The following is a 267,266-nucleotide window of genomic DNA, read 5'->3' on the forward strand; positions in this document are numbered from 1 at the left end:
AGATTGTTACAAGAGAATGAACCTGACATCACGACTGAACGGACTCGGCAGCATTATAGGGATTGGTCCATGCACAAAGAAAATGATCTTTTTCTCTTGGTCTGTATGTATATGGATGTATATATGTGGGAGAGCGATGGTGTATTGAAAATGTGGGATCTGAGCATGACGTGAATGGTATGGAATAAGGGGTGGATACTGTCCTGGGTTCAGCAGTAGCAGTCATTTTTCTCCTTCTTGGTAGCTGGTGCAGTGCAGTGTTTTGACTTTCGGCCTGGGAACATTGCTGATAGCGATGTTTTGGTTTGGCCAAGGACTTTGTGAGCCTCATGCTCTGCCAGGGAGGAGGGGAAGCCGGGAGGAAGCAGAGACAGGACACCTGACCCAAACTGACCAAAGAGGTATTCCATACCACAGCACGTCATGCCCAGGATGTAACTGGGAGTTAGCCGGAAGGGCTGGGTGACTGCAGAGTTGGAGGAGGTATCGGTGGGTGCTTGGTCGGGCTGGGGGGGGGCAAGTTATCGGTCAGCTGGTGGTGAGGTGTTGTATTCTCTTCCCTTGCTATTTCCTTTATCATTGTTATTATTGGTGGTAGCAGTAGTGATTTGTGTTATACCTTAGTTATTAAACTGTTCTTATCTCAACCCGTGGGAGTTGCATTCTTTTTGATTCTCCTCTTCATCCCTCTGGGAGTAGGGGGAGGGAAAGAAGGGGGGGGGTGAGTGAACGAGCCCTCTGCCTGGTTTTAAACCACGACAAGGAGGTTGGAGGAATGCCTGGTTGCTGAGCCACGTATTCTGCCACATGAATCAGAAGAATTTGCTGAAAGATTGACTACCCTTGGCTTATAATGCAGTAACGTAATTCCTTACGTCCTTCATGGATGGTTTACTCCTGTCTTGCTTTCAATGTCTTTTTCCAGCAATCTGCTGTCTTGGAATAAGAAACAGAGATGGAAACCAAATCTAATGATCTGCAATCTATGAAGAGAACTTTTTGTGCTCTTAGAAATGGCAGAAACACCAAAGACAAGTGCCAGATATTAGCTCAGCACACGGATATGGCAGTACTAACTTTTGTGGCAGCGTCCTAGGTAGTTTGTTTATGCACAGAATTGAAGAAACCCATCAGAACAACAGCGTAGGAAATGTCATCATTTATCTACTCGGATGAAGGAGAAAATAAAGCAATTTCTATTCCGATTTGAAAAAAAATAACAAATGAAAAAGGTCAACAGCCCTACAGAAAGCAGATCCTCTGATGGTCCCCATTATTGATTTACTTTAGCAGAAATTGAGATTTCATATTTCTTTAATGCAAAATCAGGGATGATTTTCCATTCAGCCTACTACCTGCTTTAATTTCAAAATAATAATATGGAAAAACCTTCATACACATTACCATAGAAAAAGCTTAGAAGAAGCAGAACTTAATAATACCTTTTACATGTTATTTTATCTACCTTTTATACTGATTTAGTCTTGCAGCATTTTGTGCAATGGGCTGGGTTTGGTTACATGGCATTAATGGTAATGCCATGCTTATGTTAGCAGCATCATTATCATAGAATCATAGAATGGTTTGGGTTGGAAGGGATCTTAAAGCTCACCTAGTTCCAACCCCCTTCCAAGGGCAGGGACACCTTCCACTAGAGCAGGTTGCTCCAAGCCCCATCCAACCTGGCCTTGAACACTGCCAGGGATGGGGCAGCCACAGCTTCACTGGGCAACCTGTGCCAGTGCCTCACTATCCTCACAGTAAAGAACTTCTTCCTAATGTCTAACCTAAATCTACCCTCTGTCAGTTTAAAGCCATTCCCCCTTGTCCTATCACTACTTGTTCTCATAAAAAGCCCCTCTCCAGCTTTCTTGTCAACCCCTTTAGGGACTGGAAGGCTGCTATTTATTTTATTATTTATCATTACAGTTACAGTGTTAGTGTTGCTTGAATGTTTAAAAACCTTATCAGACACTTTTTAGTGGCATTACTAGTGGTTTTGCGGACTTGTAGATGACCACAGAATGTGGGTTCTCTGTTTCGAGGGCAGAACCACCAACGTAACTTGTCGCAAGCATTAAGCTTTCTTTTGATTTTACACACTGCTTTGGAACCATCAGCCCCGCAGTGACCTGCCCTACCGAAGCAAGCTGCCCTTCGCTGGCACGGAAACCCCAAAGTTACACTTTCTGGAAGGGTCGGTTTGGAAGGCTCTGGTGTCCCGGGACTGGTGGAAGGTGCCCACGGCCACCGGTGGCTTGTGAGCTATCCGCATTGCTGAAAGGGGCCCCGGCCCTGCGAGGCTACGGGAGTGGTCAGTTTAAAGCCATCCCCCTTTGTCTTGGCACTACATGGCCTTGCAGAAAGTCCCTCTCCAGATTTCTCGTAGACCCTCTTTAGGCACTGGGAGCTGCTTTAAGGTCTCCCCAAAGCCTTCTCTTCTCCAGGCTGAACAACCCTAACTCTCTCAGTCTATCTTCATAGGAGAGGTGTTCCACCCCTCTGATCATCTTCATGGCCCTCCTCTGGACTCACTCCAACAGGTCCACATCCTTCTTATGTTGGACTCCCCAAAGCTGAATGCAAGACTGCAGGTGGGGTCTCACAAGAGCAGAGTAGAGGGGGAGAATCACCTGCCTCAACTCTCAAGCCATGCTTCTTTTGATGCAGCCCAGGATAGGGTTGGCTTTCTGGGCTGTGAGTGCACATTGCTGGGTCATGTTAAGCTTCTCACTGACCAGTACCCCCAGGCTCTTCTCCTCAGGGCTCAACACAGCTTGTAGTCGCGCTTGGGATTGCAAGTCGTTATGCAATATGCTCTTTTGCAATACCCTTCACATAAACAATATGTCAGTGACATGTAGTGTAAAACCCTTTGAAGACAGTGACAGTAAGCATTAGTGCCAAATTTGTTCCTATGACTTTAAGTAAGGAAAGCATGTGTAAGTACGAGTACGTCTCACAGGCAAATAAATAAAAAGCATGCAGATATTTAATTTTATGAAACCACAACAAAAAATCCCAAACTGTCTCCTGAATAGTTTTGCAAATTATTTCCATTTTTATTCCATCTTGTATTTCTACTTTTATTCGTATTTCAGTTGGTTCCAGAGGACAAATTATCAAGTCCTGTGAATAAAAATCCCTGTCAAATTCTCCATCACACTCTGATCCAGTCTACAAAGCTGGGGAAACGGTGTGCCAGCAGAGAAAGGTGGGCATTGCTATAGAAAGATTTGCACTACTTTGCAATTAGGTCATGCCCCAGAGCACCTCTATATCCTAAAAACCTCTAAAAAAAATTGAGTAATTTTGCACAAGTGCAAACGAGACCCTTGCATTAAAACAAAGTTGCTTGTTTGTTGTTTAGTAATTACTCCTGCTTACCTTTTGCTTAAAATACAATCATATGGCATCATTAATATCACTGTAGTGTGCCTATGCCTTTTCAGGATGTATTTGATTTTTAGTGCAGCACTGTCAGATGAACTGGCAAAGCAAACCGTGGACAAAGAAATCTTTAATGTACTAAACCTCCCTCTCTTCTCTCCCCCCAGCCCCAGCTATTCAATTGTTCAGCATGAAGTTCTAAGAGTTTTCCATAAAATTCCCTCTTGAAAAGGGAAATAAAAGCCTGTGACTGTTGGGATATAAATTTTTGATCACATATATGTAGTAGCATTCTTCATTAAAAAGGCTATTTCGATTCAGGTATATTAAATTTGTTGCTGTAATAAATACTGCTGCTTGAATCTTTGTTAAAATCTAAACTAGCTATTTCAGACTTCCATTTTTTTCCATAGTCTGGAGGGACTTTTATAATCTATACATTCATATGTCTCAAAAGTGGAATGTCCTCTTGCTGAGATGCCTTTTAATATCTCCTGACAGGTAAGAACCATGGTTTGTTCTTTAAATATACCCCCGGACTGCAGGTTGAACAGTGGGAATTAAACTTCTAGTAACAGCCTGTCTATATACACAATGAAACACATCCTGCTCTTCTTTACACAACCATAAACCAAGAGTAAATCCACAGAATTTAATGTAAGCGTCACTGTAAGCACAGGCAAATATGTCCCAGTGTTCTGAGGGGCTATGAATGGCAAGCCAAAAATAACAACTGTGCTTACTTAAAGCATAAAGCTAATAAGTGGTTTCACTGGAGTAATTAACTTTAAATGAAATCTTCATATTTAAGTTCTCAGTCAGCTCACAGGGAACTGGTTGTTAGGGTGAAGCATTACCTGTAATCATCTCACACATATGACAGCCAAACTTCCTCTTGTTTTGTTATGACATTCTTGCATGGATTTTATTCTAAAGTGACAGTTGTGGAAGATGAATCTTTTATTTAAGCTGAGAACAGGCAAAATAAAAGCAGAAACCATGACAGTGTTTCACATGCTCTTCTACAAGCTGCAGGTGCTCTGAGGAGGCAGCACACAATTCACAAGCTGCAGCCAGTTACTACAGTGTCTGTCTGCTTCTTTCAGCACATGCTTCTCGTCATGGGATAGTACCCCTGGGCCCCCCTCTTCTCCCTGATTTTGTTCTGTTCCCTGGATATACTGGCCTCCAGGCCAGCAGTAAGAGTGTGAGGGAGAAAAGTAGCAGTGACAAGCTGAGAGGAAAGTGGGAAGAAAAGGCCGTTTTCTGTTCCTTTCATAAGGAAGAGCAGCAACTGTCTGCAGCATGAGATGGGGAAGATGTGGGAGAAAGTGTTTTTTCTTCCAGGTGTTTTCCACACTGTTGCAACCTTCCCTCTCTTCACCTCCTGTGTAGCTCTTACTTCTCTACCTTTCCCTTTAGAGTAACTCTACACTCTATATGTCAGCAGTCCACTGTGAGTCATTTAGGCAGCAGGGTGCTGGGAACACTCCTTCCTTCCCGCTGGCCTTATCCTTGTGTATTTTCTCACTGTCATGGCTGTCATTTTATGATCTCAAACACTTGCAACCCCTTTTCCAAGGGGACATGTTTCCTTCCCCACTAACCCCCCCATCTTGCATCTGCCTATGTAAGGTAGAGGAACAGTTCGAGGTACTTTTGTTCAGGCGTTTGACTTGGAAACGTAATTTTAATTCCAGCCACGAGGGGACCTTCACAGTTCATTGTCTCTTTTCTGCAGGTTCCTGTGATCCGCACATCGAGATCTATACAGCCTTGTGCACTTCCACCAATGTACTACATCTCCGTCCTAGCTGAGGATGTGCTCAAATCCCAGTATCCCCTGCTAAATCAGTTGTCATATCCTTGGAATCTACATCCAACTTTATTCCACTGCTTAAATCCAACACCATCTTTCCTGTGTTTGCCCAGCAGCTTTGGATTTCCCTTTCCATGTCACCAATGTTCCATAGCCTCTGTGTTGCTTAGGGGTGATACCATGGGGTACTAGCAGCTAAGCTGACAGCAGGGCTGAGGAATGGAAGAAGTAATTTCTGCATGTGCCAATCCAGATTCTGGGCCAGAGATCCAGGGTAGGGGACAGCTGAAGCTGTTCAGCTGAAGCTGAAGCATTGCTTGTGTCCCCCCACATCTTAATAACCCAGCCACAGTATGATTTTAACATTTGCTGCCTGAGTTACAGCTTTGCTGCTTCTTAGGTAAAAGCAGATTCCTAATTCTTTTTTTTTCATATGGCATTCATTGAGCAGATGTCTAGAGTTCTTTCCAAAAAGACTCCAAGTCTTGCACAGAGAAATGTGACAAATAGCCTACAAAAACTAATCTGACAAATAAAAACCTGCCATTTATTGAAGCAAGTGCTTGCACATCAGATAATCCGTTGCCGAAGGCTCATTCTCTTGCATGTGTACTTGGATAATTTAATCTGGCTATGTTCGTAGAGGACTATAACACGCACTGACTTGCTCACTCAATGGAGTGTGTAGCAGAGAGACAGCAACTGAAGCCGGGATCCCCTCCCTCACCGCCGCTCTAGGCTGCCAACTACACCAGACTGGCCAGTCCGCAACTGCTCAGCTCCCACCCCTCCGGGCAGGGACCATGGTCGCTCGCAGCGCTGCTCCCGACGGAAGGCCAGCCCGTCTTTTTCGCTTTCCACGTGGAGCTGTCATCTGCACGTCAGCCACTGGAGGGAACCTCAGCCTTAGTCACGAAGAAAAAGCCCGTGGGAGAGGCGGGATCTTCCCGTAGAAGCGACCAGTTTCCATGCCCACGTACCTTTGAGTTCTGAAACAGGGCCTTCCTAAATGAAAACGTATCCATCTTTTTTTTTTCTCCCCCAATTGCATCCTGAAAGAGATAAATACTTATAAACGTTGTCTTGCTTTCATCTGTTGTATACAGGACAGACATGGGAATCACAGCTCTTGATGACATTTCAGGTCATGCTCAGGTAGGAATCGAAGGACATGGTGTTTCCCAGCTGTCACACTCAGAGCCCTCTGAGAAGTCTCATGTGGGCAGTTTTTTGTATGTACCGAGTAGGCCAAGGTAAGCCCAAGACTCCCCTCTGCATCATATTTAAACCACTGTCTATGTGAGAGTTTTCTAATCTTTTGCAAGTGCCCATAGCATCTTTACCTCTGTACTGTCGAGGCTCATGCACTCTACGAGAACGCAAACTAAAAGGAAGTAAGAATAAGCAATAGATTAATGATAACAGTGTTTATAAAGGGGTATCATGGGAATCATAGAATCATAGGTTGGAAAGGACCTTAAAGATCATCTAGTTCCAACCCCCTGCCATGGGCAGGGACACCTCACACTAAACTACACTGCTCAAAGCCCCATCCAGCCTGGCCTTGAATGCTGATAAGGATGGACTATTCACAGTTTCCTTCAGCAGCCTGTTCCAGTGCCTCAGCACTATCACAGTGAAGAATTTCTTCCTTATATCTAACCTAAATCTCCCCTGTTTCAGTTTGAACCCATTGCCCCATGTCCTATCACTACAGTCCCCAATGAAGAAATAAAGGCCAAAAGTTCATTCTGTAGCAGGATTGCGTGAAACAAGGAGCCCCAGTAGCCAGAAGCAATACCAATATGAATCAGAATGACTGCGATAAACAAAACTCTTTACCCCCAGAGGTGGGAATGTGATCTGGTGGTTACAGTAGCAGAGCAAATTTGAAGCACCCGTTTCTGCCCTTGATTCTCTATATGACTGTAGTCAGCTCATGTACTGCCTGTACATCAGTTTACCTAGCTGTAAAACAGGGACACACATATCTGTTATCAGATCTAGCTCCTGCCAAACATCATTAATGGATGCTGACAGCCCTTTGCTGACAGGAATGCAGGATTTCACAAGTGGAAAGTAGGAGTCATTGCCACTTTGCCAGAAGCGAGAGCACCACTCCTCTTGTTAAAAACAGTTGTACACTTCCACACAAACGTGGTGATACCCAACTGACTGAAGAATCTCTTTATTCTCCTGGTAGTGTTGAAAGACTTTGAGCTAAATCTTACACAAAATTCAGCTATCAGTAGCCCTCTAAAGCTGACAAGCTATAAAAGCAGCCAATAAAACCCATCTAATCTTATCCAACCAGATAAGATTCAATCACCAATCACCATTTATCAGCATTATTAAAAGGACACTTTTCTATTTTTATACATGCATTAATTAATTAAAATTAAATGTTTGCATATATTTTGCTTCTATCCTCATTAACTGAAAGTAAAACCTTTAAAATTATATTTTATGACCTAACTATTAACTAATCTTAGCCCTATATGGAGTGAATTGTTGATCCTGTTGTTAAGGTTAAGGTTTCCTGAATCAGCAAACCTTTTAAATAAGGCTTCCTAATCACAGACCACACATAAACCTGTAACTGCAGAGTCAGCAGAGAAGCAACAGCTGACAGAGGCTGGAAACCGAAATGTCCTTCCACATGCAGCAGGCATTTGGAAGAGGTTCCTGTCTGGCCTGTGACAGATCCCACTGAACCTCTCTCCTGTGTGCAAATGCTTTTCTGCCTTGCTTACCTACAGCTGGAAGCTGCCACAGCTACGTAAGTTAAATGGGTCCAACCTCTGTGTGCGTAATCTCGGATAGCCATTTAAAACTGGCCTCCGTGTTTTCCACTCTAAATATGTGTTCACTGCCGTGAGACCTCTTATAAAACCATCAATTATAAAGTCATGCTGTATATTAAACTCTTATGACTTTAGGTATGTATTGGGCCTAGTCAGTTTTCATGTTTTGAGGCTGCCTTTCTGCACTATAAAATTTGAAACTATTTATAAAGTTCATTCTCAAAGTGGTGACTCTTTATCTTCTTCCAGAAAAAGCTTCAACCCGTTATGGTCCACCATGAAGGAATACCCTCCTACAGGCACTTCTCTCTGTCTGTTGGGGAAAAGCTTTCCTGCCAACCATTTTCTTCTGCACTTTACCACTAGTGTTTTTACACACTTTGCTGGTAGCTGTCATCCCACCACGTACCCCTTGGCAGCTCCTTGGGACAACCCCCACAATGGTTAAAGAACTAAATCCACCAAAAGCCTTGGCTATTTCATCTGGAAATTCAGACGGCCCAAATTCCCGGCTTGGCACCACCTAATTCCAGAAAAGCGCACAAAGACGTCTGGATTTTTATTTATGAAGTTTTATTTATGACGTTTTATTTCTGAAGCTGCCTTCCTGCCTGCTCTGGGGCTCTGTGAGTGGCACGGGAAAAGACACGTCGTCAGGTGCCTGTTCAAACTGACTTTTCCAAAGACAACTTGCAAGATGGGGCTGCAAAATAGTCAGCAGCAGCCGAATAATTCTTAGCCCTCTATGACTATCTTAGCACTCTCACAGTGAAGAATTCCGAATAATCGGAATGAATAGCAATAGTTTATGGTGTCAGAGGACCAGGGAGTCCCAGTGCGGCCCGAGCATTGCTGCGTTACGCGCTGGGTGAGTGCAGCCCCTCCTGCAAGGAGCTCGCAGCCGGAGCACCAGGAGAAAGACAACAGATGGCAAGAGACAGATGGGAGAGCGCAAGGAAACAATGAGATAAATGAGCAAAAACTAAGTTGAACACTTTGGCATTTGGTTCCAGAATTGTTAGCTTTAATAAGCATCTCAGCTGGTGTAACCCCGCGGTGGGATGCCTTTAACATTCCACTGGTTTTAATGGCTACAATGACCACACGTGCAGCCCTGCGTGCGGTGTATTCCGGGTGAGGAGCGGGAGCCGAGCGGGTAACCGCGCGGTGGGGGTGCTCTCTGCCGGTATGCGTTCAGCTCGGGTACCTCGGCAACCTGGGGCTTCAGGCGCGCTGACCCCCTCGGCTCAGGCGGCGGAGCGCGGGCTGAGGGAACCCCGGGCTTTGCGGGAGGCCGCTCTGCCCCGCAGGCTCACCACAAGCGGGACGCACACACACACAGAGCCCTGAGGGGCCTGACGGAAGGGCGCCCAAACCCGCCCCTCTTCCCCCTCAGCGGGGATGGGCTCCTCCGGCCCGCGAGCGCTGCGCAGCCGCCATGCCCGCCCTGGGGGAGCTGTGACCCCCGGCCGGGGGCGGCGGGCGCTGAGGTAAGGCGGGAGGCGGCACCTCAGGCAAAGCGAAACCAAAAGGGCGGAGGCGGGGAAGGGGCGGGCAGGCAGGACGGGGCTCCCCGCGGCGCGGCTCGCTCCTCCCCTCGGCGCCGAGGCGGAGCGGGGAGGTGTCGGGGGGTTGGTCGTGCCCCTATGGCCCTGGAGCCGGGTCAGCGGGCACGGTAGCTGCCTTCGGCTGTCGCCGCGGGTGAGTCGGGGCTGCCCAGGGAGGGCGGGCTGGAGATGAGCCTCGCCGCCGTTCTGCGAGCAGCGGCCGGAGGCTGAGCCACAAAGAAGTTTCCCGGGCGGTCGGCGGCAACGCGGCGCTCCCCCATGCACACCCCCGGCCGCCGGCCCTGGGGCGCTGCCCCGCAGGCGCCCGGCGCCGACCGCGCTATGCAGCCCCGCGCGGGGTTGCACAGCAGCCCGGAGCTCAGCCGGTCCAAGCGGCTGAGCGTCGGGGAGCTCCGCTCCCTCTTCGAGGCTCGCTGCGCCGCTGTCGCCGCCGCCGCCGCCCGGCAGCTGCCCGACCCGGCGAAGAGGGGCTGCCGGCCCCCCAACGGGGTGCTGCCGCCCGTCATCCCGCGGCTCACCGTCACCGCCGAGGAGAGCGAGGAGGCGCAGGGCAGCCCCCAAGCGCAGCCGCCGCACACGGAGGGCGGCTGGCTGAGGACGGACAGCTCGCTGCACCTGCAGTCCCGACGGCTTTCCACCTCCTCGCTGTCCTCCACCGGCTCCTCGTCCCTCCTGGAGGACTCCGAGGACGACGTGCTGAGCGACACGGAGTGCAGGAGCCAGGGCATCGTGCACCTGGAGCACGGCGAGGACACCAACCAGGTAGGGAGTCTTGGGGGACGGGGACGGTTTGCCACTGCGTGCTCCCGCTTGGAGTGAGGTTTCCATGACCCAGCTCCACGCGAACTCCGGGAAACTCCTGTCCTGGGGCCGGCAGCAGCGTGGTGCCGGGTACCGGTTGCTGTGCCTGTTTGAAAGACGCTGCTGCACGTTGACTCCTCAAACCCGGCCAGGTGCGCGCTGTTTCCTTCCTGCTGTGAAACTGCTTGATGTCCCGAGAACATGGGGATCATAAGTGGGTTCTTTTCTTCTGCTTCCTTTTGTTTTGGTTTGGTTTTTTTGGTGGTTTTTTTTCCAGTCTCCTCTATCAGATCTCCAAAACAAAATTCTTCCCGGCATTTGCCAGCAGGTTTTTTGGTGGTTTTTTTTGTCTCTTTCAATCCTGGAGTCTGTGGTTGTCAATTTTTGAGCTGCTTCTTGCTGTGAGCATGACAGGAGATGGGGAGGAGCTTGGAATGGGTAGAATGCGTGCTTTTGTCCGTTCTGGCAGTAACACATTCTTCTCAGTAAATCCCGTCTGTAATTTGGCAGCTTTCGTCCATGAAGTGCACTTTAAAAGGCATATAGTTAGTTGCTTTCTCATGATCCTTGATGTATATTTGCCTGACTGTTTATGGTATGCTTCTTGGGGTAAAAAGTAGCTGAAATATGTTGCTTTTGCAAATTCCCCCTCCTACCGTTTTTGAGACCTCAACTTAAATTGTTGTTCTGCTGCCAGCTCGTAGGCACAGAATTGTTTTCAAGCGGAGCATATGTTCTGAAATAATGTATAAGCAAGAAGCAACTTGTAGGTGATACCTCCAGCTGGACTTTTCTCATGGTAATTGTAGGTTTACTACTGTAGAGGACGAAGAGTACAGGAGCTAAAATGTTGTGCACAGCATCAGTTTTGTTCGCATCAACTTGTGGCCTGGTTTTGGAAGACGGAAAGAAAGAGAAGGTTTTGTACTTTGTCATAATGCATATCAAGAAACCGCTAATAATAATACTTAATTTGTACTTTTGATCCTGAGATAGAATCTGGTGCGTAGGGGAAACGACTACTGTTGTTCTGCTTTCTTTTCTAAAATACATGTTGTGCTAGAGGGTATTTTGTGAAAGCAGCAGAAGAAAATAAAAGATGGAAAACCCTAAGGGTCCTTTGACTCAGTACCCCTGCTATTGCAGTGGGCTGTGTGTATGGTTAATAGGGAGCAAGAATTTAGTGATAATCCTTTAGCAATAGGGAGAACTCTGAGATGACGTTGTGGCATCTGGTTAACTTGTCCATGAATATAGGCAGAAGCAAAACCAATTCTTCAGGCAAGAAACCATGCTACCTTTAAGGTTTGCTTCTGCATCTTTGAAGTCATTGGAAGTATATGCAATATTGAGTCCTAAGTCATTCATTGGAGCTATAGCTTTCCCTGTAGAGTGACAGGGAATGATGCACATGTATCTGAAGCATAAGTGGATGTGAGTGGTACTTTTAAATTACATGAAGTTTCTAGACACTGTAAAGTCAGAAAAGGCTTTGGGCACCTTTTAATTACAAGAAAAGGAAGTTGTAAAAGTAAAGAACAATGATTTATAGTAAAGTAAAAATAGCTGTTTAATGAATAGGACATTCAGCATTTGAGGTGTGTGGGAAATGGAGAGCTGTAATAGTATTATGAGACTCCACTGTTTGGGAAAGTTTTTACAGGTTTCCCAAGTTTAGTGCAGGATTTTTTAATGTGTCCTTGGTAAAGTAAGTAGTAACTCAAATGGTAGATTCTTTGTGTTTTTAAAAGCCAAGTTACTTTTCCATGCCTGCAGTGTAGGGGAAGGTGGGGCAAACTGTCCACCAGGAGCCTGTATTCTGACTGTTCTTTATCTCATTACTCTGTGGCAAGTTGGCAGACCAGAGCTGGGACTGGTGCCTAGGACTCTAAAACAGCAGAGCGAAGTTATCAACAACTTCATGACATTGCTTAATAAATTAAATGGGACAAATCTTTAATCTGCTTAATGCATGCTTATGTAGTTCATCGTCCTTCCCTTGGTGCATTACCCACTGAGAGGTCATATCCTGGGAATCATCAGTTTTCCTGTGGTCAGGCATACTGCCCTTCATCTTAGGTGGCTGCACTGTGTGTGCTTGCTGGTACCTGGAGGTGACCAGGACAGGATTGTCCTTGTGTTTGATGCCTTTTGGTACCAGGCAATGCTGTGATACTAGCCATCTCTGTGCTCAGCCATTCAGGCTTTACAGACACTGTTTCCTTGGTGTGTTACGTGTTTACTGCTTCACTAAAGTAGGGGCCTGTGTTTTGTACCTGTATGGATTGAACTTTACAGAATGTGTCCATTCTACTAATTAATGTTGAGGCCGCATGAGTAAGCATGTTTTAGAACAGAAGCCTTCAGGTTCAAGGCAGGCACATAAATGTGAAAATAACTAGAAATCTCATGATAACCTGAGGGACGGGTCTATGTTTTGAAGATTCTGTTTAGAGGCAAGTTTTGTTCATATTTATTCTTTTTAGTGTATGTATTTTAATAGATGAGGGCTTGTTCTCCTAGTGGAACACATAGGATGAAGACTTTTCTGAAGGAAACTGAAGCCAGAGGTGGGCCAAACTTGCCGTTACCTAATCCATGGGAAATTGTGACATTTTAAAATTTCCCTTGTATTGGAATTCCCTTAGACATTTGCTTTGGAAATGTTAGAAATTAATTTGGAGCCTGGCACCTCATGGCTAAGCTCAGACCAGTGCTCGGAGCACTGCTGGACTGTCAAGCCTACCAGTGCCTTGGAAACTTGCCCAGGTCTTCAACTGCAGGAGTAGAAATTCTGATAATGTTCCTGTTATCAGGGCTTCAAGGCTTCCATCTGCAGGCTTGGGAACTTGAGACCTAAGTTGAAGAAGGTCCTCCCAGGCTTCTGTGCTGGAGGCCTCTCTTCTCTTGACCTGGAAATCAATAACCAGCTGGGTCTTTGAAATATTGTGTGTTCTCAAGCTAACTGTGTGGGCCCTTGTGAAACAATGGAGCCCTTCCTCTGTGTACAGGGCTTGCTGCCCTGGAGTTGCCAGGCCTTAAATCCTGGGATGGTAAGCCTGGGAGTGCTGTCTCCAACTGCGCCCCATGGAGGATGGTTCTCCCTGGCAGCTCCCTAGGCAAACAGAGCTCTCCAAGAGGAGGAGTGATTCAGCTAAGCGTTTCACAGAGCATTTTGAGTTGGATGAATTGGCACATCATGACAACATTACATTTTTGTTTCATATTGAGAACAGCATGTGGGCATGTCCCTGGAGTAGAAGGGCCCCTACTGGGGGAATGAATACCTTGGGACTTATGACTGATGAGTCATACGAGGAGTCCCAACCTGGCTCAGCATGGACAAAGCGCTGTTCCCACCTAGGCAGACCCACCTTTGAAAGAAGCTCAGTGGGTGATGTTCCAGTTCCTCAGCACAAGTTCTGCATTTCATTTTGCAGTGATTAACAGAGGCTTTGGCAACTGGACTGCCCTGGCTTCCTGGAGGAAGACCCCTCCAGCAAGGAAGAGTTGCAAGTGTGGGAGAAGCCTGTTCTGCTGCTGTCCTGTTAAGCTGAACTTGTGGCTCTGCGAAAACCAATTTCACATAGCTGTGCTAATATCTCTGCATAGCGCCATAGCTGGAGCTTCACAAAAACTTGGCAGTTAATCAAAAATAAATGGTTGATTTTTTTATTTTTTTTTAATTTTTTAATAGCCAAATGACAGAATAGATTTTACCCTATGACAGCAGTTAACACTCCCTTGTCTTCCTTTGCATTTAAATGGGAAGCATGCTTTTCTACCCTTGCTTCACGCCATCTGGGAAGTGTATATACACAGTTGAATCTTGCAGTGAAAGTGCCAGTGGTCCATTTATAGTAATAGAGAGAGTGCAAGAGTTCTATATTTTTGTCTTCATTCTGTGAGTGAGCAATTTTAAGAAATAAGTCTGGTTAGCACCTTCTTTGTTGGGACAGAGACTTTAAAACATGGTTTTCACAGAGAATAAACACTATGAGAATGTACAGCAGCCTCTTGTCCTCTGCATAGGAGAATGTTATTTACTAGATAGAAACATGCCAAATAAATCTACTCGTTCTCATAGCTGTGACCTGTCATTCCAAATTCCTAGATCTGTAACCATGAGAACAGCTGACAGCTTGCTAGAGAAAAAGCAGTTCAGTTCTTGCTTGCAGTGATACCAGTCCAGAAACTTTGGGGGATAGCTGTTAGTGAAGCTTATTTGGTTTCACTGATGATCTCACCATTATTTTTCATAATACCAAGCACCTTAAAATGGGCAAACATAGAGAGGCACACACACTTAATAAACACAGACCAACATTTTCAACTAGTTTGGCTCAGGGGTGGGTTACATAAGCTAATGCAGTAGAATAGAATCGTTATTTTTAAATGAAGAATGGGAATGAAGGGATGACATAAGTAAGACTGTTAATGGGCTTTTAGCCCACTTTCCAGAGGAAAGAAAGCTTGTGTAATCACTCTATCAATTCTATTTTCACAACTTTAGTAGATTTCAGCCAAATTTGGCAGTGGCATAGACGTCTCAAAGTTTCTTTAAGAACTCTTTAAAGTTCCACAAAGATGAGTCTCTGGGTAGAAGAGAGGAAATCAAAATAAGTGCGTACCTTTTCTTTGCAGGGGAAGAAGGTGCAAGATGAGTTTAACAGTTGCCTTCTATTTTGCTTAACTAACAAATTGGCGTGTGCATACTGGGTAGCGCATCAGTGCTTGCTGCTTGAGCCAGCCACAGCAGGTTGGGTCTCTTGTCCTGAAGGTAAGTGGGAGAAAGCATGGGAGGGAGCATACAGTGCTGAGTGCTGGTGAGGTTAGGGAACATGGAAGACATTAGTTGAGGGACAGGGGAGGAGGGTGAGGAATTTGTGGGGGGATGTGGAAATGTGAGTGGGATTGGAGGTTTTTTGGCACAAGCTTATAAGGGGATAGTAACAAGCTGTAGTTACTCTGGTAAGGGTGCAGGACAGTAGCTACCACTCGGGTAGAAACCAGGCTTCATTAGTTTGATGATCATGGAACTACTGCTTTTAATGGGATACATTTCATGGTTCTAAAAAAATATTCTGATTTATAATGACAGTCTTGTATACTGGTATCTTTCTCTTGTATGCTGAACAAATATGAAGTGAACAGCAGAAGAATAGCATCAAAGAATAGTTTGAGTTGGAAGGGACCTACCAAAGGTCATCTAGTCCACCCCCCCTGCAATGAGCAGGGACATCTTCAACTAGGTCGGGTTGCCCAGAATCACATCCAGCCTGGCCTTGAATGTCTCCAAGGATGGGGCATGTTCCACATTGCACAGTGATTGGGCCAAACCTCTAAATTGGGAGCCTTCTTTCAGCTTGAGGGTGGTTTCTTCGCCGCTTGTACATGAGTGGTGGAGTATATTGAAACATCAGCCGTATCAGTTCTAGTGGTGACTGTTAGTAATATGGATCCTTGTCTAGTAGGAAACAAGTTAGCTGTTGCCAAATCAGTTAAGAGAGAGGCAATTAAGTGTCTTATCAGTTATGAGTTTCTGATCATGGGTATATCCAAAATGGTGACTTAGAGGCTACAAGATTCTTCTTTTGAAGCAGTTTCCCTCTCTTAGCTTTCACTTTTTTACATTAAAGGACATGTTGCTTGGGTGCATAGTGTAAAATTGAAAGAGCTCTATTTTTTTTCTTATGGACCTGTTGGATTAGGTATGTTATAAAAGTTTCTCTGCATGTCCAGTTCTGCAGTTCAAACCTTCTTATAATGCTTATTGTATCTGAAAAGAGGGAAAGAAAGTTAACATCCTCATCCTCCTCATCTTTAGGTGATGCATTCATATCTAAAGAGGGCATATCTAAGCAGGCTTTTCTCAAGCAATCATTGACTCAGCAGATTTGAAAATTTATTTATGAAAACCCCTGCCAGTCTCAAAAGGAACAAGGGTAGTGGCTGGAGCAATAGTTTGAAAATTTTGCATGTCTGAATATTTTTGGGTTCTGACACTTTCACCTATTAAGCTTGTGTGATGTTCGTTTAAAAACATGTTCATCCTTGTGTGGTGGTTAACATAGGCAAAAATAACCTCTGAACTCGCATCTGAAGTTTATTATAAATGGAATGTGTTAAAGTGAATCAGTTTAATTAAATGTACACAATGTGATGCAACTTAATACAGCTTATATTTTTGGAATCTGAGAATGCACGTTATGTTTATGTGGTAGATAGGTGTTTAGTGACTGAGAGGAACTGAGGATCTTCGAACAGCATTTTGCGGTGATTATCCATAAAATGTGATGGCAGATAATGTAATATTATCCTTGCACATCTTGGAAGGAAAAAGTGATCTTGTCTTATGCACAGCACCAGTCAAGTCACTGTTTGTCTCTCTTCTACCTTCTCTGTCAATGTAGTTTTTGCAGAGAAAGGGGGCTGAGGCAGGAAAAATTGGCTTGTCAGTCCATCTTACGTAGCGTAGGTTTAGATTGCATTTTTAAGTGCTCTTCTCAACATTCTCTACCAACAGAGAGAATGTTTTTCTCTAAAAAGCCCACAAGTTGGGTGAGATGGATTGTCTCTCCATAGCACACATGAAGAAAAATACCATTAAAAAAAGAAAGGGGGGGGGAGGAAAGAGTTAGTCTCCATCAGCTCATTCTAAGCAAAAGTATAGGGAAGGGAGAGAGGCTACCTGTTCACCCAGTGTCAGACTAGTAAATACATTGGTATATCATTTCTAGTGCTTAACTGATCCATTCCTATCAGTAATGGAGAATCTTTCGTAAGAGAACACATAGCCACACAGCAGCATTTGGGTGGGATTTTTGTATCTAGAAACGCTGAACTTCCCAGAAGGGATGAAATTTTCCTTTACATTCCAAAACATGGAGGTGTGAGACTGATGGTATAGAACCTACCCTGAACCAGCAGGCCTGGCTATTATAGCCTGTTATCAAACCTTCTATTCCTTGGCAAGCTTGGGAAGAAGTTAGCCAAAGACCAATTGGCAGCTCATTCAAAGCAATATCACAGACCTGGCACAACGCAGATTTAGAGCCTGGGACAGAATCTCCAAGCCAGTTGATGACTATAGCAAGCATGACACAGATGCTGCTTTGTGGGAGCTTGGCATTAACCCAGAATCCAGGATCACTGCTTATCTACAGGCTGGAATATCCAACTAAGGTGGTGCAGTGAATGCAAACTCTGAACTGTTTACCCCAGCCTACCAATATCACCTTTATTTTATTCACATTCAACTGCAATTTGCCGTTCCTCGTCAGCTTTCTGACCTCATCCATACTTAAGCCATGTAGATAACAGAGGTGTGGTTACAGGTGATAAAGAATAGCTATAGATACATGTTATGTCTGCATGTAATGGGAACTGAAATGTGTATGATTCATCAGTCTACCAAATGATGACCTGTTTTGCAGGAAGTTGGGGTGTCACAGGACTGTGTGAATAAGAAAGCTAGTGGCAATGGCACAGTTCACTTATGATGTATCAGAGAAAAGTACAAACTATTGTAGTCCTCATATAATTTTCATGTGAATAAGGGTAATGTCTCTTGGTAAATGATATTGAACACTGCATAGGGAGAGTATGTCTGTGTTTTCCAGTGCTGGTAGGAAATCATCGTTTGTTGTCAACGTAAATGATTGTCCCCTGGTCTCTGTCACATCCTGACATAAATGATACAGTCTTTGCTTTTAGCTGCCTTCACTACTCTGAGCTGCCACAGAGAACACAGCTTTCTTTGTGTCTTAGATTTTTTTTTTTCAAGCAGCTCCATACAGTTGAGAACACTGCAGTGGTTCTTCTCAGTGAGGTTCACTGTGGACGGCATGTCATTTCTGTGCCCTACTTCCTTTGCTTCCTGTGGTGGAGTGCAGAATCAAATGTAGGTTACTACTACTCACCTTTGAGGTGATGGCGGTGGTCAGAATCTGTATGTAATGCAGACAAGGAGATCAGCTGTGAAGGGTATGTTCCCATGCCGCTCTTCAGACACAGGAGGCAGCTTAGGAAGCTCAGCTGTGCATGAGGCAAAAGGCATCTGTGACCCAGGTTTGCACAATACAAGAGGGACATTTCCCACCGGAACCAAAGAGCCTTTCCAAGCACAGTACTCCTTTGAGTGCCCTCTTGAGCACGGGTGTGTCTTCATCCTCACTCAACTTCAGAGCTGGAAAGGGACTTTTTACAAGGGTATGTAGTGATAGACCAGGGGTAATGGCTTAAAACTGAAAGAGGGTAGTTTTAGATTGGATTTAGTCTTTACTGTGAGGGTGGTGAGACACTGGCACAGGTTGCCCAGAGAAGCTGTGGCTGCCCATCCCTGGCAGTGTTCAAGGCCAGGTTGGATGGGGCTTGGAGCACCCTGCTCTAGTGGAAGGTGTCCCTGCCCGTGGCAGGGGGTTGGAACTGGGTGAGCTTTAAGATCCCTTCCAACCCAAACCATTCCATGATTCTATGACTTGAGAGTATGGGTCTTACTAGCAAAAATGCTGAACATTTGTACCTGCAACTGAAGTTAACGGGAAGTGTTCTACAACACTGTTCTACAGTATTGTAAAACCCCAGGTATTAGGAAAAGCAAAAAGTGACACCTCAGATTGGGCTTTCAGAATCAGCGGGTACTTTTCATGTTAACCTACATTTCCTGCGGTATTTTCCCTGTAAGATATGAGCAAAACAGTTTGTTGCAGAGATTGTGAAAACAAATTCATAACAATTTGGAAAGCACTTTACTACTGCACCGGTGGCTGTCTTAAGCTACCACGTACAACTTAGTTACTATGTTTATGGTAGATTTCCAGTAAGTGAAGTAAAAATGGTAAAGCCACTGAGCACAGAATAAAAACAAAGAGTTGCTTTTTATAGTGTCAGGATTTGTTTGTTTACACTGAATGAATAGAACCACAGCATGTTGTTATGTAATTAAAAACTATATCATAAGCTCTGCAGGAAAAGGGTAAGCATTGCCATAGAGAGGATAACTAACTAAAGTTTGCACCTGAAACTTAAATTCTAAAAATTTCTAGCTTTTGAGTACTCAGTTTTGCACTTAAGACATTATTAAAGTTCCAGTGCAAACATAATTCTGCATCGAACAGGTTCCAGTAGTGGAAGATGCTGACACACGACAATGATGTTTCATCCACTGTTTCCAAAGCACGTGCGGCAGAATGAGCCAGAGCTGGGTGGCCCATTTAATGTGCCTGTGCTAAAGAGGGCACTCGAAGGAGTCCTGTACTTGAAGAGGCTCTTCAAGCCCAGTGAGAGATGGCCTTCTTGTACAGGACAAACCTGGGTCACAGCTGCCTCGTGCTTTATGCACAGCTGAGCCTCCTCAAGCTCACCTCCCGTGTCTGAGGAGTGGGATGGGAACATACCCTTCACAGCTGAGCTCCATCAGTGCTTTGTGTGTGCTTTGCCCAGCAGTCTCCACTAAAGGTAATTTCTAAAGGCTAATGAGCAACTACTGCAAATGAACTTGTTCTTACAGTTTGCCAGATTTGGTCAGGTTGGCTCCTGCTCTTCCCATAGCCTGCTTCTCTGAAAACTTTCCTTTTGCCAAATTTCAGTTAGCAAGCTTTTCAGAGGATTCATCAGAAATTTTCTAATGATGTCAATATGTATGTTTTTTGAGCCTTGGAAAAAGCTGAGGCTTTGGAATTGTCTGGTCTGAAGCAAACAGGTTTTGTCTTCCTTTGAGGTGAGTAAATTTAGAGCAATTCTCAGAAGAATATGATACACAGAAATAGAAAGACTTCTTGTGTTTTGGTGGCTGTACAGGAAATCTGGCTTTTGAGACCCTGATCTTCTGAAAGAGGCAGAACTAGAGCAGGTCTTAAAAGGTGGTCTGTGTAATTTTCTCCACTGCTGTATGCTTTACGTGATGCCGTGATAGAAAGGATAAAAATCTCTGTGAACAGTGTTTGTGCAGATCAGCTGTTTGTTATCTTTTGTGAGGTTTGAGTGGGTTGTTGGCTAAGTGCACTTGACCTGAATGTTCTAATGACGATAATCTGGGATTGCTGTGGGTTCCCTCCTCAGCCATTCCCACCCATGCATGTTCTGTAGGAACGGCAGCGCCGGTTCCACAAAGGGTCAGCTTTGTTCAGAGGCAAATGTAATCTGAAGAAACTAGGAAACCTTCCTACGCTCCAGCTTTCGCTTTTCATAGTGCGAGATGCTGAGTGTCACAATTTGGGGCTGATAATTGAATATGGTTTGTATTCTCTTGCTCTGTGGAATTTAGAAAATTCAGGACATTTTTTGCCTTTGTACTAATCCAGAGGTACCCATTTCAGGACATATCAGGCCATTCTGTTGGAAATCCTATGAGAAGATTTAAAGTGGAGATTCTTGACTTTCAGACTTGCTTTTGCCTGTCACTTGCTCATGATGCCACCATGCTACCAAAGGCATTCAGTAGAAAAAATAAAGGAGCCGTATTTTAAATATGTTAGGAAGAAGTGAGTGTCTGGAGTTCTTTGGCCTCATGATCTGCCTGGTCTTGGGCACTAATCAGGCCCCTGTAACAGTTTCATTACTTGTTTACCCAAAGTTTATAGCAAGACCAAGCAAGAATATGTGACTGACTGCCTTCAGTGATGAGATGAGGGTGGGAGGGAGAAGTCCTGTGCTATCTGGTAGCTATATGCTTGTTGATGACTACACCAGCAGTCTCCAAGTCATTCTCCAGCAGTAGAATTGCCCGATGTCCTGAGCATGGTTTCCCGTTCCAGGATTGAAATTGGAGTGACAGAAAGCTAATGATTTTTTTTTTTTTTTTTAACCTGTATCCCTGTTTATCCATTGGGATATTCTGCATTCTCTCTAGGAATACATCCTCTCCCATTGTCATCGTTGTGTGTCTTGATCCCAGCCTGCCTTTTCAGTCCTCTGATTGTATATGCAGCAATCCCGTCTGGGACACGGGTGGCTATAGGATGAATGCAGCCAAGTTGCCAATTTTCATTTTACATTATATTCTTCAAGAAAAAGAGCAAACAAGGCAGCAAAATCAGTCTTGGCTTGTGAAGTTAACTTTTTTGCATGGCTTGTTCCCCTGTGTGGCATGTAAGCCATAAACTGCTTGCAAATGGTATTTCAGTGTCAATCTTCTCTTTGTCTGCTGAGCCCCAGTGTACTGATGTTGGTCACTCTTGGGTTCTGCTACTCAAACTCAATCTAGCATAGAAGCTGCTGCGTGCTCCATATTTAGGGAGGCTGGTGTAGGTGGTTGTACGGGATATAAGAGTGTGGCTTGCAGTTCTGTTGCTAGGAGCCAACAGTATTAAATTCATAAATTTTATGGGGGTTTTAGTCTCTTTTACTATGAGATGAAAGTTTTGGTAGATAAATGGCTATGTATAAACTACACTCTGTTTATTTTCTTTTTAGGTGGATCTTAATAATTGGAAATTAATGCTTGTGTTTCTAAAAAGGTGGGATCTCCAGTATCTTGAGTGTAAACACATGTGTTTACCTTCAAGGCAGAGGAAACATACTCTGTACAACACATTCACTATTGTTCAAACACCCACAACTCTTCAGGAAGGCAGATGCCTTGTTTCAGTTTCAGTCTTTCATTGAGTCATTCCTGCTTATGTAAGATCTGAATTTGACTCTTTCTTAAGGCAACATTATGGAAACTAAAATCTTAAGTAATCCCATGTCTACAGGGACTACCTGCTTCTCATACGGAGGAGGAATTCAACTTTTATGTTCCTCTGTTATCAGAAATTCTCTTTTGATCTGTAGCTTTGCTCAAGGGAGAAGTCATCTTTTCTCTAGATTCCATACATAGTTTTTAGCGCTGCTTGGGGCAGGGAGAGTTTCCGTGATCTTAGGTTTGCTCCAAACCAAACAGCTACCTCATAACCCAGAAGGTCCTCTCCCTCCTATGGGGGAAGGTGAAGGGTCCCCATTTCCATATAACTCCATATAATTTCTATATAATGATGATATCTCCATCATTTCCATATTCCATTTAAGGACTCCCATCTTGTCTGGGGCATTGGCCTTACTTGTACCGTTGTGATGCTAACCAAAGTAGGAATGTGGTTTTGGTTTGTGTGTTTTGGTGGTGGTGTTTTGGGGTTTTTAATCGTTTCGACACAGTGGTTTGGAATAATCTCACAGTTATTATGCTAAAGATCAGAGTTATTAAAGTGGCTGCTGAAGGATGTGGCCTTCCCCTAGGTAAATACCACACCCCGCTAAATAACAGTGCCTATCGCATGTTGACACTCGCATTCCATTGCAAAGGGTGGGCCGTATTTGAACAGTGGTGTACGTGATAGGTGAAGTAGTAACTGCTTATGCTTCTTTAGAGGAAAATAGAGGTGTGAGTTTGGAGGAGACAAAGGAGAAGAGTCAGAGTACTGGATTTTGTCTTGTGATAGATTAGAAGAGCAGGTGGCAAACTGTTACCAGTGAATGTCTTATCTAGTTTTTACATGAGATTTTTAAGACTAATAATCCATTTCACTTAATGCTGTTGCTGCTTATTTGAATACTTGGATGCCTTATTTGCATGCCTCTAATTTAGTTTGCAAGCATTAATTACTTAAATTGTTCAGTGGTGTTTTGAAGTGGAGCTATTATAGCCTGCAGTTGTGGGAACTGGAGCAGCAGAAGGGCATGTGTCTGGACCTAGATCCCATCCTGAAGAAGCAGAGTTTGCTCAAATCTTTTGTAAGTGAGTGTTGGGGGTTTTAGGATGTTAAAATTTGAATTATCATGATAGGAAAGAAAAACTTCTGTAAGTACATTTTAAAAATGAAGATCTGTCAGTAACCTCTTTCTGTGTATGTGCATATATATACATGTGTGTATCCAAGTTATATGCAATAACTTCAGAAACCCTGAATCACAGACAAGTGTTGGTGTGAGGGACTCAAGTTTTTAAATGAATGTTTTAATACCTTTTAGGTAAATAAAGCATAGAAAGGGATTGTGTCGTATAGGACATAAGTATCTTTAGCTGATATGCTAACCTGAAATGAATTATAGCACGGTAGCCTTCCGCTGTTACAGCATTGCATCCTTTTCAGGTAGGATTGCAAAGTTGTAAGTGATTTTGATGTCCTTACACAAGGATGCATTGAAAGCATAGTAAGCATTTAATGTGTTCATTAACCGAAGCTCCTAGGGATAGGAAGAGAGGAGTTTTTGACCAGTTAATAGAAGACAGTTTTGCAATTTCTGTCTGATGGTAGTGGTTTGTGGTGGATGGGGAAGTGTAATAAGGGACAAATGTTATAATTTCCCTCGTTTATCTGCTCAGACTGAAGTTTCTCCTGTGGATACTGAGTCACTGGGCTGTTAAACTGGTGGTGAGCCTATCCCTGAGCTGCTGGCAGGCAGGATAGAGCTGTGTGTGTATCTGCACCACCTTAGCAAATAAGATGGGAGCACACGCTCAGCTTCCTTCACAAGTGCCTGGAGTTCACTCAGGGGAGAACAGCTTCTTCAAGTTATTTCCTGGCTTGTGGCCAGAACACACTCTCCATGTCATGCAGAAACTACACCTGATCTAAGTGGATTGGCACTTGTCGTGGTACATTTGGATTTGAGGTCATACACAGTTCACAGATGATGTGTTCATGCCTTAATGAATTGTGCTTGTGTTTTAGGCTGAACCTGTTTGTTGGTCTGTACACAGAGCAGTGTGGATGTGTTTGGGTTTTAAGTATTCCCAAAGATTCATCCTGTTTGAAACTGGTAATTCTGTGTCTTACCTGAGGGGATCTTAGGCTCATTTTTTCATCTAAAAAGTGTTGTCTTTCTAGATATCCCTTTCATATGACCAGTAATGTCAATCGGTGACCCATGACAAGTGGATGATAAATGGAGGATGGGCAGAGGATCTCAGATTGCTAAACTGTGGCATAGGCAGTTTTTGAAGACTCAAACTGCAGTTGTTTTGGAGGTTAAGAAAGATTTCTTTCCTTCTGCCACACCATCTGCTAAAGTGATGTTTGATTTACCACAAAATTTTTGTGAGTGATGGACAGCCTGGATAAATCTCAGATGTCTGGGCTCTGACAGTGACTCAACTTTCCTGTAGTGAGGAACTTTCCATTTACTTCTCGGATAATAACATTTCAGTTTCCAGTGAGACTGATGTTCTGGCAGAACCCTGGTAGGGGAGAACCTCCTTTGGTTAAATTTTCCTGTGCTTAGCAGGGACATGGGGCAGAGCTTCATCCTGTTAGAGAAGCAGTGTCTTTCAGAGCAGAGCACAGCACAAACTGCAGGGGTAGAGATAATGGCCCTGTTTAATGCCTGCTATCAAAGATAGACATTTCAGTATCCCTTAAAACAGAAAATGTTGACTCTTACTGAAATAAAATCTGTCTTTCAGTGAACAGTGCTGGCTTTTACAACATCTCGGTGAGAAAAGTGAAGGAAACCCTTGTGACAGTGCAGCTTTAAAGCTGTCTAATTCCTTGACTCTTTTGACTTTTGGCCTGGGAATGACATAAATGTTGTGGATATTTCACCTGATAATGATCAGAAACAAAATGCCAACATTGATTCCCGCAGAATAGTCAGCACCCTATGGCTCTTAATGCTGTTTGCAGGAAGGCAAGCAATGCTTTTGCTGCTTTGCACTTCATTTTCCTCTGATTTAGAGAGGAATTCCTGGAACTATAGGTATAATCCAACTGTGGGGTGAGACATTGGACTTTGTACTCCTATTAATTCAGTCTGATACTGACTGTCCATTTCTCTCCACTTCTTCCTTTAGTCCAGATGTAGTGAATATCCAGTGAGCTTACCGAGCATCCTAAAAGGTAGCAAAGCAAAACAACATATGCCCCTCACTGCATGGTGAGGCATGACAGAGGAGAAAACACTGGAACCTGAGTCTTCTGTCTCGCTGTGCTGTTTCTGCTTATAACAGTGTGTTTCTCATGACTCTGAAGATTTAGCCCAGCCTATCTTGAGTGTGGTACAAACAGGAAATGAAACCCCTGCAGTTGGAGGATACACCTGCCAAAGGCTGGTGGAGCAGCTGAGGCCCTCACCCATGGTTGGGTGCAGAACCGGAAGCATCAAGAGCTAAGTACAGGCTGAACACCGTTTCCTCTCAAAGGTTTGGAGGCTGGATGGTGACAGAGAGAGAGGGAGGGATGAAGGTGTAGTCACAGTTTGCTTGGCAGTCTGATGAGAGGTGCTGATCTGGAAGTTGCTCATGTAGCATGCAAACTACTGTTCTCTAGGAGTTCTCCCTTGCTGTGGATCATCAGTCTTGCAGCTCCAGCTGGCACTTGTACACTGTAGGAAGATCAACTGTGTGGCAAAGCAGAGGGTGTTGGTTCTCTTGGGGACTGAAGCAGATAGAAGGTTGGTCAAGGCTCCCAAGGTGGAAGTTGCTCAGTGACTTCCTTCATCAAGGATATGTTTTGTATTTGGTATATACTGGTATATATTCCTTGAGTGACAGCTGATAGATTTTGAAGTAGCCCTGGCAGAAGGCCATTTGCAGTGATTTGGCCAAATTATGAGTTGGTGTGGTTGGCATAGCACCTCTGACAGGCTGAAGAATGATGCGGTTGCATATTAGGTCAGGGCACAGACTTTTTAAAGCTGATTCTCATATATGCAGGCTTTGGGCTGGGCTATCCATTGATGCAAGTTATCATAGAGCAACATTTAGGTTCTGGCCCTAAACACCTTTCTGGTTAGCAATGAATAATGAGTACTGTGTGGACTACAGTTTGCATGCATCAGAAACCTGTTCACTGCCCAGGGACAAGAGAAGATGAAATGTGGTAATAGTGGGGCTAAGTCAGTTGCTGTGAGAGCCTCACCCTATCTTAGGACCTGAATCAATGCTGGGCTCAGAAATTTAGTTATAAAGGTTTGTGTGAGTGTTTGCTCACATACTCCTTTTGGAGCTTGCTTGGGAAGCATTCATCTTGTTGACTTGCTCTTTCACCTCCCACCCATTGAGATCTTTGTCTCGATTTGTGATTCATGTCTGATTCAGCCAAGTGGGTAGTAGACTTGGCAGCAAGAATCTTAGTTTGAGGATTCCAGAAACCTTTAATAAGGGGCAAAAGCACAGAAACGGCTGCTGAAAGTACGAAGTAAGTGGCTTATATGACAAATTCAGGGATGTCTTGTTATTTGGGGCACTTTTGTTTTAGCTACGGGCAAATCTTGCACTTTGCTTCCCTGCACAGAGCTTTTGTGCATATTTCAGTTATATTTATCCCAGCAAGTAAGATAAAAATGACATGTATGCCTCACTTTCTCCATTACAGTGCAATGCCTTGTTAGGTCTTCTAAGTTTCTTCAAATACTAAATGATCCCAAGCTTAGCAGCTGTTATAGCCTGGACAATTAAAAATAAAGTAATGGAATTTTCACTGCAAAGAAAAGCTTTTACTGTCTGCTTTAGATATTTTAGAAGTGCGGATATGGGTATATCTATATTTGTATATATTACTAGAAGAAAGAACAAGGGTAATTATAATTTGTTATATATTGGGCATAAAAATGTCTGCTGTTCCAGGATTTGAATCTGATCAAGTCAACTGCCTACCTCTTTCAGATCTACACCTCTTTCAGATCTACACCTCTTTCAGATCTACACCTCTTTCAGATCTACACCTCTTTCAGATCTACACCTCTTTCAGATCTACACCTCTTTCAGATCTACACCTCTTTCAGATCTACACCTCTTTCAGATCTACACCTCTTTCAGATCTACACCTCTTTCAGATCTACACCTCTTTCAGATCTACACCTCTTTCAGATCTACACCTCTTTCAGATCTACACCTCTTTCAGATCTACACCTCTTTCAGATCTACACCTCTTTCAGATCTACACCTCTTTCAGATCTACACCTCTTTCAGATCTACACCTCTTTCAGATCTACACCTCTTTCAGATCTACACCTCTTTCAGATCTACACCTCTTTCAGATCTACACCTCTTTCAGATCTACACCTCTTTCAGATCTACACCTCTTTCAGATCTACACCTCTTTCAGATCTACACCTCTTTCAGATCTACACCTCTTTCAGATCTACACCTCTTTCAGATCTACACCTCTTTCAGATCTACACCTCTTTCAGATCTACACCTCTTTCAGATCTACACCTCTTTCAGATCTACACCTCTTTCAGATCTACACCTCTTTCAGATCTACACCTCTTTCAGATCTACACCTCTTTCAGATCTACACCTCTTTCAGATCTACACCTCTTTCAGATCTACACCTCTTTCAGATCTACACCTCTTTCAGATCTACACCTCTTTCAGATCTACACCTCTTTCAGATCTACACCTCTTTCAGATCTACACCTCTTTCAGATCTACACCTCTTTCAGATCTACACCTCTTTCAGATCTACACCTCTTTCAGATCTACACCTCTTTCAGATCTACACCTCTTTCAGATCTACACCTCTTTCAGATCTACACCTCTTTCAGATCTACACCTCTTTCAGATCTACACCTCTTTCAGATCTACACCTCTTTCAGATCTACACCTCTTTCAGATCTACACCTCTTTCAGATCTACACCTCTTTCAGAACTCCACTAAGACTTAAACTGAAAGAACTCAAACCCAGAATCCCTCAGTAGGCAAAATCTGTGTCTGTAACCAGAAAGATACCGCGTTGCTCAGCAACTCTCATTATCTTTTAATTATTTTTGTATTATATATAACATCACTCAGTTCTCCATGAGATGAAACCATCTGGTTGGCTATGTCAGAGCTGCGCTCCCTTGAAAAACTGAAATCCCTAATAACCTTTGGAGCTGGCTGCTGGGAAGCTGCACCCATGGGAGGCACAGTGCTTTAGTGGAAATTAAGCTGATGATAACATGTCTTGGTAGAATATTGTGATTTTGACAAATCAGTAGATTCTTTGTTAAAGTATTTGTGATTCTGTTTTTCAATAGGTTGCAATTATAGTACTGTAGTTATTAATTCCATTCACACAGAGAAGGGTATCTAATTACAGGGCAATTAAATTATACTAGTAATTGTCTTGGCTGTGGCCCTCTCAAATGATTTCTTGTGGGTATTGGCTGCATTGAGACAGATGAAAGCAAAGTTTTGTTCTGGCTAGGCTTAGTTCATTAGTAAGTTTAGTAGCTTTAGGCCTACATTGAAGTCCTTTGCCTGTGCAGGTTCAATAGGTCAGGTCAAAGCTAATTCAAATAAAGTGACAATACCGAAAATTAACAATTCTCTACAAAATCCTCTCACCTGTCTTATTTACCTTAGTTTATTAAAACTGAAACAAACCAGCTTGAAAGATAGTTTTTTCTGAATCCTTTATGCTATTTTACTCAATTATTAAATTCAGTTTAGAAAATGGAATTAACTCAGAAGGCTTAAAATACCATTTTATTGTTAAGTAAGTGTATATACTATTAAAAGTAAACCAAACAATAATAAAACAGCAAAACATACACAGAGTTTAGAAGGAACAAATATTAACAGAGAGCTATTTGCCACTAGACCCTATCACCTGCTCACACTGCTGCTTACCACAGCTCTGTGAATAACCTTACAGACCTTGTGAAGGTTTGTTTTATCACTCAGAGTATTATGGGTGCTAGCGTGTGACCCAGAAGGAAGCAAAGGGGTCTTGTGGGGAAATCACAGCAGAAGGGTGAGCCACTGGAGAATGACTAGTACTGTGCATGGATGAATCATACCCAATACCCAGTTTAGTAATGCTTAGGGCCTGCTCATAGAGGGCAGTTCCAGATAATGGTCTGATGGGTTCTTTTCCAGTCACTGTGCCTCCAAAGAGGCCAGAACCCATCACTTTCTCACCTGCCTGCTGCTCACTTGTATTGCATTGGCTGAGATTGCTAGGCACCATGTTGCTCGGTGCTCTAACATTTTGAGCACATGGCTTTAACAGGCTTATTTTGAAACACATGTAGTAACTTTTTGATAATCACAGTTTTCTGTGCTCCTTGCAGTTCCCTGTGGAGGAACCTTGTTCCTCCTAGGAGTTAGTGAGACACTGAGTAGGCAGTGGCAACAAGCAGCATGGATCAGATATCAGCCCCCATGTCCCAGAGTGGCATTATTTAGCCTAAAAGTTGTGAAGACGCTAAGAGAACAGTAGATGATGATGACTGACAATTAAGTATTCTTTCTTAAAGCCTTTTAAGGGAAAAAAAAAAAGATTACAAAGAAATTTCTCACTATCCTTTTGTTTCTTGCTGTCATAATAGCTCTCTGTAGGCTTGCGTAGGCTTCGTACTAGTGCACAAAAAAAGACAACAGGATCTTGGATAAAGAAACTGCTGAAATTTTCCTGGAGAAAAAAAAAGATTCCAGGGTCATTTTTTTTTTTACTGTAGTCTAGCAAAATTTCCATGAAAATTTAACAGCTCAGGCAAGAAAATACCCCTCCACTGTGCTGCTGCTGTGCAAGAATGAACTTCTTCAGGGGCCCTCTTGATTTACATTACATTTTGGTGTGCCTTTGTTCTTTAACTCACTGTAGTTTCAAGTAATATGCTGGGATTATTAAAACTGATAGACTTTTTTCTTTCCTGAAGAAAAAGTTTTTCTTACCTTCCCTTCTTCCTTTCCCCCCAGTTTAGCTGTGCTTTTATTTATTGTAATTGCTTCACTTAGGACTCAATCCTGCAGATTCCTCTGTATGTTACCTGTTTGTCAGTGCTTGCCTGAGGGTAATTATATGTGTTTAAGGTGTTCATAGAACTGAGATATTTATTTCTTTTTTCATTTTATTTCATTTTTATTTCATTTTTTATTTTCATTAGGGACTGTAGTGATAGGACAAGGGGTAACGAGTTCAAACAAACAGGGGAAGTTTAGACTGGATATAAGGAGGAAGTTCTTTACTGTGAGGGTGGTGAGGCACTGGAATGGGTTGCCCAAGGAAGTTGTGAATGCTCCATCCTTGGCAGTGTTCAAGGCCAGTTTGGGCAGAGCCTTGGGTGACATGGTTTAGTGTGAGGTGTCCCTGCCCATGGCAGGGGGGTTGGAACTGGATGATCTTAAGGTCCTTTCAACCCTAACTGTTCTATGATTCTAGGATTCTATGATTTTACCCTTAAAAAAGGAAGAGGTTTTATGTATTTTCCCACAGAACAGCAGAGGAAGGTTCAATCCCTGTTCCCCATTGCCCTTAGGAATCAGAGTGGTTCTTGTGTCCCTGAGGGATTCAGCATGTGCTCGGAGAGAAATGTCGACTGTTCTACATTGCCTGTAAAATGACAGCAGCAACCAAAAAAACCCACCCCCTCCCAGTTCAAGGAGTCTGCACTAATCCGTTCGGTGAGCTTGGCTACTGGGATATTACAGCCCTTGTACTGAGATGGTGGGAGAGTTTCAGGAAACCCTTGTTGTTCCTGGGGATAAATCTTGGGGACTAAGCTCTTGAGGCTTGACCCCAACCCCCTTAAAATGGATGAAATGTCTCCCAGTGAGTTTAGTGGGTTTTCTCAGCCAAGGCCCACTGGTGTGTTTGGATAGGATCATCATGGCTGTGCTTTTGCATACTAGCAACATGTGAAGTTGTGGCCTCATCATGAGAAAAGACCTGGAGAAAGCCTGCAGAAAGTGGTGGCCTTCAGTTACTGCTCATCTTTGCTGTTTCTTAATGGGTAGACATGATGGCAACAGCTAGCTTTATCCAGGGTTGAACAGTTTGGGAATGCCTCATCTGGCCAGTATCTTGTCTGCATATGCCAGTGCTAACACAGAGCAAGTTTCCCACATCTGCTGCAGTGATGTATGTTTCTTTTCAGTACCGTGCTTCAAATTCAGAAGTGTGATTCAGAAGTGTAATCCAGATAACACAGATCAGTGTCAGATACCAAGCCACAGTCCTTTGCATACTATGTGTCTGCGTTGTGGGAATCAGTTCTGCTGCTCCCTCCCCTGCTTTCTTTGTTCCTTTGCTACCAGGGACATGGTTCTGGTGGCACAGCCCCTCACACAGGCTGACCCATTGGCAGGAAGCAAGCTTTTCCCCTCTTCAGCATCTCACACTTTTTATTGGTTAGGGACATGTATAGAGTGTAGCAGTTACAGTTGCTGAATCTAACTAAGGATGTTAAGATTTCTCATGTTTGCCTCTTGGCCCTTTTGGAATGGTTTCCTTTTTCCTATTGGAAAACTCTTAAGTATATTGATCTCAAGAGGCATATGAAACAGCGTCAATGATGTCAAGAGCATCTGATTCAGGCAATCCTGATACAGAGATGCCTGAGTTTTCTCTGAATATATGTAACATTCACTGGTTGGATATCTGGAAATACCTGAGAGCTTGGAGAAACCCAGGCAGAGCAAAAGGTCAAAGAAGATTAAGCAGGAATCCAGAAGCAACAGAGTGTGAGGAAGATACAAATACAGATAGGCAGTGATAGCAGCCCTCTGCCACTGCAGCATAAATCAGTGATTTGGAAAGCACATAATACCATTGCTAACAAAGAGGAAGAGATCTTGCTTTAGAAATAGAAGTGAGAAAGATTCCTCCTACAGCAGGCACACAAAGTTTTCATCTTCCCACTCACACCACTGCTCCAACAGTATGCAGCCCTGTTTGCATCCTGACAATCTGCATCCCGAGTTGAGTGAGTCTGGGAAGACTGGAAGTTGCAGTAGGGGAAAGTGTGGGATGGGTCTCGAAACAGTCCTTGCCCTCTTAGCTTGAGCCCTAGGTTTTGCCTGTGCTGGGGATAGGGCGGGGAGGGGGGGGAAAGGAGGAGTTTATAAAGAGATTATTGAAAATAATAAATAAGAATTGTCAGTGTCTGCTTATTGGATAAGTAGCTTAAACATCCTTAACCAAGGCAGCTGTAACCTAAGCAGCCAAAGTCCACTTGAGCTGGGGCTGATTTTAGCCCATTGTCTCCTCTTCACACCCACAGTACAAATAGAAGCTGCAGCTCCTTAGGGCTGGGTGGGAGGGAGGAGGCAGGAAAGCCTCTGGAGTGTGGTGTTGCATTGACAGTTGATGTGCATTGCTTGAAAACTCTGCTTCTCATCACTTCTGGATGACAGCTCATAGGGAAACAGGGTGCAGTTGTTAGGAGTGGGACATTATGATGAGTAAGATCTTTATTGGAGAGTTATGGAACAGTGCTGACTTCTGAGTAAGGGATGGGGAAGAAGCAGTGTTACTCTGAAAGCTGGGCTGGAATCCTCACAAACTAAAGTCTTTGGCAGGAATTACATTAACTGGGGTCATTTTAATTCAGAATGATGTTTACTTTCAGCTGCTCTATAAATAACTTAGGCCTGTGTCCCTCTGGAGTAGAAACAGCAGAGTAGACTGAAGGGCTTCTGCTATTGGTTAAATCTGGCACATAAACTATATGAAAGCAATTCATCTTTGCTACTTGAATAACAATATTTTTATTGCACTTTCCTCCAGAAGGAAGCTGTGGACATTTGTAAGTGGTGTACAAGAGTCTTCTCATCCTCAGTCAACAGCAGCTAGCTCTGTGAAAGAGCCAACTTGCTGTTTAGCACTGCAAGCTTGCAGTTTGGAATGATGTAAAGCAAATAACAAAGAGTATGAAAGGGTTGTTTAAACATGCAGAAGTATTTATGAAACTGGGGTTTACTTAGAGCTAGTCACATCTCTGGAGTTGCAGTAAGTGCAACAGAGTCTTCATGATTTCCACACATCCAGGATCTTTTTTGGATGCTTCCCCTCACTGGTGCAGTATGTTTTCAAAAGTATTACTGCTGCATGGGCAATTACATCAGACCAAGAGTGACTTCATTTCAGCTTAAATGGCGTTCAAAACCAAAGTGAAATACGAAGAAGCGATCTTATTTCAGAATAAGTATGCTCATAGAACATAGAATAGTTTGGGTTGGAAAGGCCTTTGGGATCATCCAGTTCCAACCGCCTGCCATGGGCAGGGATGCCTCACCCTAGACCATGTCACCCAAGGCTCTGTCCAACCTGGCCTTGAACACCACCAGGGATGGCGCATTCACAACTTCCCTAGGCAACCCATTCCAGTGCCTCACCACCCTAACAGTAAATTATATTGTTATGTCAGTTTAATTTGCATATAATTTAAAACTTTTTTGTGAAGAGAAATCCTTGAAAGAAAGATCTCTTGTGCCTGTGAGTGCACATATCCTTGTGATACACTCTAAGTTAGCTGCAGGGTTTTGCCCTCCCAGTGACCAGCATTACTAGAGGATACCTTATAAGAAATGTAGTACAAGTGACCCAGTATGGGGAAGGGTGGCCAGGTCACAGTGTAATCTGGAGAGCTGCATTTTGCCTGTGTATCATTGCCTGCAATTTCACCATTTGTTACTTTTCTACTTCTGTAGAAGTAGTAGAAGACAATAAAAATCAGGTGTCCTAAGCACCTCAATCATCGATCGTATCAATACACATGTTAGAGAAGACATGGTGGTTTTAAATGTTGATTTTTCAGGTGACCTAAACTTGTTTTGAGTGAAATCAGTGCCTTCCATTGATCTTGGTGAATGCCAGTTAGTTAGACTGTTGATAACCACTTCTGTAAACACAGCCTAATCCCCAGCTATACTTGATCCCAGTAGAAAACCCCTCAGTGCTAAATTGTCATGCACAAGTATTGTGCAGCCCCGTTACTTTCTCCAGCAAGGTATCGTGTTCTAGTGTCAGAAGAAAGGAGCTACTGGCCTTGTTTGTAGGGCACTTTGGGACCCCGCACTGTGTGACACCCATGCTGTTGGGCTGTGGCTCTCTCCCACCCGGGTTTCAGTTCCAGAGCACAAGACTTCTTTACTTTCTATGTTTCTTTCTCCTTTCTGCCACTGTGGCAGAGGGCTCGGTGCTGTTTGTGAGCAGCTGCTCTGTTTCCCTGTCTGCCCACAGCGGTACCCGCACAGCTGCACTGTGTGGCAGCCAAAGATACCCACAGCAGTGCCCAGCTCTGTTAAAGAGTAACGAGGCTGGGAAAGAGGGGAGGGAGCAGGAAAATCCCTGACCTAGGGTAGATTCTGCAGCACACTGTAGAATCGGTGTCAATGGGTGCTGAGGGACCTCCGTGTCCAGCTAGAGATGCAGTTTCTATGTGTCTGTCACAGTAAGAGTCACTTGCTGACTGGGAGAAAGCTGTTCATCACAGGGTGATGCTGAAGTTCCCTGGGAAAGGAAGTGCTGCTGGCAGTGGCAAACAGCTTGTGTTCATGTCTCATGGAAACTTAAATGTGTGTAAGCGTGTGTTCAGCGTCTGCTGCCCACATACTGTGTGACTCAGAGAGGGTCAGGTGTGGCTCAGAACAGGCCTGTGACGTGCAGTATGATGGGGTTTTTATTTCTTGCAGGCAGCTTTCTTGTGGATGGTAGGACATTATGTGTGTGTTTGTCCAGTCTTGGGTTTGTGTGTGTATTTTTCCAACAAGGATCATTGTGTCTGTTTTCTGGTTCCACCTTTGAGCGCGTACAAATGAGAAGGAACAATTCAATATGCGTGGAGGTATGTGGCAGGTTTGGGATATGTCAGGGTTTCAGATTTTGCTCAATTTAATGTTTCTTTCCTTTGTATTCCAGAAAAAAGCATGGCATACAATTAAAACCATGGTTAACTTACCAGTCATCAGCCCCTTCAAGAAACGCTACTCGTGGGTGCAACTGGCTGGGCATACAGGTGAGACCCGTGTTTTCAGTGTGATTGTCTTTGGAGTGGGGATGGCAACAGCAAAGAAAACAGTGTTTCAGTGTTACCTCTGTCTCCATCCTTCAAGGAAAAGGAAGGAGGAAGTATCACTTAAATCTGTGAACCAGAACATCTTTCTTTCGGTTGTGGTGGGGATAGGGAAGAATGAATAAAGAGAGGAGCAGGGAAGCAATGGTCAAGCTCTACGGAAGAGCCAGGCTCCCCATGCATCCTTGTAAGCTAGTATTTGTTAGAGGGTAAGCAAGAGGGACTGGGGAGCTGGTCCATCTGTTGCTGTTGGTTGTGGTATGGGATCATCTTTCTTGACTGAGTAGCCAGTGTTAGTTCCCTGGTGGGAAGGATCACTGTCTGTGCCTGTATGTGCTTCATCACTGGTAAGGACGGTGTTTCTAATACTAATCTCAAACCCTCTCATCTGAAAGTAAGCCCTTGGGTGGAAAACAAATCTGGTGCAAATTGACTTGCTGACCAGGTGTTTGCATTGTGATCCTGTCATTGTTCACTGTATGCATATGAGGAGCAGCACAGTCCCTGGTTCTATGTTGTAATTGTGATCCTAATGTCAGCTTTGTTTCATTGGTAAGGGAAAAAAACAACAAAGAGAAGTCGTCAGCTTTGCTTCTCTTGTGCTTCATTTAATTCCTATGCAGCCTGTGCTCCTGAAGTGCTAGTGTGGGGTTTATTAGTACACATGTGGGCAGGCACCTACGCTGCATCGTGCTGTAATGCAGTACCTGAGCCACCTCTTTATTATGCTAATGCACTAATATGGTGCACTTCAAAGCTGTGCAGAGAAGTTTATTTAGTCCTAGTAAACGAGTAGCTGCATTTTGCACAATGGTATTGGTGGGACTGGCTTGTATCATGCAGAGTGCCAAGGTGAACGACTACTCTTACTGCAGTTTTTATCACTCTGTGTGCAGGGTTGGCTTGATCTATGTGGAGCGATGCACTGGACATGTAATAGTAACTCTTCTGGAGGCTGGTGTAGTAGGGTGGAAGAGGAGGGTTAAGAGGTTATGAGATGCTGACGAGGAGGGATACTGCTCCAGTTTCCTTTAAATAGTTTTCTGTGGTTGCATTTAGTCCTTCCTTTTTGCAGCTGTTTTCCCCTGATATGACAAGTTCTTTCTAAACTAAAACCTGGGCCATCGCCACGCTCGCCCTTGTGCTGAGGCAATGCCAGTTCTAGGATTTGTCAGAGAAGAGCCAGTTTGCTATGGCTGAAGGATCCTGCTGTGATAGAAGTTGAGCAGTAGCCCCAGGATTAAGGAAGCTCCTGCTTTGGCACCTATGTTATGTCATGTAGATTTAAGGGTAGCTTCCTCAGATATCATTGTCAGGTTGCGGGACAGAAGAGCATCTCTACAGTAGAATTAGCTGGAGTCTAATTACTGCCTTGGCCTGAGCAGGCTGTCATTTGTACTGGATACCATTCAGACACAGGGTTGTAAAAAGCCAATTGCCCCACAGGGTGTACCTGCGGTGTAGCCAGGCTCAGAGAAGAAGCAGTACCCAGGAGGTACATGGATGTGCAGTCGTGTGTGTAGGAAGGGCAGTGCTTGGCTTCTGGCCTGTTCGGGGCTGTGGGACGATCGCTGTGTGACTGTACTGCCTTGGTATGTACATGCTCACAGGTGTACCCTCTGTGAGGATTAGGGACAAAGCCAGCACTGGTGGTGTTATGCAGCTTTAAAAAAGCCTGTCAGAGGATTAATGAATTCTGGCTCGTGGCTTCTTCCTGTTCATTTTAGTAAGCAGAGTCGTGTTTAATATCCTAACAAAGACTTTAGCATGGGAAAAAAAAATAGATGGCCTGGAGCAGCTGCACTCCTTAAAGCTATGAATTCTGACATGGGAATGTATCCAAATAGACTTTCACTGCCAGTGGCTGTGTTTGTCCTAGGTGTTTCATTTTTAATGAAAAGCGTGCTGTCTCTGCTGGTCAGGGGAGATCTGTAACTGGTGTCATGAGGTGGGTGAAGCTGGGGGGGTGGGGGAAGGTGCTTTTCTGGTTTTGCTGGGCAGTCTTGTCAGCGTGTGTCTGGTTTTCTCTTTCAGGGAGTTTCAAGGCAGCTGATAGCGGGAAGATACTCAAGCGCTTCTCAGAGAATGAAAAGGAGTGTTTTGAGCGACTGATGAAAGACCCGCTCCGCGCCTGCGTCCCTTGCTTCCATGGTGTGGTGGAGAGAGATGGAGAGAGCTACATTCAGCTGGATGACTTGCTTACTGATTTTGAAGGGCCTTCTGTGATGGACTGCAAGATGGGGATCAGGTGAGGTCCCTGAAAGAAAAAGTGCTTTCTAACCCAAATGCATTTGAGGGAAGTGGGTGAAGAGATGTGGTTATGCTCTGTCTGGAGGAGTTTGGTAACATTTTTGGAGCCTTGGGTTTCAGTGCAGACAACACTTTGCACAACCTGAGGAGGGTATCTCCTAGTGTTCCCTGATGGTACATGGATTTTGGAAACTAACTCATCTGCGGCCTGAAAAGCTTTCCACATCAAGACGTTTTCAGGGGCGATTTAAGACAAAGTTTCTCTGCAGTGGCCTGATAATACATGGGGAAAATAATTACACGGTTCATTCATTGCCAGTTCATTTAACCTTTGTGTATGCAATGATTCAAAACTCAAACACAAAGAGTAAAACCCCCATCTCCAAATGTAAAATGACTGAATAGCACTGTGAAAGCTCATTTCCAATGCTTGAATGAGTCTTCACTGGTATTGATCTTTTCTGTAAACAAAAGGGTTGGCCATCTGCTCACGACTGACCTGTGTTTTTTCCCTGCTCTGACATCTCTACAATGCTGCCACCTTGTTCACTTTTCTTTTCCTTCTCCTGGCTGTGATGAAGAGAAAAAGCTCAAAAAAACCTAAGCATAACAAACAGATAAGGGATCTGCTGACAGTCTGGAGTAACAGTACAGAGAAGTATGAACTGTCATAGTGATTCTTTGCGTGCCAGCTCAGATGCTCAGGAGTTATTGTCATACATGAGCTATTCAGCTTACAGGAGTGCAAACAAGCCTTTTCAAAGAATGCAGAATCTTAAATCAGAGTAGTAATGCGTAGCACTGGTATGCGCAGAGTAAAGAGGAGAAGGATTTGCAGCAGTGCACATTTTATTCGAGTAGATGACGTTCTGGTAATGACTGACAGCATCTCCTAACCACCACCCTGGGTGTTACACTGGGATGTTGAAAGTACACTCCAGGCACCTGACAAAGTGCAACCTTTAGAAGACCCCTGGAATGTAGAGAACATAGATAGTGCCTTTCTAATGGTTACCAGTTTAACAGGTTGAGTGATAACAGCAAAATAAGGAAGGTTTGTCACCCTTCACCTCCCTGTTCTTAGTTACCTCTTCTGTTTTGGAACTCCTCAGATAATCTGCTTTACTCTTTTTTGCTATATGAAAAGCGATTCTGTCTTTCACTGTGATGCATTAGGTAAAACCTTAACTGCTTTCTGAAGCCTAAAAAAATCACATGTGATTGATGTTAGGGTGTTTTTTTGAGGAGAGAGAAGACAGGAAGGCTTCAGCAGCTCTGTTTGCTTTTGATTTCATTGTAAGTCCCCTGGAAGGACAGTTTCTGTTTCATGGCACAGTAGGAATTCAGCTTTCTCCCATTCTGTAAGCAGGAGTTATTGGTAACATATAATAGTAAGTAAAGGTATAGTTAGAACAAGAAGAGAATGACACAATTCCCATGGCCTACACAGTCATTTTTCTCTATTCTTAACTTCCCCATATGCACAGCTGAAGGAATGATAACACTTACTTGGTTGCCATTTCTTGAGGCCAGTTTGTAAGTTGTAGAAAGAAATATTTGGAGAGTCCTTACAGTTCTGTTGGGGTGTGATGTTTTTGCAGGACATACCTGGAGGAAGAGCTGACTAAGGCCCGTGAGAAACCAAAGCTGCGTAAAGACATGTACAAGAAAATGATTGAAGTGGATCCTCTTGCTCCCACAGCTGAAGAGAATGCTCAGCATGCTGTCACCAAACCCCGATACATGCAGTGGAGGGAAACCATCAGCTCTAGTGCCAACCTGGGCTTCAGGATTGAAGGGATTAAGGTAATAGTTTCACTTCTGCCTGTTCTTGGAGACCAAACTTTGATTTGTTGATCAATCAAAAACCCAGTGTGCATCAGTAGCCAGGTCTTCCAGAGGATTATGTGAAAATGCACTAATTGAAAACACAGACTTTAGTGTGTTGTGGCTTTAAAACACTCATTGTAATTATAACAGAGTAGTGTCAATGAAGTTAAGGATCAAGTACACATCAGCTGTACTTGATTCAACCACAGGAACATTGCAGGAAGGACTCGGGCAAGTACACAGTATAGATAGAATGAGAATGAGACTGTTATAAAGAACTTAGAACTGAAGAAATAACCACCCCCCCATGAAATTACTTTTTTATCCAGGAACTCTACATATTTATTGCAAGTGAGTCACAGTAAAGTGTTTTTGTTCCAGTTATGTTTATTTGCAAGGCATGTTAAAATCATTAGCTTAGATAGTCTTGGGATCAAGGAAGCCCCTTTGCCTTTTAAGTACATGATGGTATCTGGTGTAGATGGGGCTGGAGAAAAGCCAAAACAACCAAAAATAAAACTTCTCCTTCAACAAAGTCCATCTCCTATTCATGATGGATAAGTTTGTTCCCTTATACCATTCCTAGGATATACCTTATAGCCACAGAAGAACCTTGGCAATTTTCTTTCCTACCTATTAATTCTTTGTATTTGTTGCGCTCTGTAGCAATGTCAGGTACCTACCTGGAAGCCCATAGGACCTACTGTCAGCATATCAGCCATCTGGCTCAGTCACTTGCATGTGAACACTTGTTGGATCCAGAAGTGAACTTCCTCCTTGTGTAGGCCTGTCACAGCTAGCCTGGGGTAAGGATAATGCTGTACTTGTAGCAGCATAGGGCACAGGGAAGGCTGCCCAACCCACCCACATGCTACCTGCAGCCCATGATGGGACAGCTATGAAGTTAGCGTGGGTTGCCCTGTGTGATTTCAGGATGTTCCTGGAGCATGAATGTTTAATGTGGGTATGTTAGTCCATTTAAATTATAATCTACATTAGTTTTGCTTCCATTTAATAGTTCAAACACACAGGAAGAAGAAAGGGATTAAAGAAGGTGATGCTGATGAGCAGAGGATCTTTAAACACCCCTTTCTTCTCTGCTTCTCTGTGTTGTCTTCTCCCTTCCTTATTCACAGATTCTCCTGTTGTGATACAGGAACTAGGGTTTCCATCTCATGCTGTGCTGGCCCCCAGTACGCTGCACCACCCACTCCTTACTGTTAGATACAGGCATCCTCATGCAGGAACTGTCTGGGTGGCAGATGATCTGGCTCCAATCCAGCCAAGGCACTTCTTTCATTACTCTTTAGCCACCTAATGATGTTATCCAGATACCTGTTTTATTCCTATACTATTTAGGGCTTTTGATGCTCTGTGTAATGGCATCAGAAACCCAGATGATCTTGAGACCTTTTATATATGTTCTTAGAAAGATAGTTGGTCAGTGTGGAAGATGTACAGGTTTATGCTGAGTCCTGGAGAGTGACTGAGCTAAGGGAGCACAGGGAAGCTCCAATAAAACCTCCTGGCTTGTTCTTGGTGAGTCAGTTGATTATCACAGGTGGGTAGGAACAGTGTGTTCCATAGACTGCATGGTGTTTTCCTGTGTTGAGACAAAGCTGTAACTATGCAAAGCAGGACACACATACTTAATCCTTGATCAAGCATAAGGAATGGCTTGGAGTACTGCAGAACATTACCTTCTCCTCTGTCTCCCTGTGCTGTTACAAGGGATGCAGGTATTATTCTCTTATTTGTTTACATGGACAAATGGTGACAGAAAGTGAGTTGCTGAAGTAATGCAGCTGGTCAGTACTCCCTGCACTGTTTCACTGTAGCTGAACTGTACGTCCAGTTCTGTTTATTCGCAGAAAAGCGAAGCCATGCAGAGATCCCAGTTTTGAGAGGAGAGCCTATAAGGATCAGTGGTGCCAGCTAGTGGTTGATGGGGAAAAAGGGTTTGTTCTCCTTGAGTGCACTGGGAACTCCTGCAGGATACTGAGCAGATTTGTTGGGTTTGGTCATTCAGAAATATTCCTGCCCTGTGGCTGCTGGAGTAGGAAGTGGAAGTAAAGAAAATGAAATCATAGAAGCCCTCCTGTGAAGTGGCTGCCAATAAATGAGATCTGATTCACTATATGCAAGCCTTCTTCATCAGCACGGTACCTTTTCTCTTTAGGCTGATTCATTGCTTTGCCTTGCCTTGCTTCCATGTCTCTGAAATCAAGTCAGGTTCATATATGGGATTTTATACTTTTACCAAAAATAGTTTGAACCATTAGGTTTCCTTACAGCTGGCACCTGAGATTTGGCCTCTTGTGCTTGCAGGTTCAGAATGCAGGTTTCCTCTCTAGAAGGGGCTGACTGAAGGTGACAGACATTGACAAGGTCACAAACATTGTCTCTATGCCACTAAGCTAATAGACACTAAGCTAATATCTGCAGAACAGATATGCATGAGAACCAGGAGTTCTGGCTTTCCAATCTGTCACTGAATCTCTGTACAGTTTGGGAAATTAAGTCTTCCTTTGGTACCATTCCTTCAACTGTAGATCAGGGATATCCATTTTCCCAGGAGAACATCAGAATTGACTCATAAATCTTTGTGAACCTATGTAAGTCACGACCTTAACCCAGAGCCTGTAAGGGAAGTCTGCAGAGGAATCTGAGCAAGACCATAGAGGTTAAGATAGGTAGGACTATAGGTATAGGTAGGCTGCCAAAGCTGCCCTCCTGCTAGCTATGTCACTGTCACATCTAATGAGAAGTGCTGCAAGCATCCCACTGTCTGCACTGTGTAGCAGCCTGCTCTGCTGTGCAGGAATGTCTTTGGAGGCCTTGGCAAAGGTGTGGCTTCAAAGAGTGAGTCAGGCAAGAGCCTCCTGGGGATCGGGTACATCCAGAGCTGTTGCAAGGACCTGGTACGGAATACAAAGGTTGATGCCATTCAGAATCTGGGTGTTGTTTACAGCAGTAGACAGGCAGCAGTTGTGTTTCCTGCCAACCACTGCAAAGGAAGGAAATCATAAAAGCGCTTCTAAACAACAGGGAAGCAAGCAGCCAGTCTGTCCAGACATAAAAGGATCAAAAGGGAACACACAGCAGCTATTCCAGACTGTGCTCTGGTATTTGAGGCTCAGGGAGAAATGATTTTCTCAGACAACCTTACTCAAGAGGTAATAGGCATCAGACCAAGTTCCAAATTTCTATGTGCTGTTGAGCATTATCATACCTCAGATCAGATGGCTCCCAACTTTCACTGCCTACCTGCTGAACTTCCCTTGCATAACTTGCACATCTCATCAGGCTGACATGCCACACTTGTATCTGGCCCACAGCCTTGGAATAAAACTCTGTTTATTCTGCTGCTAGAAAGTCTGGTAGGTGGGAGGCTGTTCTGCATGGCTTTGCCATTCAGTCAGTTCATTCCCTTGCATGATAAATCTGCAAATTTAGCATGCTTGGATTTTTTTGGGGTATATACTAGGAGTTGAGCTCTGCTGTGGAGTAAATAGTCTTTCACCTGCTGAGACTGGAGCTGAATTGAACCAGTGCTGGTGCAGTCACTTCTAACACGTAGGAGGGAACACATTTGCATGACCTGTTGATTTACTCTTACAATGAAAATAAGAGATGTCATTGGACTGATACAGTAGGAGGAATACAGTTTGATAATCTTGCAGGCTCTTTGTGGATACAGGCTATCAGCTGCAGTACTTGCTGTATTTTACATGTGTGTCCTAAAAGCTTGTATTTGCGTCTCTTTAATCACCGGGGATGTTCTTGGGGAAATGCATATTCATGTAGTCTGTGTTGACAGCTCTTATTTACTTGTAGCTCCACAAGCACAAACTGGTCACTGCTAGTATGGAAAAAGACTGTTTTTTCAGTAGCAGGGTGCTTTGTACTGAGCCTTACTGCTAGTACAAATACACTCTGAATTTCTCCAGGACCCGCGTGGATAAGAGCAAGCCTGCACTGTCCTTTGGCAAAGCTCTCACACGTGTGCTTTGTCACTGCTAGCACTGCAAATCCCAAGTTGTCCCTGTCTGCAGCTAGCTTTCTGTTCTGTGACTTCTGGGTCACATTCATGTGCAAAGGTATATTGGGAATTGAGTCTTAACCATGATTCTTTGATTTCCCTATTGAAAAACAAAACCAGAAAAAAACCCCAACACCCAAACAGAAAGGACTGGTAAAACTGGGCTTGAAAATGTCCCGTTGCATCCCCAGCTGGGGTTTGACTGTACCAAGTGAGATGAGAGGACAACCAAGGAGGTCACTGTGGTTTTCCCCATTGAACTTTGCACTGCTCTTACTGACACGTGAGGAAACCCTTCTGCAGGCTGGTAATAGCATGATTTGGTTTTTAACTGCACTCAACAGGAAATGAATTGCCATTTAAAGCTGGCCAATCAGCTCGTGTGGCTTTTCTCCTCCACTTCTTGCTTGGTTTTATCTGCTCTCTTCCTGTGCAACTACTCACTTTGATGTGGTTAGCAAGAGCTGAGCTGTTGATGGTTCAGGAGGATCGACTGATGAGGGGAATGATACGTGTGTAGTAGAAATCATCTCTGTGTGGTTTTGTGCAGAAGGCGGATGGAACATGTAACACAAACTTCAAAACTACGAAGACACAGGAGCAAGTTCTCCAGGTTTTTGTGGAATTCATTGAGGGCAACACAACTATTCTGGTGAGTCTGAACTCTTCATGTTCACTGTTCTTTGACCCAATGAACTTGCTTCAGGGCCATGTTTCCTCTGGTACAAGAAAATGAATTAAACTACCAAGGAAGAAAGTGGTTTTGACTTCCAGTCCCTCTAAGCAGGTGGAGTGGACATGGGAACTTGGTGGGCTGTGGGAAGTAGTTGGCTGAGACCAATTCTGTCAGCCCTTGCCAGGAGTTCACCCCAAGCTCCTCATGCTGGTAAAAGATCAGTCAAGCTAACTTATGGCTTGCCATCAGTTAGATGGTATTAGATGAGTCTTAGATGCATCAGAGGGATGATGATGTCTACGCAAGGATTGTGTTGGCAGGGAGGAAAATTCATGATTTGGGAATTCAGTCTGGAGAGGATGAAACCAAAGCATGGGGGCAGGAAGTGAGATTGGTGGCTGGCTGGGCTCCTATGTGAGAGACTTGCCTTGAAGAGCGATTCCTGTGTGCTACTTCACAAGGAGCGCAGCAGGCATATGGTAGATGGCATAATGTGTCTCTTGTCTTTGGAACTTCAAAGGAGCCCACAGTGCTTTGCTGCAATGTAGAAGCTATGATGAAGGCATGTCAGCCCTGCAGGAGGAGCATGCATTAAAAATGTACACTAGAGCTTTATGCATTAGGCCTTGTTTTTTTATTTATTCCTCCCTCCCTCCCCTGGTTGGGGCTCCTCTTTGTAACACCATTTCATTCTCTTTTCACTGTGGAGAATGCAAAGATTTCAAGTGTTTGGGACTATTTTCTCTTTTTTTATTAAAGACTGGGGAAAGAAAGGATGCAGAAAATGTCACTGCATCCAGAGCAAGAGAGGTGAGTGTGCTCCATGTAACACGTACAGCAGAGGAACTCCAGCCTGTTCATTCACTATGAAAGCGTCTTAAAGTGTATTTTCAGATTGACTTTGAATGAAGTTACTCTGTTTGCAAGAGCCAGTATAATGAAGAGCTCATGTTATTTTTAGGCTAGAGGTCCTTCAAAACAACAAGTTCATCATTTCAATCTTTACTTAAATGTTTATGGGTTTTTTTTTTTTTGCCTTCTTTTCCTCCAGAACAAATACCTCAAGCGTCTGCAGGAAATTCATATCATTCTTGAATCCTCAGACTTCTTCAAGCGACATGAGGTAAGAAGTGGGTATAACACTATGGAGGTGAATTGCTGCTTTGTTTGGTCATTCAGATGTACTTCAGAGTACAGCTGTGTTACTAGAAAGGAGTTTGTAGTAGAAGACAACTAATGTATGTTAACAGCACAGATACCACAAAGACTCCATCACAATGATACAGAAGATTTAAACCAGTTGAGGGATGATGTAAATCCTTACATCTTTATAGAATCCCAGCACTTATAGCTCTGGGCCACTGCAGGTAACAGTTCATTAGTATCAGTTTCCTGTGGTTTCTCTGATCTTGATGTGTTCTAGTGGGAATCTTTACAGGGGAATAGTAATATGGAAGCTTGCCTTTGGTACAGTAGCATTCAGTTGGTGTTTGACAATGCTTTATTAGTTATACTGGGTTTATGTTGAAATACTGTATGATGAGTCTGCTCTGTATCTTCTGCTTATATGCTTTGCTATGAAAAAGACCTTACTAGCATTGTACATTCTGCTTGTTACAGCTCAAGATTTTGAGATCAGACATTTCATTTTACCTTGTTGATTTCCTCTTGTCACTAATGGCAATTTTGTTCACCGTGGGCCATGGTCTGTCTTTGAAAGTAGACACTGGATATTGCTGAATAGCTCAAACAGAGACCTACTGCCAGCTGAGCTGGAGAATTGCTTTTCTTTCCATTGTCTGCTGGGTCCCTTTGCTCATCCACACATCACTGATTGATATGGTTATGCAAATGGAGCATGTAAATTGTCAGTGTGTAAATGAAGCACAAAAGTCTGTTGGGTCACAGATTAGAAGGTCATCTGAGGAGGTAATTTTCTTAGTGGGAAGTGTTAAGTGATGAGGAAGAGTTACAGATGTGTTCTCAACCACATCATTTCAATCTGTCTTCCAGGTCGTTGGAAGTTCACTACTTTTTGTACATGATGGCAGTGGGAATGCCAATGTGTGGCTGATTGATTTTGGAAAGACCACCCTTCTCCCTGATGGGCAGACACTGGATCACAGGATCCCCTGGGAAGAAGGCAACAGGGAGGATGGGTACTTGTTGGGGTTGGACAATTTGATTGGCATCTTGGAAAGCATTACTGAGAGATGAGTTGAGAATGACACAAAACTTGCAGGGCTTCTCTGTGACTTTCTGCTTTACTGGATCACTCAGTCTGAAGGAAACCTTTAACTCCCTCCAAACTCCCGAGGTCATCAGTGCAGAGGGAGCTGCTTCCAGAACCCAGCAGCTGGTGACCAAAATGACTTTGCATCGGCCCTCTATGAACCTGAATAACTCCAGATTGGTTTGCATTGCACCAGCCTAACTTCAGACTGGTCCTCAGAGAATGAAGATCTCCATGCTCAGGAATCACTCCAGCATGAGTCAAGAGGTCTGTATGGTAAACCAGAATGATTCTGTTTTCTGGCAAACCAATGGGACTCCAGATTTTGCCTCTTAGTGAACCAGAGCAAGTGCTTGGAGATTCAGGGTAGGAATAACAGTTTTTCAGGGAACTGCGTAGTTTTGAAACCAGCAAAAGTTGGGGTTGTTTTTTTTCCCTCTGATTCCAAGCCTCCTTTCTCCTGTGTACACTATAGGTTGGACCAACAACTTCTGTATTGTGTTACAGTGTGCACAAGGTGGAAATGGGTGATAATCACAAGAAACCTGGAGCAAAGGGAGACAGCAGTTTGTAGTGCCTGCATGTGACTTCTGTGTCTATTCCTCCTCCTCCCTACCCTAGCCTCTATTCACTTCGACCCGGGAACAGCCTTTGCTTTCTATGTAGCCTCTCAGGAGATTACAGATACTTTAGGGAGAGAACAGCAGCCTATTGTCTCCACAAACATTTGACTTTGAGGCTGGGTGAGCTGTTGGAAAAGTTCCTAGCTTGGCAGATTTGGCCTCTTGCAGCTGAACTGCAGCTCTGAAAATCAGTAGTGGCTCTCACACACAGCCCAGGGATCTAAGGGCTTTTTCCAAGGCTTGTTTATTTCTAGAGATAAACCCCTTATACCCGTGCACATACAAGCATGCACTGGTAGCCAGCAACCGATGTGGTCTTTTAAGATCATGGTTTGACTGTCTCCTACTGCGTGTGACTTCTTAGCCATATAATATGATGCTTCCAGTTAATTGTATAGACTGGCACACTGATCATCTTTCTGTGTTCACAGTGCTACACTAACGATGAGAGAATTCCCAGGCATCCTTCCTCCCAGGTATCAGCTGTTAACTCAGGGCAGTTTCGGGGAAGGAATGTCAATGTATCACATCCCCTAGTCCCCATCTGGAACTGCGGAGCCATCTGTGGTTCATCCTTCTTTTGCTGTGGCCTGAGCACAACCACAGAAGATTCACAGCATTAAAGTCAAGAAAGTGATTTTTTTTTTTTAGTGGCTTCACATACCTGCTCTGATGGTTGCCTCTGATCACTTAAACAGTTCTTTAAATGCTAGCAGTAAAATACTATCAGTAGTCACATGTTCACTTGCATTCCAGGTTTTAACATTAATAACATGATGGTGCAGTTTTCAAACTGAGGACACAACTTGTATTACTTGATTCTTAATCCCCTTTCAACAGCTGGTAATGCACACTGATCAGAAACTGCTGCCTTTTGCTGGGGTCCTCTGCTCAGGAGAGATTCTGAGAACTTTAGGATATATGAAGGTGACCCCATGCTTTGGGAAATGGCTATTTCAATACTAATTGTGATCATGAGTAAAAAAATAGACTGTAGAGTCCAGATCTGGAATGAAATCTGTATCTACAGCATTTATAATTAGAATTTAAGAGTCTACAATAATTTCTAAAGGGAGTTTCTGTAGATAACACACTACTGTACTAAGACATCAGTCATATTTAATGACTTTTTCATCGCCTCTAAACAAAACAGCAGTATTAAAAATTCAAGCTCAGTTGTGACTTGAAAGTTAAATGGCAGAGAGTGGGTATTCTGTAGGAAGTAATGACATGGAAACATTTCATCCTACCCCAGCAGTTGTTTGAAACTGGTAATCATTGCAGTTCACTGCAAATTCAGACTTCTCTGGCCTCCCAGAGTCCCTCTCAGTTTTGTTTTCGTGACAGTAAGTTAACGAATTTTCCACTTAGATATTTCAGAGGATTTACACATTTTTTATATGACAGAGAGCACAGATGTTGTCATTGCAGAAGCCTCTGAAGTTTTGAACTGCTATGAGATGAAAAACTAAGCTGTGGTGAATTTCATACAATTGAAGTCTTCCTCCTTTCCTGCAGCTGACAGGTAAACGTGTTAGCAGTGCTTAAGCAGGAAGTAACTAGGCCTCCCAGGGGAGGACTTTAGTACCAATGCCTTTTCTATGAGACTGCAATTGCAGCAGTCCTACCATAATGAAAATAAGACATTAGAAAAGTTAGAAATGAGCCTGTTCAGGTGATAGCATTCAGTAGTGGTTTGCCTGATTGATTGATCTTCAGAGTTAAATTTGTTTCAGAAGAATTAAACTTCTTCTGTTACCACACAAGTGACTCTTTGCACCAGTGTAACTTATTTTCTAGAGGGGAGATTTGGAGGGTACAAATTGATGCTCAAGAGTCAGTTGAGAATTTGAGATACACTTCTCCTTTAGAACTGGACAGTCATTCTAGAAGTGTGGGTACCAGTAGCTTCAAAACACCCAACTGCTGCTAGCAGGTGATGGTTTGCAGTGTGTGATCTTGGGAAACATGGAGAATGATCCATTCCTCTGCAGTAGCTGAACAGGTCGGGGGGGGGGGGGGGGGGGGGGAAGAAAACTTCTGCTATAGCAGACCCTGGTCCAGAAATAGTTCTAGCAAATTAGTTTAGAAATGGCCCTTTGGCTTGCTAAGGGATTAGAAGAGAAGAAGCCACAATCTGCTGCTGCTGTTACGGGAAAGGAGAAAAGGAGGCAGCTTTTCACTATCAAACTGCACGTGTGGGACTGGAACTGAGCACTGGAGCTCTAAGGGACTGGAGGCTATGAGCTCATGAGCAAACTACCACTGGGTGAGTTGGGTACCTGGATTCACACTGGATGGCCCCAAGTGCCTGTCTGTGCACACTCACTTGCTGGTGTGAGGAAGCGGTATGGCCTCCTTCCACTGTGGAGTACATTGCCTTTGAATAAGCTTGTATTTACCAGAGGGTCAGTACCATGCCTTTGCACAGGCATGTAACACAGAAGAGCTGATGCATGATAAAAAGGGTATTTGTTCACATACAGGTCCAGCATGAAGTTCTCTAATGCTTCCACTGAGATTCTGCTCCACTGTGGGAACACTGAGAGCTTGTGTATTTCACAGCACAGTAAGGTATGCTGGCCCAGAGCACTTCGGTGCTGCACAGCTAACTTCTGGCACCAAGGTCTTTAAACTCACTAGTTAGATGCAGCAATTCTTGCTGCTGTAGCTGCTGCATTCCTATGTGAATCCAGCAGTAGGACTTACTTCTCTCCCTCAGCTTTGTCAGTGACTTGTTTTATTGGCCTTGGACAACTAGGCCTCAGTTTTGTTCCCATTTTACAGATGGGAATAGTACCTACTTACCTCACAGGACCGGTGTGAGGCTGTCCTTCATTATTGCTTGCAAGATGCTGTGAGATTCATTTGGAGGAAGGTGCAATATAGAAAGAAATGCACAACGAGATACATCAGCTAAGTTTAAAAAGGATGGGTGTTGGGGCCCCACAAGGGTAGAAATTTGGATGAAATTTAACCAAAGTGGTAAAAATTAAATGACATCCCTGTTAAATTTGCACAGGGGGAGAAATTCGCTTAACATCTGATCCAGTTCCTACTAGAGGGAAAGGTTTCAATGAGAGCTGGACCAAACCCTTAAGTATTTGGAGGGCTCTTGCTAATTTTTTTATTGCTGTTATTATTTGTTGTTTTTAAGGTACTGAGATCAAATGGCCTGTATCATCCACATGCATCCCTTCTGAACACTACAATGCAATGCTGACCGTGGTCACTTTTGACATTGACTGTATTGGTTGAGTTTTTGTTACTCTGAAGTGTGTAAACTACTAAATAAACGAGACTGAAGGAAAAAAAGGCATCCACTGTGGTTTGGTCACAGGACAGTAGTATCTTTTCTTCGAGAACTTCCTTAGGGAAGGAACAATGACTATTTATTTTGGTGTTTCTTGTACTTTTAGTCTTTAGCATCTAATATTTCTTGAAACAAAACTGGTTCTAACACATGTAGAAGCTTGGTTCAAAACCAATGTAGGTACATTTGCTTTAGAACCCACTCTACACAAAGCTGGACAGCTTCCTTTGGGGTAAGCTCTCTCTCAAAAATCTCAGTTCACAGCCTGCAGTATATCAAGACATCATGCATCAGCAGGCACTTGCCAGACTCATAGCAGTCACCAGTTCCATGGTGTAGTTTTTGGTGGCAGCAGGGAAGAAGCAGTTAACCCTGCAGGACTGGCAGCACTTCTGAGCAAGGGAGGGTGCCTTCTTACCTGTGTATGAAGAGTACTTAGCAGAGAGGGGAAACAAACAGCCACCATGAGTGTCTCTTTATTTTGTGTTGCAAATATAGAAGTATACACTTGTCCAGCTTTCAATTGCATAGAAGCAGGCATGCCATCTACTTATGTACAGTAGTCACCCAGACAGGCATGTTGGTGAGAAGTGCTGCCATGGTCAGAGGTAATGACAAATCGGAACCAGTTCAACTAAACGAAGAAGTCATGAGATGAGAAGATGTTAGGGATGTCGTGCCTAAGATGTCATTTCCTGGAAATGGCAGGAACTTGGAGGGTTGATGAAGAGAAAGCATGACTGTGTCTACAGGATCAGCTCTCACATTGCTCTGCTGCTCGAGGCTCTGAGGAGTGTGGTCTCTGGCTGACACAGCAATGGAGCTGCAGCTCCTAGCAGTAGCGTTTTCTTCTCTTTCAGGTAAGTAGGGGGTGGGTATTGGAGGTGGAATAAGTTACACTTGCAAAAGCCCATAACTATTCCATTAGACTTGCAAAGCTTTCTCAGTACATGCCTGCCCTCTTGCAACTCAGTGGGGAGTTTACTGCAGGAAAGGGGTTGGTATGAGGAGACTTAAATCTGTGCACTTAAAAGTTGTTTCTTTAAAGGGCAAATGAAGATACAAACATGTAAGTTGAGGAGAGAAAAGGCAACAGATCAGAAGCAAGAATATCAATGGGTGTGAAAGACAAATTGAAAGTTGTAGTATTATGTCATCATTTGTTATTCAGTCCCTTCTTTAAAGTGTAGGTATGAGCTTGTATGAAGCCACATAAATGCTGAGTCCAGAAAAAACCCAAAACAACTCTATGCACACAATCTAAAACCAAGCTGGTAACATGTTAAAAGGCAGACCACCCATCAGGAAGAGCAATCTGTAGTAATCCTATAAATGGCTGGTTCTGCAGTGGGGAAGTGTTGGAAGACTTCACATGGATTACAGATAATCCCAGATATCCCACTTGTGGTATTCTGGTAGGAAACAAAATCAGGTTTCAGCTTTCAGCTGCCAAAAAAAATCTAATTTTGACAGTATGGGTTCAACACATTGATTATGCACTGAAAGTGTCTTCTTGGAACACAGCTTCAAGTCATATTTTGAAATAGTAGCGATTGAGCACTGGGAAATTGTGGCTGCATGAACAGCAAGTCTCGGTCTCAGAACTGAGGGTTGTCATTTTGATTGTTATTTTAGGTAATACGGTTTGGGCAGCATGGAGCATTCAGCATCACAACAGGAGCAATACTGGCATTATTTCACAGTATCACAGGATGCTAGAGATTGGAAGGGACCTCAAAAGATCATCTAGTCCAATCCCCCTGCCGGAGCAGGAACACCTAGATAATGTTACACAGGAATGTGTCCAGGAGGGTTTTGAATGTCTCCAGGGAAGGAGACTCCACAACCTCCCTGGGCAGCCTGTTCCAGTGTTCCGTCACCCTCACTGAGAGGAAGTTTCTTCTTAAGTTTAAGTGGAACCTCTTTGTACCCATTACCCCTTGTCCTATCATTGTTTGCCACTGAGTAGAGCCTGGCTCCATCCTCGTGACACTCCCCCTTTATATATTTATAGACACTTATAAGGTCACCCCTCAGTCTCCTCTTCTCCAAACTATAGAGACCCAGCTCCCTCAGTCTTTCCTCATAAGGGAGATGCTCCACTCCCTTAATCATCTTCGTTGCCCTGCGCTGGACTCTCTCCAGCAGGTCCCTGTCCTTCTTGAACTGAGGGGCCCAGAACTGGACACAATATTCCAGATGCGGTCTCACCAGGGCAGAGTAGCAGGGAAGGAGGACCTCTCTCGACCTACTAACCACCGCCCTTCTAATACACCCCAGGATGCCATTGGCCTTCTTAGCCACAAGGGCACAGTGTTGGCTCATGGTCATCCTGTCACCCACTAGGACCCCCAGGTCCCTCTCCCCTACACTGCTCTCTAACAGGTCGTTCCCCAACCTATACTGGAACCTGGGGCTGTTCCTGCCCAGATGCAGGACTCTACACTTTCCCTTGTTATATTTCATCAAGTTACTCCCTGCCCAACTCTCCAGCCTATCCAGGTCTCGCTGGATGGCAGCACAGCCTTCTGGTGTGTCAGCCACTCCTCCCAGCTTAGTGTCATCAGCAAACTTGCTGATAGTACACTCAATTCCCACATCTAAATCATTGATGAATATATTAAATAATACCGGTCCCAGTACTGACCCTTGAGGCACTCCACTAGTTACAGGCCTCCAACTAGACTCAGCCCCATAGACTACAACTCTCTGGCTTCTCTCCTTCAGCCAGTTCACAGTCCACCTCACTACCTGATCATCCAGTCCACACTTCCTCAATTTAGCTGTGAGGATGCTGTGGGAGACTGTGTCAAATGCTTTGCTGAGGTCAAGGTAGACCACATCCACCGCTCTGCCATCATCCATCCACCGTGTTATTTCCTCATAAAAGGCTAAGAGATTGGTCAAACATTATTTCCCCCTGGTGAAGCCATGTTGACTGCCCCTCATAACCCTCTTATCCTTGATATGCCTTAAGATGGCACCAAGGATAAGGTGTTCCATCACTTTCCCAGGGATGGAGGTGAGGCTGACCGGTCTGTAGTTACCCGGGTCCTCCTTCTTGCCCTTTTTGAAGACTGGAGTGACATTTGCTTTCCTCCAGTCCTCAGGCACCTCTCCCGTTTCCCAAGACTTGGTAAAGATGATGGAGAGTGGTCTAGCAATGACTTCCGCCAGTTCCCTCAGCACCAGCGGGAGCATCCCATCTGGACCCATGGGTTTATGGATGTCCAGATTGCTCAGCTGGTCTCTAACCCATTCCTCATCGACTAAGGCAAACCGCTCCGTCGACCTGACTTCATCTAAGGTCTCAGGGGTACAGGGCTCTTCAGGACTGCCTGCAGCAGAGTAGACAGAGACAAAGAAGGCATTCAGTAACTCTGCCATCTCTGTATCCTCTGTCACCAGGGCACCCATCGCGTTCATCAGTGGGCCTACATTGTCTCTGGTGTTAGTTTTATCTGCCATGTATTGGAAAAGCTCTTTCTGCTGTCCTTGACCCCTCTTGCCAGGTTTAATTCTAAGGAGGCCTTAGTCATCCTAGCTGCCTTCCTACATCCTCTAGCAGCAGCCTTATATTCCTCCCAAGTGGCCAGCCCCTCCTTCCAGGACCTGTAAACTCTAATTTTCTCCAGGATATTGATTAAAATTTCATTATCTGTGAGGGTTTCTAAAAAGCAGCCAAGGGATCAGATACGCACAGAAAAAGGTCAAAGATTCGTGGCGACTGCACTGACAGAAGATTATTTACCTTCAGTTTTGTGACAGTTGTATAAAATTTAGGTTGCTAATGCAGATCCTTTCAAAATTCCCATCTTTTTTTTCAGTGCCCATTTGGTACATGCAGCTCCATGTTCTGTCTTGCTACAAGATACTCTTGCTCAGTACATTCCTGAGCCACCTGCTGTCAACCGGCAAAGTATCACTATATAATCAATGCATGCTCGTTCTACTCCTATGGTTGTCTTTCAACACCCCGCTGCTGGACACTTAGGGTTAAGATATTGGGTGGGATGGACTTCTGACTCAGTGCAGCTTTGTCTATGCTCTTCCTGTAAATAAGTAAGTTCCTTGATGCAGCTATTCGGTAAAAACAGATATTTACCCAAAGTGCTGGGCTGCAGAACTTGCATTTTCATTATAAAATGGAGGCACAGCTGCAGCCTAGACTGCCCACAGCATTGGCAGTAACACTGTGCTCTCCTTTCACCCCATGTTTTAATGGCTTAGTTTTAGCACTACTGACCTTCCTAAACTCCTGAATCATGTTGAGGCAAGTGCTGTGTATGGGGAAAATGGTGGCAGCTCAAGCTGGGTAACCATGTGGACAGTAGGGCTCCTCCTGCTTCTCATTGGACTCAAGGTATTATAAGTCATTTCCATGTGAAAACAAATGTCTTGTGCCTGCTACTTCACAGAAAGGCTGCAGGAAGAGGAGGTGCTATAGTTAACATCCCATGGCTTCTGAACAAGTCAGTATTTCATTCCTGTCTTGTCTTCCATTCTGATGGCTAAGGAGAATTGAAAGCAGGATTGTAACAGATGTGCAGGTCTATAAGTGATGGTATGTAAAACTATCAGTTCTAAAGCCAAAGGCCTGGAACTATAGGAAGCTTGGAACAGATAGATGCAAAGTCAGAACAACATAAACCTGCACTGAAGACACATTTCACTCCCAATGGATTCGGGCTTTTCCCTCTGTGCTTTTGCTGTACCACATCTCAGTAGTGTCCATCCTTGAATGATGCAGAGGACAGGAAGTCTGTGGTCAAAGCAAACCCTCTCCTGCCAGCCCACATCTTCAGACTGCATGTGCAGCTGATTGATTGCTAAGCGTGAAGCTTGCACCAGAGCACCTCTTCCCTCAGAAAGGAACCAGAGTGAGTCTACAAGTGACATGTTGCCACACAGCTTGATTACACTTGCAGGCAGCATGTACTTTGCCACTGTAGGTTGGCAGTGTAACAGTCAGGAGTGGGGCAAGAACAAAACCCTTCTGAGACTGTTCAGGCTCAATCCAGATCATTTACTTTTTCAGTCTCCTTATTTTGCAGGCTTTGACCAGTACACATCAGTTTAGGCCCTAAGCTACAGAAGAAAGTGTTAGAAATGAACTGTCCTCAAAGCAACTGCCTTTACCAGCAAGTCTTATGCTTGCAATGTGAGAAGAAATGGCAACCTGCTCAGGTGTGTGAAGCCAAGTCAGGATTTCAGCTTTCTTGAATGGTGGAGCTACGTTACCTTCCTGTGTAAAGAGCATTGTAAGGTTGTGCCTGTGTTTGTTAGGTTCCCCCTCACTCTGCCCTTCTTTTGCATTACTGTTTCTACCCTCAGAGGAGTAGGCATTAAAACCAAGAACAACTCCAGTGCAATTACTCAAGAACCTCAGCTTGATGCTTGCAACACAGCACAGGAAACTACTGCTGACTAGCAATGTACATACACAAATGAAGTTCAACCCAAATGAAGTCCATTACAAGATCAAGACAGTCCATTTCTCCTTATGCCACACAGCAAAGCCGTTCTTGAAAAACCACCTGCCCCTTCCACGCCAGGAGCTGTGAGGAAATTCACGCCATGGGACAAGCAGCGCATTTCCTTCACTATCCAAAGGGATACCAGGAGCTCCACCAATTATTTTCTTTGTGAATAGTAAATTTGCCTTCCTCTTCATTGCTTGTTCTCAAAGCACATGCTCAGAGGAGCCTGGAGGTTTTGTTTCATCCTTCCTGCTACTTCCAATTTGAGCAGTAGCTTCATTTTCATGTTTTTCCACAGGGTCTGCTAATAACACAGATGCAAATGTGGCTGCTATTTATTTACTCCCCTTACAGTGCATGAGCATCATTAGTAAGTCACAGGGACTGTAAGAAGCTCGTGGGAATACAGCAGCCTTCGCAAGTTGCACAGCATGTGTTTTTGGTTTCTTCAGTCAGAAAGCAGCACAGCCTGTGTCAGTCACTATTTATTTCCATCCAAATGCTGCAGTTGGATGGTAGGTCCAGTTCTTTTCACCTGAGCAAATTGAGAAAGAGTCCTTTCACTATTGTCTTCTGAATGAGAGCAGCAATGCCATTGATCTCCACCTCTAAGCTGGTTCACGGAACATATTTGATGGACAGAGACAGGAATGCAACTCTTTAACGACCTGGGGATCTGGCAGGTTGAAGGAGAATTGCTGAATTCAGAACACTGCTGATGTTGAAACATCACCCATCCGAAGGAACTTAAATGGAGGAAGTGAGTGAAATAGGAAGCAGTCCTTCCAGACACACACATTCCCTGATCTTTGGAAGAACTGTTTCTGTTATACTGGAGTAACACTCAGGTCATCTGACAAAGACAGACCAGAGTCCCTCTCCCTCGATGTTTTCTCTGTCTTATAAAAAGGCTTTTCATCTCTGTGCAGGCTGGAGCTCCTTAGCACAGTTCCTCTGACCCCTGCCAAACCCGATGGTTGGTGCTCAGTGCCACAGCACAGGTCATCATAAGCATAATTCACATTGCCACAGGGGAAAGTCTGGAGTTTCACCAGTTCTATCCCACTGACATCCAGCTGAGGGCAGTTGTTTCTACTCGGAGATGCTGGAGATGCCCGGGAGCCAGGAGAACTGCAATTCCCATCAAAGCCTGAATCTTCCCGCTCTGGATTTGCTTTGGGCTTGGAGCTGGGGCTGAAGTGGCAGATGTTTTCTAGCACCCACGATCCATAGGTTGGGTTCCAAAGGTTTTTTGTTTTGTTTTTAAGTCTGTGGCTTGGTGGATTGCTGAGCTCCAGCTTCTGGCTTGAGGTCTGCTGGAACCAGGGCCCACTGTTGAAATCAGCGAGGCACGGCAGGCTGGGCCCTCGAGCAGTCCGGTTGCTCAGGTTCTCCACCAGCAGCTCTTGTGGGCACTGTACAAGTTTGTGCCCAGCTTGGTGGGAGTCCAGTGCTTTAGGTGTTGTCTGTGGTGTGAGAGAAGGGCTTACCAAGAGGGGCACCATCCCACTGGAAAGGTTTGGGCGCATGACCGTACTCCCTTCATCCTCTGGTGCGGGACCACACTCCATGGGCAGCTCAGTGTTGATCACATCAGGGTCCTGAAAAAGAGAGGCAAGAATCTGTTACACCCTGAGCACCTCCAGGGTGATGGACACATATGCACTTGGAGGGATACAGCTATGACAGTGAAAAAGCTTTTGGCAGAGGCTGACATCTGGTTTGGGCAATGTTTGTGCACATCATGCAAGGTGCTATCTGCCATCCTGGATATCACACTCTGCTAGGACTTGCTCTGTCATATATGTGCTTCCTTTCAGCTGTGCTTTATTGAAATCAGCAGCTAAGCTGGGGGTCACTAGCATATCATTTCTCCCTTGGGAGGTTAGATCCAGACTTGTAGCTGTAAAATGCTACCAGATGGTGAACTCACTGTGTCATCTCGTTACCCTGCCGACTCCAAACCAATTCTGCTGTGGCTTTAGAGCAACATTAGGTAAGGAAGGTCAGAATATGGACCTTGAAAGTGATTCTAAATAATACATTTCTATCACAAAATGAAGGACATTTTGCTACTGAAGAAGCTGAGAGCTGAAAGCACCCAATTCCACAGGAACAGCATAATCTCATTTTGGTTGGGCTGAAGAGTGAAGATGGGTACCAGGAAACCCAAAAGAGCAGTGGAGCCAACAGCACCAATTGGGAAAGTAACTAAATCAGTCTGCCAGGACTCTTCACTTGTTTGGGGCACTAAAGCTAGTGCCTTTGGATAGTGGCATTCCATGAATTATCATCCATCTGGATACCAAAGACCAGTACCTGTGTGCAATACTTGATTCTTTCCAGGATGGTGGAGAAGTTTGGCCGATACTCTGGGCTGTGCTGCCAGCACTGGGTCATGATCCGGTACCTTGAAGTAAGTTTAAAAAGGAAATACATCTGTTGATCAAGAAAGATAATCACATAAAAGGTGTTTCTGAATGAAGTGATCATGGGTCCACAGGAACTGCAGTTCCCTGACTAAAGGTGTCTGGTTGCCTTTGTCGACCCTGTTTGATACCCACTATCCCTTGTCTTCTGGAAGTAAGGAAATACTTACACTGGTCCTGGACAGTTTTTTGGTGGATCCATTCTTCCTCCACTGGTGACAAATTCCAGCACTTCCTGGTTGGTTTTGCAAGGGTAGGGCATGTAGCCTAGAGAGAAAATCTCCCAAAGCAGCACACCAAAGGACCTGTGTCAGAAACCAGCCAGCAATACCAATTAGGTGTCATTTGTACTCCATAAACCTGGCACAAAGTGTAAGTAACACCACAGCAACAACCTTTAGAAGCTGAAGGCCAACCACAGTAATGTGCAATTAGCATGATTATGAGTCAACTTTAATATGAAAACCAAACAAAACTTTTGCTCAAGCTCCAAAACCAGTTTTGCAGAGGCTTCAAAATACTTAAATATCTCTGAACTTGTTCTTTCTGCTGCATTCCTTATTTCTAGACCAGGAAATGCCAGAGAACCCTTTGCTACGTATGGTCTAACTGAAAATAACTGTTAGCTCTGGCATGGAGATTCCTACCTTACTTGGGAAGACTCGAGATATTTGGATCATGTTTGGGAACAGGGTGCTCAAGAGTAAAATAGAGTAAGAGGCATCCAGTGAAACTGAAAGGCAGCAGCATTTATTTTGTCATGATGTGGATGCTCTGTTTTACATTCAGGGGTCACTTAGCAGTGCCGCTGAAAATACCATATGAGTTCTTAGAGCCAAGGGAGTCAAGAGGGTTGTAAGAGTCACTGTTTGTTGCAAAGGTGGAAGAAATTTCCAGTGCATGCGTGTTACTTAGAATAGTCTTTTACAGGAACAGTAGCACTTTCCTCCAAAATATTTAGCACTGGCTGCTCACAGTTAGGGGCTGATAAGCAATCCCTTCCGGCATCACTAACGACTCCAGGAAACTGGGTCAGTGTGGCATTTAAGGGAATGGCTCAGTAGAGTACATTGAGGAATCTACTGTACTACTGTACAGGGAGAGAGGCGTTCTTAAGCAATTGGAAGGCTTCCATTCCCCAGCACCTGTGCATGAATGTGCTAGTGTTGAGGGGGTGCTTATCTTAAAGAAGATGAAGTTACATGAGGAATCAATATATAAATATTGTTTCCTCAGCAACCAGCAAGGACTTCTGGTTAAATCTGCTCTCATTTTCTATGCAACAGAAAGAAATTATACAAAAGTAATCCTTAATCTGCAACTGACAGAGTCATTTACAAGACATAAGCAGGCCTTGTCACCAAGAGGAACCGAGGAACAGATACTGCGGGCTGAGGGAAGTATCTGATGGTATTTGTCTGGATTTTTAACTGAGACTTCTTGGGGATCTAAACTGCTTTCTCTTTTCACTTCTTGACTACCTTTATGTGATACTCTGCATTTATGTATAGGGAATTTTTATTACATTTTATTACATTAGATCTTTTAATTCTCATTCAGAATTCTTTAGCCGTGCTTCTAGTGAATGTAGAGGGAAGCCCTGCAATAATTTTCAGGGAATTTCTGACACTTTTTAAGGTTTCTGCTAAGCAGATTTCTTTTTCTTGAGCAATTTCTTGACCCTTAACACTGAGTAGCAGAAGTGATTAAAAGACATTTGCTACCAGGTGTCAGTCTTGGAGGTGAAAATGCCCTCTAGGAAAGCTTCTGGTGGCATCCACTTGACAGGAAGCATGGCTCTTCCTCCTTTACGGTAGTAACTTGCTCTGGGAAAGGTAAAACACATGGAGAATGTCACAGTCAGAAAGGGCTCAGATACAGAAAAGATTTTATCTCCACAGCAACAGCAGCTGGGGATTGCATGCAGCAATGGGAGCCAAGTGAGAAAAGGAAAAGCCATCAACACAAATGGTGCCTTGAAGCAGTATTTTATAACCTCTTTGCAACTGGGATGGAAATGAAGACATCAAATGTTATACTGCTTTGCACAGGGTGCTGATGCAGCAAGTCTTCTGGACATCATAAACTGAGAATTATGGTTGGGGGGTTATTATTTATTTAAGATGATATATGATCAACCAGCTAATAAATGTGCCTATGCTTGACCTAGTGTCCACATGTGTTTGCAGTGTTTCTTGGGGCCCAGTCTGGAATAAACACAGTTGAAGTGTATTGGCTAGCAGGCACAGATGTGTTAATTTACAGTCTTTTAACCTCTAGCTAGTTAACTGGTAATCAAATTCAGGCATACAATGGATGGTTCCACTGCTTCAGATATCATGAGACAGTTCAAACTGGTCAAGATTGTACAGGTTACAGAGTTATTCACAGGACTGAAATGGCTTTTCACCTACCTGTAAATATCTCTGGCCATCCCAAAGTCACCAATCTTGGCTATTCGTCCTGCTCCAGTGCAGGTCAAAAGGCAATTCCTTGCAGCTATATCTCTTTTATCAAAATAAAATAAATTATAATTCTAAAAGTAGCTAAAGGAATAAAGAAAGAATATTAGACCCAGTCCTTTAAGTCTTAATTGAGTCACCTTTGCACAAATGATAAGAGCCTTATTAAAAATAAGAAATAATGCCAGCTACATTATAATTTTTATTAACCACAGTTCTTAAACCACATTTACATCACATTTTCTACCCAGTGTTTTCCAAGCATTTCCCACTCCCATCTCTTTTCACTAAGGCAGAAAGCAGGGTCAGTGTCAGACCAGAGACAGATCCAACCCCTTATGCTTCAACCACATTATGACAGATGTCTTTTCTGTTCCATCTAGAGTGGCAACTCAGCAGTGTCTCCATCAGTTACAGATGTGATGCTATTGGGTAGTCTTAGTAAACTGCTTGAAAAGTCAATGTAGAACCAGATTCAGCAAATGGTTGCTTCTGGATATCTCCTGTGGAACCAAGTAAAGCTACATATTGGAGCAGCAGTTTGCTGAATGCAAGTTTAGCTTGCAACACATGGCAGTGATGAGTCCATGGCCAAGACTACAGGATTTGTGTTCATTTTAAATACTAATTCCTAAAAGAAACTCATTAAAAATCATAGCATTGTGGGGGTCCTGCTGACTGCCAAGAAAAATCAGCTTCTTGAGCAACTCATATGTTTCTTCCCACTGCCAGCCTTGAAAAATCCCTCAAGATCTGGAAGTCAAGCTCTGCTTTCTCTTCCACCAGCTGTGATTCCTAGATAACAAGACCTGCCCTTAGTGACATCGCCACAACCCACTACACTACCTTTTTACCCCAGGATACCTGTTATCTGTAATTATACCCTTCTTCCCTTCCCAACCCACTCTAAGTAATACTGACATCACTAACAAATACTAATACAGAACCTGAATGAAATTCCTTCTATATTGATTTCCTGAGTTATTGGCTAAAACAAAATAAGTCCTTTCACAGGTTGCTTATATTACAGACCTAACAGTGCAAAAACTGACCCTGAGAGCTTTTTAAAAGTCATATGCTGCTGTTAAGAGAGTCAAGCACTAGTTTCTTCCACTTCTCTCCAAAAAATGGAGATTGGTCTTGAGCAATAACAGGTTATCTGTCCATTTGTTGACATAAATGTTGGAAGTTCTATGTGATGACTGCTGTGCTCCGTGACATACGAACAGCAGGGAACATCTACCCGACAGGAGAGAGGAAAACTGATTTTATAAAACACTTGCAGAGAAAATTTCTGTTGAGTTTCTGTTGGACTTCTTGCAGCACAAGCAAAACTTGTCCCTTACCATAAATTCAGTAGATCAGGGTGGGTGGAGGTTGATGAAGTATATTACTATTACAGTAAGGATTCTCTACATCGCTATAGCAATTAACTCTGAAGATTCCAACTAGAATCCTGGTCCTCTCATGTACTTACTAAGAGATGCTGGTCCTCTCATATACTTACTAAGAGATGCAAGAGCCACAACTTGTTGCACTCTTACTGCTCTTTTTTAATGACAGAAAACTCTAGTACTTTTTTCCAACGGAACTTAATTATTGTTCCAATATAAAGGAGGCTGAAAACTGTCTCAGATGGTGTAATCATAAAGCCATAACATAACCCATATCTCAGCCTCATGGCTTTTTGCCCCAGCTGCTGATTACCACGTGTTTCCCTCACCTTCTCCAGTCTCTACCTGCCCTTGCCCAGCTCTGCCTGTTTGCTGTGTGCAATGTCATGTGTACGTACACGTGCTTGTGCGTGTGGGGTGAATCAGTTGTCTACTTGCATAACTTCAGGCTGTGTGTTGCTTTAGTTAGAGCCTGTGACCCTCTTGTCTGCAGGTCTCTCCTTTCATTTTAACACAAGAGCTGATCTCAGCGTGGCATTTAGGAAGGAATTCAGCTGCACTCTATGCCTGGGAACATTATGAGCTAAAACAACGCGTAATCAGAAGCAAAGGAATCTGATATCCAACTGGGAATTTTAAAAGGCTACCTATAATAAACTTTACCTCTTTTATAATAGTTTATTCTTATTAAAGCCTGCCATATCAACATTTTTTTTTCCCTACAAAAGAGGAAAAACAGTTGTGAACAAATACAGGCTCCCAAAGACCACTTAGCAGGTCAGCTGCTGAGCTGGGAAGGAAGCCTTAGAGTTGGTTTTTTACCTCCTGTTATCCCTGTTCTAGTATCCCTGTTCTACCCTTCCTGAGTCAATGGCTCAAATATGATGACATGTCCTGCGCTGAGGGGATAGGGAGAACATTAAGTCAAGATAGGGAGATAGAAGAGAGAGAAATGGTACCTTATTATCTTAGAAGCTAACACAGGCTGACACTACCATCTAGTGGACTACAGGGCTAGTCTCAAATGTAGCTACTGTAGGCACCTGAAAATAAACGCTTGAAAACAGTAACTGCAAACAGAATATTCCTTTCTCCCTAGCAGCACAAAGAGCTGTGCACAGCCTAACTCCTACCAAAAACCACTGAGACCAGCCCAGACATCTAAGCACAAGCCTGTACTGGTAGAGGTATCTCTGTCTTCCCCCTGGAGATTAGCTCTGTCTAATCCACTGCAGATGGAAACTATGTGAGCTTCGTACACGCTGGGATGCATCAGAAGGGACTGTTTCTCCTCACCTGTGGATGAAATGATTCTCTTCCAGATATTTACAGCCACAGGCAATATCCCTAGCGATGTTCAGCAGGTCCTGCATTGTCAGCGTGGATGGTTGATTCTGGAAAGGGACCCACAGAAAATGGTAAAGGGAATAGTGAAGTAGGATATAGTTCAGGCAGGGAATAATCAGAGAGGGGCAGAAGAAGGGAAAGGGAGAGATACATACAGGGTGGTGGAAGTGTTAAATTAGTCAGGAGTAAAGAAGAATAAAGCAGACCAAAGTAAAGGGTTAGCAAATGAATAAACTCGTATTTAAGCCAAAATGCTTTCAGAAGATTTCACTTCTCCTGCTCACAATGCATGAGTGCAAGCTGGTGAGAGGTTTATGGCCTGACCTAAATAGCCTAGAAAAGGGGATGTGAGAGGACTAGTCCCTGCTGGTGCTGGACTTTGTGAAATCAAAAGACAAGCAGGTTTAAAAGGTGAGATGGAAGAGAAACTTCACACACACACACTTCTAAATAGTGGATTAATAAATTATCAAGAGAAAGTAGCACATGAACTCAGAGAGAGAACAAAGATGCACGAGTGCACATCTCTGCACCTGCAGTCAGCATTCATCAACTTATCTGTTCATGTGGAAAGATGGAGATTACCCTCAGGAGCAGTATGTGAAAAAGGGATGATTTACCACAGACTCAGGGACTGGTACTAGCCCTTCACCATCTGCACTTCCCTAAGAACAATAAAGAAGTTTCTCTGCAGGAGCCCTGCTTATTTTCATCCTGTCATTTATTTCCCCATGGGGAAATTTCCTTGGTGTTTCTCCTGGAACTTCGGTATTGCTCTTAGGAAGGGTGGGGAGAAATTACTACGCTGCTGATCATAAGCCTGAGAGATAGCAAATAAATTGCTCATTTTAAGGCTGCTTTTGTTTCTGGATGCTGATATCGCTGTAATTTCTCATGGTCAAAACACATAACATACGCTACAGCTCTGTTTTTACTGGCTAGGAAAGTTATTGCACAAAGATCTTGGATATCTGCCATGGAGAATTATTATAGCTATAAAGCAGGCATTTCTGGAGAGGAAATGAAGAGCAGGGAGGAGAAATAGAACCACAGAGCCGAACCTTATCTCTGTTCTGGGATCCCTCTGTCAGAAGACTGTGACGGACATGCATTTTCTCTGCATCCAGGGAAACTTGTTGTGAAATACATTAGTGATGGGGTTAGTTCTCCTTTCAGAAAAGGTGTACAGGGACGTTTGTTGAGTACTAAGAGGGCTTCAACTGTTGTATTTGCTATCATCTGCTACCAAACCAGCTAACATAGCAGCAGTTTGTTTTCATGATATTTAAAAAATAACTGTTCTTTATATTACAACTATGAGTAATATTCAAATAAGAGCATTTATTATTCTCTGCTGCCCACAGACTTCATATACTTACAAAAATTGTACCACTTTCAGTATAAATGCCAAAAATAAAGATATACAAACTGCTCCATCTGGGTGCTGTTATACCACTGTAAGTATATTTAATTAGTATATTTACTCCTTTATGAGGAAGAAACTAAGCTCAGTGTTTTAACAACATGTTAATACCAGCACAGGAGTGTACACGCATGAAGTTAAATCCTCTTAACTATTTGGGGTGGAGGTGCATGTGGAGGAGAAGCTGTGCTACTGCATCATGTGGTGTAGGAGTACATGAGGCACTAGTCAGCCTCCGCCTGCCCCTGTAGGCAGCCAGCATGGGCACCTCAGTACAGTAAGAAATAACATAGAATCAGGCTTAACTCTTCTGTTTTTTGAAGGCTCCACTCAAACAGAAACATACTTACTTAACAGAGGCACCCAAGATGCCACTGTTAAACAAGAACAAATATCTGGAATCAGCTGTTCATTAGAAGAACATTGAAACTAATTAATTTCAAATATTCACTGTACTTGGCTGGCATCAATACAGCATTAGAAATCAGAGATCATTTGGAAAACCCTTCATGACAGCTTTTTATAAAGGTTGGAAGTTTTTAAACAAAAATATTTGCCTTGATAACTTCATTTCATTGATTTAGATCCCTGTCACAGTGCTAGATGCAGGCTCAGCTCTTCAATTGGTATAAATTTGAGCATCTCCATGTGGTACTGACGCACACCTGCTGAGGACCTAGTGCTTCAAATTCCCATTGCTGCATATCAGTGTTATAACTTCAGCCCCTCACACACCATCAGAGTACACAGAAAACAAGGTGGACATTGAAGAAAGCAAGCCCCTTAATTTGCAGTCCAGTCGACAGAGAACTCTGGAATGACAGGACAGGGTTTTAGTCTTTCCTTTTCAGTCCCTAACAGACTGGATTTCTGGCACTGCTTTCATTTTCTCTCATTGGCATCTGCTTACATCAAGTAATCAGAGATACATATCCAGAAGTTTGTAAGAGCTGGGACACATGCACAGCCCTGCTTGGCTTCAGTGTCCAATTCATAAAAATAAGAGAAACAACCATACTAAAATGAACCACAAGTTTAGCAGAGAAGTTATCTCACCGCTCTGGGTCGATTCTGCCGAAGGAAGCTCTTCATATCTCCTCCAGCCATGAGCTCAAGCAGAATGAAGCGAGGCAGCGTCTGCAGGCTAACGCCGATGCACTGCACGATATTTTGGTGATTGAACTTACTGAAAGCCAAGATCACGGCAACATGGAAGAGAAAGACAGCATTAGCACCAGGCCAACGTCCATCACACTCACTGTGCCTTGAGCTCTGACGAGCTGGATTGAAGTAAATCCTGATGCAGTGTGAGTTACCAAATTCCTGCTTCAGCCATATCAAAATGCTGCCCTGATTACAACAGCCCCAAGCTCAGGGTTATGACTGGCTTTGCCCATGGAAAGCTTTCAGCAGAAGGTATGAAAAGCTGAAAGTAAAGCAGAGCCTTCTGTCTGTAAAGAGGGAATCTAATGGACACACTGACTGACAGATGGAGATTACATGAGAGGAAAAAGAAAGCTAAGCACTTCAAATATGCAAATATTATTGGCCTTTGTGAAACAAACTCTGACTGGTGGGGATTTTACTTGAGCATTGGTTATTTTAAATATACTGCTGTATAGTCTGGTGCACTCAGTTCAGTGTCTAGTTTACCAAAGAGGGACTCAGCTACTACCTACTGCAGCAGCAGCTTTCTATCTCTTACAAAAGAAAGCTGAGATTGTCAAGAAGCTCAGTAAGACTCAAGTCATTAGAAAGCAGCATCTTCCCTTGGTGATTACCTGGATAATATAGGAACTAAAAATGGAAAGGATGCTGGGGAAGAGAAAGAGTCATGTGGTACTAAGTAAATCAAAGCACTCTGTAATTGTTTGAAATTGCTCTTAAAAAAGCCTCCATACATCAGTGTTACCTCCTGTTCAGCTGCCAAAGTTCTTGCAGATTTTAGGAAGTGGCACTATGTCACAAGATTCATGCTTTAATAGCAGAAAACCAGCCCCTAGTATGAGCTGGGCCAATGAGAACAGGATTTTTTTTGTTGCACAAATTAAAAATGCATCAACACTGACCACTTACAGTCAACCTCAACTATACTACTACTTTAAAGTCACCTTTGACTATACTATTGTTTGAAGGTTACGGATTTGTGTTAATGAATTCAGTTCCAAGACTGTAATTCTTAAAGTACAGGTGGTAATAAGAATGGCTGGCTGTTATTCTCTCCAGGGAGGTTTTATAGATCTCAGTCCACTGTTATAAGGTCATGCAGATGAGCCCTTATAAAGGTTCTGTCAAGCTTACAAAGTTGTTATAAGCCAGAACACATCTAAGAGAAGTGCCCACACTGGGAAAAGGGCTGTGTTTCATCTGTGCAAGCTATACACAGAGAGCCATATTCACTACCTTATGCCTACAGAGGTTTCAGAGTGTATCACCCAGCTGTCTTTGTGCAAAGGAAGGGTAAAAGCCCAGGACTTTCACAGCAAAAAGCACTTACTTATGGCAAATGGCTCTACAGATGAGAAAGGCAAAAAGGTTGCACATACAACTTAGCTAATAACTAAAAGCCACAATGGGAAAAACTTTTCACACTTTCTCCTTCAGCTGTCAAACCTTCTCTTACAAAACTACTTTTATTTGTGAGAGATAATATACTTTATGCCCTCACATCCAAGCCTAAAAACATACCTTCCTGGCACACAGCTTGTGCTGTACCACCTTGGTGCTGCTCTTACAGAGGCTGAACTTCTGAGTCACTGCACAGGTGGCTCTTATCCTTAGCTTTCCTACTGCTTTCCATTTCATCATTGACAATTTGTTTTAGCAAGAGCTTCAGGACATGATTTATAGTTAGTAAAAGGGCAATGAGCTTCTTTGAAAAGGAAAACATTTCAAATGCAGAACATGTTTATACAAAAATGTTGTGTCTTTTTACTCCTCTGAACATGACCTGCAGAGCCCTGCGAGAAATTTTTGTTGAGATGTTGTACTGGGTTTGGGTGGGATAGAGTTCATTCTCTTCACAGTAGCTCATATGGTGCTATGCTTAGGATTTGTCATCAAAACAGTGTTGACAACACATTGATATTTTGGCTATGTATTTAGTTGTGGATGACCCAACCTGGCAGTGTTCAAGGCCAGGTTGAATGGGGATTTGAGCAACCTGGTCTAGTGGAAGGTGTCCCTGGCCATGGCAGGGGTTGGAACTGGATGAGCTTTCAGGTCCCTTCCAACCCAAAGCATTCCATGATTCTGCTGCTGAGCAGTGCTTACACAGCATTAAGCCTTTTCACACCATCTCACCAGCAAATGGGCTGCGGGTGCACAAGAAGCTGGGAGTGGACACAGCTGGGACAGCTCACTCCGACTGACCCAAGGATATTCCATACCTCATGCTCACCAGTAAAAGCTGGGGGAAGAATGAGGAAGTGGGAGTCATTCAGAATTTGGCATTTATGCATGATGAAGCCCTGCTTTCCTGGGAATGGCTGAAACTCTGCTACCTTGCTTGAGATTCACAAGTAGCTGAAACTAGTAGCTCATATGCTACTAAAATACCATCTGGTGAAAAATATGGGTGGATTTCTTTTCCGAACCAGAGCAAGATAAACTGTCCTTATTACCTGCATGACTCTTTTTCCCCCCACCCACTATCAGTATAAAACCCTTAAACTATACCTGATAATCAATGCTTCCATTAGGAAATCCATCTCATCCTGCTCAGAGCAGACTTCTGGCAGGGTCTGTTGAGAGGTAAAGACAGTGAGGACCATCCCACCAAAGAACTGAGAATACTTAGGTGACCACCAAAGGAAACAGAAAACAAAAAAGTGAACATGTAACATGTGAATGACATTGGGACCCTACCAGAAGGGGCTCATCTATTCAGCAGCCAGTTTTTGAACTGCACGTGACCCATTTGGTAGTTGGAACAGGAAACTAGTGACCTACTTGGAGATTTTTTTGTGTGCATTTAACTGTATGCAGCGTTCTGGAGCTTCGGGTATACATCAAGAAAGGCATTAGGTGAGGAAACAGAGCTCTAACATACACTTTAAAATGGCAGGCATTAATTTATTCTCCTTTTTCTATATGTCCACATTGCAGCGCATCCTTCCATGTCATTTGACTCACACAGCCACATGATTTCAATAATCGTGTCACACGCCATTACAGCTTCCTCTCCTGCCAGCAGATCTGGACACAGCACCTGCCTCTGATAAACATCAGCTGAGAGCACAGGCAGCTGCAGAAGCAGTGCCTACTGCTGCGCCCACTGGTTTAACACCACGGGATGGTCTGGCCGCATCTGCGTGCAGTGCCTGCCTGCCAAACTGCACACAGAGAGGTGGGACGTTCACTGCTCGCTGGGGCCAGGCTGGCATGGAAACAGTGTGGGCTACAGAAGACAGTGTTACACATTTCTCTCTCAAACAAGTGACTGCTTCACACAGGACAGTGCAGATGATCTATTAAATTGGTGGAATAGCCACAAACAATATGTGGAGTATGCTGCAAATATATGTTTTAATTTATTCCCTGCATACAGCTGCTGCTTCTGCACAGTCAGATCAGGACTGATACGCTCCATCAAGCTCATCAAGCAATGTAAGCATGGTCACAGCTTGGGCCCCATGGATACTCTGCTAGTTTCCAGCCAGCAAGAAGAGCTGCCTTTTGGTGATGTTCAGGGTGCCACTTTACAGGGAACTGTGTGAACAAGTGGGCAGACAGGGCCCTAACAAGTAGCTATCATTGCTGAGACCTTCAAAACTGGTAACGGCCCCACTGGATTATCACAACTGAACAACATGCTGATCCACTTCTGTTCCCCACTGTGCTGTGGTGCTTCTGCCAGTCTGGACAGTGAAACTGGGCTGGGCAGTTACAGCTGCTTGCCAGTTTCTGTTGTGGGATTTCATTCACATTTGTTCAGTGGCACAGGAAGCTCATAACGAAATGTCATAATGCACCTTGTTTGTTGCTTGTTTTAAAAAGGGGTTTGAAAGATGGTACGAATAATGTTAGAACTTCTTTGTATTAATGAAGGCCACCTTTTGGGCTGAGCCTATAGAAGGTGATCTGGTTCTCTGAGTCACAAAGCTTATAAAAGAACAAAAGCAGGCCTATAAGCATCCTTATCTTTAGGGCTGAGTAACTGACAAACCCTGAGGCAACAGCAGTAATTTCACAGAAAGCCAGCCCGTTATCTTTAGCTATTAATGACATGCAAACGAGCATGATATCCCAATTTATATTCACAGCAGCGTATTTAACAGTGTGCATTAATAAAAGAGTACCTGAATGTTTCCCATGTGGTAGACAAACACTACTGTCAGTATAAAGAAAATACAACTGAGAAACAATACAAGTTTTTACATATGGCAATGTCAAGTGAAAAGCGCTCAAACCCACTGAAATGCAGAAGTAATAATGTATAAGCATTACATAAATGCTTCACACTAATATCTGCCAGAGCTTGCTTTCTTTAGATAAGATTCAGAAATCCTCTTCTAGTCCACAATGTCCCCAGAATGTCTGTCTGGTGCTATATTTTTCCCCATAAGTTTCTTTTTTTCTTGGCTACCTCAGATCTGTAAATCATCATGGCAGAAAAGCTCCTGTGGCAGATTCTCTGCTGGGGTGAACTGAGGGGTCTGTGTTCATTTCAAGGATGCTATATTTATTTACGTTGATGGAGAATTTGTTATTTTAACTAACCGTGTTAGGCAGTCTCCAGGTGCCTAATCCACACAACTTTCCATCTTGGGGTACTGATTCTATCTCTCTTGAGCAATAGGAATGGAGCTTACAGAACAGATTGCCCTTTTTAGATTCTTCTCCTAGTTAGACCATAACTTACAGCCATTAGGTATACAACAAACAAGACATACTTTACTTTCAACCTGCTGCTAGTGCCATATAGCTTAAAGCTCAAAGTTTATAATTCCTGGATGCAGCAATGTATGGAAACCTGCATCACATACATGCATATGTCATTATGCATGCGATGAACGTGAATCTCCAGATGGACCAGTAATAAGATAATATGGCTCTTACAGGCAATTATGGTTGTATAAGAAATTTGTGGGTACTGACCTTGATAGCCACTTGAAGAGGGCTGGGATCCCCTGCGATGCCTACCACAGTTCCCTCATAAACCTCACCAAATGCACCATGTCCTAGTGCCCTGGAAGGAAAAAACAAAACAAAACCAGAGAAAGAACAGATATTACTATCCTTTTACTGGACATATATGGGCATATGCCCTTACTGGGTCCCTATACTTGGGATCCAGTGTTCCCAAGCTGCTCTCTTCATCCAGCCCAAAACCAGGAATAGAACCTGCTGTAACAGACTGAATCAACAGCAGAGTTTTGTTTTCATCTCAAAGCTTCTGAAAATAACTTCTCAGTATTTTCTGCCACTGTCACTAAAATAGGGAGGTTGGATCCTTGATGCTTCTGAACACATAAAGCAGCCTGTTCAATCCTAGGGCCCTATCACCACGTATGGCGAGAGCAAGGCAAGACAGAACTGGAGAACAACAAAGTGAGGTAGCTGCAAGCTGATGTCTTTAGGAGATGGCATATAAGATGGCATATAAGATGGTACATAAGAATGATCAAGTTTTTCCTTCTAAAGTTCACATAACTTTGATCAATCTCCTCTGGATGATACGGAGCCAAAGAGCAACATAGCATGTATTTTCTTGTGACAGGAAATGCTAAAAAAGACATCCTGCTATAGATCTGAAAGGGAATTATTGCCAGGTGGCAAATTTAATCCTAGACATCAAAAAAAGAGAAGTGAAATACCCTATGCTGTGTGTGGTAACATGGAGCAGGAGCCTCATAAATGTATAGAATCATAGAATAGTTAGGGTTGAAAGGACCTTAAGATCATCCAGTTCCAACCCCCTGCCATGGGCAGGGGCACCTCACATTAAACCATATCACCCAAGGCCTCGTCCAACCTGGTCTTGAACACTGCCAGGGTTGGAGCATTCACAGCCTCCCTGGGCAACCCATTCCAGTGCCTCACCACCCTAACAGGAAAGAATTTCCTCCTTATATCCAATCTAAACTTCCCCTCTTTAAGTTTGAACCCGTTACCCTTTGTCCTATCACTACAGTCCCTAATGAAGAGTCCCTCCCCAGCATCCCTGAGAACTTTATGGAATCAAAATATCTTAGAAAACATAGTAAGTTCTATTGTATTTTGGCTGGCTTGGACTAGGTGCTTTCCAGTTAGCCAGACAGCTGGCCCTTGTTTTCTAGTCCTGGATACTTGATGATGAGGAAAACAAGCATGTGAGCCCTACCTCTGCCTTTGCTTCAGGCTGCCTTTCCTCTCCTCTGCCAGAGAGACCCAGCAGCAAGCCTTACCGAAGCAGAGAGATGTTCTTCCGTGGGATCTCCTTCAGCTCGCTCAGAGTGGCGGCCTTCCCTGCAAAGCAGTAGTTGGGGTTGTAATCTGTCATGATGGCTGATGTGCGGATTTTGCTCAGTTTATATTCCGGGCTCTGCAGTCGTGCTCTGGCTCCTTCCAGCTGCTGCTTCTTAAGGTGGTAAACTGCAGGTGGGGAGGCAAAGCAAAATGCACAAGATCAACACCTGGAGAGAAATTATAATGCTGGCCACATAGAACAGAAATCCACTCCATAACTATAAATGCTGAAGGAGCATCTTTAGCTTGCCAGTATCATGTTCTTCTCCATGCTCTGTTGTGATTCAATAGTGGATGTGCAAACAGGCTTATTTCTGCGGAGACCTAATCACCAGGGAGCAACTTAGTTTTCCTCTGCTTCTTTGTATATTGGCTGAGGAAAGGGCATCTTGTTGGCATCAAGTCTCAAAAAGCCTATTACCTTCCAGAATGAATTCTATATTTAATTACAGACTGTGAGTTCAGCCTATATAGAAGTGGCTACTAAAGAAGCACCTGCTAAAAGGGCTCTTCAAGCTCTTTTCTCTGTAGCAGATACCAGGACAGAGGAGTCCTTACCCTTTGGGACTATGCTTGTGCCTAACTGTGGGGTAGTGATGTTTTATGTCACCTCTTTCTTCCTGTGTCCCTCTGATGTACGTGGGAGAACACAACACTTTGGTTCCATGTATTAAAAGTAGTGGCATGTGGATGGGTTCTTTTGTCTAATTTAACCAGCAAAAGCCAAGTCAAGTGGTGATAAGAAGTAAATATTTCTTACTGATAGATAGGCTGCCACAAGTAAGGATCATTCCAAGCACCACAATCACAGCCACCACAGCTAGGAGAAGTGGGAGTGGCAGGTGACCTTCTGGGATAGGACCCTGGGGCACTGGAAAAAGAAAAATAGAGGTGTATTAATCAGAAAGCAACCAGAGCTGCTGTCACATCCCTCTGAAGGTTGTTCCTATTTCAGAAAACAATACAGAGATCATGATCAGATCATCTTATAAAAGTAACAGCAAATCTATCTATAGCCCTGGAAGCTGAAAAATACCTAAATAATTTTAAAAGCATTGTGAAGACAGAAAACTGCCCGATAAAGCACAGATTTCTTATCCATACTTCAGGTTTTTTATAAATGGGTAGCGTCACTGGTCACAAGTTGAAACTTTCTGGTGCTTTGGAGTTCCAAGAGATTGAGTGAGGAAATAACAGCGAATACCAGGCATCAGCTGAGCAGGCACAGTGGGAAACCGATGTGGAAGGAAGTAATTTGTGGCTTAAATAACTCAGCAGTAGGTGTTTTGTTATACCAGAGAGGTATTTATGCTTAAATATCTGATACACTGTGCCAATTCAGGAAATTTACACTATGTCTCTTTACAGATATTTTACTTTCTACCTAATCCAAACCTGAATGTTGAAGATGGTGACAGAGACACAGCTCAGCATGTAAGGAACTAACATCAGGAATTTTAAGTCATGTAGAATCACAGAATCACACAATGGTTTGGGTTGCAAAGGACCTTGAGTTCATCCAGTTCCAACGCCCCTGCCATGGGCAGGGACACCTCACACTAAATGATGTCACCCAACCTGGCCTTGAACACTGCCAGGGATGGAGCATTCACAACTTCCCTGGGCAACCCATTCCAGTGCCTCACCACCCTCACAGGAAAAAGCTGCTTCCTTATACCCAATCTAAACTTCCCCTGTTTAAGTTTTAACCCCTTACCCCTTCTCCTATCACTACAGTCTCTAATGAAGAGTCCCTCCCCAGCATCCCTATAGGCCCCCTTCAGATCCTTGAAGGCTGCTATGAGGTCTCCACGCAGCCTTCTCTTCTCCAGGCTGAAAAGCCCCAACTTTCCCAGCCTATCTTCATACAGGAGGTGCTCCAGTCCCCTGATCATCCTTGTGGCCTCCTCTGGACTTGTTCCAACAGTTCCATGTCCTTTTTATGTTGAGGACACCAGAACTGCACACAATGCTCCAGGTGAGGTCTCACAAGAGCAGAGTAGAGGGGCAGGATCACCTCCTTCGACCTGCTGGTCACGCTCCTTTTGATGCAGCCCAGGATATGGTTGGCTTTCTCGGCTGCAAGCGCACACTGAAGCCGGCTCATGTTCATTTTCTCATCAACCAACACCCCCAAGTCCTTCTCCTCAGGGCTGCTCTGAATCTCTTCTCTGCCCAACCTGTAGCTGTGCCTGGGATTGCTTCGACCCAGGTGTAGGACCTTGCACTTGTCATGGTTAAACTTCATGAGGTTGGCATCAGCCCACCTCACAAGCGTGTCAAGGTCCCTCTGGATGGCATTCCTTCCCTCCACCGTATCAACTGAACCACACAGCTTGGTGTCATCGGCAAACTTGTTCCAACAGTTCCATGTCCGTCTTATGATGAGGACACCAGAACCACACACAGTACTCTAAGTGGGGTCTCGTTTCTTGTAACACTGTTCACTGGAGCCACTAGCTGTAACCTGGAGAATCGACCATCAAAAAAAGCCAGAAGGAGAGGCAATAAAGACTATAGGTCTTATCCATCTGTATGAGTTCTATATATCCATCTATAAGTTTTATCCATCTTGAGGATGAAACTTCACATCTTACCAGTGCAGGTGACATTGTCATTGGCTAGCACAGCCCCCATCTCACATTGGCAGACTGGCAGGTTGGTGTCAGGGTCCCGCTTACAGTTGTCCGAGTGGCAGTGACTGCAGTTAAGATAGATCTGAACCTCCACCTCACCGTGACTCTCCATGGCTGAACAATGAATCAGACACAACAGATGGATTTAGTTCAGTTTTTCCTGTCTTGTTCCAGTAAGGAAAAAGCCCCAACTATAATCTAGCAGGTACAGCAGGTACCTACAACTTCTCTCATCTGCAGGAGAGCAAATAGACCAACACAGTGTTGACGCGTTGAGAAACCTGATGGAAGCCAGGAGGGAAGAAGGTATTCGGTGCCTCAAGCAAACAGAGAGGTCTTGAAGTGAATTGACCTTGAAAAGTCTGGGACTGTGGACATGCAGTTGGGCCTGATGACTGGTGTTTCTCCTGGCTTAGAGATTGAGATGGAAAAGGTCCCAGAGCATTATAGAAGTGCTTAAAGAAATTAGCACAGCTAAAGCTCCAACTTGCAGAGTGAAACATGCCTGAATGAAATACATAAAAACCAAAGACTGGAGGAGAGGGAGCAGGAAAGAGGAAGCAGAGAGGAAAAAGTGAAAAGGAAGAAGAAAAGAACTAAGAGGAATAGAAAGTATATTGTACCTGCCAGGGGATGCAAGAAGATTTCTCCAATGGGGTTCACAAAAGAGATGCCATCTTGCCCACCAGCTGTGATATCATCAGTATTGGAGGCATGCCCCCCTGGGGAAAGAAGAGTATGGCTAGCTGATCAGTGCTGTGTACTGCAAAAAATGTGATGCCTCTGAAGTGTTGCATTCATTCCTGGCTCTTATCCCCTGGGGTCACTCCGCAACCTTTCAGTTATAAGTATAATGTCCCTGATTACTTGTCCTGTGTCACTTGACCCAGCCAGTACCAAGGTTAGTAAAGTGACTTACTCCAAAGTAGGTTTCTCAGTTCAGCAAGGTAAAAATATATTTGCTTTGAACAGAAAAAACAAATGGAACATTTTCCCTGGGCAACTTGGAAATGAATGGTGGTTCAACACACCTTCCAAATGCTAAATCATGTAAGAACACTTCTGTAACCTTGATTTTCCTAATTAAAGACCGATGGCAGAGAGTAAGGCAGGTTTCATGCTGCTCAGCTTTAAGTACCTGTGAATCATGTTCTGCAGCAGTGTGCCTCTGCATTAAGAGCTCTACCCCTTAACTGAAGGTGCTCTGAAGGGTACAAAATTAACCATCATGACCATTCCTCCAGCAGACTTACCTTTGTAGCCTCCACCTCCTCCACCAGAAGTACAAGCTCCTCCTCCCCCACCAAAGCCACCAGAGGTGGCCCACTGGAGCTTGGCTAGTGCCTGGGGGCAAGCTTGACCCCCTTCTCCACCTTCCAGAAGGGACTTTCCAGCCTGAGGAAGCAGACTCTTGTCTTGCCAGCCACCACCTCCACCTTCAGTCAGAGGGTGAGAAATTAAACAAGAGCAGGTTGAGGGAAGAACAAGCAAAGTAGAAGAGATGCTATAGAGGGACAGAGATTGGTCCTTATTGATTTCTTAAGTGCCTGCATTCAGGTTAACTCTTAAGGTTCAGAGAATATACAGACAAGCTTCTTGTTGCCATGGACAATAATAATGTGGAAATCTAATGCGTAGCGTGTGGTATGTACTGCATAAACAGCACCTTAGCACGAATTTCTAGTGGCATTAGGGAAATAAGGAGCCCAACACTCCTCTCCAGGATAACTGGTTAGGGCTTGCAGCCATGCAAGATGTTGAGCTCCCTGAGGAAACACAAATATGCTGGATTTCCTCATCTCCCTCTAGTGGCCCTTCTATAAGGCTATTACAGCACGAGATGGAGAACCACTGGAATTTTTTTTTGTCTCCTAGGAATGAATTCTAGGCACAGCTGTTGCAAGATTATAAATAAGTTTCCATTTCTGGTATAATTTCCATGATATAATTCTTGTTGTTAGGGTTCCAGGGGAGTAACAGGGAAAAAGCCATCTCTTCAAAGACAATTGTTACAGTGTGGAGGAGTGAGCTCCAGCTCCCAAACATCATTTGTACTGAGTCATTTCATAGAAGAGAGTAGGAGGCCTGTGGAATAGCCTCTAATGGAGCACTCATCACCTATCCTATGCATTCTCTTTTATCTGGTGACAGATAAAGAGAATACAAGACAAGAAAAGAGAATATAAACCAGCACGTGTTACAGATTACCAGCACTGTAAGAAATATGCTGGTAATATCCAGCATGCTTCCAAAAGATCAAAAAGAAGCCCCTCACTTCGTGCCTAATGGACAACATGTGTATTCATCCATTTGGTTCAGACCTCATGTCATTTTAGTGTCTCACCTGCTGCCCCAGTCCTCCCACTGACTCCAGGTACTGCAGTGCTGTTCTCAAATTGCTCCAGGGGTACGTCATCCAGAGAGCTGTCCTGAGCCTTCAGATAGGCTTTTCCTCCTCCTCCTGCTGCGATGAGCAAAGGTTCGAAAATCCCATCCTTCTGCTGGAAAACCCCCCATCAAACATCAGAAAAACTTCACATCCCTTGGATATGCAAACTCACATAAACTCATCAAAATGCATGAAAGCATCCCAAAGAAAAGCGGTCCAAGGCCAGGGCAATACTACCGATTGCTTCCTAAATTCATTACAGAAGCGTTTTACATCATGTCCTGGGTACAAATGTAGCTGTTTAACTCAACTCCAATATTTTGGGATTTAGTTTTTTTAGGACTGCTGCCAATATTAAAGTGGGATCCTGGTGTGATTCCCAGATCTGAGCTGTCAAGAACCAAGGAACCAGTTCGGCTAGCTTAGTGACAGTGACGAGTACGATGGATATGAAAAGAGATAAAGAATTTAAATTTAAAAGGCAAAAAGACAGAAGAATAGGGAGGGAAAGAGAGAAAAAGAGAGACTCCTTTGTATCACCTTTTTAAAGAACTGAGTATCATGGGCAATGATTGACAGTGCAAGTTAATTGCTCTGCTGGACACTGCTCAGAAAGGATGCAAAGAGGAAATACTTACTCTAAAGATGTAGGTTGCTCCTCCTCCACCCCCACCTCCTCCAGCCCAGTCCCTCAGGTCCTTTTTTTTCTTGTAATCTTCTTCAATGAGAGATGACTCCCCTAAGCAGATCTTCTGGGTTTCAGGATTGCCCTGAAAGGAGACAAGAGATGCACTCATATATCAGCAAAACCAGCTCTTGAGACTTGTCTGTATATCTCAGTATAGTAATATTGTATTATTTGTGATGTATATCAGGCATATATAAATCAGTATATATATTATCTATGGAAAGGGAAGACCTCTACAAAGACTAACAGCTGAGGGATAGGTCTGTCTGTTACCTCTGATTTACAAACACATTACCCATGCATGTGAAAATACAAATGCTCATAGAAAAAAACAAGGCAATACAGCAATAACTCCTGATATCACAAGTCATATTTCACATATTTAAAACTTCTTATACACAAGAACACTAAAATGTGAAAAATACAGGTGACTTCTCAGAACTTCCTTACTGCTGTGTATATTAGGTATTTCTCAAGGTCATAAATGCATAAAGCAGACAGAGATGACCTGTTCACAGTTAAGAGTGACCTATTGACACACCTCAGAAGGGAAATCTGGGGTCTCAGCTTCCTGTTCCTGCTACATACTAAAGAACACTGAAAAAGATGAAAAAGTAAAGACTTTTAGATTTTAGGCCATTTAGATTTAGGCCATTTTAGATTTTTCTTCTTTTTCTGACACTGAGTCCCATGAGTTTCAATGACTCGGGAATCTTCCCAGTTTCACTGATGATGAACTCTGAGTGACTTCAGAAACTGCCACATTGCTCAGTACAGGTGAAATCTCTACTTGTGTTTATCGCATCATAGAATAGAATAGAATCATAGAATATACCTAGGCCAGAAGCACGGTGCCAGTTTTAAAACCTGGGCCCTCTCATTCAGAGAAGAGGACAAAAGATGACAAGATAAATGAGAACCAGGAAAAAGCAAGGGATAAAACTAAGGACAGAGCATGAAAGTCTGGAGCTGTAGGACTCCTTCAGAGAAAGGAAAACAAACATTAGTTACTCAACATTCATCAGGATTCATCAGGATTTCCAAGGCCAAGGAAAATTGGGCTTTGGAAGTGGGAAAAATGAACAGAAACTTTTTCCAATAACATCTGCAAAAGGGAGCTAGTTAGTGCTGGGTTATACTTTGCAATTTGGAGAACAAGTCATGAAATGCAAGGGGATAATGGACAACTTTGTAGATTATGACCTAAGCCTAGAGAGTGCACTGGAGAGGGAACTGCAGATATACAAATGTATGTTTTATTTAGATAGATAAAAGTCTTGTACTGTTTAAAGTGAAGAAAGGGTGGGTTTAGAGTCTGTTCCAGCATCTGGGTAAGACGTCATATGCTTTGGGCAGGGTAAATGGGAACTTTGAATGCCTGCAAGAATAGCATGTGTATCCCAAACCTCCGAAATCTACCTGTGGGGAAAAGGGCAAACAGCTTTGTTCCAGGGCAGGGTCTACAGATCACATTTCTGGAATGAGGCTGTACCAAAGGATTCATGCTGAAAAGAGGCAACTTTTGAGCCAAAGTTATATAGAGACTTCCAAATCATTGAGTCTACCATTAGAGGACACACATATAAGCATTCACATCACGAATGTGAATTTCCATTTCTCATGAGTGGGGTTTTTGTCATTACACATTCAGGGGCCAGAAGATTCCCACTGGTTTTGACAGGCTTTAGATTCAGACCCTAGTCTCTAAACTTACAGAGTATCCAACAGTGCAGCCACAAAACTGCTGGATGCTTCCATATATAATAGAAAATTATCCGAAATCCTGGCAGACAGAAAGAAACCTAGGCTATGGAAAAATAAGAGAGGGAGCACACAGCTCTCACCTACTTTTAGTTCCATGCTTAAAATAAGCAGAAGAAAGCTGATGAAGAACTTATTTCAAACACCAGGAGCTTAAAGCAAAGTTCCTGCGGGCTTCATATTTGTTTGCACATTTTGGGATTGTTTTTCTTTTCAGAGTTCTTTATATTTGTTTTGAGATTCTTTCTAACTTGGTTTATTGGTTCTTCCCAGTCTCCTGACTGGATTTCATTGCTGGATTCTAGGATTTCTATCTTTCATCACCAAACCCCAAGCCACCCACTGAATCTCATGGAATCGCGGCTGCAAACTGCCCACATGTGCTTGTGCAGCCCTCACCCCAGGGCAGGCATCCTCCCCCTGCTGCCCCACTAAGATGTACAGCAGCTCATCTTTCTCCAGCTGGAAGGTGGCTGAGATGAAGACCCCATGGGACCTCTTATTGTGGTTTTTGGCTCCCTTCCCCCCGGCTGCTCCATAGGCAGAAATCCTGGAAGAAAAAGTAAGTAGTTAAAGAGACAAATCTCACACATCTCATCCCTAAAGCAATTCCATGTGCAAGCTCTACCCGTTCTGCACTTCCAACCATTGCTTCAGAGCAGGCTCCCCTGCTGCAGCATATCACGGCTATTCTTTGTCTGGCACCCATGCAACTAGGCTGCTAAAGAGGATGGACTAGCTCTACACCACTGCACTGGAGACAGAGGCTTTACAAGGAAATAGGATGAGCTGGTATAGCCAAATCTAGAAGACCAAGGTTTTGGGACTGAAACAATGGCGGTACTTCCACTTGACTGCATGCCCACAATCACTCCTGTTTTCGTCTCTTCTCAGTCACCCCTCCACCCTCCATGCTCTACAGTAGCTCAGACACAGATCCTTAACAGCTAGCACTCCTATTTCTCTCTTACTTCACTGCCTCCTCCACCTACTCAGTACAGATGGTCCCACACTTATGCTTGCTGAAACTCCACAGACAGGAGGTACTTAGATGTGGCTGCCTTGCTAGCACCCAGTGGTACTCACCTGTACCGGTTTGTGGCTGGCACTCTCCAGACTTGCACTCCCCGGAGCCTGCCCTCTTTCTCCACAGTCACTGACACGTTGCTGTTCTTATAAGCACTGTCACACTGAGCTTGAGTTGGCCCGTGTGGACCACTGGCACCACATGTTGTGAACCACCAGAGGACAACAGATGTATCCCCTGTGACCAAAACAGCAAGAGTTGGGGCAGAAGTGAACTTCCTTTTACTTCCCAGACATGTGCAATAATGCACAGAATGACGTAACTAAAGGACAAATGTCATTGAAAAAAATCACTGTTTCTGTTGATATCTTTTCCTCAATGATACCTCAATGACAAAATTCACATTATTATTCTTCTTCACAAAGAACATTAATGATTTTCGATATAAAAAACAGAACAAGAGAAAGACCACATTGCAACAGTATGTGCTATCTACAGGGCTTTAAGCTCAGTATGTCTTTTTAATCATGTGCTTATTATTATAATCATACAAAAAATGCTTACACTTGCATTTACAATGTTGAGAACTTGAAAGTTGCTACATGCTAAAGTTAAATTTATCTGTTACTATAATCCACTAAGATACCACCCTTAATTATATGATCAAAGAGTATTTGTATTATAGTCATAGCACAACTACTGCTCTATATATAGTCACTGTTCACTTTTTCCTCTCTCACTCTATTTCCTGCACACTACTCAATAAATCAGGGACTGCAGATAAGACCCATCAATGCGGGGGTAACAAGACAGGACTTCTGAGAAGAGGTTTAGCCAAGTAGTTCACAGACATCAAATTTCTCAGCGTCAACAGAAAGAAAGGAGATATTATTCAACTTTCCAGATGAGAACTGAAGCATATACGCAGAAATAAGGGTTGGAAACATCTGTCACTACATCTAGTGTCCATCTATGAAACACAGTGAAAATACAAAGTGACTTGTCTCAGGTTTGCACAAGAACCTTGTGCCAGTAGCACAACTGGAAGAGCTTTTTGCTGCTTTCAGAAAGGGCCTTTCTCCTCCAAGCCAATTTTTTCCTGGCTCTCATTAAGTGTTATTCTTTTGTATCTACAACAATGCAGCAGGTAACCATCTCCTCCATTTAATAACCCTTGTCCAAGACCAAAACATATCCATCTCATCCACCGAATGAGATTAGGCTAAGAACGGAACTTTTAATAATGCGTCTAAAAACTGTATGATGCAGTGCATGCACAAGGACCAGTAAGAATCAGAACTGTTTAAAAGCTGAATATTTAAAATAGCAGTAAAAATCACATACATCTAAAATAAAATTCCTGTTCTTGTTTAAATGAAAAGGCAAGGAAAACTGTCCCCAACAGACGTTAGTATGTGAACATGAAGATAGATCATTGGGGTAATGGCAGAAGTCTCTGCCCCTTGAGCTAACAGGAACTGACAGCAGTACAGATTTGTCACATTTCAGGTGGACACAGTCTTCAGGAGGTGGGGCAATCACACACAGGTATTTGTTGGCAGCAAAGCAGTCTCAAGCACCACCTCCCCTCTTTGGGTCCTCTTTTAGATAGCTCTGCTATCAGTAAACTAATCCCCAGTATCCCCTGTTCTACTAGTTTTTCATCCAGTCTTTCTCCCCAGATCCTCACTTATTTCCCTCCCTGGATCTTCCTCTTTACACCCCTTTTCTCCACTTACTAGATTCAGCTTCACTACTTAAAAAGTCCCAATAAATCTCTCTCTAGTCCCAGCTTTCTGTACTGGTCTACACCTTTCATTCCTGAGCTGGCTTTTCTGCACTCTCAATCTGAGTCATGCAGCTTCTTGCTTTTACTTAGAGCGTTTTTACTTGAAGATTCTTCTTTTCTTTAATGAGGTCCTGCTATTTAAGGACTGGTGAGTTGGGCTCCAGCAAACTGCTGTCCTATAGACAAACAGAGATTACCCAACATGGTCTCCACATCTTCGGAATGGATTATATTCAGTTGCTCTGTTGCTACAGGGCAGGCAGATCACACACAGAAGAAGGGAAGAGAGACACCTTTTGTAACTGAGACAGGTTTTCAGTACTGAATCATGTACCTGGGAAGGAGGGCTCTTCCAAGGGGTTCAGAAGATGTTCATCCAGGATACCAATCTCCCGTGGGTACTGGCGCTTCCCAACAAAATGATTTTGTTGTCTTCCTGTTTCTAGAATGGATAAGAGAGATGGGACAATGGTAGAAGGGAGAAGTGGGAATTTTAAAGATCATGTGAATGAACCGAGGACAACAATTTAGTTAAAATAAGGAAATAATACCTGAGGCAGAAAAGTTCTTCTAAACAATTGTAATTTTGTATTATTCTTTTGGGTCCATGTCTTAGGTTAGTTACTTGTATCTGTGTTCAAGGCAGTGGATCTTCACATGAACACAAACTCTCCATGTTATCCCATGCAGGCTCACCTGCAGGATAAGCTCCTTGATCAACAAATTGCACTGCCTGTGATTACAAGAGACTTTAGGAAAAGCACAGTGTGGGAGAGCGGATACCAGGTATTGATGCTTTGCTGTGTAAAGGAACAATTGTCTTTCATTCTGAATGGTGTCATGGTAAGTAAGCCCCTTATAGAGGAGGGACTTCAAAGCAGTTGCTGATCCAAAGCATCTGAACGCATCGAGAACACCACACAATCAAAGCAGTAATAAATGAACCCTTGCTTTTTAATCTACAAACATCCTGTTTCAGTACTTAAATTACCCATTTTTATGCAGATCTTTGATTGGAAAATCGCTCTAAGAAAAACGAGAGACTTCCTTCCATTTTATGAGCCCTTGGTTAATTTAATACTGACCATTTTTCACCAGTTGAAAAACATTACAAATATTTCAATTTGTTCCAGTTGTGAGAACCTAACAGCTGTTTGATGCTCTATTCAAAAGAGCCTCCCTCATTTCCAGCTGGACAATTATCTCTGCCGCAAAGCCACTGCTCTAAATAGCGATAATTAACACCCTTGTTAGCTGTGTCAGAGAGGCCAAATAACTAACTGAAGCATGGAGACCTTGCTGAGCTTTTACTCTGGAGAATATTCCCCCCAGGTCTGACTGAAAGCATATTGATGGATGGAAGTAAAAGGACGCTTTGTACTGACACACTCTGTTCATACTGAGACAGAGAACTTCAGATGGATGGAGTTGTCAAGCCAGCGAAAAATGAAATTACCCCAAAACAAATGAACTGGATCAGAGACAAGACTGAAAACCAAATGAAAAAGACAATGCGTGGCCAGAAAAGATCCTTGGTCTCCCAAGACCTGCAGTGAATTAGGAATCCCAAAGGTCGCAACAGTTTCAGATACTCATAGACATACAAGAAATCTGGTTATGTTTGCCAGAGTGAAGGAATGTAAATCACCCGCTGAAATAGAGAGTCAGTCTGTGTGTCTGCATAGATTTTTTTTTTGCAGCATCCCAACTGTGTATCCTAAGGCAATGCCTCGTTTCCAAACAAACAATCCTTCCTCCTTCTCCAAACAGTCTCAAACCCTCACAAGCTGGAAGAAAGTTTCCCTCTCCCCCGTGCTCAGCAGCAAACAAGCTGCAGGCTGAGAATCACCCTGTCCACAGGAGCTGTTAACCCTTGGAAGGCTGATATTTTTGCCTTCAGACATGAATGTGTAGGGTGGAATTTTCTACAAACATGATGTAGCCCTGGGATCTAGGGGCTGGTGCTCTGGTTTATTTTAGCTTCCACTTGCTCCTCTGACAGCCAACATGTTCACTGAAAGTGAATGGAAGGAAACAAGACTGAATTCATATTAAGTACCTATACTAGAAAAATATGAAGAGCACGGGACTCCTTTCTCCAGGATTTAACTAACACTGCTGATTTCTACACTGAAAAGGGACAGAGGGAATTGTAAAGGAGAAATGCAGGGCATCTTCTGCAGGCAAAGAGCTAAAGTAACTCACTCCTACTTCTTTGGGAATGTAATGAAAAAAGATATAGTGGTCTTGTGGCTGGGATGAATTAGAGAAAGGTGCCCCACAGATCCTCAAAGTGTTCAGTCTCCTCAGAGATCCCAACTTACTGATGCAGACTGAAGTATTCCTGGAAGCCTCTCCAGCCTGTCCGAAAGCATCAAGAGAATGAGGGAGCTCCAGCAGCTTCCTCTTCCCCATCCCTTTGGCTGATCTATTGCCTTTCTAGTCAACATTTTCTTAAATCAGCAAAATGTTGCAGTGGTGAGGCTTGAACCACCCCCCACCATTCACCTCAAGCAATGACACTGGCAAGTCAACAGAACCAGACTTTGCTGGGTCAGGGACTCCAAAGTCAAGAACTAAAGATGTGCTGCACAAAAGCTCTCTATGGAGAGTCTTGCCATTTATAAACCAGTCTTCTGGGAAATTGTGGGAAACGATGCACAGAACAAAAATGTAATCCCTAGGCCAGGGCAGTAGAGTGCACTTTGATAGACCAGACCTGTGATCGTAATTGGAACAAGATAATGCTCAGAGCACCAAAAAGTAATAGTCAGTGACCACATAAGCACTGAAGAGGACAACAGCCAGAATTCTGTTTGTCATTCCAGCCCATGTTTTCATATTTAGACACTCCTAGTTCAGACTTCTTCATATGAAAGAATTAGTTAACTAAAATGATGAAATATCTTTATGCCTGTCCCCTGAAAGTTCTCACAACAAACCAGACCCATGTCATCACCCGTATCTGTGATACTGTCTTATACAAGGTGATTTGTATGAACCAGAACGTGGCTGCATCTCACCTTTTTCACAGGGAAAACATCTGCCAGTGCCCAGGAGCAGCCGTCCAAAGAATGGTTTGGTTTTTGTCCTTATTGATCTCCCTTGAGCTGTCCTCACTACCCATTTGTTCTCCTCCTAAATTTTGCTGAATCCTTCCTCTTGATTTTGAGGTATATGGAAAACCTCACTTTCTCTCCCATCTTGCATACAGACAAGCAGTGCTTTCAGAGCCCACACTGGGTTTTGTAAAGCAATTGAACTACAAGATTGAAATAGATGGAGAAAATAATATTTACATCCTAGCAAGCAGCAAATTCTTCCTTCCTGCCATACATCCTTCCTGCTGCCCTCATGCAAAGAATTCACTGCCTTGGATCTTAATTGGCTCCATCTCTGACATCTGAAACCTCTCCTTGCCAGGGAGAAATAATTTCATTACTGAACACACAGCAGAGCTGCTGGGCTTCTCTGCAACCTAACTGAATTAAAGTCATGGGAAGACAAATGCAAGGGGGTTGCTTTCAGAGGCGAGAAAACGTCAATTTGCGAAGAGGATTCAAGGAACAGTGGCAAGCGCAAGGCTTCCGAGAAAAGTATTTCCTTCGTGATGTCTTCTGCATGAGTCACACATCTCTGGGTCACTCCTTCAGATGGGGTGAGTGCCAGCTGCTCCTGGACATCACTGTGATTTACACTAATTGAAAACGAGGAGATACTTGGGCACTCTAATGCACAAGCTCTGGTAACATCGCTGCAGTGGCATTTACTCCCCATCTATTTGCCAAAGGATACATCCCTACACCAGCGCCAGCAAAATGTCTGTGGGTGAACTGGAGGCTGTATTTGCTCTCATGGGGGGCAGTAAACTCCAGCAGCTGGGTGGCAAAAGAGCATCTGGAATCCCTCCCTTCAGTTTCCTCGAAAGATGTCAAAAGAGAAGGTTAGCTTGGGGACCAGGGAGTGATAAATGACACTGCCATCAAGGAACATCTCTTGCTTTTAATTTCAAATGAAAATGGGCATGCTCAGCATTTTATAGAAAGGTGGTTTCAGTGCCTAAAGAATAAAGGGACAGAAAACAGGAGATTAAATAAGACAAAGGTGGGAGGGAAAGAGGGCTTTTGTTGATGAACTTGTAATGCCTCTGTTTTGGCATAAGCCTTTCCTCATGCTATGTACAGCTAGCTCCTGCAGAGACACGTTATTACACTAAATGCTGACACACTGGGTGTGGGACACATGAAATGTGGCGCAGGACCACTGATGCACATTTTATCTACATCAGGAGTCACAATTCAAGTGCTGCATGTCCTCCAGTTCCTTTAGAACAATAGAAGTATTCTCTCCAGGGACAAAAAGAAGGCAGTCTCTAAATATTTGCAAACAGTTCAAGTATCCAACCTCTTTATACTTGTCTGCTAAGAAAATGCAGCTCCTGCTAACAGGCTTCTGAGAGTAGCACTAGCTCCATTATTCAGTGGAATACACTGCTGTCTGTTGCATTCACAGTAACAAAGTAAATGGAAGCACATCTGATATATACCTGGCAGTGACACTTGAGGTACCGTGCAAAGTAGAACAAACAGTGCAATAATCTAAACTTTACTGTCAGAGAGTCACTTTATTCCTTCATTGTATTCCTTTCCTCCACTAAAATATAGGGTGACTTTCCCCTTTGTTTTCAACAAATTCCCTTCAGCTATCAATTGCCAGGGCACATAGGTCAGCAGGGACTGCTGAAGAACACTGATGTAATCCTTCCACTTTGGGGCTAAGGAAAAAGTCTAGTGCTTCTTGCCAAGACACACAGGCAGATCTCAACTCTGGGATACAGGATATCCCAGATTAAAGAAAAACAGCATTAGGACACTGACACACTGTAAAATTGCCTCTACCTGCAATCTTCAGTAGGGCTGAGATAAAACGACATTGTGCTGTAAAAGGTATCACAAGGGGAGAGCAGAGTGTGTATGTCCTGGATCTGTGGGGTGCTAATTACACTACCCGAACTCTTTAGAGGGATTCTGCAACACTTGTGGCTCACCATCAGTAAAGCAGTCCAGTCCAAATGTAATGTTGTCGACAGCAATGTCAGCTTGGGAATTCCAGCCCCAGGTTGCCAGGAGTTCCAGTTGAAACCTTTGCATTAAGACAGAAGTTTTAGAGAAAAGAGACAAATGGGCAGGTAAAAAAAAAAGGCAACTAAAAAGAAAATGTTCCCTTAGCTTTCCAACCCCAAAGACACAGCCAGAAAAAAATGGGAACAACAGTATTCAAATAGACAGGAATCTGATCTGAGGCCTGACCATAACTCAAAACAGAGACATGAGTTTATTTCAGCTGAAGGTGAGGACATGTTAAATTTCAGTCATGATTCCCTGAAGTGGGCTCTCTCATCATTTCCCTACATGACCAGCTGTTTAGCTATTTATCTAGGTCTGTCATGTCCCATATGCACTGCCACGTTCTGAATTCATAAGGAAGAAAGAAAATGGGCTGAAGGATCTCCTTCTAATGGATAGGACTGAATTGTTTTTCATTAGATTTCAGAAATAAACAGATGACTGATGTCCAGTCCATTTAGAGCTTATTAAAAGCATATGGAGAGGACCTCTACTGTTGTCATTGGTGAAGCTCAATGATGATTTATGAGAGATCAAGCACTGACCTGCCTAACACATTAATCATTCAGCCTAGGAACACACTTATTCCAAATTAGTGGCAGTAAAGTACATGAGCGTATTCCACCCACCAGCCAAACGTTGGTCCATATCCACAGTTAATATAACGTTGCATAGCTGCATGAAGGTCTTTAGAGATAAGCTGCTTTTACCAAAACTCAAGAATGGCCCTTTGTGTTATATGAAAGCATTCACTCCTACAGGATCTGATTGCTCTGGGATTAAGTATAGGTGCAGCAAATGCAAAGCAAGGGTCTCTTGAATTACCATTCTCTTAGTTATGGGGTTAGCAGAGGAATTTGCCATTAGATCCCCTTTGTATAGAAACCTGCCTCTTTATTAGCAAGTTTAGCACTACTTCTGCATTTTCAGACTCGTACAGAAGTCCATTGGCACTAGACAGTGATTCCCCTATCCATTTGATGGAAGAGAAAGTCACAGCATGCTGACTAGGATACTTCTAGCACCCACAGGCATAGATACAGCACCACAGCTTACCCCTGACTCAAAGTACACACATGGAAGTATACCCTCTGTCAGGTGAATCTGCTGTATCTGGTCCATAGAGTCAAAGTAGGAGAGAGTCCATGGCACTGTTCTACAAGGTAGATTTCTGCTCCAGCCAAGTACAAGTGGGATCCTGGGGAATAACCCCCTTCCTCCAGTGCACAAGATTAGACATCTTATAAGCTTTGAGCTCTGTATGCCTCCCCTTCTTCATGACTTCAGAAAAAGGAGAGGAGTTTGCCTTTTGAACCCTGCAGTGTTAGCCAGAGGGGTTTCCAGTGTTCCTGCTCATTGAGCTCATTTTGCTGACTCCAGCATATTACACCCTCCAGCTCTGATGTCTGGTTTTCTGATTTTCTTCTGATAGCAGCCTTTTTCCCCCATGTGTGTGAACCAAGTGAGTGAATTTGCAGTTTTCCAAGTACTCAGTGCCCAAGTGGGAGACTGCTCAGCAAACTCTGTAGTTTGTCTTCCTTCTCTCCCAAGAAATAAATTAAACTAGAGGAAGCTGATGCTAAAAACTGGTTGTATATCCCATCCATGGCTGCCTAATTATGGCCCCATTAAGCCATTCATGTCCTGCTATAGCAATTATTTGTCTTGCATTTCATATCTACCCCTTCTCTTTGTGTGATCTATCCTCTCCTACCCACTTTGATGCTGGCTATCATCCCTTTGAGAAAGGAAGGAAAAATGTAGCTCTTTCATTTAGTAAGAGAAGGACAGGCATTTCCTGAAGATTCAGGATATGGGAAAATGACATGCCAGACCAAACTCTGTGCTAAAACATCCCCTAAGCACAGCATTGCTGGAGTTTGCATTACCAAGGAGAGCTGCCAGCACCCACAGATACACAGAAAAGTCATTCACGAAGGTTTATACCAAATTGTACACCATGCAGTCAAAATGCTTTCCCGGTGTTGAGGATGAGGCAATGCAGGGATTTATCATTTTGACCATGCTTGAAAATGCTAGAAACTTTTTAAGTTTTCTGTGCTACCAGGTATTGGAAGTGGGATCTGAATTTTGTGAGGAAGAGTCGCACAGCAGGAACGACCATTTTTTTTCCATTTGAATGAGAATCTGTTCAAATTTTAGTAAAAAATCATTGACAATTTTAAATCCCTGACTATTCCATCCCTGGTAGTTTGTTTGTTTTAAATCCCACAGTTCCCTGCCTATCTTCAGTTCCAGGGTTAAATGATGCTTTCCACGGCAATGCTGTATTGAATTGCATCAGGTCCTGCTTCAGCTACATGAAGCAAGGACTGCCCTTCCAAATTAATGAATACACTTTTTGAGGAGGTTGTGGAGCTCCCTGGAAACTTTACAGCAGGGGAGCTTGGACTTGGTGTGTGCGGGGTTTGGGGCTGGGATCTATGGAGAGAAAAAGAAGGATAAAATGTTTTCACAAAAGGGAGTTTGAAGAAGAAAGAAAGACCATGTATATGAAAACAAGGAAGAAAGGGTCTGAATGCTCACAGAAGCTGGTGAGATGGGACAGAAGGAGCAGAGCTTGGAAGGAACAAGGCAAGAGGCCTGGAATGGAGCCCATGTCCTGAGAGCAAAAAGAACAGGGTTTCCTCAGCTGGAGCAAATAGCTGCAACATCTTCCGGCAAAGCATGTGCTCTTTCTGTTTCTGTTCAGATCAGTGCAGCAAATGACAACTAATGACTTCTGTTAATCACTTGGCCAGCTCAGATAGCACAGGTCTGCTTGTTAGATTGTAGAGTTCCAGCCTCATCCACAGTGACTGTTACTGTTGTGCCACATCAGTTTTAAATTTGTTTGAAAATAGCATACAAAAAGGTTGCATGAAGTGAAACAAGAGAGAACTACTTGAAATAGACTGTCATAACACATGCATGGCCTACCTACTTCTTTCATATTGTCTAAGTGCTCAACTCTTTCAAACATTACAGTATTTGTATATCAGCTGCTTTTTCCATGCAATGCTGGCTAGTGCTCCCTAAAGACTCCTGCTGTCCATCCCCTCCTGCCACAGATGATCCATTTTGCTTCAGAACTGAGTGCTGATCCATAAATCAGAGGTTTCAGGAGAGAAGCATAAGGGAATGTTTATCAGAGGAGGCAGAAGTTTTTAAATACACTGAAGAGCCCCTAGGACTCTGCTGGGGTTACATCCACGTGAAAGTGCCTGGGGAAAAGAACAATTCTGGACAATTGCTTTACTTTATATATGCAAAACTAAACAGATGCTAATCCACAGGGCTCCAAACTGTGTCAGAAAAGAATAACAAATACACTGCCAGCCTGCAGACCTATCCTATCCTAAAGGAATAATTCATGGCAAAGGTGTGTACGGTGAACACATGATAATGCTGAGAATCATGAAAGAGAGCAGTACAACATTGTCTCTAAGTTTTACTGCTGCTTGGGTCTGAATCGCTATCACTTCTGGACCCAAATCCTTCAGTCTTTTACTCAAAGATGCAGAGAATATTTGAAGTTAAAAGGAATCCCCTTCACACCTAATCCATGGAGTTTTGAGACATTCTTTATTGCCAGTATTAGGTAGATATTTTTCCATTTGTAATATTCACTGTATAGGCTTTGAGACTGTTTGTCATAACTGTCATGTGAAACAGGCTTTCCTGAGAAAGATGAAATAAAAATGGATTAGAGCAATTTAAAAATCATTTGTGTTGGGCAAAATAACCACCTGCTAACACCAGCCACATGGCTTGAGATTGAGTAACACTGGGTGAGGGAGGAGAAATACCAGCTTAAAATTAAACTGGGTTCAAATTCTTCAAACCTTCAATATCTGACTTCATTTGTAAACCAATGTCATGCTGTATTTTCACATCTAAAACCATGACAATTTTAGTGCAAGGCTGATTTGGGCATCAGTCTTTCCTGTGAATGTGATGTGGCAATGAATGATCTCCAGCTGCCTAGAATGCACTGGTACAGATCCTAGACTAGACAGCTGCATTGGCTAAACTGTGGGTTTACCACTCATTTGACTCACATGGCTGGTTTTACTGTGGGAGTACAAAGTGCAGCTATGCTACTATAACTGGGAGCACTTTGTCACTGTGAGTATAATGCCTTTCTCAGATTGGAAACATGTTTCTAGTCCAGACACTTGCTATTCCCAGTACCTAAGCACTATTTGAGGCTGCATGGGAGTGCAGAAACACAGCGTGAGCTTGTGCGGAGCTAGGCTGCATACATTCACAAAGGTATGCCTGCATGGGAGAATACTTCTTCAGTAAGCAGAATTGAAGTACTACTACTGTGGAGGCTTTTTTTAAACAGAAATGACCCTGGAAGAAGGCAAGAATGAAGGTGACGCTTCACAACAAGGACTAACAATTTACTAACTGGATGCTGCTGGTGGAACTCTTACCGATTCTGAAGCACTGGCATTGGTAAGGTGATGAGAAACCAGTGGTCGCTCCAGCTCCCTGCCCTTTCCCACATGGGCAAGATGACTGGAGCTCCCTTTTTCTCTTCCCTGACAGAGAAGGAGATGGTACCATTGTAGCTGCCAAAAACATGCACTGAGAATTGGATCTGTAATAGAGGAAGAAGAGGAAAATAAAGGTATCCTGTGATAAAAAGGGAAAGTTACTCACTTCTCTCTCCCTGGGGATCTGAGACACCAAACCTTTGATCCTGGGTCAAATTGTTTAATCAGGCACACCACTCAGGTCCTCATTGCTTGTGTATGGCTCATCACTATTCTAGCATGGAATTTTCTTTGTGGGGACCTTGACTGACACTCCTGTTGGACAGCTGTTCTCCAACCACTGACAACAATATCCATGGCCTCAGACACCATCTCAGTGAAAGAGCATTGATTTCCTTGTTATCTCCTTCAGGAACAGAAAGTAGTAAAGCAGAAGAGCACAAGCTTAAACTTAAGAAATGCTTTATCACTAAATGCTTCCACTAGAGAGGTTATTGCAGAAAACCAACCCTAACTGCATTCCTCTTCAGTGTTCTCACCAGCTTAAAAATTCCTGTGGATGGGTTTGAATCTCAGTTTAAATCTTTAGATTTAAAAAGAGGATTGCCATTGTAACCACCCAGGCTAATGTGTTGCATCCAGGCCCTATATAAGGCACTCTTCATGGGAGATCTGTGCTGCCTCAAATGCCCTTGAAACGAAGAATTAGGCTATCTCTAGAGGCAGAAAACCTCAATCCATAGACTTGGTCCAAGTCTGGACTGTAACACCCACATGACAGGTAAGCAACCTGATCACCAGCCCAAAGAATATCTTGAAGCAGGGTTCTTTCCTCTTTTTTTGGAGCAACCACTTCCCTTGGCCACAGAGCAAGATGGAAACGCTATTTCCACCACTGCTTTGAGCACTCAGCTTCTCTTTATGTTACAGAGAGCACCAGCAGGAAAGGGAGTGGACTCGTGCAAGTGCTGCAAAGAACAACCATAGGAAGTTCCTTGCTGCTGAAAGGTGGATCCAAATCCTTGCCGGTGGAGGAGAGAATGGGTCCAGATCTTCTGTGACCTGTACACCATAACCATCAGTTACTGTTCTCCTCTTCCTGGGTTTGTGAACCTAGCTCCAAACACATTTTATTTTGTTGAACTACCCAGCCAACCTGACCTGGATTTATAAATAAACACAAATGCTGAAGTTACGTTTTTGGCACGTGCACTCTATTTCTCTTGCCAGTTCTAATTAGGAGGCATCAAAGCTTTCTCTTTTCCCCTGGCAGGGCTGGACTCCAGCTCAAACTTGCAGCTTAATTTCCCTAAGTGTTATGAATATATTATTATTGAATATTTTTAATTACAGCATCTCCAAACTCCACTTATTCTGCATAAAGATTTGGGCTGAAGGCAGGTTATACGAGTTTATTCATGCCAGGTTGCTTTATAACCTTCATCTATTCCTGAAAAACGCAATGCCTGCTAACTTCACACCCCTGTTCTCAGGGAAACTGTTAAGTTTGTTAACCCCTGAGAAAGTATTGCAGAACTTAAGAAGAGAAGTTTCAGCCGTAGTTATATACTGAATGGCTCAACAGCTTAGACAGCCATCTCCCTTTTTGATGAACCAAGGCCATGCCACACAATTCAGGTGCTGGGTTCCCTTCAGAGGAATAATTTGTACAGTTAGGCTGGGGAGTTCTCCATACAGAGGAGCTGATTTGGGACTCCTGCTTTCACTTACTGGGGATGCACCTCATGTCTCCTTACCAGTTTTACACAAGTAACTAGCTAGTATAGCGAACTCTTCTGCTTTCCAGTGTTTTGTAGAGCGTGCAGAGACACAGGAGATTGGGCTAATTGTGCAAACAGTGCCTACAGATTAACTCCACATAGGTGCTAACACACAGTGGTATACCTGGTAGTCTTCAGTGGCAATACTGGCTGGCAAGCTGGCACTGTAAGCCTTGGCCGTACCACTCGTCTGATTGCTGTCTGCTCGCAGGTAGAGGAAGTTCCCTGTGAAAAAGGAACCAGAAAAGACAAGATGATGTTTTGCTCCTTTTATACTCTCTTGAAATAATTTAACATCACTGTGCTGAAGCACAATGTAAGTATGAAGACAAGCACGTCTTGAGAGTAGATCTGTTAGTGAGGATATAATAAGTAGTCTGGTAGATTTCAGTAGCACAGACGTCAACATCCCAAACCCTTTCCTGGAACATGACTACATAAACCTCAGGCATCACACAAGTACCTTCCTATACAGGGGCTCACACCAATCTGCTGTGAACTACTAATCAGCCCTAATTCTTACACCACAAGCATCAATGACTCTTGCAGAGACAAACACTGGGCTGTAAGAGCTTATTTGTAGTCTTTGCTCCCAGAGGCAGTTTATGCAAGCTCTTGATAGACAAACAGGACGCTCATATGGACATCTTTATTTTGACAGGGAGCTGTGAGGCAAGACTCATCTGTGCTAACTGGTCTGACTTTCAACCTAACCAAGTGAGGGACTGACCTCCATCCTTCTTATCTACCAAGCTGACAGTTCTGGGAATTATCTGACTCTTTTTTTATTGTGGCATTCTATGGCACAGAATTTGTATAATCACTTGGTCTTGGGATATGCTTACATGTGATGCTTTTCCTAACTCACTGGCAGTTCTGTTGGGCAATTTGTATTTTGTAATGCAGCAGCTATTGTGCTGCTGGTGAAGTATTCTGCAATTGCATTGCTCATAAGAGAAAGGAAGGAAGAGGTATACAGATAGAAAAGAGAATTAATTGTATATTTTTTAAGGTGAAGGAGAATCCTAGTCTCCAATAGTTTTGTGTTAACTTTGTTGCAAGAACTTGTTTCATATAAAATTTTGAATCATGTTCAAAAGTTAATTTTAGCTACATTTAAAGTTGCCATAGATAATACTGATGCTAAAAGTTCATTTGACAATGATGCCAAAAATTTTAAACCAATTTTAAACCCTAAGTTTGAGGCTATTGTGTATGCACACACACAGAGAACTATGAAGAACCTACCAGCAGTGGCTTGTAAGGTAGACCCTACAAACGAGTCATCTTGAATCACTTCAGTAAAACCCCGAATAGACCAAGGTGATGCTGCACTTTCATTCAGTGTCCAGCCACATGGACCCTCTTCAAAAGAGCAATGTGAGCCCTCTGGGAGACTGTCTACAATGGTGAATAAGAAAAAGCAGGAAAATGGGAGAAACTTGATTATGGAAAAACACGAACAGCAGCAAAGATCAAAACTGACTGTGGCTAAGCTACCCAACCTATGATATCCAGTTTTCAATGTCAAAATATTAGTAGGTGTCATATGTTTATTTCCAGAGTCACGATCAGAAAGGCAACACTTTGCTTCTGAAGATATTTGAGATTTTGCAGTTCCGTTCTGCAATAGATACTGTGTAAAACTGCAGCTCCCAGAATGTGAAGAACCATAAATCACTGCCATATATTTGGAAAGGCCTTGCTGCATATGAAACTTCAGCCATCACAAAATTTTCTGTGTTCACTTAAAGGAAGGCCAATCAAGCAGATTTCTGCCACTGTACTTACAACAAAGCTGAATGTTGCTTCTTAGCACCACATACAATGGGTCAGGGGTTTTCTCCATCATGATGTGCAAGAACTCTGAACAGGGATCTTGGAGGAGCAGATTTAATACTATGTTGGTAACTGGCACTAGAAAGATGATCAGCAGCTTCCACTGAAGAAAGCTTCAGACCTTGGGTCCAGAAGGAATTTCTCACCCAGCTGCTTTTCTCTGCAGTAGCAGCAACTACACAAGGCAGGTCATTGAGATCCTTACTGCAGTATTTAAAAATCCAAGCCAAACAATCCAAATCATTTTATCCTATATAGGGTGATTTTTCGAAGTGAATCTTGGTATCCAATTAATGTAAATAGGCAAAGTTAATTAAGGAGGCAAGATACTGAATTAATCTAGAGATTTCATCCTAAATTTCTTCTAAAGGGAGGAGGGCTCCCACGAGGTGCCATGCCACATACTCACCACACCTCACTCCTTCCCGTTCTTTGGCAGGGCAATCACTGATGAATTCACAGATTTGTAGGTGGCTGACACAGCCTCCAGGAAAGCAGGGGAAGGTGGAGACTTTGTCATATATAGAGTGATCTTGTTTTTTTTTATCTAAAGGAAAAACAGAAAGAAGCCCAGAGATGCTTCGGCAGAAGTGTATGACCCTTCACATGTATCAGCCTTCACATGAAGGACCTCAGACAGTATTCTTTGGGTGATAATACTCACTTCTGCTCTTTATCATGTAGGTTTCTACCCCAGCATGACATTCCTGTAGGTCACCTCAGTTCTCATGGAGCCCAAATTTATTGCTCCTTTCTCATGCACTGTCTTCTGCTGTGTTTGTGCTATCTTTAGATAATCACTATACTTTTTTGGGGGGTGTTTGTGTGTGTTGGTTGTTTTGGTTTTGATGGGGTTTTATTGTTATGAAGGATCTTGCAGTTTCCCAGCATGATGTGCTCCTCGGTTCTACACACATCGCTATGCTCCTGCCAGGCAGCTGTGGTATGCTGCATGACACTGCTGCTGGAAGCAGAGACACACACTTAGCTCCAGTCAAGACAGACACATTGCTATGCCCTATAAAGATTCAGGCTTAACTAACATTTGTGCTGCTGACACATTTCTGTGCCAGCCCATGAAGACAGCTGCTTCTCCAGCAAGTTGGGCTCTCTATGCAGAGCTTTAACCATGCATCCTAGCCAGTCTAGTCAGCTATTAGGAGCAAATGACTGACTGCATGAGTACGCAGCAATGAGGCTGAACACAGTTTTAAGTCTGATATTTCCCAAAAGAATGACTCAATGCTCCCAGCCTGTCCTGTGGATGTTAATGTGCATGGGTCTGTTATGGACCTGCAGGTTTGCACCTTCTGGACCTGCTTCCCTTTAGCAGACCTCTGCAAGAAGTTCCACTGGGATTATTACTGCTCTGGAAGACATGCAAAAGGAGTCTGAAGTAGTATTTCTTCATGGCACTGTATTGTCCTGCCTACACGCATCAGCCTATTTAGGGGCTGAGTGTTTAGCATAGTGCTTCAGCCCATACACATCCTCTCAAGACTCCATGACTGTCAAAACCCCATTAGATTAAAAATGTAATATAAAGATTAATGACTGCAATAAAATTAAAACTCTAATATGATCAAACTCAGTTTCATGATACATTATGAAATAGCTCTGTGAAACCAATATACTTTTTTTTTTCATTTGAAGCTTTTTACATTACGTTCCAAGCTATTTCTACAGTGTCTGCAAATCAGGCAATAGCATTACATTACGACATGAAAACCAGGAAGTGAAGATGATTATGTCTCCAACCTGCAGGGCTGCCTGTGCCGACAGACTCTTGTACTTCCAAGAAGCTTAAATGACATTAGCAAGGTTCTGCACAGCAACTGAGGATCATTTGCATGGCACACACAACAGGACAGTAAATGTCAGGCAAAACTGAGGATTTCTGAGCTGAGTGCTCAGTCCTTTGGAGAAAACATTTACATTCCAATTATTTTCATTTTAGATGGAAGTTCTGGCAGTAGCAAAGAGATTCCATGCAGAGCAGATGAATGCTTCTTTTCCTTATAGACTTGAAAGATAGAGCTCCAGTATGGAAAAGGCTTTTGGTGACATATGGTATCTTTTGTTCTTGTGTATTTAATAAAGAAATGTTAATGTCAAAACAATCTAGGCAAAGACATTTTTCCATCCCTGATGCTGGATGCAACATAAGCCCTGTTGTTTTCTCATACAAAGATGAAGCAAAGCAAAGCTGAAAAGCAGAGATGATCACTTTTAAATCACTTCTGTAATTCTGAGCTTCAATCTTGCTTTTGGAGCAAGTATATACTCATGCACACACATAAAGCATGCAAATGTGACCCTTGACAGGTAAGCATTGCCAGAAATCCCAAAGGAGACTCAGCTTTCATTTAAAACACATCTGATCAAGTCCCAGATCACATTCTTCAGTTTTGGTGAGGATGTTGTTCTCTTTTCTGATTGCATTTGGTTATTCCAAACCTGACTGTATTGCAACGTACCATGAAAGCAGTTCCTGAGTTGCAAGGAGCCCACTGCCAATACTCCAACCTCTTGTACTCCACAGTTTGAATACAACAAGGTGATTTCAAAAGGTCTTTCTATACGGCCAATCTGGGCCATCAGGTATTTCCATTTCATCCTAGAAGACCACAAAGAGCTATCAGACATACACACAGCACACTGGAATCCATGGGATCTCTAGCATAAAGATTGTGCAGTTTACCAAATAGCAGTAACAGTATCCCCAAGGGAAATAGATTGGTGAATGTAAATTCCAACGTAACAAAAGGATGTTAATATAAACCAAGTGAAGTTCAGCCTAACAAGTTCATTTCAGTTATCTTTGCTGCAGATCCTATCACTAATGATGAAAAGGTGCAACTATTCCAAATGATTAGATTAAAATGAGACTTAAATGATCACCAGTTTTGGACACGCCGCTGCATGTGCCTTCCACACATATGGTTGCATTCTGTTTGCTCTTGCAAGCACAGATCAATCACGCAGCTGCACAAGTCTCTGGATCTCTTCAAAGTAACACTGACCATTGTACCTACTGGAAGTAAATGTCTGAATGCTTCTTGGTTGCGTCAAGTGTAAGAACCCCTTTCTATGCTTTCTCGATCTCATTTCTCAGTTTAACAAGCTAAAGAGCACCCACAAAGCAAGGGGAAGAAGATGTGGTGTTGCAGAAAATGTAGATTGTCTGGCAATTTACATTTCACTGCAGAACAAATCCCATAGCCCCTAGAGAGCAAAGGGTTCTCAACTGCGCTGCACTTGTGGCAGGGCAGAGAAAGACATGGTCCCAGGCACTCTAATTTTAAAGATGGTTGTTAGGCATCATAAAGGTATCAAATGGCAACTTCCAGAGGAGCTCGCTCAAGTCAGTCTGATGGGAGTCAGTGTATCCAGGTGTCATCAAAAAAATACAGCAGGATTTAAAAAAAATCTTTCTATTTTGGTTTTATTTTAAAAAACTGTCCCACCTCACATTAAGGAGAAAATAAAATACAGTTAAAAGTGTATGTTGTTATTTTGTAAAGGGATCGTAGCAAGGATAGGGACAAAGCAATCCTTGCTCTTAACTCTTTTCTGGAAAGAGTACCAGACAGAAACACATTTACCCATCCCCTGCATGCTGCTGAAGCTGCTGGGGGCACCGTTGATGAGTGACTCTGAGTCAGTGCCAGTGCTATGGCAGGGAGGCCAGGCTACAGTGTTAAGATGTGTTGCTCAGGCTCTGCTCCTATTATTATATTTTCCTTTGGGAAATGCCTTCAGCTGCCATGAAGTGATCATCTAGCCCCTGTCCTGCACCAGAAACACATTAGAAGGCAACACCTGGACAACAAATACATCTCTACTGGACACAATATAAAATCACAGACCACTTAATTTGCAAGTTGCAAAAAACCCAATATAACGTTAATCTTTTGTCATACTCTCTGCTTTTGCTTGCCACGGATTAGCTAAGTAACTCATTCTTCCCTTCACAAACCAGCTGCACACCTTTTTCTGGTGTGAGTTTTTGACTCTCCCTTCTATGGTATCCCCCCATCTTCTACTCTCACCATTGTATGCACACATAAATACCAACAAACGCACTAAACTCACCTGAAGTTGAGCTCCTCTTATCAAGATGACCCTCCATGACCCTGTTTCACCTCTTTATTGTCCCATCATATCATATTCAATAGTTCAATATAATTTAATTCAGCTTCAGAAATATCCAGCCCTGAACTGCAACTGTACCATCTCTACTGCCTACCAAAAGAGAATGACTGCTTTACTTTCAGCTTTGGGAATGTCCAGCACTTATAAATATATCTTATAACTACAGTTATATAGTCCCCCCTGCCACACTGTGGCACAGTGTCTGAGGCCATTCAGCAGTGACATAGAATTGAATCACTTACGCTATGTGACACAGCTTTGTTCATCACTCCATTGCATCCTGTTGGCCACAAAAATCAGTGCGTCTTAATCAAGTTGGTTCAATGATCCACTGAAGGGCAGTCTTTAAATCTTTTGATTTTACCTATTGAGCATACTAGATCTTCTGAGCACTGAGATGTAGTTCTAGTGCCTCCCTGTTCCAGCCCACCCCTGGAGCTGAGACATCACAGTATCACTAGCATTATCACACTCCTGAGTGCAGGAACTGGTAGCACACAGCGTCTGATTCACAACCAGTATTAGCTATATTTAGTGGCAACTAAAGAGATTACTGCCCCATGCTGAAAACAATGACTAGTTCACCTGCTGCACCATAATCCTATATGGTTTATGAGCCAGACACGTTAGAACTTGCCATTAATAGCCTGAGGTATCAAAGTAAATGAAAATCACTGGTGATGTAACTCAATAAACCAACCTTCGAAACGTCACAACTGAGAAAGACACACTGTCCATTCTGCCATCTCTGCTGGAAGAACTGTGGCATCTGATAGAAGAGCCAGGCCATTACTTTAAACCACTACTGTGAACTGCCAGCTCTTCTGAGTCAGAGCCCTAAGGTCCCACAAAACATTTATATCTGCACTAAAGTATCTCCAGCACTGAAACTTGGATGCATTTATAACACCACAGCAAAAGTTGGCAAGCATTCAGAGACTGTAAAAACAACAAGTAGCTTTACATCACCCAGAATACTTCAGTCTATGGAGTCTCATCATCAGCAAGGTATTCCCCTTCAGAGAAAGCTTCACTCCAAGAGCCAACTGCAGCTAGATTTCTAATACTGTATATAGTTACACCTTCTTCGCTTGTTCCCACTATCCAAATGGGAGCTAGTCAAAACCAATTTAATTTCCTTAATGGAATCCGGAATGGAGCCCACTGTCAATTTAGTGAAGATGGATCATTGCATCAGACAAGTTCGGCAATACCTTTACTATTGATTATATGTCAAACCAGATCTCAAGTAACGAGGTAATATTACTATTCTTCTAAATAGAGATGTTAAAATTGATCTGTGTGTATGGAAGGGCTATCACTCTGACATAATTGAGATATTTGCATGGATAGAAAGTTTGGAGTTACAAGCAACCTGATGCTTAAGGCAAAAGAACTCAAGATTCACCCTGCAAACCTATAATTTCAACTTCTGATTTTCATTAGCCTCTCAATCTCCTCTGCTGAGCCGAAGTTTTCCTCCCCCTCCTTACCAATCCCTTCTATGCCATGCCTTTCCATATCCAACTGTAACTGGTGATTAATTTAAAGAAAGACTTTTAATATTAAGAACAACAATTTCTTCATTAAGAGTGAAAAATTCAATAAAGCTGAACAGGAAAGCTGAAACCTTTTTGGGATTAGGGGGACTCACTGCATGGGTTATTGCGCAAAGGTATTTCTGCAATATGCTAACTGCTTCTAGGCTCAACCAGTGAATGGGCAAATTAGAAACTTTACATTCCTTTTCTACATACAGGAAGTTGTTGCCTGCATGTCCTCATCAACATCCAGGTTTTTAATTGAAATGGTGTTCACAGTGTGTCAGTATGTATTAGGCATTTTCTGAGGATGCTTACCACACTGCTCCCTTTCAAAGGCTTATGCCGTTGGACACCTACTTTATGAAACCCAAAAGACCATGCATGTTTCTAGATGTTCAGATTAACTACATGGCAATGTTTCAATGTACGATAGCAGAAGTCAAATAATTTTTGTGGATGAGAACAACCACGTTAACAGAAGTGTCAAAGATGGCAAGGTTCTACATACATCTCAGAAGCTAGCAGGGCATTCTAGCACCACTGTCTCCTCCACAAAAGGGGGAAGGCACAAAAAATTAAGCAATATTATTTTGTGAGGCTGGCTAACTGAAAACCCATGTGTGCACATGGCTGTGAACCTTTTGCTTTTTAACCTGCCAAGACTATCACGGCCAGTGCCTTATATTTCAGAAAGAAAACAGAACAAAATCAACTTAGCTTTTACTGACTGTGAAAAGGGAAAGGATTATCTCTGCCCCAAGTGGTGCTTTTTTATATTCATTAAAGTGCAAGTACTTAAGAGTTGAAAGAAACAGAATTACTGAAACAGTTTCAGCTGACAAAACTGAAATAATTGTGGTCAAAACCAAGCACAAGCATGTGAAACCATTCAAAACAAAAGCACACTGGGCTAAGAAGAATTTGCAGCTGTGACTGTTTCTGCGTCTGTACGGTAAAGATGGAAAAGGTGGGATAAGCAAAATAGTAAAAGAGACATCAGACGTGACCTGTACAAACACCATAACTAAGTGAAGACAGTTTTCTGAGCCAGCTCCCAGGTGAAGGCTTGGACTTGCAAGGAAAACAATAGGCTTTGATGTTTGAGCTCTACTGAGATAATGAGAAATGTAATTTTATATATTTTTGTTCATATAAAGAATTTCAAACACCTCACTCCCTCAGTGGTTCTCTCTCTAATGCTAATAACTCAGAATACCCACAACCTGTAGGTATAGTATATGTAACAAGAAATACTGTGACTGTGTGCTACTTGTTCACAGGACAGTCTCTGAAGGCCCACCTGGGTCTTTATGGGTATTTATGTGAAAAAATGAGTGGCAGCTTCAACACCATTACTTTAATTTTATGGTAATTCCTAGTAGTTAGTGAGGTGTAACTTTCTCTCTTGCATGACCTACATAAAAGCTTTTGGGAACAGTGTTTCTGATGGATCCTGAATGACAAAACATCATCAGGAGAATATTTCTAGGTCCAGAAAGAGGAGAGTTCATTGAAGAGGTCTGGTGCAGCTGGAGTTTATGAAGAAGTGTAGCTTGGTCCTGGAATTGAGGGGTGACAAAAGGGGCTGACGCAGGATTTTATGGAGTGCCTGGTTATCTGAGCAAGTGTCACCTAGTCTTTTTTCTGTATCTAAGCTTCTACTCTGATCTCAAGACAATTCCTTGGTAGTAATTGTCAATGGTTAAACTATGTACTACACACAGGCATCTCTCTCAGGGTCATTTACTCATTGTCCTCCTTGTTCTGCTCTAAATTGTGCAGCAATGTTTGTTTATCACAACAAAGCTTGTAGAAATTCCACTCCCTGTGGAAAGCCCCTGGAAAGCAGGAACAATTCAGGATGATATCTCTTCTTAACAACCAGTGCTGTTAAAATCTTAATCATGGAAAGAATGCTCATTTCAGACTACCTGCCTAGTAAGAAGCTCCGTCAGAAACAGTTTGTCCTGCCTTCACACTCACATTTTTCTCTAATTATGCAGAGATTTTACAGAATTTCCCTGTAATGAGGGGGGAAAGGAAGGGTATCTGACCTAACATGATTCGTAACTGTTTTGTCTATCTACTATTCTTTCTAACTTCATTTAAAATGGGACTCAGTTGCCTTCCATCTTTAAAACCTTAATACTAAACCCTCTGAGCTTATCAGTGCTTCATTTATCAGTGCTTCATTTCACTCAATAAAGAAAACATAATACCAGTATCTATGCCAGCTTCCAGTAAAGCCTATTTCATTCTAATAAATCTAAATATCATCACTCTTGGATAGATAATTATCTTGATTTCATGTAAAATTGGTTCTGCAATGCTCAAATAAACAACATCTATGATCCATTCCAGAGATGCTGCAGTGGTTGTGATCAAAGCTTAGTTTGGCCAGCTAAGTATATCCAAAAGGCATTTTATGAGTTTATACAGGGGAATGGAGCTGTGGATGCAGTTAAAGTGGCTTGTCAGATAATCAAAGCAGCAAGGGCAGTTACAGGTAAAAAAGAACTTTAGAAACTAATCCCACAAGAAGGGGAAGGAGCAGCCAGGAAGGAAGTGAGCAATAACTAAAAGCAGGAGAGGGATCTGAAGGAAAATAAATACTATGTTTTAGTCAAACTCTGCTATCTTTGGCTGACCAGGAGTCTTGGCTACAGATTTCCATGGCAGCCTGGGGAGTGCCAAAGAATTCAAAGAAAACAAGAACTGGGATCCATTGCTTAAGTTCTCCATGGGAGTCAGTCAGGTGATGGAAACAAAAAGCTCTGTTGTGTGTCTGACCCAGGTTCTTACAAGGCAGACTGAAGCAAAGGAAAAACAAGCACATGGAAAATGGCAAAATCAGATGACACGTGGACTTTTCTCCTTTTTTCCTGTTGTGATTCATTCCCTTTGCCTATTTCTCCTTCTCACTGCATCCTGCTACACACAGGAATGAAAAAGTGAAACACTGGAAAGATCAAACAGAATAAAATACAGGACAAGATCCAGGGTTGCTGCACTTTCTTTTTTTGTATTCACCTCTTCTCACCCCTAGCCTCTGTTTTTCTCTTCTCTGAACTCTAGAAATGAAGCAAAAGAGAATGCTCCTGAACTTAGCAGTCGGAAGGAGGAAATTACAGAACAGGTAGTTAATCCTGCCTCAGACTGAGAAATGTGACCCTTGTAACAAATGTGACCCCTTGAATATTTTTCAATATTGCTAAGGCAGTCTTCAGACTGAGTGCATTTTACAGCTATGGTCCTAGCATCAGTGAGAGGGTCAGCCACTCTTGACTCTTCCAAATGCAAGCGAAAAAGAGTGAGTCCTAAGCAAGCGTGTTCTTTGCAAAGGGGACACACACAAGCTGGGTCTGTAACATTCAGCCCATCAGGAAGCTGCACACTTGAGTTCTGTCAGTTCTACCTTCATTTTCTGCAGCAACAATCTCAGGAAGGGAGAAGACACTGATAAACATTGGCCTGGAGGGACTTCACTCTACCCTGCAATTCAAAGCATAAACAGCTGCAAATGGATTGTCTTACCCGGCATCCTCCTCATGGCCAACTCTTAGAGCAATTATGGTATTCCTGTTTGTCTCCACATATCTGATTTCGACTGTGAACCTCTGGAGCAGAGGAACAGCATCCTGTGAACATATGGCCAGCTCCAGCAAGCAAGAGTCCAAGCTCCCAGGCAGGATGGGGCTATGCAGGCTGAACTCACATCTATCTGGGAGCCTACTGGTGTTCAGGAGGAAAATGTCCCCTGTGAGTTAAAAAAATAAGAGACGCACACTGTGAGTGGAAGAGAGATAATAAGAGGAAAATGGATATGGAGTTTAAAGGAAGGAATCATGAGGAGGAAGGCAAGGGCTATGCACAAACGCCCAAATAACAGAAAGCAGAGAAAGGAGAATAAAAGAAAAATGAGAGAAATAAGTAAAGATGTGATAGAAGGAATGAGAAGAAACCAAACAAAGCAGCATGAAGACATGTTCAACAAAACAAAAACCAAAGACTTTGCAAGTCAGACAGCAAACATATGGAGCCAACCCTGGCTTGTAAAGGATTGAGCTTCCTAGGAAAAATCCAGCCTCCATAAGCCAAAGTAGCTTATCCTAAACCAGGGAGGTACAAAACAAGTATATAAAGGGGCTGGGTTATTTACAGGGTCCATACATACACAACTTAGGCAGTATAAATAGATTATATGGCTCTTAGTGACTCTTGGGCACTTGACAGCACCTTTACGAGCTGTGCACCAGAGCCAGCATACGGCAGTATTGTCAGTGACACATGCTCAAGGCCTCAGCCTAATGGCTTCTGTTGCTGCCATCCACAGCTGGTATCAGTGCTGGGAGAAAGGGGATGTCCATTCGAGGGGAGCTATGACTCTGCCTACCTTCCACATCTCCATGGGAGGAGCTGTTTTCCAGAAGCTGCTGCTGCCTCTCCTGGGACACCAGGACACCAACTGAAGATAACACCCAGTCCGGTTTTCCAGAACGGTCTCTAGACGTCACCCATGAACAGCTTGAGCCGACGTTGCAAGAGATTTCTGTTACGAGAAACCAAAAGTTTCATGGAGGCCTTCCCCATTTCAAGGGGCAGGGGTAATGCAGGCACATGAATGAGCAGATGCACAGGGAACGGGAGCTTTCTCTTCCCAGAAACAGAAGAGTTGAAGGGAAAAAGGGAAGCTTGTCTTTGCAATTACAACGAAGTCTCTCCCAGGGTGGGTGAAGATCATGCCAGAATAAAAAAGGCCCTGCACATTCTTGGCAGGTGTAAATCAGTTTCCTCCTACCTGTATCAACAGTGAACTTACATCAGTGGAAGGTCTAGGCCACATGTACATAAAAACCTGAATGAGAATAATACTGAGTGCAGGAAGGACATCAAAACTGTACGGATTTAGCATTGTGGCAGAGAGAAACAAATGAAAGTCAACCCTCCCTCAGCAGCAGAAAGAGCTTGACAGAGTCTCAAGCAGAATAGTTGAGCAATGCAAGCTTTACATATTATGTATGTATATATTTATTTATTTATTTTAAGCAGCTCTTTTTTCCTCCAGCAGGATGGACAAGGACACCCTCTTAACAAAACCCAGAGTCTGTTCACAGCGCTGAGAACACTACATCAACCTGGCCAGAATTTTTCATAATCAGCATATTACAAACCAGACAAGAAGTAATTCACTGTTCTCTCATCAACCTAATATAAGCTCCCTGAAGGGATGTTAGCTGCAAAAAGCTCTCCCACACAGAGTGGGACTGAATAGATATGGTAAGCTGATATTAACTTGCATGATATTTTCAGTAGTAATAACAATATTACAGTAATAACTGGAGGACCCCCAGGCTATATGAGAAATCATAGAATCATAGAATAGTTAGGGTTGGAAAGGACCTTAGCATCATCTATTTCCAACTGCCCTGCCATGGGCAGGGACACCTCACACTAAACCATGTCACCCAAGACTCCATCCGACCTGGCCTTGAACACTTACCACTTCTTTGGGCAGCCCATTCCAGTGCCTCACCACCCTCACAGTAAAGAACTTCTTTATATCTAACCTGAACTTCCCCTGTTTAAGTTTGAACCCATTTGAACCCGAAATAAGAGACTAAACATTTGCATTTGGAATCCTAATTTCAGAGGGTATTCAGACCTTGCAAACGTCACACAATGTCATCCCTTTGGTACCCCTGTTCCTGGGGAGGAGAAAAGACAGATATCAAGAAGAGAATTAAGGTCAGGGCTGTGCAACTAGGTGCAGATGGGGCAGGTAAGAGCCTCCAGAAGACTGCCTATACTTTAAACTTCCCAAAAGAGAAGTGGAAGAATCTTTCCAACCAAAGCAGACCAGTTTTCTTAATTTTTAAAGTTAATTTTAACTACATTTTGATGAAACACCACACAGCATGCAGAGGTAAGAGAAACACAGATGTTACAGAGATGCACACTGCTGTGGCTTGGGACAGGCTGTTAACTCCCACCCCAACACGTATCCTCCTCCAGTTCCTCTACAAGCTCCCCAGCCTATTCTGGCTGACTTGGTGATGGAGATTGCTGCCTTTCACCCTGCCACCAGACACAGCCACCTGAATAACTTCTCAGCCCACCTCATCAAATCCATAAAGCTTAGCAAAGGTCTGCTGCAGTGTTCAGCCCTTCATTTTTAAACGAAAGCCATAAGCAGATGGACTGGCAAATTGTTTCTAATGTGCATATGTAATGACAGCTTCCAGCAGAGCACAGGAAGGAGGACACCAGCCACTCTCCTGACTGCTGGATCTAGAGAAAGATGTCTGTGCTAAGGTTTGATGATTCAGTAAAACAGCTTTAGGGATCTCAATAGTTCAGAAATTCCATGCCTGTGTGAGACAAAGCAGAGTCCTGATACAGACCTGCTATGCTGTTTCAGATCTGTGAAAGTTTGACAGGTTAGCTTAGTACTCATAGACTTGCTGCCAGCAGTAGTAATATTTTTATCAGGTAAAAATCTAGCTGGTCATAAAACCCAGAAATCAATTTCTCTCCCAACAGCATAACAGTGCAAGAGAGCAAAGTGAGAGCTTTTCTTTTTCTTTTTGCCTTTTCTTTTTCAGATGGTTACTTTAAACTAATATTTATGACAAAATAATTTCAACAAATCTTACCAGTACCTCCACTTGCAGTAGCAATGGCTGTACCAATACAGACTTAACCCTTTGAACATGGCTCACATAATGAAGCAGTTTGCAGCTCAGATAAGTGAACACGATGTTCTCCTTTCAAAAGCACCTAATTTCCATACTCTCTGGGCTGTATAAAGCCTATCTGCCACAACCTGAGACCTGGCAGGATCACAATGCCTGGAAGAAGATCTGAAAGAGATCAGAGAAGTTGCTGACATCTGATAAGAAAGGACTCTGAGCTTTCTGGTGACAGATCATGTATTGTGTTGCAATGGAAATACTGATCAACAAGAAGCTGTTGTTTAGCATAAATCCCAGGACAAGAACTGGGTGCAGTCGTGGTCACAGTGAAAGAGAATACCAAAAGCTACAACCTCTGACACGAATGCGTGCCACGTAACAGATGCTTCATATCCAGCTTTGTTTAGCACCTATGAACTTGGAGAACTTCAAGTGTAGGTCCATGGAAAAGCAAAATCAACAGAAATGAAAAAAAATGTAAAATATAGAGAGAAATACATCTGTATTACTACAGTCAGCAAAGAACTTATCTTCAGATGTTACAAAAGTGCTCTGAAGAAGCTTAGACTGAAGAAAACTCATAGACAGTCCAGCATATGTCAGAAAAGGGAATCACACTTTAAAGTATTAGATACCATCTGCAAGATGTCACTATAAGGAACTCCTCTCGAGCAAGGCTAGCTCACCTTGCCACCTCGTTTGAGGAGCATATGTGACTTTTCTACCATGCACAGGCCTATCTCTACTATTTAGCATCTTCATTAATGACCTGGACAAGGGGGAAGAGTGCATCCTCAGCAAGCCCACAGACATTACAAAACAGAGAGGAGCAGCTGACACACCAGATGGCTGTGCTGCCCTTTGGAGGAACCTGGAGAGGCTGGATACTGGGCTGATAGGAACCTTCTGAAGTTTATCAGAAGGAAATGCCAAGTCCTGAGCCTCAGAAGGAATATCCCCTGGCACCAATACATGCAGGGGGCTGACTGGCTGGCAAACAGCTCTGAAGAGAAGGACAAGCTGATCATGAGCCAGCAGCACACACTTGTGACAAAGGTGGCCAACAGACTTCTGAGCTGCATTAGGAAGAACACTGCCAGCAGATCAAGACAGGTAATTCTTCCTCTCTGCTGAGCACTGATGAGACCACATCTGGAGTACTGTGTCCAGCTCTCGGCTCCCCCATGTAAGAAAGATGCAGACAAGTCCATCATTGGTCCACAAAGATGACTGAAGGACTGAAGCATCTTTTATAAGAGGAGAGACTGACAGAACTGGGACTGTTCAGCCTGTAAAAGAGGAGGCTCAGGGGGATTATATCAATGTATACAAACACCTGAGAGGGAATGAAGAGGACACTTCTGAGCAGTATCCACTGACAGGATAAGAGGCAATGGGCACAAATTAAATTAAAAAAAAACCAAACAAACTAAAACTAAAACAAATAACCAACAGAAAATTTGATCTGAACACAAGAAAATACTCTTACTGTAAGAGTGGTCAAACAGTGGAACAGGTTGCCAAGAGAAGGTGTACAGTTTCCATCTGTGTAGATATTCAAAAGCCATCTGGACAACCTGTTCTAGCTGACTCTACTTAAGCTGGGGGTTTGGAGTAGGAGATCTTAAGAGGTCCATTCCATGATTATTTCATTAAATGGAAAGGCATCACTCCACTTTCCAAGTTTCCACACCAGTGATAACAACCAGCTCGTTCCTCTCAGGCATTTATAAATTACTGTGTTCACTACACCTATCCTGATGTCACAGTAAGACCAAACTCATCCTACCTATCTCACAAGCATTTTTCTTTCAGGTCACTGAGCTTTTACAATGCCTAGAAAAAGAAAATTACTGTTGAAAAAATCTTTCATTCATTCTCAAGAAATGTGGTTTGTTCTATAGTTGCTAGAAGGTACCTCCACTCCTTAGCTTGTATTTCATGAACTCCCAGCCCTCAATCTGGTGGATTTCACTGTGCTGATGCAGATTATTTTTTTCCTTTCTTTTTTTTTTCCCTTATGTTTTTTTCCCCTGCTGTGTCCTTTTTTTTGGTTTATTTTGTTTTGGGAAGCAAGGGATTCCCTTAATGTTTCTGAGCCTTTGCTCCACTTCCAGTCAGAAATCTAGTAGCACAGCTTTCTGATAAAGAGTCCTTGTGACTGCCAGCATTTACCTTGCACCTAGATTCTGAAGTAGAAATAAGGAGGATGTGAACAAGAAGACTTGTAGTACCTGGTTTGGAAGGCTGATGCAATGAAACCATCGTATTTTTTATCAGGGAGTGCTTCTGAGGTGGATTTGCTGAAGAAGAGTTTTCTTCATGAGATCCAGAACAGGAGACAACTATAATGAAACAGAGCAGGGGAAGAGTTTAATGTTTCTATAGAAAACTATATGTTCCCATATTATTAAGCATGAATATATATTTAACAAAGACCTGTTATATTACACTCACCCTCATTACAGTGTACCGGTGCAGTATTCTCCTGATGATGTTCCAGAATAGCCCTACTGCTTCCCAGGAACGTAAGTACAACAAAATATTTTACTTAATAATTTGTTCTTTACTATTCTTTATCCACTCCCATTTTTACCAGCATATAACCCTTGAAGGGACACTGTATGTTCTGGTAGTGACCATGTTGCAGAAACAGTACATCCAGCTGCTTGCCAATAACTACATCTCTAAAGCATTCAGGTTGGACAAAGCTTTGGGCAATCTGGTCCCTGCCCTCCTCCACAAAGGAGGGTGGACTAGGTGATCTTCAAAGGCCCATTCTGACCCAAATCATTCTGTGATTAGAAGAATTCAGCTGTAAAACATTTGTTATCTATACAACACATGGCATGGGTTTAACAGCAATCTTTTTGGAGGACCTGCATAAATGTTCACCTTCACCTCACAAGAACACCCCATCTGAAACTAACACTAATGAAACCTATGCACCTCTGCAACCACCTAGGGAACAGATTTTGTGCTTACTACTAGGCATGGAGTCTGGGATTTTCAAAGGAATCAGCTAACTTTCCTGTATCTGATACCTAGTAATAGGTACTCTCTCCAGTACTCATCCTATTAACCCCCCTGCACTGCTCTATTTCAGGGATGCTTTTGTCATGTATCTATAAAAATCTTCATTGGTACCTGTGCTATTTGATCACAAGTATGGCACCAAAATATACTCATTCGTGCCTTTTTATTCAAATCCTAGAGTCCTCATGTAAAGTTTGGTTGTGCAGGAAAAAAAAAAACCAACAACTAAAATCTCAGAAGATATAAAAGGCCATAGAAATTATTGTCTACTTCACCACCATGAAGAGTAAATCCAGCATGTTCAGATTAGCTGGTTTTAAACAGAGCTGTTTTGCTGGATCAATTACTCAAAGTGAAACAAGTTTACCAAAATTATTATCCAATGTGGTACTTCTGAAAAGGGAACATTCAGTCCCTTCTGAATTCTCTTTGGAACAACTCATACCAGCAATGGCTTTTTATTTATTTAACCTGTGCATGTGAAAATACACAAGTCCCAAACTAAGCACACCGTGATCTCTATTTAAGATTGTCCCTGGTTGCATCTCTTCTAGGAATCATAAATAAGTTGACTAAAACAAATATGCTTGTTTTCTAAAGGTGTTCAAAGACTGAGATGCAAAATAAACTGCTTTCAAACCTCAGCCACGATGGTTATGAATTCAGCAATATAAAAGCGTGAAATCATGTCAGAGGAGATAGGAATCTTATTGACATGAATTGCAGTTGAGACCAAGACATATATACATGCATTGGTAACAAACAGCTTAGGTATTCTCAGCAGAAGTCATCTGAACAGTAATATTATGAAAACACACAGGAGGATCTAGAAAGAACAAAAAAGAAAGCCCCAAACCTAAAGCATATGTTTAACTTTTTCAAACTTACCACTGCTTTTAGTTTTTCAGCAGTATATAGTCTGATTTTGAACTGCTAAAACAATTTCCATTTTAATATATGACAACACGCATTACACAGTGAGGAAAATGCTGTGAAAGTTTTCATAGCATGAGAATTCTATACCCTTCTATCTATTATTATAGGACTAAAGACAGCCATCAGTCCTCATGGGGTTCTAAGGATAAGATAACTTCAGAAGAGCATCGTGGTGCAGCAGACACCTGCTGTACTGATGACAGAGCTGTGGCACCCACAGACCAATTGTCAAACACTACATTGTTTTCCTGCCTCTGTATTCAAATATGTAGGGATATTAATGTTGAAAGAGCTGATACGGCACTGTACATGACACTGACAATCATCTGCTAAGTAAGCTATCTTCGATCATGGTATAAAATCCTCAGGAAGAATGTGAGTTCTTATTTGGCACTTGGCTGCCCAAAGTTTGTCCAGCCTTATATGAAAGGCTTGCCTTATGAAAAATCCATGCTAAAAAAATCAATCACATATTGCACACACAACTATTTCACCACATTGAAAGAAATTCTGCTGTGGAAAGGGAACAAGACCTTTCGACAACTTGAGTTTGCTCCTCCCAACTTACGCTCTGTGTTTGTTGAGACGTTGTTCAGTTCTGTATCTCCTGATCTTCGTTAAGCACTGCTGTAGCGTCAGTATTTACTTCCCTCAGGGCATTCTGTAAAGTCTGTTCCACCCACTCATCTCCTCACACACTCCAAGCTGCTCATGTATTTTGGAAATAGCCTGAATATCACGGGACCCACAAAACTTAGTGCAGTCATGGCAGGAGTTCTGCTAGAAACATTCCTCCTGATAAATCTAAAACTTAATAAAACTGTTTGACCTGCACTGTCCGTCCCTCCCCCAGTTACATAAACACCTTTGGGATTTTCCTCCTCTTTCTCATTAAGGAACACAAGTTCCAGTGGCAGACTACCATGAACTAAGCTGCTTGAAACATGAATTTATTGCTTTAGTGTGGAAAAAACTATAAGAAACCATTGCCATTGGTGACGACTGAGACAAAAATGGTACAAAAGTTTTTTAGTACTGTTGAGATACATGTCTATGAAGTTCGCTGGTCTGGTATTAAGGTATATTAAAACTTACTGCTTTGTCACAAAGAGCACTGCATGAAACTTGATCTACTAATTACATTATCCACCATTTCAGCAGCATCCTATTCAATTTTGTCAAAAAGCAAAGAAGGTTCATTCAAGTGCTTGGTATCAACCCTATTCATTTACTCTGGGAAGATGCCACTTACTCAGCTGGGCCTATGAGAGGAAGGAAAGGCAGTTATTACAGCTGAGGTCACTGAGAGACAAAATATACTTAGACAGAAGACCCTAGACATAGTGATAGGCAAGGAATTTGCTCATACGCACCCCCAGGAATATGCCCCCATTCATTCATTTTCTCATAGCAAAGAATTTCTGACTATGGTTGAGCAGAAGAGGACTTACAGTATGACAAATCCATGCATGAGCTCTGTGCAGTGATTTTGTAACACTGTAAGCTACACTCTTACTTTATATCTCAGTTATTTTTCTCTCTCACTCTTTCAACTTCTCTGATTAAACTGAAAAATCTAGTGCAGGCACTAAAACAAAACCCTCTTCTTCACTTTCTTTTGAAATTTGGAACTCCAGAGATGCTTCCAATAACTCCATATCACATCCTCTCATACATGCTTGTATGTAATTCTTGTATGACAAGAATTTAATCATTAAACAGACGATAAAGACTATTGCTTATCAACTACATGATTTCTCTGTCTTGACCACCAAAAGGCAATCATTTAAGTGAAAAGAAATAAAAGACAGAGAGAAAGGAGATCCAGCTAAGTCTGCCATTACGGAACATAGAATGATCAGGAAGAAACAGTGAATGTATTCAAGTGTCACAACAAAAAAATGAGATCTTTTAAACAGCACAGCACTTCTTCTGTTCTCGAGCACAATAAAATCAGAAGCCTCCAGCACTCAGAAGGTAATTCCATTTCTTTCACTATCTTACAGAAAAAAACATTCAGACATCTGCAGGGCTGACATTTTTCCTGAATCCTGATGTTATGTTGCAGAAGAGAAGAAAATTACAGAAAACACTTATAGAACTCATGATGGGAAATCAATTCCAGGTCAGCCAAGCCATCTTCTTGCCAAAATAGGAGTTTCCTTTAGAGCATTTTCTAGTGTTTTCCCCATCCAGTACCAAAATAGTAACTCAGTATTTCTCACTGTTTCTCTGAGAAGATGATAGCCTAATGTATAGGCTAATAGATCTGGCTTCCAGAAGGCCAGGCTAGGCAAGATGACGACTTTTTGTCTACTACCTATCCTAGTATTTTTCAATTACTCTTAAACCTTCGCCTTTCAGCTCAATAAATAATCTCTCTATTTCATGAGTATTTACAGCTTTAAGTTATTAACCTTTCACCTTGAAAATGTCATTGTGATCTCCTGCTGCTTACTATTAAACTCTTATTCTTTGCTCATTAGTTGGTTCATTCACATGTCCCTTGCTTACTTCATCACCCTTTATGTACTCTGGACAGATAGACTATGGGTAATGAATGGTCAAAAAGGGGAGCAACATGACAAAATGCAGTATTGCTGAAGCTTACCGTATTATGTGATACTTTAGAATCTACTTAGAGCCCTCTCCAGTTTTTCAGGATCCTTGCTGAGAGGCAGACATCAGCATACACTAATGCCATGCAATACAGAGGGGCCATTCTGCTCCCTCCTGAGATCAACCCGTTTATACTTAAAACAGTCTCATCAGTCATTTTGGCCAAAATAAATCCTCTTCGTTCCTCATTCACCACGACATCAAGTTTCTCTCTGTCATATTTCCTTTCAGAACAGGTATTCCCACCCTCTGTACCATTTACTGATAAAGCTGTTAAATAGCCCATAGCTCAGAACATACAGGAAACTTACAGGCAGGGTTAATCGACAGTGATTTCCATTTATACTTGTGATCTGTACCACCTTAGGCATGCACTGAAGTCCGTATCAAGAGTTAACTATTTAAGTATGCAACTGATGTTGGAATGTCCTACATCCATACTTACAACTTCTGTCAAATTAATAAACTCGCAAAAAAAATGACACTGTAATAAGAAGTCTTTCCAAATAAGCCTTTTAAATTGACATGTAATTATGAACACTTTTCTAGTTCTTCGATCCTATATCAAGTATTCTGATATTTTTACTCAGGTTGATGTTAAGTAGCAAACTTTGTATTATCAAGCAGTCTTATTCACAAGAGTAGAGAGTAAATCAGTGCATCATTAAATACAGGATGTTCCATTTACCCTTTTAAATACTAATGCAACATGAAGATTCTTTCAGTTCTCCAGAATTTCTTCAGTATCCCAGCACTCACTGAAAAATTCAACATGGATGTCTTTTAAAGCTCCTTAGCTAGTTCCTACAGAATTCTTGAACACAAGCTGTCTTGACCAGTTGTTTTGCAAACTATGCATTTTAATAGTTGCTTTTCCACAACATCTTTGTGTATTATGAAAACCATTGAATTACTTCTATGTGACAGCAGAGAAACAATTGTTTGGAGTGTTTTTCCTAGAAGAGAAATATTTATTATTATTTTTCTTTTTGTCTGTATTATTGATAAAGCTACCACACACATCTATGACAGATTCGTATCACTGACAAGGAGATTTTGCTACTAATGTGCTTGGAAAATTTCCTTAGACTTCTTAACTCTGTTGCTGGTTTCTTCTTCATTTCTTTTGCTTTCTTCATCTATTGTTAAACTTGTGACTTTTCAACTTCCTTTTGCTGAAAGCAATGCACTTTATTCCTAATTTTTTATTACAGCATAGTCACTGCTTTCAGCTATGTATTTGTGGCTTTCTCACCATTTACACAAATGGCCCAATTAGTATCTCAATTTTTCTATCCACAGCCTTTTTTTCAACTGAGTTAGTGTGACATTGTTCTAAACTTTCAGGTGTTATTTAGTCACTAAAGTCCATTTCTTGGAATATCTAGGCTAAAGCACATATCAGACCACTTCAGATTTTATTCTGTTTCAAAGAAATGTGTATTCAAGCCACAATCACTTTCACTTGTATATCATCTGGGATTAGTTGTGAGCTCAGTTCTTCCCTCAATTCTTGATTTGCTTGAGAATAGGACTAAGACAATATCCTCATCTGTCATATGACGATTTGCATTCAGATATTGCCATCTATTCAAAGTTTGCAAAGGTGTTCTCCTGCTGGCAGAATGAAACCTCTGGTATGCCAGTTGTATTGAAGGCTTCACATACACACATACACAACAGGCTAGTTAGTATTGCATCCAGGTCTTTAGTTGGATTTGACATCAGCAAACACATCAACATTTATTTTAAGTATTAATTGATCTTTCGGCCTTCAAGATCATTTGGTTCAATGGCTGGGGAAAGAGGAAATGTCATTTTTGTCATATGATGCTGTTCCCAACCTACTTCTTCTTTTGATTCTAATTACAGGAAACCTCTTTCCTAGTCTGAGAAATGCTAGTTTATCAGTATACATGTTTAGAAATTAGTAGTACCTTTCCATTGCCACTTGTTTATTAGCCAGCCTCATCACATTGGGAGTAAGCAGATAATGAACTCCTCTTTCAGTCCTTGGTGCCTTGATTAATTTTATTCTTTACACTTTGACTCTCTGCTAAGCAAGTGATTTTTAGTCCTTGCTTTTGTATCATTTCCCTTGGCTTCTAATATAACAGCATTCAAACAAGTCTAGCCTAAGAAGTCTAGGAGGTTGTTCTCCATCCAGTGAGCTGGAGGCCAGTCAAACCATACAGCCTCTTTTCCCCAAAGAATATAGACATGCATTTCATACACCCAAGTCTTATAAAACATATCTGGCTAGCAGAATACTTACAGACTTTTTTAAACTTTCGGTACTATTTTACGTGTAGAACATGAATGGCATCTAAGAACATACCTTGCATGTGCTTCTTCTTTGGCATCATTTGAAAATATTAAAAATCAGTTATATTCTGCAAAACTAAACGAAGTCATTACTCTCCTATGGACTATCCTTGGTAGCTCCTTGTTTATTTACTTCAGAGAACCTACTCAGCTGTTGCAATCCTACCTGGTACCCCATCCACAAGAGACACACCACCACCTTCTGAACCACCTGCTGACTGCTGACAACAATCTCCCTTGAACGGTGGTAAGTGGATCAATCTAAAAGCTCTTCAGAACCAGGCACTGAGCAACTCCCTGTTATAATATTCTACTTGCCTGGATTGCCAAAGATTATCAGCAGTTTCCGTGAATACAGAATGACCAGACATTTACTGTTGTACAAAACTCGTACAGTCCTCCTCCCTACTGCTCACAGCATGCTGGCTTCCTGGCTGCCCCTGCTCACACAGAATGCTGCTTTGTCTCTCATTTCCTCACTTTATCTATTCAGTCACATAGTGGCCCATTCCTTCCCCGGATAATGGGGTTTCCTGAATCATATTGTCAAACCGTTCTTTGTCTTCTCCAATGCTTTGTAGGCTGCCTACTCATCCTTTCATGCCTCATATCTTTCTAATAAAATCACTATGCTGCACTTCAAAAACAAAAGATTCCTTAAGCTCCAGCACAAAATACAGTATATTGCAGGTTTCCACCACTGTATCACCGCTATTAGACCCAGAAGAAGTTTTGCCCATGGCATCTACATTTTCCTCACAAACCTCACCTATTAGATAAGATGCAAGATGAAATTCTTGGGACCTTCTTGATACTATTTTACTAACTTGGCAAATTGCCTTTGAAGAACAGCTTACTAATTATGATTTCTTATTCAGTTTTCAGTGTACATCTACTGAAGTAGATCTGAATGACTATTTTAATTACAGTTGAGATATAGGTTGCCAGAAACACATCTTGAAATCCAAAAATATGTCATCTACTGCATCCTCCTGATCTGCTAACAGTATATACATGTGCACACTCATGTGTGCATATAGTGTCACATTAACTTAGAGAGATTTCTTTTTATAGCACAGCTGCTCATTACTCATATGTCTATTTTTATAATACTAACTACTTGCTACTTGTAGATAATAAGGCTTTGCATTAAGTCTCACCTTTCTTAAAGCTGCCCAGTTCTCCTAAGGTTTTCCAAGGACCTTTGAGATGCACTGTATAGGGACCTCCATTCTGCACTATTTACATTCTTTTCTTTGTTCAGCCTGGGGTGATTGCTAGCAGAAGAGTCATCTACTCCATTTCTGCTGGCTGTGTACAGACATTGTACTGATAGCTAACAGGTTGTACGCCTGTTCGTACTGAAGAGTGAATCTGTAGATCATACGGATTGAGTCCAAATGACCTGCAGCTTCACTGGCCATCAACTTCTGCTTTTCTTGGTAGAATTATATTGGTTTGAGCTACAGCCTGGCATCTGAAAGTTGGCCATTCCTAGGGTGATAGCCTGTAAAAACACACATATGCTGCTTATACCACATCTGTGTAGCAGACAGGATTCCAAATCCTGAACTCTTAATCTGGTACCTTTTCTTCTCTTCCTTCTCTATACATATTAATGGAGAAAGAAAAAATTAAAATCAACTAAGAGTGGCATAATTGTGTTTCCCTCACAGGGAATATGGATCTTCCTGGGTTACTAAAAACTGGTCGAAACAGAGGAGGAAAACAGGTTAATTTTTTTCAGGTGAACCTTTCAATATTTTCTATCTAGTTCACAGTCTGGCCACATAAATGATTACAACGTCAAAACCAGAAGGATGACAAGCTGGGGCAGAGGAAGGATTCAAGCCTTTCAAGCTGGCTTTGCCATTAGAGGAAAGGGATGTGAAATTTCAGCCTGAGATACCTGTTTTAAAACTAACTGTCAAAGAACCATCATCACAGAAGAAGCAGACCTTAGATAACTGGCTTACATTAGATGTGTAACTCTGAGATGAGTAAATTAAGGGGGATATGTTCAACTCTTAATAGAGGTTTTCAAGCAGCTCAAAAAAAGAGCCAAGGAGTACATGGTGGAAATACATTTTTCCTTCCAAGGGAACAGCACTTCAAAACTGTTGTGCTCTTGTGCATAAATTTATAGGAAGAAATATAATTGTTTTATTCTTTCAGAACAGCCCTCATTACAGGGTTTTTCAATTCCAGCTTAAAAGGAGATATGTATGTGTGAATTCACACATGGAGATGTGACAGGCATAATTAGTCACAAAAAAAAGGTGAAGGAAGATATAAAGCCTGCAAATGCAGAGACAGTTAGAAAGGGGAAGGCAAGGGCTCCCTCAAAAGACTACCTGTAGCCTCACACTCTGCTGATGACTAAAACGCTGAGCAGTGACTACTTTCTCATTACATATTTTTATATGGAAATGCCAGTTCTGTTACCTAATAGGAAACGCTAATATCTTCCAAATATTCACATGGATCCTATTATAGCATTTTGTTAAGGTTGAAGCATGCTGTCTTTACTCTGTAATCTGCTCTGGGTTCAGAATTTGTAACAATGCAGTAAAATGATGTAATAGCCAGCTGAAGGGAAAGATTTTAATGCTTTCAAAACAGACTTTGCCATATTGAATGACTCATGTTGATTAAGTCAAAGCACAAATTTGGAACAATTTGGCTTGTGGAAAATGTTAAGATTTTGAATCTTCATCATGATCAAGAATGAAACAAGATTTCCAAAACCAGTTTCCCACAAAATAGGGTAGTTAGATTTTGATCAACTCATAGGCTAAAATGCCAATAAAACCCCCCTGTGAAGGGCCAGAGTGACCAATAAAATTAGGCAAAAGGGAAATAGAAGACTCAATTGCTAGACAGCTGCCTTCTAGAAGTGTTAAGCTACCAGCTTCAGGATGCCTCTGCATTCTGTGGCCTGTGTCCCAGTCCTTCAGCTGTGTCCCAGTCCTTCAGCTTCCATGGCACAGCAATGCAAAATTTTGCAGCAAAAGAGAAATTGTGCGCCAGCAAGAAAGTGAAAGAAATAGAATTTTGAGATCCAGGTTTTGATTAAATTATTACAATGAATGTGGAATTGATCCTGTAGAATTCAATTTAATAAAAAAAAATTATTTTTAATTATTTGTTTTCACACAGCTTAACTGGGGAGGACAAAAGAGACTTTAAGTTGTTCTTGAGCCCCCTTGATCTTCGAGGCTACTTAATGTGCCTTTCCATACTTGCTTTACCAGGATGAGCCTTAGGAATGCTCTGAAGTATGCACTGCTCTAAGAATCCCTCCGGGGCTGCTCTGCTCACAGTGGCTATCCAAGCACAAAGGCGCATTTCCTGCACTTCTTTTTTCTTTGAACTACTTTGGACACAAGGATGACTGCCAACTCTTGACATCTAAGAAATTAACCCTTGCACAGCAACACAAATCAGCTATAAGGATGCTCCATACAAAACTAAAAGCAGTTTTATTAGATACACAGCTTTCTCTGTTAACTCTTCCCAGAAAGGAACAGAAGCTCCCTCTAGAGCATTGTGTCCAGCAGAGACACTAATCAGGAGCAGGGTTCCCATGCCTTTTCTGATATTAGCCCTGTGGGTCACTGTGTATAACACCACAGATGATGGGACTAACCTCTTGGAGCAGGTGCTTTTATCAAAACAAAGGGAAAATGTGATGCAAAGATTTGATTACTGTTGTCTCATCAGCCCTGCCTCAGCAATTTCCTTCTCCAAGAGTCCAGGCTGTCGAATCCGACAAGCTTTTTCTCCAATATTCAGCTGCTGTATGAATATGGCAGGATTAAGGGATTGGAAACCAAACCATCTACGGGAGACAATTTCATCCTTTTACAGTTTCATATCAGAAACAATGTTGTCTCTTAATATTATTAAACTGTACCAAAACCAACTCTCTGCTGAAGAGCACATGACAACTACGTGTTGCAGTGAATTCTGCAACACTGAGAGGATACTGGTAGCAGAGGAGAAATGCCTAAAACGTGCATGCTCCCAGACTGTTTCCATGCTAGTATTCAAAGCCCTGTGCACAAACTGCATGTAAAATGCTTCTTAATACAGTTTTGCCTTGAAGAGGTATGCACAGTTGTGGCCTCACACACACAGATCCATTTGCACAACAGTCTTCCCAGCAATGAAGGAAGGAAAGTATTTTGCCACATTTACTTTCAGCAATGTGAAGATGCTCAGATATTAAATTAAATAAATGATATATAAAGCAACCTGCTCAATACATGCAGCTGTTTCCAAGATGTGACAGCGACAAATGCAGCAGAAAAAAAATGAAATTACCGCTTTGGGAAAGTACGAGATACCATGTTTTAAGGTGAAAAATTTATGCTTAATCAAACAAAGGTCAGTCTAATACATATAATGTCATTTGTAAAGAGTAAGTACCCATTTCAGTTGACCATACCAATCTTTAAGAACATTGCTTTTCATTTCCTGCTACTGGGCATACTGTATTTTCTCTTCTGAATCACAAAATCCTCCTTGTGGAATCAGTAGTAAATATATAACACTATGAACTTCCTCTAGTTCCTTTCAACACCCTTACTAATGATTAACTGCTTTATTAAGACTTGGCTATCTTTGCCTTTACTTATTCTCTTTAAGACAGGCTCTGCTCTCAGCTTCCTTTTAATGAAAACAAGGAGGGAAGAAGAAGAGTAATACTACCCCTACAGAAATACAAAAGACTGAAAGAGCCTGCTAGTTAGCTGCTTTACTCACCTCTATTCCACACTTCTGAGACAGACCCAGAGATGAAGTTCATCTCAACACAAGGAGGAGAAAGGCATTAGGAGTCAGCAGCAGGTACAGAGCACAGAGTGTAGAATGAACCAAGATGTTTCTCATTGTCCTGCATCTAATGCTGGTACAGATCTGTTCAGAAATGCTATCTTTTAAAACTGAGCTACTACTATTAATGTTCCTCCTGAAGTGGAATTTCGCAGTAATAGCATAGCAAAACATTGCAAACTGCATTTTCGTTACTATAGTTTTGGCTAGAGTTCTCATTATGATTCACTGATTTGAAAGAGAAGTTCAAATGTGTCAAGATAAGTGAGCTGAACAAATAGCATGTAATTGACCTGATAGCTATAGCAACATATTGGTCATCTACCAATTCAGACACACACACACAAAAAAAGAGGAGAATGCAAATGTTACTGCCTATGTGATGTCTTTACACCTAAAGACAAATGAACTGAGAAGGAGTTACACGCTAACATGCTGGGAAAACAGAACAGCAAGATTTCACCAAGAATGCCACCCAACTACCCAGCCAGCAGAGCTGAACATCTGAATTTCCATGACAAAGTCAATAGCAAACTTTAATAGACAGCAACTGTGCAATTTGCATGAAGAACAAGTGTCTGGAATCCTTAAAAGAGAGTTCAGAACAAAAAAAAATCCTAACTCAAGGATGAAACAGATTTTGTTTGTTTCTTTGTAGCATCTAGAATGCTAAATGCATTGGGATACATGGTGCTAGCAACAGCAAGTCAGCAGCTGCCAAAGAAAACCTCTGTCAGCAGCAGATAAAGCCCACAACTGAGCTGGAAGGCGTCAGGACCCAAGAAACTATGTGATCACAAAGTCCAAAGATAGTTGTTGGCACAAACGTAGAACGAGGCAGATTTGCATATTGCTTTGCCAGGTTACTTGCCTGACTTCCCACCTTGACCATCTAGTTCTGCGTTCTGCAAAGTGCCAGCGTGCTAGTCTGTGGGTGAGAAGTTTTATCTGTATTGTTTTAAAAACAAGAAAAATATCAGTAGGATTGTTAGCAGTCTCTTTCATTTGACAGTCTTGCTCTCTAGGAATGGGACAAAAATTGGCTTTTTATCAGCTCTGTCATGAAATTTCTCCTTTATCTCAGCTAGATTCACTGGCAAGCTTCCCACTCTTCTCACAACAGCATCAACAAGAGTTTGAGTAAAACATCTGACTTCAAAACACTACACAAAGATACAGCTGCAATACTAGCCTTTATGTCAATACAGAGAGGCATACCAGAAAGGTAACATATCATAGACAAAGTATAAAGAATAAGGGGCATAAAAGTTCAGAGAAGTGGGGAAAAGATGTGTGTAACAAGAAACTTGTTATCTAAACACTTGTGTTTCTATAACCAGGAGAGGAATGTGAAAAACAACCGATGTTACTGTTCTATTTACTTTTTTCTACTTGGTCACCCTCATGTGAAAATCACTCTGGGCTCTGTGCCTTCAAAGGGTAATATCTTGTATACAAAGAAAGATACCTTCACCATTTGACTTGTAATTTAATATTATGATAATGTTTTCTTTTAATCAAAGAGCAGAGAGCGTTTATTTGAAAGCTGGCTGCTGGCCACCTCTTTTTAAGCTACATGAGTCTGTGGTTTCTTAAAGCTGTGTGAAACGTCTATTATGAAATTCAGGAGAAGAGAAACGCTCAAGACCTGAAGAACTGGATCCCATTTTCAGCTCTTCAATTGATTATTAACGGTACAGGTATGGGCAGAAGCTCTGATCGATAATACTTTCCATAAAGACAACACAGATAAACAGGACCAGGCTCTATCCAGTGTAGAGGAAGGCAAAATCCCAGGTGAGAATACCTCACATTCTTAGACAAGAGACAATGAAGAAATGTCATGGCAAATAAAGTTGCATGGGGAGAATAATAAAATATGCTAGGAGAAAAGAGATGCAAACATTAAAATGCCTTTTTTTTTCTTTTTTTAAGAACTTGGAGAAACAGCCTATCAAACTGAGGTAATGTCCATTGTTTGTTTTGAGAACACATCACTGGGTTTCCAAACTGAGTATACTGCCAATTCCTCCCTTACCAAGCAGAAGACTGGATATGGTACCTCCTGGAAACTACACAATAACTGTTAGTGGTAAAGTATACGTAATAAAACTCACTACTACACTGCAGCAAAGCTACTTCTTTAGGTTCTCATTTGCAAGCAGCCAAAGACTGTAGGTAGGTCTTGGGGTAAACATGTAAGGATTGCAAGACCTAGCTTTTTTAGAGGAGCACCACTTGTATTTTGCCATAAAATACTGGCTCAGAATTATTTTGCCCAGAATCCCCACTCACCACTCTTTATTAAACCCACTGATAATGGAAAAATACACCACACCATAATTATGGTGGCTTCCACATATGAAGGCAGTATCTGAGGGTATACTGATACTTACAGTTCATACATTACTATAGCCTTTATCTAGAAGCATCACCGAGCATGCATGTGAATACACGTGTTGCCTGCATATACTAGTGACTGGGACTTGACTACATTGGCTTTGTGCAAAAGACAAGGTCATGAAAATGTGCAGTTATACAGAGACTAATTTTAGTCATGTGCTCAATTCTTTTCTAACTGATGAATTTGACTTTTCTTATAGCAATATAATGCCTTTTTTTGGAGTTAGGAAAGCCTTACTGATCATTTTCTAAAACTCCAGAAGTTATTTTTATGGCCAGAAGCTTGGACCTTGGACCTGTGTCACTACAACTTGTGTCTCACTGGGAGTTCAGGAAACAGCTTCAGATCTCCTCAGTCATTTTCATACCACACTAGTTCAATCCCCATATCCTCACCAGCTGTTCTACCTGCCATGTGGTCCCAATGTGCCTGACAGGAAGCCTGGTGAATCAACAAGGGAAAAGCTTACTTCTGTGAAAGAAATAAGCAAAGGCAGAAAAAAAGCAGAGCAAAAGTCTATGTAGAAATGAAAGGAGTAATCAAAGGACTCAATTCCAGAAAGTTCGTATCCTTACAGGTGAGTGAAGTTTTTATATTGCATTTATATTAGAAGCTGTAAACACACAATGGGAAGAGAATAAATCCACTGCATATTCTCCTTACCTCTTGCTCTTGTCTGCTCCAAAGAACTTAACCTACTCTTTTCAAAGGGCCAGAAATTGCACACTTCCTTATAGCATGTGCCCCAAAAAGCATCTTTGGCAAAGCCATGCCCAGATACCGCTGAATGTAAGGAATGAAGCAGAAGTATGAATAGCACAGTCCAGGAGAACCATGCTATGGACAGCAGAGATGGTGATACAAACTTGAAATGTAACAGGCTTGCCCTTGCCTGGGATAATTTAGTTCTGAGAAAAGGATATATCATTACCAGGAGCCCTACATACATGACCGCATGCAGACGACAGTGGTCCTAGGTGAAAATCACATTTCTCTTCTTGACTTAAATCAAGACATTAGGAATCTGGCAACACTATGTACTAAAAATGCTCCCTCAGGAACACAAAAGAAAGAACATAGAGGATACGCTCCCCTAGACCATGTGAGAAAATGTCTCCTGATTTTCCACCTGGTTGTGAAAGTTTGGTTTAGGCCACAAATATTGAAAAACAGCTAAAGCTACTTGACTTGCCTGATCTCTTGGAGGAAAAACAGTTATTTTTGTTAAAGGAGAGGATATACATTTTACTCCCTTCTTCAACAGACAATTTAATTCTTTCTTCAGGGCACTGTCCATAATTCCTGCCATTAATGTCCATCACATGTCTGACAGGCCAAGAAGCTCCCTCCCCCTTCTGAAAGAGGGCAGCCCTTGTTCCACTCACATTCTCTGAAGCCAAAATGCTTTTAATTGATTGCTTTTCTCTCTTCTTTTTCTTAAGCATGCTTTTAAAGTCACTCTATAATCTATACACACTCAGCAACAACTTCAGTTACCTTTTCCAGCATATGTGTGAAAACCCATTACTTTACGCCTTAGACCCAAAACCCCTCAAGCAAGCTAGAAAAACCTGAAGGGCTTTATTTTACAATTAGCTGTTTGGTTTGGGCTTTTTTTGTTTATTTGTTGATTGGGTTTGGGTTGGTTTTTTTTCTTTTTTCCCCAGAAGACAGGGAAGGGTAGCAGGTGTTGCAAAGGAAAGAAATGGAAAATAGTCAACCCTGTAACCTGTAGCCATGATGGAGAGGTTTCTGCACATCTGCTCTGTTCATGAATTGCAGACCAGTGTTAGATGGACTGGAAACAAGAGGCTCCTGCCTTAAGACAAAACAGGGAAAGGCACAATCTGTTGATGTCTGTAACACTCTGTGCACAATGACCTGTCTTGATTTTTTTTTTGCATTCAACATATAAGCCAAGACTGAATAAAGTGTCTTCTGCCCATTTTTCTTCTGCCATTCCTGGTAATATAGTTATTTAAGACTGGGAAAGAAAAAGGCAGAGGAGTGAATATCCAGTTAAACTTGCAGCTTGTATGAAGTGCATCATCAAATACCCTAAAAGCACATCTTACTTTTTCATCATGTTGTATCATTAGCAGAGTTATCCACAGCAAATATACTTCTTGGTGTTAGAACCTTATTTGGCTCCTTCTTTAGAAATCAGTCTAATAATTGAGTTACAGAGGAGCAGTGAACGATGACCCCAATTTCTTTATTACCTCAAAAAATCAGGGCAGCGGGCATGCTGCATGGTTAGTACTTCATTTCCTTGCTGGTATGACTGGCACATAGGACAATTTGCTTGGAAATTTTAAAACCAGCATTTTAGAAATTAAGGAAAGTTGTTTCCTTTCAGCATATTCCATTAACAGGAAGAATCCTAGCATGTGGGATATTGTTACTTAAGCTGTCTGAAATGGATTTCAGGCATTTAGAAAAATCAAGCTAATGAAAGGACTTACACTATTACTTGTTGCTGCTCCCACAAACATGAAACAGAGCATATGTTGTGTTACCCATTTTAGTTTGATACTCCTGCAACGTCGCAACAGTCTTTGGCCAAACCAAACCATCATTTAATGAGGTAACTATCTTTTTCAGGTGGAATGATGCAACTGGCACATGGAAAAGAGGTCAGACTTAATCCTTAGCTCCTACACTTGACCTGGGTCAGAAAACCCGTAAGACAACTCTGCTCAGCTGCCGCAGCTTTGAGAGTTTAGCTTCACAATCAGGTCTTGAGGGTTTTTTGTTTCCAGCACTCCTAGCAGAGGGTGAATGTCTTGTGGTCCATTCTCATCTAAATTTCCAAGAGAGGGCTGCCTTGAACTGTGGTGGACTGCACTCAATAACCCAAGGGACCCAACTGGTCCTTTAGTTCTCCATTATTTGTAGCACACTTTGTCTCTCTAGTGAATCCACTGCCAGGATGTCACACACTTGACTCGTCCTTGCCTTGGCAGGTTAGAAGAACATTACCCATGTCCAAGTAGTCTGCCATGAACACCAAACCAAACAGAAAGCAATGAAGAAATCAGGCTGCTAGTAACACAGCAATGTTTTTCAACAGTGTGCTGCGTATTCTCAAGCAATAGAAAGAGTCAATGTGTCCTCCTGGGCTGTGTTCAGACATTTCACATATTTCTGCTTCCTGCAAAACAGACTTTTATCTTTAGGAGCCTTTCACCTCTGCTGAAATCCAGTCCTACTCATGGTTTGATGTTATTGTAGCTTTCCCTCTGTTGTAACTCCTTTGCACACTGTATTTACTCACAACTGTTCCAGGATTAACTGACTTTCACTGAAGAAACCTGTTAAATATAAAAGCTTTTGACCTCCAAACAGGTCTCAAAAAATGTGAGTTTGATGAGTCATTTTGAACAACATTATGATATTTCAGTGGAGATAGATGCTGGGGTTTTAGATGTTTTTTCTTGTGCTGTTTATATGGACATTTCTGCTAACTCAGTTCACAGTAAGGACCCAGGTTTATGAAGTGAACTGATGTCAACTGATGTATTGGAGAGATTTGCTGAAATGAGCAACTACCAGTTTGTGAATAATTACCTGTTATAAGTTAATTTGGGATCTATAATCAGCAAACTGCAACTTACACATTGTATTTCACTGCTGTTTGAAGTATTGTGCAATATGCGGGAACAAAGGATTTGAATAGAGCCAAGTATCTTTCAAATATCAAAGCTAAATTACATTTTTTTCCCTCAAGGCTTCTGGGTTCAAAAGAACAAAAAAATATACAAACATAGATCTGTGCACTCTGCATAGATTTTCTTTATAAAAATTATTAAGAAATATTAAGAACAAAGCAAGATATCACTAGGCCAAAACTGGTTTAAATTCTATAAATTAAAATCTAACTATAGCCAAGTCTAGGTCACACAGAATTGGGATCAATAAATCAAATTAATGATGATGTCCTAAATAATCAAATTCTGAAATCATCAAATGAAAGCATCAGGTAATGGAACCAAATCACAAGGTTAACACAGACAGAATTGCTTTGCATCAATCCTCTACCAAGAGATTGAAAGTGATGCCTGTTTTCCTTTGATCTAAAGCTGCAGCTCGGTTCCAACCTAGCACAGTGGTCTTGGTGCAGATGTCATGGGACATGACATTCCAGGCTGATTTTAAACCCTTAAGCAAGTTTTAAGAGAATACAGCAAGCTTCTTTCTTGTATCACATCATTGTTACACAAACTATTATTACTCTGCTAGTCTTATTTCTGACTTTGAATACAAAACCCCAAATGTTTAATGAAGGTAGTTATTGAAACAGGATGGTAACTCACAGTACTAGCTTTAAATAATGACTCTTCAACTTCTTAGTTTAAAAAAGTCTTATCCAGTTCTCATTTATATGGAGGAAACTACAGACAGTATTACTTCCCACCATTTCAACTGTGCCCAGACCCTGTATATTCTGTAGGGTAACAAAAAGGAAGTTTCTTTTCTTCAATATTAAAGGACAAATAGAGAATGAGACTTAGGTTTGGGTTTGGGGTTTTTTTGCCTTTCCATCTTGGAAACTTTGATGCAGATGACTCCAATTATTGGCACCAAAAAATGCAGTACCTTGTTAAACCCCAAAAACTAGCAGTAAAATGAGATTACTCCACATGACATGGTCTGTCTAGGGGCTCCCTGTACAGACATTAGGAAAAGAAAAGTATCTCTAGACAGCAATTCATTGCATGTCTGCTAGTCATGGATTAGCAATAGAACTGAATCCTCTCTGAACAGCCCAAGTGGGATAAATCTCAGTGTCTCAGGACTGAACTGTTACACTGATACAGGGCAAATGTCTTCACTTCTCAGCCACTCAAAAGCAGGTATTTTTCTATTGGAGATATTTTTCTACTGGAGGTATTTTTCTGCTCCATAGGACTGGTAAATCATGAGAAGGAGCCCCTATAATAACCATTTTTTTCTTTTAAAAATAAATTAAAAATTTCAGGACTGGGATGGACTTCCACTCAGGGATTTGGGGACGGTGTTACCTCAGATATCCAAGGACAGTTAACTGACTTCAGCATCCTCAAAATAGCCAGGGTGGTCTAATTCTCTTGTGAGATTCATGCATTTTGCTACCTTACCCAGAGTTTTTAGATGCATTTAAAAATAACAAAACCACAGTAGTTAGGCATTTGCCTTTCAAGATCTTCCCTATATCACCACAGAGAATCCTAATGGCAGTGATGCTGTCATAAGAGCCCGTGGTGCAAGCAGCAGCAGGGAATGTTCAAAAACATGACTCAGCTGGGGTGAACAGGAGACAATGTCAAGGACGCTCCATTCCTTCTTTCTCTGGGGTAACGACTGGACATTATAGGCAGTATCAACTTCATTTAAAAGGATGCCAGAATCTTCACAGCTGTAAATCACAGCTGAATCATTGCTTTCTGTTCCTTACCCAAACTACATTCTACTAGCAGCTCTGAAAATAAACAAAACATCCCCCCCCAAAAAAAAACCATATGCATGTTGACAAACCTCTTAACTACTGTCCTAGCACTGCACTTGAGAAAACGAGGGAAGCAGAGAAAGCCTCATTTGAATTACATGAGAATAAATTCTGCCCTCAAGTTTTTCGGTATGAGTACATTTAATTTATGAAAATTAAAGTTTACCCAGATGCATTTGGATAGGAGTTATTCCAATTCAGTTGCAAATAAACTGGAATCGCAGCTAATAAAAGGAAATCTTTCCTGTTTATTTCAAGTAGACTAACACCCAGTATGGGCTAACACCGCTAGGAATTTCATGTACCTTCCTGAATTGGCTACCTAATACTTAATCTTGATATTTACTTATAATGGTAACAGCTACACTGAAATAAAGGTAGAATTTTCCATCTTTCCTCAATAATACGCTGGGTGCTGAAGCTAAGAAATGAGAATTCTGATTGCGCGCTCTATCGTATTTTCACACCATTGTACATGTACTGTCATTAAATATTCAGCAACTTAATAGCACCAATCAAAATTACATTTTTATACTTGGAAATGTGGCCAGTTGCATAAAGTACTCTCTTAAACTTCTGTACTGGATCACTTTGTATTTCTTATAGTGCTATGTACCCAGGGATGGGCACTACTGGGAATAAAGTTACTGCCAAGTCTGCTACTTAAACTCCTTGTTTCCATCATTCTGACACAGAATTAATTTTGGGATGGAGATGAAGGCCTGGGGGTAGAAAAGGAGAGGATGGGACACTCCTCATTAGCCTCAGCAGCCTAATTCCCTTTCAACCACCACAATTCAAAGTCAGGTTAACCCCTTCATTATTTAATAGCTTATCTGTTTTCAAGCATGTGTTTAAGAAAAGTTACGATCTGTACTCTTAGCAAGTACTTTTGCAATGTTATGTTCATTATTTGAAGTGTAGATGCTGCTGCAGTATCTGTAACCCACATTTGGAGTGTTTACTGCTACGTGATTTCTACCCACAAACTCCTACCAAGTAGCTGTTCTGTCAGGTTTTCTTTTCTCGGTCTGGTCACTATCTTACTTTGTTGTTGTCACTGGTTAAAGAACCTATCCTCATGAAGAAGTAAATAGTTTCTATCCTATCATCCATACCATGCTTTCCACTAATTTCAAAATCACTCCATTCCACAGGTTTTGTAAAAAAATATGAAGCAGATCACTTGAGTTTTTCTTTAATTAGTCACATCAAAGCTTTCCTGTGATGTCTGAACTCCTTCTTTATGGAATTTTGATTATGGTAACCTATGGATGAACATGCTTAGATCTTAACTCGCATTGCGCTGTTGCCTCCTCCTTTTAAGGTCTTTCTGCTAATTCAGCTGTCATCTGTTTTTGCAATATTGCTGTCACAAAGTATTATGAGTGCTGTCTAACCATTCCCAGACACTTTAAAGCTTTCTTGGGGGCAAAGCTGCAGAGCAGAATTCAGCATTCACCCTTTTTACATCAACCAAGACTTAACATTCATTTTCATGTAGCACAGCTTGTAGTGATCAGACGCCTGGTGTTCTGATGCACCTCTGGCTGACACAACTCCAGCATCTATTTGGTCACATACGCAGCAGCTGTATGCACTATCTATCTGTCAAATCCACCAACCTTTTTTATTAAGCTCTCACCCTTTTCTCTGCTGATGTATGCAAAAAACTTCCTCAACTGATTTTAAGAAGTCATGGTTGATGCTTTTACTGTCGTATGACAGTGATATATATCAGATAACCACAAGGGTATAGAAGAGTAATAAAATAACCACAGTACAGAAATAAAAGAAGTGAACGGATGTTCTCTAATACAGAGAAGAAAGAGAATCTGAGGTCATTCAGCCAGGTTACAAGTATCAAATTATTAACAGATATCCAGTGAACCAGCAGCTAGTGTATCTGTCTGTGTAATAACCTCCTGGGTACACACCCTTCCAGAACCCTTAGGATATGAGGAAAGCTGCTATGCAATTATAAAACTGCATAGGAAGGATAGGCTTTAGAGAAAAAAAGAAATGAATCGGTGACACCACTGCATGCATCCTTCCACTATGCTACCTCAGTCCTCCAAGATCTGAATGCACACAGCTTGGTATTAGGTAGCACATAGTAAAAGAGGGAATAAAGAAATAAAGACACAGCCATTTACTAAATAGAAATGATAAGGTTCTCAATAATGATGCTGAATAAACAAATTGTTCCATTAATAGTAGATTCTGTATTTAAAAAAAACAAATCAAAACAAACACCACAGCACACGTATGACACAGAAGAATGTGACAGCACTGCCTCTGCAGGCATAAACAATGTAAAAATCAAGAGCACTATACAGCTTCAACCCAGAAGTCCTTAACAAACTGGTTGGTGGTACCCCTGCCATAGCACTCATGTTAGGAAGTCTCATTATGCTGAAAGCATCTCAGTATGAAAAGAAAGTGAGTGTTTTCTTCATGATTTAAATAGGTAAAACAGAACCTGGGTCCTGGTTAGGTTCTTGTGAAAATAACAGGGAAATTTTATTACAATTGGTTAGTTAAAAGCAGGAATACAATTAAAAAGACAATGTCTCACAGAATGACAAATTGTCTAAAAACCACCCTGTTCTTTAGAGACAAGAATGGCATTGTCCACCTGAACATTTCCTACAGCTCATGAACTCTTTTCAGTCTTCCAACATACGAAATTTGCAACAAACCCACCAGTTTAAAACCACACCTGCAGCTGGTGACTTTCTATCAACAAGGACTTTCTCCATCAGCTTTCCAAAACACAGCAGAAAATCACTTCTGAGATCTTTTGGGCTAAATCTTTATGAAAACAAATCCATCCTTCCTTCATGGATTTTTCTTGTTAGTGGAATTCATTAGTTTATTTGTTAGTATTACCTTCTTTACAACCCTTTGCATGGTACGGATATTAAAAAACACGCTAGGTCTCCAGGGACTAGACCAGGAAGTGTTAGGGCAGCAAGCTCCTAGCTTTCATAGTGATATTCAGCTGCTTTGCATATAATAGAGAAGAACTATGAACTGATATACTTTGACAAGGACCTTCTAGATCTGTTCATGGAAAGCAGATTTCAGAAACATACAACCTTGGCATTTTCTCTTTCCTGTTTTTTTGAGAGAACTCTTTGCCGTCATATTTGCAACAATCTCATCTGATCACTGACATTTGCGTACTGTTGTTTACAGTCTGTGCCAGGCACAGCTTATTAATAAGTGTGCCATTTATTCTAATATGAGGGAAATGCAACTCATACCAACCTTACAAACAGCTAACTTGCCTTCTAGTGCCCAGCCTATTTTTCACAGCAACTTGCTTCATCCTGCTTTTCAATTACATTACGAGTACTTAAATGTTAAATTTAGCTTTCCAGTTAAGGGATCAGATTTATGCAGTTGTATCAGAACTTGTGGTCTTGGTGTTTTCCTTTGTCAGAAAGGGCCATCTTTGTAAAATTATATTTTCATATAAAACTATGAATACAGGAATGTTTCGCTAAACTTCATCTAGCAGTATGCCTACCACCAGCACACTGGCAGCAGCTATATGGAGCTGCATGGAAGATTCCATCCTCTACAATTTCTCTTCAATACCGCCAGGAAAATAAGGGAGTAGCGCCACAAGCCTCTTCTCAGCATCTGCCAAATTCCTTTCCAGAAGGAAAGATTCCAATTGCTCCATGGTAGAGTTTAGTTTTCATAGGCATAAGTTGTGAAAAGGTAGGATGCACAAGAGTATTTTTAAGAGATTAAACTATTTCTTACCATAAATTGGCTGGTAAATATATAAAAGTAAGATTTATGACCTCAGCCACCTAGTACTTAGGTGTTAAATCTAAGCTGGTAAACAGAGAAAAACATTACAGAAGAGTCTAGAAGACTCGCTTAAACTGCTAACCTATTAAATCATAGAATCATAGAATAGTTAGGGTTGGAAAGGACCTTAAGGTCATCCAATTCCAACCCCCTGTCATGGGCAGGGACACCTCACACTAGACCATGTTGCCCAACACTGTCTAATCTGGCCTTGAACACTGCCAGGGATGGAGCATTTACCACTTCTTTGGGCAGCCTGTTCAGTGCCTCACCATCCTCACAGTAAATAACTTCTTCCTTACATCTAACCTGAACTTCCCGTTTGAGTCCAATCCTCCTTGTCCTATCACTATGATCCCTGATGAAGAGTCCCTATCGTAAATGCCACACAGTGAATTGGTTTGTGATGAGTTCAATTTGTACCTCTTACCCGTGCTAAAATATCTCTGATATGGCAGTAAAAGACTGCTGTCTGGATCAGCCCTTTAGTGGCTAAATTAGGTTGGAGAAAAGTACAAGATGAAAACCTAATCTTCTGGCAGTATCCTTTGCATTCTTTATGATCAAGAGCCTGGATTAAATTCCCAAGTGCACTACCAACACTCTGTGTTACATGGGGTTTGTTCTGTTAGTGGCCAAGCTGCCATCTGTAAAAAGAGAGCAGAACATTTTTTATCCTGCTCATTCTTTGGTGTTTTCTGTAAGGTCTTCAGGGTCACATCCTATTCTTTTCCTCCATGCCATCTCATCCCTCACAAGAAAAAAAAAATTAAATCAGGTCATGGAAGAGGGGGAGGATGTTTATATTATGGTATGGAGAACATTGTCATCAACTAGTAACTTTGAAGAATTATCCTGAAGATGAAAGATGCAGATGAAGGACCAGACCCTGTCCGGCAGTCACATGGCATAAAGAGAATGGTTTCTGAGGAAATGGATGTCTAGGAAGTAATTTGAAGTTAAAAATAGCTTTCTACATGCAGCCCCGGGAAATGCAGAGATTTATCAGCACTGGCACAGCCTCCAGCAGAGGAATTAGCAAACCTGGAAGAAAAAAAGCTTATAACATCTACTGAACTATGACTAGGTAGATCCCTAGGCTAAGTGCAGTGAAAAGTGTTTCTAGTTAGTCTGCACTGACCCCTAACCACCAAATGCCCAGGACATTCCTGCTTATTGAATATGGCAAAGGGGATGGAAATTAAGTCAAGGAAGAGACAAACCAGGATCATGAAACCCAGTCATGACAACTAGCAAACAGACATAAAGAAGCAAATGCTAAACACATGTGCATAAGCTGAAAAGTAGAATAGAGACTCCCTAGATCAGACATCTATTGGTTTCTGAAGGAATCCTGCAAGGTAAGCTATGACTAAACCCAAATCTGTGAATTGAAAGGAGAATGAAAAGGAAAGGTTGAAAAGCGTGAAAGAGGAGAGAGAGATATTTGAAGTGTAATAAGAAGAACTGATTTTCCAATTTTGTGTGTATACATATAAACACAGACGTGTATTTAATTAAATATGCAAATGGAACAATGTAAGACACTCAAACACTACAACTGCCAAATGTGGACAACTCACAATCTCTTTAAATCCCAACTCAACGCTTGGACAAGTCAAGATGGATTTTCTTTACTTTTACTGACAGAAATCATCTTAGCACTGTGGGCTGCTACTCCAGCCTCTCTCCAGAGATTTACACAAATTCTAATGAAGAAATTGGAGGAATATTTTGCATGGTCTAACACAACTGACAGGAAAAAAAAAAGCACAGCAAATAAATTGCAGACCATGCCACATTAGTCCTAAATGCCACAGATTAACTGCAAGGGCGAATTAGAGAAAGATACTCCAAAAGCAACAGATAACTAGATAGACAAGAAAACAATAACCAAAAGACAACAGAGACATAAAGATGAGGGGGACCTACTAGTTGGTTGCTTTGTGCTATCACAATGCATCCTTTTAGAAGTGGAGAGCAGAAATCAAAGTATTCAGACTGCTCCCCATGGATATGGTGTGCTGCAACCCAGAGGGAAAAAAGATATGCCCAGGAGAGCTAAAAAAGCAAAATGCCAGGATACACAAGCTTTCTGAAACCACGCTGCTTGTTGTGGTCCCAAGTATGCTGTGCACAAGACTGTGCATGGCTACAAAACAGGCTAAGGGGAGCAATGGCGAGGGGCAGCAGCTGTCAAAGCACCAAAGTACAAAGTAACTTCAAACACCAAACAGCAATGCGGGCAGAACTGAAGGCAATGACACTGCTAGAGCAGGTAGGCACCATTTCCAGATTGAGGAGGGAGAAATCAGGAACGCAAAGAAAGGGTCTCAGCCAGAGGGAAAGTGTGACCCAGAGAAGGACAGCAGTGACAAAGAGGTTCTCAACAGGTCAAACAAAATTGATCCCACTTTTTGTGAAATGACAGTTGATGTCCTTTGTCAAGGAGGCCTGACAGGCCACAGTTGCATGGCAAAAAAAGGCAATTTCTAGGATACAGTATGTATGAGGCTGGTGAAAGCTCAGTTAGAAAGGAAAACCATGAACTATCAGAGCCCTCAAGGGGAAAAAAAAGGTAAGATATCAGGAAATCAATCTGTGCAGAGAAGGCTAGGATGCTAACTCAAATGACAGCACCAATATCAAGTCTTCTTAATAACGAGACAATTTAATAAGTATGGAGCCCTGATGGTATGCTGAACATTAAAAAGAGTGATATTTTCATTGCTCACTGTTTCAGAATAGCACAACAGCCAAGCTTTTAGAGGAAGGTGAGTCTGGATGTTCTCCTAAAATCTGCACATTTCTCTTATGAAAGGATGAGGATTAAGCTTGTTCACACTGTTCAAAGTATTTGCCACCTGAGAGATGTCTTTCCAGTATGAATACCTTCACTCACAGCCAGCACAGTGTAAGAGGTGCAGAACCTTTTTTCAAACTGTAACTTGGATTACTGTTGTGAGCAATACACTTTCTGTAACAGATTCTCAGTGGGAGGGAGAGCCTTAGTACCCAGAACTTCCTGAAAGGACTAGAAAGTCAGGGATGACTTAGACTACCTTATGGCTGTTCGGCAAATTGTTTCTTTATTTTCAAAGACGCTTCTGTTGCTTATGCCAAGATCTGAACTTCAGGTTTGGATCCAAAAATATCACCTTTGTGTGGAAAAAGCACAACACAGTTTTTGCTCACGGCTTAAATCAACATAACTAAGATTTATGAATTGTACCAGTTTGCTTTTGGTAGGAAACTGACTTTGTAGACAGAAGAGTGGTCACCTGCATTTCAGTTTTTTCACTAGTTTTCATCTCCAGTGAAGAAACATAGAAGAAACTGGCGATTATGCCCCTGTTCTCAGAACACATAAAACAGAAGGCAATCAATCATGTTGCAGAGAATGACTATGACTGGAAGGATACTTCATTACCTTGGCTTTTCATGTTATTTTTGGCTTCCAAGAGAGTAAGGTGTGATGGTTTACAGTGTGAAGCGTAGTTTAGAGAGATCTTTAGGCTACTATACCACACTTCCCAGCTGGAAAGTAGCTATTCCATATGAAGGCTTTTATTTTACTTCTGAGAGGAAGTCCTTAAATGTAACGAGCCCTTCCTTTCCTTTAAAGGACCCCTTTGGGATCTGTGCCAAAATAGAAATGGTGAAATTAGGAATTTCTTTCCTGCCAGGGTAGAGAGCTTCAAATGACTGTCTCTCATTACTTGCAAGGATGAGCTTCTGGTTTTGACAACCTTATTAATTACCCTAGTGCTCTGGCACAGCCAACACTATCGTGGCTATTCTGATATTCTTAACACCCACAAACTGTGCTTTGAAAATATCCCCCAGCCCTTATATTCAGGCAGCTTTAAGGAAGGAAATGAGTAGTAGAAAACCCAGATAACTGATAGCTAAACCATACCAGCACTGACCTTATCCATTTTATGACAAGGCAGCCTCTTTCATACATTCCTTTCAAAGACGTTTCAGCCTGTCATAAGCTTCATGCTGAAGATGAAAACATCACACAAAAACACTGCCCCAGTGTAAAACCAGTGCAAGGACATTAAAGCAGAAGAAACCAGAAGGAGTGTCTGCAAAGAAAAGATTCTTGGGAAAACTTCTAATTTCCTTTCAGACCATGGATAAATGGATTAAACACTAATGAACAAAATAGTGCCTGAAAGAAAATGACTGGGGACAATCCCTCCCATCAGTCCTGAGCCATTTCATTTGCAGGCAGTAGGGAAACGCAACTGGATATGTTTCTGAATATATCTGGAAAGTGTCTGTATGCATGAGAAACGAGCACACAAAAACACTGGATGCAAACAAACAGAACACATGAATGTTTAATTCTCTGGATATCTCAAGGAAAGCTCTTAATTTTGTTCAAGAGATAATAAAACCATCTTCTATTAGAGTGAATTCCTGAAGCACTGTGGCTGCTGGAGTCCAGACCTGTTTCACCACCACTTACGTTCTGAAGTACTAAGCTCTTTTGGAACCGTGAGAAGTGCACTCTCTGCAAGTGATCAGTGAGGAAATGGTATGAGACCATCTACTCCTTTCGGTAATTACTTGTTTTACCCAGGCCTTTATCAGAGAATTATGACAGAGACTACATATCCCAGTAGTGTCTCCCTACATACCACTACCGTTGGCCTGCAGATGGAGTTTTTTTGCTGGCAAGGGGTCACTCCAGATCTGACCACACAAGGCAGAAAAACAAGGTTTCTATCCCTCAGCCCTCAAATGAGCAAGCTAAGTTGAACAGCGGACAGCCTCAGTTCTTTGCTCCAAGAACGCAGCCAGTACGCATAAGCCAGTACAATGAAGAAAACAAACAACATGAGGTCAAGAGCTCGTGCAGTTTTCTTCTCTGTTGGCCCCCAATAAAAGCTGGAATCATGACAAGACCTAAAGCAAACCTGACTCTGCCCCCAGTGCGGTACATCAATGTGGAGTCCCTCATATAAGGCAGCTTGCAAAGTGACAAAACACCTCACAGTGGCATGTAGCTTTTAACACTTAATACAAGCACTGCCTGAAAGGCTCTTGAATTCTACACAATTCCTACACTTTCAGTTCACACTCTTCTGACATCCAGGAAGGAGCTACCAGACCAAGCATGAGTTCCTTGACTTGTTTCGATCACCAAATGCCGCACAACTGCCACAGTCTCTGTACACTGAGATCATGCTTGGACTGCTCATCCAGCATCTCATTTTACCTTTTCAGCTGTAAACAGCCTGAAACTGTAGCTGTAATTAGCAGATTATTATCCACAGGAAAAGACTAAATACGTATTTGAGTAATACTGTTCTTTTCAGTATATGATTGCCAAGAGCTCCCACCGCCCACCTGAGACTCTACTGGATATTGTTCCAGGGGAGGGAGGAGAGTAATTTGGAAAAATCATTGGTGTCGTTTCAGTCTGCCATCAGTGCACAGCAGAACTTCTTCCAGAGCTCGCACGGAATCGCACTCAAAATGTCCTTTCTGTGCCAGCTCCCCCTTGAGGAAGCCCCAACTCCTCTGCACCAGGAAGTTGAAAATGATGTTGTAAATACCAGAATTGTCCCAAGTACTGCCGAGAATGCCTATCACCACAACAGCCAGCTGCCTGGTCAATAAAAGCTACTGCTTCTTTGCAAGCAGAGGATGAACTCCTCTTTGCCTATAGTAATGAGAAAATGTGACAGAGCACACACAACATATGCACTCTGAGGGAACTGCACAGACAATGTAGGTAGTATATTCTTTTGGAAGCAGGTGTTGAAGCATTTCAATACAAGAAAGACACTGAGGTGCCAGAACATCTCCAAAGAAGAGCACCAAAGCTGGTGAAGGGTACAGAGCACAAGTCTTACGAGGAGCAGCTGAGGGGAAAGGAGGAAAGGAGGTTCAGGGAGACCTTATCACTCTACAACTACCTGAAAGGAGGATGTAGCGAGATGGGGGTCGGTCTCTTCTCCCAAGTAACAAGTGATAGGAAAAGAGGAAATGGCCTCAAGCTGCACCAGGTGAGGTTTAGATTGAATGTTAGGAAAAATCTTCACCAAAAGGGTTGTCAAGCACTGGAACAGGCTGCCCAGGGAAGTGGTTAAGTCACCATCTCTGGAGGTATTCAAGACACGTAGATGCACTCAGGGACATGGTTTAGTGGTTGACTTGGCAGTGTTAGTTGGACTAAATGATCTTAGAGATCTTTTCCAACCTAAATGATTCTATAATTCTATGATTCTATGTGCATTGCCCTCCACCAAAGAATGGCTTTGACAAGAAGTAGTTTCATCTTGTATTAAGAAAAAGAGAGCCACGTAACCTGCCACAGTGCCATAACCACACCTGAAGTATCCAAGCTAGGATCTGTTATTTTATCCTTCTATACCACAATATTTTGTGATATAGAGGACTGGGTAAACCGTAGTTACTCGTGGGGCACTGAATTCCTACTTTACCATCTCCTACTCAGAGCAAGACTAGGTTTTAAAATTACTCTGATGCATGTTGGAAAGCCAGTTCAGTTCCCAGCATAGTAGTAAGGCAGAATTCATTGATAGAGCTCTGTGAGGGAGGAGGCCTGCATTTGAGAGCAGTTCTGGCCACTGCTGTCACTTAACATCAACACACCAAGGGCACACAGTACAGTGCCCGGGCCTGTGTCTCTGAAGAAGAGATGCAGTTACCATGCCAGTGAAGTTGAACAAACACCTACCTGTACAATCATCGCCCCAGCACAGCCCTGTCAGGTCCAGTGGCAAACACCTTTCAAACATCTTCCTCACAGTCTCAGCTAGAAATTGTTGCCAGCTTCCAAGGTACAGACCACAACTTTGCCAGGAAGGGATCCAGCAGCATGTGGAATCTGCCAGTGCCAGCAGAGGCTCCCAAATGGGCTTCTTAACAGCTGAGCCTCTCAGTGCCAGCTGGCCTCCAGAAGAGGAAAGCAATCAAACAAACACTCAGAGGAGGCTAAGAAGGTGGAATGAAAAACTGAGCACAAATTTAAGCAGGGTATTTAGCAGTTTGGCAGCCAAGATTTTAAATGTCTTCCTTGCGTCATGGCTAGTGTTCTCTGCTGCTGTAAGCAGTGCTCGCCTCCAAAGCACACTCAGCTTGTGTGCTTTATTTATTGTATACACTTATTTCTTCCTCTTCATGCATGTGAGAATCTGGGCTTTGAAACCAAAGGCATAGAGACACCAAGTGATTGCTTTGCATTATTTTAAAGCTCATGCTATGTATGAGTAGCAGAAGCAGAGAAACAAGCTATGTACTTCTAACAAGACCTAGACCAGTGCACTGCTCACTGACCTCAACCTGCAAGGCACACCTACCCACTGTGTGTAAGAGATACCAAGAGATACAGGAGAAAAAGCAAGATGCAGCAGTAGGGCTGATGAGATGCAACAACTTTGCATAGCAGGCAAAATTGCCAGAAAGTTTCCAAGACCTGTAAAAACAAATTTGACTTCATAAAACTGATGATGTTCGGCATACAACTCTGTCAAAAAGATGAGGGAGATGGAGAAAGAGAAGCTGATTACTGTACTTCAGTTAGCATTCACAAAAGGTGCTACTTTCAAATAGCACCAGCATTTGGTTGCACCTAGAAACTCAACACCACCAATTATGGCTATATTCTCTTCTCTCTTTTTTCCACAGGTGAAACTGTACTCTGAAAATTGACTGTCACAAATGACTGAGCTGGCATGAAGAATATCAATCATGTCACCAGACAAACAAGAGGAAATTTTACATCTATTCATTGGCGCCATGCCTCCTCAGAAGCAGATAAGGATACATTATGGAAAAGCAATACAAATGCACACCTTTAAGGAGAACACTCTTTTTCCCCTTCACCAATGGAAAAGCCAATGCCATTAGAAAGCTCTTATCAGTAACCCAACATTCAGTGTGAAAGAATAACCTTTATTTTTTCAAAGCAACATATTTATATTTCCACTGAAATTGAGTTATAGTTTCTACTTGTGTTTCATTAAAAAAAAAGCCAAAAAATAAAAATAATAATGTGCACTGAACCTATTTCAAGGAACTAAACACACTGATTTATGTCGCACCACATCTGAATAAGGGAGATAAAATAGCTAAAACAGAACAAAGATTAAGGCACCAAGACTAAGTAGCCTTCCTCAGATCATACAGAAAGCTTGTGACAGAACTGGAAACCGGCCCTAGGAACTGACTCCCCTTACCATATTGAAAAGAACGAGATAATACAACCTTAAAGTTCACTTTGCCTAACTCAAATTTAAAGTCACATTAAAAAGAAAACAGGATTTATTCTGTACATTCATCTTTAGTAGTGTGTTAGGACGACTGAAAGAATGACAAATCTTTCCAGTGCTGCCAGGGCTTATAATTCTATTCTGAATTCAGTCTCTAATAATTCTACTCGAATTCAGTTCTCTGCAGTGTTTTCTTAAACATGCAGTTTCTGGACCCATGTAATGACATGAAAATTACAGCAACAAAAATTGTTTAATAGTTACCCAGGATAGCAAACACAAACTGGAAAGACTCAGAAACCAGATGGCTCATAAATATGTTTGGTTTAATTTGATGATTTTTAACCCTATCTTGGGATGTGAAACCTTGGAGAGTTTAGGTACCGGAAAATGGAGCTTGCTATACATTTACCCTTTACAGAGTTCAGAAAGACTAAGGTACTTTCAGCTGTCAGTTCTCACCAGCCTTATTCTCACCCAGAATAAAAGGACTGTTTAAAACTTAAACAGGGGAACTTTAGACTGGATATAAGGAGGAAATTCTTTCCTGTTAGGGTGGTGAGGCACTGGAATGGGTTGCCCAGGGAGGTTGTGAATGCTCCATCCCTGGCAGTGCTCAAGACCAGGTTGGACGAGGCCTTGGGTGACATGGTTTAGTGTGAGGTGTCCCTGCCTATGGCAGGGGGGTTGGAACTAGATGATCTTAAGGTCTTTTCCAACCCTAACGATTCTATGATTCTATGATATGCTTAAGAGTATTCTTAAATGCAGCTGACCTTTTTATATATATATATATAAAATAAAAATATATAATATTAATAAAATATATAAAAATATATATTATTTGTAATATATATGAATATATATAAAAAATATATACCTATAAAACTCATGCTAGAACTTATAAAATATCTTGTGTATAAAATTCAAGCCTGGGCCCAAAACTATTTTACTGTTTCCCTTTTAGATGATAAATATAAACCCCAGCTCTCCATCCTCAGAAACCATTCAGTCCTATCCCAAACTGTTTCAGAACAGTCTGTAAGTGGTATGGGTCAAAGCTGAAGACAGACTATTTTGTCTGAAGGGGAGACTTGGAGACTACACAGCAGCACTGTGTACCTCTTATTCCTCAGTACTGTAGCATCAATGATAGGAATCAGACTGCTAGTTGAATTTTGTCCCTTAAAACCATTTTGATGACAGGATGCCAAAAAGTCACAAGGTCTAAAAATAAGAAATTGTCATAAACAGAACTAGAGAGCTAACAATGTTTTTCTATTTTCACAGTGGTACATTTCATACGGAGGTTGTCGGCTCACTGACATGTAGCATACAAGGCTGACATCAAGCACTTGCTTCCTTGCAAGAGAGTGGAAAGCAGACTAAGCTATATAAGGGTGCATTCATGTAGTCTAAGTTCAGATATCTAATAGGTTAGTTTCACAGGACACTTATTTCAGTGAGTGGGGGGAGAGATTCAGAAAAGAAAGCCCCAACACCTTGAGGGCTTCCTAAATAATCCCTTCCCCATCTCCTCTTCCTCTGGCCCTGCTGAGAGATTGACTCCCTTCTTGTCTTTGGTCAGCACCATCTCCTCAGTTGTACCCACACAAGCCGTATAGGGTCACACTACAGCTGGACCATTAAATTAATTACAAAAAAGAAAGCTGCCTTTTAACCTAGATAATTTCAAAGCATCCCTACTGACAGCTGAGACCGTGCTACTCTTTGGGGATTAGCAGGTGAGGTCAAGGTGGGCATGAGTGCAGGAGAGCTGAGGTAAACATCACCTGAATGTTGACCTTCTTCATGTTCACTTGATCTCAGGAGTCCAAAGAAATCCAGCAGAAGAATCAGCCCTTCTACATCTGAAGTTCTGCATTTACTTGACACAAGGCACCTCGCACTATTCTCGGTAGAAGAATGTCACCACCATAATTAACTGGGCTGTTGCTTGTCAATCCTCATCCTTGCAGCCACAAAGCAATTTCTGTCAGTAATGAAATAACTTCTCTAGCCTACTCCACACATACTCTGGTACTGCAATGAATGCCAATTCTGCTGAAGCTTAATTTAAACTATTAGCTAGATTTACCAGAGCTGATAGCCTGTACAGTCACATCCCACATAAACCCTGCAAAATGGTGACCTATATATTAAATACATAATTAAAATATTACCACAAAAAAATCACAAGCAAACCCTGACCATTGCACAGTTTTGGGTAACTGCTTCCACTGAGGAATGTGTGGAAGACACAATGTTTAAAGCAAAGACTTTTTTCTGTATCTTTTCAGGTCCTATAATAAGTGAAATAGTAGTTATTCTCCATCAGAAAAAAAAAAACAAAAAACAACAAAACAACTTTCATTGCTTTTTATGCATATATATGCAGGAAGACACACATGAGAGGAAAACAATATTTGGGAATTACAGTATTCCCAAACAATATACAATGTTTGGGAAGGAAGAAATAAAAAAAGCTACACACTATCCAAAATTTACCAGCTATGCAAATAGCTTTTAGAGTGAAGGTTAAATGCTTGTGTCTAGTCAGACCAGTCCAGCCCAGCCCAGCTCTGGATGAGGTGAAAAGAGCTAGATCTGCTCAAGTCTTTCAATTTTATACCCACCCGAATAGCTAGATTAAAGCCCTTTTGAAATAACTAAATGAAAGCCAGTTTGGTTTATTCATCTCATTTTGCTTATAATTAATACACAAGGGTTACATTACTGACTTTCAAATTTCTTCTTTAGGATTGCAACAGACTGACACAGTCTGTTAAACTCAGGGAAAGTTTAACCTAAGAACCCAATAGATCTTGAAGGGCCAGGAAGAATGTGGACTTCAGGACAGTTGAACAAATACTTGGTGACAGTATTCTGCAATGACTATACTATCAGGGCTTGTAATACTCATAAAGCCCAGGGTAGCATTAAAATCTAGGCTGAACTGTTAGCCTGCATGGGGTTAAAGACAGCTTCTTTCAGAGGTTTTAAATACTATTTGGGCTCCTGTAGTGACTGTAAACACAGAAAATGCTCCCGTTGTGAATGAGTGTTACTCATGTAAAGAGATCTGAACTCCAGCACAGCACACATCAAAATGCCATAGAGCAAGCTCTAAAAACATGTGCAAGACCAAGGAAATTTCAAGCGATCATGTTTTGCTATGCCTCTATTTGCTGAAGGCAAATTAGCAAATACGTATTAATCACTCAGAGCTCAGAAGGAAAAAGAAATTATAAATAGCAGACACTTGGAAAATTGAAACTGCAGTTAAATATAACAACAGAAACAGAAAATCTGACAAAATTGAGACATTTAATGTATTAGAAGGGTGTGAGCATAATCATCCATGCTCCTTATACTGTCTAAAATACTAGTCAAGGCACCAGGGTCTGCAAAACTGCCAAATGAACTCTCCAGTGAAGCAAAGTTCAGTTCAGTTCCAGTTTGAATTCAGCTTTGCCTGAGGTTGCTCAGGTTCAGGCTGACAGCTGCTAACCCTTGTTTTGGTAATCCAAAACCACACTGTCTGGGCTCATAATCTCCACTGGAAAAGAGACTATGAGCTCTCCTCCATCCTGCTCCTCTGCCCAGCTCTGGCCATCTCCCATCCTCGCCATGTATTCCCACAGTTTCTTCCTGCCTTCTTAGTGCCAGGAAAATGGAACAGAGATTGTGAGGCAAAGCTACAAAGGGGAGGAAATGCTCAAGCGCTCAGAGTTCACCTCAGCATGTAGGAAAAGCTCTTGTTCAGAGCCACACAGCCACTCAAATCAGCTCTACATTGCAAGGAGGAAGCAGGCACTTATCAGGGTCCCTTGGGGAAGCAGAAGCTGAATACAAACTGTTCAGAAGCCCACCACAGTTTGAGACTGCTTCCAAGCCAGTGGACTCTCTGCTGTGGCAAGCAAGATATCAGCAAACTCTGACTGAACCAGAGGTTCTAATAAGACTGCCGTTATTGGGTCAGTTCTGATTCAAGGTGGGGAAAAAAGTTCCAATTTGGGGTTTGTTTGGCTCATAGCACAAAAACTCTTCACCCTGACAGTGCAGGAGCAGGTGGACTTTATTCTGTGTACTAAAACACCATTACATCACTTCATGTCACTTTCTAATGTGTTTCTCACTCAGTTACATTATCACTCCTATATTTTTAATATATAAATATGTATTTCCATAGACACAGGAGAGAAATGTGGATGCTCTATCCCAGAAAGTTTGGCTGTTTATCCCTCAAACATATGCTGTGCTACAGACTGGGAAAAAAAACCCCACCCTAAGTGAGCAACAGAAATGCATGAATAAATGCATCATTCTTGGCTGATATGCCAAAGCTTATGGGATTTCAGATACCGATTAGCTGAAAATCTGTGATGTCTTATTAACAGACATGGCTCTCCCATTAGATAGGGCAAATGTTAAGCTGAGTTGCAAGGATAGATCTGTGCTTTTTGGAAAGACTTCAGCTTTCAATTTTATCCTTCAGTCTCATTCTTGACTACCTTTAACTCTCATGAACCTGCTATGTTAATAGGTGTCTCCTCTGGTTTTGTAACCTCGGTGCCATTTTCATTCTATAGAATAGAATAGTTCAGTTGGAAGGGACCCACAGCAATCCTGCCAGTTAGAAATCTTAAGTTTTTCACCAACAAGTGGAAGACAAACTTGTAAAGACCTGTGTAATGTTTTGTGTTTGCCAGCCAGCTTTATGTTAAGGGGGATGTATAGAAAACCAACCTGAAACTCTCCTAAAAAGATAAAACCTTGCCTGTGAATAAGCATCTTACTGGAATTCTGAGTTCTTTATTTCCTCTGTACTTACAGCAGAGTTGCTTTTTCTAGTTGAGGAAGACTGGAAGGTGATTTCTTTTTCTTTTTATGTCATTTCTCTCTGTTTTCATTACTCCTGATGGGCCCTGTTGAGCTGGTAGCAAACACACTGGAAGAAGCTGCAATCTGGAGGTACACCACCTTGAGAGAAGCTCTTAGAAACAGCACACTTGAGGGAGGCAATATGCTTCAGTGACACCCTGTCACTTGCTGGGGAGCTGTAGTCCTTTAGGCAGTGCAGAGACCCAGGGAGGTCCTGATGCCCCATTCGCTCAGTTGTAAAGGTCTTGCACCCTGAGCTCCCCTCTCGCACATGTGGCATAAAAGAGAAGAGCCTGGTGTTCCCCTGGCATAGCCCCTCCAACCCCTAATGGTGCTGAACCGAAGTTCCTCCTGTGCACATATAACCCACTGGTGTGATCTGTCACCACTCTCACCAGAGATCTTGGTTCTCCCTATTCACTCGGACCAGCCAGAGGTCACTTCTTTTCCAAGCTGACCTGCTATCCTACCTGCTATGGGTTGCACCTTTGTGCACACCCTGTCCGGCTCACTGTAGGCCACATCAAAGCACCGGGTTTGTTACACACCAGGAGAGGAGAGAAGCAGGGAGCAATTATAATGGAATGGGAGGAAGAGGAATTGTAAGAGGAAGGACTGATGCTGAGAGACAGGAAAAGACTAGAAGCCTGATCCAATTAATTAACATAATTAATGTCATTATTTTCCTTCTCTGATTTAAGCATTCGATACAGAAATCATGCTTACTCCTAAGAGTCTCAGATAAAAGTCTCCAGATACAGAAGGCAAGATGATGCACTGCTGTAACTGTGTTCCTATAGAGGTCCATCAATTTGCATTAACTGTGAATCCCATAGATTCCTTCCTCTCCATTTGTTTCTGGAAAGAGCCCACCTGCCTCTCCTCTCAGCAGCTGCTTTGTGCTTCTGCTTTTACTAAAGCTTTGCAGAAGTTCAGATTATGTTTCCTTTATTCCTGAGGAATTTTACCTGATACCAAGCTATAAACAACAGTTCCAGCAGTGCAGTAATGAACACCAGCCTGAGGACCTGCGTGCACAAATCTAGGTACAAATCGGTATGTGGTCTGACAATGTAACTGAGTGGCCTTAATACAGGATTTTCCAAGTTACTGGTAAGCCCAAATAGATTCAAAACAAACAACCAGAAAACACACAAAATAATAAGAATGAAAAACACAAAAAAAAAAATCCCCAAACCAAACAAAAACCTGAACATCTTTTCAGAAGTTTTATACAATTGCAAAGACCAGCACATTTCAGGGAGCTGAACTATAATATTTCATGCCAAAACTAAGCATGGTTTAGGATTTTTAAACAAAGCTTTAAGATTTTCAGATAAAAAACTTCTCTAAGCAAAAGTTTGAATTAAAAAAATTCAACACTTAGACTGATTTAAATGTCTTAATACGAATTGACCACTGCACGCACAAACCCAGCCTCCACACGTAACAGCTCAAAACCTAGACCCCTTCTTTCTGAAGTGTCACCACAGCAGCATTTTTCACTAAGATTAATTCAAGATGAGGATTTCTCTCCACTGTAGTCACAGACACCAGATGCAGTTCTGCACACCAGCACAGGCAGTGCGTTCCCCACCACATACAAGCAGGGTGAAGACAGGGACACTGCTGTGTATGTGTTGAAAGCTCTGGAGTGTGGGAGAGGAATGCTTTTGAGCATCTGAGTGGGGCATCCTCTTCTCCAACTTTGATCTTATGGACTAATTAGAAACTGTGCAGCTATGTAACACTGACAGAAAGATGCATTTCCCTGAGGACTGATCACAAGACATTGTGTTCATCTCTAAAGTGACAGTACACATGGCTCCACTACTTGATTTCTTCTTCTTCCACCTTAGCCCTCCCTCTTGATGTGGTTTACAGATCCCTACTGTTTGTCTGCATGTGCTTCCTTACTGCAGGATTGTGATATATCTATCCTATCCTTTTCCACCGACTTTCAGCTACAGTCACAGTGCCATAGGGCACAGTATCTGTAGATATGATGCCATTCACACAGTAAGGAACCATGGACCTAACTCTTCAGGCAGATTTAAAGGTTCATTTAGTGCTGTCCTTGTTGGAACTATTTAAGGAGCACACTACTGTATATGTGTGCTACTTTAACAGAGCAGAGGTAGGCACAAGAAGAACTAAGTAAGAGAGAAGTTCTTGAATGAACAGAAGAAAGAGAACATAGGGCTCCATCCCTTCCATTCCTGGCATGCTCTCCTCTAGACAGACAAAGGGGTACACCAAAGCAATATGGGTTTGTCTCAGTGAGACAGATGTGCTGATTTATATTAAGAACAAAATGAGATACTGCAGTCCTATATAATCATCTTCATGCATGTGTGGACTGATTGAACTTAAACCAGCTTAAACTGAGTTTATAAAACAGGGCAGCTCAATTCTGACAAACCCAGGGAGATGAAAAAAATCCTCAAGGCTTCTGAAAACAGTTTGTTAGATGAATGCAAGGACAAAACAGCATCCAGGAATGGGGCATCCACCATTGCCATACTGACATATTATTCCACAAAAAAAACAGAAAGCTGTCTTTCTCACTCCTAAACCTGCCATCAACCACCCTATGCCCCTCTAGCTTAGAAAGTATTCAGCAAAACCCAGACCCATCACTGGTCCTTTGGCTGAAACTAAACATAAGACACCTTATTCTGTGACAGCTCCACTACAAGTATTGTAAAGGACTGTAAAGAAAGACATGACAAAACGCCTCTACTAATATTATCTCAAGAACTGTGGTTATACTCAATAGCTAAACTCTGAGCAATGCCATAAACATGACTGCACTTTGGGAAGGTGTTTGAGGTTTGCCCAGGACGTATGTTGCGCTGTAATTTTGCGGCTAGTTTGCCCTTCACGCCTAAAGGCAAGAGCATGCTATCTGGCCGAGCACAACCCAGCTTTTCATAGAGGAAAAAAGGACTCACCTACCCCTTCCACCAAGCTCAAGTAAACAAAGGAACATCATCCCTAAAGCAATACTGGTGCTTAAAATAAAAGGAAAATTCTCCCACACATTGATCTGGTGGCTTTTTTCACCTTCTTCCCAGCATCTCCTCAGACCTGAGGCTAGTGTGCAACTTCAGCCTCTGAACGACTGTAAAGTTGCTTCGACACTGAACAATGCACATCTGTCCTTTGCTGGTGGTGGAGTGGTTGGGTTTGGGGTTCTTTTCCTAAGGTTTTTTTGCTGCTCTTGTTTTCTACAACTTTCTCAATTTTCTCAGTCTTAATTTTTGCACAAAAAGAATTCCGATGTCCTCCAGTTATTTAGTGTGCCAAATTTTTTCAGTGGATAAGAACTCTGAAATTATCCATTTAGTATACAGCTCATCAGGAAGGCATATGTCAGCCAGTAAAACAAAAGACAGAAAAGTGGACCTATAAATTCCCTCATCACCAACACCTTGGGCTTTCCAAATAAAGAAGGAAATGTAAAGCCACTCTGAGAATATGCTCCAGAAAAACTTCCTCACTGGACACACAAATGGTTTCTAAAGTAATTGACTGCAGAGCCTGAGAGCTGACCATAATATCCCAGTGAGATGAGCAACCCCCATGTGAAGATTGTGACAGCAGCTATGCAGTTAAATGCTCATGCATCCAAGTCTCTCCCTGGGTGACTGAGATTATTTTTGGCAGAAGATTGGACAGAGATTGTAAAATGCACGTTTGTTTTCATTTAGCTCTTGACTTACTCTCTCCAAAACACACCTTTTTTATCTCTGCCCTAATACAGTCATGCTTCAAATCGCAGACTTGGAGATACAGCAAATATAATGACTACTCCTTACGCTAACCTCACCTGTATGTTGAAAGTCACTACAGCAAAAACACTGAGGTGATATTTAGCAGCTCTTGATAAGACTGCATGCCATGAGAACTGAGGCTGTGGGGGGACAAAGCAATGCTTGCATAGGCTACATTTGCCCTGGGACCCTTCAACAGTAAAACAATCTCCTCCCAATAGGAATAACAGGCCAGAAAAAGCCTGAATTCAAAAACTCTGTGCTATGGTTTAGCAATCAATTGTAAATAGAACTAAATTATGAAACCTGCTTAAAAACTGGTGTCCTAGTGGGTCTTGATATAAAAGAAAACATATACAGGTTCAGCATTTAGCCAGAGACAGAGAATTTCACTGCACTAGCAAGAGCTAGTTGTAGTGCCCAACAACTTCTTTGCCTTACCTCCTTTCCTGCCTGGAAGTAATATGATTTGTTACACTGAGAAATACAGAAGTGTCTCCTGAGCCTTGCCTAATGGTCAAGATGATGTTTTTATCTCAGCAGTAGGCGTACTGTTGTAACTTCTGCTCTCTGAGAAGTTCGACATGTCCTGATACAGGGTTTTCTCTCCTAACCTTCATAATGAGTTTGCTTGCCACCGTGCACATACAGGAAATATGTCCCACTCCTACCCTCTTCTCCCATCACTGGTTGTGTGCATGCTGCTGCTTCCCAACTTCTCTCCTATTACTGCTGCTTTCCCCTCCTGACATCTCCCTCCTTATTTCCTACTGTTATCTCCTTCCTCTTGCTGCATTTTAGAACCAAAGCTGACAACGACAAGCAGAGCAGCACAAAGATTCCTTTCAAAACAGCCTGAGCATCACTTTCTTGGTGGGAGCTCATAACTCCATCTTTCACAGTACCAATATATTCTTCTCCCTTTACCTGGCTCCCTCATGTCTCTCCTTAGACAAAGCATCATCTCCAAGTTACACCTTTTCCTGCAAGCAACCTTCACTGCTCCTGAAACATGACTTTGACTCACCTCTCCAAAATAGTCCCAGAGAAAGCAGTCCAGTAATCAGAGAAGCAAAATGGTCCTGGGGTATAACTGTTAATTTCATGCTGAACCCTTTTACAATGACAGTGCCTGCTTCCAGCCTAGAAGCCTCAGTCAGCAGCAGCCTTTCTAAAACTATGGATCAGCTATTCATTACACTTAACAAAATTTACTTAGAATCAATACCCATCATGATTTATCTTCCCACATGTCACCCACTTTATATACGTTTCATGCCAGTACTTTCTCCCCCTTCTTTTTTCCCCACTGTTTTGAAAATCATGCTTTACGGGTTTTAAATTAAAAAGAAAGGGGCAACACAGTCAGTCTGAATCCCTTGGCATAACAGGGAGTTTGCACCAGGAGATGGGGAAGAAGTTACTTACCCACGGTGGTGATCCACAACAGCAGCCGTGGGAGCCGGCTCATGGCTCAGCGGGGTGCGGGCAGGTCCCAGCCGGGTGCGCGGCTCCGGAGGGGACGTGCCCAGCGCTTCCTGCGGGCTCCGCAGGAGCTCTGAGGCTGGGCTCGGGCTCCTGCTGCCTTGGAAGAGAATTCCCACCTCCTGCTCAGGAAGGCTCGCATGGGTCCTAGAGCCACCCTTCCTCCCTCCCTCCTCCTCCTCCTCCCCCTCCCTTTTTGCATGCCGCTCCTGCACGACCAGCAAATCCACAGCGCGGTTGCTTCAGACATGAACGCATCCATTTATAAATTTTTTAGGCATTAGTATTCACTAGGAAAAGCTGAATTCAGCATCTTACTGGGCTGTTCCTGCTTCTCAGTCTTCTCTTGCAGCTGCCTCAATGACACATGAAACACGCTGCCTGGACCAAACTCAGCTTGTATTTAAGATGATAGAGAAGGTTCCTTTGGCCTGGAAGTCCTTTCACTGACTGTCCTGAAAGATAAATCAGACCTATTTATACAGCCTAGGCACAGCCTTTCTTTCCTTAACTTCGCTTAGAGCCACTTAACTCCTGAGTAAAACAGTCTCAGTTGGTGTGACTTGCAACAGGGACCTGCAACACAGTAAGGCGTATGTACTCTGCCTGCAAGCTTGTGCATCTGCTCTTTCATCATTTTACTTGTTAAACTCCTTTTTCTTCTGGTCCATCAGCATTTCAACTACATTAGTTCACTCTGCCTTCAATTTGTTTGCATGTGGGTTTTTCCTTCACAGGGAGTTTGTTTTAAAATAACAGCTATTCTTTTTGGAATCAGGATACATTCTTTCTGCTAAATTCTCAATGTGGATACCCTTACCCTGGATTAGGAGTGCTTTAGTCCAAATTCCCATAATTTACTGTGGCTGTGGGCTACAGTAATACACATTGCAGACTGTTGTGAATTTAGCAGGTAGCACCCAAGTCTTGAGTAAAATAGCATGTACACTGTAGGCACTGGAGAAATTTGGAGCTGATTTGAATTAGAGCCCTCACAGGTCTAGTAGGTCTGGCAATTTCAAGGCAGAGGCCTGTATTCCATAGATTAGACTAAAATTTAGTGAATTTACTTCACCTTCTCTGTCTCTTCCACTGATCTATGAAAACTACGCACTGTTCAAGAGTAGAACTTGCTTGTATACCATAACCATGGTTTTCAATCTCCAAATTTGCTCTTTGTTTAGCAAAACATCACTCACTTCAACAGTTTTACAGAGACATAGTTCTGAACACAGCCTGGACGATTTGGAAGAAAACATCATTCCGAAGCTTTCTTCTACAGCCACATCAATTACAGAAGTATGGTAGCAAGACATTATTGATTGCTCATTCACTAAGTTTATACAACTGTCCCCCAAGCAAAGTAATAACCAAGAATGGTGTTTCTAACCAATACCAACAAAAAAAAAAAGAGAGAGAAAAAAAAGGCTGCCAGCTTTCTATTTCTTCATAAATAGCTTTCTTGGCTGAGGCTCTGGGGCTGCAAAGCAGGTAATTTTTTACTCAAATTGGTAAAAAAGTAGAGACATCTCAGGAATGTCCATACGTGCCTAAACTAAACCCTCTCATGAAATGTAAAAAATTGTATCTGCAAGAAGTGGTAGCATCAGCAGACAGACAAAATAATGCTGTTTCTGATAATACCTGATAATACTCAGGTTTAGGGTAGCTCATATTTTCCATGGCTTTCAGTTAGTTTGGCCAAGACAGATGAATTCTGAGGCTCATTAGAGAAATGTGAGGTATTCTATAAAAATGAGATAGAGGCATGTGATGCTTTTAAGCAGAGTAAAAGCAGAGGAGAAGGTGACTAATTTCTGACCAGCTGGATCGTTAGCCACTTGGCTCAGAAAAACAAACTTTGGTCTACCGGAAGGTTCACAGTTCATCCTCAGCAAGGTAACCCACATCTATCAAGCAAAGGAAGTCACCCAAGCTAGACCAAAGCTGATATTTTAGGGAACTAAAGATTTTAAAAGCAAGTAACAAGAAAAGATGTGGAATAAAAAATGATTCACAATGAAAAACAGAGGAAGATATGCAGAGTATGAAAACATCAGAAGTCAGAACAATGCCCAGGGTTTGGAAATGGGTGCATGAACTACAAGCAAATGCCACTCATCAACAGTTTGCAGGTGGTACAAGAGCATGCACAGCAAGAGAAAACCCACCACCACCAAGAGAATGACAGCAACACCACTAATTCAGAGGAAATCTCTGTAGAAGAGATTAGGAGCAATGGGCAATGCTGCATCAGCAGAGAACTGAACTATCAGTTTGGAAGCAACTGCGACAATTGCATGCTTTTAAGTTGGGCACTGATGCACAAGCTACAGCCCTGCCAGGATCTGGATTCCAGCAATTGAAAAAACCCACTGGTCTTAAATAATGATACCATCTCTGGCTCAGCAACTCAGGAACAACTGCTGGAGCCCATGAGAGGGAAGCAGACACGATTGTCCTATTCTTATGTTCTTCTGAGAGCACCTCTTATTGTCCACTGTTGCAAACACAACACAGAGGGCAGCACAGAACTTAGATCTAACACTGTAACATCTCAAACACATTAAAACCAAGGTTGCAAGACAAATTCCCATTATGATGCCTCAACATCCTGAATGGTGCTCTACAAAGCTGTCCAACAGACATAGAATTTAACTGTTACAAAAACATCTGGAAATCGGAAGGCATTAGCCAAAGGTGGCCCAGTCAGAGATATGGTGTCCAAGCACAAAATTAACTTGTCCTCAGATTCTTCAAACTGAGAATATTGTTAATTTTTTCAAAGTTGTGTAGTCAGACTTGGAGAGAATCACTTATCCATAAAAGAAACTGGGTGTTAGTGTACATAAATAAAGAAGCAAGCTTTGGCTTTACTCCATAGCCATTAAATCTTCATGTCTTCATGCATGGAAGAACTGTGTGAGCTAAAACTGGTCGTAAAACTCTTTACAGCCTAAGGGACCTGGCAATTCTCAGCCTAACCTTTCCCACAAGCAAAAAGGCTACAGAAGTATTTTGGTTTCAAATATACGATTGTAATGTTGCATAAAAAATACACAGGATCTGACGATGGTTAAGCACACGGTCTCTGGAGTACTTGATAAAAGAACTACGAGGCAAAAATATCCAGAACTAGATTTTATGTCTGCTCCACACACAAGATCTTTTTAAAAAGTATCTATCTGGTGTCAGAAAAAGTGTGAAGCTTGATTGCTCTAGACATTGCTGAGGGCAAATCCCTGCAGAATTTAAGTGCGGCCAGTGCCACAGATAACACAGCTGCTCCAAATGCTGCCTAATAGCTAACAGAGTGGCTTTAACCCTTAAAATTAGAAAAGGTACTAAAGGGTCAAATTTAATTGCCAAATGTTACTCTATTTCAATCCATATGAAAACCTCAGACATCGGAGAAAAACGTCTTACAAAGGACATGCACAGAATCAATTAGAGATTTATAAACCAAAAGTAGGATCAATGATGCTTTACACCAGCCTCAGATAAGCAGAAAGTTTGGGGCACTTGTTATGCTTGTTGCATAGGAGAGGGGAAGCATCTACCAGAGCAAAGGAGGCATAGATTTGTCACTACTGGATGGGAAAAAAACAACTTATTTTTGTTACAGACTATTGAATTCATTTCCACATTGAAGAAAAGATATCCAAGTCATTTGTGCATGTCAGTACTACCCTTGCTGCCTGTTAGAGTATCTGCATTAGTAATGTCTGACAACAGGACACCTTTAATGAACATGAGTTTTGGCAGTTTGCAGTGAAGTACGTATGAGGCATGTCACTACAAGACCCCATTACTTGCAGTACAGCAGGTCAGTAGAAAGCAGTGTCAAGAAAATAAAGCACCTGCTAATGAAAAATGATAAAGGCCATATTCAGCACTCTTAAATTAGAGTATGGCACCAGCAAAGCATGGCTTGTCATGTTCTGACATTTTATTCAATGGAGAATTAAAAATGAGAGTGTCTGTGCTACTAGAAATGGATGTCACAAGCCCCTGGGGACTTGTAGATAACTAAGGAGACAGATAACGAAAAAGAGCAATCTAAAAATGACTTGGAGTACCTGGAGTTCCTGCCATTTTCCCAAAACAAAAAGCTCATAATTCTGAAGGCAAACCAGCAGGATGGCAGCCAAGACAGCTTGGAAGTCAGTGTGTTACACAAAAAACCCAATGAAGAAAGAGGCCACTGTGTGAGTCAGTTGCCATGTAACAATCCCAGGAAGTGGTGCCTTCTGAAGTGCCTGCTGTGTGCAACTGGAACCAATGAACCCATCTTACAACATATATGACCACAACTTACTAAGAACCTGTGAATGCAAAAGCATTCTTCTTTCAATAGCACCTTAAGCTTACAGGCCACCTGAATGACTCACAATTTCTTACTGACATTCGGGTTTTAAAGCACAAGTCATCTCCCACAGCAACAGCTGGACCATCTGTATTCGCAGCAACATCTTGAGAAGGTGCTTGGCTTTTGCTATAAAGGAAACCTAGTACAGGAAACAGCTATGAGGATACAGTGAGCTGGAGCTCCATGAGGTATCACAGCCTGGCCACAAAACAACTTTCCACTGAGCTGTAAGGGGGTTGAAAGAGTGGCACAGTAATCGATATTTACCGTCCCATTAAACCAGGACACCACATCACCTACTGTTTTTACTACCTACTTCTTTTCCCGTCCTCTGTGACCTATTTCAGGTGCTCCATTTCTTCTCGTGTCCTACTAAGTCTTTGCTTCCAGATGCTGTTTCTGACTCTCCAGGTTAAGACTAAGAAACTGAATCAATATTCCAACAGCCACAAACAGGCCTGATATATACTCTACTCCTTATTCATCATTTCTGTAATACCACTTAAGAAAATGGGTTTATGTTTCTCTCATTACTATTTTTCACTTTGCTTATTTTTGTTGGAGTTGTTGGAAGCAGTGCTTTAGGAGATGGGAAACACTCCTATCAAGTCTGCATGGAACTTTCTGCCTCTTAGTGCCAGACACCAGCTTTCCTTTAGACGCAACAGGAAACTGTAGTTCCACTGCTCTGAGACAGATGCTTTAAAAGTCTTCATTTCTCAAAAAAAGAAGTCAAAATCTTGAACTTATCTTACAGGTTTTATTCTTTTAGGAGTTATATGACCATCTCATGTTTATACAATAGTCTCTTTTAGTTTAAGGTCCTTATACCCACATTTCATGAGGAGCATGAGGCAACATAAACTGTGTTCTGAACATCCTTCTTCTTCCCTCCCCAGGGCAGCAAAGTTCTCATCCAGTGTCCATATATATCCTTTAGTTCTTTCAAATTGATATTGTTTTTCCAAGGATACTCTCTCACCTTTTGCAACCAGTTAGAAGATGATGACATCCAGCCCATGAGATAATTTCAATTGTAAATTAACAGACTTTGATTGCTATTTATGCTACCTAGACAAGCCTGCAGGACCTGACCCAACCTGTTAGTGCCATACTTTGAGGGAGAAATGAATTCAGAATGAGCATGCAAAGGAACTGGGCAACTTTCTAGATTCTTGGCCAGGCAGTAAAAGATGGATGCCCAAATTGGCACTCTTTGATGTAGGGAGAGAGTGAGTGACTCCTAAGCTCAGTTTGAAAAAGATCTGCAAGCAAGCCTCAAAAGTGATGGTTCCTTTCTGATGCTCTGAGGCTGAATTGCCCACCCAAGTAGAAGGCATGAATGAGAACTTCATGTTTGAAACTGCTTATTCAGACATTGTTTCTGGCATGTGCTGTCAAGTATGGAATTCCCTGGTAGGATTCTGAATAACTGGACTCCAAGTATCTGCAATTTATCTTCTCTAAACCACTTAATGTGACTCCTCCCAAAGAACAATGGTATATAATTTAAGCTATGTCCTTAAAACCAAAGTATCCTATTTTTGTCTGCAAACTTTACGTATAGATGATGTCAGTCATTAGCACAACGTACCACTCAAAATTCTGTAGATTACTGAAACTACCTTATACACCCCACCTTTTACATACATATCACTATGACATGAACACTACCTGTGAGGAGCACAGGTTTTGGTATCTCTTTGCCCAATACATATAAAGTACAGATAAGACTGAACAATTGTGAATTAAGGTTGAGTCTAAGTATTTGTCCTGGGTTCAGCAGTAGCAGTCATGTTTCTCCTCCTTGGTAGCTGGTGCAGTGCAGTGTTTTGACTTTCGGCTCGGGAACAGAGCTGATAGAGATGTTTTGGTTTGGCCAAGGACTTTGTGAGCCTCATGCTCTGCCAGGGAGGAGGGGAAGCCGGGAGGAAGCAGAGACAGGACACCTGACCCAAACTGACCAAAGAGGTATTCCATACCACAGCACGTCATGCCCAGGATGTAACTGGGAGTGAGCCGGAAGGGCTGGGAGACGGCAGGGTTGGAGGAGGTATCGGTCGGAGCTTGGTCGGGCTTGGGGGCCGAGTTATCGGTCAGCTGGTGCTGAGGTGTTGTATTCTCTTCCCTTGTTATTTCCTTTATCATTATTATCATTGGTGGTAGCAGTAGTGGTTTGTGTTATACCTTAGTTACTAAACTGTTCTTATCTCAACCCGTGGGAGTTGCATTCTTTTCGATTCTCCTCTCCGTCCCTCTGAGAGCAGGGGGAGGGCAAGAAAGGGGGGGAAGTGAGCGAACGAATTACCTGACTGGGTTTAAACCACAACAGTTCTTTTTGGCGCCCAACGTGGGGCACGAAGGGTTGAGATAACGACAGATTTGACTGGATTAATAGTCACTCATCACAATGCTGATTTATTGGGTATCAGAGTTGTTCTTCTTGATCTCACAGCTTCAGAATGTTGTAACTTACGTAGAGCCGGTATTTGCTGTGATAGTGTTTATCAAGTGTGGGGCCTGGGCTAAGGTTCTTGTCTCACTGTGCTTTATGGCAATGGCTTGTAATACGGGCGGGCCCCAGCAGCAGGGCGGGACGGACGTGGCCGTGGACTTGTACCTGGCCGTCCGGCTGCTCTTCACCGTCCTGGCCCTCGCCCTCGCCACCATCTTCGTGAGTTCGCGGGGAGCTGAGGGGGAGCGGCCCCGGGAGCCGGCGGCTGCTGAAGCTGCCCGGGAGAGCGGCCCCGGGGACCAAGCGGCGGCGGGAGCGGGGCCGGAGGCCGCCAGGGGACGGCTGCCGGTGGAGGAGGCCGGGGCGGTCGAGGAGCAGAAGGAAGCGGCTGCCGAGCAGCGGGAGAAGGCGGCGGAGGAACCGAGCCCCGCGGAAGAGCCGAGCCCCGCGGAAGAGCCGAGCCCCGCGGAGGAGCCCAGCCCCGCGACGGCCGAGAGCATTCCCCGGCAGCCACCCGCCGAGCCCCAGGAGGATGCAGGAGACCACGCAGCATTTCCCAGCAAGGCAGAGGAGGAAGAGCTGGACTCAGGAAAAGAGAAGCTGGTGGTGGGAGAGCCGGCAAGCACAGCAGCATCGTTTGAGAGTTCTGAAGGCTCTGAATGGCCTTTAGGTATCCTTGGGACCTGCCTGCTGATTGTGATGCGGATCAGCATGTTGGCACACACAGAGTGTGTTCTACCCACCACCATTTTGTCTGATCTCAAAAGTTAAGCAGAGTCAGGTTTGGGTCTTGTCTGGGGTTAGACAACAATATAGGGGGACCAAGAGATTTTCCCCAAGGCTGGAGAGTCATGAGTGGCAGGGTGTGTGGGACAGTATGGGCAAGTATCTAGTCCACTGGGCCCCTCCAGTGCTTTGGAAGCGTCGGAGATGGAAGGCAGCTGTGTGGAGTCCCCAGCAACAAGCTGCAGAAACTGCTTAAGGGGACAGTGAATTATTTTAAGCCTGGTGGGCCCATGGCACTTCACGCCACCAGAGCAGAGATGCAACACAGAGATGGACTCATGATCGAGGGGTGGACTTAACAATGGACACTATTGCCCAGGTTATTCACGAGTGTGAACACTGCACACAGTCTCTCCTGCTCTGGAAGACTGTTACAAGAGATGGAGCCTGACATGGACCAGATGGACGCAGCAGCTTTATAGGGACTGGTCCATGCACTAAGATAAGAGTGCACCGAGATAAGAGTGATGGTATATTGAAAATGTGGGATCTGAGCATGACGTGAATGGTATGGAATAAGGGGTGGATAATGTCCTGGGTTCAGCAGTAGCAGTCATGTTTCTCCTCCTTGGTAGCTGGTGCAGTGCAGTGTTTTGACTTTCGGCTCGGGAACAGAGCTGATAACAATGATGTTTTGGTTTGGCCAAGGACTTTGTGAGCCTCATGCTCTGCCAGGGAGGAGGGGAAGCTGGGAGGAAGCAGAGACAGGACACCTGACCCAAACTGACCAAAGAGGTATTCCATACCACAGCACGTCATGCCCAGGATGTAACTGGGAGTGAGCCGGAAGGGCTGGGAGACTGCAGGGTTGGAGGAGGTATTGGTCGGAGCTTGGTCGGGCTTGGGGGCCGAGTTATCGGTCAGCTGGTGCTGAGGTGTTGTATTCTCTTCCCTTGTTATTTCCTTTATCATTATTATCACTGGTGGTAGCAGTAGTGGTGTGTGTTATACCTTAGTTACTAAACTGTTCTTATCTCAACCCGTGGGAGTTGCATTCTTTTCAATTCTCCTCTCCATCCCTCCGAGAGCAGGGGGAGGGCAAGAAAGGGGGGGAAGTGAGCGAACGAATTACCTGACTGGGTTTAAACCACGACAGTATTATACAGTTATTTGCAACACTTAAGTTGTTTAAGGACAACGAAGATGAGTAAAAATTGAAAGACTTTTCCACTGATGAACTGATGAATCCTAACTGCTAGTGCTTACTAGCACTTTATTTTTAAGAAGCTGTCAAGACCTGCTGTAAAACCTTTTAAATAAGAAGGTAGTGACTATGCAGTGACTATAAACAAAACTGGCATTTCATCAGCACCACTGACCAAGAGGTCTTGTTGGCTGACAGTGTGGATTGGGCAGGTTAAATGAGTTCAAAGAAAATTTGTATTACATCTTTTTTTTCTCTACAATAGTCACAAAAATTACATTCATATTCAGAGTCTAAAATCAGTCATACTGCTGTTCAAGTATTTCACATATACCTTCAACAGTTTCAGATTATGTGGTACCATCACCTTCCTATGTTAATAATTTATTGGGGCTTTATGCATAATTCCAGCACTCCAGCATGCTTACCTATCTATTGTTCAAACTTTTGGTGTTCCTGAATTAATTGCATATATTACTACTTAAGCAGGTACCTGAATCATAGAACCATAGAATCCCAGGTTGGAAGGGACCTCAAGGATCATCTGGTCCAATCTTTCTTGGTAAAAGCACAGTCTAGACTAGATATCCCAGCACCCCATCCAGCCAAATCTTAAAGATGTCTAATGCTGGGGAATTCACCAATGGGAAATTATCTGGGGAAGAGATGCCTGATAATGTTTTACACAGAATGATTTCTTTTCAAGAGACTGCACAATGGCAGGACTCAAACAACAAACAAGTGCTACAGAAACCTATCTATGCATAAGTGTTTATCCAGGAGGGATATAAAAGTGACTCGGCTGATAATGAATGGTGAGATGTGTCTCTCCCATGACAGTTGTTAAAGCTGTAAAACCTGATTCTATTTGCAGTTTAATATATTTTCAGTGCTTTCCATCTCCTGGAGTTTGGGACTGAGTCAAAGTCCTTCTTGCAGGCTACTTGCGCAATCCCTAGGTTTCTGTACTCAGAATTTCTTAGGCAGCCTAATATGCTAAGCTGGCTTGCACAACAAATAAGAGATAACCTGCTCAGTTTTTTCACCTACATATATTTTTGCAAGCTTTTTGCTGCCTCTTTCCTTTTGCCATTTTTTGCATAGCTTTATATCTCCTTGTTCTTCTTAAGCTTTTACCATTGGTTCTCTCTAATATATGTATGTGTTTCCTAACCTCTTCCACATTCCTTTTTTCTTCTGAAATATTTTAAACAAATTCTTACATGATTACAAAGTAACTTTCCATTGTGCATCTTGGTTTTGGTGCTTTCCACTGAGGGAGCTCAAAACACTTGGCAAGCATGAGTCCATTTATCTTCTCAAGTCTCCCCTGCCATAGGAGGAAATTTAAGCGGAACCCCTGCTGTTTTCACACTGACCTAAAAGGATTTAAGCACTAAAAGGTTCCTACTGGTCTTTATTTGGAGCAGGACACCCAGTTTCTAGCTAGAGGCAGCTTGGGAGCCAGTTCTGCATTTTTATCATGACATCACCCCTTCTTCACAGATGGCTAATCATTATTTTTCACAAAGTTAAGCCCACTCTGAAATAAGCATTTCAGAGAACATAGCCTAATGCCTTCAGCTGGTATCAAGTGACATCGCTGCACCAAGAGGCATTGTAATGATTTACACCTAGCTTTTGATGAACCCATCCCAATACAGTAGCATCTGCAACCCTGACTAGGCTTCAAAAAAAAAATCCCTAGAAAGAATATTTTGGGTTAAAAGTGTGAAGATTTTTAAGAACTGCAGAAAAAAAACCATGACACAGAAACAAGTCTCTGGTTTGAACACTGTGCTGTACAGCATAAAATTGCATGTAGAGAAACAGATTAAAGAAGCATTGTACAGAATTGTATGATGCAGGGCAGCACAATAAATTCAAGCTAAGGAAGGCAGCCAAAACTAGTAACAGCTGCTGCCATTGCATCTGTCCATGTTCTGCACAGTACACAGGTAGGCTGAAACAGTTTGGTTGACAGAGGTAAAAGTGGCTAGGCAGCCACCAAGCAGTGGTGTGCTAAATCAAGAGGGAAAAATAGTCCAGACTGTGTAAATGAAGACCAGGAGCATCCACCACAGACGTAGTGCAGCTTGACACATATGCCTCCGCTACAATGAGTTGAATGACATTTCTGGCGGTTGGTTGTTACAGAGATGCCAATGTTTCACAGACATAACACTGAATGACACAGAACTTTGGTCTGATGTATGATAGCTGCTTTCATGGCTACTGAGGACACTCATTTTCCCTTTGATGAGGAACAACATGATAGCAGCAGACAGTCTCTGTACATGTATCTAGTAAACTCCAGGCTGAATCCTTAGTAAACTACAAGCTGTACCACATAGGATCATAGAATGATTAGGGTGGGAAAGGACCTTTAGATCATCCCGTTCCAACCCCCCTGTCATGGGCAAGGACACCTCACACTAAACCATGTCACCCAAGGCTTCGTCCAACCTGGTCTTGAACACTGCCGGGGATGGAGCATTCACAACCTCCCTGGGCAACCCATTCCAGTGCCTCACCACCCTAACAGGAAAGAATTTCCTCCTTATATCCAATCTAAACTTCCCCTGTTTAAGTTTTAACCTGTTACCCCTTGTTGTATCGCTACAGTCCCTAATAAAGAGTCCCTCCCCAGCATCCCTATAGGCCCCCCCTTCAGATACTGGAAGGCTGCTATGAGGTCTCGACGCAGCCTTCTCTTCTCCAGGCTGAACAGCCCCAACTTTCTCAGCCTATCTTCATACGGAAGGTGCTCCAGTCCCCTGATCAGCCTCCTGGCCCTTCTCTGGACTTGTTCCAACAGTTCCATGTCCTTTTTATGTTGAGGACACCAGAACTGCACACAATACTCCAGGTGAGGTCTCACAAGAGCAGCGTAGAGAGGCAGGATCACCTCCTTTGACCTGCTGGTCACGCTCCTTTTGACGCAGCCCAGGATACAGTTGGCTTTCTGGGCTGCAAGAGCACACTGAAGCCGGCCCATGTTCATTTTCTCATCGACCAACACCCCCAAGTCCCTCTCCACAGGGCTGCTCTGAATCTCTTCTCTGCCCAACCTGTAGCTGTGCCTGGGATTGCTTTGACCCAGGTGTAGGACCTTGCACTTGGCATGGTTAAACTTCATGAGGTTGGCATCAGCCCACCTCACAAGCGTGTCAAGGTCCCTCTATGACTCTATGCTAAATATGCTATCAAGAAAGAGCAAGGTACTCAGTTTCAAGATTGAAATCCTGAATCTTTTCTCAGCTGGTCCTTACTTCAGTATTGTCAAAGCTCTCCCAATGCTTTATGCTGCATTACATACCTCTTCATGGCCCTGCTACTCTGACTGGGAGAAACTGCCCTTTGTGAGTGTACATTCCCTGTGAATCCTGATTCTTGAGTTCAAGTGTGCATAACAAAAGGTAGGCTTTCTTGAAAAGAAACAATGGGAATGCAATGTAAATGACAGTTGATGTTTCTGTCTTTGTTTACACACACAACTCATTCAGGGTAAACTTCAAGGACCCCCCTTCTTCTCCATAATAGTTCTATACTGCAGCAACTTTTAATTCTGTCCAAAGGTAATTGCCAGCATTCTTTCAGAGAGCTGCCAACATTGACCATTATTGTCCTCCATAGGCCTCCAGTTTTCAGAAACAATGACATTGTTATGTCTCCAAAACCAGTGGAGAAACCTGGAAAAGCATGGAAAATTGGTTATTAGTTTAGATTTTTGTAACATTTTCTTAATGTAAGTCATCACAACAACCTGGCATCCCTCCTGAATTATAAGAGACACCAGTAATTACTCTTATATTTCAAGTGCTTGGTGAACATAACAACATATGTTTATACTTTACATGCTTATTTTACCAAAATGAGATGCTCAAGCTCATTAAATAAATTCCAGAATTTTCTATCATGCCAGGAAAAACTTAAGTGTCAAAAAGCAAACATAGCTGGCCATAAGGCCAACTTCTGTTATAACTTCTGTTTTTTTCATCATTTTCTATTCAACTTCATTTTCAGATATATTGTAGAAAACGAGTGTTAAGGCCGGTTTGTGCTTTGCATGGAATAATCAGCCACAGACTTTCTCAAAAGCTGTGAATACAAAGTAAGAAATCATTTGGCCATGAGTCAAATACTCAATAGGTCTATCTCCTCAGAGAGCAAGATGCCTTATACAAGACATGCTTTGGCATAGATTCCAGTTATAGCCAACAAAAATTAGTTTTCAAATTTGCATAATCCTGACTTTATAATAGAGTTAATGTGTGCTCCCTTCCAAGGACCAGAAGAATACAAGGCCATACACCACCACCAGCCCACCTCCTTTGAATTCTCTCACAAAGCCAAGCTTGCTCCTACTCCACCTTTTAAAAAGCAACATTCTGCATACCCCCAGATATTATAGGGGTCTGTATTACAAGCTTGGTTTCACTGAATTTACACATGCACTAATACTACTTGCTAAGGGTGACCATCTGATTAGCAGGGAGCAACAGATCATCATTCATGCAGAGGAATCACAAACTATAGCTTTACCTCAAAAAACTATCTAGTGTAGTTAAGTCAGGTGGGGAATCACGTGCATTAATAAGCAAACACAGTGCTCTCAGCTCAGATTTCAAATGCTAGGTAAAGCAATAGTGTTAAGATGTCCTCAGAAACTATTTATCTCCTTAAATGATATTTCCTCTCAATGCTATAATACTCTGGGTTAAGAGTTTCCTTAAATGCTTAGGATTGTATCTTCTTCAGCATCTCAATTGAAGAGCCATGCACCCACAACCTGTAATTTCTTGATGGCCTGGCACAAGCAAATGGCAGTGCTTTAGATACAGGACAGGTACTAAAGTCAGAGAATACTTAAGCACACCATATTGCAGGCCAGTTAAAATAATTATTCTGTGCCACTTAGGCAATCACTTACGAAAGTCAAACCTTTCTGAGACTTTAGTCTGCCCAGGTGACACTGCTCCACAGTAAATGGTGGCAGACAAGGAATAAAGACCAAAAAACTGACTGTTTGCTACATAAAAGACATCTGTGTCACTGGCACCTGGATTTATCAATTGCACACCTCTTAAGCTATGGCAAAGGTCTCCTGTGTGCCCAGTTACAAATTAAAGCATCTGAAGCTACAACAGACTGACGGGTTGCATCAGCTACTGCGTGTGGATTGATTGATGGCTTGGCTTTGTGAGCAAAGATTTGGGAAGGGCTTTACCTACACTTACTACAAGCACAATAACCAAGGGCATGTGGGATAGGCAAATCTGGTTGGAAAAAAGGGAGCTTAGGCAATCAGGAAATGTCTGACCTGTGGATATAAGCCACTAAAGACCACCTCCCAGGTCAGCTCTGAGGAAGAAAGCTGCAGAAACCTATCAGCTTGGTCAAGTAACAAAGATTGGGAGGGGACATAGTCTCAGTGCAGAAAACAATACAAAAAACTCCTAGGGAGATGGTATCTGATTCAGCATGGAAAACCAAGGTTTCTTGTTGCAGACAGACAAGTCCCTTTAGCAAGGTGTTTAAATGCACATTTAGGATGGATTACATCTTGTTTTGTATGGGCTACTCTTACTCTATAGGTTGATTCATACCAAAGGCCTCTGTTCTGGAACTGACTTTAGTGTAAGTTTTCTGTCCCCATAAACCTAATTATTGCATGGCCCCAAATAATTGTCTTCAACAATTGGCCATGTTTCCTCCCCAACTCCTTCTATAGCTTCTACATCTGTGAGCTTTTCTTTTCTCACATTACAGTCTCACATCTTCTGCAATAGTTCTTGCAATAACACATCCAAATCTCACTTACCACTTAGAATGAAGCTCCAGAATTTTGGGTTCCTGATACCCACTTTGGTCTCAGGCTGGCAGTAGAGGCTGTGTGTGTCTGTGTAACTAAATAAATCAAAGAAGGCAAATCAAGGTTGTACTACAAGTTTGCATAAACTCACATCGCAACTTCTACTCATCACACCCCTGGATTTCCTGAGGCCGTATTTCTTTCTGATTCAATTTCTCTAGAGCTGACAAAAAATCCCACCAGAGATCTGCCTTCTTTCTCCTTTTGTGAGTGGCCTTTTGGGGAAGTAAAGGGGAGCAATTAGACTGTGAATTATTTTGTTTCACATCAGTAAAGGCAGAAGGGAAGAAGTTCTTTTGCAGGAGTACACCAAATAACCCCTATGGCAGCAATGCAGCACATCCTTTGAAAATTATTAAACTTCACACTTCATGGAAGCTCTGCACTATTAGAAGATGTAAGGTGGGTACACAGTTTTGATGTATTTATATAGACAGGCACAAAACCACACAGAGATCATAAGAAACTTTTCCCAGCTCAAATAACAGTTGACAAAAGGACAGTAAAGAGAACACAGAAATAGGGACTTCCCAAAACCAGCTCTAATTTGGTTTGGGCATCAGGCGCCAGCCCACCATTACTCCCACACAAAAGCAGCAAGAACAGGAAAGATGGGAAAGCTCCTGTCAGATTTTTAGTCCTCATAATTTTCTAAGAGGGAGTAAAACTTACATTTAAGGAAATATTTGGGGGTTTGAGGTGTTTTTTTTTGGAAGTGCAAAGTTTATAAGCATTGGTTTTAGGTGAGAAAGGTGATCTTGTCATTTATTCTTGGTCATTTTCCACTTAATACTCAAAATTATAACCACATGTTCCGAATGCTTAGCATATGACAGATGGTTCTACTTTAGCTGAATCCAACTAAGTTTTACCTAGGAAGGAGAAAAAATTACTGGTTTTTTTTTTTTCACCTCTTTGGTGTCTCCAGCTTCTCTCAATTTCTCAGTGTTGAATAAGATGAACACAATAACTCCCCCAAATCATTAGGCTCACCACATTTGTTAGTGGTTCTGATGAGTTCTGTTGCTAATTTTATTTTTGCATGCTTTTGCACTTAGAAGCAAAAATGCCAAAGTACTCTAAGAAATGTTCTACTTGTGATAGTTCACTTTCTACCTGCACCAAGAAGTACTAGATACCTCCCTGGAATACCTGTTTTTATGATCAGGCCAGCTGACTTTACATCTGAAATGTTCACCTGTGACTGAGATGTTTCTAACACCACAGAGGCTAATAAACCAACAGCATGCGAAAGAACTTTGTTGGCAAAGATTGTCTTGCAACTAGATTCTCTGGTGTAACAAGTCCCCAGATGCACCCATCTGGTAAACCAGGACTTCCCATTGCTACAACATTCAGTTGCAGCTATCTGCATTTTCCCAGACTGTAGAAGTATCTGGGTTTGGTGCCTAGGGCTACCAGTCCAGAAGGAAGGACTCCAGCTCTAAGGTTCCAGTCTAGTGCCAAGCTTTCCCAGACACAATTGGGCACCAAAATCAGAGCACCAGCATAGTCCTGAAATTTGGTGGAGTGCAGTAACGGAGACATACACAGGATGGTGGTTCTAAGGGTGCATAATAGTGAATTTTTATTCAAAAGCATATCCCTCCACTCCTCCTCACTTCCCATTAAAGAATACTTTGGCTCCGGATAGCACTGAACTTGGGCATTTTTTGGTTTATGAAGAATAAGGCATTTTGTACAACTACCTCCAAAAGTGTTTTGCTTTAATTTTGGGCATTCGTTAACACTTTGTATTATCCTCAGCAACAGCCACAGAACCTGTGAGGAGGAGGCAACTGCTTATTCTTCCCGGTAACATTACCAGAGAAACAATGAGAGAAACAAAGTCAAACATTCTGTAGTGCGGTTGTCATAACAATCCTGTGGGAGATGTGGAGTTACACAGTCACAGGCAAACACAGGATTTGAACTCAGGGCTCCAATATCTCAAAAGCTGGGGGGGGGCAACAGCATCACCCCCAGCACCTCATTCTCCAAGACTACAAGGCTTAATTTTATGTTTATGACTGGTCCAACCTTTGTTTTTTAATCTTTCTATATAGACCAGAGATAATGAGTGAGTTGAGCTGGTATTTATGGAGAACTCAGTCACATTTCCTGTTGAGTTGAATATTTGCTGAAAAATAAAATCACTCCAACTAATGAAACAAGAGGAAATGAACTAGAGGCTATTAAAAGAAATAAAAATGAGGGAGTGGGGAACAAGCCTGGAAAAGAATATGGAAAACTTTCATCATTCAGTAAGTTACTAATTTGCATAATTAAAAAGTAGTGAACATTCAAGTGTGCAGATATAAAAGTCTTGTATGCTTTTATTAGTCCACAGACAAAGTAAAACATGCGATAGTGCAGACATCGTTGAGAAATTTCACCAGGGAATCAGCAGGAGTTTATAGTCTATAAAAAAACAGAAAGAAAAGCTTTTAGATTCTTCACACCAAATGTACAATGTTTCTTCCTGAGGAAAGTAAAGACACTCTGAAAGTGTTGGTGTTAAAGCCGATCAATACTACTGGGAATTGTCCCTTCACAACATCCCCCCTTTTCTGCTTCCAGATTCCCATTCTGGAAAGTTCAAAGCATAGAGAAGTGTTCATGTGCCTCAGCCCCACAGAAAACATTTACCACTGTTAATCACACTCAAAATAGGTATAAAAGGATAAGTAGCACATTGGAAAGAGCAGGGCAAGTATCTGTAGAGAACCTGTTTGTTTTCTCAAGCCTCAGATTTGAAAACACACCAGCTGACAGCTTTGACTCAAATGACACACAGGCCCTGGAGCCTGTACCCTTTTCCTATGATCCACAGGGTAATCCCAGACTTCAGAAGCAGGTTTAGGACCATTTCTTTTAATGAAGTATTGTGGCAAAGACAAGGGGAGCAAGTACAACCATCTAACACTACAGTGAGATTATGGTAACAGTCTCAAAGAAGATCCTGAGCAAATGGTTAGTATAGGTGATGAAGGACTTAACAGGTCACTTCAGCATCAACAGGCACTTGAAAACATACTAGAAACACAAAATAGTTTTCCATCTTTGTGGGCTTAAAACGCATTACTTTATGGATGTTGCAAACAACAATCCTTCAGCTGGCTTCCTCCCTTCTTAGTTTCAAATCAGAGCCCACATTTGAAACCAAGACCCAGGAATTTGGGCCCTGGGACCTTAAGTTGGAGCAGAATTCCTTAAGGCTTTGAGCCCTGGCTCAAATAAGCAGCTTCCAGACTTCTGGCTCAAAAAAAAAAAAAAAAAAAAAAATTTGAAAACAAAGTGATGTCAAAAAAAAGTACAATTGTGAATACATGGGAAGAGGTCCAGAAACCTGCAGCATGCACTGGAGGCTGTAGCTTCCTAAGGCAAAGGAAGCTTTCTAGCAGCCCATCAAGAAACCCAACACACCTGACCTACAATCTGACTGGTCAATGGGCAAAGCCAACGTGAGAGTAGCCTAGTGCATGCTGAAGCTGGGCAGGCTGACCAGCGTGGCCTCCACGTAAGTGCTGCTGAACCCAGCACCCAAGAGAGGAGGTTCAGGTGACAGCAGCACTATGTTCACCACTTCTGAGACGAAAATCCTTGCAAAGGATGCTGACATGCGTTCTGTCAGCATGGTGGCACACACTGTGGAAGGAGCCCAAGTGGCAGAGGTCTAAGGATGGTATGAGGGAAGACTGCTTGGGCCAAAAGGCTATAGTCTACACTATGTGCTGTATGCAAGGGCCATTTAAGCCTCTGGGAACAAGTGGGATTGCCATGGACCACAGGTACCTCATTCAAATTAAGACAGGCTGCCAAGTGCATGAGCAGAGCCAGCACCAGGTTTGGGGAAAAAGAAATCTGCAATAAGATAAAATAAAATAGAGCCATTTTGTGACAAGTAACCACCAGAGCCCTCACTCATTGGGAAATCCATATTAAAGTCATATACCTCAGAGGACTAGAAACCTTAGGCATTTAAAGCAACCTTTGAAGGTCTGAAGTTCTGATTTATGCTGCCTGCAGCTTGAAGTATCTCTTCCATTAAATATCTAAATGTGCTTTACAGAGACAAGGACACCTGCAGGTGAAAAACACAGGACAAGTATTATTGCTCCCAGTAAGTAGGACGTAAACTGAAAATTTAATCGATCATTCTAAATAATCCTCCCACTTTTCTCATTTAATGCATACTTTTTCCAGTGACTTTTGCTGTAGGGTAGTATTTGCATGTGAAGTGTGCCATTGAGCTTGGAAGAGACAACTGAAGCCATCTACCAACTTTGTGAGAATTACTTGAAAATGTAGCTCTCACAAATACATGATTATTAGCATAAGGTAAGTCCAGATTGTCCAACACTATTATAGAATTATTTCCTTCATTGAATATTATCCTTTTTTAAAAATCTATTAAAGTGCAAAGAATTTGTGCAATTGATATTACTGCTATTCCACTGGTCTTCATTTTGCTGGGAATTTGTCTCTAGAGCAGAAATGGTGCATATTCAGTTGTCTCACTGCTCTGAAGAAACATAATGGATCTTTTAAAACATACTGACATGTTCTTTCATGAAAAAAATCCTCATTTTTCACCCTAGTATTAGTCTGAATTAAATGGTAATTCCTAAAACTTCATCCCTATATCGTTTAAGTTATTAACAGGTTTGCACAACAGATCTCCCAGAGGAATACCTTGCGGAGAATACCTCCTCTGCACTCCAGAGCCAGGCAGACAGTTGTTTTCCTGCCAGTTCATATGTGACTTTTTCAGAATCTATGAATGTTCAACATCAAATGAAATTGCAGACTAAGTTTGTGAGCTGAAAAACAATGTTCCTACCTGAGGCCACTTCTTCAGCCACAGATGTCTCAGACATGATTGTAAATCCCTACCGACAAAAGCAGCCCTAATGAAAACAGACCATATCATTGGAGCAGTATAGGCAATTAGGACTTCAAATCTCTTTCATTTAAAATCTATTGTTATCTTCAGGACAACTGTTAATACTGGACCCTGTGCTCACTTGGTGAAACTACTAAAATCAGTAAGATCTATTCTTATTGCTAGTATTTAAAAGTCCAGTTAACCACATTTAATCAAAGTGAGTTGAACACGGTTTCTCTTTCTTTACCTAAATACGGCCATCAACTTGTGAAATTGTGGCGTTGTTTCTGTTTCCTTAGGAAACACTTGCCATCAGAGCTACTTAATTTCTCACAATATATTTGTATCAACATTTTATAAAAGATGCATAAAAAAATGTTCTTTTTACCCAAGTAAATTAAAAAACCAAACATATAATACACAAAATCTAAAGCTTTCCACAAGCCACCAGCTTCCAATGTCAACTTGCAGTTAGAGCCATTACAACAAACCAGTTTCTCTGGTACACTACAGAGCAGTGAGCACAGTGGCTGTTATTCCAGTGCCAGAAACCAGTCATCATCCAAAATACATACAAATAGGGGAGAAGAATTTAGTTTCACTAAATTATTTTCCAATAATGTTTGTATCTGTAGAAGAAGCTGAAATAGCAGACAGTGTGATAGCTTGCAGGCATCAAATAAAGCACACCACACAAATTGAACAAATGCAATAACCAGTCCTCAAAAAACCCTTCAAGAGTGTTCAAGCAACAGAAGGCTGCCTGCAGAAAGTTACTCTTAAAATCCAATATTTGCCCTATGCTCAGTGAATATCAACTTGTGAATTGGAAATGGAGTGCTTTATCCGGTACAAAGCGAAGTTCAACTCAGAGTAATGGGCATGTTCAGGAAAAACAGTTTGACATTTGTCCCAAAGGCACACACAAATTGGTGTCCAAAACACAAATAAATTAGGTCTTCTATCTTCTAAGCCGCTGCACAACCTACCACATTGATATTTACTCCTCAATGCCCATAAACAAACAATCAATCACAGGATTATCATCTCCTCATCTAATGAACAGATTTTCCAGATACTTTTTAAGCTTTTTCCTATGCTGACAACTGCTTCTTTGCACATTTTAAATACAGGGCAGTACCATGGACCTTTGAAAAAAATCTGCTAAAAGTACTTGTTATGTACAGCAGAGATTTGCCATGAGGGGCGCAGATCTCAAATGTGCTTCCAGGAAGGAAATTTCTTCCACCCCTGCATTAAATAAAGAACTTTTCAGTCTGTAACCAGTTTAGCATTTTGAGACTGAAAACATTAGTTCTATGTGCTTCTGCTGCAGTGCTGGCTAAAAGTGATAAATGAACTTATACACTGGGCATCATGCATGGTTTAACAGTGGAGCTACACATATAAAGACAAAAGTTATTATGAAATACTGATTCTCCTGAAAGGAGTATTCCTAAGGTGATGCAGTGTTAAATTAGCTTGTTACATGAAAGGTTATGCATACTGTTATTTTAGCTCTTAATTGTAAAAGACTGTCTCCTGTGGGCTTGAAATGTCAACTCTTCCTAGCAGATATCAAAATATTATTTCTGCCACATACTCTTATTAAGAATAACTCTTTAGAAAGGTTTAAAATTAACAAGTTACTACACACTTCAATTAAAACTGCCTTCAGAGAGACACTTTCTCATAGGCACATGCATGACTTCAGCCTTTAGGAGATATTCCTGCTATTTGTCCAAATCCCTAAAGGCATCTTCATGACAAATCGGGATGAGCAGTGACATTTCTCAGTGGTTTTATTCAGTTATAAGGAACGAAGCTTTCCACAAACACGGACTTTATTTAATACTGGCTGTATCAATTGCTAAATTCTTCGTGGAAACCTTTAACCCAGTAAGAGCCCAAACTGCACATAAATTACTGAACAGTTTCATTCACCCACACAACCCAGTTTCCTTTATTTTCTTGGCAACTGAGCAATTTTAGGAAACTGCAATGTGGAAAATTCAGAATCATAGAACCACAGACTGGTTTGGGTTGGAAGGGACCTTAAACCTCATCCAGTTCCAACACTCTGCCATGAGCAGGGACACCATCCACTACAGGAGGTCGCTCCAAGCCCCGTCCTACCTGGCCTGAGTACTGCCAGGGATGGGGCAGCCACAGCTTCTGTGGGCAACCTGTGCCAGTGCCTCATGACCCTCACAGGGAAGAATTTCTTCCTAATATCTAATATAAATCTACCCTCCTTCAGTTTAAAGCCATTACCTCTTGTCTTATCCCTACATGTCCCTGTAAAAAGTCCCTCTCCAGCTTTTTTGTCAGCCCCTTTAGGCACTGGGAGCTGCTCAAAGGTCTCCCTGGAGCCTTCTCTTCTCCAGGCTGAATCAACCCAGCTCTCTCAGTGTATCTCCACAGCAGAGCTGTTCCACCCCTTGAAGCATCTTTGTGGCCTGCTCGCTTCAAGTTCTTCGTATGCTGGGGACCCCAGAGCTAAATGCAGTACTGCCCCTCGAAGCATCTTTGTGGCTTCCTCGGTTCAAGTCCTTTGTATGCTGGGGAACCCCAGAGCTAAATGCAGTACTCCGGGTTGGGTAGCACAAGAGCAGAGCAGGAAGGGAAGAATCACCTCTCTCAACCTGCTGGTCACACTTCTTGTGATGCAGCTCAGGATATGGTTGGCTTTCTGGGCTGCAAGAGCACACTGCTGGGTCAGATTGAACTTCTTGTCAGCCATCACCCTCAAGCCCTTCTCCTCAGGACTGCTCTCAATCAAGGTTCTGCCCAGACTGTAGTTATGTTGGGCATTGCCCCTACTGATGCTTTTACCATGCAAATAGAGCCCCCTGCAAAAAGTAATTAAGTTAAAATGAGTCTTGCGAGCATACAAGGAATCACAGTGGAGCTTTGTCAGTTAGAAGGAAATCACAGCATCTGATGACTTTTTGAAAATCAAATTAAACAAAAATTAACACTGAGGTAACCTCTATGAAACTTTGTGAAAGATCTTTTAAATCAGAGAATATTTCTGATGATCACATTAAAGAGACATTGATTCTAAAGTCAATGTTTGTATCACCTCCAGGCTTTAGCTTTTATCACAACTTTTATTTTAAGTTCAGTGCTTGATGCAATTGTTCTGTTGCAGTGCAATGTAATTAAGGCAGGAATACTTTCCAAATATTCATCCAGTGCTATCAATTATAGACAAAGGTAGGCAGGACAACCAGCAGCAAGGGTTCTAAGCAGCAATAGATCAGACTAGATAGACTACGCTTCTTGGATGGGAGGCATAAATTGTCTCCTCAGCCCAGACTTGTCCTCAGTGCCAGCAGAGACACAGCTGCTTCTCCTGTCTATAAGATGAGAAGAGAGTAAAATGAGGTATACAACCACTCCAGTGACACAACAGGTCCAAGGCAGAAAGCAGACATTTGAAAGCACCACCACCACTGCAATCAGCTGCGCGTGGTGGAAACATCTGGGCACCATTTTCTATAGAGACGTGGAGACAGCTGTTCTCCCAAATCCTTTCCCTGAGACTAATGAAGCGAGGAAACAGAAGAAAGAATAGTTTCCACTATCCCTTCTCCTATTTCTGCATTTTCTCTGTTGTTAGGGAGAATCATACCTTTTAAAGAGCAATTAACTGGCCTTGAGTCACTCTAGCATCACTTCCTACTTGCTATTCTCTAGAGAAGGAGGCTGTGTGAATGGAATAGAATAGACAGGTTGTCAAGGTAAACATTTAGCACCTACTCCAAGCTGCAGCAACAGCTGCCAAAGAAACTGGAGCCAGCAGCTGAGGTGCAGAGCTGCATTACACTTGCTGCCTCATTCCTCAGATTCCCTTGGCTTGAGAAATTAACTAGACTGGATGTTGATGGGCTGTAAATTAGTAATGCTAATAGAGAGCTCCTCTTCCTGATGTTTTCTTACTTGCAGAATACCATCCTGTTTTGTCTTGCTTTCCTTGCCAGGGAAGTGAAAACATCTGTGTTAGAAAGCTTGCTCATAATAAATATTTTGAAAACAAGTTATAAGGATGAGTAGCATCGATCTTTGAATTTAATGAAATAGAACTTCTCAGCCTAAATTGAGATGGATGGTCAAATGCTGCCTCCTATAATGCTTATAATGACACTAATCTTGCCTGATCAACTTTTGCTATCAGCATCAATGAGAGCTAGGTTTGGTTTATTGATGGACTTTGTGGGCAAAAATAGTTACATGGCAGCCTATGGAAAGAAAAGATGCCTATCCTGAATTCTTCCTCATACCAATATAGCCTAGGCATGGCCAATAAGCTCAGGAATTGATGGACTCAACCTGGAGGTTCCTTCTAGTCTCCAGAAAGTACAGAGTCACTCACATGCAGTTGGCTCACCACCCTGAAATCCTACCCCATCCACACAGCCACCTGGATGCTAACAGTACTCTCAGCCATAGCTTGCACAGTCTCATGGACTTAATTACATGAGCAATGCTAGAGCACTATTTAATATGCTGCTTGTCCACAAGCAGCTCAAGGCCTATCTGCTGGTTTTGGTGTACCAAGAAGTGTAGAAACGCTCAAACACAACTGCTAGTTCTCTGCAGGTATGAACGAATTACCTTTTTGCCACCTTCTGGACGATGAGAGTGGTACAGCTAAAGAGGTGTTGCCATCTTTCCTCACTCCCCCCTTTTATGTTTTTTGGGGGGGTCTAAAACTGCTCTGTCATTGTCCAGTGAGAACTGAAACCATGGCTGCACATTTTCCTGCACTGGGAAAATCTGTGTGTGTGTGCTGACTTTTCAGCTTAGAGTGTGGGTGTGCTAAGTTTTCAGCTGTCAGACTGGGTATTGTAAGAAGCTGAGGAAGACTCTAAGTAAATATAAACCCTGTTGTCAGCTAAAGGTTGCTCTCCCTTTGTCATCAGAAATTTCTCCCCTTATTATTGAAGGGAACCAGGGCTGACAAATACTTAATGACTTCTCTTCCTCATACACCACAGAGGGGAGCAACATAAATAGAGGTCACCAATGAATTCAGTAGCATATGTCAAGGTCTTTATTTACTTTAAACATCTCCATAAATGGATCACTAATAACTAAAGCACAGGGCAAGAAGATTGGGTTAAATCAGTTATCTACCATGTTAGAATTGAAAGATAACTCTTAGCAATTGGGACATTTTCAACACACTACTGCTCCAGAGGACACAACAGCTCCAGATAATGTGTTCTGCATGAGCAGATAAGCTTATACCAAAATGATGAGAAGTAAATCCTACAAAGCACTGCACATTGCAACGTTCAGGCAATTTCCCCCAAGTCTTCAGTGACATTCCTGTTTTGTTTTCTCTTGGTTATCCACAAAGCACCAAGATAGAAGGAAAGAAGAGGGGCAACAGAGAGTATATGGAGCAGCTAGCCTGACTCTCTGTCTCACATTCCTGATGCTTCCACTCTATCATTCTGTCCTTCCTGTCCTCTGTGTGTGTGTGTTAAAAGCCCTCTCCTGTGCATTTCCAGCTAAAGGGAACAGATCTTTTATATGTCCATGCTTTATGACAACTGTCCCATTCACTGATAATCACAGCGGAAAATCACTCTCTCCTGCTCCTAACCTCTTCTTTTTATAATTTGAAGCCTTTCTCTAAATCTGAAGCTACTGCTGATTTAAATAATCCCATTGATGCAAATGGAACTACCTCGGTGTAGTTAACTCCTGAAGATTTGAGAACGTTTCCTAATCATTTAACACTTATGTTAACAAATTCTATGATTTTCCTCTTCTTTGACAGTGCATCAAATATAAGGAAAATTCAAAAGGCAGATGAACCACCTCTAATGTACTCTCTAGATTATAATCACCCTTAAGCTGCTGGAGAAAGAGCTCAAAGCAGGCAGTGTAAGGTGCCACATTTCACCAGTATCTCTAGGATTGGAGCCAGGTTTTCCACACCTTAGTTCACCAGCTGTTGAAGACATAAGAATAATCTGATTTAAAGAAAGTAATATCACAAAGTTTCAGGGCGCTGGCAGAATCCTGAAGATGATTTTGCTCCAGGATACAGAAACAACTTCTACAACTGGGACATAACATTACATTAAATTAGAGTAGCCAAAATGACATCTGAGGGACCTACACCAGCTCTAGCTCAGCCTAAAGCAAATTCTTTAATACCTATTCTTATTTAAAAACTTCTGTCTGTTACTATTTATTCTGCAACATCAATCCCTTGCAATCTCTATTGTGGTCATCTTCAAAACATTTCTACAAGGCAGTCCAGAGGAACACAGCATATAATGGAGTAAAGTAACTGAGCTTAGGGTCTCTGAAGTCTTAGACAGTCGGCTCATCCTTGGATCACCTGTTCCCTGCAGTTACTATACATCCAGCAAGTCGCCAGCCTGTATGATGTTCCTGAGAAAAGCATGCCCTCTACATGTACTTGAAAGTGGGCATCATCACAGACAGTTTATTTGCTTCACATTAAAAAACCTCAGTCCTCACCAGAGGAAAGAACTGTGGAAAGTGAGGGTGAGGAACTTGGTGTTGGGTGAGACCCATTCAGCCCCCAGTACAGTGCTGAGGCCAACTACGGAATGCCAGTTAGAGGATACTGTAGGCTAAGAGCTCCCTGGACACATGAGCAACACAAACTGAACCTCAATTTCTTTTCAGAGGAGGAAGTTTATTAACCAAGAAATAACATATCTCTGCTTGTTTTGCTGCTGAACAATTTTCTTCTGCCTGCTTCTCTGATCAAAGCATAGCTTCTATCTCACCTTAAAAGAAATGGCTTCTTAAAAACTGACCTCATCAACATACATAGAAAAAGAATCTCATTCTGCTGCAGATCAGTGGAATTCTGCTGTTCATTTTCTTTACGCTATCTCCCTTTTTGTTTTTCTGCAGAGATCCTCCAACCCGACTTTGCCCTCAGCTTCTGCTCCCAGGCGCACATTTGGTACTGCAAACATTAACTACTCTCATCTGACGAACCGCTTTGTTTTATTTATTTCATATTTTCCAGACCTTAAATACAACACTAATACATGATCACTCAGCTTTTCATATTTGCTGCAGTTTTCAGTGATTTAACAAAGCAGGAAAGAAAAACAACGCAATAATACATTGAAGAAAAGAAGTGACATCCAGCATTTTGATACAATTTTCACATTTTATGATCCAATACAGCTGAAATACTGACCCTAAGAAAGGGAAACCATTACTATATAGCCAGGAAATGTGACTTGCTCTTGAACAGCAGCACCTCTACCCTCAATATCCTCTTCTGCTTGAGGTCTGTGCTGCAGGAGGTGAACATACTGTACAGAAAAGTAGAAACCAAGAGCAACATTTCAATCATTTTTTGTTGGTGTAATTTGAACAGTATTGTTGAGTTATGTTGCTGTACTTGGTGGATCTAATGATGGGGCAGACTGGATGGTGAGGGCTGCAGATGATACCTCTATTAAAATGATTCATGTTATCATGGGATTAGGTCACAATAAAAGGGCTGCAAATGTCACAGTACTTGTCAGAACCATCTCTTGATGCACCCTCTCCGAGTGGTGCCAGTGACACATTCAGGACTTGTTCTGTGATACTCCAAGTGTTTAACAGCTGGAAATGACACACAGGAAAAATGGACACCCCACGGGATCATTAAGAGGATATCAGACTTTCACTTTTTATTTTGATTTGACATCCAGGATAGGACAATGACAACCACAAGTCCTTTCTATCTGGCCTTGTGGAAATAGATGAGTAGAGTGGATGACTTATACAAAGTATGAGAAGCCACAACACAAAAAAGGAACTTTAAATGGAAATACAGTAGAATCCAAATCCTAAAGAAATGAGCTCATGCTCCAGACTTTCAGCTACGAAAACTTTTGTCATAAGACGAAGTTTTGCCAGCTTGGTGTTGGGTATTATGTATATTGCCAACAACAGGGATTCTGAGAGAGCCTGGGGGCTACAATTGAAGAAGTATCATTCACTAGATAAGATTAAGTGTCTTGGTGCTTGTCTTACCCCTTAACCTTTGCACAATATGTCCTAGATATCCTCCAGCTTTTATAGAAAGGAAGTTCTGCTCCCTAACAATGCACAGGTCTATAGACTTATGCAACCCATAGTGCAGATGTGTAGGGTCTTAACTGGCATCTGTTACATGATGAATTAGTAAAGACAAAAAGACAGCAAAAGAAGCCTTCAGAGACACCTTTTGCTTTTTCACAAGCATGTTAATACCATCTGAATCCTTCCCTTGCTGAGCTGTATCGTGAATCTAAATAACTTCCAAGGAACATAAATCAAAGAGAGAAAGAAGCCCAGAGGTACTGAGTTTTGTCCCTTTCCCTATGCCCACTGTCTTGCAAGCAGATCACATGCTACCTTTACCCCAGTAGTTGAGCTGCTTTCCTTTCTTGAATCTATGGATTATTTTGAGTAATTCTTACAAACAGGTATACATAGCACCATGGATTTACACAGTAGGTTAGGAATGCAGATGTATTTCCCACCTTGAGTAGGATTACAGACTAAAAATAAATTCTTTGAGCAAACACAACATAAATCCAAAGTAGAGCCATAAAAAGTACTCACCAAGAGATTAAGACAAAATTATTCTGGGGAGAGGTCATTTTTAAGTTCAAAAGCAATGGGGAAGAACAGACAGGTCAGCAGAAAGAGTGTGTGTCTTTCAGTAGGAGAACCTGTGATGGGAGTTGAAACTGATGTGAGACTGTGCAAAACAGAAGTAGGCACAGAATCATACAGGTGGGATGAGATGTCAAAGGGACGACTGTTCCAGAAATTACATGAAAAAGAGAAAAGCAAAGCAAAGGTGAGTATGAAACATGCAAGCTCACACTTCTCTCTAGCCAAACACCAACGTACCTGCAGGTAATACAGAATGATAACAATACATACAGCAAAACCAAACCAGGGAAATCTACTCTTGCAAAGTCAGAACTCTTGGTCATGCACTCTTGGATGTGCTTCACCAAAAATAAAAGGGAGTGTGGTTTTCTGAGTGTCAAGATAACGCTCATAATCATACACAGAGTAACACGGGCACAACATAAGAGCACACACCAGACACCCACATGAATCAAGCAATCAAAACAACCCGGAAAGAACCAGTAAATTCATCTTTTGTGGATAAGGTTACTTGATCTTTTTCTCTGTGACCTGCAGGAAAAGCTGCTATTACATCTCCATAACATGAGCTGCTAGTGGCAAGGTCAAGCATCAATTATTCAAGCAGTTTGGCCACAACAAGAAAATGAAAATCACTGTTTGACAGCTTTCTTCTGCTGGCATCTCTCTGGTGAGGTACCTGGCAACATGGACTTGCCCATATACCAGTACTGTACCTGTACTAGGGAGGTTAGTCCTTCTATCTTTCAAATACTCTGTGCAAACACATACACTTACATACACGATTACACATCCTATGCAGGATTTTTTATGTATAGAACTCTCCATAATATGTCTACACATTTAATCCCCTGCACATGATTTCTCTTTGGAAATGGTTTGTTATTACAGTGGTGCCTCGAGGCATTTGCAGACCTCTCTCCCAAAACAAGAAAGCTTGCTTGTTCCTTTTTCAGTCAGTTTTAACAACTTGGTATTGGGTATCAGAGTATCTGTCAAGGTAAGCTGCCCCCAGCTAGATCTACTGGGAACATACCAGTCAGACAGCAACAGGAGGTGGCAAGGTATGAACAAAAGATGTAGTAAGAGAAGGCACAACTTCTTCCAGGAATTCTTATTTTAGAGGCTCCTAAAGAGAACATGAAGCAAACAGCTAGATCAAGGGACTACAGAGGAAGCAGGGTGACAAGTAGATGTTGGAGTAGCTGCAATGAGGCTGTTTGGGAGGGCTATTTGTTTTTTGAAGTAGAAAAACAACTGCAGGGTATCCCATCACTCTTTCTCAATCACTTTACATTAACATCCCTCTGATTTTAGTTTCCCTGAAGTCACTAGGGAAACTGTTTCTATAGACTGACAAAGTACAGCAATAGTAATTGTGAGAAACATAGGAACACAGTACTGGGGAGAGAGGTAGAGAGGGAGATACTGTCATTTTGGGTCCAGATCTTCTTGATCCAGAAAGACAAGTTGAACCTCTCTCTTCCTCTCTCATGTTCTGGGCAAATACCGGACAATTCAGGTACCAGATATAATAATCTGTTATCAGGCAATTCCATGACAAACCGAGTATTTAAATTTACTTCAGTCCAGTGTTTGGCTTTGTAAGACTTAGGATTTGAAAACTGTGTTAATCAATAGGCCAATTTCTGTACACCCCTTCTTAGAAACTACAGGATTGTATAGGTTTATCAATGAAGCAGCACAGATAACCCACTGCCACTATATCAACCATGAGCAGAATACTCTGCTTTGGCCTCTTGTGAGCCTTGTAACTCACAAGTTACATAGGCACCACCTAACAGAAGTCAACCAAATGACCTAAAGTAACATACAAAGAAAAAGATGGTAAGTCTAGTATTTCTTCTGTTAGTGCTGTAACTAAAGCATTATCAGGGCAGGGGTTACTCTTCAGTCAGCTGGATATTCAGTGTTTCATTCAATACTCCACACATGTTTATTATTCATGGACTGGATGACAGTTAGCTAGGTAAGCAGCTAGTGCTGCTCAAATACATGCTCTAAGAAGCCAAGGAGCACATATCATGGAGTGCTAACTTCTACCTGTTACCCACTGGGAACATCATTTGTAATCATTTTTAAAAACCTCTTACAGATAATCACAGAGACCAGAAGTTGCTGAGAGAGCTGCTCAGGTCATAGTTACATACATCTGCCAAAAGCTCTACTGTAAGAGCTGAAATGTGATGGCAGCACCCTGCTGTGGCACAATCAAGGACATGATCTGCTTGAATACAGGTCCCCTCTTGCCCCAAGCTCCACAAAGAGCAATGTAATTCAAAGTGGTGAGAAAGAGCCCATCTTCAGTTATTTCAAGACAAACCACCCACCAAGTTGGTGTTGGTTTTGGTCTTGGCAAGAATAAAATGGGAGGGTAAAAAGGAAGAAGCACAAAGGCTCAGGAGTGCACTGGTCTTTGGCATGAGCAGGATTTGGCTTCCACTCTGCTGCCACCTGGAATGAAGAGAAATTGCTTCCACTTCACCTCAGGATTTTCATAAACAAGACACAATTATATATGAAACAGGCTAGAAGAAACAAAGGAAGGACTAATGAGGCTTTAAAGGGGTTTTGTTAAAGTGGAGAGCATGAGCTTAGCTGTTTCTGGCAAAGCCAGGGAAACAAAATGTCAGCAGATTCACAACTGTCATTTGCTCTCCTATCCCATGTACCCCCCAGCCCTGATTCTGGGGAGCACAGAGTCAGCAAAGCTCACACAGGCACTGTGCTTCATGTAGTCAGGCAGCTGGGACCATCCACTTCCACAAGTCCTTCTTCCTCTACCATTTTCTCCACTAAGCAATGATGCCTGTTGGTGAATGGTGCATACTTCCGCAGGAGAAAAGCTCTTGTCTACTTGCTCTCCCAGTGAGAAGGGGAGAGCATGAACAGTGAGAGCTGTCAGTTCCTATCTTTCTTTGCCACTCAGCTTATTTCCTGATTCCTAAAATGAAGCTGCAGCTGCGCTGGATGGATGTACTTAAATGCAAGCCTCCGGAGATGGGGAAGTGCTGACTGGTGAATTGCCTTCTTTCACCTTGTTCTCATGCCATCCTCTACTCTTTCAACTTCCCCCCTTCCCTCCCCCCTTTCCTAAAGGGAATCAGCAACCTGTTTACTTTTAATTTTTTGGATAAGTTGTCCCTGGTGAATGCTCCCCCATATGCTTCTCTGAACAACATCTACTCCAGCTTCCTTAAGGAAATTTGGAAATCCAAGAATTAGGGCCTTGTATGTACGCAGTTAACTGTTCCCATCATTCCCACACCAAAGAAACAGGCTCATGTTGCCTGTTCCCCAAGGGAGTTATTCCATGTTCCCCGAAGGAAGCAGTTCTACTGCAGCCACAGCCCTAAGAGAAGGGGAAGAAAGAGCAATTTGGTCAAATCCACGATTTCAAAATGAAACCATATGAAAGTCTGAGGTTTTACACCACCTCTTCTGACACTTTCTTACATGATTAAAATCTACATTTAAACAATCTGTTCTTCCCTCTTCCCTCACCCTCTGCCAGAAGATGTAATTTAAAGATTTTGACTCCTAGCTGTCCAAACAAAATGTTGCACAGCAACAGTCCCTACTGTTGTCACTGGATCAAAATAGATCTCGGCCATGAAATCGCAAACTGGAGCTTTTCCTTGTTTGCTCATTGTATGGGTGAGAAATTCAGAGTCCACAGGTCAGGCAAAGCTTACCACTGCACTTCAGGTAGATCCAGAATCAATATGGTGAAAGTGGCAGCCAGCAAAGTGGTTAATGTAGCTAACAAACACACATGTGAGCAAGCAACAGCCTAGATGCCCTGTGCTCCTTCCTAAGCATGTAACCAAAGGCCTTGCTGAACCTTCCCCTCCCCAGGCAGCCATGTACTGGACAATCACTGAAGAAGCTTGGTCACAGCATCCTGTAAAAGACACCATGAAGTCATGTCTGATCAGCCTTTTGCCTTGGAGCTGTGGGGTGCCAGTCTCTTCTCCTTAGAGCACTGAGAAGGATGTTAATTCTGTGAGTCACACTGGTAAATTTATGGCACCCTAAGCTCAAAAAATGAGAGGTTAATTCATGAAAAATATAGGATAGAAGTGGATGAGAGAAACAAAGATGACAGTGCAATTGAGCCTTGCAATCATGAAGCAGTGCTGAGACAGAAGGGGGACTCCCAGCATTACATGCTGGGAATTGTTTGGCTACAGATGGCACAACTCCCTGGTACCTCCATGATTTGCCTTGAGGATTGTGGAGACAGCAGACCCCCTCAGAAACATCCCAGAACTTCCTCTCCTTCTTCCTGTAGTTAAAAACACCCATTCTGCTTCTACTTAAATCAGCCCCCTGCCGCATACATACATGTACATACATGCACACCTCATGGCTCCTGCACAGCTTTGCTCTCTTGTGAGTTTAAGTTTAGCACCAACCTATAAAGCACACTGCAAAAGGGCAAAACAATCTGGTTTTTCTTTTCCTAAATGTCTTTCCAACTGTAAGATTATACAAAGATTTTTAAAATAGCTCAAAAAACAAAAACCTTTTTACTCTCAGTATAAGACTGAAAATTGGAAAGAAAACCTTCATTTTAATTTTCACATTAAAAAATCCTGTAATGAAAAAAATACAAAGCCATAATCACTAAGATTCTCTTCAGCCTTGGCTCACTTTATCATGAAACTGAAGATTCTGGATTGGCAAAACCAAGACAAGTAGAAGCACTGAAGTACAGAAAATAAAAGGGCTTTAATCAGTCAAAATTCTTATGCAGTCTCGATAGAGGGTGGTATAAGAGCTACAGCAACTGACATATACTGTGTCCTAAAAAGCCTTCTAGGAGGAAGAATACTGTGCCCAGCCCTTAAGTATGTGCACCCAACCAGAGTAAACCAAAATGGGACACATTTGCTTCAGGAATCAAGTCTCCATTAAGGCTTTGCTGCATTAACTGAACCCAAATACTTGGAAAACCAGTCTGAAGTTAGTATTACTGCTGGTGACACTGGCAAATGATTGTGCCAACAAGTTAAAATGCAGAGTTTTCTCCTCCAACTCTTGTGCAAGCCAATACTAACTGCAAAACCAAAGGGGATCTGACAAAAGCATTATGTAGATGAGCACACAGCTAGTTCCAAGAAAATTACTGGAAAAATATATTTGATTGCTACTGGAACTGCTCAAACTTCCCCCAATTTCCAATCACCTCACAAAGAGACTGAAAGGAAATACTGAAGTTTCCAACTCTCATGATAATGGTCAGACCTCTCACAAAACAGACACTCCATATTCATATACCCCACCATCAACACACAAGTACAGTTCACAGCCAGAGGTTAAAGCCTAGGAATCTTAATGAATATACATGAAAGAAAAATGATACATTCAAAATCAAGGAGAAACTGCTCTCAACGCCTTTCAAAGAGTCCCCATTCTAGTTTTGTTAAGAAAATGGGAAGTTCCAAGTTAAATGGGTTGAAAATTAACACTGAATTCAATATCTAGTAAAAAAAGGAGTTCTTTGTTCAATCAGAGCAAACTTTGGATAAAGCAAAAATTCATAGAAGCCACTGTCACAGGCAACTGGGACTGAAAAAGATTTTTAAGGTGCAAAGTTGTCATTCTAAAAGCAAAGCCAGTATCAGGAAAGTCCAAAACTCATTTTCTGCCCAGAGGAGACACAAAATGGCTTCAAAAGCTGTCGTTGTACACAGAACTGATTTTGTGTTTTAGTTAACAGCAGCATGAATAAAGGTAGATACTGTAAACAGAAGCACAGACAGTTTGACTTGGAAGACCTCAGCACCTGACTGGAGCAGGCCAGCCTGCTATGCATGCCACATATTATCAGTAGGAAATTCTCTGAACCTCATTTCCGAGGCCTTTCTCTCAGAAAGTCATTAAGCTCTAATTAATGGCTCTGTGAGGTGGAGGGATCCGCTTTGGCATCCATTAGGATGGAAGCTCAAATGTCAGAGCAGCAATGGCATTAGGCAGACTCTGGCATTTTGCCCAATGCAGGATTAGCATTGACGCATTCAGCATCCTCTGAAATCTTTAGCTCTGTAAGAAAATCTGCAGGTTTTCTCTCTGCCCATGTGATGGATGGTATCTGTAAGTAATCTGCTGGTCTATTACCAGAGACCATCTCTCCACCACCAACTGAGCAGAAAGAAAAGACTCAGCATGGTCCAGTTGCAGGGTCCCTCTTCAAAACAAAGTTAAAACTAGACACAAGCTGAATATGGAGATACCATGGGCCTTGGAGAGAGCAAGACTTATGGGAAATACTCCCCGCAGTTTGGGATATGGCTAAGGAAGAAACAGAGGAGGAGAAGAGGCAAAAAATGGCCTGAAGAGGCAAGGCTGAGCTGCTGCACTGTCAACGGTGGGAAGTTAGGAAGCACCTACCTGCAAGCAAGAATGACAACTCTCCTGGTACTACAGCTAGAGGCAAGCAAGCTGTTGTGAAGGCACTGGCTATAAATCATCAATCCAATGCTCATTTTCACTGAAACCTGCCAGCTTGACAGACATCACTGCTAGTTAAGGTACCAAGCCAGAGATCAGCATGCTGACAGCCTATCCAATTCCGTATCAGTCATGCTCCCTCAATCCCTAGCTGCCTTGGCTCTCTGCCCTTCCTTCTTCCAAATTTGCAGGGTGTCATTACCAAGTCACTCACTTTTAATGAGAAAGACCATTCAGAGGCACATATTGGACTAACCTCAGTAAAAGATACCAAGCTACCAATTCACTTCTGCTCTCTTGAGCAGCAGTGCAGTGGTGATGTTAAATGTATTTTCCCTACAACTGAGATACATCAGTAAGAGTTGTTCAAAATAACTTTTGTAACCTCTGTTCAACCATGTTTTGCTACTGTGTCTGCCTCTCCCATTCTCCCTTCTGTAGAAACAGGATGAAAGAAGTAGTACATCCAAGTCTTGGAGAGAGAGAATGGAAAGGTGATGAAGCCCCATCCTGCTGAATTCTCAACTAAATCTCCAAGGGAATTTCATCCTGAAGCAGTGATGAAACAAAAACCAGCCCCTTTGAATGTTAAAATACGTGATGCTGCATCTCTCTTGCTTCAATGATCTCAAAGTTCTTCCCAAATACAATCACAAAGCAACTCTGAAACACCGTAAGAATGTATAGTAACATGTTTCCTACATGGAAACAAGGCACGAGTGAGAGTTCTGTTCTCCAGATACAAAATACAAGTAGTATCTCCAATGCGAGTTCTAGACGGAGGTGCACATAACCCATTTTCAACAATGGTCGTCAAAGCAGGAGCAGAATTCCCATCTCCTGACCCGAAGTCTTATCTTTTAGGCCCTCAACTGCCTTTAGAGTGCAAAAAAATCAAATTACTAGTTTTAAACTTGTGCAACACAAACATTTGCAACTTTGGGAGTTTTACTCCCTTCCAGGTTTCTGGTTTAATTTCAGTTCATGGTTGTCATGGGATCTCTGAAAGAAAACCCTTTTCTTTGTCCCTTTGTTTTCTCACCTATAAAATGTATATTACAGTATCTCCCCTGTGTTTCAAAGGACACTATAAGAGAACAGCATCTTTATTCAAATGGGAGGAGTCACTAAGATGCCTAAAGCAGCAACTACAGCTATCAACCTCTTCTAAGCTAGTTTCTTCCTTGGGCCATGACACAGAATTTGACAAATCGAAGGACTCACTGGCAGCAGGTAAAAAACATCTCCTTTCCACCAGAGTGTAAAGCACCAGAGTAACTAAATGGACAGTTTGAAATACAGTACAGTCCGTCTGACAGCTTCTCTCGGTCTGTTGTTTCCACATAGTACTTCAGAACTCCAGAATCAGCTAAGTGCATTACCAGGTTAAACACTAGTCACATATACAGTGATACATGATCTAGCAAGAAAAAGGGAGAAACACCATCCAAAAACAAAAATCCAAGATGAGCTCTCCCCCATACTCTCTGCCACTACACAAGCCTCTTCCTTGTAAGTGGAGACCCTCAGTTTACGAGCTTTCTCCCTGCAAACGGGGCACTGCTAAGCAGCCAAAATGAGGCATCATCCAGCTTCATTTATTTCATGGTTCCTCTGTCCTCCCCAAATTCATCACCACTGAAAAGAAGCACAGGAGATGAGACTGGACCTGCAATGAAATTAGACAATTGGCCGTCAGCTATGCACATGCAAATGCCAAGCTGTGCCGGCTGGTTGAGCAAATAGATGCTGGCTGGGAAAAGCACTGTGAGGAAAGGCAGAAGGATCACTATTGTGCTTGGAGCAAGCAAGGCAGACGGAGAAAGGCCTGATGCCAATGGCCCCTCGCTCAGATGGACACCAGTCAACACAGGGATGTAAAGTTTAACCTAGCAGGTTAAAGTAGAACAGTTTCACAAACTGTATTTTAGGTAACTGCTAATACAGCAATGGGAGAAAGGCAGCAAAGAAACGAGACATCCAGTGAACTGGGCATTGTTTTAAAAGGCCCAGCTAGAGTTATAGTCAGGGGGACAGTGATGGGTAAACACAAACCCACGCAGCCACCTCTGTCACCGGACACACAGTAGCTCTTCCACGCCAAAAAACACCAAACCAAGTGAAGATACAAAAATATCTGCATGTGTTCCAAGCTTGAGGAGGGCCAGCTATCAACCCAGACTAAATGGCTTTAGAGGTCGTCTTAAAAAACAGAGGTGCATTGTCTTGACATAAAACAAGAACCAGACTGAAAATCACAAAATCCAAGCCAAGGCTGTGGAAAGGTCCGGCAAAGTTTGTCTTTATGTGGTAAAAATGATAACCTCAGGGCCAGAAGCAAAGTGGAGCTACTTAGTCCAAGCATTTCTAGGGCTTTTGTCTTGCATGTTTCTTATTTCCTTTGATTTCTTTCCTTTTTCATGCCTCTTCTTCATACCCATGCCTGAAGCTGCAGCTGAAAGCAAGTGACAAATTTAGCTGTGGAAAAGTTTCCATGTTGCTTTGTGAAGCAAAATAGAAGCAGGAAAAAAATCAGTATCTAGCTGGATTTTTTGAAATCTATTTGCTATCAATTTGAGCAGCCATCGGCTTGTGATACTATGTATGTATCAACATGCAGAGCTGGAAAGCAGATGAGTAATCAACAGCAGTGAGACACAATGCCAGGAAGGACACAGTAAACTGACTCGTATTAGAAAGAATCAACTTAAAAAGCAACAGCTAAACAAACAGAACAGGCAGACAACAGGGGGCATGGAAACAGTAGTTCTGTCACATAGCCTTAACAAAGCAGATGTAGAGAGTTTGTGTGACATGCCAGAGACTGCACAGCCAGGAGCAAGGCTGAGAGCTCGTGTATCTGCACCAGTCCCAGCATTTTGATAGTGTATCACCTCACCATTCAGCACTCTTTTTTCCTTTCCCATAAAAAATGGGAAACTTCAAGGGGCAAATGCAAGAGAAGCCATGCTGGGAAGCAGTGCTTTGAAGTTGGTCCTGTTACACAGGGACAGTGCTACAAAATCGCTTCACCTTCACAGACATGAAGAGGGGAAAAAAAAAAACAGCACCAAACCCTATTTTAGTTGAAATCATGAGAGTCATTTATAATGTATGCCTTCACCTAGTCTCCGAGAGACAAGTCATATTTTGCCTATTTCTACAAGGCAGCAATGTAAGCATGTGAATGCAATCAGGGTTACAACTGGAGGTTGCGGCGCAACATGTTCTGTATAGGGTTGACAGACAGTTCATGAACTGAAGCTTCCCACATGCTTGAGACTGTGTGGTAGAGACAGGCCTTGCTTATGCATGTAAAACATACTGAATTAGCAAATCCAACAGTGGATTCACTTTTCTGTAATGAACACCTTCACATCAGCTTAAAGCTATCACAAACATGCCTTTAAGCAAGCAATCCCAAGGGTTCTACACTAGAAAACTGTGCTAGCTTTAAGGTAGCACAGGACTTTGATCCACAAACCCACACTGATCTAGCTGTGGTGATAAGGGCAGCAGTCTCAAGTTTGCTACCAAAACTCCTCACTCATTATAACCTTCCCTGCAGCAAACCCCACAAAATGTTTAGTGCACCCCTCTCCTGATCTCTGCAGTTCACAGACCAGCCAGAGAAGCCACCAACTTCTTTGCCACAGGCAAAACAGTAGCAGTAAGTGGAAGACTGCAACCTTTATGTCTTACTGGTAGGCTGCAGCGCGGACGGGCTGGGAAAGCAGTGTCCTTCTCATAACCTTGAGCCCTTAAGCTGCGGCAAACCCCTGTTTTTCAGTCCCAGTGGTTTATTATGCACAGTATTCAACATAAAGACAATATTTTTGACATCAATAGAGAGATGCTTGTAGCTGCATGCAAGAGCAATACAAAGAGGCTGTCTAATTTCAGGAAGTCTGGATTGATTAACAGCACTAATGCTCATGTGAGATGCATCAGCATGTCAGGATGAAGGAAGCTCTGCACATTTTTGAAAGTGGATCAGCATACTAAGTAAATACACAGCTCTCTCACCTTTCTTTTATAAAGGTTTAACTTCAGTGTACATGCCTGTTCCACAATCCATGTGCCATAACAGGCATTAAGAGGAGTGCAACTGACGGACAGTGAATATTGTCTTAGAGGCTAGTCATACATACAAGAAAATGAAGAACCCATGTATTGTTCTGGTTGATACAGCTTAAATAAAGCTAACATAGAGAACTGAAGCCATAAATATCATACAGAGGCAAAGGAATCTGCAGTCAGAGGAGGGTATTACTTGAACAAAAGTCATGTAGGGAGGTGGCTTCAGTTTCCATTCTCACAATGCATAATAGAGAAACGATTTGAAATTCAGTCATATCCTGCTCGAAAAGGTCTTCACAGACCTATAATTTGCCTTGAAGGAAACTACATGGGGGTGGGGAGAGGAAACTGGCAGGTGGTTGCATACGATAAGTTGAACACAGCTTTGCAGTGTTCCTGTGGGACATTCTCTTTACCTCGCAGCCTGCCTTCATTCCCAACCGCACTGTTCTTTCAAGTTGCACTATCTACCAGCATGCAGCAGCTGTAACTCCTTTGCTTGGAGACAACGGAATTCATCAAGTCTCCCACTTGCCTGTGGTTAAGAGGCTGTGCACCCGGCTGTGTGGTGTCATTCTATTCTTCGTGAGGATCACGGACTATATCCAATATCTGAACTTCAACAGGGAACTAAAATGAGCTTCCCCCATGGAAGCTGCAATGGCAGGCATGAACAGAAGCCATTCTGTACCTTGATACAATCACTCGACTATTTCTCATTCAGAACTTCAAAATCTTTAGCACCTGGACCAACATGCTAACAAACTTCTGATGGTTTTGCAGTGGTAGGAAGGAACCAGAGTGCCACAGAAATAACAAGGCTATCCAGGAAATCAGCCAGTTGCCACATCAGAGAAACCTTCTACATGGCCAGTGGCAAATCAGTGAGAGAATACACAATACACAGGTCACCAAGTGACTCAATGTTCTTTTTGAAGTGATAAGCGAAGACACAATATTACTGCTTCAAGCAGCTCCATGAAAGAGCATTTTAGAAACAAAAGCAATTTTCACAGATGTTTCAAGCTTCTCCAACTATAAGCTAAGCACAAAGATCATCCCATCACACATTTTGTGCTGTCTCTTGACCTTGAAGCTAATCACATGCATTGTTTCACTCTGACTGATGACATAGCAGACTGTGCTATATCCTGCAATAAATTTAATCTCTGTATTTACATCTGAATGGCAGAAACTCAGCTGTCCACCAATGTGGTGATATAGATGCTCTTGGTTTGGAATCGGATTCATGTCATGAAATGGAAAAAGCTGGTCACAAAGTACAATCATTTTTATATAGTTGTCATAGCTGACACTGCCTGATCTGCTGCAGACATGCCCAACTGGATGCATCACGTTTCTTATAAGTGCGAGTGAGCATGCTCTCTGCATACTATCCACTGCCATCTCCTTTTTATACTGGCAAAGTTACTCAGCAAGTCTTTTAAACAACTCCCAATTAATTTGAACCTGCCCATTTTAATGCAAATACTGTATTCAGCTTCTGATGATGATATTCAAAGAATGTTTGTTATGCTTTCCTAATGGAATAGTTACATATTTTAAAATACATAAATTTAGCATATAATACAAAGGAGAGAAACATTCAGCATCAATTTATCTGTCTTTTGCTACTCAAGCAACCTCAGGCAAGATAAACCTTTTCAGAAGTTGCTATCTATTTGGCAGCAGAAACTGTCAGATCTATTTCCTCACCATTTTTGCAGCAAGAGCTTTGGTGGAATGTTGGGCCACCCAGAAGATATTCACAGAATAACTGAGGCTGAAAGAGACTTCTGTAGTCAACTAGTCCAGCCTGCTCAAAGCAGAAATAACTGTGAAGCTCAGGGTCTTGCCCAAATTATTTGCAGAACACAGACACAAGACAGCCTCCCATGAGGAACAGCATGAAAGCAAAGGTGAAATTATAGTACAGGATAAAAAAGACAGATACTTTATTTTTTCACACATTCATTTCTACATGCACATTCCCTTTTACCTCCCTGTCTAGCATAGATTCACTGAAGAACTTCCACCTAATCCATCCCCTCATATGAGGCAGAACTGGTATACAAAAATCACCATCTGCAGATGTTCATCTCACTGACACTTAAACCCCTCCAATTTCATAACCTCCCAAGGCAGCTTTTCTAGTGCTATCTTCCTAACTGTACAAACAGCTTCCCCTTAAAATCAAATCCAAATTTCTCCTTGCCAATGCAACTCATCACATTCTTACCTTAGATACTGAGAATATCTGATCAGTATTTACACTGCAGCTACCTCACATATATTAATATATTTAAATAATATGGTTTTCTTTTCCATCCAGTCCCTTTCACATTTCTACATAGGTTACATTTTCCGGAATTCTGATCTCTCTCCCATTTGTCTATCACTCTCAAAACATGGTACCAAAACTGGATGCTTTTGTGTTTGTATATTTGATTTTTCCCTCATCTAACCACTTGTCTTTACTTAATTTCATTGTATTGTATTTTATATTATTTCTTTAATTTACCAAGATCATTACAATTTCTAATTTTGTCCTCTCAAAGACTGTCAGTCCTTTCTGGCTTGATGTTATCTGCAAATCCTATAAGCATGCTTGTCCTCCCATTGTCAAAATAACAAATTAAAATATTGAATCGTCCTGGACACAGGACAAATTTCTGATGACCACACTTGAATGTTCAATCAGCTTGACAAAGAACTACTGATAGATTACTCACTCTAGTTTTTCCACTGGTTGTGCCAATCTTATGTGAATTTTGTTTCCTGGCTTTACATATACTAGTGCCACGCAGCACCATGCCAAGCCTGACTTAAAATCAAGACACATCACAGCTGCTATGTCTACTTGCCCATTAGGCTGACAGCATGAACATGCCTGGTTCAAACTTCGATACTAATTAAGATATAACAGATATCAATTTGGATATCACATTCAGTATCTGATCAGAAATGATTATTCACAGAGGTACGCATGGGTTCAGCTCTTAAATGAATTCTATTGTGTTTCTTGTGTCTTCTAACCTCCCCTTTCTAACCTGTTGTGCAAGTCTGTAACTATTGCCATGCATTCAAAAAAAAATGGGTTTGGTCTTTAATGCTATGACTCCTTTCTCTTTCCCGCTTTCTGTCCCTTCCAGCAGTGAGCTTATCCCTCAACCTCTTACTCAAACATCTCCTGCTTGGGCTGACGCTGTCCCTTGCTCTGTTCTGCACTCCAAACCCCACCAAAACTCTTGTCCCTGGCACACCAGCTCACTCCCACCCCCTTCCAGTTCACTCCTTTCCCAGTGATCATCAGAAACACATGAGACATCACAACAGGCATTGTCTATAGCTTTGGGACTTTAAGGATGAACTTCAGTACAGAGTATCCGTTACACCCTGAGATAAGGACTGAAAGATGCTGTGATTCAAACACTTAAATTCTTAAATGTGTTCCATCTCTCTTTGAAGTTGCCACAGTGACTCCCACACATTAACTGCAAGTGTAAACTCTCCTCTCTGAAGTTTAGTTCTTTAGGGATATAGAACAGCAAAAGCAAACAGATACAGAGTTAAAGAGGAAGTTTTCTAATTCAGTTGCTATTTGCTTAAGGGGCAAAGGAAAGATAATGCAAAGAGTGAAAATTAGTAAGTGATTTCACAGCAGTTAACCTTCTTAGAATGCTTCTGTGCTCAGATAAGCAGAAGAACCTTTACTTATCAGGCTCCTGCTAAGGAGTACTCACCCACTCTCACAAAAAGCAAAAGCTGAGGGGCAGACAGACCAGGTTCTTCCCCAGGTAACCACACACCCTGCCAAAGAACCCTGTGGCCCTTCCTCTGATACGTTAATTTGCTGTAAGTGGAGCCAGCCTATTATCTAGCTCTTATCTCTCAGTTTCAGTGGCAGAATACCAAAATTCACAACCTCTGCTGTACATGGTCACTACCGTCTTGGATACACAGTCCAACACAGAAAGAACATGAATGAAAGAGAAAGCAAAGAAACACAGTATTTAAACTCACATAGTCAACATGCATGTACCAGAAAGAACCCAATGCCAAGCATAAGTAAGGTGGATTCCCAAGCTGGTGCAAGGTGGTGCAGGTGCTTAACTGTCAGAGATTATCTGCCATGCAGGTGTAATTTTAACTGGTGGAACTCTACAAAGAGGAGCAGCTGAAATCAAAGATATTTAGGAGGGTAACAAAAAAGTTTACACAAATGCATATTCACACTTTATAAAAAAAATAAAATAAAATGAAAAATTCTTCCACTCTAGACCCTGCACTTCAGCATGGAATAACCTTAAAAACATAACCTTAAATCTCATTTTTACATTTACATTTCTATTCACCCACTTCGTAGTCATATGAGGCACCAAGTACAGCAAAATGAAACTTCAGTGATTTCTAAATACCAACCATATGCTCAACTTTTCTGACCTCTTTCAGATTCTGCCTATTTTTTGCCTCAAAATTGTCTGCGGATAGTGCTTGCATGTAAATTATGGTACAACAGCCTAAAATAGGACTGCACTGAAAACTGGGTCTAGGGCTCTCCAGAGATGGCTGAAATTTAAGTGAACATTCAGATGCACTTTGCAGATGGCCTGATAAAATATCAAATGTCTTAAACATATCAAGTAATATTTGCAGTTACACACCCTCAGTATCTGCTCTTCATGCTGTTTCATCTTGCAATCCTGCAAACAGGGCTGTAACCTGATGGTTTTCTACATGAAGTTGGCAAGTTTAAACTGGTGGGTAACTTGATTTGTAACAAAATACAAAGCCAGACAAACTGGTTCTGGGTTCAGATTTCTCTGTAAATATTGCATGTGTTCAGTTATAGCTTTAATCATGATGCGAGGATAGACAAGTGGCATTGTCACCCGCACAAGTCCCCTGGGTGGAGCTGGTGGGTGAGGTACATGGCCAGCCTTTGTATCCCATACTTGGCTCCTGTGGAAACTGCTATAAAGCCATCAAAACTAAATTGATTCCTCCGAAACTAATGGTCTGATGCTTTTCAAACCAGGAGAGAAACTGCAAGAAAATACAAGACAAATTGACATTCAGGCCATTATGTATTTGAGTATCTTTCTAACCCTAAATGTGGTAAACAACAGTGAAGGTGTAGTTCTGAGAGAAATCAAAAGATCTGAAATAATAAATAGCTTAGGCCATCATTGTCCTAGGATATACTTTAGAAAAGTGATCTGCTGGCACTTTAAAGTGACTAATCCTTGGAAGTGCAAGCTGCGGAGATCATGTATTCATAATGTTGTATAAATGCTTAAGTACTGAAGGACAGATAGGAACCAATTAAGACCATAACTGGTGTTAATGCACTAAATAATATTAAAGTTTAAAATAATACTTCTAATACTCACAGTGGGACCAAAACCAAACACTAATCCAAAACCACTAGTACAGTATACTAAAAATATGCTTTTTAAATATGGGTGTTAAGGGTGGGATAGACTCAAAAGAAAGACGTTAGGATATTAAAGCACCTAGCAACAACATCCAGAACTGAAATAAATAAGCACTTATCAATGTCAGTGAATAGAGCTACCTTATTTCTCATCCAATGTGTAGTCACACTCCTGCTGTGATTCATCCAAACCTCTTCAGGAACCACCTTGCTCTCTAAGCATTGTACTGCCACATGCAAAAGCTCCCCACATCTTGGCTTTTCCCAAACTCCTTTCCTTAAACCCTCTTTCACACACTTCCCTCTCCCCACTTACCAAGCCCCCCTGCTCAAAAGCCCCCACCTCTTTAGCTATCCCACCCAGAGATCGCTCCTTCCTTTCACCTATTTGAACTTTCCAACCTGTCCAAGCAGATGCTTCTCAAAACTGTCTCGCTACTTCTCTACTCCTGTCCCTCACCAGCCTATCCTCTTTTCACTCTGCATGGACAAGATTGCCACACTCACTTCACACCTAACCTTCTCCTCCTGGTGAGCTCCTACTTGCCACTGACAATCAGTGTTGCTTTCCTCTGGCCACAGCTACCAGTCATACTCTCCTCATCCCTGGATCTCCTGAACGCTCCTACCTGGAAAAGATTTCCTATATGGGTTGTACTCCTTGAACATCCCACCCACCCCTGACTGCCCCAGGAAGGAAAACAAAAATCAATGGACAGACATAGGAAATACTTTTTTTTAAGCTAAGAACAAGCTTAAAAAGCTTTGCTGTATTCATAAATATCAAAGCATCTATTAAATAAGGGTAAGGAAGGAAAGACAGAAAGAATCCTCCAGCCTGGCTGGAGATTAAATGGGGCAGACCTTTTCCCCCTGGGCAGACATTTGCAGCTTTTAAATCTTCTGCTGATTGCAGACCCAGTGTGACATTTCCACTCTCCATAAACTCCTGTGAAAGTGTTTCCACTCAGCCTAATGAAGCTTGCCATGCTTCCTCTTCACCCTGAGTTTTCAGCTGCTGCAGTGTATGGGAGCTAATGAGATAACCGGCCACATTTCCTATGCACGTTTGCATAGGAAAGCTTAAGCACCTAAAGCAATTGTATACAGATGCTCTGCCAGAGAAAAACATCTTGAACGGGTCAGAGGCACCTGAGAGGGGTGTACTTATATAGTCTGGGATTGGGTATCTGTGTCTCCAAGGGACCCAAATACTAGTTTGTATTTGTATCAGGATACATGGGGAGAAGTACTCTGTATTCACTGTTTTACTGCTTCCATTTGCTTTTCCAAACCCTCCTCCACAGGACAGAGTATAATAAAGGGCATGCTACCGCCAGAAGACCTCACAAACCCACATCTAAAACACAACATGCTTAAGGGCTTGTTGCAAGTCAGCTATGCATTTGGTGAAATAAGGAGTCTTCATTTCTACAAGCTTCACCTCCCCCTGGTAAGCATGGATCGGGGAGGAAGGTGGGTGAAGCTTTGTGAAGTTGCTGGGAAGGAGCCAGGGAAGAGCAGCACGATTTTGGCTTGTTATTGCTCTAAATCTCCTTCTGCAGCTCAAGAGAGACTCCTTAGGAGATTACTTCACAGACGTGATGGTGTTTGTTTGAAAACTCTCCTAGTGAGAGCTAATTGTTTCCGTAGCAATGTGAATTAATCAGCCATATCACTACTTAAACCTTAGTAGATGCTGGTGCACAGAAAAGAGGAAAAAAAAAAAAACCCTCTTAAGTCACTGTTACTCATAACACAAGATTACAGAAGTGCCCCATACTGCAGCTAATTAGGTATGGCACTGGATCAGTTCTACTGAATTTAATTTCTTCCTCTTCCAAATGAAGATATGAAGAGAAAAAAAGCAGTGAGGGGAGGGAAAATATATTTCCAGCTACTGTTTATTCCTGTGGTGTATTCCTCCAAAACTAGAATAACATTATTTATTATTCTTACTTACAATACTTACTACAATACTTTTCAGCAATCTCATTAAATACTTCTAAATTCTTAAGGAAATGCAGAGAGTGCAAGTTCAACTTGAGGGCATTGCAACTGAGCCAGTATCTGTTTCAAGATCTATCCATACAGAGAAGTAATAAAAAAAATGGAAGCTATAGCCCTGAAGAGAAGTGTCTATCAGAGTCAAGTCTGAGAGTCAAAATTGCCACAAAAGTGAAACACAGTAAGAGGGTAAAGTTAAAATACTTTAAGATTCTTGACTTGGGTTACTTGGGCACTACTGAGAATCCTTCCAAATATATGTTCCCTTTCTACCTTTATTCTCCAGTACTGGCCTCTCCTGCTAGTGGTGACCTTTTCCAAGAAATGGATATATCCTATTAATCACTTCCCTTTTTCCATTCTCCTTCAAGGGAGTCTCAGTTCAAACATGACAGATAACTGATGCAGCAGAGCCTCATGAGATTAAGAGGCAGGAAACCCTGTATTCCCCAATGAGAGGTGGGCATTCTTAAGCATCTGCATGTGCCTTCAGATCAGGCTGCATAGGAAAACAAGGTTTACATTTGGGCAACCTTCGTTTTCACTCCCCTCTACCACCACCAATTTGGAACGAGGGCAGTTTTTTGTTTTCTTTCCCTTCCTTTTAGCACAAATAGGTCAGTGATTTCACAGCTTGAAACCTTGACAGAACCATCTGTTCTTCATTAGAAACCATTAACGACAATGATAATGGCACTAATTAGGCTGTGTGCAAACATACACACGCTTCAAGAGCTCCAGAGCTACAGGCAATCAAAGGTCCAAATTGAACCAGCTGCTGTACAGTATCGATAAACACTAACACCCCCCATGCTGCCTTGTCCCAAAGTTTAGGGACATGCAATCAGCATCCAGCTGGACACATGGAGCAGGTGCTTCTGATACGCATACAGGTCAGGGTCTTTTGCCTTTGTTTCCACTGTCCTTCCACCATTTCCTCTTCATTGTGAGCATATGAACTCCATCACCATCTGCAGTTTTAGTTCTCTTGTAGATAGAAGGGAGAATGCACGCAGGGCTTGAAGAAGCACGTCATTGTTTTACACCTGGAAACTATTCACAGCAGATGGCACTAACTTGCTACTTCCTCCAAATCTGACTTCTGGAAATCACTTTGTTAGTCACTACCTTGATTTCCTAGTCTATAAGTAAAGACAGCACTACTGCACAGGCACCTGTGACAGTTACTTCAGAAAGAGGAGTGTTATGAAGTCCTTGATGTGAACAACATCTGGGACTTGGAGTTATACTAGTGACAGCTTCCTTTTAATATAACAGGTAAATCACAATAATCAAATTACCAAGACCCTCCAAAATACCGATTCATAGAAACATTCATTGCAACAAGACCTATTGGATCAAGTGGTGGACTTACATGTGGAAAATGGAAATCTATGCTTGCCTTTAGTCTCTGTTTCCTCTGTAACCACAGACAGGTCTCTTCCCTGCCCCTACCTTTGCAAATAAATATCTGCAAAAGAAGGATGATACTGACCTCCCTTGTAAAATGTTTTGAGATTTTAAATGAGATATTAAATGCTGGCTTTGAATGTGAATCCAAAACAGTACTCCTGGGTACTATATCCAAGTATACTCTCCTAATGTATGTATAGAGTTGTTCATGTATACATACTTGAGGTATAATGTAGGTATAATATTCAGGAATGCCTGATAGTGAGTGAGGAACACACTAGTTGCCACATAACAATCCACTCGGCACATTATGCGTTCAGAGTCAGGGTAATTTTCTGGGACCTTTCAGACAAGTTACTAGGGATGAAGAACTGACAGAGAGCAGTTCTGCCATGCAACTGGTGGGAAACCTGGTGGTTCAAACTGGGCAAAGCTCAGGCAATTGATACCAGGTTTGAAAAATCAATTCAAAATGTGGAACAAGCAAGTGCCTTGATAAGGCTTTGAGCCAGACTGGAGAGAAGAGAAACCCACTCCTGTGGTGTCTTTGTCAGAGGCGACTATTTCAGAACCAACCACACTAACTCTTTGCTAATACTAAAAGCCTGAGGTCCCAGCCCTTACAGTCCACTGGGACAAACCAGCCACTTTCTCACCAACCTGTGTTAGCATTAGCAGCACAGTTACCCTGTTCATAATGAACTGACAGCTCCAAAGAAAAGAATGGAAAGAAACAGCCAGGAGTATTTAACTTCAGTGAATTTTTAGTATAAAGGACAGGGGCTTCTCAGAAAAATAAAGCTTCTGAGAAAAAAAGTCTGATAATGCTCCAGCTATAAAAACAAGAACCATGTAGTCACCTGTTTTAAAAGGTTAGAAAGGTCCTCTACTTCTTGTATTACCATTCACCTTACATTCTGGGGAATATCATCTCACCCGAACCATCTTTTTCTGATGGAGGCTGTTTCTTCAGCTTTTGCTGCTTAGTCTGTAGTCCCACAGGAAGTCAGGAAGCCTTAGACTAATCCATTTCTACCATTCTTCCATGATTATAACATTTTATCAGACAGGGTCCCAAAACTCTCTTTTCAGTTTCAGAGAATGAATGACCAGAATGGAAGTGATTTCTTGATATTACAGTATCTGATAAGCAAATAAGCAATGTTAGAGAGCTGTAAAACATACCTTGCTGGTTTGCAAAACTATCTAGTAATGAGATACCTCTCCTGTACAAAAGCACCAACTGTGGGACACAAGCGTTAGTGCAACTATAAACGAGAAGTAACTAGGCAACTGCAAAAGCAGTACACAGCCACATTTCTTCTGCTTTATAGAAAGTAAAATGTTGTTTTGTTTTTACAGTGTTTTAAACACAAAGTGCAGCATAAACCACAGGAGAACTCAGCACATACAGACTAGTGGTGCTCGAGGACAATACTGTATGAATTCTCCATGCAGCGGAATACAAAATACATCAGCTACAATCATGCCTGCTTAAATGTGAAGCTCAAACAAAACTGATAGTTTGGTTTGAAAATCTCTGTGTTCTGACCTCCAGGCAATGCAATATAGAACTGTTGCAGTATTTTATTAAAGAAATCATTCCTCCAGAAGGCAGGAGCCAGGCAGTGTCACAGCATCTGTGTTTTAACAGCCTGGGGTTTCCCAAATCAGTGTCATTTATTCCACTGGTAATTTTGTAAGTCCTGTGCTTTATTGGAAGACACTTCCATAAGCCTCCTGAATCTGTTTTCACTCTACACCATTGCCCCCACCCCTCCCAGCCCTGTCGCAGTCCACAGCAATATTTCTTTAGAGTCAGAAGTTAATAAAGTAGTGTCCCTCTCTAGAAGCAACTCATTACCTAAGCAAGTGGAAGAAAGTTATCACAAAGGCAGTACTACTGCACAGTGACCTGTGAAGGTTATTACTCCAAGACAGGAGATCATGAGGAGGGAGTACACAAGGGGAAGCCTGTGGCAGAGCACAGTCCTGTCACTATGCAGCTAACACCTGCTTTTGTACAGGTTTGTTCCTCAGTTCCCTTTCTTTCCCAGAGGGCGAGATCAAGCTACCTGCAGGTGTGTAAGCGGTGCCTCCCAGCACGTGGCATCAGGGTATGGAAGGGCTAATTCCCTGCAGCCAGCAAAAGGTGAGGTGCATGGGGAGGGAGACTGGCAACACTATTCTGATGACATCCAGCCTACAGGAGCAGCAGTGCACACTTGTGTGTCAGGTAAGCAAAGAGAGCTCTGAACCAGACCACGAATCGTCCCAATGCTTTGGGGTGAAAGGAAGTGACCTCAGTCTGTCCCTGAAGGGCTGGGTGCCCCAATGTGAAAGAGCCATGCTGACTTAGGAGGAGGCCTACGAAAGCTGCTCCTGCTGCAGGCTGGTTATTGTGGGACAGAGGAGATGTCACAGGGCAGGCTACGCACAGATCATAGCAATGAACTCTTCCCCAGGCCCTGCGCTCCAGTACTGAGAGCACACCCAGGAATAGCCAGGAACAGCACTTAACTGCTCTCACAGGACAACCGAGCTATCACAGGAGAGTGGTGAGGAGCAGCCCTTGATCTCACCACTGTCAGTTAGCTGTGAATTTAGGGATTTCAAACAACAAATACAGTCAAAACATGTTGGTAAATTCAGACAAGGTAATTATGAAAATTGCATAATTTTCTTTTTTCAATTGATACATTATTCCCCAAAGATTAACTTGGGTCTTGGTTTATCAAATACCTTCTTTCTTCCACTCCTTCTCTCTTTTGTTTTGCTTAGACCAAGAGCTCTTCAGAGCAAAAGCTGACTCTTCCATCCCTCGCCACAGTACTCCCTGAATTCACCGCACTTAACCCAGGGAGCTCCTGATTCTGACAAGAGTCCCCAGGCATCTCTGTAATTGAAGTAACTTATTCAAGCCACAGAAATGAAAAGGAAACAAAACAGCTCCCATTCATGTTGCAGAGGTTTGAACACGCTGCAAGTAGAGATCAGAAAGCTCAGATGTTAAAATTGCTGTGGCAGAACAGAATCAGTGATCGCCTCCTATAATTTATATGTAAACTTCATGTTTTTACAGGAAAAGTATGGATAAGAAGCACTGCATAAGCATAGGGTTCCTTTCAGGTGTACAGGAAAGGGACAACCATGTGACATTGGCCAGAGTTGCCCTAAGCTCAGGTGGCATTTGGAAACAGCTCACCCAAGGGATGCCTCCACTGAGTACAGCTGGCAGATGTTGAACTCATTTTTACCTGTTCTCTGAGACACCTGATAACTGCACTAGCACAGAACTGAGCTTGAATTCATTACCAAAATTCTGGCTTTAATTCAGGTTTTGGCTGGCAATACGAGGAACATGAATTTTCAATTCCTCATAGCAGGTTGGTAGTGGCACAACTGCAAAATGCCAAATACCAATGTGGTGTGATATCACGCTGCTGGTTCACATCTTACACTGCTGGGTGTAAGATGTGAGACCCAGCAGGGCAGCAGGCATAGACTACTCAGTGGGGAACTGCAGATCCAAGCTCAGAGCTGGCTAACAGAGAACATGGGCAGCATGTACTCATTGTAGTCTGCACTCTGTACAGATATTCTCCAAAGCAGCAAAATGCCTACCCTGCTTGCACTGGAAAACTTTCCTCCTCCTGGCAGGACAGCGTAACCATCCTTATGGAGTTTAATGAATCTAAGAAGGGAAGGCTTCTGGCGGAAGAAAGGATTGCAAATTCTAACTGGCTGCAATGGCTTAATGCTATCCTAAAAATATGTTGGCCTGAGCTTTTAGTCCCTTTCCTCTTAAATATCTAGGACAGTGTTGAAAAATGCATGTGCCACCGCGCTGAGAAATGGACAACTTCTCTTCATTCCTCTTCCATTTGCTGGGTAAACAGACCCATCGCAGAGTCAGCAGCCATGACAATTTTTGAATCAATATTTATCAAGCCCTTCTCCAAGTGCTATTTCATGCCTCATTGGTCAGAGAGCATCCTCTCCAATTGAGCCAGAAAATCCTGACCTTGCGAACGACAGAGGAGGCGCTTGAGGATCACAAAGTAGAACAGCTCCTCCAGCAAAATCCCAAAACAGGAAAAACCAAACCGCCACAATTCATGTGAGTTGTCCTCACAGCATTGCATATTCTTTCCTCACCTCTTCCACCCCTTTCCTTTCTTCTATCCCTTCTTTCATTTCAGCAGCAACCCTTTAAGCTAAAGCTTCATTTAAGAGCCCTAAAAAAACAGCTTATTCATTAGCAGAAATCAAGCTACATGTAAAGGACATTAAAAGCCAGAGATACCCGCAAGGGACTCTGGTTTTGTTTGGGGTTTTTTTGTCTGTACTTTTAATGACATAGAACATTGATTTCTTCCTGCCCCTCTCCCAACCATAGTGAGTTCACAATTATTCCATCAAACAAAAATAACTGCAACAATTAGGGGGGGGAACAGACTGACAGAAGGAAAGGTATTTGGGGGAAAAAAAGATGCTATCTGCAATCCCAGCACTCTGAGAGCAAACAAGAGAGGGCAGAGAAAACAGAGAGACCAAGTGCTATAGAATCACCTCTGGAAAAAGAGTTTGCCAAAAATCAACTAACAGCTCAGGGACACTGGAAAGGAAAGAAAGCATTGCCCTTCTTCGCAAAGGAAAACAACTTATTATGAAAGCAAATATGTCTATGATTCTATGAAGAGAGGAAGTAGTGCTACCTCTAAAGTCTATGGATTGCCTCCAGGACGCATTCAGGCAAATTAGCATTAACTGTGCACTTTAGGCCAGGAAGGATTCACAGTGCCATGCAATCTGGTACCACAGCATGTTCCTCTGCTTCAGCTTGGCATGCCTGGGTTTTTCTGGGAAAATACATGTGTACCTGAACACTCCATCAAAATATTCACTGAAGGTTGAAGGTGAGGAATTGTTCCAGCCAGAAAGGGCCTGAAAACAAACACAAAGTGCAAATGTGAATGATCAGAGAGGAGTCATCACTCATTTCTTCTCAAGTGGAAAAAGGGAATGCCTCCAAGCGCACAAGGAAATTGTGTCTTCAAGTTTCCTGCACTAAACAGAGAACTTCTGGATCTTATCATCACTGCAGTGTAGATGCCTTAGGCCTTCTCTGTACAAGTCCATTATTCAAAATGAAACAGCAAATAATAGGGAGGATTCCTGTGCACATTTCACTCCCATTAATCCCCATTATTCTTCTGTGGGTTTCTCTCTTTCTTTATCTCTCAAAATGGTTTCTCTCTTTCCTTTTTCTCCCCCTCTTTTACTTACAAACTAATATAAAACCGCTCTTTTAATCTTATTTTCATTATTTTGGTAGGGTTTAGCAAAAGCTTTTCAGCTTTCCTAAACAGGTCTTCCCAGATCTTCAGTATGACTCTTTTCTAAGCTCTAAAGACCACATCACCACATTTCAAACATCACACTGCACCCTGCATTTGAAACTCTATCTACTCATTCAGAGGGTACTCTTGTTCCGGGAAGTTTTGCCATGAGGCATCACTTGGATGACAGCTTCGAATTACCTAAACTGATATAGCTTACCACCACCTTGATCCCTGGGAAAAGGCTGCTGTCTGTGCACACCCAAGCCCAACAACTCCAATTGGCATTTTGCTCCTAAGGAGCCCAAGCTGATCTCTCTCAACCTCTTTTGTACACTTAAGCCACGCTTCATATGATTTCCCCTGTTTAAATTCTGCCCTATTGACATCTCTCCACCTTTCAAGAGTTTTAGTTGCCTCTGTATTTATCTGGTACTCACAACACTTTCCGCATTAGCAGCATCAGTGAACTAATGGGCTGTTTGTTATTTCCCAGATCATTAGTCAAAGCCTTGAACAGAAGCAGCCCTTCAGCAATACTCAAGCTTTGCCCAGGACACTGCTCCTCAGCTTCACTGCTACCATGTACCATTACCTTACATATACAGCCCTCCTGCTCACTCACATACCATGTGATAGCACCTTCATGCTTACCATTGCAAATGCATTTCTCATTGCTTTTACTGACTGCACACAAAATGCTTTAACAGACTCCTAAGTGTTTGGGATTCTTTTTGCATTTCTGCCAGGCAATCAATTAGCACCATGTTTTCCTAATTTTATATATATACACCACATATAGCAGTTACTGCAATGGAAAAATAATCAAAACTTATTCCAGAAACACTAGAATGAAGCTCAGTTTCTTATGCATTATCTCCTGCACATTCTCATCCACATCTCCTAATCCTGAGTTGCAATTTCAAGGCTCCTGTGTGTTTCACTGTTTTACAGAGTGGCACGCCAGAAGGGCAGGATGCTCCATGGCCAGTCGGACCCGCAGAGCTACTGAATGCCCTCCCAGCAGGCATATGTTAACTGCCCAGCTGGCTCCTGCCAGACATGGGCAGAAATAGTAAAGCTGTTCTCTCAGCAGAGGCACTAACAGATGCCTACTTCTCTTCCACTCAGCCATCAGTTCCCGTGAAACACACAAGGACTTAACGTATTTGTTTTCTGTTCTGTTACATTGCTTTCAAATTGACCTGTGTGTTTAAATGTTATTAGAGAAGGTCTGAGGGGTAGCAGGACTCCCCAGACTTCATTCATTCAGCCTAAAAACATATTTGTAACTCTGGACACAAGTTCAAACTGGGAGAGGAGTGGCTGGGGAGCAGCCCTGCAGACAGGGACCTTAAGGGGTGCTGGTCAGCATCAGGCTCAATAGGAGTCAGCAGTCTGCCCTGGCAGCCAAGAGGGCAAACTGCACCCTTGTGCATCAAACACAGCACAACCAGCTGGTCAAGAGGGGGGATTATCTGCTGTATTCAGTGTTGGTGCAGCCTCACCTGGAGCGCTGTGTGCAATATAAGAAGGACATGAGGGTCCTTGAATGTGTCCAGAGGAAGGCAGCAAATCTGGTGAATGGGCTGGAAGGGATGTCCTATGGAGGAGTAGCGGAGGACTTTGGGTATGTCTACTTTGGAGAAAAGGAGGCTGAGGGACAGCCTCATTGCTCTTTGCAGCCACCTGAGGAGGGGAACTGGAGAGGGAGGTGCTGAGTTCTTCTCCCTTGTGTCCAGGGATAGGATGCATGGGAACAGTCCAAAGCTGCATCAGGAGAGGTTTAACTGGGCATTAGGAAGCACTTCTATACTGAGAGGGTGCTCAAAGTCTGGAACATGCTTCCTAGAGAGGTGGTCAATGCCCCAAGCCTGCCAGAGTTCAAGAGGCATTTGGACAATGCCCTTAATAACATGCTTTAACTTGGTCAGCCCTGAATAGGTCAGGGACTAGATGATTGTTGTAGGTCCCTTCCTACTGATACCACCTAATCTGTTCTAAACAGCAGAGCGCACAGGCAACAAAAGCATGAAGGAAGCCCTTTAAGTTTGCTGTGCCAGCTCAAAGCTCCTGGGCAAGTAGGCCCTGGTGATTTACCTTCCCCAAAATGATTCAGAAACTGACTGATGTACAACAGCACCAGTGATATTTTAATTTTTGTACTTGACTTCCTTCTCCACCCACCTCTTCCGAAAGGACTGCTTTGCTCCTACGTTTTACTAAAAGCCCATGCGTCCCCTGGCACTGCTGGTGCCAACAAAGTCCCTCAAACAAGGATGTTGCATTTGACTTTCAGAGTCCATGAGTCAAACTGTATGGTATGACCAACTCACAGCCTGCCATTCATGGGCACATCAGTGATGAGTTACCCAGACTGCCAGCCAACCATATGACTGCAGCATCCTAAATAGCTTCCAAATCAAATCAAGGGTAATAACGTGTCGGTGAGTCGAGAGAGAAAAGCCTTTTGTCTCCAAACAAATTTATTTCTCTCTGAAATTAAGACCTGATTCCAATTTCACCTCCTCCTCTGCTGCTGAAACGGAGCTGCTAAAAGCACAGATGACGTGCAGCAACGTCCTCTTTGAACTAAACAAAACTTCATAATAAACAGATGGCAGGACTTGGTACAGCTCATTCCTTGGGCACCCTGAAACAGGAGAGCATTTTCCTTTGTCATTTTCTCCCATCTCAGATAACAACTGGCTTGGTCAGGGAGATCTTGCTGCAGAGACACATTTCCTTGCTGCAGGCCAAACAGGCTCTTGAGAGGAACCACATGAACACACACTTTTGTGCTATCAAACAACATTTCAGTGAGTATGCTTTTTGGGCAATATGTAAATCATACTGCCATATATAAACATGAACGTGAGAGGGAGGAAATCAGACGGCCACACCACATAAGCAAGGAAGTTGCATAGAGTATGGACCCAGCTCACCTCTGCTATAAAGAAAAACACTTGCTAAGAATAGTTGGGGGTGATGAAATGCTCTAATTTCCCAAAACATGCTATTTCAGAGTGGAGCTTCTGTACCAGAAAGATTTTGCTTATATGATTCCTAGAGGTTTTTTAACATGGGTACACATGCACAAACAAAACGGTTCACTGCTTAAAGCAGGACTGGCATGGTGTACACACCAGCATTTACTCAGTTTGCTAGGGCTGCAGGGGCAATGAGGGGCCTTACAGAGAGGTGGCCATGTAGACAGATGAGCTCACCCAGGAACAGCATTTGGAACTGGACACCCTCCTGAACACCCTCAAGGAATAAACTGATTTTCAGGCCTGGATCAGTAAGCAGTCCTCTACATAGCAGCAAATGACTGACACGTAAACTTAAAATACTATTTGCAATCTCACTTTGGCCTGCCATGAAAACGGAAAAAAAAAACAAATCAAAAAAATCCATCATAACTTAGAAACCCCCTCAGGCAAGGAATATGGCAAGGACTAAAATCTTTGATGGCATTTAGACTCCTGGCTACACAAATCTCTTCTAAAATAAAGCAGTCTCTACAATAGATAGTCAGATCAGACAATGACAGATCAGTAGTCGTAAGTTCATGATCTTTCAGATGAGACATAAAACTGGGTCCTGACCTTGTGTGATCATTAAAGATCTCATAAAGCTTTTTGCAAAAAGAGGGTTGTTAATCCCACTGGTCTGGAAACAATCCAATTTAGGTAACTACCTAAATCAATCTTACAGATTCATCTAAATACAGTACTCTCTTCTCCAGGCTAAAACTGTGCTGCATTTCTGTGTGCTGTAATACATGACTAAGAGAGTCCTCCCTACCTCAGCATTAGGTTGGTATCTGCACTCACTGCCACTCCTGCAAGGGGGTTATGGACCTTAACGCTTGCTAAGGAACCTGGAGGTGCCGAGTGCAATGGATAAGAAATTTATTAGTGTTCAACACAGTTCAGTTTTCATTAAACCCTTTCCACACTAGAGTAATTAGCAATTAAAGCTTCCCAGGTTTTGAGTGCTCACAGGTAAACTACAAATGCAGAAGAGTAAAATGTTTGTGTCCTTGCCACTGAATAAGCTTATTGGATAATATTCAAAGACAGACAGGAACAAGACAAGCACAGCTCAATAATGCCCCTATTACGGCGGCTGAGCACATGAATGGTCAGCAAGTGAAACAATAGGCAGTCCAAATCAGTAAAGTTTCAAAACATAAGGATAGGGCTCTTTGACAGGCATTAAAGGAGAGCACACAGGTTCATCCTAAGCACAACTTCCAGTTTCCACCCAGGATGACTCATAAGCACATCTCATTTTCAAAACTTCATTACAAATAGCATCACCAGGGTCACAAAACTCCTGGGGTTCACTGAATATGGAAATCCATTGGAGTGGATGAGAGGACAAAACCAAACAACAAAAGCATCAACTATGCTATTCAGTAAGGAGCTAGTATTCCAGCAATAATTATAATTATCTCTTAGAGAAATAAAACAACGAAATCCTGAATGCACACACACAGCTTGAGCTACAGAAAACATGAAATACGGATGTAGTAAAATAGTGTGGAATTTTTACTCTAATTAAGAGGACAATCACATCTGTCACCAGAAAACTTCAGCTTTGAGAGCCACAGTGTCTTAACATGGGCATGCCTGCACACACACAAAGGAACGCCTGGGTCAGGGTGTGCCTCTGGACACTAACAGCAAGGGATGAACTGAGCTTTCCATTCACTATATGTCAAGGCAAGTATGTTGTCATTTTGCAGCTAGATGAAAAGAAAAGCTTGTTATCAAAGCAGCACTCAATTATGGTTACTTACAGCACTTACCTGTGATCCTTCAGCACTACTGAAAAGAGGTGGTGATTCCATTCCCATTAAATTCTAAGAATAGATTCCCGGGGGAAAGACCAAGGCTAGTCTGCAGATGATTTCAGAGATGTTCTCACCTGCATCATCCCAAAGCAGAACATTCAAGTTTTCTTTATCAGGAAAGCCAACTAGGTTACCATTACCTGGTCTTCGCTACCCACTTACCTCAACAGTCTCAGTAGCCAAACACAACTTATGAAAAAATATCCAAGAACAAGTTGTTTCTCATGGTGAAGCTTGCTGAAAGCTGTCTTAACACATGCAGCTTCCTGGTAAAACACTGTACACTGAAGTAAGGCAAGCATAACCCCAGTGAGACTCATGCTCACTCTTTCCCCCACATGTGGGGAAAAAAAGCTTGCAAGCCAAAAAGGCATCAGTGAAGTTTAGCTTACAGTTTGGAGTAAGGAGACTTGAAGAACGTTTTCCAGTTACTGATTTAGTGTAATTTGTTGGAACAATATGGGGTCACCAAAAAAGCAGCCTGAACTAAACCACAAACTACATTTATCACACTCTAAAAACCTTTTTCCTATAACAATAAATTCTTCATAAATAGCCTGGTAAGGATGAGCCAGAGAATAAGAATTCCATTTTGGATACAATCTTGACACTATCACATTTAAGTTCACTGCAACATGAGAAGTAGACACATCAAAAAATTGGGAAAACCTTTCCCATCAGAACAGCTGCTGGTTCAGTAATGGGGGTCTCCTACATCATGAGAAATTACCCTAACATCAGGCTATTGGTCTTTCTGCGGTGCATCCTGTTTCTCTCTAGTTTAGACCAGAAACTGCATACTGATAAATGTTCCTGGCAAGGGTTTAGTATGGCTATAAAATTGCATTTTCTGTTTAAATAAAGGCCAAGAATTCCATGCTAGCCGTAGGGCTTCTTTCTTCCATCTGCAGCTAGCTGTAGGAATTACAAAAATAAATAGCTACAGAAAGCAGTTAGCAAAGATTGCTGGTTCAAAGGGAAAGTTAGTTTGCAAACTTGAGAATAGATTCTTAATCTCAAGAATACCTTAGTAGTAGAACAGAGTCATACAAGCAGACAATTTATTGTCCCTAAGACAATATTGACAGACCTATAAGAAGAGACAATTTATTGACCCTTAGACAATATTGACAATTACATACTAATTGTAGAGGAGCTCTGCAAAATGCACATAGGCACACCTGCTAACTTTTCCAACAGTACAGGGCTTGGCCTTCGTGGCACCAGTGCATGCGGAAAATGAAACCATTTGACTCGTGTTGCACAGGAGTATTTACTCACAGTCACTGCTGAATACGGACAACCAAAGTTCTACATCCTATTTTTAGCTTGCAAATTGTACTGTTACCAAAAAATGTAACACACACACACCCCCCAATGAGCTTCAGAGATGGCTATAAAATATAAAACTTGCTGATAAGAGCACATTGCAAAGCAGCATGGTCAGCAAGCCCATACTCTCATCCATAAATATTTTTAGTGTTCGCAAAACAGTCTTAAAGAGAGAAAGACACTAAATATACTTTGCATCCCCTTTCCACACACTCCCTTTACAACGGACAGACAGGAGGAGTGCAATGGCAGCTCCTGATCGAATAATTTTATCGATGTAAACCTGATCAATCTTACAGCAGACAGTACCAAGAGGAAGAAAAATGAGCCACCATCTGTGGCTTGTTCTGGGTGGCAGCACAACTAACGTCTTGTGAGCGAGCTGACACATCAAAGACAAGAGGCACACAATGCTTTACCAGAAACTTCTATATCATTCTAAATTTATTTTTAATAATCTGTATTGAAAGAAACACTGATGCCAGGAGCAGCAAGCTGCTTTTTTGTGAAGGATGCCAACAGTTGCCTTCACAGTTGCATAGCACACTTATGTAGCCTATCATTGTATCATCATGGTATGACACAAACCAACCCCCTTCCAAATCTACAAAACACTACCAGCAACACTCTACCTGAAATTTATTCAGAGCTCTTTGCACTTCCTGCTGCTCTGAAGATACCAAAGAGCCACCCTGAACATGCACTGTGATGGGAACTGCAAACAAAAGCCCACTTTCTGCACTGAGGAAGCCTGGAGCATCATTTGGGAGACTTGCTTGTGCATTTTGTGAGGCATAAAAACAGTAACGGTGAAAAGAAGTCACTTGATACCCAGGCATCAATCTTCATTGCAGCAGACAGATCCAATAGACTAATTGCTTCAGTGTCATCAAGTATCTGACAGATCAGACCCAAAAGGTATGGTGTGCCTACACAGCAAGCAGTCTGATTCTTAAAAGTACAATTACAGCCTTCTTTGCTGTAAGGTTTCCAAATGTGATGTAGGGACATCTGCCCAGACCTTCAGCTGAACACCCCAAGAGATGTGAGCTTCCACCTAAAGCTCAGCAGCATCTTAGTTCTCCAGTTTAACTATGAATTATTGATTTTTTTTTTCTGCAAACAGCCAAAAGAGTAGGAAAAGCAAACAGAGAACTCGAAGTTACTATGACAGGAGAAGGCTCAAAATAGAAAGGCAAACAGAGGTGGGGAAGGAAGGAGAGCCTTATGAAGGACAAGGAACACCTGGAATGAAACATGAGGTGAGTACTAGGGGACACTGAGGAGAACCTCACCTCAACAATGGCACCCAAAAGCTGAGCCATCCTCTGCACTCACCAGCTCGCTCAATCCTTTGTCCCTCTCCAAAGGCTCAGACTGGTTAGTGTGATCGGTTTGTGAGGCCGTGCTCTGGTGGCACCTCCAGCACGTGCTTTCCCATCGCCTGTCCCCTCAGTTACCTCAGGAGGGGCTCCTCCTGCCCCAGGCCTCCACACCTGGCAGCCAGAGAAGCACAGAGCCCCCTGAGCACACCCCGGCCCCACAAACCACCCAAGTGAGGCCTCACTGAGGAGAGGCACAAGGCAGCCGCCCTCCTGCCTTGGGGAAGGCGTGAGGCGACCACCAGTGTGGGCCCAACACCACAGCAATCATCTCAGGAAAAAGCCCTGAGCACATCAGTCCCAGCACAGGGAACACATGGTTTAACCCTACCAACCTGCTCCACAGCCCCAGCCAGCGCTCTAGAGAAGCAGATAAAATGGATGAAACGCAGTGCTTTCCTCCTGTGGTGCTGCTCCGGCCCCTCCACAAGCTCTGTGAGGGTGGAGCTGGCCCAGGTGTCCCCTGTTACCCACCCAGCCCCACAGCTGAGGTCCCTCAGGACTGGATTGTTCCAGAAGCTCCCTCAGGACTGGATTGTTCCAGAAGCTCCCTCATCCATCGGCTAAGGCCCTACCGCAGGTTTTAGCACACACTGCCACAGACATGGCTGTGCTCTAACAGCAGCAGCATTCCTGGAGCACACAAACCCCCTTTCTGTGGTGGCCAGGAGGAGCTTCTGCTCCATAGCATTGACATCAGTGGCCTGTTTTGTCCTCCATGTTAGACTGGGTGGATACAGAGGGTAGATGCCCCTGGCCCACCCCATGTACATTAGACTTTGTCGTGATGTCCATGCACAGAACTCTCTGGAAATATCCATCATGCTGACCGGACTTATGAGCTGGCTGCTCAGCAGACAGGAAAGTTGAGCAGGGGCAGGATAAAGGATATTGCTCTGGTCTCCAAAGACACAGGCGTGTGCCACAGCAGAAAATAGGTGGACACAACTGATGTCACTCTAAGATGCCCTTTGTTAGTAACCTGCACACAGCTACTGCTCTGGCTCAGGGTGGCTGGAGGCTCACCCTGACACTGCTGGTGCAGCCTCTGCTCCTTTTGCACACCACCAGTCAGGCTGAATTGGAGTTCTCTGTGTTCTTTGGGCTGGGACTGACCAGCAACAGCTGTTTTGGGACTCAGGGTTACCGCAACAAGGGAGGGAGAGCAGCACACAGTGGCCATTTTACCCTTGCCTACAAGGGCCACCCATTATGCAAACCAGTGGTTCTGATAGCATGTCTTCACTGCACATTCCCCATTCAAAGGTGGGGGGAACCAGTTTCTAAAAGCTACAGCCAAGGCCAGGTTACCATAAAGTTATTTATACAAGGGATATCAGAGGGCCAGCTTCATGAATGGAGAGCTTCTATGAGCTTCTGTAAGCTAAAAGGAAGTATGCTATGGCCCCAGATTTGATTATCTGCTGGAGGCAGCACCATGGCACTGATGAGAGATTTCCAAGGAGAACTTTGCAGAACTAGGAAGGAGTAAAAGTAAGGATTAACAAGCCTTTCTGCTCTACTTTTTGTCTAACACCAAAAGAAACACATTTGTCTGACCTGACGTACAGTTACATACCCACATCTTATGGCTTGCTCTATCCATCTACGACTTCATTAGCAAAAGGTATTTAGGGTTGGCCTGATATTAAGCGGCCAGAGAGAATGCATTAGTCTAGAAATGGATTATTAAATTCCAGTGTCAAACTGACAAAGTCAATAAATACAGTGGAATGCAAGTGCTTTAATCATATAATGCTTCATGTGTACTTAACTGTTAAAGTTCTCATACAGTGGGGTTTCAGTCCTGTTTATCTTCCTTGCCTCTTCACTTTTCTTCTGCCAGGCTTTGCCCTACTTCAGTTTGTAGCACTGTCAACTGAGTTGCCTACATCTTCTTTGGGAACTGCCCTTGCTCAGCAAAGTGGGCCCAGTCATCACATAGGGATCCTAAAACCAGGGAATGCAAGCCACTCACACAGTCAAAGGATCACAAATCAACTCCATTTCTTCTAGGCAGAAAAGAACATGCTTTCAAATTTATGGGAAGACTTTCCCCTTTCAAAATGCAAAGAAAGATGAAGTAGAATGCAGAAAACTGCTGCCATTAAAATTATGGGATGCAAAACTGTGACAGCTTCATCATCTTACTTGCCAACTCAACAGCAACACTTGAAGGATTATCTTCAAATCACCTCCAGTTCAATCAATCACTTGTTTTTAAAATCACATTTTTGCAGAATCCCCTGCTGTATTTGCCCCAACACTGGATAACATCAGTAACATAGATGAAGCCAAGCATTTCTAGACAGAGGACCAGAATATGTCTTATTTTTATTTTAAAGAATTAAAAGACAGCATTCAGTGGAGATTTTTTTTACTTGGTAGTTGGCATTGTCTTCTGATCAGAGTTATCAGGTAACATATGCTGCTCTGAGCTAGAACCACTTCACACCAGAAGCCTATCTGTGGGTCTTATTTCAGCGAAATTATTTCATTCTCAAAGAAAGCTTAAGTTTTTGTTATGGAGATAAGAAGTCACATCCATTTTTGGAATGGCTTTCATTTTCTTCATCTCCTCACTTACTCTGACAAGGATTAAACTGTATTAACAGAACTGGATCACTTTTCTCCTGCTTCAGACTGAATTCAGTTTAAGTTCTAAGCTTCCATTCATTCTACCAGGATTTTTCAAAAATGCTCCTGCTGGCAAAGCACTGAATGATTCTCAGCAACCACTCACATCAGAAAGTATCTAATTCTCTACACTTTCTCCAGAAGTATATGTATGTAAAGATAAAATATAAAAAAATGCAGAAAATTCAAGGTAGATTTAAGGGTTGGTTGTTTCTCGGGTTTGATTTTGATCCCAATTGCACCGAAGCCTACAAAGGTGTGTTTAAACAAATAAAGCAATGCCCTCTAGTGTTCTGCAGAGAAATTTGGTACAAGGCTGACCGAAGCCTTTGAAAAGTCAAGTTTGGGATTGCCGTGCCATCTCAAGTGACAGCCCAAGTTTTAACAGCTTAGGGCTCAGATACAGCATCCTTACGATGTTCTGCACATAACTGTGCCCTGCAGAACTATTCAGGATCCTTTCCTTCCATCTGTTGCCGATGCTTGCACCAGAATTTCATGTCAAAAGATGGAGGTGTTCTCCGAGTATACACTGATGGCTTAAGGAATACCTGGGAATAAAAAGGACTTTTGAGAATCAAACAAAAGCCTGATCCCTTCCTTCCCAGAGTTCACAAGCAAATGAAATCCACCACCTCTATCATCATCCACAAATACTACTCGCGGACAGCTTTTTGTCTTCCCATCCATGGTACGTGACAAATCACATAATAATAAACCTGCACCTTCCCCAAGTACACACAGCATTTGGGACCCTGTGTTACTGACCCTCCACACAAGCAGGATATCATCTTTGGCTTGACGAACTCTCTTGCAGAGCTCCACAGCTTAGTGGATTTCCTCACAGCAGTAGCATTCCCAAGATATTCATAAATTGCAAAAAGAACTATCCCAAGCGTAAAGATTTAAATAAAGCAGAGCATTCTCAGTTCTGGAAAAACTGCAAACCTATCAAAGTATTTATTTACACCTTGTATCACACAAAGGACTGAGAGAGCTTTTATAACTGGAGATCTGAAAAGCAAAAGGCAAGGTCCTTGATGAAGGCTGCTCTTAAATGTCCTTAAGTTGTACCATCCATTGCTCTTGAAAGACAACTGCTGGGGTCTTATTGTTTAGATAGAACAGAAACTTGAATACCTTTGACCAAACTTTTAATCACATCAAGTACTTTTAAAATAATTAACAACAAAAAAACCCATGTTGACCATGGGACTTCCCCTGGCACTTGTGATGAGCCTCTTCAGGGCACTATGTTTGAAGCCCTTTTGCCTGAGGCTGCAATACAGAATTCGGATGTAGAAGTGGGATCAAATTATGAATTTGTAAAATTAGGTTTAAGATTAGGAACACCACTTTAAAATTCAAATTATATTCCCCTCTTCTCGGAGGGCAACTAATACATATTCCAGCTAAACAAGCAGATAGGGTTTTTTTTTCCTGTAATGGTGAGTGGTTACTGCCAAGCATCCCGCCCTGCAAATAAGTTATTTTTTATCTTGTTATACACATAACAAGATTAAGGGAGAAAAGAAAGTAGTTTAGAGACTATCCAAAAGACAGCCAAGGGAGGACATCCAATGTTTTCGCCACGGCACTAGGAACTATTATTTCTTAGGTCTGACACAATACATCTGTAACTGGTTGTATGCACAGAATACTGTCCTAGAGAAACTGCTTGTATATATATTTATAAAATAAAAAGGCTTTCAGGATCAGCTTTTTCCCTGTTATAGTTTTATTTGCAGGGAATAGTGTGGGGAAATGACCACTCAAATTCAGGATACAAAATAAAAGGAAAAGATCTGGGAAATACATGTATCGACGTCAAAACCCAGTCTCCAGCCTCACTGAACACAACAGCTTTTCCACTTGTCAGTTTAGTCAACAGTCCAGTGCCTTTCAGACACATTCTCACCTTCTCCAGGAAGCGGCAGAGCCACCTGAAAGAGATGGAGGAAAATGCCCCAGCATTCATCATGGAGAGACAACACACACCAATTGTCCTGTCTTGACACAATGTGTATTGTTTTGCGGGGCTGGGAGCATTCTACCAGTACTTCACTTTGGAAAGATGCCATGAGTGTCAGGCACTGAAACTGCCCGAATTGCATGCAGTTTCAGCAGTGAAGCACAAACCGAGCTCCTCCATTCTTCTCCTTAGCCCTCTTCTTGCACAAGTGTTTTGCTACGAGACTTGTGATGGTGCATTCTCCTTATTTTCCTTCTGTGTCACTATCTGCAGGTACTTCAGTCGCATGGGAGGGAGCTGCTCATAAAGGTCAAATCCCAAAGGCCTCTCTGCATTCGGCAGTCTGTAGTACAGTAGGTGCTTTTTTAAGGTCTGAAGAAAGAAATGGCAGATATAAAGCATGTTGAGAAGAACCTAATCTTTTCCACCCTGTCCCCAACACAACACAGCAACCTGCCAGATGGGCATAATGGAATTGCACTAACATATCAATTGCATCATCTTAATGGAAAGAGGTTTAAAAGGCGAGTTTCTTCCTCTCCCAGCCCTTTCACACAAATGATAAGGCTTTGAAGCTCCCAGAGAAACAGTACATCTGGTTTGTTCTTTTCAGGGGAAGCATCCAACTAAGAGTAAAGGGTGATCACTGCTGGCCACCTACTCATAGTTGTGCCAGAATCATCCCTCTAGGACCTCCCATGATCCTGATATAATGCTGCTTGGGCAAGAGGCATAGAAATACAGTAGAATAGATTCATCTAGGTTCCAGAGGGCTCTGTTTTGAGTGCAATTACTACAAGTACTGGGAAACAGTATTTATAGCCATCACAGGTCAAAATCCTGCTAATCTCCTCTCATTCTCAAGTTAGCAAGGCAGTTAAATTTCAAAAGCCAAAGATAAATCTGTAAGAGTACTGCATCTGAAAAACTTAATTCCCAGTGGCACAGACTGAACCTGACAGATCCTACCTCATCCACCAACAGCCACGTCTTTCGCAGCATGCTTTTCCGAGCAGCATCTGTCTCCTGGGAAGAGAACACATACTTTGCTTAATTTGGTGCACTGCTATCTTGGTCCACAGGTAGCAGTCCAGGAGGACACTTTGTTCATTATGACAACGCTCCAAAGAGCAGCTTGTTCCAGCAGAAAGGGCTCGAGATGGCTATTACTTGGATCTTGCCTTGCTTCTCCTTTCCCTGACCTGAAACTCATCTGACTTCTTCACTTTCAGGTAAAACTATAGATCAGAGGTGAAATGTTAGCAGAAGTAATCACTGCTAGAGGTCCCAAGGCCACAGGAGGGCTTCTGCTTGGTTATTCAAGCAAGTGAAAGAACAGTCTGCACATTAATAAGACTGCCCCAGGCAGAGGCTAAATCTATTACAAGCTCTCTCTGCCTGATCAGGTCCCTTAGCCTCTCCATTCAACCCCCGTGTACCATAGCCCACATAGTTGCTGACTTCAAAGGTTTATGTAGGACTGACTACCACTAATGCAAGTGCTTTAGGGTATAATGAACAAGAGCTGCTGTCTGTGTCTCATCTGTGGATTCTCAAACAGCTGACCAATCCTCAAAACATTCACTTACAATCTTTGTTTTCAAGCCCAAGGTCAGTAATTCACCACAAGCCACACCGGACCCTTGGTAAGAGCAGATGCAAACCCCAAAGCTTCCAGCCCCGAGGCTCTGCTATACATTACCCACCCGTGTTGTGCTGTCCTGGGAGAAAATAAAGCTGTTCACATGAGCCACAGCCACCACATAAAGAACAGGGCACCAGTTGTGGCGCAGCGTGCCAGTGACGAGTGTTCGGAAGTAGAGTCGCAAGAGGTTCAGGTTATCCTCAGGAGGGGAAGTGTATCGCTCAAGAGGTACAGGGAACTGCAACAAACAAAGGCAACATTACAGTTTTTGTCAGGGTCTAGGTACTGAGGGGAAGTTCATGACTTTAGGGTGCCTTTCCTCAGCTGTCTCTGTACACACTCCTATATAACATGATATACCTCAGTGGCACCACCTCCATTTGGAGCAGCACTGTAACTGCCCACGTTGACTAATGTGACATGCCTTTGACAAAGCATCCTCAAGACTTATTCAGCTTTACAGAGAGATGTTTTGCTGATTAAATCACTGTGGCTGCTTCTTGGCACTAGTAAGAATAGTGGTTTCAAAGTGAAGAGGCAAAGAACTTTCAACAGCACTAATTCCCACTAATACCAGAGGCTTACACTGATCTGTGCATTTAGCCAGAAAAGAAAAGCAGATATATGTGCCAGAGTTAATGATTTTAAGTGAAGTTTCCATCATTTTCCAATTTCACTGTCTAGCTTTGAAAGATAGGTTAGAAAAGCTTATAGTAACAACTTGGTTTTATTTGCTTCTCCCCTCTCCAGAAGTCCAATTTTAGATAAGTTCTTTAGGGCTAAAATGAGATATTTCATTTTGAAGCATCTTCTTTACAGGTTTAAAGACAATCATTGACATTACTCCATTCAAAATACAGTCTGCCCTCTATGGTCATTTTAACTCAAGAAAAAAGGGGAGAAAAAAACCTTCAAACAAACGCCACCTCAAGTGATCAGATTTTCTAACACATAGTTTGTTTTCAAGCAACACAGCAATGAAAACATTGCTCAAACTATGTGGCATTTAAAAAAACATTCTAAGCACATGAAAAACAATCTGCCTTGAAATGTTCTCCATTGTAACATATGACACAGGTCTGAGAATACTGAAGGATGTGATGTCAAGGGATCAACACAAGACAAAGTATGTGATGTAGAATCAAGGCTTTCAGCTAGAAGATAGTGTTTAGCTCTGTTTCTACATATATTTGTGGTACTGGAATAGAAGGAAAGGTAGGCTACTGGGAACATCAAGAAAAGAGAGCTTACCACAGGTCAGAATATCTTGCCTTACCTGCTTAAGAAACAAAGGCTCATCTGGTCATAACGATATAGAAAAATTGGCTGCAGGGCTACTACAACCAAAGCAAAAGCACAGCAACCATACAGTGGAAAGCACTGATCTCACAAACTGCTGGTTCCTAGTTCTTTGGAAAAAAGTTTTGAAAGGTTATCTTTGTATTAGCAAACTTCAGGCTAGATGAGGTATTGTCTGTCAACTGCCAAAGAACTTGAAGGCAGCTACACTCCATCTCTTGCGCTCTGCTCATTCAAAAGAAATGCAGTCCTGCACTTGACAAATGAAATCTTCCTACCCAGCAAAGCACAATGCAGTGTAACTAGGTGTGGAAACATGGTTCAGAGGAAAAAATAACTGTTTCTCCATGCACTGGGAAAGGAAAAGGCTCTCACCAAGGTGAGACAAGACTTATTTAAGGGAAAGGTAATTGCTGGCAGAAGAACATAGGGTGCAGACTAGCCCTTCATACATACAGGCTATAAACTAGAAGGAGGTTCTCAATCATTAAACCAAGCAGGGTATGGGACAGTTTCCACTGAAGACTGAACACATACACACACACATACTGCTCTCAAAACAAAGTTCAACAGGTTTCTGTGACAAGGGCCTGCACCTACAGAGGATGGGCTCTGTTCTTCAGACTTGCATCAATCAAGCTGTTTTACCATCCCATACCCAAAACCAAATCAGTATCAACCAAAAAAAACATACACACTGCTGCCATAGCCCCAGATCAAAAGAACATTGCTCTCTCCATACCTGCTCTATTTTACATTGCATGTGTTGCACTTTCTTCAGAGTGAATGAAAAGCCTCTAAGCAAAGGGAGCATGATTATTCTACTGGATAAGGAGGAGCAAGGAAAAAGGGAAGTGCTGGGAGGATGACCAAATCAAGGTTGCAGAAACAGAGACAAAAGACCAGTGATCCAGAGATATGCAGTGACAGGCAACTACCATAAGATAGGATTACCTTCTGGAGTGGCACTCCCAGTGCCTTCAGGATACTTGTGTGCTCCCCAAAAACAGAGAGGCGCAAATGAACACTGAAACGCTTCTGTAGAGGTAGAAGAACAAAGACTCCAAAGAGTGGATCTCCAAAGGAGACAGCTTCAAACTGCTCCAGGAGACTTATGTAGAGATCATGGAAGGATGCCAAACCAGGGAGAGGAGCATCCAAGTTTAGTGAGTCCAGTGCCTTGGGTTGGCAATACAGAGACAGAAGGGCAGCTGTATAGCGGTGGATTGGTGCTTCTAGGAAGAGGTCACTGCCTGTGAGGAAGACACACATAAGCCGTGCAAGTTTGGCAGCAGTAGGGATACTCTGAAGGGTTTTAGACCGCCAGGTTTCCAGCAACAAGACCCATTGCAGGTTCCAAGTCACAGTGTTGACAAGATCAAGTGGGAGAGAGTTCAGTACAGCCCCACGTGTCTCTGCATTAGTCACTCTGTTGTAAAGGCTGATAAGTGGAAAGAACGGCCAGTCTGAAGGCAGTATGGGCCCTTTGACCTCAGGAAGCAGCATCGACTGGATGAGGTAATTCCGTCCTTGGTAGGATGCTTGGGAACGCATGAGGGTAGGCTGCAAGTGGACAAAATGAGAAAGGTAGCAGGAGCGGATGGAAGGTAGATCCTGGTATGATTCTCTCAGCAGGGCACCACGAGTAGCCCTTGAACAAGATGCTGCTGCAGAGCCAGGCTGTGCCAGTTTGGCACTGGTACCTAGATGCAGGATATCAGAGAAGTCAGCTGCTTCTGGCCCTCCAGCTTTCCCTTCACTGTAAGATAAAGAGACAAGCATCAAGTTTAAGAAACAAACAAACCACCACAAAACAAAGAAACAAAACACCACAGAAATTCTTCTCGACAGTCTTTATGGATCAGGTTGACCAGTAAGTAAACAGCATTTGCAACACTTCCTAAAGCTTTCAGCTATGATAATATTGAGTGCATGTAAAGCATCAGTTACCTTGGTATTTACAGGGAATTCACAGAACTACATCTGGAGTTCGCAACACTAAGGCCTTGCCATGAAAAATCTCCACACAATGCCAGCAGTCTGGTGTGGAGGCTAAAACCCCTTGTGTAGAGAGGCAATCCAAAATACCACCACAGCTGTCAGGGTGCTGAGATGAAATAACACATATCATAAGGCCTGTGTGAATCAATAAGGCAATTATTGGAATAGTAGTTTTACAGCTGACAGTGGCAAGGTCAGGGGAATCAAGGACTGGCAATTAGATACTTGGGTGTTTGTCAAATCCATGTGGCTCAACCTCAGACCAGAGACTCACCATGGTCTCAGATTACTTGCCAAATTCTCACAAAATGTTAGCTCTATCACAGGTATTTGTTAAAAACAACACCCTAACTGATTAGAAGGCTCCATGACTGGAGAATATGCTAATAAATAACTGACATTTGAATACAGGCTCTATTAAAAGCCAAAAATTATAATAAAATTGCAGTGCCAAGGGCCTACACCTACAGGGGATAAACTCTGCTCTTCAGACTTGCACCAATCAAGCTGTTTTACCATCCCATCCAAAACCATCCAAACAAAACCCAAGTTAGCCCATATACCAGAATACAGAAAGGAAAAATCCAAAGCTTACAGAAGAAACTCTGGATTAAAGGCAAGATCCAGTAGGACCTCGTAAGCCAGATGCTCACTCCCTGGCAACAGACGGCTTAGCAATGCCATAGCAACACAGTGATGGAGCGAGGCGTGCTGGCTGTAATCCGGACAAGTGCCTGCCTATACAGGAAACAAAACAGGGAAAAAACACTGTATCATTTGTCAACGAGGCAATCAACAAGGACAGGAGGGTCAGCTGAGACAGAGATCTCACAGGAAAGTGAGAGAGTCACCAGACTTAAGTCAGGTATGTCAATGAACATGGATGCAAGGACCAGTTGCCAGTTGGACACACTGAGCTGGAGAGGCCCATGTGAAGTCAATACCTCAGGTAAAAGCAATAAAAGGACTAGTAAGGGTACCATTCTCCGAGCCAAGGCTAGCACAAAGTACTGCAGGTGGTATTCATGGCGCAGGATCCACGCAGATGAAGGAGTCACAGAGGGAGGTCCACTCTGCCAGCTTTGATGCAGATAATCCTTCAAGCCTCTGAAGTCCAGCACAGAGCTGTACTATAAAGGAATCAGAAGTGGAGACATACTATGAAGATAGTTCATGCCTAGAGGAAAGTAAAAGGTCTGCCCCATGCCTTCTCACATGAGAATTTCTGTTGGTTACTCCAAAAGGGATTATTTAAAAAGAGCCTGAAAACTATCTGCTTTTCTGCCTCAGGGTTCACCTGTATCCACCATGACCATCCCTAGCACAGGTAACCAATATTTACTTCCCTAGTGCTTTGTAAGGCAGAAGTATGGCCAGTGGCTGAAGATGTTTTCCCCTTATCTGGCCAGATAGAATCATAGAACAGTCAGGGTTGAAAAGGACCTTAAGATCATCCAGTTCTAACCCCCCTGCCACGGGCAGGGACACTTCACACTAAACCATGTCACCCAAGGCTCTGTCCAACCTGTCCTTGAACACTGCCAGGGATGGAGCATTCACAACTTCCTTGGGCAACCCATTCCAGTGCCTCACCATCCTTACAGTAAAGAACTTCCTCCTTATATCCAATCTAAACTTCCCCTGTTTAAGTTTTAACTCATTACCCCTATCACTGCAGTCCCTAATGAAGAGTCCCTCCTCAGCATTCCTCTAGGCCCCCTTCAGATGCTGGAAGGCTGCTATGAGGTCTCCACGCAGCCTTCTCTTCTCCAGGCTGAACAGCCCCAACTTCCTCAGCCTAATTTCATACGAGAGGTGCTCCAGTCCCCTGATTATCCTCATGGCCTCCTCTGGACTTGTTCCAACAGTTCCATGTCCTATGCTGAGGACACCAGAACTGCACACAATACTCCAGGTGAGGTCACACAAGAGCAGAGGGGCAGGATCACCTCCTTCGACCTGCTGGTCCTGCTGCTTTTGACGCAGCCCAGGATACAGTTGGCTTTCTGGGCTGCGAGCGCACACTGAAACTGGCTCATGTTATGTTTCTCATCGACCAACACCCCCAAGTCCTTCTCCACAGGGCTGCTCTGAATCTCTTCTCTGCCCCACTTGTAGCTGTGCCTGGGATTGCTCTGACCCATGTGTAGGATACTCCTATGAGTAACTGGTCAACATAAGGTGACAGAGGAAGAAGGCTTTTAGAAAGCTTATGCTAGGTACTCCATCTCTCAAGGGCTCTGCCATTTCCTTTTCAGAGTTTGTAGTCTGTCATGACTCTCATACTAAAAATTCAGGACAATCAGAACAAGGAAGAAACCTCTTCAGTCACTGTAGCACTCATTCTCTTTTTTCTTCATTTTTATCTTATTTTTCTTTGTCATATATGCTTCAACCATCCCTTTCCTTCTCTGACACTCAGTTATTTATTTTGCTCAGCCAAACAAGTTATTTAACCCTTCTCAACATTCTTTATACATCCATCCTTTAAGTTTGATCATCAGTCATCTCCTGCTCTGTAATTCCAGCTTCCCAGCATCAACTGGATGCTGGAGTTCAAAGACAAGATATTCTTCAGATCCTCATCCTTTGGTTTTAGAACAAATATACATAACAATCCCTTTTAATACTCCTACTAAGTTCACTCTTAAGCCTAAGAAGATATAAATACTAAACTCCCTCAAACACATAATCATTCACTAGGACCTTACAGTAAAAGTCTATTCTCACCTTGCTGGTCAGGCCCTTGTGAATGTCAGTGATGCTGTTGATGAGAAACAGGAGGGCAGTGAGGAAGGGAAAAGGTGACTTGGAGCCAACCAGGCTCAAAGGAGGTTTGCCTCCAGTGCAACTCAGAGATGCAATGCTGAAGACAGATTCTGGTGCTGGGGAACAGGACAGAGGGTTGCACAAAGCAGAACATGGCCTGTGTGAACAGATAAAAGAGAGGGGTCAGGTCAAAAGCACTTACACTGCTGAAAATTTATCTTGTTGGAATGTTACTATCTGAAATGTGCCATACATTGCAGTAAAATGAAAGCTCTGAAGACCATGCAAGAACAAACCTAGTACCATGGTTGAGGAAGTAAGCACCATCACCATACAACCCACTGCCAGTGAGCTGTCATGAATTCTAATCTTTAGCTAAACGGTTCATTACGTGCAGAAATACTGATACAGTGATGCATCTCTGATGTCAAACATTTGAAACCATTGAGCATCTGATTAAAAAAAAAAATACACATTTCCCCACATATATATGGAAACCACTCAAATACCACTTAAAACCAAAGATTTCAAGTACCCCTTATATGAGATGTTCTCAGAAGCAGCCAAATACCTCCCTGACTACAGGCTGGGCCTTTTAGATTCCCTCCCTCCAGAGGATTGATCACGGGCTAGTAGGAAGGCTCCCTCTACAGTAGAAAGACAGAATATCTGTACTGCTTGTAACAGTTCCAGGAGCCACAGACAGGAGACAAAGGTTATGTTATCCAAATGTCTGAAAGAAGTTTGGTATCTGGCCTTTTGCTTTCCTGCGGAGGCTTTCAACCTCTGCAGAAAATATTTTAAATAGACTCTCATCTTTAAGTTTCTGCAAACTACATCATACAGAGCACGTGAATGGTACATGCACACACACTCTGTAAGAGGGACTAAAACCGATGTCACTTGTTTTAAAAAAAAAACAGTGAAACCAAAGAATCAAAGCCAGGAGTGACTAAAATCAATCTTAATATGAAAACAACTACATGAAGAGGCAGAGATGCAGACCCAGCAGCAGCACCAGTAGGAAAGGAGGAACTAGAGAACCTCTGTGGACATCATGCTTTTTGCTGTGAGGAGAGAACAAAGCAGGGTATAGACAGAGCCTGACTGCACTCTTAATTCACACACACAGAGCATGTATGTATGGGGAAAGGAATGGGAGGGGAAAAACTGGCACACTTTATAGAAGTGAATCTCCCTTAGCTTCTGGGAACAGCAGTGAAATGGCTTTACCTTAGCATGTCCCACATGCTCTGTATGGCTGGCTGGCTGAGAAGGGGCTGCAGTACCTCAGATGTCAAACGTTCCAGTTCCTCTAAGCAGTCAACTGGATTGACTGATGGCTGCAAAAGACATGGAAAAAGACAGGAAAAGATGGTGAATGAAGGCATTGCAGGTTGACTTAATTGCTTTCTGTATGTTCATTGCCTTTTTGCCAGACCACAAAATCTACATAGTGTTACTGCTCTAGGTTAGAGCTGGCCTCACAGCTGGTAGTGTGGAAGCTGAAAACTAGAACACCAAGGTGCTCTTGCACTCAAGTATCACAGAGATTTCTTAACTGGGTAGAAGTAAGGATCGTGATTTTGGGATCAAGATTCCCTAAAGGAAAACTTGCCCTAAATGGCTACCCCTCTCTCTCCATATTATCTTAAGTGCTGATCTTAACATGAAGATGACACAAAGGTGACCAGAACTACCTGGAGAAAGCAGTGTGGCACCATGACGGTCCCCCCAGAAAAACCTAAATTAAAAGCTGTATGAAGTGTGACTGACCTATCCGTCAAGCGTGACTGTGGATGAACATTGCACAGAGGAGGATCTGTGGCTTTTAGAGAACCATCTAAATTCTTCTGACCCTAGTAAGCAACATCGCAGGTTGAAGGAACATGCTGGCAAATATTAATGTTCTTTCCCTTTATTAGAATGCTGCTTTAGGATACAGAAATACTCATTTCCGTAACATAAAATCTAGTTTTCCCCAGATAAAATCCCCCTCTGCAAATCAGTATGACCTACATGAAGGTGTTAACCTTAGTTCTAAGCAGCCTAACAAAAATGTTCCAAGAAGGTCCCAGTATAGAGTAGTCTGGTTACTCTGGAAATTGGGCAATTTTAGTTTGATTTTTTTTAATCAGAGGAGCTAACCACTGATAGGTGATGGAACTTCTTTTTAAGTGGAAATAAAAATATGTCATGAAGGTTAAAAAGGAATATTAACCTCTTGGTTATCCTGGCTCTTCAATGCTCAGGACATAATAACAGCAGGTGAAGGGTGCGACCAACCTCTGGGACACTAAAGTCATCTTGGAGAGATACTGGTGGTTTCCACCCCAGCCACATCTAACAAACTCAGTTGCTCTGGGCAAGTTTCAGAGGAGCTGCATAAACGTAACTACAGCCACTAAATTACCCCTACACCGTGAAGACACTCTCCCAGGTCACACCTCGGGCACGTCAGTTGGGCAGTAAAGAGGAAAACTGCATTTATCTTTAGAACATGAATCTTTACAGTAGCTGAAGTATAAGACATTATTCTTCAACAGCATCACACTGATGTGTCGCCTTCAGAAAACTCACTTTAAAAGATACATACTTTTAAAAGGCCACATACTAGAGCTGTAACTGGGTTACAGGAGTCAACCTTCAATGTCAGTGGGGCAGCAAATAAATTTATCTCTATTGTTTCCTATCCGAAGTTCCTATGGCATGACCCTCGATGCTCAGTCTTCCAACCAGATTATTGTACTGTAGCTGTCCACATGTAAGCTACAGACCACAGCGAATGCAAAAATGTGCAACTTGATTTAGCCCATGAAAAGCAAGGGCTGCCAAACTGAATCAGGTCATATTTGCTTCATGCTTTGGATCCCTGCCATAAATGAGAACAGTCACAGCACTACCACTTACACTGACTGAGACTCTGAGTCCAAAGGAAGGAAAAGACAAGAAAGGAGGACAGTGATATTTGGCACTGCTAATGTGAAGGATCAATAGACTTATCTGACACTAAATGCATTGCAGCCTAGATATGAGCTGTGATAAACACAATCTAGTCCTCAGTGAGATGCCTCAATGCCTGTGTTTTTCAGCTTTACCTCTTAAGTTCAGGTTTTCAGAGGTAATACACAAGCTGATGCTGGTGAGATGAAAAGACAACCTGTATCTTCAGGCCTTACCTGCTGGCTACAAGCACTGTAATAAACTCCCAAGTAGATCACGTAAGTTGTGGTCAGAGGCTGGAGAGTTTGCCAGGTTTCTGTTTGGGGTATCTCCTGGAGGAATTTTTTCAGACTGGTCTCCAGGAAGGGCTGCAAGCCTGACACTTGATTCCAGGATACGGGAGGAGGAGGAACCTGTTCACAATCTTCTGAGCTATTACTGAACACAATTGGAGAATAATACAGGATAGCAAATATGTCTCAGGAACAACTGTCTCTTTAAACAACCATTTTTAACAGCAAGATTTCCAGAGGCACGTAGTCTGGAAGCTGATACCCAACAATAGCCACTAAGAGAAAAAAAATTCTTTGCACATTCCCACAGACCAGACTTAACCGATTTTGGCATCAAAAACTATGCAGAGGCTACTCAGGAAAGTCAAAGTGTCTTCATCTGCACTACTCTGTCTTCAAGCTATATGCTCTAGTGTTACTGTACTTGCTACCTCAGCATCCAGCTTTAGTTAAAAGAGTTTCTGGCTTTTCACCAGGAAAAGTACCTGTTTCTTCAGCAAATGCTACTGCTTTGATGTCTATCAAAACCAACCACCTTTTAATCCTGATCCATCTTGGTCTCTGCAGAGAGGTTCTTTCCTCCAAAGCCTGGAGAGGTTGCTATTTTTCCTCCAAAGGGAAGATCAAAGGAGCTTCCGAGCTCCTTTCAGCAGGACATTTGGCTAACACTGTGCTTGTGCCCCACAGCTGGAGGCAGGCCTCTTACCAGGCAGACAAAAAGAAGTTGATAGCCAGGTCTCCAGATCAAAGAGAGAGAAGACAGGATGCCAACTACTCAGACACACAACTGGTGACAGAGGGGGCCTACCTGCTCAGCTTGGCCTGCAGCTCTGAAGCGTAGCCTGCTGTTTGTGTCACATGTATCAGCAGAGTAACCACTGCCGTAGCTCGCTGGACAGACAACTCGGTCATACAGCTCTTCTCACTGCAAGTGCTGAGCAGCTCAGGTAGGGCCTGCAGTATCCTCACCAGCACAGGGTAGAGATCCCTAGAGTATGAATCACAGAATAGATGAGGTTGGAAAGGGTCTCTGGAGATCATCTATAGTTCAACTCCCTGCTCAAGACAGGTCAGCTAAAGCAAGTTTGCCCAGCACTTTGTCCAGTTGAATTCTGAGTATCTTAAGGGATGGAGAGTCCACAATCTTTCTGTGAACCTGCTCCAGTGTTTGATCACCTTCACAGGTGTAGGAAATATTTTTTACTAAGTGAAATTTCCTGTATTTCCATTTGTGCCCATCACTTCTTGTACTTCCACTTCATACCACTGAAAGAACCTGCCTCTACCTTCTTTGCATCCTCCCATTGCACAGAGATTGCTAAAATGAGGTTATGAGAACCACCATCACCACCAAATAACAAAAACAAACAGCCATGTGAAAAAAGATGACAAAAAAGAATATTGTCTTTTATATGAATAGGACCTCCCTAATACTCTGCCTCCAAGAAGATAACCTCATGGAAAAAGCTATTTTTATTTTATTCCTGATTCCTTAGTTCTCAAATTCTCAGCCAAATGATTTGCATTATCATCAGCGGCGATAATGCAAACTCAAGGAATCTTCTGCTTTTTGTCTTTCCTTGATGTTATTTACAATGCAAAACTATATACAGTTTTTACTCTTCATTAACCAATTCACCTGATTGGGCTGGAGAATACAATGTTGCATAGGAACAAATCTCACTTCTGACTCCCTTGGCCTCCCTTTTACTTTTCAGAGCAACTACACAGCCATCTCTGTGCTTCCAAGTCAGTGCAATTACAGGAATAAGATTCAATGCTTGAGATAGCTCAGACTTATCCCAGCGCAGACCCTGATGGTCATGCACAAGAACTTGTACCAAACTGAAAGTGGACGTGGCATGCAGCTTGCGTGCATCACTCTGCCTCACTCGGCATTGCACGCTGGTGACTGCTGCCCAGACTGCCTTCAGATCATCAGATTCAGCCCTAAGTGTGCTGCAAACTATGCGTGCTGATGTCACACAAACACAGATTATCCATGCCTTCAAAGGGAAAAAAGAAGCAGCCCTAAAAAGCTGGGGTGATCTCCCATAGTATAGAGGGGAAACAACAAAATATCAATCCTTAAACACAGGAGACAAAGAACAACCAGAAAATACAATACTCAACTCAAATACCCATAAGGAACTTGGAATTTTACTGCAGGAGGCCACAGATAAGACTTCAGGGAGATAAGACTCCCTGAAGGGAGGTAGAAACCAAGCCTGGAAATCCCTATATTAGCCTCTCTGGAACAGGGTGTCTGTTTTCCCTGTTGTGCCTCCCACCCTCATTTCTCCAGCTTTAGACTGTACCTGTAGAGATCACAGGCTTGACCATAGGCAGCAGCCACAGCCCACAACCGGAAGGCTTCAGTGCTTAGCCTGATGGCTTCTTCCCTTGGCAGCAGCAGATCCACTGGGTCTTCAGCTATAAAGCGACTCAACCGACTTTTCATTTCAAATTTGTTAAGCTGGAAACCAAACAAACCAGAGAGAAAAGAATAAACAACAGAAAAAGACAAAGGGCTAAGATGTATCAGCTGCATACATCATCACCACATTACTCTGACACACCAGAAGAGCTGCATATTTCAGTTCAGCTCATTCTCAACTCCTCTTGCCCTGCTCAAATCTGCCTTTATGTAATCTCAAGGAGCACACTTCAAAGGATCAATAAATGGTCAAAGGCTCTTATGAGAGAAGTATTCCTGGAAGGGACGCCTAGGTGTTACCTAATCCGTTTCTAACACAAATCAACTACACATAAATCATTTCTGACAGAGGTTTCTCCACCTTACACACTCTTGGTTTGGATGCTCTCTGCAGTATTTAACTGATTTTAAGAAAATACATGTTTATCCTTCTTTAAGTAGTCATAACTAGTACTCTATCAATCAAGATTACATGCAAAGATACAGCTAATGAAAAACACTGTATACAAAAGTACTGAATTGATGCTGCTTTTGGTTTTGGGAGGTCAAACTAAATGGCTTTCAGAGGTCCTACAACCTAAATCTTTCTATGATTCTAACTTATTTCACAAAAAGGGTGCCTCCTGCATATTACTTTTATAGGATGATAGCATTTTGATGCCTTGGAAATGTTCTGAGGCTATTTTGGTGTTGAATTAAGCATAGGCATGACTCATTTGCAGTTCTCTAGAAATAATTTTTATCCTCCCCAACAACTGGGTATTTTTGTGGAGCCATTAAAAAAAAAAAAAAAAAAAAAGGAGCTTCTGTCTTCCTCTCCCCCATATAAAAAAAACCTTGTGTGTGATCTGTCTAAACAAATGAGGTAACAACGTCTTTTTCACAACACAAGGACATATTATAGATAACTATAAATTCAAATGCTTGAGACATCCTGTAGGGAAATCAATGCACGCCAGCAAGAAATCAAAAGGAGCTGACGAATCAAACGATGAATTCTGACACCACTCCTACAGAACAGAGGGCAAAGTCAAACTTACTTCCAGTGGAGGAAGATGGAAGAATTTTGTTGTTAGCTGAAATAAATTCATGCATTGATGATTTTGATTTAGTCTGTTATTATCTTCCATTCCCATGTTCAAGTGCATGTAACAGGACATATGAGAGTGCAACAGAACCGAAGCCCAAATAGTTTATTGTAAACAATAAACCTTGTGGATAAAAGCAAGTGGAACCTTGTAAGCAATTTTTGCATGCCTTGATATACCTGGAGTACACAAAGCCTGAAACAGAGTAAAATTCAGAGATTTTCTATTATGCTACTATGACCACTTACAGCCTTTAAATATCCCACTATCCATTATCAGCATGTTATTCTATGTATTTTATAGCACAGGCTGGTGTTCTGCTGCTGAGGTTAGCAATTTACTGGATGGCAATTTATTAGATGGCATTAACAATACTAAACCAAAAACCCTAAGAAGTGCTCACTGCACTGTAATGGGTGCTGCTCATGGTAGACGTTATGCATTTATAGCATCAGTACGATGACCTATATGAGTGAATGCAATTATCTCTGAAGTAGAAAACCTGTCCAGAAGTAGAGAAGAGGAGTTGGAAACACTGATAAATGCCCTCAGAGTTATTAAGACAAATTAATGGAAGAAAAGTCCAGCCAGGGTCATAAAACACAAGGATAGCAATTTAGTCTCTGGTTTCTACAGTCCTGCCTGTCACTGGAACATGGGAGAGCACAGAGCATCACACACCATGTGCTCTAAACATCTGCTATTGGTCAGTATCACTGGGGTGTGCTATGTGATTTTGCATACAGCAAAAACCTTGAGGCAGCTCTTCTACTGGTACACAGCAGAAGCATCATTACTAGGACACTGTCAATAATTCCTTCAAAACACACATGCACCATCTTCACAATGATTATTCCAGCTTCAGCTCAGTCACCTCCATTTAATTTTCTGTCTTTACTTACACAAAACAAAGGCCTTTGCAATCAGAAAAGCTCTTCTGAGAAGCACTCACCAGCCTGGCTGTTGCATTTCGGCCTCCACATGCCAACACTCTGATGAATTTCATAGCAGTGGCACAGGCAACTCCATGGAGGCTGGTGAGCAGACACCCTGGTTCTGCCACTTGGGGATCCCACTGAGTAGGGAGAAATTCCCTGACAATGGTCTCAATCAACCGAGGACAGTCAAGCAGCTGAAGAGAAACAGCAGGCACTATAACTAAGGCAGCACAAGTAACTAAAGGTATGCAGTTATGCAGACATAGAGAAGACATGCAAAACACAAAAGTTTGTTTGATCTCCTTGCCATAACTTTACCTGCTTCTTTCTTCCTTTATTCACACCTTTCTCTATCATTCCCCAGCTCCTGTACAGTGGGAGATTTACCTGGCTGCATGCTTCAGAAGAGTGCCTTGCTATGTGGGTGAGGATATGCAGTATATCTAGGACTACTGTTGGAACAGGTCGTACCACCTCCAGGATGTATCTCAGCCGGTGCTGGATCCGTGTCTTCAAAAGTCCCTGGGGGGAGAAAGGGGAGGAATGAAAAAATCCATTATACTCTTTACAATTGCTCTCTGAAATGCAGTTGCTGGAAGACAAAAGGAGATTCAATTACATCTCCTGCAGGGTGAGAGTTTTAAAATTACCAGTGGGGAGTCAAAGAAATAAGTTTCTGTGGATTTGCTAGTACATAAGCAAATGAGCAAGACTAACTGAACTTCTGTTCTGAATCCAACCACTAGTGGGGTTTGGATACTTATATTTTTATATTCTGGAAAACAGAAGTAATAGGGAATAAGAAAATAACCTTCCCTATAAAAGACTACTAAAATCTAATGTAGATGAAAAGGGTTCTCATGTTCCTTGAATCATTTTGGGTAGACACCACCTCCAGCACTCTGCCAGATAGTATCTGTCATGTTAGAGAAAGCTGACAGAAGCAAAGAACAGACCCAAATTCCTGGTTTGCAGCAGGAAAAGAGATGCAGAGAGATGATGTGATTTTTATTTTACATTTCACAGAGAAGAAGACCGTGATCAGTGGCAATGCTGGGAAACAAGTCTTCAGTTTAAGTGACAGCATCACACACTCCTAGCTCTGAGAAAAGGCAACTCCGTAACACCCGAGTTCATAGTACTGACACTTCTAAATAGCTGCAGCCAAGCAATGTTATAGTGCTAGGCCTGACTGAGTTCAGATCTAGTTTAAATACTCCAACAGTGTGGAGTAATTGGGTTACAACAGCCAGTAACCAGGTGTGAAATGGAATTTCACAACAACCGTGTAGAGTGGAGAATTTTGTCTCAAATATCTCCTGAGATCATGCCACTTGGAACAAGTTAAAATCCATTATGCTGAACCACGCAACTGTTTCCAGACTCACAAACTGATCTCATGTCTTATCGACAACTCTTTTGTTAAGCTTTTTAAACAGTGTCGCCTAGTGGATACGACTGAAATCATGAAACCTCTAAACAAGACCCTATGCCCAAGTACCCTATGCCGAAGTGCCATTGGAACACAGGCTCAAGGACTTGGATTAAGTGATGACTTAGTGACAAGCAACTAAATGAAGGTTTTAATGATTGCAGCAGGGAAGAGAGTTGCACCAGCTCCACCAACGCTGAATACAAGATAACAAAGATTGCTATTTTTAAAACTCCTGTTAGGAATGTGGGATTAGGCTTAAATATGTGAGCAATTCCTTCCAAATGACGCAACTACCTTGGAAATGCAAATATGAAGAACGAAACTGGAGAAATGCTAAGTAGCCAGCTTATGTCAAATATAAAATGTCATTGCACAAATCTGGCTAGTTCTGAACTATCTAGCTGTGATGATCATTTTTAAATTCACAGAAGTGCATACAGACACTTTAATAATGGTTGGAACCTTTCCACTTTTAACTCAAGTAGGTGAGCTTGAAAATCATGTCTGTATGCAGTCTTCCAGCAAGTCTTGGAAGGTCACCGGTATGCTTGTTGCCAATTTCCCTAGAGGAAGGTAAAGATACTTAATGATACTAAAATCACACATGTCAAGTCTCAACATTTTTAGAGATCAATAAGATTACCCTCCTGGTAATATATGACAGAAACAAAACATCCAACAGCCAGGGAAGAGTTCTAATTGTTGTTTGGAATGTTAGTAATAACATCCACAGGAGGGTAGATGGTTCAACAACACACACAGATCCTATTTTTCTAAAAGGATTTCAGCTCTAGCTCTATGCTTACCTTCACAACATCATATCGGGCCACGTCTGGATCTGGCTTGTTTTCATCTTTTAACTTTTTATCTTGAGACTTCTCTGCTCTATTTAATTCTTCATCTTCTTCCTCCTCCTCTTCCTCCTCATTGTTGGGGACAAACGGGAATGCAGCCATTCCTTGGTACCATGAGAAAGTCCAATCAAGATATTTCTGTAAGAAGAGTAAAGACACATAAACTGAAATTCTCACAAGGAAGTCATGGAAGACATAAAAAATTCAAGGATGCTTTTGATTATAGAATGCTTTGCTGATTCCCACTTAACCCCAGGAAAATAGTAACACCATGAAGGTGACTGTGAACAGGTACAAACAGAAAGCAATGCATTTCCACAGAAGTGATTTTAACCTATGACCCACACACACTTGAGAAACCATGCAAAGCAATTACTGTGAGGTGAATTAAATTCACTACACAGGTTAACAGAAACACAGCTTAACTGGAAAATGTTTAAGTTACAAATAAACAAACCAACCACCAAGGCTCTAGAAGTTAAATCAGAATTTGCATTTATTGGCTCTATTCCCATTCCTGGACCTGTGTGAAACCGAGGTTACAAATAACACAGAATGGTGATGTAAAAAGTGCTACGTTAGAATAAAAGAGTGCCTGGTGTGTTTGTTCATGTTTGTTTGAATGCCCTTCAGCTTCAGCAGATTAAACAAAACCCCCTTCTTTGTTCACAGCTAATGACAGTGTCAGATACTTTCAAGATCTGGGGCCATGCTGCAGTATGTGAGATTGCTCCCATAACAGACCTAGCTCCCTCAAAGTGTTTTAAAACATAAAGGATGGTCAAACTGAAAGTTTGCACCGCTAAGAGCTGCTTTAGATTTCCACTTCCTGAGAAGAAAATTAGAAGTAACTACCAACTAGTCAGAAAATATGTGACAGCCTTCAACTAAACCCTGAGCTGGTTCGAAACATTTCAAATGCAAGTGCCAAGAAGTAGAAAGTATTATCAAGCATTAAAAAAAGTAATAAAAAGGCAATATAAAGCCAAGTTGGTGGGTGAGTGAATGACATGGTCAGAAGAGGCCTGACTTCAGGGGATGAAACTACGTGTCCATCTGGAATACAGAGTTTGGGACTGTAGCCTTCCTTCCACAAAAAGAAGGAAAAGCAAAACAGAGTATCTGGGTCTTCGAAGTAAACGGAGAGAAAGGTGCTTCCTTTCCATAGCCATTTATGAACAAACAATACCTTCAGGCAGCATCATTTTTATGTGTGTTCACCTTCTGTGTTTATAGTGGGGATAAATCATGTTTGTTTTACAAATCCTGGAGCAAAAGGCCAGACCTCCAGCCCTGTCCCTTCCTCAGAGACCTTTTGAAACCCAGCAGCACAAAGACACAAAGCAGAAACAAAGAAGGCACAAAGAAGGACTTCCCGAATAAGAAAATATACAGACACAGCACTCACAGTGCTGCTTTTGGCATCGAGAGAGTCAGCAATCCCCGCTTATACAAGACATCACACCACAAGCTCTGATCTGAGAATTAGAGCACTACAGACAGTTATAAACCAGAATAATATCAGAGAAAAGAAAAGCACATCAAGAAGCTGATTCATAGCATTCACAGCACTTACAATGGGTGGGCAGGACTTCTACTAGAAGCAGAACACCATTACTCATAGCTTAGAAAAGGAGCAAGATGTGGAGAAAGCCACCTAGTCCTTCATTTTAATTGCCTCCCCGCTAGGGATAGCTCTAAAGGCCCAGGAGAAGTTGCAAGGGGCTTCTTGAGATCTACCCACTCTCCTCTATCACCAGCCTCTTTGCAGTCAGACATAATAGCAGTTCTCATGAAAGGAACTTGAAACACAGCCTAGAGCATACTTTGTCTATAATGGACTGCTTCTGCCCAATCAGGAAGACATCTTAATCTTGCTGTTCAGGGCTCTCTAGTATCTCTGAACACCCAAAAGAAGTTTCAATCTCCTAACGGGTAAAAAAGCATCAGGAAAAAAAATACACACATAAGAAGGCAAAATTAAGTATTTATAAGAAAAGCACATAAGGACAGCAGAAAATGGACAATGAGAGAAAACAAAGACAGTATCATTCTGAGGCTTAAGGGGAAGCAGGGAGAATATTTAATCTCTTCAAAAGCAGAAAAACTACAAAACAAGAAGCCAACAAAAGAGACCATATTAAAAAAATAAATTATACACATACATTAGCAGTAGCCTGATCTAGATTGTAAAGATGTAAAAAGGAACAGAACCTCAGCAGCCTGCACTGGATTCATCATGGAGCAGAGCTAATTCAAACAGGACAAAAAGACATCCTGAGAATCTCTCAAACTGGGATAACACACTGCCTTGTCTGTCCCAACGCACAGCAATTCTATTGACTATTAAGCTAACCCATCCAGCAAGCCTTTGTTTAAGCCACTTACCATGTCTTCTCATGCTGATTCCTGTAAACAGTTCAGCATGAAATCAAACCCAGGCAGTCAGTAATTGTCTCACCTCATCATCAAGTGACACTAGCAGAGCCTGGAGAGCACCAACAGCTGCTGCCATGACATTATCCACTGCATCATCCAGCGAGAAGCGCAGCAAGAAGAGAAACCCCGCATCAAGCAGCAGACGCAGAATGCTGCCCTTCAAGGAGGAAACAAACTCTCCAGCCCTGGCCTGAAATACATATCACACAGCCAGTCTTAAAGCTGTCTCATTCTACATGCTTTCCTCTTCCCATTTCTACTGTAAAGCAGCTAAACAGAGTGTCAGGGGTTTTTCCCTTATTTTCTCCTCCTCACATTCCACAGAAGCATGTAACATCAGTTTCTTAATGCAAAAACCTTTCTTTCTAAAGCCTGGAAGCATCTCCTGACTTCAGCCTGTTCTGCCCATCATTCTTCTCAAAATCACCCTGTTTCTTCTCTGTCTCCACTGCTATTAGAGGGCAGGTTGGCACTTCCTCTAAGAGTTAGGCGGAAATGCGCACAGAAGTAAATATTCATTCTGCTTTATGCTATTGGCACATAACTCTGAGTAGGTTGGTTCATACAGAAAAAGCACGCTATGAAGCTGGCTCAGGCAACAGGAGTGAAAGGGTCACTGACAAGGATATAGGTTTGTCACAAAAGTAACACCAAAAAAACCCCCAAATTTGTGTCCAAATCAACAAGAGAACTGAAGCTTCAGCACTGCTTCTGAACAACACTTGGAAGCATCTCCCTCCAGAGAAACCTGAAACTCAGTTTGCCCAACACTTAACTTTTCTAACAGTAATGACAATCCCAGTGAAAAAGAATCCCCTGCTGCTGATTTTTCTCACTTTCATTGCATAGTACAAAGCAAACAACTTGTACCAGAGAACTCTGATCCTGACCCACCAGAAACCTGAATTATGGGAAGGAGTTCCACAGGAACTGACTTACCTTTTGAACAATGCGACCCAAGACCTGCAGAGCCAGTGTCCTTTGTTGAATAACTTGGCTGCGAGACAAATGAAAGAGCTCTTGGAGAGAATAACCAGCCCTCTAAATGGGGGGACACCAAAACAAAACAACAAAACAACTCAGCTATAGGTATAAACAGGCCCCTTCAAATAAGATTAACTGTGAAATACTACATAATGGGAGATAAACTGCAATGCACTGTTATTTGCTGCTTTGTGGCAATTGCAAAAGAGTTTCTAATCGTTGCTATGACAGGAGAAAACTGAACTTCTTAAGAAAAGGATGCATGTGCACCTTTTTTCAACACCATAAATCCTCAACGGCATTAAAGAGAAAAGGCATTAATGGAGCTTTCTGCAAGTGAAGCAGTTAATGTATACAGACCAGCTTCTCTTCAGGAGCTTGTTTCAAAAGAAAATCACCTGTCTGCACTTTCCTAAGGTTTTTGTTATTAGAAGGCCTTTGCACAAAAGGAATCTGCCAAATTAAACACAGGAAACAAACGTGTGTATCCTTTCTACTACATTACACCCACCTCTGCCTCTTCTCCATGGTGATGCAGGCCTAGATGTGTTGGTAAGTCAGCATCTGCAGGAATCAATTCTCCTTTTAAACTGAATCGAGCTTGCATTCCCTACAACAAAAGGGTGGAAGGAGAAAAAGATTGTTTCTATTGCCTTCCACTCCATTCACCACTTCAAACACCAATTCTTGTATCGGCTGCTGCAAGGGAAGAGTTCAAACACTCCTCAGCTCAGACCTCAAATTCTTAAGAACTATTCCCCACTTTCTTAGCTTTCAGACCTGTTTCATCTCTGATTACAGCTGGCAGACTTTCATTTCCCAGTTCTCTTGAGCACGACAGCCTGAACTGTCCACCTATCATCCCATCCTGTGGAAAAAAATGGGAAATCTCCCAGCCCAACGAAATCTTACATATTAACCACATGACTAGCTTCTGAAGCCTTCAAAACTGTAACTGCTGAGAAGCATGACCCAGACACAAACATGAAAAAACAACAGTTTCTGCTTTCAAACCTTTTTGGTTTTCTTCTGCTGAGGCAAGGGCAAATCTTTCATCCATTCCAGCTTCTCAAATTCCACATTGTCCATGTGAATCCATTCCTTCTTGGGCTTCACAGGCAGATCATCATCTTTGGGGGGGAGGGGAGGGGGGGTGGAAATAGCAGTCTTACCTTCCAAGGAAGGAATCAAGATAATACTATTCCCTCTTCGCCAAGCTACTTGGCTTACATACAAGATTCATGTAAAATAAGAAAACGGTTTTCAAACTGACTGTTGGCTGATTCATAAATATCAAAGCTTTGAAGCTGTTTTCATCTTTCACGAGAGCTACAAAAGGAAGTGAACAGCACTGTAATGAAATTCACAGACAAGGCTAATTTAGGAGAAGTTGAGCAGGAGTCAGGACACAAATAAGGCAAAGTGATCAGAACCAGGGCAGAAAAATAGCATCAACCCTACTTTCAAGAAAGCAAACCATGTGTCATCCAGGAAGGGGAATGCTAGAGGAGATGTGAAATGAGTCAAAAGTATTAATCATAGAATCATAGAACAGTTTGGGTTGGAAAGGACCTTAAGATCATCCAGTTCCAACCCCCTGCCATGGGCAGGGACACCCTGCACAAAACTATGTCACCCAAGACTCTACCCAACCTGGCCTTGCACAATGCAGAAAGGTCCAAGCAAATTATTGGAAGCCAGTATGATTTCAGCCCAGATACACTAGAGAGAGGACAAACACTACTGATTGTGCTTTCGTTGCATCTGTGATGCTGCTCTTCATCCCATGTCCCCCACTAAAGGCTTGAGAAGATCAGCTTGAGAAGATCAAAACAGCTGAGAACTTACACAGCTTGCCTGAGAAACAGCTCAGTAGGGAACCTGGACAGTTGAACAAGAATTTCAAAGGTTGAAGTACTAAAGGAAGAAAGTACTGATTTAACTTTCTAAAGTGCTTTGGCTAGAAGAATCTTAGAAACAAGATATTTATACCTGACATCACAAGAGTTGCCCTAGGAAAGAGACAGAAGAAGACAGAAGAATCTCACGAGTGAAGGGACAGGAGAAATACAACCAGAAATTATCTGAACACTAGGATAGGTAATGCTTTGCTACCAAGATACTATGCCATACTGCCGTGAGAAGAGAGGAGCCAAGATGTCCTTGCTATCTCAAGAGACATCACACGTTAGAATAGGAACAGGCAGTCTGAGGGCATGAGAAGCATGAGAAGCAGCAGCATCACTCCTGCTGGAGCAGCCCAGAATTCATTTGCATTGCAGCTATTAACCCTGGTGCCCTGGTCTTCACTTGTAAGGAACAATGAATCCCACTGAGATGTTCTTCTTTCATCCCATCTTTCCCTGCTGATAACTGGCCTGAAACCTAACCTTTTAATTTCCTCCAATTAGCAGATAAACTTTCAGGAAGGGCACTCATTTTTTTTAGGATGAAGCTTTATCCTTATGATCAATATGGTATTGAGTCAGGCAGGGAACCAAGCACAGAGTTGTCTTCCTCAGCCAGAAAGCTGTTCCACAGAATTTTAGCCAAAGGCTCAGCACACATTTTAACTGAAGAGAGGAAAAAACATCTGAAACGTAAGAAAGCTGAATGCTTGTGGGTGGTAGATGCAAAACTAGAGGAAATGATATCAGCAGAAAAATGAAATCTATTAATATTTGTAATTGTTTTCTCCATTAATCACTAAATTGATACGGTTGAGTTAATCATTCTATGAATAGGATTATGCATATTATCACCAGCCCTTAGTATTATGATCTTGTCATAAAAAGAGAATATTGAGATATATTCCAAAGCATCAGCAGATTTTCCAGTTACTGAGAAATCCCTTCAGAGAAACACAAGCTGACAGTGCAAATGCAACATTTGCATTGAACTTTTTCAGAACTGGGCTGTATTAAAGGCTGCCACTCAACTTCTTTCCTTTCTTCTTTGTTCCCCTTTTGTCTCAGTGCCAGAATACACTCTTCCATTTGATAAGATTACAAGTTGCTGGATAAAGGTTTCACCATCTTGTTTATTAGAAACAGTAGCCTTTTATCTCATTATGGGACAGGTTTGACTTTTGAGCAATCCCATTGCTTTCTGTCATCATCCTCTCCCTGAGGAAATTCAGAATGACCGTTTATGCTGAGTTATTTATGAGTTTACTTCTGAGCACAAAGAAATGCAAAATCCCAACACTAAGTGCTAATGTCTAATTAATATTTTACATATCGTGTTGTCCAAGATGGGCTGCAGACATCAACTCAGGTGCTGGAAAGGCTTCCCTTGTTTTTATAGCTTTCTTTGTTCTTTCAAATATCCTGGGAAAACTCCTTTCCCATGCAGTCTTCCATGGGAAGCAAAAGATGCTGTCAGCACACAATGCTCTGAACACTGAGCTATTCTCAAAAGCACTACTACAATCTCGTTCAGCCTTTATTGGTTGAACAACCCACACCCATTGCTCCCAGGCAAGTAAGAGCATCGCTTAACCTGGTGCTGCTTGTGCACTCAATTGTTCTCAAAATAAAAAGAACAAAGAATTGTCTTTTTGATCAAGATGGATCCGTGGAAAAGTAAAACTTAGAAGATGCAGAAAAAGCACTGCTGAGTGAAGTGTCTTCCTCAATAAGAGGCTAATCAGCTTTCCTTCTCCTGCACACATACATACACTCACAGACTCATCCCTCTCATCAAGAAAATGTTATCTCTTGCAAACACCAAGCTGAAAGCCAGAAGTGATTCAGAGACCTCTTTAATCAGTTGCACTGGGACACAATGCATCAGAAGAAAGGATCAAGAGATGGAGAGAGACAAAAACTGACATGGAATTGGGGGTGAAGCATGCTAATGAGAAAGAGAGACATGCTCTGAACAAAAGTATGGGGAAGATGAGAATTAGAGCCTAAAACCACAACACTGAAAAAGAGATGGCTGAAGAAAAAAATGCAGTGAGTAAAGCAACAATAAGAGCAGAAGCTTAAGGGGAAAACAATTCTCCACCATGAGAATATATGGGTTGCTCTAGCTGCGGGAGATAAAGCAACTTTCTCCTCATACAGATATATTTTGAGTATTCAATAGTACTAAGAGGCAACAGCTCTGTGCATTTCTTCCAAAAAAGGAGAACATTCTACACTTTAATACTTCCCTCCATCAAAACACAAAGAAAAGAACTCTATTCTGTGGAAATCACCATATGGACTCTGAGATACAAGCCACAAAGCAGGGACATCATGAGTATGTCATGAAAGTCATATGTGCACTACGTGAGCCATCCCCTGAAGACAGTGTTCTCCATGCTATCCTACGTGCAAATCACTCTTACCTACCCAGCACCCTCTTGTCCCCTAGCAGTTCCAGTTAAAAGAAATTATTCAAGCAGCAGCTGAATCCCACTACCACTCTTCTGTTTCCCTGTTCACATGACTGAACAGGACAGCAATGTTATCTAGTTTAAAACACATCTTCACTTCAGGGACCTCAGAAAAAATTTCAAAACCAAAGCAAAATGTCCCACTGAACAGCTTACCTTCATTATGTAGTGTATTACCCTTCTAACCTATGGAGCCCAGCTGGAAATAAGAGAGATTTTCTTTTTTGACCCAAGATGTATGTACTTTTAAATATGGTAAATTCTGAGTTGGATAACTAATAACTAATGAAGTGCCACATCAATCCAATCTGGATTTATGCAAATACCATACAAACCTTACATTTATGTTGAGAACATTAATAACATGCTCTTACCTGTGATTTCTACCTTCATATTTTCTTCTTCCCTTACAGATTCTTCCAGACCAGACTCCTCCATGGGAAGAGATGATCTTACACCATGCTGAGCCACAGAAAGAGATTCCACAAACTCCTCCTGTCTGTTCTGTTCCATTTTTAATTCCTTCTTCTGGCCTTCACTGCCACCACGTCGTGACTTTAAGAAAGCAACTAAACTGGGATCTGCAAGTATTGACAAAGAGACAGACAGAGATGTGACAGAAAGTCTCAAAATACTTGGTATGTCTATAGCTCCTGCTATTTATGTTTTAGTCTTTTCATTCCCATTCCACATGCCCTCTTTTTCTATACCAACTATCACTTCTTTTCAAACTGAGACACTTGAATGGTGAGGCGACACCAGAGAAAGAGCTGATAAAAGTCTTTCAAAGTAAAACCACTACAAAAATTCTAGTTATTCTCCCAGCTTACAAATAAAAAGAGAATAATTTCTTTCCCCCTCACTGCCACTGAAGAGGCACCATCGTGGAGAGAATTCTGGTCTGTGATTTAGGAGAAGAACCCAGGTCTGGCAGTTTGCCTACTCAGTGCCACACTCAGGGGTGACAACCTGAACACTATAAGAATACATGGAACAGACACCACAGTGAATTACCTGCTCTTTATTAAACTGCACTAGTGCTGCAGCGCACGGTCTAGATATTGTGTTAGAAGAAGGAGATCTCGTTTGCTCTGAACTGACTCCCCATCCTGAGAGTCAGTTATGGTCTGACAACATCCAGAAACATAGTAATTCTTTTCATGCTTTGGAGAAGAGGAACATTTGGGAGGTAGGGGCACTTTGAAGGATAGATAATATTCCTATGGCTCTAAAATAGGAAAATATCAGACGATCATAATTTTACTTTCAAATCTGCTTTGGATACCACACATCATTTTGACTGAGCACTTTGTCTCCAAATACTTTTCACCTAGAATGCGGTGTTGAGGTGCCAGAGGTGAACAAGAAGAGCTTGTGCATTGTGACTCTAAAAGGTATAGAGATACTCCAGTAAGCAGCGTCACAGATGCATAGAGTGTAGACAGAATGTAACACTGACACTGGTTATCCACTGTTAGGATGACAATGGACAAGGGATTCAGAAGTGCTCTGTACCTGAGAAGTCATCTCAGAGAGGAAGTTACTCCTATGTCTCTGAAACAGTTCAGGATGCAGGGATCTATCCCACACTTGTGACTGCTGCACACTCTCCTCCTAGTGCAGTTTAATCTCCCTTGGTGAAGGACAGACATTCAGCCCAGGCTCATTAAAGCACATGTATTTTTCCTGTATGCAAGCAGATCTCCCAACTTTCTCTCACTTCATTGAGCACAGCAAGAAAAGGACTGTATTCATTATTTCATCACTTCACACAGACAGTCACTAACACGTCACTGATGATGCCAATCTGTGCACGGTACGTCCGAAAGTCAGCCTGGTTTTGCTCAGTCTCCATGGGCAAAACCAGAGCAGTATCACCAGTAAGATCCTGAAGACACTGTCCAGCATGAAACTGCCTACCCATCCTCATGCTCCACACCATGGACTCATCTGCTTTGTAATTAAAATGCTAATTCAGAGCCTGGGCACCATTAAACATCCACAAATGATTCACTCTCCTGAATATGGAGAAAAAGTCTCTTTAATCCACATTTCTCTACTTGTCCAATTCCTTGCTTCATCCATAAGCCAGCATTTTGCTTAGGAGTAGATTCATCATGCATAATTAACTAACCACAGATATTTCGGGAAGGCCAAAATTACTCCCAGTTTCCTTAAAGCCTCAAACTCTGAAAGATCTACAATTTTAACCCACAGGGCATATAAACAAATACACAGTTTTATAAAATAACTTATTGTACAAAAATACTTAAAATACATCCTAGCCTTCTAAAACTATGTAGTAACCATTCATTTCACTAATGTCCCAAAGGACAGAGCAGTAGGGACAAGAAGCATGAATGAGACACAAGGAGAAAGTGCATAAACAAGATCTTTTATGTGCACATTCCATTGCTATGAGCAGTGAAGTTAAAAAACAGGATTTTTTTCATCTCAGGTAGCTAGAAGAGCTCAGCTGCCTGAACGACAGATGTACCTACATAGTTCTGTCTGCAACTATTTTGCACACTTCCTGTGCCACCTTTCCAGTTATACCCAGGCTGCTTGCAATGAAGTCAAGGTTGTTAATACGATCTTTAAGCTAAACTTAGGCATTTAAAATACCACTCACACCTAAATTGGATGCTAGAGAATTTGAACTTAGGAGAATTTCAAAACCCCTTGTCTGCCACCTGTATCTGCACGTCTGCTCTTCTTGAGCATACAAAATCACCGAAACCAATGCCAGCAGTTTTATGGTGCCCTAGATTCCACAAATTCTCAAACACACCACATTCAGCCCTCTCCCCCATCTTGTCATCAGCATTCCCAGAGCACCACTGTGGACAAGACTCCAAAACAGAGATTAGACCCCTGACAGAACATCTGCGTCCACCAGCCAGATAACTAAAACGCTTCGTCAAGAACAATACCAGTTGTTTTTCTGCTCTGCAAGTACAGACTTAACCTGAAATCTCCCACATGCTTCCCCTACCTGGGTACTGACAGTTCTGGCCCAAGTCTCAGGCATTTCAGAAGGGAAGACCAAGGGTGCTCTCTCACCTTAGCACTGCACTTGGGAAAGCATCCCAAGAATAGCTTTGCTTTCTAATCTGCTTCAGAGAAGACATTTTAGGACCTCAATATATGTACGTGTAACCAGGTATTTGGTGTGCAAAGTAATAGAGTGCATGGACCGCCTTAACCCATAGCAAAGGGGAGATGAGACAGACTTAGGTTAAGCCCCCTCTCACTGAGGAATAAGCACTCTATTTCCTTCACAATTCTTACTCACAAGCTACTGACATGACATGGAAGCTAAATTATCCATGTATACAATGAGGAGGAACCCCAAGCTCCCACCTTTGATCTGTGAATTTGGTAAGACTTTAGGATAGCCACACATTCAGTAAACTTCCAGGTCTCTAGAATTCACCCTGGGAAACACATACCCAGCTGAGCCAGAAGCCTTTCCTGCTCCTGCAGGATCTCTTCCTCAGACATGGACTGTAGCTTTTCCAAGTTCTCTCTGTGAATAGCTTGAACTTCCTCCTCACTCTTCTGGCTTCCAAGACCCTCTCCCGTTATGAGACAAGGCTGCCGAGAGGTCAAAAAGTCACCAGCTTTATCTGTTAGATGAGCAGAGAAAGCAGTTAGTGATTTAATGTGCCTACATCATGACACCTGCATCTCAATTTTGTCATTACCACATTTGCATAATTTACTTTTTATCTTTGAAGCTGAATTAAAATAGCAGTTAAGAAGTTTAGTTTCGTTTCAAACAAAACTAAAATACTTGGGCTTTCATCCCATGTCACAACAAAATGTCATTTCTACCTCATTTCTTTAGGAGTTTTGGGAGGGATGGGGGGGGAGGAAGGGATTTTGTTTCCTTAATGCAAAGCAACAGCAAGAAAACTGGAGCACAATTCACAACTAATGAGCATTCTGCCAAGTTAGTGAATACCAGGCACCTTCTCTGTCCAGGAACACCTGAACCCACATTTGTACTTCAGCTGAACCATGATCCTGACTCAGTATTTGTTGAGTGAGATAAAGAATTAAAATGATTAGGCACACCAGTTTCTGGAGTGATACAAGACCCATTCTCAACATGGGCATGTTTGCTTCCAACAATGCCCTGTATTCACATATTAGAAGTTCCAGCAGCGGGGCATTTTACCTACCCTGAACAGGATCAAGTCTCCTTTTGTTACCTGATCTAAATCCTTTGTAAAGGCCCATTTTGTTTTACTCCAGCAGACAGGTAACATGCTCTTTTGGCCAGAATGAGACCCTCCAGCTGTGTTGTAGCCCACTATACAAGGGCCTGACTTAGTGTCTTGTCTTCTTATGTTTTGTTCATATACTCCAAATAGTAACTTGGAACACCCCTATGACACTAAACCAGCCAACCCTGAAAGCATCAACCCCCTGTTAGAATAGCATCAATGACACTCATCATATCAGTAAGGTTTGATGTAATTTCCACACCAGTTGTCTTGCTCATTGAGCAGAAAGAGATGAGAAGACAGAGTGACCTGGGAAAAGATTCAGCAAGCCTCACACCATCAGCAACTAAGCTGAGGGTTACCAGGCACAAACATGTTGTTACTACAAAAAAGGGAGCTCCTGAAGTGATCCTGCCCAACAATCCTGCTGAGGAGGCCAAGCCATTTTCTGATCCCTCTGTTGCGCTACTACATTTCAAAACCGTTCTACTTCAAGAGGATCACAGCTCTTGGGCTGCTGGATTTCCCTCTTTGAGATTTCTCAGACAGAAGTACACATGCACAATTGTAACAGGCTATTAGGCAGGCACAGTACACTGACCTGGATGGTGGATTTGTACATGGCAGTGCACAGCACATCCAGGGATTCTCTTACCAATTCTCTGACAAGAGTCAGGGCAGAGGGAAACTTAGATAAACAATGATAACCCTCAATGGGTTATCTGGCCTCTATATCAATGTGAAAAGGAGGGTGCCAGTGAAAAGCCCAGACACATGGTGGTCCTAGGTAAACAGTAAATAAAAGTCCAAGACAAAAAACATAAATGCCTGGAGATTCTGGTACCAGTTGAATTGGTTTCATCTTTCCTTGTCACGTTGCTGTCAGACAAGTAACTGCTGGAGGTGGCACTGACTCATCAGCACTGCCTCACAGCCTTCCTTATGAAGCAAAGCCACAGTCTCATGGCAGCAGATCTGGTGACAGAAGACTGAGCCTTCAGCTTCTAGGTAGGAGTGAGAACCCGCATCAGAGTAGTCTCAAACGCCTTCATGAGGCACAAGAACCACCCTCTTCCTAAAATTGTGGAAATCAAAGATGAAACAAGAAAAACTTTACATAGTAGAGACGAAAAGGAAGACAAGGACCTTGAAAAACAAATCTGTTTGGGCCTGTGCAAAGCAAAAAGGAAACCAGTGAGAAAGCTAACCCAATTTTTAGAATGTTAATTTGGGTCTCAGACCACTTCAAATCCTTCAAATCACATTCCAAGTGACCTTGAGATTCATAAACTGAGGACAGAAGTGCTACCTTACTTTAAAAATCAGGTGCAGTGATGTTACAGTTACTAAGGCTACTTAAATACAGTAGGCTGGATAAGCAGAACCTTCTCCACTCACCATCCCTGGAGCCAAGGAAAGGCGCCTCTGCTGCTGACCCCTCAGGATCCTGGGCGCCCGGAGCAGCAGATCCCACTTGCATGCACTCGGCAGCAGAGGGGGCTGTTGCTGCCTTTTCAGCAGCTCTTCTCGCTGCCATCTTTTGTGCAAAGATGCTTTTTCTTCCAGATGCCACCTTCACCTGCAAACAGGGAAGCCATGTGTCACCTCTTTCCAGACTCCCCCGCACACCTGCCACTAACAAATGTATAGATCCGATGCTAAAGACTCCTTCACATCAGACTCTGGGGTGTGATACAGAGAAGCTGCTGGCAGCCACCTGCATTTTCTATATGTGCATTATTCTTATCTTAAGACAGGTTTTAATGCTAGGACAGAAAGACAAAACATTACTGTTTTTTCTACCTAGAGAAGGAAGATGATTAATTAGAAATGAATTCAAGCCAGGCAAGTACACTTAAAATATCACCAAACACAACAGTTCCAGCTTTCCTGCTGTTCAGAAACTGCATTGCTGACTACTTTGGATTTCTGAGGATAAAAGAGGCTGTACTGCACCGTGCTCACCACATGCTTGGAACAGGCTTCTTATAAGGTGATTAGAGAGCAGGAGGGTGAAAAGATTTACACAGTAAGAAATGGGCACCTGGTGCTAAAATAATCCTGACTAAATTACTGTGTTGCTTGCCTAGGTGATGGAAGGACATGGCTGTGAACAGCTTTGCACAGGATGCACAAGAAATCCAAAGCAGACTAAGCAAAAAACCTCTTGCATATCCCTAGTCCAGAGAAGCTGCTCAAAAGACAGTCTGAACATTGGGCAGCTGCTTTGCGTACTCCTACATTAGATAAACAGAAATGGTAGTTTCAAAAGTATCGCTCTTTCAAAAAAGCTGTCCTTCAAAGTAAGCTACCTCTTCAAAGTAACAGCTATCAATCACATACCAATTCCCAGCATCTGACTCCCACTCAGCTAGCAACTCTTGCTACTGTAGCAATGCCTGGTGATAGCAGCCATGGTTTCCAGCTTTACAGCCTCAGAAATTATGCCAAAATCCAAAAAGCTGCAAAAGATAATCTGTGCAACCACACTCAACTGTCATGTCAGGAGAAATCGGGTGTAGCTTCAGTAAGTATGAACTTAAACCTGGTGGATAAATTAACAGAGGTTTATTTTTCTCTGAGGTTTCACTCTCAGAGAAAAACAGAACAGGATCAACTCTATTACAGCAGTGCAGATCTGATCCATCTCACTACAGTTAGCTGAGGGGGATCACCTTTTTCCTAAACCTAAAGGATTCCAGAGTTATTTAGATGCAGGGTGTGAGGTACCTAAATGGCAGCTTGGTAGAACTCTCTCCTACACTAATGTGCAAATGTGAGAGAGATGCTGAGCTAACTCATAACCTCCAGCAGGCCAAGTCACTTACTTCGAGTCCTACCACCCACCAAGCATCAGGCTTTGCTGTGATCAAATTTTAGTCATGAATAAGGTACCATAAAACAGCTGCTCCCAAACTTACCTCACTTTTTATCTCAGAGCGGTGAAATGTCCTTGGAAATGGGTCTCCAGTGGGCACTGGCATGGTCACCGCTGCTGCACTTGTGTCTCGCTCCTGCATCAAGAAATTAAAGCCCTGTAGAAACCATCACAACAGCCAGATATACATCACTTTATATCGTTTAGCTAAGAGTGGACTCAAAATCTCTCAGCTCTGCAGCTCACAAGCTTCCTGCTGCGTCACTGTCAGGCTCAGAATACCTTGTGCTTATTTAGAGATGAAGTGAGGTTATTTTCCAAAAGGCTGGGCTGCCAAACTCCAAGAATCAGACAAAGGAAAAAATCTGGGCCAGTGCAAAGCAATGAGAACATCCTCCTTAGAAAGTCCAGAAATTCACCCAAATCCCCACTGGAGCACATGCCTGCATGCAGGCAGCGTGACCTGTAGGCAGTCTAGACTGGAAAGCAGATTCAGACCCATATTTAGCCGACAGCAAAAATAGCCACGAAGAACTTTTCTTTCAAGAAGCTCCCTGAAGGAGCAGTTGTAGCACAACTACAGTGCTACAACTGCTTCACTACACTGTAGAAATAAAAAGCAGCAACAGAACCTTTCATCCTTGTCCATTTAGTTCACAGCATTCAAAAAAAGAAAGGAAAACCAACCGAATAACAAACCAACAAAACCCCAAACTAGAGCATCACATAAAACCTAGACATACAATAATTTTGCTGAAGACTGCTGTGATGTGTCGATCATGACGCTCCAGTCTTTCCTCTGGATCTTCATCCTCAAAGTGGACACAGGCACTTTTGACCTTTGACTTTTTTGGAGGAGCTGGAGTTAGAGCTGGTAAAGTATCAGGAAAATCTGGGGATGGGAAATAATAAGGGAAAAAAAGCAGTGAGGTTACTCATATGTAACTACTGCGCAATAGGTATCAGACCAAGGCTCCCTAACAGCACCTATTGCTCTGATGAGAAACCAAGATGAGGAAGCAAGAAGCCCTCTGTCTCTGACTTGCACTGGGTAATAGAGAGAAACATACTCAATTTTATTAGTTATGTATTAGCACCAAGGTCTTTTCAATGAGCTCCATAAGCAGGAAAGGGTACTAAGGCCTGACTGCAAATATTAATGGAAGAAGCAAGGCTTTATAGAAACAGTGTCCTTGCAGATTATGTTCAGGCATAATTCCACTGCCAGCTCTAACAGTGAGTGACTTGTATGATCACGAGCAAGACAAGGCCTCCTTTTCCCTGTCTATAAACTGGGTTCATGTTTTCTTACCTAGAACTAAGCACTATAGGATTTAAGTTGTTGCTTTTAAGAAAACACCTTGAGCTTCTCAGACTATTAAGTACACAACAGAAATGTTACAGTTAGTACTGATGGAGGAAAAAAAAACTGTAGGAAGGCAGCTTATCAAGCTAGATCTGCTGGCTGAAAGCTGGAGCTCTTAGCAGAGCTAAACCTCAGAGATACTGGGAACAGGGTCTGAACAGACTGCAAAGTAAGCAGCGAGTGTCCAATGGGTACAAATCACAGAAAACACCTCTTGCAGTGAGGATGGCAAGGTACCACAGGCAAAAGGCAATGTGTTGGAAACGTGGTTCTACTGGATGCCAGGAACACTGGACCAGTGTGTTTCCCGACAAGGCTAAGAACAAACAATACTGCAAGGAGGACACACATGCAGGGCAAAAGGAACACCGAGTTGAGAGGGAGGTGAAAACACAAGCAGTGAGGAAGACAGAAAGAGACACAGAATTCTGGTAATCCAAATAAGCCCACAAGGGAAATTACCATCCAACATGACCACATCCTTGCTGTCCTGTAGTGGGGGTCTCTCAGCATCTGTGGTCCTTTCCTCCCCTTTCCTCTTGTCTGCTTTCTTCACAACCTTTACTGCAGGTGAAGCTCTGGCTGCCAGGAACTGGTTTTGAAAGTGCAGCAGGTCTGCCTCAGACTCCCCAGGCTTTGGTCTCAACAACATCCTGCCTTCTTGCTCTTGCAATCCAGTCCTGTGTACTGTTCACATGGAAACTACTGCAGATGTGGAAAACTGGTTACAGAATTGGAGGTCCTGGAGAGAGGATGGGGACAGCAAGGGAAAACTATTAACTTTTGTACCACTCTGCTGTTCCAGTATATACCACATCCACCCTACTTCAGGATCACCCCAGGACACAACTAGTTGTACCAGAATCCCAGACAAACCATCCACCTTGTTCTTCGTTGCCAGAGAACATGCTACTAGACAAGCCAACACCTGGTCTAGCAGCCAGCTGGAAGCAGAATGGCATCATTCCAGCAAAAAGCCAGCCAACAACTGCATCACTGCAGAGTGCCAACAACACAGCCTTGGATTTGCAAAGCCACAGAAGCACCTTGTCCAAGACAACAGATTTCACTTCCTCCATTATCAACACCAACCAGAACATCAGAGACATAGTCTCATGCAAACCTCCCCCCTCCAGCATAAAGTCTTCTCTGAATCCCAGTATTAGCATTCCTGTCAGGATGAAACAGCCTGTGCATGTAGATTTGGACAATGCACTCACTCTCACTGACTGTGCTCTCCTTCACGCTCATATCTCCCAAGTGAAAACAGTTTTTCTTCCCTATCTAGTCCTTCTGCTCTAGCTCTCTTCTCTCTCAGTCTTTCACTGACCTCTCACTGACAGAAGTCATGTTATTTCCAAGCATTTTCATTCACTGCCCAGGCCAGTTTTAAATGGAAAGCCAAGGATGGTATTTATAAAGACTTCTACCTCTGTGCATGTAAGAATTTACTGGGAAGGCAACTATTCCTCTTCCGTTCTCTTGGGCATGAAAATACTTGTGAGTATTACTCTCACCTCTCATTCCCAGAGCCTGGGACCATCAATCTATTTCTGACAGGCAGCAAGTAAAGTGTTTGCAAATACATTTCACACTAATTGAGTCACTAAGCAGCACTAATGCTACAGACCTGACACCTCCCACACTTGGTATGTTGAAATGTTTGGTACATATTTGATCTCTTCCACTTTTCAAAAGCCCATCAGGACTCAATGACAATTTATTGTGAAGTATGGAAGGGAAGTGGATGTGGATTTTAAAACTGCAGTTATATGCCATATGGGAAGGCTGTACATATGAGAAAATGCAAAGCTTGGAAATGAGTCTCTGTTTTAATCTAAGACCAAAGCAAAGTTCAACCCCTGTGCAAATACAGCCACTGCTCTGAAACCAATATTTTGTCTTATGCTATTATCATACTTCATTGTAAAATACGTGGAGAGATATCTTGTGGAAAACATGCTAACAGACACAAGAATTACTGCATGCAGTATTTACCACCTATACTTGGAATAGTTACACTATTTTCAGGGTCCTCATTCTTGACCAAGGTTAGTTAGGTGTGATGCTGCTGGTTCCAAGAGCACGAAGAGCTCCAGAGAGTTCTATGTTTGTTACCTTTCTAAAATCAAGGCCTCAGTGTAAAACCACAAACCATGTAAGACTCGCTGAAATTCTTTTTCATGCCCCTTACTTTGTGCAAAAGCTGGACTAAAAGCCATTCAGACTTAAAGAGTTTTGTCTACCAAAACAAAGTGGATTTTCAGAGGTTTCAAGGTTTCCAGGGACTCTATTCACTTCAGTACTACATGGCTGAGGACCCAGACTTCTTCATTCAATGCCAACATCACGAGTTAGTTGCTTATTTCAGACATCTCAAAACACCAATCTTAATGAAAGCTGTAAGCTCAAGAGTCCCAGAACAACAACTTCCAGTTAAACCAAGCCTACACACGGCACAAGCAGCAGCAAGAGGGACATCCCTGTACCCACTGAACAACAAAACCCACCCCCAGCACTCATGGAAAATGCCCAATTTCTCTATCAATGCTGTCAAGGACATCTGTGGAACACTGCCGCTAGCAAAGGCTACTTCAGGGCAGGAAGGGAATGGGGCACACTGCTGTGGTGCATTGCTACTGTTGGAGGAGGGCTTAACAAAAACACTCCTGGGATGTCATTGTGGTTCTGACTGATGCTGAGAAAGCAGAAACACTCCCTTTCAGCACTGTTCCCTTGCAACTGCACAGGAAAATCTGCAACTTCTGCAGACAGCTCCCTTTCTGTGTACTCCTAGCATCAGCACATACCTATTGCTGTTAATTTATGGAGCTTTCTGCCACAACAGGGGCTCCAACAGTCATACTTCAGTTGATAGGTCTCTCTTTGATATGCATAAGTAGCACCACATGCATCAAGCCAAATGTTTCATGCCCCATCATCACAGGCTTCAAAGCCAAAATGGGGATGATGCTAAGATTAACAGACATAAGCAAGTGTGCTGCTAATCTTTCTGAAATAAGCCTCTTCCACACAGGGATCTCCATACACTTGTGCAAGTCTCTGTGTATTCAAATAGCTAAAAATACAGCAGGCCTTGAAACTGCTTTCATTTGCCCGAGGAATTGTCAAGCACAAGAAGCCAACTATGCAGTCATTGTCTAAAAAGGTTAGTTATTCCAGGAACCCTTTCCTCAAAGTCGTTCCTTCCTCCATAGGGATACAGAGGCCACCCAGAAGAGTTACAAGATGTCAATACAGAGGTGGGTGCTAGTTTGGTAAAAAAGTAACTAAAAGCTTTAAAAGTGTTCTTTCCATGACCCAACTGGGTCTAGAAATCTAATACAACCAAGGCCTCTGACTTGGTCCTTCTGCAGTCCAATGAGCTAAGAACTGCTTAAGTACATATGGAACTTACAGACAGAATGTAGTGAAAAGAGTTTGCTTTCCAATGGTACCTTTTTCCATGCCCCATGAAAGACATCCAAGCACACTGGCAACATTCACCTGGCCATCATAAAGAGAAACTCTTATCCACCAGAGCACAGAGAAAACATGCAAGAAAAATAACACTCTACTGATGATCAGGACTAATCCCAGCATCCTGTGGCTGGTTATCTCCGACCCGGCAGCTGGCTACTTAAGAGGTAACCACACACAAACTGTTTGCCTGGAGGGACCACCATCTAGCCAACATATGCAGCCTCATGAGGATATTATCATATGAACACATGTAAGGGATCAGAAATGCTGTCAAAGGACCACAGGACACACCAGAACATAGTGATTATTCTGTGAACACACTATCATCTGCTATTGTACTTTCTGTTTGCACTTAAAGTCTCAATAAGTATCTTTCTGTCTGTCATGCTCTGGACTTTCCAAGGATACTGTTTGAAAAGCCCATCAGTGCTGCAGGAAGTTTTACAAACTCAGCTGAGAGCAATGGTCTGAGCCAGGCTTCAAGAAGACACAAAAGCACAGAAGGCAATAAAGCAGACTGCTTCACATGCCCAGCACTTGTTTAATTTTGGATTAACCAGCTTCAGATCGAGTGTAAGCCTGTACCAGAGCATCACAAAGAATGGCATTTACCTTACAGATAAACTGAGGTCTACAATACTCCTCCAGTGCTTTCCAGAAGCAACATTTAAGCTTTGGAGGCACATTACCAACCCCTGCCACTACTCTCAGCAGATATAAAACATAAGAATAATCAGACACAGCATTTGAGCAAAGTACCACCCCACTCCTGGCCAAGACTTTTAGAGGTTCCACTGGGCCACAAAGAACTGCACTTTAATTGATATAATCCAATACCATTAGGGGGTTTATATTATTCTAGCCCATCTGCATTTGCAATGCAATTTTCTTGCACAGCAGCAGAGCCCTACAGCCCGAAGGAGACATATACAACAGAAGTCATGAACTAGACACAGTTATATAATAGAATCATATCACAGTATAGTTTGGGTTGGAAGGGACCTTAAAGCTCATCCAGCCCCTGCCACGGGCAGGGACACGTTCCACTAGCGCAGGTTGCTCCAGGTGTTGCCTCAAACACCACCAGGGATGGGGCAAGCACAGCTGCTCTGGCCACCCTGTGCCAGTCTCACCACCCTCACAGTAAAGAATTTATTTCCAATATCTAAACTAAGGCTTCCCTCACTCAGTTTTAGAGTCACTACACCTTGTCCTTTCCCTACCTCCCCTTTCAGAAAGCCCCTCTCCATATTTCCTGTCAGCCTATTTAGGCATTAGAAGCTGCTCTAAGGTCTCCCCTGAGCTTACTCTTCACCAGGCCGAGCAACCCCAACTCTCACAGCCTGTCTCCACAGGGGAGGTTACCTCCTTCAGAGGGAAGGTAACCACAGGGAAGTTAAAAGAGAAAAGGTAGCAAGGAAATGTAAAACCAAAGAATCAACTCTGACTCCTATCAGATTTGGGTCAAAGAGGAATACAAGGTACTGCTCTCACAATCAGTGCCTCAAAGTATCATATTTCTTCAGACCTGTTGGTTGAGGTAAGAAATCAAAAGGAGAGGCAAAGAGGCACATCTCAGCCTCTCCAAGGCAGTTCAGCAGTCAGTGGAAAAGTACAACTGCTCTGCTCTAGTGGTCAATGAATGCCTCACTCAGGATTCTTGGCTACTTTGCAAAAAAGGTGATGTACATGCTCTGCTCTGCCACAAAAACACTTTTCTGCACACAACAGTGTAATGACCAAAGCCCAGGCTCCACAAAAGAGTCAGTAACTTCTACGGGCTATAGGGAAAGCAGATACTTGTGAGGATGCTCCTCCCACAAGGAAACCCCCAGCCAAAGCTACGAGAACATCTCCTCAACGAGGCTCCACATCTCACGCTGGTCACATCAGACTCACTGTTACTTTGCCTGCCAGGCACACACCATGTGCACACACACAGCACCTCGCCTGCAGAAACGCTGCCGTCCCCAGCTTGCCTGAAGACTTTGCAACCAAGAAATGGTCTCAGCATGGCACGAAATGGAACTAAAAGCGAAGAGCTGCTATTAACAAACTAACGAGCAGATACGTCCCGACACTCCCACCGCTAAACGAGTCTAAACCGAAGTCTTACACCCGCAGGCGAGGCCCGGAGACTGACAGGGAGCTGCTCGGCGGAGGGACCCACCGCCACAGGGACCGCAGAGGGACCGCGGCGCCTGGAGGCCGCAGGGCTCCTGCAACCACGCTCCTCTTTACGCTACAGCACAACCAAAGCCCTGCATCCCCACGGCCTGCCCCGAGCACGGCCCACCTCACACCGCGCCCGGCCGCGCCGCTCACGCACCGCACTTCCGCCCGGTCCCAAGCCGGCTACTTCCGCCCGGCGCACGTCACTTCCACCCGCCCTTGCCGCCAGCGGCTCGGTGCTGTGGGGGGAGCCAGCGCCATCTTCTCTCTCCTCAGGGGCGCCCTTCGCTGTGTCCCCAGGGTTGCGGGCTTGCCGTGTTCCCGCAGTCCCTGCGAGGCAGGTCTCTTGTTGGCTCTCCCGCTGGCTGCGAGAAGGTGTGAGCAGGGTGTCCGCTGCTGCTGGTGCTGGTGGGAGAAACTGAACGTCTGCGGGCTTGCTCTTAGCCCGAGCAGTCCCAGTGCAAGTTCTCTCCGGGTGCTTTGGTTGGATATAAATACAGGGCACCTGAACCAAATAGTGTGTGTCTGCATGTCAAGAAATACATACATGTAAATACAGAAACTCTGCCTTTTCATTATTATAGGGCATTGATGTGCCTGAGACTGGAGGTGTTTCAGGAGAGCAGATACATAAAGCTACATAAACATGGCTATAATTTATTATTCATGCCTAATTATTCATTTATTATAAATGCCAAGCATTATTAGGGACTACTGTAAAGCTGTCAGAACTTGTAGAAGCATTGATTTTAACATTGAGTTTAGTGCTTTCAGCCTTTTTATCTGGGAAATGAGTTCTGTGAGCATGGGACCAGGCTGAGATTGTCATTCGGGCTTGGACACCAGCACCGCTGTGCCCACTGTTTGGGAAGCACCACAAATGCCCTAATGCTTTAAGGAATGCAGCACTTTCTAGTCTACTGGATCTCACTGGGGTCTTTTATCCCTTCAGAAAGCTGTGATGCTGCAGCAAAATCATAGAATGGTTTGCTTGGAAAGGACCTTAAGATCATCCAGTTCCAGCCCCCTGTCATGAGCAAGGACACTGCACACTAGACAGTGTTGCCCAAGGCTCTGTCCAGCCTGGCCTTGAACACTGCCAGGGATGGAACATTTACCACTTCTTTGGGCAGCCTGTTCCAGTGCCTCACCACCCTGAAATTATAGCCAGAAACAAGTTTTATGCATTACAAGCATTGAAAGCATTTAAATCTATAGAAACCAAGATAAACCTTCATCCTGTCAACAGCCAGTCCTAACCAGTGGCAGGGAACTTGGCTGGGACGAACACATACAAAACTGAAATTCCCAGTGAAAAGGCTGGACAAAAAACATCTCTCTCAGCTCTGTGCCTGCTGACCAGCAACCATGTTCCGAGGTGGTGAAGCTGATGACTCTACTCTTTTAGGTCGTTGCTCCCTTCTTGAAGTAGGAACCACCAAAATCACTCACAGATGCCCCATTAGACCAAGGGACTAAGTAGCCAAGAGAGCCCTCAGTTCTAGCCTTGTGACCTTTTGGCTCTGGCACAGGTGTCTGAGCAGTTACTCCTATTACATCTGGTGCTTATAGGTGCCCTTAGCAGAAAGAATAAGTAGAGCTGCTCTTAATTACATTTGGAGATTCTCAGAAGGGAGTCTCAAGAGTGCTGGGAGTGCTTCTCTGATGCTGCCCTGGCAGACTGCAGTTTGGCTGGTGGAGCTCTACTCTGCATTCCCTGAAGGCACTGGAATCACATTAAAGTCAATTGTAGTTCAGGAATAGCAGTGACTGCTGAGAAACGGGATGTCCAATTCTCCGTTTCACTGAAATCAACTGTTATCCTTCCACCACCATCTGCCACCTTAGTTTGTCATTCCCAGTTTCTGCTGTTTTGGGATGAAAGAAAAACCTTGAAATAATTGTTCAGGTTTCTTGCAGTTAAACCTCAAGAACATGGGTGGCATGGTTTAGTGTGAGGTGTCCCTGCCCATGGCAGGGGGGGTTGGAACTAGATGATCTTGAGGTCCTTTCAAACCCTAACTATTCTATGATTCTATAACTGCAGTTTATTCTCCTTCCTCAGTGGAGCTGCTCAACATTGCTGGTGGCTCCAGGACTCTGTTGCTACTATAGGTCTGGCTGATCAAAGTGGGAAGTTTAAGGTGCCTTGTTGATCATATATCGTTGCTTGTGGGTCTGTGAAAGTTGAAATCAAGATCCACTGAAATAAATGGATTGTGCCTCTGCTTGAAGCAAAAAGTGGAACTAGTATTTTAGTGTTTTGCACCATTCATCTTCAGACCAGACAAGAGAGCACCACTGATCTTACAGAAGGGTTTGGCAGATATGCTGGTACGAGCAGAAGACCTCTTGCACTTCAAGGTTTGCTGATGGTAAACTTAGGAACAATCTTCTGTGGATCCAGATGAAGAAATCTGTGCTCTCTTACCTGAACAATGAGGCAGGGAGGCCTTGGCAGTGGTTGCTTTGGAGTGTGTTTGGGTTAAGTGTTGGGACTGTTAAAACTGTCTTACAACCGCTTATGAGGTTGAGCTGTTCTGACTCCAGGGACTTTAATAACTAATTGTAAGGTCATTTTGACCTTACTCATGTTGTTAATATAGAAATGATGTAAATGAATGACTATTCACCCAATGAGAAAAAGATACCCGAGAGATGCTACAGGGTGTTTGACCCTATGTGTCTTTAATTGAGTCACTTCAGAAAACTGGATGGCCTGAGTCAGGAAAGGGCCTGTCTGAGTTACAGTTCTTTTTCTTTTAAGCCCAGGAGAGGTGCCTATGGAGACATAAGCAATTGCTACCTGAATTTTGGTTTGCTTGAGTAGTCCCTTGATTCTAATCATTATAAAAATTAACTTTGTTTCTTGCTTTCTACTGAAGTAAGCCTCTACCTTTCTTTAATACTTCTCATGTGAATGATCAGCACTGAACTTTGCAAAACCAACATGTATTATTTGAGTTACATCTAACCTGAAACTAACCCGAAGGTCAACCAGGCAGAACTGGTCAGTATCCAGGGACAGTAAACCTGTCCTGAGTGGGGGGTGGCATTCAAACCTGACAGCCACAAGCACTTTTCCTCCCTGATTTCTCTCCTGCTGCCTGCACAGGTTCTGTGGCCACACACAGTGTCTCTTGGTATGCATGTGAAGTGGGTAAATAATCCTTTTTTTTTGTGAGAAAGATATATACTCAGAATATATTCAGTTTTAATTACTGCAAGACAGGAATGCTTCCCATCGAAACTGCCAGAGTTTTATGTATCTTTTCTTCATTCCATTAATTATTTACCTTCAGTTTTAATAATACAGTTAAGGGCGCTATATATAGCTTTGGCTCTATCAATAAATCATGCATATGCATTTTCATATTTATCCTATAAATTGTAAGTACCAGCACATTTACGTGGATCTGATAAACTATTCTAGCAGAGAAATTCCCACCAGAATGTCTCTAAGAGGCTTTGGAGGTGAACTCAAACATCCCTCACTTAAGGAGAGCTGTTTTATGACATTTTAAAAGGTTGTCAGCCCTAACAATCTCCTTCAACCCCTTCTTCTAGCTTGCCACAAGCAAATAGATCCACATGACTTTCTGGAGGACAGTTTTGGTCTCCCAAACCAGAGAGAAGCATAAGCGCCTACAGCCAAATGCTTTCTCAAGGGATCAGAATGACAAAGGCAACATGGCAGTAGCTTTGGTGGGATTAGAAAGGCTAAATCTGTAAATGCAACAGTATTACCTGTGTTGCAGAGATGATAAATATTAGGATGAGTTGTCTAAGGAGCAGGTGACCAAGGAAACACATAATCCTAGTGGTTTGTTGCCAGAAGACAGAAACTGAAGTTGAGAATATAGTAGCTGGAGAGCTGGGTGGTAGGCAGCACACAGCACATTCTGCTTGGGAATGGGAAACAAATGGTGATAAGGGATCGGTCCGAGATACAAAGTCCTAAACTGTGTTCACTTGTAAAAAAGACTTAAGTCTGGTAAGACAAAATGTTTGGTAGTAAGTTGTCACCTGTGCTAAAGGTTCAACTCTGCAAGGGACCAAGCATTGAACTCAGAAGGAATGGTAATGTATCATGCCTCAAAGGAGTAGTTGCACTGTGCAGTGGCACCAACATCTGCAGGAATCCATCTGGAAATGCGAGAGCCCTGAACCGGCAGAGCAGAGACATACACGCAATGTTGTCGTCACAGCACATCAGGACTCTTTGTGATAGTGGAAAAAAATACACGTTCTGAAAGAAATGTGCATGCACGAGAGCAAAACTGCATCAGTGGCAGTTTTCTTGCTGCTGGGAGAACATGGTGGGTGAGCTGAGATCGTGGGTGTGTCTGAATCATGGAATCATAAAACAGTTTGGGTTGGAAAGGACCTTAAGGTCATCCAGTTCCAACCTCCTGCAATGGGCAGGGACAGCTCACACTAGCCCATGTCACTCAAGGCTCTGTCCAAACTGGCCTTGAACACTGCCAGGGATGGAGCATTTACCACTTCTCTGGGCAACCCATTCCAGTGCCTCAGCACCCTCACAGTAAAGAACTTCTTCTTCATATTCAACCTGAACTTCCCCTCTTTAAGTTTAAACCCATTTCCACTTGTCCTGTTGCTACAGTCCCCGATGAAGATAATATCTTCAGATAGCCACTCACAGAGCCTTGAATGTTTTTTTCTGCAGCTCTGGTCTACTTTTGGGGTGGAACCTTAGGACTTTGTGTCAGAAACACCTCTCTGAGCGAAGGCTGCTGCGCATCCCTGGAACTAGGTGAAGCAGGGATGTTTTAAATCAAATCTCTACTTGCTCACCAATAAAACTCAGGCATCCATGCCCAATGTGAATTGATTTAAACATGAAAGTGAGGGGGAAGGGTTGTGTATTTTAAAAGCCCAAAAGAGCAGAATATTTACTCATCCCTAGCAATGCGTCTGCCGAACATTATGTTGGCTTTTGACAGTTAGCATGGGCTTTCCTCTTCATTGTTTTTTTTATCAATTGTTTCTACAGAAATGCCATTTTTATCAGACAAAATGAGAATATCCCAAAATAACACACATCTTCAGCAAATAAAGCTATTTCTCACTCAGTCTATGTAACATCTCTATATCACAGTCTGTATCACGCTCATTACAAGCTCAAAGTAAAACCCAGCTAAAAGCTGGCTGCCACAGCTGAGACTCCAGAGAACAGACTGCTGTGGAAATTAGAAGGGGCAGTCAAGCAAATGTGTTTCTCAAGTCAGGTCATTCAAACAGTGCCTCTGAAGGGTATTGCAGGTGAAAATCAGTGTTTGAACAGATGGTGAACGCGTCGTCATTGACACTCGCTGCCTCACAGAAGGCTGATATGAAAATGGTCTCTGAGCTGACCCTGCCTGACAGTGCCCTCTGCCCCTGCGAGCACTGAGGAGAACAACAGCTCTGAAATCCAGCTTCTCTGGGCTGAGGACAGTGTCTCTCATGGCTGCTGCTTCTGGATGTGTCTGCCAGAATCTGAGCGACATAGTGGATGCATTCAAGTCTTCTCTCATAGATTTTAAAGGAAGCCTGTCAAAGTGCCTAAGCCTTATATTTCACACAATTTCAGACAGTTTAAGGCACTGGATATGCCCAGATGATAATCCTCCATGGCAAATCTCCTGAAGCACTGGCTGTCTTGTTGTCAGTTCAGGATTTGTTCCTTTCTTCTCTTCAGATTATTTACTGTTGGATCATGGGGAAAACCTTATACTTCTGCAGCTGAACAGCATGAGAGTGATGCATATGTGCTTTATCCAAATCCCATCTGTACTAGCCAGAATGTATACTGAAAAGAGCACTTCACCTTTTCCATGGGAAGCTCCAATTCTTATACCCTGGGAATGGAAAACATGGCCTCTGTGGTGCACTCACTTTAGGGAGCTCTATATGCAGTGCAAGGTGCATGCACAGCAGCTAGATTGTACTGCCAGTGGACCCAAGCCTGATGTACTTAACTCTGAATAGCTGTGATAATGCTGCTAGATCTGCCAAGAGTTTTTAACAGTGATGATTGTGATGTCCTGATGATATAAGTGGGCTGGCAAAACTAACTGTCACATAGCACTGGGGTTTTGCCTTCATCTTTGGAAACATATAGGGCTGTGGTGGGTAGCTGTGCCTGGTCTTACTGACTACTTGTCCATGGAGTCTTATAAGGCCAGAGCTGGTTTTCCATCTCCTTGGGGGTGACATGAAAAGCTGTGAGTTCCCAGAGGAGCGTGCTGGTGGTGGTCTTTTCTGCTTCTCAAGTAGCAGCACACACTGTTTCACCCAACTTGCTGGGTAGGGAGAGACAAACAGCCTAATGAGAAACAACTGTCTAAAAGGACACCCACCAAGGTGTGAGAGACACATAGAAAAGAGATATTCTAAGGAAACTACCAGAACTGTACTGTTATTACATGGTATATCTAATATCTAGATGTGGAACTGGTACGTAGTGCCAAGTCACTTCTGAGCTCTGTTGCCATTGAAGAAATGGCTTTGCACCCTCTTTTTCCAGAGGCTCAGTTCTTGTGAAGTTTGATGTATGCCTGGCACCAGGACAGGACTGTTCCCTCACTGGTGGTACTTGGAGATGGAACCGAAATCAGCAAAAAGCTTCAGCTGTACTCACTTCTCTACAAGGTTGATGTGAAAACATCTTTCTTGAGGAGTACTCTTTTATGATCATTATTTGCTTAACAAAAGGTTCTCTTCAGTGTTGTTGGGTGGTTTATTTTTATTTATCATATTATTTTCAGAAGTATTTATAGCTGTTGTGATCTCTGATGGCAGTTGGCTACGTAAGGAGCAAAGAAGTTGTCAGTGGCCAGAGGAAAGCTCACAGGCAGAGAGCCTCCCTCCTGTTAGTGGTACCATTAGCAACAACAGCATTTAAAAGCCCTATTCTTCAGTAGATCACTCCAGTGCTTGCCCGATGTCACCATGCATTGATTGCTCAGATGCATGTGTGCACCTTTTCATTTTGGTTTGTCACTGAGTCCCAGGCATTTTAAAAGTCTCTTTGGCACTGGACAGCAGCCCTGGCTACTGGCAAGTTGCCTTCTAGAGATGTACAGCAGCAGCAACTGCCCAGCTTTCTTCCCGTGGGAAAATGTTGGGAACTCTCCAATTCATTGACTTGGCTCTGGAATGGCACTGTCCAGATGGCTATTCTGCATCAGAAGTCGTGAGTGTGGAGGTCAGTGGATAGATTTAGGCTGCTGAGCTTAACTTGGGAAAGAAATTAGCCAAACCCCATGTCACTTAGGTATTTCCTGCTAAGGAGCAGAGGTATTTGCTATTCTTCCAGCCATACTTTGATGCTTGGAGCCACTGGTGATTTCTTAGCCTAGGACTGCTCCTCTGCCCACCTTCTGTGTCTAAGGACCTCTCTTTCCATCTTAAGGTAACAAAATGTTGTGAGCAGATTCTTCCATTGCTAGTCCCTTTCATTTACAAAGCCTCTTGGTGTTGAGAGAGAATCGGGGGGCTCAAATTCCTCATTGTTGTCCATAGCACCCCACTGGGATGCCTTTACTGTATTTGTAAAAAGACTTTTGTCATCATTTGCTCCAAAGCAGTGTGTGGACAGAACCTGGCTAGCATTAAGCTGAGCTACCAAGTCCCACTGAAAAGCAGGGTACATCAGCTCAGTCTTGGAACATGAGGAGCAACAGCAGCCTCAGACGATGCTGGTGGACTATTGTAGGCATGACTTTTTGCTGCTGCCTGTCTCTCAGATCTGTCTAGTTTTATGCAGGTATGTTCAGCATACATGGAATAGGAAATGTCAGCACCTGTAGAAAACAAAACCCCTGTGCACAAAGGCAGATGCAGGTCTAGGTCTCTCATTCTGCTCGTGGCTCTTTATGTCCTACCTGGGGCTGAGAGGGCAGTATCTCTTCTGTCTCTGTCTGTGGAGGTTGGAGATGTTCCCCCTCACAAGCAGCCACAAAAAGGAAGAACTACAGTTTGAAGAAGCAGGAAAAATGGAGGTTTGGGTGCTACAAAAGAGTAGTCTGTGTGTATTTCTGTGTGCTTCTTGGGAATGACTCGAGCGTGCTATGAGGGAAGAGGAAACTCTTGGTGACAGTGATAGGGACACTAGGAAAGATTTTTCAGGACTTAAAGATTTAAAAAAAATGGGAAATAAGATGTTATGGGGGGTGGTGATTGTTCAGGTATTGGAAATAGCACATCAGAAGGAGCAAGATAAGGGAAAAATAGAAACAGAAAGTGGATGCCAAAATTGAAAGGCACAAGCCAGAGGAATAGAAGAGAAGGAAGAACATTTCATTCTGAGAGGAAAGATCTAATACCAGTGCAAATTCTGGCATATCTGTGCAATGTGACAATAGCATTACTAAGCTTAGAGCTTGAGAATAGACATTACTGCCACCAGGAAAGAGATGGTAGGAGACAGGCAGGAATATGTAAGATAATGCTAGAGAAACAGTATGAAAGCAAAAGTCTGGAGTGTAGAGATGGGCTGAGAAATAAAAAGGCAATGAGCAGTGCCAGGAGATGACAATGTCAGGAGATGACAAGGAACAAGGAGCACTTCACCCTTCTGGAGATAGCCCTTGTCTTGAGCCTCACATCTGTGAGTCACTGTGCTTTCCAGCCATGTCGGGTCCCCAGAGGTTTTTGCCTTTGTCAGCACCAACATATTAAAGTATGCAAAGACTTCACAACCTAAGAGACAATATTGCCTTTGACCTCTTTTCTTCCATGAAGGCAGCAAACTACAAGCACTAGAGGATGTAATCCAAGTGCTAATAAATTATTGATGTCTCCCTTCAGCTTTTTACTTACTAAAAGGATATCAAAGCTCATTTTGTGAATGGTCCAGACAGATTCTCTTTTGCTATATCCACAATTTAATTCACAAATATTGCACTAAGTGTTAATATTGAAGCAATGCAGCATTCTCTCTTTACGGGCTTTGCAAAAGGTAATAGACGAGTTTTGGATTACACAGGCTCAGATACAGTCAAGGAACTGCCACTTGTGACTCCAATAGACATTTGAATTTGTAATTTAAAAATGGCTGAGCTTATTATTAACTAGGAATATGCTTCTTTTTTAATATTAAAAGCCTGAATTGAAAGCCTGTTGAAATCATTGGACTTGCTCCTTATGGATAGTCTGCGCAGTTCTTTGGCAGCTCACACAGGCTGTAGGACAGTATGACTTTATATTTAGCAATAGCTCCTCTCCTCCAATATGCCGATTTGCATAAGTCAACTAACAAACCATCTGTATTGGAAATACTTTTCCCATTACTGTCAGCTCTGGGGCAGCATGTAGCAGTTCTTTAACAGCATATATTTATGCTATTTTTTGGAGCAGCAGAGAAGTGATTTGAAGTCATTATACTGCAATTTCCCTGGTAGGAGACTCCTGTGGACAGAAAGCTTAATGCTTCTCTTTCAGTAAAGTGCTCTGCAAGTTTTGATGGCCAGAAATGCTGAGGATCTTGATAGCTGTCTCATCTGAAAGGCAGACACCAGCATCCCAGGTATATATTAAAGCAGTACCAGGTCTTTTCAAATTCAGCCCAAATGCCACATCTCACTAAAGAGCAGAACAAAATTCTTCCTGTTACATCAGTGTAATGGCCCAGCTGAGCTCAGAGGAAGGATTATCAATGCTTCCACAGAGGCATGCTCTGAGTGACAGGGGGCTGATCTTAAACAAACTGCAGTTCCTGGCTGTTCCAGTTTCTGCTTGCTCTGAACAGAGGCAGAAGTACTACAAATGCATCTTGTCTCTGTTCTTTTCTAGCTATTTAGAGAGTGACCAGGCACCAAGCCCAGAAGAGAGCTAATTTTTGCAGTATGGTACACATATTTTGCAAGCCAGCCTCCAAACTGCTTGTCACATTTTTGGTGCTATGTACATAAATATTCATAATTAATCTGTGTTAGAATAGTGGGGAAAGCTTCTGAAGAACAAAAATAGCCCCTTCAGGCAGCTCATACCAGTGACACTGATCCTCTGCATTTCTGGAATTAAGGAATGAGCTGATCTGCATAGATTTTGCGGTACTGTCTGGAATCCAATCTTCCTTTTTTCCCTTGTTCCTTCAGGTTGTGGTGACCTTGATAACAGATTTGATACCTTGAATCCAGAGCTAGAGAGGTGGAAATAAAGGTACCAAGTGACAGATGACATTTACAAAGCTTAAATCTCAGGGACAGCAACCTTCATTTTCCCTTCTGCAGGTCTTTTTCATCTTTAGTCTTTTTCCCATGTCTTGGTTTCAGGTACCAGCAGAACACTGACAACAGAGCGGGTCAGAAGAGGTACATGCCTGTGCCTTTCAGATTAAAAGCCTGAATTCAATGTGGGGCTAAATATCCTTGGAGACAACTTCTTCCCTTAAAGATGGCAGGGCCAATTAGCCAGTCCTTGGGGCTGCTTGCAGCTATAACCCAAGCAACAGTCAGGATTGGTTTAGATGAAATAAATCACAGTTTATTCAGCATCAAAAGAAGAGTGTCTGTGGAAATGAAAAGAAATTAAAAACCTCCATGAAGCTCTTCAGACTGCCCCAAAGCCCGGTGGGTATTAGATGTATTTATTAGAGACGCAGCTATTCGGGCTGGGGTGGCAGACAGACCTGATGGGCTGAGCTCTGCCAGGTCC

At 42.5% G+C, this 267,266-nt stretch overlaps 3 protein-coding genes across 8 annotated transcripts; 1 reads left to right on the forward strand and 2 right to left on the reverse strand.

Moving 5' to 3' along the window:
• Window positions 1-9,553: 9,553 nt before the first annotated feature.
• ITPKA (inositol-trisphosphate 3-kinase A) lies at window positions 9,554-48,597 on the forward strand. The gene is made up of 7 exons (XM_061462313.1): window positions 9,554-10,343; window positions 34,932-35,028; window positions 37,120-37,333; window positions 38,937-39,141; window positions 43,758-43,859; window positions 44,935-45,006; window positions 45,897-48,597. Exons 1-7 carry the CDS (start codon window positions 9,840-9,842, stop codon window positions 46,098-46,100), a joined length of 1,398 nt encoding a protein of 465 aa, XP_061318297.1. The 5' UTR covers window positions 9,554-9,839; the 3' UTR covers window positions 46,101-48,597.
• A 7,681-nt stretch (window positions 48,598-56,278) lies between these two features.
• Window positions 56,279-152,001, reverse strand: LTK (leukocyte receptor tyrosine kinase). Of its 2 annotated transcripts, XM_061462345.1 has the most exons (29): window positions 151,781-152,000; window positions 110,203-110,313; window positions 105,670-105,825; window positions 104,811-105,033; window positions 98,055-98,194; window positions 95,987-96,124; window positions 94,987-95,139; window positions 93,863-93,963; window positions 91,895-92,061; window positions 87,374-87,468; window positions 82,661-82,768; window positions 80,597-80,774; window positions 79,910-80,060; window positions 77,700-77,831; window positions 77,017-77,173; window positions 75,926-76,108; window positions 75,296-75,394; window positions 74,634-74,786; window positions 72,797-72,907; window positions 71,976-72,162; window positions 70,687-70,777; window positions 68,266-68,330; window positions 65,644-65,773; window positions 63,114-63,211; window positions 60,376-60,468; window positions 59,686-59,787; window positions 58,132-58,266; window positions 57,852-57,942; window positions 56,279-57,133 (listed from the first exon to the last, which is right to left on the reverse strand). In XM_061462345.1, the coding sequence occupies exons 1-29, from the start codon at window positions 151,821-151,823 to the stop codon at window positions 56,360-56,362; spliced, it is 4,365 nt and encodes a 1,454-aa protein (XP_061318329.1). In that variant the 5' UTR covers window positions 151,824-152,000; the 3' UTR covers window positions 56,279-56,359. The 2 variants fall into 2 exon arrangements, with proteins under 2 accessions (XP_061318329.1, XP_061318330.1); XM_061462346.1 differs by lacking the exon at window positions 60,376-60,468 and having other exon boundaries at window positions 151,781-152,001.
• A 63,962-nt stretch (window positions 152,002-215,963) lies between these two features.
• On the reverse strand, window positions 215,964-256,773 carry RPAP1 (RNA polymerase II associated protein 1). Of its 5 annotated transcripts, XM_061462314.1 has the most exons (26): window positions 256,325-256,569; window positions 254,721-254,906; window positions 251,409-251,688; window positions 250,324-250,472; window positions 249,624-249,716; window positions 248,101-248,281; window positions 245,923-246,099; window positions 242,845-243,051; window positions 239,101-239,216; window positions 238,598-238,696; window positions 238,042-238,143; window positions 237,125-237,292; window positions 234,616-234,801; window positions 232,762-232,896; window positions 232,389-232,568; window positions 230,230-230,387; window positions 228,720-228,899; window positions 227,855-228,056; window positions 225,909-226,018; window positions 224,637-224,832; window positions 222,887-223,036; window positions 222,502-222,644; window positions 220,860-221,664; window positions 218,668-218,844; window positions 217,931-217,987; window positions 215,964-217,333 (listed from the first exon to the last, which is right to left on the reverse strand). In XM_061462314.1, the coding sequence occupies exons 3-26, from the start codon at window positions 251,596-251,598 to the stop codon at window positions 217,178-217,180; spliced, it is 4,317 nt and encodes a 1,438-aa protein (XP_061318298.1). In that variant the 5' UTR covers window positions 251,599-251,688; window positions 254,721-254,906; window positions 256,325-256,569; the 3' UTR covers window positions 215,964-217,177. The 5 variants fall into 5 exon arrangements, with proteins under 5 accessions (XP_061318298.1, XP_061318303.1, XP_061318300.1 ...); XM_061462319.1 differs by lacking the exons at window positions 254,721-254,906; window positions 256,325-256,569 and adding an exon at window positions 256,759-256,773; XM_061462316.1 differs by lacking the exons at window positions 254,721-254,906; window positions 256,325-256,569 and adding an exon at window positions 256,600-256,618.
• Window positions 256,774-267,266: the final 10,493 nt, after the last annotated feature.

Source organism: Pezoporus flaviventris, unplaced genomic scaffold (genome assembly GCF_033815535.1).
Source record: "Pezoporus flaviventris isolate CSIRO_AGI_PZ_B2104156 unplaced genomic scaffold, CSIRO_AGI_Pfla_v1 ptg000035l, whole genome shotgun sequence".
Lineage (NCBI taxonomy): Eukaryota > Metazoa > Chordata > Aves > Psittaciformes > Psittacidae > Pezoporus > Pezoporus flaviventris.

What these genes read in the sequence shown, in the direction of transcription:
- LTK (XM_061462345.1), bottom strand. Translation starts at nt 151,823, where the DNA reads ATGAGCCGGCTCCCACGGCTGCTGTTGTGGATCACCACCGTGG. An exon ending in CCAGCCACAAACCGGTACAG is followed by an intron (nt 80,061 to 80,596) that starts GTGAGTACCACT and finishes TTTTTCTTCCAG; the next exon opens with GATTTCTGCCTATGGAGCAG. An exon ending in GAGAATCATTTCATCCACAG is followed by an intron (nt 60,469 to 63,113) that starts GTGAGGAGAAAC and finishes TTTTGATAAAAG; the next exon opens with AGATATAGCTGCAAGGAATT.
- RPAP1 (XM_061462319.1), bottom strand. Translation starts at nt 251,598, where the DNA reads ATGTTGTTGAGACCAAAGCCTGGGGAGTCTGAGGCAGACCTGCTGCAC. An exon ending in CAGTCTTCAGCAAAATTATT is followed by an intron (nt 249,717 to 250,323) that starts GTATGTCTAGGT and finishes TTCTTGATGCAG; the next exon opens with GAGCGAGACACAAGTGCAGC. An exon ending in GCTCTGAGATAAAAAGTGAG is followed by an intron (nt 248,282 to 249,623) that starts GTAAGTTTGGGA and finishes CCCTGTTTGCAG; the next exon opens with GTGAAGGTGGCATCTGGAAG.
- ITPKA (XM_061462313.1), top strand. Translation starts at nt 9,840, where the DNA reads ATGCACACCCCCGGCCGCCGGCCCTGGGGCGCTGCCCCGCAGGCGCCC. An exon ending in GCAACTGGCTGGGCATACAG is followed by an intron (nt 35,029 to 37,119) that starts GTGAGACCCGTG and finishes TTTCTCTTTCAG; the next exon opens with GGAGTTTCAAGGCAGCTGAT. An exon ending in GACTGCAAGATGGGGATCAG is followed by an intron (nt 37,334 to 38,936) that starts GTGAGGTCCCTG and finishes ATGTTTTTGCAG; the next exon opens with GACATACCTGGAGGAAGAGC.